At 39.9% G+C, this 288,358-nt stretch overlaps 3 protein-coding genes and 3 pseudogenes across 9 annotated transcripts in view; 4 read left to right on the top strand and 2 right to left on the bottom strand.

Moving 5' to 3' along the window:
• BCAR3 (BCAR3 adaptor protein, NSP family member) overlaps positions 1-86,110 on the top strand; it is a 113,789-nt gene extending 27,679 nt beyond the window's left edge. Inside the window, exons 3-12 of one of the 5 annotated variants that reach the window (XM_030326236.1) lie at positions 7,215-7,254; positions 54,165-54,293; positions 56,861-57,303; positions 61,001-61,104; positions 62,480-62,850; positions 67,833-67,948; positions 72,043-72,214; positions 74,861-74,972; positions 82,229-82,441; positions 85,493-86,110. In XM_030326236.1, the coding sequence (XP_030182096.1) occupies positions 7,215-7,254; positions 54,165-54,293; positions 56,861-57,303; positions 61,001-61,104; positions 62,480-62,850; positions 67,833-67,948; positions 72,043-72,214; positions 74,861-74,972; positions 82,229-82,441; positions 85,493-85,671 (1,879 nt within the window). In that variant the 3' untranslated portion in view covers positions 85,672-86,110. The other 4 variants (XM_030326233.1, XM_030326234.1, XM_030326237.1 and 1 more) reach the window with 4 other exon arrangements.
• A 6,724-nt stretch (positions 86,111-92,834) lies between these two features.
• Positions 92,835-216,784, bottom strand: FNBP1L (formin binding protein 1 like). 3 transcript variants are annotated; one of them, XM_030326227.1, is made up of 16 exons: positions 216,540-216,764; positions 154,756-154,871; positions 129,391-129,444; positions 128,032-128,179; positions 127,195-127,257; positions 122,635-122,739; positions 119,180-119,308; positions 116,997-117,143; positions 114,867-115,070; positions 113,259-113,417; positions 107,364-107,378; positions 104,272-104,381; positions 100,698-100,830; positions 100,226-100,320; positions 97,978-98,126; positions 92,835-96,560 (listed from the first exon to the last, which is right to left on the bottom strand). In XM_030326227.1, the coding sequence occupies exons 1-16, from the start codon at positions 216,561-216,563 to the stop codon at positions 96,382-96,384; spliced, it is 1,830 nt and encodes a 609-aa protein (XP_030182087.1). In that variant the 5' UTR covers positions 216,564-216,764; the 3' UTR covers positions 92,835-96,381. The 3 variants fall into 3 exon arrangements, with proteins under 3 accessions (XP_030182087.1, XP_030182086.1, XP_030182084.1); XM_030326226.2 differs by lacking the exons at positions 107,364-107,378; positions 113,259-113,417 and having other exon boundaries at positions 92,835-95,113; positions 96,402-96,560; positions 216,540-216,784; XM_030326224.2 differs by lacking the exons at positions 107,364-107,378; positions 113,259-113,417 and having other exon boundaries at positions 216,540-216,784.
• Positions 216,785-251,556: 34,772 nt separating this feature from the next.
• On the top strand, positions 251,557-252,083 carry LOC115519755 (annotated as a pseudogene).
• A 13,328-nt stretch (positions 252,084-265,411) lies between these two features.
• On the top strand, positions 265,412-265,984 carry LOC115519754 (annotated as a pseudogene).
• Positions 265,985-266,146: 162 nt separating this feature from the next.
• Positions 266,147-266,737, top strand: LOC115519753 (annotated as a pseudogene).
• A 932-nt stretch (positions 266,738-267,669) lies between these two features.
• On the bottom strand, positions 267,670-287,497 carry DR1 (down-regulator of transcription 1). The gene is made up of 3 exons (XM_030325340.2): positions 286,551-287,497; positions 277,835-277,998; positions 267,670-269,711 (listed from the first exon to the last, which is right to left on the bottom strand). The coding sequence occupies exons 1-3, from the start codon at positions 286,768-286,770 to the stop codon at positions 269,565-269,567; spliced, it is 531 nt and encodes a 176-aa protein (XP_030181200.1). The 5' UTR covers positions 286,771-287,497; the 3' UTR covers positions 267,670-269,564.
• Positions 287,498-288,358: the final 861 nt, after the last annotated feature.

Raw genomic sequence — 288,358 nt, 5'->3', positions numbered from 1 at the left:
GAGAGAGAAACTGAGAATCTCGGGCAGGCCCCACGCTCAGCACGGAGCCCACCATGGGGCTTGATCCTACAACCCTGGGATCATAACCTGAGCTAAAATCAAGAGTCAGATGCAGGCACCATGCTAATTCATTCCTAATGAGTGTATTGAGGTGTGCTAGGCACCATCTACTTAGTTCCCTTAGAAAGAATTTAGTAAGTACCCGTACCTCTCTTTTCCCTTTGACCCACTGAATCCAGTCATTTACCACCTATTGTCACTTAGAAAACTCTCCTGGGGCACCTGGGTGGCTCAGTGGATTAGATTAAGCACTGACTTTTCAGCTCAGGTTCATGAGTTCAAGCCCCACCTTGGCCTCTGCTGACAGCTCAGAGCCTGGAGCCTGCTTTGGGTTGTGTCTGTCTCTCTTTCAGCGCCTCCTCTCCTCGCACTGCCTCTCTGTCTCTGTCTCTCTCTGTCTCTCTCAAAAATTAATAAACATTTAAAAAATTGTTTTAAAAAAAGTCTCCTTAATCTATACACCGTCCCTGCTCCCTCTGTTCCTGTAGTCCAGGCCTTGCCCTCTCTCACCCAGACTGCTCCAGTATCTCCTTTGGTTTTCCTGACTCTGTCTTGCCCCCCACGAATCTGTTTTCCACACCAGTGCAGGGGGATTTTTCTAAAACACAAATCTCTGGTTATTCTGCAGCTTAAGATTTGTCAACAAATCCCATTGCTTTCATAAGTCTAGACATGTTTACATGGCCTCCAAACCCCTTATGCTCTGGCACTGCCTTGTCTTCATCCTGATCTCCAACCCCCCACCACTCCTGAGCTTCCCCCAACCCTGTGCTTCTGTTACTTGTTCTTTTATTCATTAATTCAGCAAATGGTTACTGGGCAACTGCTGTGTGCAGAGCACAGGGGATATCAAGGTGAGTAAAGCAGAGAAAGTCTCAGTCTTGTAGGATTATATTCCATAAGAAAGACCTGAGCAAATAAATATTTCATGTGATATCAGATAATATGGGAAAGAATAATATCAGATAAGGTGATAGAGGGTAGCAGCAGTACTCATTTAGATAGGTGTTTAAGGAAAGCTTCTCTGAGGAGGTGTTATTTGAGCAGAGACCTGAGTGATAGGAGGGAGTGAGCCTTTGAGAACTGCAGGGAGAATGTTCTAGGCAAAGGAACAGTAAATGCCAAGCCACAGAGGCAGGGACCAGCTTGGCATGTTTGAGTGCCAGAAAGAAAAGTCAATATGACCTGACTGGAATGAGTGGAATGTATTAGTATGCTTTTGCTGAGTAACAAATTGCCACAAATTTGGTGCCTTAATACCTGTTTATTGCCTCATAGTTCCTGTAGGACAGAAGTCCCACAGAGCTCAGCTGGGTTCTTGCTTATGGGTCTCAAACCCAAGATGTCAGCAGCTGTGTTCTCATCTGAGGCTCTGGGAAGAATCTGCTTCCACAGTCATTCAGGTTGTTGGCAGAACTCCATTCCCTGTGATGGTAGGACTAAGATCTCTGCTTCCTGGCTGTCTTCAGTGGATGGCTCCCATGTAGTGGCCACCCAGAGTTCCGTGCCATGGGCCTTGTCACAGGCCATGTTGTAATGTCACCCTGGTAACAGGGTCCTTCATGTCCAGGCCCCCTCGCTTTGCATGTCTGGTCCATTTGGATTGTTGCCAGATCGTAATGTCAGCTGACTTGGGGCTTACATGTGCAAAATCCCTTCACAGCAGTACTGAGATTACTGTTTAGTTGACTTTCGGGGTGGGGGTGGGGAATCTTGTTGGAAGATATCTTTAGAATTCTGTGCACCAGAGTGAGGTTGGGGAGCTGGTGGGGACCATGCCAAAGAGGGCCTCAGAGAACCTGGTAAGGACTCTAGGGTTTTTCTTGTGATTGGATGGGAGTTATTAGAAGATTTTGATTTTGGTAAGGATCATGCTGGCTCCTGTGGAGACAGTGGAGCCGGGAAGGCATTGCAGGGGTCCAGGCGATAGATGATGGTGGCCTGGACCAGAGTGGAATTACTCCTGAATGCTCTGGTTCCCCAGGTATGCCACATTGTCCCGTGTCCCCATGTGTTTGCACATGCTTCTGCTGTTTCCTAGGCATTTCTCATCACCACCTACCTCACATCTTCTTTACCCGATGAGTCTCTACCCGGTCCTCAAACCTTAGCTCAAAGGTTGCCTGAAAGGCCCCTTCATGGTATTTCCTTCCCATGAAACTTAACTTGAGTTGTGCTGGGTCTGTTCATCTGTCTTTGCCACTTGATTGCAGCCTCTCTGGGAGCAGGGCCTTTGTCTTTGGTTCTTCTGTTTCCATTGTCTGGCCTACAGCACAGCATACTGTAGATGCTTGATAATGTTGGTAGGATGGATGCAAGAACTATGGAGATACTGGGAATGAAGTGTCTCCTAGTAGAGGAGGAACTGTATACAAATAAATACATGATAGAATGAACCAGAATGCAAATACTATGCCGTGTGCACCAAGGAGGGGAGCCAACTCTGCAGATTACTGGTGTGCGCGGAGCCTTTTTTCTACTCAGTCGGGAACAGTTGGATCTAGTTTCTCTCATCCCTCCACTGCATGAAAGAATCGTCTTATTACAAATGATTCCTCTTTATGTTATTTCCAAAAGGACATTTGTTTGGCAACACTGTTAGCCATCAATTTATTCTGTAATATTTAAAGAAGTCAAAACATTCATTCATTTAAAGCATTTTATAATTTAAGACAGATGTAGGGTGCTTCGTTTCTCATCTGTATGCCAAGCACTCAGAAAAGATCTGTGGTAGTGAAATTTTGCTTATATACTTACTCAAGATAGTTGAGTAACTCCAAATAGCTTACCTGTAGGTCACGTGTCCTCTTAAGAGGGAGGAACTCTGAACCTGGTTACTGATGAGAAACAAACTGAAATAGGAAAGACCCCATTTCTGTGACTTTTGACCACACATCCCTCAGTCTGAACTTAGGAAAACAGAGTGCTGGAGAGAATAATTTAACTGGCGTAAACATAGTGATGTTATTTAAAACTTAATAAACTTGAGAACAAAATAACAAGAGAGTCCAGTTTCATTCTGCTGCTTTCCTGCGGTCTGTGGACCGTGCCCTGCGGGGCAGCATGCCTGACAGAGGGCCCATGGGCGCCTGCCAGCCTCACCAGGTGTAAGAAGAGATGCACACGACATCATGGATTCACATGGGTGGGATTCATAATGTGCAAAAGCAAAATAAAAAAAAAAAAAACAACTTTTCATTTATATTGCCAAGTCCCTCTGTTTGCTTTCTAGTGATCTCTGTCAGAGAATATAAATCTGTGGCTTAAGGAGTGTTTGCTGCACAGACTTGTATGAATAATTGGATATTCTATTTCAAATTAGAGGCTGGGGCTACAGGGCCAACTGCTATGTTTTCTAGCTCCTATCTTTGGTTAGCCGGGATGATGTGACTGGCTGAGAAAGGAGACGCAGCACTTCTGCTCATAAACATCATTTTAATTTAGTTCAAGGCAATGATTTTTAAAGCCTTTGGATTTGTAACACACCTACTTGGTTTCATTATATCTCCTTGTGTCCCCTCCTTGCCTCTCTAAAAAGGAGACAGAGAACATGAGGATTCTCGAGGGCACCCCGGGGAGCCCAGAACTAGAATCTGAGGACATTTGGATTCCCCTCTGCTCTTGAAGCAGAATGAACAAGGCTCCCTTAGCAGAGTTCAGTTGGGGGCAGGGTCAAGAGGGGCCTTGAGTTTTATCCCTCACCGGAGCCTCCAGTTTCTTCTCTTGTGCCCAGAGAAGTGTACAGTAAAGGATCAAAGAGGAACGAGGTTCATCTAAGGTGGGGGGCATTTTGGAGAGCACCCCAGGCTCCCTGGATGGGAGCGCACAGGCTGCTATGCCCCTAGGCGGTCTTGTCTCTGAGTGCGGGTCCTGCTGATCAGCATGGCCTCAGGAGCCACCCGGGCACAGTGCCTGGCCTGGCCCGTTGGTCACCCCACTTCTGCCTGAGACAGTTAGAAGGATCTCTTCTGAGGGAACCAGCTCAGAGAGTTTTCAGATATGTGTCTAGAGAAAGGAAGAGAGGAACTTTTCAACTTTCAGAGGTGAAAGGAAAAGGATTTTACAGCTAAATCTGGTGAGAAGAGCAGATCCTGGACAAAATGCTAAAAAGAATTTATGAAAAGGATGACATTTGAGCACTAAAAAAGGAGAGTTAAAATGGCAAACCATGACTATATGGTCTCGGTATTTGGCAAATACATTCTCCAAAATGAATGAAATGAAGCTCAAGGAAAATATTTGACAGTGTAAGCTGCCAGTGAAAAAATTCAAACTTTCAAGTGAAAGTTAGAAGTTTGGAAAACTTATATCCTCCTCCATGAGCTTGATATTTCCCAAGGCTTTATAAGTTCTGATGAGATCAGTGATGATATTAACAAATGTGATTCTTTTTTTATATTCTAATGAAATGTGTCAAAACTTAGAATAACTGCATAACTCAGTGAACCAGTATTTTCCAGAACAGTGGTTACAGAATCACACATGGATAAAAGGCCCAATCAAGGTGCAAGATAGATGCAAAAGAGTACCAGACATGGTTTAAGATACCGCGTTACAACTGATCGTTTAGAAATTACCACTTGTTGAGTTTTGGTATGGTATCAAGAATAGCCATAAGTATCTGGAAATGAAATACCACTCCCTTCTCCAGTTATGTGTCTATGTGAGGATGGACTTTTTTCTAAACCAAGACCTATCACAACATACTGAATAGACAAGTAGATATGAGAATTCAGCTGCCCTAGAAGCCAGACATGAAAAAGATTTGCAAAAATGTGAGACAGTGTCATTCGTCTCACTAAATTTTTGTTATGAAAACATACCTCTTTGTAATACAATTGTTTATATAAGTTTATTTTTTTAATATTAGTATTTTGAAAATTTCTGTTTAATTTCTAATATCAGTAATCAGTACATATAACCCACATAAACAAAAGCTCTTTGGGGTCCTCAATAATTTGGAGTGTGAAGAGATCCTGAGACCAAAAATATATGGGAACCATTGACTTCAACTGCCCATACCTATACTATTTATCCATGCATGAAGACATGTATGTATAAATGTACATAACATACACTAAATTTTTTTTTTCTGTGTTTATTTATGTTTGAGAGACAAAGCACAAGTGGGGGAGGGTCAGAGAGAGAGGAAGACACAGAATCCGAAGCAGGCTGCAGGCTCCAAGCCGTCAGCACAGAGCCTGATGTGGGGCTCGAACTCAAGAACCGTGAGATCTTGACCGGAGCCAAAGTCGGACGCTTAACTGACTGAGCCATCACACGCCCCCCTTTCTCTCTCACCTTGAGCCTCAGTCCCATTTGCCCACCATACAGGAGTGGGCAAATCGCGAGATCATGACCTGAGCCGGAGTCAAACGCTCAACCGACTTGGTCACCCAGGTGCCCCCATAACACACATTTTTAAGTGTACTTAAAAATAAAATCTGAAGAGAACAGCATTTCAGTAGTTCTAACATCTTTCTGCCCTCACAAGGCCAGACCTCTGGGCCAGATGATTAACCTAAGACTAGATGGCTATATGCCTGAAATGTTAGTTCAGTAGAAAAACAGGGGTTCAAGAACTTAAAAGGGAGCACAGCCCAAGTGCTGTGGACAAAATTTTGAGTCCCTAGCCAGATGGTTCCGTGGATGCAAAGCCTGGTGACACTGAGATGGTGTCCAGAGCATGTGGCAGGAGAAGTGACGACCTGGCACAGCGGATGGACTCTGGATGCCGGATAAATGAACTTGAAGGCAAAGAGTTTTAAGGCTTTGAGGTTTATAGCCCTCTTTAATGGGAATGCACCCAGGGACAGAGAGCTTATGCTGTTCTCAGATCTTTTGGCCCTGCAAAGGGACTCATTCCAGAACCTAATCCACTGACGTGGAAAGGGGCATCTCAGATGCCACGCTGCCTCTGTGCAGGTGCCCTGGGTGTAGTCCCGACTGGACGGTCAAACCAGGCCAAGCATGGCTTTGGGAGTGGTATCCCTGAGCTGAGGGGTTGGGACTCCTTGTGCTCCGGCAGTGACCTTCTCTCTTGTCCTGGGAAGAAGTGCTGCCATCTTTCGAGGTCTCTCCACTGCCAGGGAAGTGTCACACCCCACGGGTTTGGGGGATGAGCCAACCCTTGTGGAGGAAGCTGCTTATCAGTAGGGCTTCTGAGAGACCCTCACCCTCACACTAAGGCCCACTCCCTTGAAAAGACTACTCTTACAGGCTTCACAGCCATTCTGTCCTTTCAAAATGATGCTGCCTCTGTGAGGATGTGTTGAGTTTCTGAAGTTTAAGACTCTGAAGGCAGCTGTCTTTTCACACCTTCTGTTGAGGGACCACCTCATCATAACTTTGCAAGCACTGAAAACAGCCACTCTCACGTCTCCCCCTCCTCTCCTTTGGCCTAGTCAGATTCTCTTCTTTCTGTAAGAAGTCAGCCTCCTTAGGGCCACCTGCTGTTGTTTACTTTTCACTCTCTTGTCACTTCCAGCGTCATATTATGACAGACACGAGCAGACATTAGATAGGGAGAGAAGAATACTTGGGTGCCAAAGAAAATGGGATGGATTTCTCTGCTTGACACCAGGGGTGGGTGGGTAATGGAGGCAGCAATAAAAAAAAAAAAAGGCAAATGTGGTCTAGAAAGCTGGGTATACAGATTCCATCCTCTCCCCTTGGTGCTAGGTGACCTTGGATAGCCACTGGGCCCACCTCAGTCTCCATTTTCTTCTGTCAAAGTGAGCATGATACAGCTGTCTGATCCAGAGTACCCCTCATTTGGGCATCCAGTCCTGCTTTACACCCACCTCTATCCTCCGTGTTCTTTCCTTCAGAATTCTAGGCTAATTTTTATGCTCGAGTGAAAGTAGACTCACTACATGGAAGTCTAACATTTGGAGCCTGAATGTGATAAAGCACTTGGAGCTTCTAAACAGAAATTATGGTGGTGTCCTACCATCTACCCCTACCCCCAACACACACCATGAAAGGAATCTGTATTTGTTCTAACTTCCTTATCTGTCTGCTGGGAGTATTGCTGGGGAGGTGGGCCCATTTTAATAATCTGAATGAATAGGGGGAATTAGTGTTGGATACGTTTTACTCAGTGCAAGAATGCATTGTTCTCAGTTCTCATACTTACCATTTTCTCTTTTCAGGGATCAGCATCTTCTGGACCCAACCCTGGAATATGTGAAGGTAGGAAACCAGGATTTAACGTGTAATTAGGACACTGCGTAATTGATTTCCCTTTTTTAACACAGTGTTGCCAAATAATGCCGCAGTCTGGCCTGTGTAGGAAGCTTCTCACGTTGGAACAACCAGGGGGTAATCTGACTCTCTCAGGCCTTCAGTAACTTTTGTAGAGGTCTTACGTCATCCTATTATAGGTCTACAGTCTTTTTCCACTTATCTGAAACCCTCGGGGCCAGATGGGTTTTTAAATTCAGAATTTTTTTAGGAAGGTAATCGGGTACATATATATATATATATAAACATCCTCAGAGGGGTCTAGGGTCAGTACTCCGTACTCAAGCTCATTATTTCATCAGTGAAACGTAAGAGTATTCACACAAAGTGAGATAAACACACTACAAATGATCTTATGTAGTGCAGCTCACGTTTTGCCACCAGATGAAGTCAGGTTTGATTTGCCACCAAATGACTGACTTGAAATTTTTCAGTTTTCAGAGTGTTTTGGATTTGGGGATGGTAGATAACGAATTGTGAGCCTGTGTTTATCTTCGGTGGAGGACTGAAGGCTCCCTGAGCTTTTCTGGGTCGGCTTTCCTTTCCAACAGCCCCTCTCCTATGTGGTGGCTAATCTAGGACTGTGAGCTGTGGGAATACGCTGCTTTTCAGTGGGGCTGACAGTCAATGCTTCTAAATAGGCAACACCTGGAAACAGTGGTATCCTTCTGAACAGAAAGAAAAGATGCTTTTTCCTTCTCCCTTCCCCACACCATCTTCTTGGGTGTGTTTGTGTATATATGTTTGCTTTATTTTCTTTTTGAGAACTGAAATCTGGTACCTGCTATGGTAGAAGAGAGAACTTTGATTTGTCACAGTTTCTTGGATTGATGACAACATATGTCCTTAAGTTTTAGGAGAAATGGCGTATGTTAAGTTTTAAGGTGCTTGCCTCCTGGGAGCCACATTCCAACCTCATTATTGTAAGGGCAGCATCACGGTTTGGGGGTATTTAGGCCTATTGCTGTTTTGTGTGCCTGTGCCTGCCCCATTTTTGGCATTTCTTCTCTTTAGACCAGAGGATGGAAGAGAGAAGAGAAAGCTCTATTAGAATCACTTAGTCACTTGAGGTAGTCATAATAAAGTTTGTTGGAAGGGAGGTGGGTATTATTTTTTCCTCTCTCATACCCAGGCTACGTCTGAACTGTAGTTTCACTGCAACAAATGTACAGTCCTAAACCAGTAGTATGGCTGCTGTGTCAGAGTACAAAAGAGCTTTATAAATGATGCCTGTGTCCCTCCTGAACACATCCACCTTTGTTTTTATGCAGGTTGTATGCTGCAAAACAATAGGGGGGGTGCTATTCGCAGGACTATGATTTGACTTGACCATGATGTAAAAAATGTGCCCTGGAATTAGGCACTGTGTAAATCACAGCTGCCTTTTAAAAGCCACCATGTCATGTTTCAGAAATGGGTGTCTCCCACTGTAGGCTCCCTCAGGCTGGGCTTATTAGCAAGCACAGACCCTTCCCTTACTCCAGTAACTTGGTTTTTCTTTGACAATGTCCAAGCCTTTAAGATAATCCAGTGATGAATTCTAAGTTAAATATAGATTCTGGAATGATCTGTTTTAGTATTATTTAAGCTGTCACATCACGTTCATGAATATCGGCCATTCTAAGTTGGGTAAGAAGAGATATGCGGGTTCTTGGTGGCTTCTGCTTGCGAGGCTCTCCTTGCCTTCCCCAACAGTGAGACGTGATGGGACCGCTCTTAGTGACTCAAGGGTACTTTTTTCCAAGGACCTGTTGAGGTGTTCCGAAGGTCACTCTTTGCTCCCAACCTTGTCTGAATCTGGTCGGGGCTTTATAAATGATGTCCCTGTGCTTCTCCTGGATGCCTCACATTTATTATTATTTTTTTATTTCTCACTTTGCCCCTGGTTTGGAGGGGCAGTTTGGGGATTTGTTGGGCAAATGTGGGATATTTCCATTTGTTTCTTTGGGTACAGAAGCTCCAAAAGCATGTTCATGGAGGCCTTTGACCTCCAGGTCTAAATTGACCCATGTGTCATGCTTCTTGGGCCAGTGCAGGCTCATCCTAGCATTTCTCAGACTTGGTTGCCCTCTCAAGCCTGGCTGACCAGTCCATGTGATGAAGGCCTTGTAAATGGTGCCCGCTGGAGCCTAGTGACTTTGGAGGGTGACTGAAATAAGGGAGGTGAGATAGTTGTAGATGAACTGGGTTGCAGTTTGGCCCCTCCTGACTCAGAGCTGTTACTTCTCTCTGATCCCCTGGTATACTTAATACCTCTTAGGCACGTAGAAAAGTAGAAATTCTATGTAAAAGTCATTGCCTTGTGTAGAGTCCCCTTCTGGAGACTTATCAGCCCAAAAAACAAGATTCAAGGGAGCACATTTTTATGGGCCACATAATGGGGGTGGGCTGATCTCTGAGAGTTCTCTCAGTGGTGGAAGCAGCCAGATGTGGCCAATAGACAGCTCTTCTCATTCTGTGGAGAACCACAGGCCCAGGTCTCTGTCTTCAAATGCCTTCTCTTTCCCATGGGAGGCTTTCTAACCATCCTCACTGGGTTTTCCCAGTGCCCAGGTATGAGATCTGGGACTGGCTCCCTCTCCTTGTGCCTGGGGGAGCCAAGGCACTGGGGGATTGGGTGGTGCTGGGGCTGCAGTATTGTGGCAGAGAGAGCTGGGTAGAGAATGAATCCAAAATTCACTTCTGTCCAGTTTGTACTCTGTGTCCTCCTAACACTCTGTGCAGTTTGTATCGAAGCGAATTAATACGGCGTGAAAGGGGACCAGTCCGCGGTTGCTAGGCTACAAGTAGCTCCTCTGTGCCCAGAATGGAGGGAACCATGCATGGCTGAGAAGCCCCAGGGCTGTTGGCGGTTCTTTCACTTCCTGCTGGGGCCTCCCAACTGCACCTAGACCCACCAGCTGAATGCCATGTTTGGATGTGCTAAGAAAATTAGAGCAGCTCCAAAGTAGCCAGGGGATTTTTGGAATCTTGCTCTCTACTGTTTCTGTCTCTTTAATTCTGACCGTTAGAGAGGAGTTTTGTTTTTTCTTTTCTTTTAAAAAAAAATTTTTAATGTTTATTTATATTTAAGAGAGAGAGAGAGAGCGAGAGAGCGCGCGCACACAAATGGTGGAGGGGCAGAAAGAGAAGCAGACAGAATCTGAGGCAGGCTCCGGGCTCCCAGCTGTTAGCACAGAGCCAGATGAGGGGCTTGAACTCACCAGCCGTGAGATCATGACCTAAGTCAGAGGCTTAACCGTCTGAGCCACCCAGGCACCCCAGTTTTCCCTTTCTCAACTTTTTCCTTATTTTCTGAGCCTTCCCTTCTCCCCACATTTTTTCCCCACAGTAGCTCATGCTTAAACTCATCTTAAAAGTCTGGTTTTAACTGTTTTGTGCAATCATGAGGTCCTTTTCAGTAACCACATAATATTGTCTTTTTCACTGTACCCAAAAGAAATCACTTCTTCCAGGTTGGAAAGCAGAAACCTCCACAGTGCCTCCACCTTTCTCCTGCTCTTTAGTTGTTAGTGACTTTCATGAGTTGTGCACAGCTCTGGAATTTTCCTCTGCGTACCTAGCATACCTTACTGGAGATAAAAACTTTTTTTTTTTTTTTTTTAAAACAGGAAATAGCTTTTGGAGGAAATAGCCCTAGGCAAAATTGTGAAGAAGAGTTTATATTCTGGGCTTCTTTACTTACTCACTGCCCCATTCGATTTTTGTCATATTTTTACCCCCATTACAATGTATTTATTTAGTGTCTACTTTCTTAGACCTGTGTCTGGTAACTACTAGAACATTTGATAAAATGTACTAAAATGTGAATGAATGAGGGTGCCTGTTTTGTTCGGTCAGTTAAGCATCCAACTTCAGCTCAGGTCATGATCTCCTGCTCTTGGAGTTCGTGAGTTCGAGCCAGGCGTTGGGCTCTGTGCTGGCAGCTCAGAGCCTGGAGCCTGCTTCAGATTCTACGTCTCCCTCTCTCTCTGCCCCTCCCCTACTCTCTCTTTCTCTCTCTCAAAATAAATAAACATTAAAAAAGTCTTTAAAATGTTAATAAATGATAACAGCTCAGTGTGTTAACCTTCCCAGAATAACATTCGCATGGTGGACTCCAGATTACACAACCCCTAAGAACCCACAGAGAGGGGAGAACGGTCTACCTCTGTGTGACTTTGGACTTTGCACCTTCTCTCTATGGCTTCTGTCTTCTCACAGCTAGAAAATCAGGGAATGGGTGAATGTCCTTTGAACATTTTAAGGATCATCTATACCTGTGATAGGCTGGAGGGGAAAGTTTTTTTATACCAAGCGGTAAGGGATTCTTCATCTATCACTCTTGACCATAAAAGTGCCATATTGATTGGAAGATGATGTGTCTCAGACATTAAGACCAAGGATGTGAGAGCTACTAACTGCCCACCCATCACATTACTTCAAAAGATTGTACCTCAACACTCCTGCAGCTGTTCTTACCATCCATTATGCTTTCACTTTTGTAACCCCTTCTTGAACCTGTGAAACTTACTTTCATTTTCGCTATTTTTTTCTTTTCTTTTTCTTGGGGCTACTTCTTTAAGCGTCAAGAGTTGCCCCCCACCATACACTAAATTTTACAAATTTATTTCCTATCTTCTCCCCCTTTATGTATCTATCTTCCTTTTAGACTGAAGATTCTTTGTAGATGCTTCTTCACACACAAGCCTTACAGTCATTTTAATAAAACATCTCTTTGCTGGGAATGGTTTAAAAACACATTTTTTAGGGGAGGTGATGATTGGGCAGAGCTGGGTGAGTTTTCTTATAAGAGAAATGTTAATTATAGATTTTTCATTTTAAAATGCCCTTAAGAAAGATACATCGGAAAACAAAGCCAGGAAGCAGAAAAGAAAATCGGGATGACTGTTTTTCAAATTAGCCAAGATGTAGGCAAGCCCATTTTCGTGGCGAGGCTATAAACAGCACAATGCCCGCCTGTGGACAAAGGCCTGCTCTCCAGGCGACCGCAGTTAGCAAGTGTCAGGACGGAATGCAGCCTTTTGTCCCGGGCTAGCCTCCTAGTGAACAAATATCCTTTCTTTTGTAGTCAGCCTGGGTGGATTCTTGCTGGAACCACTTGCGAGCTTTTCTGAAATGATTTGCGGTTTCTGAGCTCCTTCGCAGGCTAGGAGAAAGGAGAGGGCTGGAGCTGTTATCCTGAGTGGGGATTGGAATCCTCCGACGGCTCGTTCCCCTCAACGCCCGCCCCCCCCCCCCCCCCCCCCCGTCCCCCGTCCCCCGTCCCCCGTCCCCCGTCCCCCGTTCCCACCACCCAGCGCGCATGAGCAGCTCCCGAGTCTGGGGATCCTTGGCAATCAGTCCTCTGTGGGGTTAATTCTCCGAAATGCTCCTTGTGAGAGGGCCCTACAGATAAGACAGGCTGCCCGAGGCTCAGATCTCAGCAAGGCTGCTTCCTGCAGCCGGCCCGGGCTACATTAGGTCACCCAGCAGATTAAAAGAGGAGTAATTATGCGAATTCCAGCGCCAAGAATAAGCGCGCGGGCCGGCGTTGGGACCTCGTGGGAGAGGGGCCAGCGAGGCTGCGTTCGCTTTGTGCTCAAGATGGCTGCAGCCATGGTCACGGTTAAATAGCTGCCTTTGAGGGACGTCTTTTCTTCCAGCGGGGAAAACAGGCTAGTCTGCTCTGAATTAGCCAGCTAACAAAGTCATGAAAGGGACTTACGGAAACAATGGTACGCTGTACATTCCGTGAGATTTTAGCAAGTTATATGAACCAAATAACGGCCCAATTGGCTGGCTCTGCAGGTTTTTGCCTGAGTGTGCACATCCGCAGAGCCAGCACCGTGCCCTGTGGGACCAGAAGATCAAACGCTGCCCACGGTGAATGTGAAACAGCCCTGGGGCTCACATTCAGAGGAGCGAGTGAGAGCTCCCATCCACCCTCTCCCACTCCACCCCAAAAACATTCTCTGCAAATCTTCTTGGGAGGTTTAACGTTACTACCGTTTAAAAACCAATTACAGAGGCAGGGTGGGAAGACTGAAGAATAGGGATCGAGGACAGTCCCTCTTTCAAAGGAATCTTTTCCCGCAGGTCTTTGAAAATGCGGTCATTTGTAAAAAGCAAAATCTTGTCATGGAATGGTATGCTCATTTAAAATCTATATGTGAATGTTCATAGCGACATGATTTATAATTGACAAAAACTGGAAACAGTTCAAATGCCCTTTAACTGGTGAATGGCGAAACTGTAGGATACCATACAATGGCGCGATAGTCAGCCTAAAAAAGAATGGACTGTCAGTATAAAAACTTACTAGTGACAGAAAACAGATGAGAGGTTGACTGCAAAAGGGAACAAAAGAGCTTTTAAAATGATAGAAACACCTTGATTATGGTTGTTTCAAAGCTCACAGAATGATACTTTTTAAAAGGGGTGATTCTTACTCTGTGTAAATTAAACCTAAGTGAGCGTGACTTTAAAAAGGCAAACTAAAACCTTACCATATTTTAGCCCTTAAGGGCTGTCACCCCAGTAGGGGAAATGTTTGATTTGGAGATGGGCTACCTCAGACTGCTGATCACATGGCGAAAGTGCTGAGCTTATGGATATTTTACTGCATTGGCTCATTCAACAGATAGTTGTGAGCATGTATCACGTGTTGGTAATTGCTCAGTGGAGTGAGAGGTGGGAGCAAAGTGTTTCCAAGAGCCTAACCTTAGATAGTGGCAGTGGGCGGGGAAAGTCAGGGCAGGGCCTGGAGGCCTTTCCAAGAGAGAATTAAGAGCCATTTTATTAGGTGAGTTGACAGTTCCTGGCGGACTTAACTGGAGGAGGTGAGGAAGAGGAAGCCAGAGGAGGTTCCAGAGGTCACACGAGTGTCTGGCGTCTTGCCCAGAAGCCAGTGAATATTTTAGGGGAGGACAGGAAATTTCCAGTTGGAGACCTTGTTACCACAATGACATTAAGTTAACTGATGAGCATGTGGGGATATCATTAGACTGGTAGGATCAGCAAACTATAGCCGGAGACCAAATCTGGCCTGCAGCCTGTTATTGTCTGGCCTGTAAGCTAAAAACGGATTTCACACTTGAAATGTTTTTTGTTTTTTGTTTTTTTTAAATCAAAAGAGGAATGTGAAAATTATAAAATTCAGGTTTCAACATGCGTAAAGCTTTATTGAAACACAGCCTCACCCATTCATTTACATGTTGCTGCTTTCTCGCCATAACCATGGAGTTGAGTAGATATGACAGAATGGGCAGCAAAGCCTGTTATATTTACTGTCGGGCCCTTTACAGAAAAGATTTGCTGACTCCTGCTCTAGACTATATGTATATTCACTGTTCCTGGTTTGCCTCTCAATAATGCATGGTAGGCTTTCAATAAAAATGCATAGTAGGCTTTCAGCCTTGCGTGATGGACATCACTGTTATCTCGCCTGGTGACATAGCAATGAGTCCTTGTGCAAGTTGTGATGAGACCTTGCACCTTCACAGAGATGCTACAGTGGCAATCCTGCACGATTTGGATCTAACTTGGCATCTTGTGGGGTAGACCTGTCTGCTCTGAGCAGCATCTCCCGCTGGGCCCATCACATCTAAGGCCTTCAGTTTTGCTGGCTGAACAGGTGTGTGGGGACAGCACAGGTGCTGCAATCCTGACGGTTCTTGCCTGGGGTTTGTCTAGATAATTTCCTCAGGCCAGATTGCTCCCCCCCAATGCAGACTGAGATGTGTTTTCTCAGTGTCCCAAGTCAAAAGCAAATTCTCCCTGGGCCTCCTGAACTTGATGGTTTGAATCAAGGTCAAACCCTGGAGCTGCCCTCTAAAGGTGCTCAAAGGAGACTTGTCTGGCCTAGTACAGCTAGGTTCACCATTGTATTTTATGCCGCAGCCTTCATCCTTGACTGAAAGTAAGAGGACTCCTCTGGGATCCCAAGCAATGGCAGGTAGAGAGGTGGCAAAGAGACTGGAAAACTAGCATGCAAGCGAGAATCGAAACTATGGCATCTGACTAGGCTCCGTTTTATAATCGGACTTCAGAACCCTCCTCATGTGGCCTGTCTACCTCTGACCTCATTCTGCCATCTGCCTTAGTGGGATATTCCTCCATCCTGGCTTTTCCTACTGGTCCCCGGTCTTTGCCTTTTCTTTGGCATGAATGCTTCTTTTACAGTTGAGTGGTTTAAAGTGGGTTGAACTGTGTTGCCCCAAAGCATATATTGAAGTACGAACCCCCAGTACCTGTAAATGTGGCCTTGTTTGGAAAGAAGGTCTTTGCAGGTATGATCACACTGGGATGAGATCATACTGGATTAGGGTGCACCCTAATCCAAAGACCAGTGTTCTTATAAGAAGAGAGGAATTTGTGCACAAAGGCACTGACACACAGGGAGAACGAATGCCATGTGACCATGGAAGCAGAAATTGGAGTTGATGTATGGATAAGCCAACAACACCAAGGAATATAGCCATCACAATCTAAGAAGAGGCAGGGAAGGGTCTTCCTCTAGAGCTTTCAGAGAGAATGTGACTTTTGCCAACAGCTTAGTTTTGGACTCCTAGCCTCCAGAACTGTGAGAGAATAAATTTCTATTTTAAAGCCACCAAATCTGTGGTGTTTTGTTACAGCAGTAGGAAGCCAACATAGATCTAAACCCCTAGCTTAGTTGTGTGACTTGGGGCAAATTTCTGAAATTCTCTGGAGATGGGTTTCCTTGACAGTAAATGGGAGCATGTAGGAATTAAATTAGTTGCTACATGTAAAGTTATCAGCACAGTGCCTGACATGCAGATAGCACTCAGCAAATACTAATTTAGTTACTATCATGGTCATCTCCTGTGTGGTGTGACTCAGATTTCATTGCCTCAGAGAGACCTTCCCTGACCCCACTGCTGAAAGCTGCCTCCCCACGTCACTATGTCATTACTCTGGGGATCATCACTTGTCCCAAGTTCTATTTGTTTATTTAAAAAATCAAGGGGCGCCTGGGTGGCTCAGTCGGTTGTGCGTCTGACTTCGGCTCAGGTCATGATCTCGCGGTCCGTGAGTTTAAGCCCCGCGTCGGGCTCTGTGCTGACAGCTCAGAGCCTGGAGCCTGTTTCGGATTCTGTGTCTCCCTCTCTCTCTGACCTTCCCCCATTCGTGCTCTGTCTCTCTCTGTCTCAAAAATGAATAAACGTTAAAAAAAAAAATCAAAACAACCCCAAAAGCCTCATTAGAAGGTGAGTTCTGAGGGCATGGACCTTTTCTTAATATTTAGTGACTGACTGATGACCACATAAAACCAGATGCAAAGGGCATTTAAATGGAAGGAAGAAGGAATGAGGGTGTTCTAAAGGTCTTAAAGTTTCCCAAGAAGCAAGTAACACTCAGCATCTCTAAAACTTTTCCAGAAATTTCTCCAGTGATTTTATTTAATGAAAGCAAGAAGATTCCTATCCTGTCTTCATTCTCTCGCCAACCTGGTATAGGATAAAAATTGTGGGGTCGCTGTTGTCACCTTAAATAGTCACACATTTAGGCAGAGGTATATATACTTTTTTTTTTTAAAGTGTAATTCTGGCAACCTCTGTGGCTCAGACCTATCAGTTCCTCAGCAGATCTTGTTATCAGCTCCCAAATGAGAGCCATGCTTTTTTTTTTTTTTAAGCCTTGCAATCGTTGTTCAATTCCGCCCTCTAGTGGAAATAATATGTCACAACAGTGCAGCGTTTGGCTACAGTTCATTGTCTAAATATTCTGGGAGCTTTTGATATTAAACTATTAACATTTTAACTTCAGAACTAAAGGCTGTGTTTAAAGTAAATAAAGAGGCAGGTGGTTTTCTTTGGGTTTATATTAAACAGATTAAAATTGTAAACGCATTTTATTAATAGGGTGAATTGTCTTACATTCTTGGACAAAAATCTCTTAAGATGCTGTAACACTGCATGTAGATTTTGAGTGGGGAGGGGCAGTTGGTAGTGATCTGAAGTTTTACCTGTGGCAACCAAGAAGTATCCTTGGAAAAAATGATATTTGGGGGAACCTGCCTGGCTCAGTCGGTTAATTGTCTGACTTCCACTCAGGCCATGATCTCACAGTTTGCAAGTTCCAGCCCCGCGTCAGGCTCTGTGCTGACAGTTCGGAGCCTGCAGCCTGCTTCAGATTCTGTGTCTCCCTCTCTGTCCCTCCCCACTCATGCTCTGTCTCTTTCTCTCTCTCTGTCTCTCTCTCAAAAATAGATATTAAAAAAAATTTTTTTAATGATATTTGAATTGCTATTTGACAGCTGAAAAAAATGGCCAGAAGAAAGCTGGTATTAGGTGAGGCAGAAAACAGGTATCAGCCTATTAGAGATTGTTGGGGAAGGACCCCATGCCTGTGGGGCAATGTGTGCCCAGGCTGAGTGGAGTAGGAGAGAGGGTAGCAGGAGTCTACAAGAAGGATAGGTACTCACATATTTCTTGAGTGGGAAGAGAGTGAGGAAGCTCAAGTATTCCTGGGAAATTCTGAGATTAAGGAAGTAAGAAGGCTGAGTTGGGGAACAATTATATTGATTGGTTGATTGATTGATTGACTGCCAAAAATAACATATAACTACATATTGCTTTGCAACTTGATTTTTTTATTGAACATCATTGCATGTTAAATACATGAGTCTACCTCCTTTTGAATGTCTATCCAGTATCCCATTGTATGAAATTGGCCAATATTGGCCAATTCCCCACTGACATTTGGGTTCTTTTTAATGCTGTTAAAAACAGTCTTGTGGTTATTTAAAAATATAGCCCTATTTGTTACATATGTCATAGTCATTTAATAAATATATATTGAAGACCTGCCTTCTGGTCAGTGTTCTAGGGGCTGAGGATATGGCAGCGAAACAAAACAATGTCCCTGCCTCTGTGGAGCTTGTACTCTGGGGAGGAGGACTGGGAGATGGGGAAGACACCCTAGCAAGCACGTGAGGCAGTGATGAGCGCTAAGCGAAAAGATTTATCAGGGAAAAGAACTATGAAATATTGGGGTGAGGGGGTGCCACATTTTAAATAGGGTGGCCAGGGAGAGGCTCACCCAGAGGGTGACCTGAGTGGAAGGGCCAGTCAAGCATGATGTCTAAAGGGAAGAGGCTGTAGCAAGGGCAAGGTCATGAAGCAGGAGTTCACCTCTTCCACCCGGAACAGCCTTGAGGCCAGAGAGGCTAGAAGGGAGTGAACTTGAGCGAGAGAAAGGTAGAAGCTGATGTAAGAGAGTGATAAGAGGGAGGGGGCAGATTGCCTGGGGCCCGTAGGTAACTTTTGCTGAGTGAGGTGGGGAGCCAAGTCAGGATGACACTGGGTTCAATGTGGCTAGCAGATGGCAGGAGCGGGGGCAAGAACAGGGAGAGGAGTTGGGAGGCCATTGTGACTGTCCAGGTGAGACAGGAGAGTGTGGGCCTGTGACAGCAGAAGAGGTGTTGAAGAAGGGCGATTGTGGTCTCACACGAAGGCGGTCTTCAGCATTTCCTGCCTGATCGGTGTGCGTGGGAACGCAGAGGAGTGAAGCACGATGCAGGAGAGTTGCGTTGCCTGCAACTCAGAGGGCTTGGTGCACATTTGTGTGCGGACTTCCTTAAGAGAAAACTAAGGGTAGAATGATTGAGTGTTGAGAGTTATAGGTCAAAATTCACTTCCTGCAGCTAGAGAGTGTTTGTTTTGTTTTACACGTTTCTCCCAGTTTCCAAATCTTCTCTATAAGCGTTAGTGTTTTTATGGTAGAGTTATTTATTAAAATAAAAACACCCTTCTATTAGTCTACTTCATAAATATGCTGAAAATTTATGGATCAATCAAAATTATGTAAAACAAGGAGCTTAGATGTATTAGAGCAGAAGTTCTTAAACTGTTTGAGCTCAAGACCTGTTTTCACTCTTATTAATTATTGAGGACCCCAGGGGCACCTGGGTGACTCAGTCTGTTGAGCGTCCAACTCTTGATTTCAGCTCAGGTCATGATCTCATGGTTTGTGAGATCGAGCCCTGCGTTGGGCTCTGAGCTGATGGCAGGCAGGGCCTGCTTAGGATTCTCTCTCTCCGTGCCTCTCTCCGTCTCTCTGTCTCTCAAAAGAAATAAATAAACTTTAAAAAAAAAAGTTTAAAAACTACTTTTAAAAATTTTGGGGGGACCCCAAGGAGCCTTTGTTATGTGAGCTTTTTTAACTAGTGGTTTATTGTCTTAGAAAGTGAAATACAGGAATTTTTAAATATTTACTTATTTAAAATCACAATAATTATTTTTCTGAAAAATAATCATTTTCCAAAACAAAATTTTGTGAGAGGAATGGCACTGTTTTACATTTTTGCAAATCTCTTTAGTGTCATAGAATACAGCTTGATTCTCCTACCTTATTCAGCCTTCAGTCTGTTGTGTTGTTTTGGTTGAAGTCTGAAGAAAATCTGGCCTTGCACAGACACATAGTTCAAGATGGGAAGGGTATTTCTTTTTACTGAGGTGTAATTGATGTAACAGTATATTAGTCTCAGGTATATAACATAATAACTTCAGTATTTGTATATGTTGCAAAATGCACACCACTGTGTCTGGTTAACATCCATCAACATACATGGTTATAAAATTTTTTTCTTGTGACGAAAACTTCCAAGATTCGTTCTCCTAGCTGTTTTCAAATATGCAATACAGTGTTATTAGCTATAGTCACCATGCTGTACATTGTATCTCCCCATGACTTATTCATTTTATAATTGAATATTTGTACCTTGCCACCCCCTTCACCCATTTTACAACCCTCAGGACTATTTTAATAGCGTTTTCAGATAATTGGAGCTATTCTTCTTTGATGTTATGCTAAAACTTGAAAAGTTGTAGCTCCATAAAGGCTAATTATAATGTGGAATCTGAAACCATATTCATGAACTTTTTTTTTCCTTTATACTGTATTCCCTTAAAATCCATTAGTCTCTGTGACAAGTTGGGTCTTTTACCCGTGTGTGATTTTGTGTCATCATGCATTGAGCGTTTGAAAAATACTGGTTGTTTGAGTTATGCACATATTCAAAATGTTAATATATTTCATTATACAATATTAAAAACTCACTTTCATTTATATCCCCACTTATCAGAAAAAAATTATTAAAGCTATTGGGAAGCTGTCAAAGTCATGGTCGTGAATACAAGTTTCCCCGCATTCTAATTTTCAGTCGAAAGCTCAATTTTCATCACTGGCAACAAATACTATCAATTTTTCTCCTATAAGTGACAGGCTCACTTTGTTCCTTTTTTAGAAAATACCTGCCAGATAACTAGCCACATCTGAATAACCACAGTTTGTCAGACATTCTTTGAAGTAAAAGTGGTGTTCCAGGAAAAAGGAGCTGGTTCCACACACGCTTGCTTTCCCTCGAGGCAGCCACTGGACTTGGGTGTGTGGGAGAAGGGCCGTGTGCCCGTGTCCTGCCTCATCACACAGAATATTAAAGAGAGACCTAGGCTCCAGGGTCCAGCTGTGATAAAGCAAGTAATTCTTACTGCTTCATCAAGGACTTTTAGGTGAAACTGCCTATTTTTTTAAAGAAATATTTTTAAAAAACCTTTTTAATACTAAAAAAATAAATTTAAGAAACTGGTAGCTAAGAAATGCAGTGAGTCGGTATCCTGTTTGGGACGTCTCCCTTGCTTTGTGCTAAAATCCCAGCAGTTTGACCCGTCCTTGCTTTTACCTCATTGGTGGAAATGCCAACCCAGCGAAAAAGGCAAAAAATGTCTCAGTATTGTTATGAAAATAGTTTTGGCCTCATGGACTCCCCTAAAGGGCCCCCATGCCCCCCCTCCCCGCTGCACTTTGAGCTCTGCCATCCCAGAGGGTCTCCTGCTACTTAAGAGCTGTTATAAAGCTGCAGAAACACTTAGAATACAAATAATCATCTCCTGTTTATCTAAATCCATATACTCTTTAAAAGATACTGATCATTAATACAGAAGAGACATTAAATTTTTATTTAAAAATAAGGTTGGGAATCTGTCCTAGAAATAAGGGTCTTCAGTTATGGGGCCTTTTCTTTACAATTGAATGGATCGTGAAGCCTCAACAAATACCAACTCTGTTTCATATGATCGTGTCGCTCATTATATACTGTGAAGAGCTGGCCCAGAAGCAGTCGCTGTTCTGCTCTGACTGCTTTATTTTAAAGCCGTGAAAACCTAAAGCTTGGTGAGGCCAAGGTCTGGGTTATGGCAGACATGCTCAGCTTGGATGTGAAAGTGAGTCAGGGGATACATTAAGTTGAGGCAGGCTGAAAATGAACATTCTTCTGGTCCTTAAGCTTTTATTAATTGCCACCACATTTGCCCATTCTGTGCTCCCAGTGTGGGTTAGCTGGCCGAGCTCCATCCGTCGGTTATGTCAGTGAAGATAAGGATGTGTCAGACCCTGGGAACAAGAACATGCTGTTTGGCCCTTCGAGGCAATTTCCTTTTGAGTCCCAGCTCTCTCCAGATGGCATCTAATTGTTTCTTGAATGACCTCAGTGTCCAGGCTGCAGGAACCTGGTCTGAGAGGCCATTTCACATATTTATTAGCCTGTGGATGAGAACTTAACCACATAAAGCCTCCATTCACACTCTCAAAAGAGCTTTTTGTACAGAAGCAGTGATGAAGCTGAGGGACTGTTTCCTGTGACCACCAGTCTCCAATTGGGTTCTCATTTTCCCCAGGCCCAGGTGGGTGTGTTTTGAAGCATGTGAGTCCATCATGGCCCAGTGTCCTCCCCTCTGTCTTTGAGCTTTTGCTGGAATGAGCCCAGGCAGAATAGGGCTGCATCCTCTTATCTCCTGGTTTCACAGCATTTAATGATTGCTTCTGCAGGTGGTAGGAGTGGGGAATCATGTGTTCTGGGAGCCTCTCTCCAGTTGGGACCCCAGGCAGTTCACGGTTGAGAATGAGGTGCTTCTGAGGGCTGAAGAAGGGACCAGTCCTAATCCAGACACAGGGATGGCAAGCCTGGTTCACCCAACGAGGGTCATAACCCTCATGTGGCAAGTCCTGCCTTAGGCCTCTGTGGTTCTGAATTAGTTGAGGAAGTGCCTATCTTTTTGCCAACGGGATGAATAAGAACTATGTCTAGAAATATGCATGTGCACTTATTGTACGTCTTACTTCCAGAGTGTTTGTGGACCCAGACTGACAATCCCTGTGCCTTCTCCAACCATTCACTGGCCTCTATCCTGTTCAGGCATTGGCCCCAATCCTTCTGGGCATTGGAGTGTTGACAATGAGTTAGACAATGAATAAGTCCTGAAGCAAACAAAGACATAGATCACTTTAATGAGTGCTTCAACAGCCAGGTGTTAGAGCTGGGGCCCCTCACTGAGGTAAATAAAATGATCGCAGTGCATGAAGGAAGCCGCATAGGGCCACAGAGACTGACAGTGGGGACTCTGAAGCTCTTTCTGGGCCATGTCCACCTAAGGACTGCATAAGGAGTAAATTTGGGAAGATCTGAATATATTTTGGGGATGATACAGATTTCCCTTTCTTTGACCTACAGAGAAGACATGAGAGTTGCTCTCCCAGGTAATCAGTTGTAGCTGGTAAAGTCCACCTGGCCTTAGTAAGGGAATGTCTCAGACAACACCTCTGAATCAGGTCGTCTGTCTTTCCACAAAATATAATAGGCTTTGGAAACATCCTCCAGGAACTGAAGATGGTGCTGTTGCCTACATGAGCAGAGTTGAATGACCCATTTGTTAATGGTTTCCCCTAGCTTGGGAGGGGTGCCGGGTGTGGGAGCAAAACTCACACCTACGTTCAGTGGCACAGGACATTCCAACTCCATGAATTCCTATCCCTTTTCCCAGAGGCGAATTCATGTCAGTTTCTTCTTGAAAACTCAAGGCAAGTCAGTTCTTTCATGGAACATCCTTGGAGGCTGTGAAGCACCATTAATTTCCACCCATCACTGAAACATGAGGGAACAACCCTATTATTAATGGGTGTGTATTATACGTGTTTTCATGTAACATCAGTTTATGTTGGTTTCCTTTGAGCGTTTCTCAGATGTGGAGATCGCGTCTTACACATGTGAACCCCAGTGGAACCCACAGTGTATTCTGTGTCGACCTCAAATCTTCCCTAATCTCACAATCATAAAGTAAACTCTCAAACTGATGATGTGAGCTAGGAAATTTACCACTGGGAAGGGCAGGGGTAGAGTGGCCTGGGTTGATGATTGTGCTGAAGAAGGAAGATATGTCCAGACTCTACTTCTCAGCATGCTGGCTGCATTTGCCCAGATCAGCTTGTTTATATAGTGGGAGCACATGGCTGTAGGCTGCACTAGTTTATAATCTTAAAGTTTATGGCCCAAGGGGAAAAGGGGACCTCTCCCTCCTCCCTGGTTTGAAAACTCCCAGGGAAGGACTCTGATTGGTCTACCTTAGGTCACATGTCCACCTGGACTATTTAGTGTTCAGAATTCTGATTAGTTCACACATCCAAAACAAGATGCCACGGGTACATGCCCGTGTACATGCCACGGGTTAAAGTTTTTAAACATAATAACCACTATCTGCTATTTATATCATTTTTCCCCTGAATGTTCAGGATCACAAAAGTATATTGGGCGCTATTTCTGGTTGTCTCTGTTTCCTTGGGGTACCTATGTAAAATACTGACATATGAATGGTAGGTTTTGCAGAGGTATTTTCTTTTTGACCCTTTCAAACCCTATACTCATCCTTCTCGAGTTTATCTCCTATGTGCTGGATACCCATTGCCTTCCAGTCTGATTGTCAGATCCATACTGTTACAGAGAAGTCGTGGGCACTGGAGCATAGGGGCTGTGGATTCTGCTTATAGTTTGGCCTCAGAAAAATTCTCACATCTGCCGTCACAAGTACTCCAGCCCTGAGGCTGCTGTGGTGTCCCTCGAGATTGGTTCAGGTGGCTTCCTGCCGCTCTCCCTGGTAACTCTCCCTTCCTCCACCCTGACCTCCCTCTCTGAGTACACACTACAAGGCCAGGGATTGTATTGTCCTTTGAGTCACTGACAAAAGGAACCCATTGTCCCACCTTGGGCACCAGAAGTGTTGACCATCTGGATGTCACCTCTGTAGGCAGCATTGTGCTTGGCACCTGACTGCTCTAGGAAGTGAACAAACTGGCTGGTAATCAATATGAGCCTTCCCATGCAACACACCCTCTGAGTCGGCCTTCTCCTGTAGAGAAATAGACCTAGATGATGTTTCTATATATGAAAAAGGCGGTCCCTTAGCCCTGCAGTCATCCCCTGTGCTATAGGGTTTTGCTGCCTCCTGGTTCTTTACAGATTCTGCTTCAGTGTCCATCTGTACATGTTCTGCCCTTTCCCATCAGTAATGAGTGAAGATCTCTGATGGGCTATTTCAGGTGAGACCCGCTGCCTCTGTTGCTAAGAATATCTGTCTGGGGGGGGAGGGGGGGAGGGAGGGGGCTGTTGCAGCAGCCATGATTCTGCCTTTTGGATTTGCACAAGATAAGGTACTCCAGGCAACCAGGTGCTAGTCATGCTTCCATTATCACATCCGATTGATCCAGCTATTCTGATTGAGAGTCATTTTAATTATTAACTCTAAGTACTGTTTGATCTCACATATGAAATAGAGATAATAATATGTGTCTCCCAGTGTAAGTATTAAATAAGCTTTCACCATGGTAAAAGCTCTCAGTATAAATGCTGGCTCTTGGGGGCCTTGCACGGGGGTGAAATGCTGGCTCTTGGAGGAGCCCCGGCTGAGCGGTGGGGGATGTCTGTGACTGCTGCAGTCTGCTGGGCACGCAGCCCTGGAGTCTGTGGTCGGGAAGGGTTGCTGAGAACCCAGCTTGTATTCTTCAGTATTCAGTGGTGACAGTGAGTGTGGTGTGCAAGCAAGGCCCTACCACCAGCTGGGGAGGGGTTCCCCTCATCTCACGGGGGTTTAAAGGTGCTCCAACAGGGGCTCCTGGGTGGCTCAGATGGTTAAGCATCTGACTTCAGCTCAGGTCACAATCTCACAGTCTGTGAGTTAGAGCCTTGCGTCGGGCTCCGTGCTGACAGCTCAGAGCCTGGAGCCTGCTTCCGATTCTGTGTCTCCTTCTCTCTCTGCCCCTTACCCACTCGTGCTCAATCTCTCTTTCTCAAAAATAAATAAACATTAAAAAAAATAAAAGGAGGGGCGCCTAGATGGCTCAGTCAGTTAAGCATCCAACTATGGCTCAGGTCATGATCTCACAGTTTGTGAGTTCGAGCCCCACATCAAACTCTGTGCTGACAGCTCAGAGCCTGGAGTCTGCTTCGGATTCTGTGTCTCCTTCTCTCTCTGCCCCGCCCCCACTTGTGCGCGCGCACGCGCGCTCTCTCTCTCTCTCAAAAATAAATAAACATTAAAAAAAAAAATAAAAGGACGGGGGGGGGGACGCCTGGATGGCTCAGTCAGTTAAGCATCTGACTTCGGCTCAGGTCATGATCTCACGGTTCGTGAGTTGAAGCCCCGCGCTGGGTGCTGTGCTGAGCCTGCTTCAGATTCTGGGTCTCCCGCTCTCTCTCGCACCTCCCCCACTCACCCTCTGTGTCTCTCTTTCTCTCTCCCTCTCAAAACTAAACATAAAAAAAAGAAAGAAAAAGAAATGATTGGTATCAGAGTAGCCAGTAGTAGGGGCTGATGCGGAATGAAGGAGTCACACACATGGAAGGTGGTCCTCTAGGGACTCCAGCCTCACATGGAAGATCTAGTCCTAGAGCAAGACCCTGGAGGGCTGGGCTAGGCAAGGGGGCGAGGCTGGAGGAGCATCCGGCAGAACATCCAGGCAGGATGTGTAGACGGACTCCCAGCTCTGCAGCTGACTTGTTGAGGGGGGCAATGGGGAACTGGCAGTGCGACCCAGGTCCTGTGGGGAGGGGTGTTCAGGATCCTCAGTCAGACTGGCTGGGATGGGGTGGGGCATCGAGGGCTCAGTAGCTGTGGATGGACCGGGAGCTCCCCCTGCGTGAGGGCCGAGTAGGCAGATGCCGTGGACACACGTGCCACCTGCTGAAACAAACAGGTCTCCAAACGACAGCGGCTCTGGAGTAAGAAAATCATTGGAGACATCTGAGCAAGTGTGATTAAAACCATATGTGCGATTTTCATATGTGATCTTAAAGTTTGAAGGCTAAAAATATTTTAAGACTGAGAAAACTCTTAAACGCCTCCTCGTTGGTCCCTGGCTTTCAAGGTTCAGGAGTCACTGTTGTACCAGCCTGTCAGTCGGTGGCTCAGGGCAGAGCCGTCCACACTCCTGTGGGGGGCATGTGGTCTGACATTTGGGTGGGATCAGGAATATGCCCTGCAGTAGGAACAAATGGGAACCGAAGCTCCCATTTGCTGAGTGCCTACTATGTGTTGAGTGCCCGGCTCTTTATGGGTTGTCTCACTTGGGCCTCAAAAAAACCTGGTAAGTTGGAGGAGGAAACGGAGGCTCAGAGAAGTTAAGAAATTTCCCAAGGTCACCCAGCTTGCTAGCAGTGCAGTAAAGACTTGAACCCACCCTGGCTCTCCTTCTACCCCACCTGCCAGTGTCGCTTTTGAGGCATGCAAATATGTGTCTCACAGCTCAGTGTTGGAAGATGTCATTTTGCAGAAATGCTTGTGAGGTGGGAGAGCTGGGGGCAGTGGAGATGGGAGACAGTGCAGCTGGTCCTGGCCGGGGAAGCTTCACGTGTCCTGGCTTTTGCAGATGCCCCTCAGAGCGTTTCTCCGGCTCTGCTTGGGAGGGGCTTCTGAAGGGTATTTGTGGTCACTATTAGTTGCTTATATAGCTCACACTTACCAAAGTGGAAGGAAGGAGAAAGAGGAAAGCACATAGCACAGAAAGCTTCGGAGCTACAATGCCCAGAAAAACAAATGCCCGCTTTGGGCGAGGTGCGTGCATCGTGAGTGTAGAATGGAAAGAAGCATGGAGAGGCTGGCTCATCTCGGATGAGTGAGTCTCCCAGGGGCATATGGATGGGCTTCGGGGGGCAAAGTATCCCCTGAAATTATATGTAAAACGTTACAGCGTGTGCCTTTTTGCTCTGGGAGGAGGCTGGATGGTTTTCATGGACTGTGAGAAAAGACAGAGACCACCAGAATCCAAGTCTGTTCTTCGAGGTTGGAATTCTGCCCCATGCTTGCACGTTTCATTTTGCCTTAATGCTGAAGACCGAAAATTGGGCTTGTGTAGCAGGATTCCTGGGGTGATATCAGAAAATAGGCGGTGGTGGTGGGATGTATGGGACGGAATTGTGTGTGATAGTGCAAGAAAGCAGAGTCAGGGCTGGGCGCTCACGTAATTCAGCTCCACAATGTCAGTTTTACAATTTTAATAGCCAGTTAGAGAAACGGAAATTTACTGGGGGGTCCGTAAGACCCGGTAGGGAGAAACGTGCTTGTGAATACTGTCCTTAGTTCCTTTGTTGATGTGGTAGGCAGATCAATACTGCTTCCGGACAGAGGCCATTTGACAGCCATAGTCTTTCACCCCCATGAGGAATCTGAGGACTGGCAGACCGAGATGTGCACGGTAGACCCTCTTAAACGCACCCTCTGTATTCGCAGGCGCAAGCAAACATCTTGTCCACAGCAACACACAGAGTGGCCCTGAGAGCGTGGCCAGTGTTTCCCACCCTCCTCCCACCGGGTGCAGTGTGCATTTTGAGCAAGAGATGAATCTCGTTTGCATATAGGAAAATGTGTCCAATGGTCTTTGGCAGCTTGTGTAGCTGCTGAGTCTGGCCTGAGGGGAAGGAGACTTCTTCCCTGATGGCTTCTCCTCATCCTCAGAGGTTTCCCAACAAATTCCCCTCGAGCCCTGCGTCCTATCACTTACGTGAGGGTGGGCAGTCAGAGGCACACCAGCTCCTCCACCACCAGCTCGCCTCCTGCTTTGTCGTGCTCAGAATACCGCAGTCAGGCCAGGTGTCTGGGAAGCTTTGGGAGACAGGGTTGCAGAGAAACGCACCTTTTCTGATGCTGGGTGGCTCAGTCGGTTGAGCGTCTGACTTCGGCTCAGGTGGTGATCTCACGATTTGTGAGTTCGAGCCCCATGTCCAGCTCTGTGCTGACAGCTCAGAATCTGGAGCCTGCTTCGGATTCTGTGTCTCCTTCTCTCTCTGCCTCTCCCCCACTAGTGCTCGCTCGCTCACTCTCTCTCAAAAATAAACAAACATGAAAAAAAATTAAATGCACCTTTTTTGGCTCTGGGCTTCCCAGGGTCTTCAAGGGGCAGAACCTGCAGAAGGCAGTCTTGGATACTTAGGATTGGGCCCATCCGGGTTCATCTTCTCGGTTGTGTGGGGCACCAGGGAAAAGGGAATGGTAGCATCAGTCTTACTCCCTATCTCATTAAAGCTGTTTTTGTTCACCAAGAGTCTGAATGCCGGGGTTTAGTGGAGGCAAAAAGTCAGGAGAGAGGTCTTGCTGGGGAGGTGGAGTCTCAGGAGTTGCCACGAGAGGCTGAGCTGTTGTGACCTCCACAACTGGTGTTCACCCCTTGACTGATGCTCTGAGCGTGTCCCTGTGGGCAGGAACGAGCCCAGGCCTTGCAGCCTTGGACCAGTACCCTCAGGTGACAGCGTGCTGCCCACCGTGGGCAGTGTCACTGTCCACGGGGCTACTTGACAATGACGAGCACCTCAGTGCGCTTAAGGCGTGATGCCCTGATTCTGGGCTGGCTTCGGGGAGGGGAACGGTGGCGTACTGGCAACGTGGTCTTCCTAGTTGCCCTGAAACAGGTAAAAGCAGATACCTGGAAGGCACATCTCTCTCCCTACACAACTCTCCCCACCCGTGCCAGGTCAAAGAGAGGGTCTGCCTCACTGGGACCCTGATCTTCTAGTGAAGACGGTAGCACTCTGGGAGAGGGACTCTTGCGGGCTCTCAGCCTCCCTCAGTGCAAGGGCTGCTGCCAACAGGAAGCACCGTCTGTGGAATATGGCTGGCAGGCAACTCCTGTTTCCATGGTTACTCTATAGGGCAGGTTAGTATTAGGGCTGCCCAAGGAAAACAATGGCATTGAGGACAACACTTGAGCGGGGGGCCTTCCTCTGGCCTTTTTAACCCTCTTCCCAGATTGGGTGAACAACATTTGACCTGAAGGCATGGGGTAGACCCCCTCGAGGGTCTACCTGGCTGCCTTGGCTTTTTTCACAGGTGTGTTCCTTGGTGCAGAGGAGCAAGTCTTCCCGGAGGCCAGAGGGGGCGCAAGAGAGCACAGTTTCCCAGGAGCTCTGTGAGACACCCAGCACCACTCCCTCTCTCCCTCTCCCCCTCTCCATGAGTCCCTGGGGTCTCACTAGAGATGCTGACCCTGGTCCTGAGAAAGGCGTAATGTGTTGAAAAGCCTGAATCCAAATTTGGTCCTAACTCACGTGCACCAAATCATCAGAGAGTGACCCCAGCCCCAGGTCACTGCCTTTTCATGGGGCTGTGTGAGTAACAGGTTTAATTATAAGACATGAAAAAAATCTCTTACTCGTATTTCCACATGACTGCATACCAGGTTCTGCATTCACAGGCTGGAGTCCCTGGTCCTTTGTTCTCTGCTGAGTGACATACTGTCCTGGTCTTCTGTTACTTTGTAACTAGAATAGAATAATCACTGTGGGGAGAACATGGGAGAATCGATCAGTGTGGATGCAGATATTTAGAAGCATAACAAGTCAGTGAAGGGCACTTTGCAAATTCACGCAATTATCATCTTTAGATGCAACAACCACACATTATTTTAGTCTCCCTCCTTGGCCATTTCAGGAGAAATTTATTAAAACCTTTGAGTGCTGTTTCAGAAATTATTTTTGGTATGGAACAAAAAAAATTGTAAATGCTTAGGAAACACTTACCTAGTAAGACTAGCTCATTCTTTAATCCTGACAATCAATTCTTTCGACATTTGGGGGCGTTTCTTAGAGTAAACAGGGTAAGTGACAAGAGCTGTGATTCTCCAGTGACCTGAGGATCTTTTGTTTTGCTTTTACCCTGGCCCTGGAGCATCTGATGACATAATTCTTGGTAATTTTACATGGCTGAATTATTTGCATATTTCTTTCAGGAATGCATTTCATTCAGACTTTCTGAGGGTCCGGGAGGAGTTCAGAGGCTTTGGCTGGCGAATCTCTCTGACGGAGAGACGGATTTAAAAAGCTGTTGCCCTTCCTTTTCCCGGGCTGGAGATGGTGTGTTTTTTTTGTTTTTTTCTTTTTTTTTTTTTTTTTTTTTTTTTTGTAGCCTCTTGGGGAGTTTCTTAGCCTGGTGGTGCTTCTTATTTCCTGCCAAGGGGGATGAGCAGGTGAAGACTGGGCCCCTTACCTGGTGGCTGTTGGCCTGATTGATGAGCCATCTACACAGGCCATGGGCTCCGGCTGCTCAGGTGGACTTACCTTTGAACCCCGGCTAATAGAAATGAGGGCAAACAGAGTAAATGCTTGCTCGTGGATACAGTACTTGGGTTGTGGAGGACAGTACTGAGCCACCAGCCGGCCCATCTCCAGGGGCCCCTCCAGCTCAGAATCCCCGTGAACTCTGTCACCCTTCCTGCTTGCTACTGGCTTCTTGGGAGCACTTCCATGGACCCAGGAGCTCCCATGACTGCACGTCTCACCTCCAGAGTCACAGAGGAGGACTGAGGGAGCATAAAGGAAGTCAGCCTCCCCTTTCCCCACCATCCCTGTGGTGCCGACTTATTGTCACTCCATCCCCACACCCTCTGTATTTATGAGGCTGCCCCTCTGCCCCTTCAGGCCGCATCCAAGCACAGAAGCCGCTCACCAGGCATTGAACAAACACGTCTCTATTTTTACAGGCCAACTTGACCTAGTCCAAAGGCCGAGGCCTCCCGAGGATTTGCCACTCATCCTGTTGGATATTTCTCATACCTCCCTCATGCCTCATCTGGTGTCGTTCCTTTCTGCACTGAATAGGTTCTGTTTCTTCCTTATTACAAGTTTCTGCCTGTGTGAAGTTTCAGAAAGCTTCAGGACACATTCCAGTCTTGAGTGGCCAAAGCCACAGAAAGGTAATGTTTGGAACAGTAGGAGAGGAGCTACAGGCAGAAACCTGGGTTTAACTTGAAAGACAAAAACAAAAAACAAACAAAAAACATTGTTGAGCATCCACTGTAACTGGAATGCTAGAAGGGAGGTGATTACTTTCCCCCGAAGGTCATAGGAGGCTCTCCCTGGGGGCAAAGGCCTCTTAGCACAGGAGGATGGCTTGGCTACGTGTACTGCATGGGCCTCACGGTCCAAGTCCTGGATCTGGGTTAGGCAGAGAGGACAATTCAAACAGAGTTTTCCAAGTGAAGGAGGGAAATGAGACAAATAGTGGGGAGGATCAGAAGGAAGTACATAGCCTGTCCCCCATCCTCTCAACAGACCACTCGGCCAGGTGGGAGGGCATGGGACGCTTGGGGTATTTGCTAACAGACTTGCTAATTAAACACCGGAAGACAGTATTGCTTTGCCCACAGTGATGGCTATGCCAACGTTATCAGCTGCAAGCGACCTGCCAGGAGCATTCTAATTAAAAATAAATAGTAGTGCGGGTGGGGTGGGACAGTGGGGCCAGGGACCCTGCCCACATTTCTTAGGACTTGTAGGATTGGTCCTAAAGGAAAGTCACACCCCAGTCACCTTTAGGTCCTTTTCTCAAAGGAGCCTCTGTCTAATCACAAGGTGGTGTGATGCATGCTTCCTTAACCCTTAGCTGGTAGGGTGACAGGCAAACAGATAAAGCCTCTAGGAGCAGACTGCCTGCTGCCCTAGAGCCCTGGAAAGGACAGGCTGCCTGAGGGGGATAATGATTTCTGCTGGGTCTCTAAACTGAGGGGACAGCTAAAGCCCAAAGCCTCTTCTAAGAGAGGTTAGAATTTCATCAGAAAGCAAGTCTGGTCACATGAGAATTTCTGGCACTGTGTGCATGGCAGGCTGGACACCAGCCTGCCAGAATTGAGCGAGTGGATCGTATTGGCTTCAGCGGAGGGGAAGAGTCCCAGCCTGGCCTGGGAGAAGGAGTGGCTCACTCCCCCGACCGGACCGGCCACGGGATTGCGGGCAGCAGCAGCCAAGCTGCTGCCGCCGTGGGGCCAGGGCTCCGACGCCCAAGCCCCATTTCTTTTAACCCTAAAGAAAGTGTGTGGTCCAGGGACTGGACACTGAAAGATGCCTAAGGAATGCAATGCTTTCCACGCCCTCTCGGCAGCCCTGTGCTGCTTCTATCACCGCAAGTCTTTCCTTGGAGCCAAGGTAGGTGCAGTTTTGAGATAAGGTGCGTTGGAGATTCTTTTAGGGGCCTTGAAAGCGTTAGTCTTCTAAAAGGCACCAGAAAAAGTTTACAGCCCGCTGGCTGTAAAAACAGAGGTGCTTTCTTTGGTCGGTAGACCCTGCTAAGCCCCTAGTGAACTGCCTCCCCTAGAAGCAGAATCCAGCTGCACAGAAGGAGGTCCTAGTCTGTGTTTTGGGATGAAGCTGTGTTTTTCAAGACACTTTCAGTCTCTTTGGGCTGACATTCTATACCAAAGTAACTCAGTAAGACGGAGCTATTTTTCTTCTTTCTCTCTTTGTGTCTCTCTCCCCTTGTTGGCAGTGAGTGTGAGGTGGCTGAGCCCCTCTCTCTCTGCTGAACCTGCTAGTCCATTATGTCAATAACGTATATAACATGCAGAAACCACCAGACGACTCCTTGCAAGTCTCAGCCGCGTTCCAAAACATTTCGGCATTTGGAACTGCCTTTTCTTTACCACTCCCATTTTGAACCTTGGTTACGAGACACAAGTGCCAAAGGTTTTGCGTAATATGTCAGTGCACTATTTTGACGAAAATATTCAAAGAACCTCATTTGACCAATTCAAGACAAGACTTGTGTTCCGTGTTGCCTGCCTGTGACAACACTAGGAATGAAGATTAATACAGGTTCTCATTGATTCGTGGGTTTGTGTGCCGTGGAAGAAATCCTGTCGGTCCTAGCTTGACTACAGACCTCATTTATTCTTGGGAAGTAGGAATCCGAAGCTCTCGTGACATTCTTCCCACCCAGATGTTGGAGCTCCGTCTCCTGAGGGACTGACTTATTTAGTGCAGGGTTATGATGTTCCGCTTCCTTCTTTTTAATAATGCTTGAAAGAGAAGATTTCTCAGGCAAACCTAACAGGAAAACCTATTAAAGGGAGAAAGAGTCCTTTGTAGAAATAATATACCCTGCGGGAGAGGAGGGCAGGCTTCTTCTGATTTTACTGCCCTGTTGGAGTGTTCCGAGTAGCTTTCTAACCATCTAGCAAAGTTTGTTTTTGTCTTTGTCAAGGAATTCGGGGGCGGGGGTGAGTAATTAATCATCGGTTAAAAGTGTTTCCTCCCTGATTTAAGAGCCCTTTTCTATCCTGGAGTCCAGTGGGGTGATATGAGGACCATGTGGTTTCTGGCCTAAATATGGATCGTTCTAGCGTCGGGTGGATGAAGTCATGCCATTAACAGTATTTTAAAGCTGTCAAAGATAGACCAGGAGGTCCCAAAGGGACCATACACTTCAGGGATTGGCAGTAGGTTTTCACTCTAATAGAAGTCCTTCCAGAAGCCAACTTCTGCTAATTCAGAAAAGTGCCGCTCAGGGTTCATATGTGAGGAAATAGCCCATAAATATCTGGGCCCAAGTGATGAGATTCTGCTTGGATGCCCCAGTTCCTTTGCAGTTATGTCCTCGGAGGCCTGCACAGAAAAGCCACAGTATTACATGGGGTGAGCCTGATTTAGCCATTCTTCAGCTCTCCCTCCCTGGCCTCCCTGTGACTGCCACTCCTGGTGGTCGACTGATGGTAGAAACATCTCCTTTCTACCCAAGGCTTCCCACCTCGCTCCCAGTTTGGTGCATCTTTGTGGAAGGGACCTGATGTGCTCACTCACCAGAAACTGACACTTTCAGACCCAACTTAGGGCTCCCCACTGAACCTCAAAGTGTGCTTCCCGTCCTGTTTTGTTTGGGCGGTTACCTCCTGTGCTTTCCGCCAGAGTTGCCCCGGTGATAATGCCGCATCGCTTTATTTTATTGACTCCTACTTTAATTAGGGTTTTCGGGTCTTGCCACTCATAATTAGTTTCTGTTGCAATTAGGGTTGCAAAATTACATTGGGATTGATTGCCTGATAGCAAAGCGGAAATAAAGCTCCAGTTCTTGACCGTGTATGCTGCTTCCCTTGGCAAGAATTTCTCATACCAAAAATAACACTCTGGTAGCCATGGTAACTTTCCATTTGGTCTAATCCATATCATCTCTGGAGAAACTAGAATGTTATTAATAGTGTTTGTTGTATGGGAAGAAAACTAAAAATATAAAAGCTCCTTCATTACATAGGAGACCAATCACGCTGGTGCTTTGAGGGAATAAAATCTTACTTGCAGAGATTTGATGGAATTTAGAATGTATTTAGGGGCCTCGTGTGGACTTGCATACCAGGGCCCTGGAAAAGAGCGAAACAGGGGGCCAAGAATGGAGAGGAGAATCAAGGCTATGCAATCCTTGCTGGCCCCAGTGGAGTTGAGGCCAGAGACGAGATGTTCCAGCCATGTTGAGGGTCACAACCTTAACATCCCTGAAGGGGTTCACAGAAGGCAGCCATTTCACAAAAGACCAGTGGGTCTTGGGTGAGAAAAGGAAAGGCTATTTTGCTTATGGCGGTGAAAAAGAGTTTGGAGTGAAGATATTATCGATCCATAGCATTACTGAGGCATGTTCAAGTCCAAAAGTCCCTGAACATTGAATGTAATAGCCCATCCATGCGTAAGCACTCTACCGGGAGGGTGGGGTGGAAAGTGACCGTTGAGGGAGAGCCCCTGCTTTGAAGGACTTACCACAGGAGCATTAGGTCATAGTGTCATCTCATTATGTTTCCAAAAGACTTTCCAGGGTCTGAGTACCTTCACAAGGAACACAAATGAGTTGTCCTCCTGGAGTCTCAAAACGAGTGCTTTGAGTTGGCGGGGTGATAGTTTACCCCTTCCCCCAGAGGAGAAACTGCTTACCCAGAATCATTCAATGGAGCACCAAGGATAGAAACCAGGTGGTCTGGCTTCAAGCCGTTCAATGTCCCTTCTATGATACCACATTAAGACCATTGAAACCTAAAACAAGAAGACAGTGTGCACATTAATACTTCAGTTTACAATGCAGTTGGGGAAGAATAGTGTGAACCCCAGTTTTCAGGAGAGGCTTTGGGGGGTGGGGCATGCAGAGGTAATTTTCAGAGAATAGGTAATCCTCCTACAGATGGGGTGGGACCACCTTTAGGTCTCTCATGAACCACAGAAAGAATTTGGTGAGAAGCACAATCGATCCCATTTCTGGAACTGGCAATAAGAACAAACCGCCATTCTGGTCCCTGTGTCTCTGATTTTTCTTGTGTGGAGGCCGGGGGAAAGGAGCTGAAATTTGCCTCCTTACCAGTGGCCACTCCTGAGGGAAGGTCTGTGTGATTTTCACTCCAGGGGAACCTAAGAGGTGGGAGTTCCCTTGCAAGTGCAGAATAGCTGTGTTTCTGAAGGAGCCTAAACAGAGAGGTTGGAGCATAGAGACGGTACATAAATGAGTTGTTTAGTCTCGGCTAACCAGTCACTGAGTCCGGTGGCATTGGTCTTGGCAATGAGAAGTCATGGTTAGAAGGTGGTGGAATTTATGCATATACTTTCCCACGCATAGATGTGATCGTCTTTGCAGCCATCAAGTGCTCTATAGCGGGAAGAGCTTGAATCGAGCTGTTGCTACTCTTAGGTTTTGTTTTTGCTTTCGGTCATTTCCCATGCCCCTAGAAAAAGTGTTGGGAGCTCTCTGAATGCACATTTACAGCCTGAGGTGTCCCATCTGCCCATCCCTAGACGGTTGGATTCCTGGAACTTGTTTGCATTAGAAACTGCTTTCCTATGTCAGAGTGAATGTGGTAGAGCCAAGGTCCTGCTTGCCTTCCCTGTGGCCAGTCCCATGGTGTGTTTGCTCTCGTGACAGCTTGGGCACTAGTCTTCCATCCTGGTGTTGATGATGGCCTGGGTTGCCTTAGTCAGTGGGGCTGATGCACCATCAGCACGAGCTGTGCAAAGTGGAAAAAGGCACTCGGGAAGTGTCTTTCCAAGTGACTCAGCCCCTCCTCAGGGCGGCTGCTAGTTGCTCATTTATCTCTCCTGCCCTCCAAAATAAGCCTAGCACAGCTTTTTTTTTAAAGAGACCTAAATGCATTCCATTGGCATCTGGGAGCTTGTGGGATCTGGTTTCAGCATCAGGGGAAGGGAGGATATGGCTGACAGCGGCTGGGTCCCGGCACCCCCTCTCTGCAGACCCCGGAGCTTGGATCCTGGCCGAGGCCTTGTTTTTGTTGGAGAAACGTGGGTGGGAAGCAGAAATTAGACTGGGACCCTGGGAAAATTCTGTTAGTGGGTTCAGCACCTCCAGGACGACAGAGAAGCGGGCCTGTGCCAAACACTGGGGAGAGCCCTGGAGAGTCTGCATGCTGGGGCCACAGAGGCCTTCCTGCTACACCATGTGAGGGGTCTGGGGTATGTGGAAGGCCCAGGGCTCTGTAGCTGTGTTTGAAGATGTCAGAGACCACTCTGGGGCCTTTTAGCTGATGCATATTTTGGATGTCTCCAGGCCAGCAGAGGAAACTCGGGCTGTCCTGGCAGGGGAGGGGAGGGGAGGAGCACCTCGTGGGTTTGGACTGCGGCATCTCTGTCCTCGTCTGGATTTCCAGTGCGTGTCCACAGCCCCAGGGGCTACTGTTGGAATCTGGCTCTGGCCATGAGAATGTCATGGCTTATTTTTCTGGCTTATGAAAGAACTATGATCAGTCTTTTAGTTTGTATAGAGAACAACTCTCCCCAGTGTCCACTCTGAAACACGTGTGCTTTTACAAAAGCAGTTACACACAGACAACCAACAAGCTAGAATCCTAGTTTCTTAATAAGATGGAATTTGAGAGACCCGTGAGCCAGCCTCCTACCTACATCCCCGCCCCCCACGCCCTGCCTGTATACGAGGGCCTGCTGGGTGCTGGGGGACCGTCCAAGCTCCTGCCCTGAAGGAGCTCCCATGTCTGGTGGGGAGATGAAAGTGCAAGCAGCTCTCTCTCCAACGTGCATGGGAGGTGCAGGGCAGGCGTGACACCGGTGTGTTGTGAGACCCTGGGCAGAGGTGTTAATGCAGCCCCGGGTCAGGGAACTTCCAGGAGGAGGTAACACTGAACGGCTCCTAAAGCAGCAGTGGGCAGAGGGCACAGGCAGGAGAGCGGGCATCACACCCTGGAGGGATGCCTGGCCGAAGCTGAGAGCAGAGGAAAGAGAGGTGGTGGGTGAGTGGATTGTGCAGGGCAGTGGGAGCCAGTGAACAGTGTGGGTGGGGAGCGGGGGGAGGTCTGGGCTCGGTCCTTTTGCGGGCAGCATGAGCTTGAGGAGCGCCTCCCCCAGCTCAGGCCCACGTCCTCGAAGCCTCCCATCGGCTCCTTGTCCCTGCTCAGCCCCCTGGGGTCTGCCTCCCTCCACCTTCTCCTTTGGCCCTTTTTGCACACTCGCGGGATCTTGTTTCTTCACAGCAGCAGTTAAGACCATTGGGCACAATATTTTTCCGTCCCCGCTACTACCCCCACAAGCCACAACTATATCCAGCTCCAGATCCTCACTTCCTCCGAGGATGAAGTGTCCTCACCAAGGCTGGCCCTGCCACCTGTGCCCATGACCACCTCCTCTGCATAGACTTCTCTCCATTGGCCTCTCCTCAGAGACCTTCAGTCTGTCCCTCTCCACCAACGCTTTCCTCTGAGTTTGTACGCATGCTCCAGTCTTTCCCATTCTAAAAATACTGCTTATTTCCATGTCTTCATTTCTTGGTCCCTGTCTTCCTCCACCCAAAAACTGATTAACACGGTCTCTGTTTTTCTCACTTCCCGGTGGCCACTCTGCCTCCTTCACCCCACCGGCAGCTTTGCCAAGTCTGGTGGATGCCGTCCAATTCTGATTTTATTGGGACTCTGCTGCACTTGGCATTATTGGCTCTTCCTTCCTGAAAGTCTTGACCGCCAGGACACCGCACTCTACTTGTTCTCCTGGATCTTTCCCAGGATCCCTTCCTGAGCTCCCACCCTATTGCTAGAGACTGAATCTTTGTGTCCCCCCCACCCCCAAATTCATGTTGAAATCCTAACCTCGGGTGTGCTATATTAGGAGGTGGTAGGTGGAGCCCTTATGAATGGGATTAGTGCTCTTACAAAAGAGTGCTCTCCTGCCCCTCTGCTGTGTGAGGACACAGTGAGAAGAGAGCTATCTAGAACTCGGAAGCAGGCCAGGCACTGAACCTGCCAGCACCTTGCTCCGGGACTTGCGTCCAGAACTGGGAGAAGTACATGTTTGCGGTTTCAACTACCCAGTATATGGTATTTATCTTATAGAAGCCCCAAAGGATTAAGACATTATCTTCAGTTTCTCTTTCTAGCCTGCCTCTTAAAAACCCTTCTGATATGCCCTCGACCCCCCCATCTCTTAGGTGGCAGTTGAGATAGGCTACCCCACATTCTGAGGATTCCCCAGTGCGTGCCCAGTCCAGCCCTTCTCTCACAGCCCCTGGATCCCACGGCCTGGTGAGCCACTCCATCCAGACAGGGCAGGGGCATCTTAGGCTGTGCGTCCTCTTCCACAAACCTGCCCCCTCTGTGCTTCTGTGTTGGGAGTTGGTGGCTCAGCATCTTCCAGGAGCTCCGGTGTCTCTTCTCCCATTCATCTTCCACGTCTCAAGATGTCTTAAGATTTTACTCCTCAACATTGCTCTCATCTGCCTCTTGCTCCCTGACTCTGCCATCAGCACTGTGCTTCCTAACTGGTCTTCCTGCCCTACTTCTTCATAGGACGTGATTTCACCTTTATGTTTGACCTTTCTAGACATGGGGCGTGTACTGTGCCCTTAAGGCGCTACATTCCCACATGTGAACAACTCTAATTGCTAAAAGGTCTCTCTTTCCTTTAAGTCAAAATCTGTGTACCTGCAGTGTCTACCTGATTCTGCAGTTAAACGGGCATGACAGCCCTTCAGGTGCATTTTTTCCTCCCATTATTGTAGGCATGTCTGTTTTGAGACCAAATTGGTTGGTATGAGTGAACACCTAAAAATAAAACAGTATGTGGGGGAGGGTAGGAGGGTGATGCTGGATGAGTTTCCTTAGGGAGTTGAACCAAGTCTGTTTGACCATCATCTAGGGATGGCAGTAGCCCAAGCCTTCAGCTATTTCCACACAGCCTTCATGTTTCCTTTAGGTCTGCTCTATACGGACTAAACATTTCCAGTGCTATATATACTTTGGGAGACTTGGATTCTAACTAATATTCTCTAAGTCTGAGCAAATCATGAACATTCAGGGCCTTGGTGATGTTGACTCTTGTGAGATCTAAATCTTCTTCCTGCCTATATAACTCCGGGAGCATTGTACATATTCATGTCCGATGAATCTGAGTTGTATTGTTTTTAGGTGTCTTGTTCCTCTCAAGTTCAGCTGCTATTTTCCTGTTTCTGCCATGACATCTGGCATGGTGATTGTGTTTCTCAAAAGCTTGTTAAACGAGATATGTGGGTGTCGAGTGCTTTGAGCTCCTCTTGGAAAAATACACCTTTAAAGTGATGTGTGTCGGGGCCCCTGGGTGGCTCAGTCAGTTAAGCGTCTGACTTTGGTTCAGGCCATGATCTCAGTGGTTCGTGATTTCGAGCCCCGCGTCAGGCTCTGTGCTGATAGCTGGGTGCCTGGAGCCTGCTGTGGATTCTGTATCTCCCTTTCTCTCTGCCCCCCCCCTGCTCACGCTCTGTTTCTCTTGCTTTCAAAAATAAATAAACATCTAAAAAGACAATAATAATAAAGTGACGTGTGAGTTCTGTGTTGGAAGTGGTAGAGTCAATGCTTGGCCAAAACCCATCTTGTGATGAATTGTTTGGTTTAACTGAGAACCTACTGTGTACTTAGCCCTGACATACGATTGCTTTACCCCAAAGCAGATGTCTGAGACAGTTATTAGTCATGGTATGTTTTTGGAGAGAGAGAATTTGGAAAGTCATCTATTCTACACCCCACGCTGGAAGGGTTTCTGACTCTTTGGATTTTCCTCTGTGTGTGTTTGGCATTTCTTGTTTTTCTTTCCAGTTAGATCTCCTAGTGTCTTTCAGCCATGATGTATTTTGTTTATTCATTCATTGTCTCATTCATTCAAGATGAATTAAGAAAAGGATGGTACAGGGGCGCCTGGGTGGCTCAGTCGGTTGAATGTCTGACTCTTGATTTTGGCTCAGGTCATGATCCTAGGGTCATGGGATCAAGCCCCGAGTCAGGCTGTGCGCTGAGTGTGGAGCCTGCTTAAGATATTCTCTCATATTCTCTCTCTCTCTCTCCCTACTCCCCACTCCCCCTTACTCATGTGCTCTCTCCCACGTGCTCTCTCTCCCTCTCTAAAAACAACAAAATAGAAGGATGGTACAGTTGACCCTGAACAATCCCCTGCATAAAGTCCACATAAATTAACTGCCAACAGCCTACTGTTGACTGGGAGCCTAACGTAAACAGTCAATTAATGCATATTTTATATGTTATATGTATTATATAGTGTGTCCTTACAATAAAGTAAGCTAGAGAAAAAATGTTATTAAAAAAACCATAAGAGAAAATACATTTACAGTACTGTATGGTATTTGCCCCCCAAAATCTGCATATAAGTGGACCTACACAGTTCTAACCTGTGCTGTTTGAGGGTCAACTATATTTGAATTAAATTGGTTTTGATTTTCTGATATTCTTCAAGTTTATTTATTTATTTTTGAGAGAGAACATGCTTGTGAGCAGGGGAGGAGCAGAGAGAGAGGGAGAGAGAGAGAGAGAGGATCCTAAGCAGACTCTACTCTGTCAGCATGGAGCCTCACGTGGGGCTCAAACCCACAAACCGTGAGATCATGACCTGAGCCAAAATCGAGTCGGATGCTTAACCGACCCAGGCGCCCTGATTTTCTGATATTCTTATTGAAGAGCAAATAGGGCATCTATTTTGGTGAACAGCTATTTTCCACCAGATCACTCGTAATTTGGGTTAAGATGAATTAACAAGGTTGAATGACCAGTGGGAGAGATTTCCGGTTTGGAGCTCCTCACATTCTGAACTTTGGTCAGCTGGTCTTCAAACCCTCATCTTGGGGTCTGCCCTATTAGCCAGGGTTAGTCTCTGTTTATCCTTTCCCCATAGATGTTAACAAAGCACTGCTCTCATGGAATGAAATCTCGCTGCCAGACCCAGTGATTAATATTTCACTTGCATTATCTCATTTAGCCTGTGTGCCAACCTAGTGAGAGAGAGAAGTGGTATCAGAAGTTGAGGACATGGTTCACGGGAGCAAAGCAGTTTACAGAGGGGGTGGCATAGGTCGCCTAGTACTCAACTTTTCATTTGAAGCCTTTTATTCCACTGACCCACTAAATGGTTAAGTGCAAGCAAGGATTTTCAGCCTTCATCCTAAGTGTGGCAATCTGATTTCTCTTTGGGAGGAATCAGAAAACAGGGCTGCCTCGTGGGGATGATTTGGATGTTGCCGCTCCGCAGGCTACTCTAGGAAGTCATCATCTAAATTAGATCTAGAGGGGAAGGTACCCCCAGAGCTTTCAGGGCAAGAGGCTAACAAATGGCTACAAATGGCTTGTTGAAAATCTCATTTGTGTTTCAGTTTATCTTTTCCCAGGGAAAGATGAGACCCCCTTGGAGCTGAGTACTGAGTGAGTCCATGGGTAAATAATGCTTTGTCAAGAGGGTAGAAACATGATGGGCAAAGCCACCAAAGCAGGTAGCTGGGAAAGGAGCTCTTACAGTGTAATGAGCATGTTGAGCAGTTTCTCGCATGTGTAGGTAACTATTGTGAAAGGGAGCAGCCGCGAGGGTTGGTGTTGGGTGTGCTGCATTCGGTCCAACTTCCAATTCCTCCTGCAGATTTTAGACTGATCGGTCTCCTGTGAAAAATAATTTTCAGTCCCTTGGTGTTCCATCAAAATAAAGCTAGGCATCAAAAGCAGTAACTTCATCATCCTGCAAGATGGAAAGGCGTAGAGACCTTGCCTAGAGAATGATGGGTGATAAAAGGTAACAGGGATTGAACATGTAGGGGAGCTGTGCACACTGATCAGAATAATCCTAATGCAATTAGGTAAGCCTGGGGGGATCAAGTTACTGCTACGCCTAGGGCATGTGCTGTGGTAAGACTCCAGTGTGCATAATGTAAAATTAAACTAGTCTTTTTCATTCACACACATGGAAAGCCAAATGTTATTGGAAACTTCTCAGAACCTTGATAAACAAGGAGTTCCACAGATGTTCTCTTCATTTTTACTATTTATGGTTTATGAGCCTCTTTTTGTAATACTTGATAAGGTTTGATAATGAATAAAATGAAATCTCTTGGATTTGGGCTCTTGGGGGATTTTGATGTCAGTTTCCTGTCTGTGCTAGGGTCTGATGGCCCTCGTATCATCATTTGTCTGTGAAAAGAAAAATCACAGGTAGTAGGAAAATGAAGCATCTTAATTTAATAGCAAATTGCAAATCTGTTTTTAATGGCACTGGAGTAAGAATCTGGTGTTGAGTGTGATAAATTATGCAGGTTTAATTATAAAATGGTAAAATGGCATCAAAACCCATCTGCAGAATCTTTTCTGAAGATGAGATTCTTTCTAGGATTTGGAAAGGAGAAAGTATGTCATCAAGGTACTTAAAATTAACATCAAATTAATTGAAGTGTTTCAGAATGCTAAAACTCACTGAAATTTTATGAGGTATCTTTGCTACCGATTCCTTTCTCAGAAGGGGCCAGAAGCCCTCGCTGACTTCGGACAGGATAGAGAACTCCGAGACCTTCGGCAAAACTGCTTGTGGCTGTTTGCTGTACGTTCTCTAAAGATGTCTTATCCCCTCGAAGCGGCCGTAACCCCTGTCAGGCCATGGAGCTGTTCTTTCTCGTGTCTGTGTCTCCCGTCAGACCTAGTCCGGGACGCCGAGTGGCACAGTGGGCGCTCAGTAGGCCTTCGGGTTTAATCGGTGGCACAGTGTTCCAGTGACTATCAAGCTCTTGATTTCCAACTGACCTCCTGATTGTTCCTGCAGAACTTTGGCCAAGAAGGTGAGGTAATCGGAGGCCCCGTGTTCCAGTGGCTATCAGACTCTTGATTTAAAAGTAACCTCCTGGCTGTTTGTGCAGCACTTTAGCCGAGAGGGTGTAGTGTGTGTGGACAGAACTGCCTACAGAGCCTGCTGCGCTGAGCTTTAATGTGAGGATTGAAAGGAGCAGGCTCAGAGGCACAGGACCCAAGTGAGACCAGAGGTCCCCACTGTCAACAGCCCGACACTTAAAAGGTGGGGAACGTGCTCGGGGTCTCTCCCTTCTAGCCAGAGAGCACCTTGGTATGAATTCGAATAAGGCACCTTTCCTCGGGATACTTGATTGCCATCCACCAGGCATCCGTTTCAGTCAGTATGGAAATTTTCTCTGCCACGTAAGAAGGGCACCTGCTTAGATGTAATGCCACTGTGCTGTTTGTGTACTGGAGCCCACGGCCAGGCCACTTGTGTGTCCTCCTGCAGGGGGGACCAGGCCGAAATGCCCAATTGCCCGTGCCACCATTGGCTTTTATCTACCCAATAGGATATTCAAAATTTTAATTTGACATGTTTTTTCCCTCTTGGGACTTTTATTTACAAAGTTAATGGTTTATTTAATAACTAAATATGTTTTAGTTATTAGTGTATTTAGTGTATTTAGTGTATGTTTTTGGCTTTAATCACAGTTATTAGCACGGAAGTTGTATTTGTCTAGCCTGGCGCCCAGTAGGAAAAGTTGCATCCGTAAATTGAAGCCCTTCTTCATTCACCTTTGGAGTAATAATAAAACATTTTTAGGCAAGCCATAAGGCCAGTGAGTGTCAATAAAAAGTGGCAGAGAAGCCAGTATACAAATTGTTTCACATGGAGGCTTGAAGGTTACTATCTTCAAACGCTACCTTCTCTCCTGCCCTTGTACCTCAGATGAAAACATCTGAGGGAGCCTGCAAAATGTTGCTGGGCTTAAAGCTTGGGGAGAACTGGATTTTCATTTTTCGGCCTGTGGGCAGGGTTAAGAGTGGCAGAAGTGATTGGGATTTATTCATCCTGTGGGTTCATGATCAATTTATGCAGGTGTTCAATGGTAAAAATACCAACTGGATCTCTACAAGCCCTTGATATACTTTGGAATTTGGTTATAAACTAGTCCACTGCTTGCAGTTCAACACAGGGCAGGGACTTGAAGGGGCAGAGTTTCTGACATCTTCAAAGAATCTCATTGTTAGGCAGATTTACTTGCAAGGTGGTCCTGTAGCAGACTTAGAAAGGCTTCAGAAGGCTCTGCGCAATGGTTATCCAGTGTATGTTTTTTTCCGAGTGGGAGCTCTTTGTCCTTGTACGTTCAGGTTTTGTTAGGGATTGCAATGATGCAGGTTCCGAGGCAGCACAGGCTGGGTTCGAGATGAGGGTCTGTCGTTTTGGACTCCTGCATGGTCCCAGCCTGGGTCACCTGGTGGCTGTTCAAGGCACGTTCCTGAGGGGTTTCCCACCAGCTCGCAGGAGGACACGGTCTTCGTTCAGAAAATAGACCAATTTGGTATGATGCTCTACGTCAGTCGCACTTACAATTTTGGTTGTGATCATCTGGATGAGATTTCTAGAAAACTGTGACCTGAGCAGTGGTTTGGTGCCACTTGATCAGAGGCCTGGACTGTTGTTGACCTCTCCCTCAACTGAATAAACCATCCAGGGCAGAAGAAAGGAAGCTTTTGAGAACCGGTAGCATGCTGGGTGCTGTGGCCTGACACTCCTGACTGGGATAGAATAGCCCAGAAGCTTGCTCCCTCCCTCCCTCCCTCTCTCTTCATTTTCTCTCCCCCTTGCCTTCTTTTCATGCACAGATTTCCTTCTTCCTTTTTCTTTTTCTTCTTTTTTCAGTTTATTTTGAGAGAGAAAGAGAGAGAGAGAGAGAGCACACATGTGTGAGCAGAGGGGAGGGGCAGAGAGAGAGGGAGAGAGAGAATCCCAAGCAGGCTCCACACTGTCAGCACAGAGAATGACCTGGGGCTCGATCTCACAAATCATGAGATCGAGACCTGAGCCGAAATCCAGAGTCATACCCTTAACCGACTGAGCCACCCAGATGCTCCCCTTCCCTCTTTTTTTTATTTCAAGCAAGTTAATTGCCAGCCTTGATCATAGAATGAATGGCTAGAAAATCAGCTCAGTTTTAAAAATTCAACAAAAAACATCCTTGACTAAACATCCAAGGCCCTGAAGGACACATAATCTCTGTACCAGGACTTCTCAGCCTTGTGCACGTGACAATTTCTTGCACACTCACACTGCCACTCTGTCCCGTGTACTGTGGACAGCTGAGGCAGCTGGAGCTAGCCAGGAGCACTTGCTAATACAGGCCTGCAAAGTGCTTGCCACCAGGGAAAGTGCCTTCTCACGTGTGGTCAGTGTCACATGCACAGATGGAACCACTGTTCAACACTATTCAAAACCCCCAAACTATCAACTTAGAACTGAAATAAAGAATAACCTGTGCATGAATAGAAATTGGTTGTTCCAACTCCTAGCTTTTTTGTTCCATTAGAACTAAATTCTCAAAGGCCAGATACCTCTAAAACCTTCTGATGGATTTTATAATTCTTTTTTTTTTTAACTCTTTAGTGAAGCAACTTACTATTTTTGCAGCCAAGAGTCCTCTTTGAAAGGGTGTTCAGATTCTACATTGTTTCCAGCGAATGCCCGCTGTGTGCCAGGCACGGTACTGGTGCCGGGTGCTCTATGTGCCTTAGATCAGGTCGTCCTGCGAAGTGAGAACTCTTACTCGCTTGGTGCATACAGAAACAAGTTAAGCGAAGTCTAGAAAGATGGCCAAGATTCCCTGTTCTTGAGCAACCTCCAAATGTTCTTTTTCTCCCCACCCAGTGGCAGGAAGCTGCCACACAGAGGGTAAGAAGGCAAGCTTGGCTCCAGTCAGTAAGTGTTTACGGGGAACCCGCTGTGTGCCAGGCACGAGGCTAGGCTCTGGGAGCCAAAGGGAAATATGGCGTGGCCTCTGTCCTCAAAGAGCTGTGTCCCGCGGACCGTACTGCCTCATTGCCCAGCATTCATTAGTGGATTCCCTGCCCCGCTTAGATAAAAACGGATTGGCTTAGTTTGGCCTTCAAGGCCCCTGCCTGCCTCATCCAACTCCCCTCCCTCTTCTCCCCATTGCCCAGCCTGGGCTCCAGCCCCTGCGTCGTTAGAACCTCTGCAGGTATGTCACTGCTGATTCACAGACCCCCACTGCAAAACGGCCGTGCCCTGGCCCGTCTCCCCCACCGTCAAGCCTCTACCAGTTATTTTGCAGATATCCACAAGGGGTCCTCACATAGGCATCCATCCATAGCCCTTGTGAACTGGGCCTTCTAGCAAATTCAGACCTGGATCCCGGTATGCGGTGTCCGTATATGGCAAAGGTGGTGGTTCACTTCACTGGGGTTAAAAGAAAGGCATTCAAAGCTGAGGGGTCTGGGAGGATAGGGCATGAAAGGGTCCGTGTCCCTCATGAACCAGGTCTGAGCCCTGGGAAAGTAAAAACCAGGCATCAGAGCCCATCAAGTTTTTTGTGGGGGTGCTAAGAAAGACTCTGGATCTCATGTCAGCCCTTGCTAGGGCACCCCTTGACTAAGGTCTCCAAGCCAGGAGTGTGGGATAGTCTGCGGCATGTAAGTACAGAGTGTATGACCAGAGATGAGGGTAGGGAGATTGTTACGAGGCCATTGCAGAAGTTCTGGGACAACAGAACAGAGCAATCTCAGTCGGAATCAGAGTGGGTGTCAGTAAGGGATAGAATCAGGAATTTCTTGACTGATAGAAGCCAGTGTTGAGGGTTCGGGTGAGGGTGAGTTTGGGTGATGAGGACAGAGGAGGTGCCAGTGACTAGGAAAGGGGGAGAGAAACAAGCTTTGCAGAGATGAATTCCATTTATTCATACTGACATCCAAGTTCTAGAATGGATTCTGGTCAGTATCCCTGCCTTGGCACCCACCATATGGGCTTGCGATAGAGATTTGTCCATCATCTGCACACTTCACAAGTCTCAGAACTGGCCTTGTGCCCCCAGCCCCGGCCTGGCCATTCTGCCTACTGCACCTGGATTACTCTGTCTAAAAGCATCTTTTTTTTTTTTTTTTTTTTTTTTTACCTTTTGCCTTCCTAGCCAGAGATTTTCAGTGACACTCTCTCCATCTAGAGTGTGAAGGTTTAGTCCCTCAGCCTCCAGTGTCCTACTCCCCTCTATCCAATCCTGCCCTCCTGGGACTAACTCTAGCTGGGTCAGCCAGTCAGCCATGATGCCCAGGAAGGTGGGGTCTGAACCACATGCTTGGAGAAAAGATGGAGTGTGTGTGTGTGTGTGTGTGTGTGTGTGTGTGTGTGTGTGTGTAAAACCTCTGCTTGCTTCAGACCTCCTCAACCAGAACCTCCATCTGACCAAACCCAGCTGCTCTTAGCTCAAATGCCCTAAATATCCTTCCTCTTCTCAGGTTTTATCTTCAGGGTCCGATCCTGATCCCCCCCCCCCATGCTCTCATCCTACCCACCCCCGGCCCCTCCCACGGCATGGGGCTTCAGTGACTTTTCTCATTTTGACAGGGGAAAACCTAAGGACAGCGAGGCAGAGTAACTCAGCCAGGTTCCAGAGCAGGAAGGCAGGGATAAGATCCAGGCAGTGCTTCTCCAGAGCTCAGGGATGAGTTTAAACCGTTTCTCTGTGTGTGGTCGTCCAAGAGACTGTGCCCTCCTAAGGGTAGGGACCAGGGTGTCATCCCCCGCTAGCAATTAGTTTGGCAGATTGCTTGGTCATGATTGCTAATGGCCATGAAACGGTGCTTTTCCAGTCTTTCCCTTTCTACCTTTAGCCCCTGGGACTAGGGACAGGATCTTTCCTGGTGATTTGCACAATTTAAAATTCTGTGGGAACTGGGAAGGTTTTCTTAGAGAGAGGGACAGAGTAAAATAAATATTAATTATAATGCAGATGACATCTTTTTCTAATCCTCTCCACTGTCTCCTACATACAAATAAGTGTCGTGCCTTCTCTGGGGTTTTCCCACAATTTACTGCATGCACACCCTCCCTCGTCCCCAAGCTTAAGAACACAGACCTCCTCCGAAGAGGCAGGGTCCTATTGTTGTGCCTGATTTGAAATGCAGGCTCTAATGTCAGGCAGCCCTTGGGAGAAGAGACCCTGGGCTCCTTTCCTCCTGGGCTGGAACAGCTTTTTCTTTCTGGGAAAACTGTTGAAATTTGGGTTTCCGTGTTAATCAAGGTTCCCAGCACGTCTGTGGAACTGGCTCAGCACGTCCAGAATATGTTTTCCAACCATCTCCCGGGCCCTGGCTATTTCAGCCTGTCAAGAACAGACTTGCCGGGGCTGTGTGGGGCTGCAGAGATGTTCATTCCAGATTCAGAGTGATAGGCATGATTTTTGGAGCCGGCCGCAGCAAGCTGGGACTGGTTCTGGCGTTGTAACTGGACCAGAGGTGCTGGGGCAGGCGGGCTGTGCGAGGCAGCCGTGGACATTCATGCAGGCAGCCGGCTGTTTTCCTTCACTGCTTCCCTCCCAAACCCCCAACCCCTACACATCCATGCACCAGACTGAAAACACCTCTGATGTGAACTGTCCCTTTTATCTAACCAGATGAGTAGCATTCTCATATGTCTGTCATAACAGGTAACAGTGCTGTGTCCTGGGTTATGTTCTAAGTGCTTTACGGATATGGATCCCTTTCATCCTTACTAACACCCCATCACAAACTGTTAGCCCCATCTCTGCAGACCGGGAGCCTGAGGCTTCTGCAGAGCAGTAAAGTTATTTAAGCAAAACCACACAGCCAGTCAGCGGCCAGTGGCCTGTAGATGGAGGGCGAGGGCCGGCTATGCTTAAACACCGTGCTGTAACATCTGTTGACATCAGGGTTATTAAAATGCTGGCAGTAAGGAAGATGTAGCTAGACTCAGATTCCCCTGAAAAGCAACAATTATGGTAACTTAGGAATTTTCTAACTAAACTTGAATTTGGGTGGACAAGCGTGGGCCTCCTCCACCCCCTGCATTTGCCTGAGTTACCAGTTTACCCGCCTCACCCCAGACCCCAGAACTAATGGCTGAGAGAACACGAAATTTTAGAAGTGGAGCCATGTGAGTGGGAAACCATGATATAGTAGTTACTAAGCTTCCCTCCCTTTCTTTACTGCTCAAATTACTACTTAATTTGTGTACATAGCACCTTTTCTTATACCCTGAGTCCCCCCAAAAGAACCCTTCAAATTTCTGGTGGGTGCAATTCAGGCAGGCCACAGAACAGGAGACATGGGACCTGCCTGCGTCTTTCTCTCGTGGCGGCCGTGGGTGGACGTGGTGGCTCGAATGAACCTGGCAAAGCTCATGGGCAGAATGTTCTTGAACCAAACCCGGAAGCATCTCTTTCTCTGGAGGGTACACCCCAGCTACTGTGTAGGGTGGAGCTCAGGATGGAGGGATCCGGAGCCCCCACTGGAGCAGAAAAACTCGAGTCAGGGCCAAGCCTCTGCCACCTCCTTTCCTTAAGATAAGAAGCTCTGGAAACAAAGAATCAGACCTGCCTTCTAGGAATGAAGTTCAAATTCAGGGGCAAATAGCTAGAGAATCTGAGCATGGAGAAAAAGTCGTGTTACCATGATGTGGTTGTTTATACCTTTTATAGCATCTTTGTGAGATACTGATCGTTCAGGAGTTTTCTTGCTGGTGGTGGAAGAACATAAAATCCAAAGGGCCAGTGAGTGCTGCATTTCCATTCAGTGGAAACTGTCTGAGAGAGCCCAGATATATTGTACTTGCTCTGGGGTGTCATGATGCCCTCTGTCACAGATGCCCGCTATCCCATGCTAACAGAAAACTTGAGAATGATTTGGGTCCAGCCAGTATTTGAGGCACACTGAATTCAGAAGACGTCTGCAGAAACGAATGTGAAAGAGCTGGAAAGTATGAACTGGGAGAAAAGTCTGTAGGAACTGGGACAGATTAGTATGATGTGCTTGGCTGTGCTTTCCCAAGATTGGAAACCACTGGATTACTGGGACCTGTACTTATTCTTCCGGCCCCTCTATGATGCATAATGCTGGGCCGTGCGTGAGATAGCAATGCATGTGACTGTGTGTGAGCAGGAACTTATCTCTTTTGGACTTTGCTCAGAATGTAATCTAAGGCAGGCCAGGAGGATCCTTGGGTCACTAGTGGAATCAGTCAGAACTTCAAAGGGGTGGCCACACCGATGGGGTAAAACCATTGCCAAGGGCAGAGGTACTCCTGTGTTACCCTAAATTGCTAGAGTTTATTTTGTGGCCCCCAAAGACCCAGAAACTTAACTGAAATGGCTGCATTTCGGGGCAGAACCTCATCTTTCCTCCAGATGGCAGCAGTTAAGTGGAAGGGTACACTGTTGGTACATGTTCTAGTTGTTTGGGGCAAATTGACAGAATTCTGCCAAATGTCCCACTCCCATGGTTGGTGACCTTTCCTGTGAAGCACGAATGTCATTCTTTTTTCTTTCTTTTTAAAGCCTATTTATTTTTGAGAAAGAGAGTGCTCATGAGCCAGGGAGGAGCAGAGAGAGAGGGAGGGAGAATCCCAAGCAGGCTCTGAGCTGTCAGTGCACAGCCCGATGTGGGGCTCCATCTCACAAACTATGAGATCATGACCTGAGCTGAAACCAAGAGTCGGACGCTCAACCAACTAAGCCACCCAGGCGCCCTGAAGAATACCATTCTTGGTCCCCAAGGAGCACAAATATCAGTCACGGTGTTCTCAAATATACAAATGGATACGTTTTGCCAGATTTTCCTACATGGTCACCTCTCACCAACCATGAGTATAACAGTACTCCTATATAGTGGCACAATCATAGCTGGTAAGGGCAAGTCTCATAAAATATAGGCCCTTAGGAAAAATAATAAAATTTGCAGTAATCTGTGTGACTAAAAAGAGTTGTGAAATTTCTAGAAGGCATTCACCCCCCCCCCCGCAAATAATCATGAGGATGGGCATATGGGGGTGACTTTTGAATTGCCTTGTTCACCTAGCCGTTTGAGACATGGTGCCCACAGCATCTGCTGAGGCAGAAGCTCCCAGAAGCCAACCTGGCTCTTTGTAATGTAGTAGAAACAGCTGTCACTGGCTTGAGATGAAGACCCCTTGAGATTTTTTGCTAGCTCTGGATCTGTCTCCCTCCATCCCTCCCTCTCCTACCCTCCTTATCTCCCACCCTCTCCCCACCCCCAAACCATGAATCCAGTCAATTGTGTAAACTCCTAACTTTTCACAAATTATGCAAGAGCTTAAGGGCATAGTGTTTGAAGTCTGGTGTTCTGTCTCCAGGGAGGGTCAGTCTTACTGGCCTCCTTTCCTCTCCTCCCTCAGTACTTGCCTGTAATGCCCTGTCATGCCCCATCTCCACAGTCCACAGCAGGGGGAAGAACCACAACTGTGGTTTTCCTCTAAGGAATTAGAGTAGAAGTAACAAGATAGCAGAGTTTATATTTTTGGTAACAAATGTAAAGCAGGATTATCTCAAAATCTGGAGTGAAGGATTTGTTTATAAAATGCTAAGAAATCTTGCTGTTTATGAACGATGCTAAGGAGAGAGGGGGTAACGGGAAGTGGCCTGGGTATTGGACATCAGGAAGGAAGGAGAATGTAAAGAGAAATATGGGAACAGCTTATTGGATCTGGGTGAGTGCAGTTTCAGCGGAGGGTGACACAGAGGGTATGGCTACTGGTGACCGCGTTTTCAGAGCTCAGGCCAAGAAGAAGTGGGCCCAGGCACAGCACAAGGATTTAGGTTAGATGTAAACAGACTGTCGGGGGGGCTCAAGAGAGGCTAGGGTCACAGTATCAGTTAGGATTTTAGTTCAGCTACCAGTGACAGGAGCAACCAAACTAACAGGCTTAAACGAGACAGAAGATCACAAGGAAGACCTGGGGGGTGGGCAATCTGGGACTGTTGTGTTGACCCCACTGGGGCTTCTGCTCCCCCATTTGAAGGACGTGGCTCCCTCCTCAGGTTCCAGACGGTGCTGCCTCTCCAGTTTAGAAGTCCCACTAAGCGGCATTGTACCTTCCCTTGGTCAGAATGTGGTCATGTGGCCAAGTGCCTACATTAAGAGACGGAAGTTGAGGAATGACATCCTTTAGTTGTGTGGCCACATGCTCAGCTGATAGGGAGCTTCAAATAATTTGAAGAGGAAAAGCTCCATAACTAAGAAAAGGCCCACACAGGCCTCACCTTAGGGTATTTGCTCATTCGGTGAACGTGGAGTGCCTAATATGTTCAGGCATTGCTGGAGGGCAGTAGGGAAGAAGGCAGATGGGTTTCTGCTCTCATGAAACTTGAAATCTACTGGGAAGCAAGACAGACAATAAACTACCAGTAGATGTGGCCTGGTTGACAATCTGCATTCTGTACTCAAGTCTTTCCAGTGAGCTGTCTTCACATGTACCCGTACATAATTAATGATCGATGGCAAACATCACTGCTAATGCCTGCGGGCATCTAGGTCAGCGAGTGTTGGCATCTCTTTGATGCAGGTGTCTGCGCTGTGAGGAGGAGAGTGGGAGAAGGAAGCAATTAGTAAACCAGAGCCCCACTTTGAGAGCGGCCCTGCATCCTGCAGCCAGGGCCATCCTAGGCCAACGTGCTCACAGAGACTTGAGGATAAGAATCCGGGTGTAAAATCCCAAGTCTGTTTCCTTTTTCTTGGGTGGAGAAGGATTTGGGCCTCTTCCTTTGCTAAGGTGCAGAGCGCGTGATGAAGATAATTGGGTGATCCTTTTGAGGCCAAGCTGGGGAACTTGGGAGAACATAAGGGACATGGTTTTCCTGCTCCCATGACCTGAGTGATCCCTGAGCCGGGTTTTGCTGGGAACTGGGCAGGTGTCCAAGTTCAGTTCACATGTTGAAAGTAGGCGTGGACTCTAAATTAGACCTGGAGGCAGTGTTGCCCACCCAGACTTCCTGCCCTGGCCACTGCGCAGTGACCTAGATCAGTGATTCTTAAACTATCCGAGGCGAGGGACCAGTTTTTTTTAGGTTTCAATTTCCAGCCTGTCATAAAAATGAAATATTAGAAAAATGAAATGAAAAAGACATACAACAACCCAAAGTCAGACTTCCGTTATTAGATTTGAGAGACATAAAATTCTTCTGTCCGATTGCTCTGAAAGTTTCTAAAGGCTAACTCAGTTCCTGAATTGAAGTTTGCCAGTAGCAAAGAATTCAGGGCCGCCCCTCTCAGCCTGGGGACTGCGCTTTGGGCAGCAGTGTCCTGCGGGCTCAGAGCTGTGAGTCAGTTGAGGACTGCTGTCCTTCCCAGCTCCGTGGGAGGATGGTTCCCAAGCACAACGAGGAAGCTCTCAGGGCTCGTTTGTGCCTCCTTCCCCGCACATGTCTCTCTGGTGCCCAATGCCCATCTCCCCTTGTCTTTGCTACCTGAGCCGACTGATAAAAGGAACATCTTGGCCCCCTCTCCCATCACAGTCCCGGTGTGTAGGTGAAAATTTCGCTACATTCTTGCAGCTGGAGAAGTGAAAGGTCACAGCTAATTGTAATCATTATCCAGGCTCCCCTACCTGAACAGGGCTTTTGGCATATCCTGGGTTGGTTAGCCAAGCGGCCAAGTGCGGGCGGGAGGGCCTCTCCAGCCGGCTGGCCTGGCCGACCTGGGCAGGGTGGGAGGTCACCGCTGCCCCTGTGTTGCAGTTCTCCAAGGAGAGGCACGTCATGGACAGGACCCCTGAGAGGCTGAAGAAGGAGCTGGAGGAGGAGCTGCTGCTGAGCGGCGAAGACCTGCGCAGCCACGCCTGGTACCATGGACGCATCCCCCGCCAGGTACCCGCTCTCTTCCTGCCAGGGCGCGCCCCACCGTTCTCAAACACCAGCACGCTGAGAACCCTTCCGGCTTACCCTCCAACGCCATGTCAGAGTCGGCCCCAGTTTAGCCAAACAGATAGAACACCCTAGCCCACAGAAATCGAACTTGGGCCTGTCTCCCAGGAGATCGCCGGGAAGAACTGAGGTCAGGAACCCACAGTACATCTCCACCTGCCCGGGAAGGGGATGGAGGAAAGGCAGGTGTTCCTGTGGTCCACAGACCCGGAGCGGGCAGGAGGCAGTGGCGGCAGGGTGATGACCCCGAGAGGTGAGGGGCCAGCCTGTGGTTCAGATGATTGAACTCATGGCCGGCTGCCGGCTGCCTCATACCCTTTGAACCTGCTTCTCTTTTAAGACAGTACTTTAATTTCAGGTGAAGAGAGAGTATCATCAGGGCAAGTGGCACAGAGCAGCAGGGCCACCAGTACCCTAGTGGGGCCAGCAACTATTTACCCTCCAGCCCTCCCCTACCTGGACCCCTGTCCTGGAGATGGCAGGTAGAGGAATTATACCAGTGACCACAGCGTCCTGGCCTAGGATGTTCTCTGTGTGACTATCATTTGGGTGATAGCTGTGAATAATGTGGGGTTTTTGCTTTGCTAAACAGTTTAGAAATTGAATCGCTTCTCGGCCTTTTGGCTAAGATCAAGTGTAAACAGTTTAGAAATTGAAAAAATATAAGTCCAGAATTAAGGTGTAGAATTTCTCTTGGGTTTTTATTGGAAGCTGATCTGGCCAGTCATTTACCCAGGACAACATGACAGGAAAGGGGCGGTGGTGGGGGAGGGGGGGGTGTGTGGAGGGCATCACATGGTGATAATTTTTTTTCATGTAGCAGATGCCTCAGCACTATCAAAGAAATAATCCTTATTCTAACTTTTTGTTTTTAGTTTAAAATTGATTGTAGAAAATGCAGGGAGTAAAACGAAGAAAATTAAAAACTCTCACCCATAATTCTCCAACCTGGAGGTAACCACTGTGAACCTTTTGATATAAAGCCTCCTACGAGGCTTTGCAAGTGTGAGATCATACTGCATATACTTTTGCAGCCCACTGTCTTCATTTACTGACATATCCTGGGAGTTTTCTGCTGTTATAAAATCGTTTTAAAACCATTCTACACTGTATGTGTGTCCATCGTATGGTGCTCTGCTATTTAGTGGGCACCCTCACCAACACCCTGTAAGATAATGACTGTGTTTATCACTGTAATTATTTCCTCAGGCCCCATTCCAAGAAGTGCAATTTCTGTGTGAAAACAAATTTTTAAGGCCAAGATGGAATTTTAAAGTAACCATGGTAGCGTGCTATTCTAACTGTTCCAATGTTGGGATATCCTGGAAAAAAATGTCAAAGTTTATAAAACTCATGACTGTCACCACCGTCCTTCTCTTTTTTGTGATCACAAAATTTGTTTACCACTTACAGTGAGTGTAAATTTTCAGTCATACATCATTTCAGGTTGTATAACTGAACACTGTGACAATAAGGTAGTTGTAGCTGACACTCTACTCCTTTAAATCTTCATCGATACTGTGTAGGTGATACTATCCCTGTCCCACAGGTGATGTAACTGAGCCACAAAGAGATTATGTACCTGGTTCAAAGTCACTCAGTAGAGCCAGAATGCACAGCCAGGCAGTCTGGCCACAGGAACATCTGCAACACAGTAGAGATTTTCCTTTGGCAACACAGTAGAGATCAGCATCCTCATAGTTAATAATAATATTTAAGCACCTACTGTGTTCTCGGCACTGTACTAGTGCTTTGCATATATTGTGTATGCAAATATATAATTCTCCCTATAACTTTGTGACGTGAGACACTGACCTGACTTTGCTACAGGCTCTCCAGCGAGTGCTGTGCCCAGAACCACACTCAGGTCTCTGATTCCACAGCCCCTGGCCTCCACCAACGTGTGGACCTCTCCTCCCCATCCACCAGGCTCCTAGATGTGGACCAAACTCCCTCCTCCCCTTGCTGGGGGTGGGGAGGGATCAGACTCCCTAGACATGAATTTTCTGCTTTGTTTTATTCTGTGACTTTACTTGCTTCGGGTCTGCCTAAATGTCATCTTCTCATGAGACCCTCCTGATCACCCTGTTGCAATGAACGGCCCTCATCCCTTCCCAGGCACTTCTTATCTCCCTTCCCGATTGACTTTTTCCTTAACTTTACAACATCGGACATACCATACCTGCTGCTTGTTTATCTTCACCAAAGTAGCAGCTCTCCACTAGATACAGGAGCTCCGTGACAGTGGAGACTCTACTCTGCTTCACTCACTGCTGTAAGCCCTGTGCCTACAGTAGTGCCTGGCACACAGTAGGTGGACAGCACGTAGTTCTTAAGAGAATGAATGGGTCTTCTAAGAATTTGACGTTGTAAAAATAAAGAGCCAACTGAGCAAGAAGAGACACAATACCGTGGTCCGCCGCTGGCCCAAAGAAGTGGAGAGCAGTGCAGCTCTTAGAAGGAATGAATGTGCGCTTGCCTTTTCTACCCCTCACCATTTTGTCCCAAAGGTGTCAGAAAACCTCGTGCAGCGAGATGGCGACTTCCTGGTTCGTGACTCTCTGTCCAGCCCCGGAAACTTTGTCCTGACCTGTCAGTGGAAGAACCTCGCTCAGCACTTCAAGATCCACCGGACGGTCCTGCGGCTCAGTGAGGCCTACAGCCGCGTGCAGTACCAGTTTGAGACGGAGAGCTTCGACTCCATCCCTGGCCTGGTGCGCTGCTACGTGGGCAACCGCCGGCCCATCTCCCAGCAGAGCGGAGCCATCATCTTCCAGCCCATCAACAGGACGGTGCCCCTGCGGTGCCTGGAGGAGCGCTACGGCACCTCCCCAGGCCGGGCCCGGGAGGGCAGCCTGGCCGAGGGCAGGTCCGACGTGGGCAAAAGGCTGAGCCTCACCATGGGCGGCCTCCAGGCCCGGGAGCAGAGCTCTACCAGGGGAAACCTCCTCAGGTGGGTCACGGCCTCATGGGGGTGGTGCTGGGACCGCGAGGGACACTCTGGACACGCCTGGGCTTAGTCAGCCAGATGAGGAGCTCACGCGGGAAGGGAAGAACAATAAAGGATGTTACTAAGAATGCCAAGTGTAATTGGAAAAGCTGTCATGGGGCAGTGCGTGATTAGTTCCCAACTGACTTGGAGCCAAAATTAAATGAGGCAGTTGCTGAGGAAGAGGGGGAGGGTTGGCCAGGAGAGATTTGGGAAGGAAGGAGGATTCTGGCTGGTCTGAAGGCTAGGGAAAGTTCGGATAGACGCTGCGAAGGGGAGGGCGGTCCAGGTGGGGGCTCAGCAGGAGCAGGTGTGTAGTGATAGGAAAGGACAAGAGTTCCTTGGGGTAGGCAGATCGGTGGGGCTCAAGCAAAGGGCCGTGTAAGGGGCTGGTAGGGGCCGGCTCAGGGAGGTGACCACAGCCCAATCACAGAGGCCTTAGAACAAGGCTAAGAGGTTTGAGGGAGCCTCAAAGACTCGACATGGTGAACAGGGTGTCCCGAGAATAGAACAGGGCAGCGATGTGCCAGAGAGGCAGGAGAGAGTTTGGAGCAGGAAGACCAGTTATTGAGCCATGGAGGGTCAGGTTGTGCAGGGGAAGTAGAGGGAGAGCCTGGGACCTCGGCTTCCTGGGACTCTGGTATGTGTGTTGGAGAATGGCAAGTTGGAGACCACAGGAGGGCCCAGAGAAGGGGTGGACCGCGGAGGAAAAACCAGTTGCCGCATCTGAGATACGACCATAGGCTTGTTGAATGCCAAGTGTCCAACAACATTTTGGGGGTTTGGGGGGAGAGCTCAGTCTGAAGGTGGATGAGAAAAGACCTGAGAGAGCTGGAGACATCGAGAGTCTGGGGGCTGTGGCCAGAACCTGGGCACAGGGGGAGAGAAGAGTCCAGAGAACTGGATGCCCAGCTGGGGCCCCCTGCCCTCCAATGCCAGTGGCACGTGCTGACAGAGGACCTGTTTCTCATGGAGCTGGGTGCTCGTGCCTGCTGTCTGACTGCTCCAGAGAAGGAGAGCAGGGAAAAGGCAGGCCCGGTAGGGTGAAGTCTAGCCCCAGCCGCTTGGTTACCCAGCTTCCCTTCTCCAGCTGCCTGGCATCTAAACTTACACACTTAAACCCACATGTTTTATTCTACTCATTGGTTTTCTTTCTGGACAGGAGGAAATGTCATAAACTGTAATTTGCAGACTGCAGAAATTCAGAAGCCAAGCTCAGAACTGAGTAATACATACCAGGTCGTGTGCTCCTAGGAAGCTCTGGTAGATGTTAGTCAGTGTCTGGCTGTGGACCCTGCCTGCCTGGGCACAAATGCCTGGTCCGCCACTGATCAAGCTATGTAACTTCTCCGGGCCTTGTTTTCCCTACCTGGAATGATGGGGCTTGTGAGGGTTAAATGATTTAAGACTTGCAAAGTGCTTAGAATGATGCCGATACATAGAGAGTGCTACCTAGGGGGTGCCTGGGTGGTTCAGTTGGTTGAGTGTCAGGTCAGCTCAGGTCACGATCTCACGGTTTGTGAGCCCCACGTCAGGCTCCATGCTGCCAGCGCGGAGCCTGCTTCAGATCCTCTGTCCCCCCACCCCCCGGCCCGTCCCTGCTCACACTCTCAAAAATAAACATTAAAGAAAAATAAGCGCCACGTAGGTGTTAGTAATCATAATAAATATGATTTTCTGGAGGGCAGTGGAATGTGGGACTCTGTTTGCAGGGAGGGAGGCAAGAAGTGACACAGAGAAATTCTTCTTAGTAATAAGAATGGACTTGAGATCCCTTAAAATATTAAAGGGGCACCTTTTGCTCTGTTTCTTTTGTGATTGTGAGGGTTGGCTGCTCAACTAACAAACAGAGAGTTAATGTCATGAACAGAGCCAGGGAGTTTTTGGCAAGGCACGGAATCCCTACCCAATGTGGTGCTGGGGAAGAAGGCCTGCCTCCTGGTCTACCCTCAGTGACTGGATTTAAAATATTAATTAATTAGTTTAAATTTATTATTATTACTTTTTTTTTTTTTTCCTGAGAGAGAGCAAGCATGGGAGAGGGGCAGAGCGTGCGAGAGAATCTCAAGCAGGCTCCACACTTAAGCTCGGAGCCTGGGGCTGGATCCCACAACCCTGGGATTGTGACCTGAGCCAAAATCAAGACTGAGAGGCCCAACCAACTGAGCCACCCAGGCGCCCCAAAATACAAATTTATTTAAGATAAATGAAAGAAAGACTGAGAAGGTCTCTTAGTCAATGAGGCAGGTCTAACAGAGCCACTTTTCTGTCTTTCTTCCTTGTTTTTAAGTTTGTTTATTTGGGGGAGAGAGAGAGGAAGAGAGAGAATCCCAAACAGGCTCCACACTCCTCACAGAGTCCAACACTGGGCGGAGATCAAGACCTGAGTGGATATCAAGAATAGGACGCCTAACCAAGCCACTTTTCAGGCGCCCCCAGAGCCACTTTTCCAATTGCCCATTGAAAGCACAGCTCCCTAAGCCCTGTCACTTCTTGCAGCAGAAGCGTCCACGGGTGGGGGTGGGGTGGGTTCAATAAGGAAGCACCCTGCACGGGGCCCTCCCTTACTCTCCCTTGCCCGCCCGCACCTTCCCTGACGTCAGGCCCGCTGGTTGGCTGGCTGGCAGTGTGCGAGCTCAGCCAGGTTGGGAGCGTCCCAGGTGGGCGTTCTGGGCCAGTGAAGTCTGGCTGCTCTGAAGATCACTGCATAAATACCGCCCGGCTGAAGCCACTGCCTTTTGGAATTTGCCCTCTGACCAGCCTTATCTCTGAGGGGTTGCTGGAATTTCTCTGTTGCTGGGAGTTTGGGGGGTTTTTGGTTTGTTTGCTTTTTTCCTTTGGTGCTTGCAAAGGTAGGAAAGAACATTGCGATTTCTGTAACATAAGCTTGTGGGAGGGCCGATGAAAGTTCATTACAACTTGGCTGGTGCAGTGCAGTCTCTCCTAGCAAAGGAGAGATTCTGCTTTTTTGGTGCTAGAGAAATTCCCAGTCTGACTAGGCAAGGGAGCAGAGGAGTGCTAGCAAATTGTGTGGAAAGTGACAGTCGCCTTTTCCCCGCGTGGCTGTGCTTGGTGCCTCCCAGCGCCAGCTTGGTGCGCAGGCTCGGCCCTTCCCCAGGTCAGCATAAGGTCGGCCGCGGGGCCCTGGTCCTTCCAGGATGAGAGTGACAGTACCCCAGGGTGATCCGGTGGGTTATCTGGGGGACATGGGGATCTGTGCTGACATGCAGACAGCCCCACGGCTCCCTTCCCGACGCCACGAGGGATGGTGGAAAATGCATTTTAGTTGAACAAGTCACTCCTCCTGGGTCTGTAAGTAATTTTAAGCTCTGTTAAAAGTACACATTCCAGTTCATCAGTTTTTCCTGAGACTATCGTGAAATCTTGACCCTGCTCTGCTCCACCAGATGGAAGGGCTCCGAGGCAGCAGCCCGGGAACTAACCGGATTGGCCCTGAGGACGTGGGGATGGAGCCCAGGGCACAATCCTGTGTTAACCGCCCCCGGCAGTCATTCCCCTCCAACAGACATTCCTTTACTGTTAGGATGTGCTGTACCATTCGCCTTCTAAGCAGTCATTTCTCTTAAAAACTTTCCATGACGCTGCCTGAAGGTTTTATGATTTAATGACACGTCTCTGTTCCACTGATCTTTTGCTTCAGAAATAAGGAGAAGAGCGGTAGCCAGCCAGCCTGCCTGGATCACATGCAGGACAGAAGAGCCTTATCCCTCAAAGCCCACCAGTCGGAAAGTTACCTGCCAATTGGTAGGTCTTTGGGAATTTTCTGGGAGGAGGGTGACAGTGTTAGCCTGATCTCCTTCAGGCTGTTTCCCTGCTCCATCCAGTCACCTGATTTGGGGACAACACAAGGCTCTGTGCCTCTAGGCTGGAGGGTAAGGGATTTGTAGAACTATATCCAGATGCGGATCAGCAAGCTGGACACTTCGTGTGTGCCAGCTCTTAAGCCTCATAACAACCCTTCAAGGCAGGAATGCTTATCCTCTTTTAGTTGCCGAGGAAACTGAGGCATAGAGGTTAAGTGACTTATCCAGAGTTATCCGTCTGGCAAGTGGTTAAGCCAGCATTTGAACCCAAGTTTTCTGACCCACGCCCATCCGCTAACTGATAGCCTTCATGACAAGTGAGCTTGCTGTCTCAGTGCCCTCCCTGGGCAGAGACCGGATCTCTGGGGCTGGGTCAGTGCTGGGGTTCCTGGAGGAGCAGCCATCCAGACAAGACCCCTTCTCCTCTCCGTTCTTTCTCAGCCAGAGGAGAGAGGAGGTGTGGGATATGGGGAAACCTCATAAGCAACTATATTAGTAGACCATGGATTATTGTTCACTATTTTCGTAACTGACCTTCCTTGGGACCACAAGGTGATTTTCCTAATGCCCCTTGGTGAACCACTTCTATGTGGGTTATCTCAGCATCTTGTCCTACCTTCCTGGGGTGTCTTCAGCTCTCTCTTGAAGCTGGCTAGATCCCACTGGCTGTGAGAGTGACTCAGGCCCTTATGCTATGTGACTAAAGACTTCTGTTTCTGAGGGCGAGACTAGATTACTCACTGCCCTCCAGCTCCACGTATTGTCCTGTTCTGACTGGACTAACCTTCTCTGACCATAAAATGACACTGCAGCCCAGCTGTTCGTAGAATCCCCTCAGAAGCAGGGTGTGGCCCACTGGCCCTTGAGATGCTTTAGATTGCCCTAGATTGGGAGCGGGACAGTCATACTGAGTTGCCTTTGGGAAGTAAAAAATCGAAACCCGAAGGCATGCATTGAGGGCTGGGGAGTTGTCACTCTAGTTTTGTTTTCTCTGTACAGCTGAGCTTTTCCTGACCCTCTCTTACCTTTCACAGGCTGTAAGTTGCCCCCTCAATCCCCAGGCGTGGACACAAGCCCCTGCCCAAACTCACCCGTTTTCAGGACGGGCAGTGAGCCCACCCTGAGCCCGGCGGTGGTTCGGAGGGTCTCCTCGGACGCGAGGGCAGGGGAGGCTCTAAGGGGCTCAGACAGCCAGCTGTGCCCCAAACCACCCCCCAAGCCCTGCAAGGCACCTGTCCTCAAGGCTCCCCCGTCTCCATCTACCTGGCTCAACTCTGAGGCCAACTACTGTGAACTGAACCCAGGCTTTGCTGCAGGCTGTGACAGGGGAACAAGGCCTCCCCTCTGTGCCCAGGACAGCTACGTGGAGCTGCTAACGGCCAAGCAGAATGGGGCGCCAGGGCCCCGGAACTCTGGCATCAACTACTTGACCCTTGATGATGATGTTGGGGCTGGGCCTTGGGAGGCACCGGCCACCCAGAAGGACCAGGGGCAGGAAGACGAGGTAGAGTTTGTGCCGCCCCGACTGGAGACTGCCTCCTCATTCAGACCCAATGACTTCGAGTCAAAGCTCCTTCCTCCTGAGAACAAGCCCCTGGAAACAGCAATGCTGAAGCGGGCAAAAGAACTGTTCACCAACAATGACCCCAAGGTCATTGCCCAGCACATGCTGAGCATGGACTGCGTGGTAAGTGCCCAGACAGGGTGGGTGTTGTTCTGGCTTCTGAAAATTTGGAAGGGGGACATCAGGTTGGGCCTCACTCTACCTTACCCTTTAAGTGCTTGCTCATAGAAAAAGTCTGAAGATAACCTGGGTGGGGATTTATTTAAAGGGTGGGAAGCACAGGCTTGGGATGACCTTTGCCCAGGCAGGAAGCTTGTAAAAATCACCTTGGGCAGAGGGAGGGCAGGCTCCTGCCACGGGCCATGCCTCCCCCACTGGCTATAGAGTTCTCCCAGCTGGTGTTGATTTTGGAATTCTCCCCTGGCCTCAGCTCCATCAGAACTGGGAAAGTCAAGTTCAAGGAGAGTGGACTACAGATGAAAATGTACTTTCTGGAGTAGCAGAGCCTAGGTTATTTTTATTTTATTATACATTATATATGTATACACGTATACATATACACACACACACAATGTATATATTTCTTCTATTGTTACTAAAGTGGGCTTTAGAATAAACATTTTGAATTTTACCTTGACTTTTTCACAAGTAATATTTGCTCAATTTAGAAAAGTTATACAGATTAAAAGAAAAAAACTAAAATCACACAAAGTCTAGTTTCCTGATGATCACCACTGTTAACATTTACTCTGCAAACAGATATGTGTACATAATTTCAGGCATGTGTGTTTGTTTTCCACAGAAATGGCATAGGCCTAAACATATGATTTGATTGGGTTTTAGTTTTTTTCTAAATATACTATTTTAAACCCTGAGTCTTTGATTGAACATATATCATGACTGTATTTTCAGATAACTGAATATGTGTTTACATAATCAGTTTTGATAGGAGGCATATCTTTTAGATATGGGCAACTTTTGTTCATAGGTGACCCCACAGCAAAGTTATCCTTCAGAGGGATCTTTCTAGAAAACAGTTGTCTCAGGCCAGGGTGGGCTCAGCCTATCTCCCAGTATAGAGACAAATCCCTGCTTTGGAACAACAGGTGAGGCTGTGGTGAGATTTAAAGCCCTTATTTGTGTGTAGCTCAGTGAAGGCAATTAGCTTCAGAGTTCAGGGCCTGTTTAGGAGCTGAGTTTTCCTAAATACATTTCCTGGGTCATGAATCATGACAGGAAACTGGACTCTGAGCACTCCCCTAGGGAGTCCCCACTTGATGGGGCTCACAAGGCGGGTAGGACGCCTCCCAAAACAGCCTACAGGAATTTAAGGAGGTACTAGCTGTTCTGGGCTAAACAAACCCCTTCCTGAAAGTAGGACTGAGCCAGGCCTGAGAGGTGGTCTCTCCGTGTGTGTGTGTGTGTGTGTGTGTGTGTGTGTGTGTGTGTGTGTGTGTGTGTGTATTGTGAGAACATGAGGGGCCCTGGGGGAAAGATCCAGGAAAGGCGAAGTGCTGAAGAACAAGGGTTTGTTCACGTGGTTGGCTGGGTGTCCTTGGGCAGTGCTCACAGGTCATATTAAATCCTTACCTCACTTTAAAGTGAGCTAAACCCGTTTGGGCAGTAAGAGGATTTAAGATTCCTGTTCTAGTTACTTGACCCCGCCCTGGTACTCCAACAGGCCAGGAGTCTGGTACGCACCTGCCTGAGTTCTCCACTGAGGAAGCTCCTTGTGGAGAAATGGATCAGCCTAATTCCCAGGAGGGAATGAATCCTTGCCTGTGACCTCAGACAGGGCTTGGAGGATCTAGGAAAGTCTAGGAGGAGGTGAGATGCCTGACCGCCCTTTGGCAGGAGGGTCTAGAACATTCCTACCACCTCGGCAGCCATGAATCTAGAGCTTAAGTGTGTTCTCAGCTGAAGGAACATGAAGCCTGCCCTTTTTCCGGTTCGGTTTCTTTCTTTGCATTTTGTCCTCCTGGTTGGGCACCCCCCTCCCCATCTACCTTCAGGCACCCTTAGAACAAGGGCTGGATGGAGCCCCCTGGCGCAGTGAGGCGGAGACCCAGAGCAGGAGTCCGCTTCACTGTGCCCACCTTCATTTTCCAAGGACAGCACTGTTGATAGTGTTCCTCCCTTTCTCCTGAGTCCACTGCCATTTCCTTATTCTCCTACTGGAACCACTGACTTTCAGGGCTTTGCCAACAAAGCAGGCACAGTCAGCATCTCTGAGGGAAATAGAATGAGAGCTGTTGTTACCCACTCCAAATGTAATGGCCACTCGGAAGCTGAGAACAGGCACTGGGCAGCATTTGGGGCCCGCGTGCTGGTTCCTACCCCAGGCTCATCCCCAGAAAGACCATCATGACAATGGATGGTCCTAAGTGCCTCAAGGCTGCCTGTCCAGCCTCTTCCTGGGGCTGTGGGTTGGGTGTCCACTGAGCCCCTCTCACACTGCGAATGGGCACCGCCCTGGCCTGCACCCAGAGTGCAGCCTGTCTTCACCCACTTGTTGCAATATCTAGAAGTGGGCCCAGTGTGTTACAGTTGGCCTCTGGGGATGAACTGCCTGAGTCTAATTCGGGTTCTCCACTTTCTCCACCTATAAGAGAAAGAGAACAATACCACCTACCCAGGTGGTTGTGAGGACTAAGTGAAATAACTTACGTAAAGCCTCCACACACCATGCCTGGCCCAGAATGCGGCTATTAGCGTTAGGTATTCAGCCTTGATGGAGCATGTACTGTGGGCCAGGCCGGCCACGGCGGGGGATGTGGGGAAGGACAGTGATGCAGGAATTCAGACCACAGCCCAGGTGGGAAATGCTCTGCAGGGGAAGGTACGGGAGCTGTGGGGCCTCTGAGGCAGGGTCTTGAACATGGGGGAAAGGGGAACGGGGGAGGGGATGTCTGAGATGAGTTTTCAAGGCTGAATAGGAATTTGCCAGCTGAGGAATGTGAAAAGCATCTTCTGGGTGGGAAACGACATACGTGTGTGGAGATTCGGGTGTCAAGGGTTCAGTTTACAGAGGATTCACTTTGTGGGCAGTGAAGGTGGTGATGGGTGGGGGAGGGGGGAGGAACTAGCAGGTCTTTACTTGGATGTTTTTAAGTCTCTACTTCTGAGCCAGTGCCAGGTTATTGCCTCCTTTAAAGCACTTTGCAGCTCAGTGAGGGAGACAGGCCCTTAAGTGCATAGTCCAGATTAGAGTCCTGTGCTGAGGGCAGCAGAAATGGTGGGCAGAGCCAGGCGATCTCATTAGAGTTTAGAAGGTCCCTTGACAGCTGGGAAGGGCCAGCATTCCCCCTGGGTCACTGCAGCAGCTCCCAAAGAAAGGGTGAGGAGCAAGCAGAATTTGGAGGCCCTGCAGATAGGACAGCTAAGGTCAGAAGAGCAGAGGGAGGTGGGAATGCCTCATGGTGGAGCACCAATGTTGCTTGCCGGGTCCATTGCATAGTAAATGTTCTAGCAGTGTCCACCCCTCCTCTGTATCCATGAGCTGCACGGCTCTGGGCATTTCCCCAGGGGACCTAATCCCAGCCCTGCCATGTGAGCTCAGGATCCCCTTGTCCCATAGGTCAGCCTTGGGGCAAGCGGGCCTTGGCATATCCTGGCAAACCCCCAGGAAAGGGACCAGGGGATTGCATGTTTACACTGAAAGAAAACAGACTTGGAGGCTTCTCTCTCAGAGCAGGGATCACTCTGGTTACTAGTGCTTCCAGAACAAAACTGAATCAATGATAAACCTTTAAATCTCATTACATAGTGTGTGCGTGAATTAGAGGATGCCCACCACCCAGAAGCTGGGTTTGGAGCCTCTGATGGGGCAGCTGTCTAAACAAGCAAGCAAAGTGTACGTGACCTTAAGTGGCTGCGGTATGCATCTGGGCTGCCTTGCCATCCTCAAGGTGTAAATCCCTTTCCAGAGATCAAGCCAAAATTCCCTCTTCTACATGCCGGTGACTCACAGCTTGTATTTTCAAATAGCTTTTTGAGGTTTTAAAGTCATTTGATCCTTTGCAAAGTCCTTTAGAAACGTGAACTTAGCAGCTGTGTTAGAGAAGGGGAAACTGAGGCCCAGAGAGCATAGTAGGAATTCTGCATCCTGTTTCCCAGTCCGCCACTGGATAGCTAATTCCCACAGGTTCATTTCCTCAGGGCTGACAGTGGTTGCTTTGCTCAACCACAGAAGTGAAGGGTCGGGGTTAATAATATCAGCCAAACTTCAGATGTTTTTTGTGGACCATTATGAAGATATCTGGCCTGTTCGGTTGCCTCGGATTGTTAGGGTCCAGGACAACTGCAGCAGATGGAGGAGAAGAATCGTTCCGTGGCTGCCACGTGGCCGCTGTGTGTCCAGGGTTGGTTAGACCCACTGTATCTGGTAGTCACACTATTAGGGAAGCGTCATTAGCCTGGTGTTAGACATGCAGTGACTCGGTTGTAACATTTCGAGGCAGCATGTAATAACTATAAATGGCCGACTAATACCTGGTGCCAGTAAACCGTGATTGCACGCTGGAACTAAGATGGGGAGAGCTGTCTGGGACACACAAAGAAGGCCTCTTGGGGAGAAGTGGGTGTGCTTCAGACCTCAGGTTTCAAATCGCTGTACATGCCTCTAATAGTTTCCAGACGTATGGTGCATTTACTGAGCCCAGGAGAGGCGTAATTAAGGGTAATAGCAGCCAGCCCTGCTGTTAAGTGAGAACATGAACGGTGGAGCCCGCAGCAGAGGAGCGGGGTGCTTGGCCACAGTCAGCCTTGTCACTGCGGGGGCTCATTGCTCTGTGCGCAGGCGGCGCTGCTGTTGGCCGCGGGATCCAGCCTGTGTTAGACAAAAGCTGGCAGAACTACACCATTCTCTGGCCGGGCAGAAACACCAAAATGTGCGGATTCTGCAGACCAATTTAGGTGCTTTCCTCCAGGTTTTAGACTCCGGTCGTGTATGAGAATCCTCCAAATCGCATCCGGAAACTGTATTTGGGGATGCTGCTGCTCAAAAAGAAATGTAACAAGTGCATCCATCCTGTCCCAGTTCAGTGTGTTTCTTTTCACGCGCTGCCTTCATGTCCGTGGTGTGTTTCAACTTGTGTTCTTGACAGGTCGCTAGGATACTTGAAGTCTCCGAAGAGATGAGGAAGAACATGGGTGTGAGCTCAGGGCTGGAACTTATTACCTTGCCGTATGGCCACCAGCTGCGCCTGGACATAATTGAAAGGTGAGCAGTGCCGTCCTTGCATTTCCGGCCTGTCAGAGCAGAGAGGGGCACACCACTGACCCGCCCCGGCGCCTCTCCCTTCTCCCGGAAGCCTGAGCCAGGGAATTCCTGGAGAAGCACAAAGAGAAAGTGCAGAGGAAGTCGGGGGAACAAAGAATGCGTTCCTGTCCTTTCCCCAGGAGGGAGTAGAGGACAGAACAGATGATTGGCCCTTGCCAGCAGAAGTCACCCAGCCACCAGCCCCGGGCGGTGGCAGGCAGACTGACTCTGACATCTCACCACCTCACTGAGCTGAGGCTCCTCTGTCTCTTCTGAGTTTAAGATCACTTTAGGACCAAGTGGGAGTTTGTGGGAAAGGCCGGGAAGCACAGAGTCTGAACAGTGTCTTCTTCGAGGGATGGGCAGGGGATGGTGGCGCTCGGGGGCCCCCAACCTCGGAAGCATCACTCCCCTCTCTCACAAGTTCCCCAAATACCCGGGCCCTGGCTGTCCTTTAAAGCCCACCCGTGTGAACACTGGATGTTTAGAAATTAAAAAGACAGAAGGTAGCGAGGCATGTTATAAAGAGAAGCACTTAAACCTTAAACACAAGTGTAGAACAATTGCTTAAAGAGCATGCAAAGTCCTTTGATTTAGCAAGGATTAGGAAAAAAAGAAAGAGGAAGTGCTAGACCAGATTCCTGTATCATTCCTGTATCACCACAGAAGTTGGACTTGTTGACACACAAGCAAAGACCACTGATTTGGGCAAGACTGTCTTGTTATCTTAAGCATCCTGTTTGTCCAGCCAGTTTCCTAGTTGTCATGACACACACATGGGTTGTGATGGACAACTGAGACCCCAGCTTTCCATGAGAAGAGGGCGGCCAGTGATGCTTCAGAGGCTGCAAGGCCCGAGGGCCACCATCCCCATGACATCTTTCTGTGGCAGCTGAAATATTTTTATCTCATTACAGTAGCCACTAACCACATGGGGCTATTGAGAGCCTGAAATGTAGTGACTGGGAGACACAGTATCGTATTTTACTATTTACTTTTTAAAGTGTAAATAGCCCTGTGTGGCTGGTGGACATCGCATTCCTAGGATGTCAGCTCCTGAAAAGTAAACCTTGCATTTCAGGTAGCCTCGGGGATCCATACAGCTGCTCTCAAGGTTACCTGGCTAGAGAGCTGATAAAAGGACCCCCCTGCCACTGTTGCTTTGGCTTCACAGCCATGGATAGGAGACATCCAGAATGCTGAACGAAAGGCTTCTGGGAGGCAGCAGGTTAGGAAATGGGCCTTGGCTTTGTTCAGGCATCCTTGTTGTTTAATGCCTTTGGAGAATGGCAGGCCTGACTTCTGAATTTTCCTACTTCTCCTTACAGGCTTTCTTAGATTCTAGCCTCTCTCTCCAGGCATCTTCTCCCCTCCCTAGTGTCCCAAGGGCCTGCTTCTCAGTTCCACTAGCTTGTCCTCTGTTGTTGCTGGGCCAGTGGTCACCGTTTCAACGGAGACAGCTGTTTGCCATGTGATGCATCTCAGCTGAAATATCCCAGGGTTCCAGACCTTACTTTGTCGGTGTTGTTAGGTATGCTGGACGCGCGCTCTGGGCCCAGCAGAGCGCTCTGAGGTCAGCAGGCTGGGGGCTTCTCCAGGCTCTTTTCTGAATTCCACTCCTGTCTCCATCTGTTTCCCCTTTCTCCTGATCGCTCCTTGCCTGGAGCCTCTCTGCCTGGCTTGCTTCCTGCCCAGGGCTGACCTGGGGGATCTGCCTGCTAGAGTCTGGGGAGCGGTTTTCTTCCTTACAGTGTGTTTACTAAATAAAGGCCAAGGTTATAGCCATTTCAGAAGGTTAAATGACATCATCATCTTGTGTTTTAGAATCAAATACAAACCACCCTTGATTTTTAATTTACCACCTCACCCATTCCAGGCCTACTGAGTGGAGATGTCCTTGGTGTAACATTTAGTGCCTCTTGCCTCAGATCTGCCATGCTGAATTGTTCTTCCTACAGTGGTATATGCAGGAGGTTTTAGGCACATGTTGGTTGACTGAATGGATAGAATTAATTAATATGATGCAGGGTTTTAAAGAGGTAGAGAACCTATCTTTTATTAAGGGCCATTTAAAACATAGGAAAAAACAGTGAATGAAAGAATCAATTGAAGGCAACATGGAAAATTAGTTACTGTTAGTTGAAAGAAACATCTGAAATCCTCAGCTCAACCTTAACACTTTACAAATAAGAAAACTCTTGAGGGGGCTGCCTGGGTGGCTCGGTCAGTTGAGCGTCCGACATCGACTCAGGTCATGATCTCATGGTACGTGAATGTAAGCCCCGTAGCAGGCTCCATGCTGACAGCTCAGAGCCTGGAGCCTGCTTCGGATTCTGTGTGTGTGTGTGTGTCTCTCTCTCTGCCCCTCCCACTTGTGCTATGTCTCTCTCTCTCTCTCTCTCAAAAATAAGTAAAAACCATTAAAAAAAAACTTGAATAAATTCAATAAAAATATAAAAATTAAAAATATATAAAAATAAAAAAATAAAAATTTTGTTTGGATCCATTAAGACATCAGGAAGAAGAGAGAAAGAAGAAGGTAGAGAGGTAGAGACAGACAAAATGGACCAAGATACAGAGAAAGATGGGCACACAGAGACAATTGTGTTACCAACTACTGTTTAAATGTTTGAGAGAGCAGGGAAGGGGCAGAGAGAGGGAGAGAGAGAATCCCAAGCAGGCCCTGCACTAACAGCACAGAGCCTGATATGGGGCTTGAACCCATGAACCGTGAGATCATGACCTGAGCCAAGATCGAGTTGGATGCTTAACCAACTGAGCCACCCAGGTGCCCCATGGCACTTTAATGATTTTTACACCCCCACGCGTCTGTTTCTCATAACAAGACTTGCTCACATTTTTACAGTGAAGAGATTGAGGAGTGGACAGTCAGGGAGCAGCCTATGGTCACACTGCAAGCAAGCGCCATACACACACACACACACTCAGAGATAGGAGAGCTCATTGCATATTTCATAACCATTAGAGAAAGTAGTAATGCTAGCCACTTGATGAATCATGCCACCCTTGGCCTAGAGCAGTGAGAGAGAGACCAACACGTGTGGCCAGAGAGAATCGTGGCTGTGGAGTGACATCCTTAGCTGTGAACTTTCAGAACAAGGTGGCCCCAGAGTTTCAAAGGCATGTTGTATTTTAGTAACCAAAACTATGGATGGGGCTTCACCTCCAGCACTTGTACCACAGCCTGGAAGAAAGTTAATGGAGGCCTTTCTGGCCCAAAGCAGTCAGCTGATGTAGGGAGAGAAGGAAAGGACTGCGGTCTGTGCTGCTGCCATCGGCAGAGACTTCTCTGTGACCCCATTCATATTAGTCCCGTTGTTATCACTGTGCTTCCTGTTCTGGGTCTGTGAGCTTGACCCTGGTAGTACAGGATGAGAAAAGGGAGGATTGTTGGCAGATACAAGATTTCTGTTTTATTAGGGTCTGACTTTACAGGGAAATTCCTGCCGGTCGGCTATTCAGTCTTTGTCCACATCGCCATTCACTTTCTGGCCTCTTGACCAGACACACAGACTCTCCATTCTTACTTCCTCATCCCTTTTTATGTTCCAAGACCCATATCGTCTTCTTGGGTCAAGCATATTCTCTCGTTTCCTGTTCCTTCCATTCCCCAGTTCAGGGGCACAGTGGAGGTGGCCAGAACTCCCCTGAGAATGGGAGTCCGCAGTGTGTTGAGGGACCAGGTGTCTCCCTGGACCTCTCATGGCAGAAGGTACCGGGAGCCACATGTACTTTTTAGCAGCTTCATCCCAGCAGGGTCCTCTTCATGCCCCCAGATCCAGAGCTGCACATGGCCCTGTCCTGCCCTTTCTGACTCTTGATAGTGCACCCTCTGAGGCCTAGCCCAGGCCCTGCCGCAGGCAGCCTGTGGGAGTGGTCTCGCTGTTGAAATCAGCAACCAAATTATCCGAGCTGCCAGCACAGAGCTAAGGCAGCAAAAGGCAACAAAGCTAGTCCCTTTTCTTGCTGGGTTGCATTCCTTTCCTCCTCGTCCTGTCGCCCCTGGGCCTGACCACTGATCTCTTCCCTCCCAGACACAACACGATGGCCATCGGCATCGCAGTGGACATTCTGGGCTGCACGGGCTCTTTGGAGGACCGAGCGGCCACCCTCAATAGGATCATCCAGGTGGCGGTGGAACTGAAAGACTCCATGGGGGACCTCTATTCTTTCTCGGCCATCATGAAAGCCCTAGAAATGCCACAGGTGAGGTTCCACTTGCTTCGTGTGCCCTGCGGGCCTGTGTGCACTCATTGTTCTGCAAAGTGGTCTGCAAGCCCATGCTTAGCAAATCACAGACTATTTTCGTCCATCTCAGAAGGTAAACTGAATCATACTGAAAGCAGCTTGGATTAGGGGACAACCCAAAGCAGTGTCCTAAGTGTTTTGGTTCTGTTTTTAAAAACAGTGGATGATTGTTGACTGCCCACACTTTCTCTCTGGCATGCAGTAAGAAGAGTCGTCCTCAGGAGCCATCGGTGTTCCTTAAGAACCAATGAGGATGATCTGTCTGGCTAATGTGTGTTGTATAATAGAGACTGCTCTCATCTGGGCCATCAGGCATTTGGGGAGCTTCTATATGAGAATCCCCAGAGTGGCTTGTCTCAAAGTATGTTCCTTAGGTCAGCTCAAAGAGACTTCCATTAAAAAATTCAGATTTCTAGCTTATCTGCCAGATAACCTCCTAATTAGAGTTTCTGAAAGTGTGCATTTGCAGTTTGTATGCTTTGATGGGCTGTTTTTAGGATGTGTTGAACCTGAAAGTCTGTATTTAAAATCGAACAGACCTGACAAAGGAAAGTTGTTCTGTTATCTTGATTGTCCAGATTCCCGCTTTCCCATTTCTGTCCTGCCAAGCAAGCCCTAGGCGTTTAAAATCTCGCCCTCAGGCTCCTCTAGTCGTATATAAACCCAGTCTGCGACCAGTAACACCAAAACCACGGAGTGGGTCATTTAGCTTGGCTGTTTCATAACCACAGCTGAAAATCCACCACTGCCACTAGGGGAGACAGCTACAGTCACACGTCCTGCAAGTCAGAGCACATTTGAGCAAGGTCTAGCCATGAATTAAAGCAAGGTCACCCTAAAAACAAGCTGAACAACTTAATACCATCACAAGGAAATTTGGGGGGGGGGTCAGTTCCTATTACAATATTCTAACAGTTTGAAAACTCTTTAGACATACTGGAATTTCATACGCTCCATATTTAGAATAAGCAAATCTAGATGTATTTTCATGATATACTGACTCCTATAATAGGGGTTATAATTTTTCACTCACGTTGTTTCTAATTTGTATCATATTTATTTCTTCTTAGCCAAAACTGCCTGTAATTTTGGAAGGCTGAGGCAACAGACAGAGTAAGCTCAGTGTCTGTCACCCTCCAGCTCAGAGCTTTCTCTGAGAGCAGCAAAGAGGATGTTTGAGGGATCATGTGCTTGCCCTCCATGACATCACACTCAGCAATTAGGGACTTCTCCCCGAGCACCTAATATGCCTTTGCAGGTGGCTCCCTAGCCTCCAGCAGCATCAGACTCTTCCTGATGGCATTGGTCCTCCAGGATATTCCAGACCCTGCAATGAGCTAGGGCACTGCTGGGGGAGGGAAGTGGCAGACCCAGGGAAAGCCAAGAGGAGAATCACATCCCTCCTGTGTATCATCATCCAAACCTGTCCCTATACTACAGGCTCAACATGTCTTCTCTTTGTAGCTTCTAGTATCAGGAAAGAGCATCCAGCAGATGGGCCCAGACAAGAGACCAGGGCTGCTTTCAGAAAGGCAGATACTTCACAGGAGGTGGGGGGCGAGGGGAGAGAAGGCACATTGAGAAGGGGGTGGCCAGAGGAAGACAAGTAGTGTCTTTTCTGTCCCAGCAGACCTGCGGGTGCTGGTAGCTTCACAGCGTCCTCTGGGAAAATGCAGCTCTTAGAGGCCAAGGGAATGAATCTCTCACCAGCTATAAAACCTGGAGCAAGTTAACTATTCTCTTCTGGTTTCTGATCTGTAAAATGAGGCCAAAATACTGCCTCGCGGGGCATTGTGAGGATTAATTTTGAAATTCCTCAAATACCCAACACAGAGCTGGCCCTTGTCCCCCAAGTATTAGTGCCGTTCCTCTTTCTTATTTCATGTAAAAAACCTCAGATGCTTAGGCTTGCTGGTTTTATGGTATGAGTGGGGGTGGTTTGTCTCAGAGCAGTCAGAGTCAGTGGCAGGTGTTGGCCTTGACTGTTCTAAAACAAACGATAAAGGAGTGAGTAGTGGCATCATATGGTCTGGGCAGTGTTCTCTGTGCCTCAGACATTATTACGAGTAAATTAAAATGCTGTATGTTCTGTTCGTCCATGCTTTCATCAATATAACCTCTGGACAGTTGGCAATTCCCATCAACATTTACCATGCATGTATTCTTTGACCCAGTAATTACACTTCTGGAAATTTATCCCCCAGATATTTTCACACATAGACACATTTGCAAAATCTTCACAAGGTACTTTCATAATGGAAAAAAATTTCTAAAACTCTCTGGGAGACTAAACTTTATCCATAAAGTGGAACTTCATGCAGAAGTTTAACAAAATAAGGCTGTCTGTGCTTGTTTTGTACTACTTCTATGGAAAAAAATGTGTAATGTATGAGATGCATTTTATATAAAAAAGTTGTGTATATGTGTGTGTGCAAAGATTCGTGCACACACAGAAGAAACTGAGCTGCCTCTGGATGGGCCATCAGAGCAATACAGAACAGGGTGGGATGGGGGTTAGCCTTTCTCTATACGATGCTCTCAACTGCTTTGACTTTATTTTAAAGAGAGCCTTTTCCAAAATGATCACACCTGTCTTTCTTCCAGATCACAAGATTAGAAAAAACATGGACTGCCCTCCGGCACCAATACACCCAGACCGCCATCCTCTATGAGAAACAGCTGAAGCCTTTCAGCAAAATCCTGCATGAAGGCAGAGGTGAGTGCAGAGTCAGCATAAGCAGGCGTGTGTCTGTGAGACCATTAGGTCACGTCTGCTCTGGTTTGATCAAAACCTTGACCCGGACATATCATGATACCCGAGTTATCTGTAGGATTGTTGATGGATCATCAAGGCTTTTTATCAGATGACAGCATCACTTCTAGAAGAACTGCAGTTGCCAAAACAGGACATGGGCTACCAGTCATCTCATTCTGTGCTTACCTTTCTTAATTGAGGTGTAATGTATGTAGCATTATATTAGTTGTAGGTGTACGATGTAGTGAGTATTTGTGTATATTGCAAAACGATCACAATCCAATCAATACCTACATCATACACAGTTATGAAATTTTTCTTTCCTGTGAGGAGAACTCTCAAGATCCACTCTCTTGGCTCCTTTCAAATGTGCAGTGCAGTGTTAACTATAGTCACTGTGCCGTACGTTACCTCCCTATTACTTTTTTATTCTGCACCTGGGAATTTGTATCTTTTGACCCTCTCCACCCATTTTGCCCACCCATAACCCCCAGGCTCAAGCAACCATCAATCTGTTCTCTATATCCATAAGCTCAGGAACTTTTTGGGGTTTTTGGTTTCATTTTTTTAGATTCCACATATAAGTGAGATCATAGTATTGACACATATATTACATATGTAAGATATACATATATAGTTACAGTATTGATCTTTTTCTGTGACATATTTCACTTAGCAAAATGCCCTCAAGGTCCATTCATTCATGCTGTCCCAAATGGCAGGATTTCATTTTTTTTTTTTTTTTTTTTTTTTAAGTTTAAGACAGAAAGAGAAAGAGAGAGAGTACATGAGCAGGGGAAGGGCAAAGAGACAGGGAGAGAGAGAATCCCAAGCAGGATTCTCACTGTCAGCACAGATTCCGACACAGGGCTCAAACCCACAAACTGTGAAATCATGACCTGAGACAAAACCAAGAGTTGGACGCTCAACTGACTGAGCCACCCAGGCATCCCTCATTTCTTATTTTTATGGTTGAATAATACTCCAGCGTGTGTGTGTGTGTGTGTGTGTGTGTGTGTGTGTTTATAAATATGTATATAAGTATACCCACGTTATCCATTCATCGCATCAGTGGACACTTTGGTTGTTTCCATATCTTGGCTATTGTAAATAATGTAGTGAACATGGGGTGCAGATATTTTCTTCAATATGTTTTTGTTTTCTTCAGATAAATACCCAGAAGTGGAACTGCTGGATAATATGGTAGTTCCATTTTTAATTTTTTGAGGACTCTCCATACTGTTTTCTATAGTGGCTGTACTAATTTACATGCCTGCCAACAGTGCACAAGGGTTCTCTTTTCTCTACATCCTTTCCAATATTTGTTATTTGTCTTTTTGATATACCCATTCTAACAAGTGTGAGGTGACATCTCATTGTGGTTTTGATTTGCATTTCCCTGATGATCACCTTTCCATATACTTGTTGACTATCTGTATCTCCTCTGGAAAAATGTCTATTTAGATCCTCTGCCTTTTTCATTGGTGTTTTTTTTTTCTTTCTGTTTTGCTGTTGACTTATATAAATTCTTTATATATTTTGAATATTAACCCCTTATCAAATATGATTTCCAAATATCTTCTCCCATTCAGTAGTTTGCCTTTTCATTTTGTTGATGATTTTCTTTGTTGTGGAGAAACTTTTTAGTTTGATATAGTCCCACTTGTTTATTTTTGCTTTTGCTATCAGAAAAAAAATCATTGCCAAACTAATGTCAGGAAGCTTCTGCCTATGTTATCTTCCAGGAGTTCTATGGTTTCAGGTCTTACATTCAAGTCTTTAATCCATTTTGAGTTGATATTTGTGTATGGTGTAAGACAGTGTCTGATTTTCATTGTTACATGGGGCTCTTCAGTTTTCTCAATACCATTTATTGAAGAAACTGTCCTTTCCCATTGAACATTCTTGGCTCCTTTGTCATAAATTAAGTGGCCATAAATGCATGGGTTTATTTCTGGGCTCTCTATTCTGTTCCGTTGATGTGTCTGTTTTTATACTAATAAAATATTGTTTTGATTACTATAGCTTTGGAATATAGTTTGAAACCAGGAAGTATGATGCCTCCATCTTTGTTCTTTCTTAAAACTTCTTTGGCTATTTGGGGTCTTCAGTGGTTCCCCCATATTTAGGATTGTTTGCTGTATTTCTGTGAAAAATGCCAGTGGAATTTTGTAAGGATTGCACTGAATCTTAGATTGCTTTAGATAGTATGGACACCGTGAACACAGAGTATCTTTCCATTTTTTTGTGTTTTCTTCAGTTCTTCCATCAGTGTCATATAGTTTTCAGTATACAGGTCTTTCAGCTCCTTAGTTAAATTTATTCCCACATATTCTTTTTCATTTAACTGTACATGGGATTGTTTTCTTCATTTCTCTTCCTGATAGTTCATTGCTGGTGTATGGACATGCAACAGACTTTTGTATATTAATTTTGTATCGTGCAACTTTACCGAATTCCTGTATTAGTTCTAACAGTTTTTGATGGAGTTTTTAATGGTTTCCATATATATGTCATCTGCAATTAGTGACAGTTTTACTTCTTCCTTTCCAGATGGAATGCCTTTTATTTTTTTTCTTGCCCAGTTGCTCAGTCTAGGACATCTAATACTATGTTGAATAAAAGTGCTGAGAGTAGGTATCCTTGTCTTGCTTCTGAACTTAGGAAAAAAAGGTTTCAGCTTTTCACCATTGAGTATGATTTAGCTGTAGGTTTGTCATATATGATCTTTATTATGTAGAGGTATGTTTCTTCTATACCTACTTTGTTGAGAGTATTTTTAATCATAAATGGATGTTGAATTTTGTCAAATGCTTTTTCTGCATCTATTGAGTTGATCATCTGATTTTTATCCTTCATTTTATTAATGTGGTGTGTCATATTGATCGGTGTGTATATGTTGATCCATGCTTGCATCCCTGGAATAAATCCTACTTGATCATAGTATATGATATTTTTTAATGTATTGTTGAATTCAGCTTGTCAGTTATTTTGTTGAGGATTTTTGCATCCTTGTTCATCAGGGATATTGCCTGTAATTTCCTTTTCTTGTAGAGCCCCTGTCTGGTTTTGGTATCAAGGTAATGCTGGCCTCATAAAATGAGTTTGGAAGTATTCCCTCCTCTTCTATTTTTCAGAAGAGTTTGAGAAGGATTGGTATTCATTTATGTTTGGTAGAATTACCAGTGAAGCCATCTGGTCCTGGATTTTTGTTTGTAGGGAGATTTTTGATTATTAATTCAATCCCTTACTGGTAATAAGTTTGTTTAGATTTTCTATTTCTTCATGATTCAATCTTAGTAGGTTGTATATTGTTAGGGACATATAATTTCTTCTAGGTTGTCCAATTTGTTGGTGTATAATTGTTCATTGTAGTCTCTTATGATCCTTTGTAGTTTCAGTTGAAACTTCTCTTTCATTTCTGATTTTATTTGTGTCATCTCCTTGGTGAGTCTTTAGCTAAAGTTTTGTCAATTTTCTTTTCAAAGAACCAGCTCTTAGGTTCATTGATACTTTCTATTGTCATTGTAGTCTCTATTTCATTCTGTTCTAATCTTTGTTTCCTTCCTTCTATTAACTTTCAGCTTTGTTCTTTTTATAGTTTCTTGAGGTGTAAAATATGTTTGAGATTTTTTTTTTTGTTTCTTGAGATAGGGATTGGTGAGTATTAATTCTCTTAGAACTGTTTCTGCTGCATCCCATAGATTTTGGTATGTTGTTTCTCGATTTTCATGGTATTCTTTTAGTTCCCTTTTGACCCACTGGATGTTTAATAGCATGTTGTTCAACGTCCACATATTTGTAATTTTATACTTTTCTTCATGTAATTAATTTCTGGTTTCATACCACTGTGGTCAGAAAAGATGCTTGATAGGATTACAGTCTTCTTAAGACTTGTATTGTGACTTGCCATATGATCTACCCTGGAGAATGTTCCATGTGCACTTAAGAATACGTATTCTGTTGCTTTTGGATGGAATACTCTGTATATATCTGTTAAGTCCATCAGATCTAATGTGTTAAGGTAGTTATTTCCTTACTGATTTTCTATCTGGATATCTGTCCAGTAAGTGGGGTATTAAAGTCTTCTACTATTGTGGTGTTGTCTGTTTCTTCCTTTAGGTCTGTTAATATTTCCTTTATACATTTAGGTGCTTCTATGTTGGGTACATAAATATTTACAAATGTTATATCCTCTTATCAGATTGATCTCTTTACCATTATGTAATGCTCTTTTTTGTTTCTTATTACAGTCTTCATTTTAATGCCTATTTGGTATAAGTATAGCTCCTCAAGCTTTGTTTTGGTTTCCACTTGCACAATTATCTTTTTCCATCTCTTCAACTTTCAGTCTGTATGTGTACTTATATGTGAAGTGAGTCTTTTGTAGGAAGCATAAGGATGGGTCTTTTTTTTTTTTTTATCCATTCAGTCACTGTATGTCTTGAAAATTTAGTCCATTTACATTTAATTATTGATTGGTATACTTTTTGCCATTTTTCATTGTTTTCATTCATTACTTGCTTTCATTATTTTCCGTTTTATCATTCCTCTCTGCCCCTTTCTTGTTTACCTCATTAGTGACTTGATGATTTTCTTTAGTGATATGCATGGATTCCTTTCTCCTTCTTTTGTGTGTCTACTGTAGGTTTATGCTTCCTGGTTACCTTGAGGCTTACATTTAACAATTTATAACAGTCTACTATTGAAGTTGATACCAACTTAAGTTTGAATGCATTCTAAATCTCTACATTTTTACCTCCCACATGTTTTGTTTTTGATGTCACATTATACATCTTTTTACCACTTCCGTCTTTTAACCTTCATAGTAGCTTTATTAGTGATTAATCCATCTTTACTATTTACTTTTATCAGTGAGATTTGTACTTCTATATGTTTTGTTAATAATTAACACCCTTTCTTTTCAGCTTACAGAAGTCCCTTTAACATTTCTTGTACAGCCAGTTTAGTAGTGATGAACCCCTTTATCTTTTGTCTAGAAATCTCTTTCTTTCCCTTTCAATTCTGAATGATAGCTTTGCCAGATAGATTACACTTGGGTTGGAAGTTTTTTTTTCTTTTAGCACTTTGAATATATTGTGTGAGTCCCTTCTGGCTTCTAAAGTTTCTGCTGAAAAATCTGCTGATAGACTCTTATGGTAGTTCCCTTGTACATTACACGTTTTTCTCTTACTGCTTTTTAGATTTTTTCCTTTTCATTAACTTTTGACAATTTAATTGGGTGGGTCTTATTTGTAACTCTCTGGGCTTTCCTAGATCTGGATGTCTATTTCCTTCTCCAAGTTAGGGAAGTTTTCAGCCACTGTTTCATCAAGTAAGTTTTCTGCCCCTTTCTCTTTTTTTCTAGGACTCCTATAATGCAAATGTTAGTTTAAGGGAGTTATGGAATGTCATCAAGAAGACTATATTCACGTTTTTCTTTTTTTTTCTGTTTGCTGTTCTGATTGTATGAGTTCCATTGTCTTGTCTTTGAGTTCACTACTCCTTTCTTCTGCTCCATCTATTCTGTTGAAACCCTCTCACGTAATTTTCAGTTTTCTTCAGCTCTGTGACTTCTGTTTGGTACTTATATTTTCTATCTCTTGACGTCCTCACTGTTTATTCTTGACCCAAATTCAGTGAGCATCTTTATGACCACTATTTTGAACTCTTTATCAGGTAAATTACTTACCGCCATTTCATTAAGGTTTCTTCTGTGTTTTGTTCTTTCATTTGGAACATATTCCTGTTTATTCATTTTGCTTGACTCTTTGTGTTGGTTTCTGTGCGTTAGATAAAACAGCCACCTCTCTCAGGCTTGAAGAAGTGGCCTCATGTAGGAGATGAACCTTATCATTCAACCCGGACCTAGTTCTTGGTTGTCTAACCTTTGTGTTTGTCCAAGCAGTCTTTTTTCTATATTTCATGGCTCCCAGTAGTTGCGGATATGTCAAGACCTGTCAGTGTCCCAAAGTGGAGGGTCTCAGCACCTAGATTCGGTCAGTTGGAAGCCAGACCCTCAGGCATCAGTTTTTTAAATTATGCAAATATATATAATCGTGTGGGAATGCAAGCATAAGCCCCACTGTCCACCAGAGCCAGGTAATCTGGAGGTGTCTCCTGGGTGACAGTTGCAAAAAAAGGGCTTCAGAGAAATGTATTTAGCTAGCTCCCTTCTGAGAGGTATCAGGAAGCTATAGCAAGGCAGGAGAGTGCAAAGATGGTGTCCACAACCCTACATTATCTGGGAGCATCTCTGTAGGCCCCAAATGTGCGACAAACATGAAGCCCACCCCTTGGGCCAAAGCTCCAGGACAAGCAAATAGGCTTCTTTCCCAGAAAGACTGGGGATGTGTCTCAGTCGGCTGTCTGTGCTGTGCCTTAGGGGTGCCTGTCTCTCCAGTTGTTGCAGTTGTGACACACGGAATCACAAGTCCCTCTGGCCTTCAGAGCCAAGTGGTCAGGGATGTATCATGAGGAACAGCCACAAAAATGGAGACACCAGATGTATGTAAAATTTCCCCTCTGGAGATACTGGCACTCTGGAATTTGGCAGAGGGAGAGCATATAGATGGTGCCCACAGGAAGCAAGAAAAAATGATGGCACCTGCCGGCTAGAACAAGGCAGAGGAAGAACGTGAAGATGGTGCCTGCCAGCCAGCGGATCCCTGGCTGTGTGCTAAATTAATGCCTGCTCCTCAGACCAACTCTTCAAGATTAGCAAATGAGCCCCTCTTAATTGGCTAACTCCATGGTGAGCCGTGGGGCAGGTGAGTCTGAGCACACAAGCCCTTTAAGAGCTCTTTCTCAGACTGTCTCAGACTTGTGGGTCTTGCAGATGTATGCAGGGTTGATTTTCAAAGCTAGATGTTTTGGGGGCTTGCACTTTCATGCAGGTCTTAAACGCAAGGAGGCTGCAAGTTTTGAGTTCTCTCCCAATTGTGGGTTGCTGTGCCAGGGTTGGGGTTTATGACAAGACTGGGTCCTGACCTCTCCTACCTGCTTCGATGTGGACCACGTTTTGTTCACCTGATATGTAGGAGTTGCTCAGTTTTTAGTTTTTTTCCAGAGGAATTTCCATATTTACCTGCATAGTTGGGTGTGTCCACTGGGGGGAGGTAAGCACAGGCTCCTCCTACATCACCATCTTGAATTGGAACTGTCTTTGCTTAACTTGGAGAAAAGAATATAACAGAAAACTTTACCCTGTTTTTTAGAGTCTACGTGTGTTCCCCCAAACAAAATATCAGTCCCACTATTGATGCCTCTTGTGACCTTAATGGAGCGCCAGGAGGTCACTTTTGAAGGAACTGACATGTGGGAAAAAAATGACGAAAGCTGTGAGATTATGCTGAACCACTTGGCAACAGCCCGTCTCATGGCAGAGGCTGCAGACAGCTACCGGATGAATGCCGAGAGGATCTTGGAAGGTAAGAGCTATGTTCTATAGGCCACTCTCTACTCTGCAGAGTGATTAGAATGAAGGAACTTTGAAAAAGCATGGATGGTCTCAGGAAAAGACCAAATAGGAAAGATTAAGGCATGAAATTCCATTTCTTACAATGAATCCTTACTTTCTCTTAATCTCTAAGTGACTTGAGAGTCCTGTTTATCCTTTTTTATGTGTTCAGTTGTGTCAATGGCATAGAATAAGCTGAGAGAAAGGGTCAACAAGGAATTGGTCAGCCTACCTACCATTAGAACTCCTGATCAGAGCTATTTGAAGATGTGATGGGCCAATATGGGGAGTTAGACTTCTGTGTGACTTCATTTATCTGCATTCCTGTTTCTTCCCAGTCACACTGGGAGGTGAGCTCCCCTGCTTTTAGCATTAGAGGGTCCAACACAAGGTAAAGGCACTGCAGAGACGGCGTGGAGAGAAATATAAACCACCAGTACTTAGGTCTGGATTCATGTAAAGTGTGCCTTAAGTAATGACCACCTAGACTGAAGGAGGTGGATGGAGGTGGGAAGGCCTTCCCTGTAGGACTGTAGCTGAGAAAGAGTCTGTTAAGGGTTTTAAACATGGGAAAGTGTCATGACATGGTCAGATTTATTTTAAATTTTGCATCTGTGTGTGGGAGGCTGGAGGGCTGAGGGCCTGTAGGCAAAAAGACCATTTAGGAAGCAGGTACGAGAAAGAAGGCTTTACTCAAGGTGGTTATCAGGAATGACTATTTTCTCTTCTTCACTGTATTTCTGAAATTCTTCAAGGGCCCAAAGTTATATCCACAAAGTTAAGAAAAAATTATATAGGGCAGGAGAGGCCTATTTATTTCACCATAAAGCAAAGTTGTTGCTTCAGAACCAGACTTTGGGTCTAAATAATTTATACTGTATCTGCTGTAGGTTTAAGAACTACATACCTGTTTCAAGTTTTTCCTCAGAAAATTCTCCACAGTTGGCAGTGTAGGATTCAAAAAATAAAAGCACATAATTCAATTCACCAGAAATTAGAGTGCCTATTTATACAAGGCTAATAACTATACTACCCTAGATGTTGCCTAAGCCAATATATTAGAATGGGTTTTGAGAAAAGCACTTTAAGCTGCTCTATAGCAAATCACTTTAAAGGTATCTAATGGTATTTCTCAGTTAATCCTGCTACAGGTTTATATAGCAAGTTCCCATTGCTGGAAGTAACTACGAACCCAGTAGGAGCAGAGATTTGCTCAACTAACAAATACCCAGCCCAAGGCAGGGGCTCAAAGCATGTTAACTGAATGAATGGAAGTCGTCATCTGGCCTCCAGGATGTTATCTGTCAAAGATATTCTGGCTTCACATGGAAGGATGGACAAAGAAGGCTTCTATTCTTAACCACAAAGATCCTATAAATCTAGATGGTAGAGATATATTTAAGGACAGAGCAGATTAAGCCAGAAGTAATCAAAGATGAGAACCACAGCCTGTCTGACTCTTTGGCTGTTGGTCTCTACTTCACTAATAGAGTTGACTGAATATTCTTGGCTTTAAGTAGAGCAGATCTTCTCTTATGAAACAGAGGGAGAGAGTCAAGAAACAGATCCACACATATGGCTGTCAATATATTTTTGAGAAAGGTGCCAACGAAATTCATTGGATTTAGTCTTTCAACAAATGGTGCTGGAACTATTGGATATGACATGCAAAAGAAAAAATGAATCATCTTTACTGCATACCATATACATTAATTAATCCAAAATGGATCACAGACCCAAATGTAAGAGCTAAAGTATAAAGCTTCTATAAGATGACATAGGGAAAATTCACTGTGGCCTTGGATTAGCAAAGCTATTTTAGGACCCAAAAAGCCTGAACCACACCAAAAAATGCTGATGAATCAAAATTCTAAATTTTGCTCTTCAGAAGATACCATTAAGAAAGTAAAAAGGCAAGCCACAGACTATAAGAAGATATTTGCTAAACATTTATCCAATTAAGGATTTATATCTAGACTGTATAAAGTACTCTTAGAATTCATTAAGAAGACAAACAAGATTTGAATAGACGCTACACCTGAGCAGATCTTCAAATGACAAATAACTACACAGAAAGATGTTCAAAGCATTAGTCATTAGGGAAATATAAATTTAAACCACAGTGAGATAATACACACTGTCTAGAATGGTTACAATTTAAAAAGAATGATAATACTAAGATTTGGCAGCTTGTGGAGAAGCTGGAGCTGGTGAGAATATAAAATGGTACAACCATTTTGGAAAAGAGTTTGACAGTTTCTCTAAAATAAACATAGATTTACCATATGCCCCAGTAATTCCTCTACTAGAGAACACACATGTCTGCGCAAAGACTTATATACAAATGTTTACAACAGTATTCATAACAGCCAGAAACTGGAAACAGTCCGAATCTATCAGTTGGTAAATGGATAAACAAAACGTGGAATGTCTGTATAACTGAATACTACTCAGCAGTGAAAAGGAATGAATTGATAACAGGCAACAACATGGAATACTCTCAAAAACATGGTGCAAAATAAACCAGACCTAAAGGCCACATCGTAGGTTTCCATTTCTATCAAATCTGTAGGTGAAACAATAGCAACAGAAAGCAAAGAGGCACTAGGTAACTTCTGAGGGTGACGGAAATATTCTAAAAGTGGTGGTGATGGTTCTACAACTTGTACAGGGTATTCTAAATCAAACTGCAGAATCATGACACATAAACTGTACATCAAGAAAGCTGTAAAAACAGAACAAGGTACTTTAAACACTTTCCCACAGTAGCTTGTGCACACCAATTTTATTCTGTCCTGTTTTAGTCAGTCTCCTTGGTATCCCTTCTCTGAAAGTGCTCAGGTCCTTGACCATGGGGCTCTGCCCTTCCCTTATGGAAAACAGAGCCTGGATTTTTCCTTGGGGCTCTTCTTAAAGTTCTGATACAAGATGAAGTTCATTTTGATCCTACCTACCTTATGCAAGTAGTCAGTTTTTCAGTCTGTATTCAAAAACTGAATTAACTTTTCTCTTTTTATATTAGGTTTTCAACCAGATGAAGAAATGAGTGAAATCTTCAAGACTGAATTTCAAATGCGATTGCTATGGGGCAGCAAAGGTGCACAAGTCAATCAGACAGAAAGATATGAGAAATTCAACCAGATTTTAACTGCCCTCTCACGTAAATTGGAACCTCCTCCAGTAAAGCAGGCAGAGCTTTGATAACTCTCAGAATACCTTAGGATATTATTTCAAGCTTCTCCAGTTTCTTCTTTGGGAAGGCTTATTGTTTGATAAAGTAACAATGTGCAAATCTGACAGTATACAAGCTTTTAGTATCCACAGGATATTAAACATGTAAATTGCACAGAGCACACTTATTTATGAATTGTTTAAAATTACTACTGATTTTAAAATGAAGATAATTTATTATGAAGGTAACTATTGCTAATGTTGATCAGCAAATTTAAGAGAAGATCTGGCTATGTTGGCTGGTTGCTTTCTATTACTGAGGCGTTTGACCATTTTAAATTTCTTGTCAGATAAGTGTAAATAGAACAGAGTTTAAAAGCATGAAACATTTCAGAAGGTATCAGTTGTATGATATTCCTTAAATATGAGAAGTGTAAATAGTCAAATGAAAATATATCTTTTTGTGAAACAATTGTATCTAGTCTCTTTAATGTTAACTCATCAGCATAGAATAATCTTATCTCCTACCTTCTTCCCTAGAGACTATATCCTAATAAACCAAAATTAATGAGCGTGGGATGGAGAATTTAAGGTTCGGCCTGGGAGACAGAGTCAATAGTTATATAAGGTAGACCTGTGGTGTTTGCTAGCAGTTGACTTTGGTCAGGTTAACCTCATCATATCCTGTGTGCAACACAGCACCTAATATAAAGTAGGTACCCAGATGTTAGTATATTGCATGACATCAATGCATTTGAAACTAATGGGACTGGTGAGCTTCCAGTCCCAGATGGCAACATAGGAAGACCCTGAACTCACCTCTTCCACAGATATACCAAATTTACACCTATTTATAGAGCAATTCCTCCTAAAGAACTGCGGGCTGACTGAACAGCTTCTGCTCAACAAGAGGTAGAAACCACACAGAGAACAGCAAGAGGAATGGTGACACAGTAACAAAGGGACCCCCCCCCCCCCACACACACACACCCAAAGCTGCAAACTGCAGTGAAGAAGGATGGTACTGAAAAACCGTGAGCAGATTCGTTTGCCCTGGGGCACAGGAAAAAAAAAAGTGCCATGGTTTAAAAGGGCTACTAGAACATAAAGGAACTAGCCCTAGCACCCTGCCAAATAGTTGGGGAGCTGCTGGAACTCTCTGGGTCAGAGAGACTAATGAGCACCATGGTTTGTTTCCCTTTCACCTTAACAGTGAAGATAGGAACATGGTCCTGGCACCATAGCCGGCCTGCCACCTTGGTGAGCCCCAGGCCCCTAGCCCACAGCAGCCCCAAATGCCCTGGGGTAAAAAAAAAAAAAGCCATAGTTTAAAAGAGCAACTAGAGGGGCGCCTAGGTGGCTCAGTTAAGCATACAACTTTGGCTCAGATCAAACTCAACGTGGTTCATTGAGTTCGGGACCCGAGTCCGGCTCTGTGCTAACAGCTCCAGAAGGAAAGAAAGTGGGGTGGGGAGGAAGCAATTCATCTAGAAGAAAGGGTGGAGACTTAAGGATTGTCAAGCAGAGAAACTGGTAGGCTTTTAGGTATATTAAAACAACAGTGTCTACCATGTGAGGTTGAAAAGTTAATTAAAACAACAGAAGCCAGGAATGGGGACATTCATTACTAGAGTTCTGATCAAGTGTTATTCTTCTCATCAGTAGAAGGACAAAGGGACCCCCTTTGTTCAGCTAAAACATACTGATTAGCTTTAAGTATATAAAATGTCAAGGGTAAATGCTATTAAGAAAAATTAGGGTCGAAGTTTCAAACAGTAGAGGAAAAAAATGGAGAAAACGAAAAAATATATATGTAAAGAGACAGTAAAGTGAGATGAATAGCAGGCACAAAAATGGCAGAAATACGCCCAAATTTATCAATACTCATTACAAACATAAATACACTGAACCTGCCAGTTAAAAGAGATAGCATTCTAGATTTAACACAAAACCACCTTATACTCTAAGAAACGTAAAGCATAAAAATACATAAAAAAGTAAAGTGTGTTAGAAAAGGTCAGGATAATTACAAGAGAACAGGGTGTGATAAGGAGGACACAGTGGGAGTATGGAGTGCTGGTAATGTTGTATTTCCAGACCCAAGTGTTGACTTTCTAGTAACTTAAGCTTACATTTAAGTTTTATGCATTTCTCTGAATGTATACTTTTTTTTTTTTTTCAACGTTTATTTATTTTTGAGACAGAGAGAGAGAGAGCATGAACGGGGGAGGGGCAGAGAGAGAGGGAGACACAGAATTGGAAGCAGGCTCCAGGCTCTGAGCCATCAGCCCAGAGCCCGACGCGGGGCTCGAACTCACGGACCGCAAGATCGTGACCTGGCTGAAGTCGGACGCTTAACCGACTGCGCCACCCAGGCGCCCCACTCTGAATGTATACTTTATAACAAGGTATTAAAACATTTGCAAAAAAAAATGTGATACCTAGGAATGGTTTTAACAAAAGATGTACAAGAATTTGGTGAAAAAAATTTTTAAACATCTGAAGAAAAGTAAATGAACGGGAGCATCATGTTCCTAGATTTCAAAATTTGGTATCAGAGATACTAGTTCTTAAAATGACCTATAAGCTCAATGCAATTCCAATCAAAATCCAACAGGATTTTTCTTTTTTTTTAAATTTTTTTTTTTCAACGTTTATTTATTTTTGGGACAGAGAGAGACAGAGCATGAACGGGGGAGGGGCAGAGAGAGAGGGAGACACAGAATCAGAAACAGGCTCCAGGCTCTGAGCCATCAGCCCAGAGCCTGACGCGGGGCTCGAACTCCCGGACCGCGAGATCGTGACCTGGCTGAAGTCGGACGCTTAACCGACTGCGCCACCCAGGCGCCCCCCAACAGGATTTTTCAAGCTTGATAAGGTTTTCCTAAAATTTACATGGCTAGAAGTAGTCAACACCATCCTAGGAAGTTAAGATGGAGGGAGGGGGGAATCTGTTCTACTAGACCTAAAAGCTGATTATTAAGCTACAGTAAATTGTCATTGGAAATTTGATAAATGACAGAAGTAACTTTGGCAATCAGTAGGGGAAAGGATGACTTTTTAAATAAATAATTCTTGGACAACTGGTTAAGCAAATGAAAGGGAAGAAAACAGCCCCTTGCCTCCTATCATACACCAAAATAACATACATGCGAAAGGCAAAACTATAACACATTTAGAAGGAAATCTAGAATATCCTTTTTACTTTGAATCAAGGAAGAATTTCTTAAACTAGACAGAAAACAACATTAAATATAAAAGATTGGTCAATCTACATTAAAACAGACTTCCACTCATCAAAAGAGGTCATAAATTCAAAGAACAAAGAGATGTTACTAAAAAGACATGAAACTAACCAAAGATTAGTATGGTAGGCAGCTTCCAACAATGGTCACTGACCGTCCCTGTAGCCTGGTGTTCACACCCTTCTGTTGTCCCCTCCTACACTGTAGCAGGTTTGCTCTGCATTACCAAGTACATGGGGCAGAAGTAATGCTGTATCATGTCTGAGATTAGGTTACAAAAACTACAGCTTCTGTCTTTTTCTCTTGGATCCCTAAGGCAAGCAAGATGCCATGTTCTGAGCATCCCTATGAAGAAATCCACACAGCAAGGTCCTGAGGCTGGCCAACAATCATGTGACTGACACCTTGACTGCAGCCTCCTGAGAAACTGAACCAGTTTTATTATGCTACACAGCAAAATAACTAATTAGCATCCTTAATAAAGAATCCCCATGAATAGATATGGAAAGATAACCAGAAAAAAATGGGCAAAAGATATAAACAGGCTTTTCACAGAAAATGCAAAGTATGTTTAACTTCATCAATAAACAGGGAAAGGCAAATTAAAGATACATACCATTTTCATCTGTCGAAATGACAAAAATTGGCCAGGATATGGAGCCTAAGTAACCTTGGTATACAAGTTGTAGGTATGTAGAACTGTTATAATCACTGTGAAGGAAAAATGTGGCATTTTTTTTAAAAACTGAAGATAAATATAACCCACAAACTAGCAATACAGAACTCCTATATCCGTAAACATGCATAAGAATGTGCATAGCAGCATTATTAATGCAAGCAAAATTCAGGACATAGCCCAATTGTCCATCAAGAGGATGGGTAAATTGTGTATTTATATAATAGTACACACTAATATATGTGTGTACTAATATATTACACACATATTAGTACACACTAATTATATATATAATATATACACACTAAAATGAACTATACACACTAAAATGAACTATGCATAAACATGGATAAATCTTAGAGCTGAGTGAAAAACCAAGTCTCAGAAGACACCATGCAATATTCAAAATATTTAAATGTTAATATATAATTCATATATAAATCAACAATAGATGTCAATGTGTAAATAAAGAAAATAAACCCTTTATTTTTTTTTAATGTTTACTTATTTTTGAGAAAGAGACAGAATGCAAGCAGGGGAGGGTCAGTGAAAGAGGGAGACACAAGATCTGAAGCAGGCTCCAGGCCCCGAAATGTCAGCAGAGCCTGACATGGGGCTCAAACTCCCCAACCATAAGATCGTGACCTGAGCCGAAGTCGGATGTGTAACCAATTGAGCCACCCAGGGGACCCAACCCTTGTATTCTTTAAATAAACCAACTACACAATAAAACTTTATCAAGTGATGAAAGTAGCACAAATCATTCAGCAATCACTAATAATTTCCAAATCACTTGTTTCAACAGTTGGGTTGGTAGAATTTTTTTGACATCGCCCCTACCAGCTAAATGATGCTCTCATATGCGGATGCAAACTCTTCCAAGGACTTCCCCCATTCAATTGGTAGTCATTAACGAATATGCTCTTTGGCACCTGAAGAGAAGGGACATGCAGCTGATCCCCATCTTATCAGACAGGACAGTACCACCTGGGTGCTGGCTATATGCCAAGAGCTAGTGGCAGGTGCTCCCAACTAGAGATAAAGGGTGAGAAGACAGGGCTAATTGGGTGGGGACTGATGATCTTGGTTGCCGGAACTGGAAACTTGTGTTTCTGTCTCATTTCATACCCAAAACTGCCCCCAGCCCCTGCACTGGCCAACCAAGAAACAATGGTTGGATGAGCAGCTTGGTTAGGTCAAGAAGGGTGAACTTGTAGAGATGGGGAGGGCAAACAAATATGATACTCCTGTCTGGAGCTCAGCCAAGGGAAGAGAGGGAAGAAAAGAGCAGTTGTGTTATCACTTGCTTTAGAGCATACTCTTCTGGGTAGGAGAATCCTGGAAGAGTCACTCACCTCATGCCTCTTCAGTGCACACGACAGGCCACCCTCCACCACAGAACAAGTTGCCAAAATGTTAAAAAAAATCTAAAGGGCCATTACTGCACCACAAGGGGCTATGTCCCTAAACACCTGTGCCTGCCCACACTCCCTTCCAATCTTCCCAGCTGCTACCAGAGCTTAGACATATGTTGCCCTTCAGCAGGATGAGGCATTTCTCCGGGAGGATGAACAGACGAGATCCTCTTTAGCTTGGTTGCCCAGGTTCCTCCTCCCACTCAAGGGCTTACAAAACCAGATAAGATTCCCCAACACTTGAAATAATAGTATATCTACTGTAAGTCCTTCAGCTTTGTCCCCAGTGCTCAAACCAGAAATGCATCACAAAGAATCATGTGTGGTTTTTGAGATAAACCCCCATGTACTGGAACTTACATTCATTATACTTTATGCAAAAACATGGAAAGCTAATCAAGTTTTGGAAAAAATACCCTTGTGGTAAAACTAAGAAAAACGAAGAAATTCAGGATAGTGGTTATCCTTGGAGGAAGAGGATAATTTTCTATTTAAGTTGGGTGGCAGATTTACATTTATTATGTATGGTTCATACATATCTTCCACAAGAAGTTTTCCTCAGGGTTGATATTCTGGGTTTACTAAGTCAGCTTTATTGCGAGCTCCCATTTTCTACAATAATGCTATCACCACCTTACAAGAATGAGTAAGAAATTCTGTCAAATGCTGAAATTGTGCTGGAATCAAGACATTTATGTCCGTTGAGTTTCCCAGTTCTATCTAAAGAAAGGAATGAGGTTAATTTGATGTGGCCTGTTCTTAGCTTAGGATCTAGGTCAGTTGTCCATCACATTTTCTCTTAAATGCTGACAAAATTGTCAAGTACTTTTAAGAGTCGTCAAACTTTTCAGAACTTACTCCTCACCTGTATTTTTCCATCTCTAATCTTTTGGCACCTCTTCTATTTTCTGTAGTTTCTTACTCACAGTAACTATAGTCAGGAATGCATTTGACCCCAGGTATATGATGAGCTCATTGAAATAGGTTTGGTGTTTCTTTAGATTTTTTCATCTAAACTAATAGCTTCTCACAAAGAAAATCTATCCTTTTCAACAAGTCTGGAGATCATTTTCCTCTTGAGATTGTTACAGGGATGTTATCTTTCCCTAGCAAGTTGGATTTGACTTCCCTGATCTCAGTTCAGATAGCAAAAGCCTTTTCATTGTTTTGAGTTTTTGTTACTGACACTGTTTTCCTGCCACTTCCAAGCTTGGCATAGATCTCTATTAATCACAACAACAGAGACCCCTCCTTGTTCAGGATTAACCCTGAGTTTTATTCTCTTTTGGGGTTTCTAGAAGTTAACAGTCATAGCTTCATATTTGCCCCTTTAAAAAGCTGAATCTTCTGCAATTAAGATTACCTAAAACAACAGATGTGACACTAACTGTAGCAAACAATACCTTCCCAAGTTTTGAAATGCCAGGAAGACCAGGTGCTCTCTGACCAGGAATTCAAGCAGAAGCACAGTAAATGCTGTCCAGCCTGTGGGCAGACTGAGGTATGTGGCGTAGGGTCACTTCTTATGGACGCAGAGGAGAAGACGGTTTAAAAGGAAAGTTTGTGCAACACAGCTACAGTAGAATAAAAAGTTCAAATTACCACACTCAATTTAAATTTACTCTAAAGAAACAGCTCCCCGCCCCCCACCTTTAGGAAAGCTTGAAAGAAACTAAAACTAAAATAAAATTTCCAAAACTGCTTTGCAAAAAAAGTCACTCAACACAGATGCTTCCACTTATAGAACTTGTCATCTACTTTGTATCATCAGGCATTTAGCACACCAAAGAACAAAATAATGACATCTCTTTAGTTCACGTAGGAATAAGAGATAGATAACACACTATACACCTTAACTGACCATGAAAAGATTGTTTTATTCCATGAAAATATTCTCAACAGAGAACACTATCTTAAACAAAGCATTTACCATTAAGAAATCAACATGTGCACAAAAAGAGTAAAAATTACTGAAAAATTAAAGATTTCTTTTGGACAATTCACATGTTCAAAATTTAAGAATGATTTAAGAATGATTTAAACTGTGCAAGTACAAATGTCTGTCCTATTGTAATAACCCACGTACAGGTTGCACTATGCCACGTGAAGGACCTTGCCTCCTACGGAAGCAAATCCTGCTTTGAGAAAAACAAACAGTAGCCTGAAAAGAACAGTTAGTCCTTACAAGAAAGCCTTAAACTTTGCCCTCTGTGGCCGTCAGCCAAAAAAACACAAGCACTTCAGGCTTTGTACAGAGGACAAACACAGCCAGATCACATTTCCTCCTCATTGCTAACCTTTAAAATAAAAATAGCACTAGATTTTAAAACTACTTTATGTAGTCTGTCAGTATTGAATAATGTCACATTATATAAATAACCCTGTAAAGAGATTCAAAATCTAAACTTCATAGTTTACTAGCCTCAAAGGTAATACGCTATATGTCAGCTGTGTAACAGGGGTGCACTTGATCTTATGAAGGCATTAACTTTCACACAATTGTCATTCAGCTTTAGTATAACTGCTAGTAGGATTCAAATAACACTGGGAAAGAATTATTAAAGCAGTCACACAGCTTCTAAAATATTGCTTAAAATCCAATAATACACAGACCCATTTCACGTTCTTTCTTCCCTCAAAACAGTAAAGAACAAAATTAATGAAGCTTCTGTGGTACAAATATCCCCCCACCCATGCCCATCTCCCTATTAAACACTACTAAGAAATTAGTTAAGATACAAGTCATTAACAGAATCACAAATGCGAGGCAGGACAACATGAGCAACAGGCGCACTAACAACAATTATATTTACAAGTATAAACAAACAGGAATTTCCATTGTACAAGTAAAAGTGCACATAGATCATTACAAAGTTTCACTAAATTTTATCTGGTTGAAACAAAAGCATCACTTGGAAACAGACTACCATTTTAATAAGAACATGGTCACCCCAAATTAAAACACAACGGGGAGGCGGGGGGGGAGTCCATAAAACTTCTCCTAAAAACACTGAGTAAAGTAAAATGGACTTGGACATGTCTTTAGTCTGATGCATAAATTTGAAGATGCACCATCACACATGGTAGAGCTCTAAAAGCCACCTACCAAGGCTACATCGGCACCCGCAGCAGCGCTGCCGAGTTAAAGGAGGTCGCACCGAGCTGACACATAAAGCCCTTTGTGGGATACTGTAGTGGTAGTGTTGGCAATCGACAGGTTTAGGCACTCTAGTTTAAGGCAGCATTTGAATGGAAGCAGCTGACTTCTGACAACAGTCCTGTGTCTTGAGGTGGTGAGGATCTTGTGTGTTTATTATGCCAGGATTTCAGTGCTGACTATAGATTCTTCCCAGACTGAGGTGAAGATGGATCACGTTTCAGAGTTCTTTCAACCGGGCTGTAGGCTAGAGCAGAGATGTTTTCTTTTTCTTATCACAGACACTTCAGGTCCACAAACTACTTCTTCATCATGCCCAAACTGGAATGTTTGTAGTGGGGAAGTTATAGCAGCGTACACGAATACTAGGATGGAAACATTAGTGCTGGAGATGTCTGACAAAGTGACTTGCACTACAAATGTAAAACAAAACAAAGGCTTTGACGAGAACAAGGGATTATAAAGACATGCCTGAAAAATCTAGCCCAATCACTCTAGACATGCAACAGGATGTTAAGCAAGCACAGAGGTGGCGCAGGCAGACACTGACAAATGGCGAGGGTTCTAACAGACGACGGGTCTAAAAGCCAATTAGAACAGAGCTGGGATAGACAGTCCTGTTGGGACAGCCAAAGAGAAGACAAATTTAATGAGAGCTCTGCATTCTTTCTGATTTAGACATCAGTAAAAGAAATGGAAAAAAAGGTTAGCCATTTTCGGCTTGTTCCCTTTATGTGAATAATTGTGAACGACCAATTTAAGGATTGGTATTACAGTGATTTTTTAAAACAATGTATGGAAATGATAATGAAGTTAGTTTAAAAAAAAACAAAACAAAAAACGTCTGCATGCACTCATGCAACTTGCTTCTCTCACTCTCTGTTTGAGCCTGACAACTCTAATACCCTCCCCCTAAAAGCAGCTGCATGTAACCTCCTTCAACATCTTGCCCATTTCCTCAGAAACCCTCTTCAGGAACCTGTAGTCCAGGAGGAAAAAGAAAAGAACAATTACTGAAGACCTTTGGTAAGACCAAAAGGGGTGTTCAGTTTAAAGTGTCTGTCCCCAAAGTGTCTGTCCTAAAATTATTTTACAGTCAGCTATGTGAGAACACCAGAAAAATCTGGGACATGAGCAAAATTAAAGGACCAGTCTCTTAAGTGCTTCCTCACTTTACTTCCCCACATGACCAGCACTGCACAATCCTTTACAGTACAGTATTTCCAACAAATGCTTGTTGAAATTAATGGGAAAAAATAATCTTGAATTGATGATTTAGCCAAAATGAGGAAATGCCCTAAATGGTGATAAAGATATAGTCATTCAACCCAGTCAGTCAAAAGTTTTCAAAGTAAAATTTGCCAGGACTTGCCTTCCAGTCAAGATTTCCTCTCAGTGTACTTAGAATCTATTTTCCTATGTATAACTGCTAAATGCTAAACAATCACCAAAACGGTATTTCCCCAAAGACATATTCAAGATGAAAAATACAAGCATTAATTTGGAAGGAAGCTTATACATTATTAAAAATTTGTAGTATACTAGATGAAAATATTTTCAGGTCTCAAAAGAAAACCATTTTATTCACTCAAGAGCTGGACCAGGTGGGCTTATTTTGCAGGTCTCTTGATTAGCCTACTACTGAAATAGATTTACGTTTGAGGTGCTTGTTTTCTTCCTTTAGGAAACCATAGCAAAGAATAGGGAGGAAAATGAAAATGACTGTATTTCTTATTCTTTCAATAAGCCAACTATGACTTTTCTTCCTAAAAACTGTAGCTACAAAAACTCAAACTCCTATGCTAAACCACTCTTTTGGGAGCCAGCTTTCTATAGCATTTCAGAGCAGTTTTACTTATTTAAATTCACTACAGTCACTGTGTTTTCAGAAGCAAAGTGTGTGTTGGGTGAAGGGTGCTTTCTATCTATGGATTCCTGCCCAAAGATCAAATTCTATAACTTATAAGGCAGAAAAGCACAAATCTTTCACAGAGACTTAAGCAGGACATAAAGCAAAAGGCATCAATTAAGCTTCACACCAACGTCACTCAAATGGTAAAACATCATGAGAACGGTTTCTTGTGGTACTATTCACATCTTTAAGATAGAGCCTACACTCAGCTCACATAGTGAACAATGTATCTTGGATGCTCTTTAAGTTTTCTTATGTTTTCCCACCCATTGAATGTGTTTCCATTTTCCATTATTGTTCCTATGTCATACATGTCACAAAGCTGCCTGGTTAGTTTAGATGTAAGTTACTGCACCTTTACTGTTTTTCTCTAGAGTTACATCTATGTATGATGTGGGAACGTAGCCTTCTTCACCGTTCTGTCTCCGAGCTCTTGTCCAGCCATCACCTTTGTCTTCCTCAATGATGTATAGAACTTCACCTTCTTTCATTGCCAGGGTACCTTCATTATGTCCTAAATGAGAATTTTCACAGCACAAGTGTAATTAAAGTAATAATTTCGAGTAAAAGTTACAAACACAACACAAAACAACATGAAACTCTACTAGATTTCAACATACCTAGAACCAAGAGCCCAGTGACAAGATATTATTAGCAAAAGCTCTATGATGCTTTTGTAGTTTATCCAACACTTTCATATATAACATTATCTCACTGGAACTGGACAGTGGCCCTGAGAAACTGGCATTATTAATATCACCCCCATATAACAGATGAAGTATCTGAGCTCAATGACATTATATGATTTGACAGGATATTCTAACTCCTATTTCACTTCTCCAACTCCTTTCCCAAATTTGAGTGGCATTGCTGTCGAGAAAATTCATGACGTGTAAATCAGGAAAATATTAAGACTGTGAGAGGGCGGGAAGAAAGAAGAATATAGTTTTGAAAGAGAGCAGACAAAAACACAGGTTCACCTCTGGTGATGGTGAAAGCAGAACAGTCACAGCCACAAAGCACAAACTTCCTTCAAAACCTCATGAACCTCAGGGCTCTCTTTCTTCCCCATTGCCAACCACTCCCAACCCGCTTAGCAATAACAGTTTTCACAAATCAGTCTTCATTTAACATGTTAAATTCTCCAGGTTACATTATAGCAAGCCCTTATTCAGTATTATTTTCTCAGAATGAGGAGTAATTAAAAACTTTACTCAACTTTAAAATTAATACAACGGATGGGTGGGGAAGGACCTTAAGTCATACGCCATTTTATAACAATTTATTTGTGAAAGTGTTACTCTGCTCCTCAGAATTGAGGAAAAGGATTTTTCACAGTCCACAAGCAGAAAAATCTGCAAGAGGGAACCACAATGTCTTCCTTCCCTCACAGGGATTGCTCCCCACCTCTCATAGGGGAAGGATGGCATAGTCAGAAGCTACTACATTCTCTCCTTTTCTCACTGGAAAATATGACCTACGGAGTCAAGCTATCATAAGGACATTTAGCTATGCCATTTGCCTTGTACCTGTCTCTCAATGTTAGCAAGTTACAAGGAAGAGCTTATAGTGGCATCCACTAGACTTCCACTTCCTAGGTTCTGAGCCACCTGCTCAAGCTGCTTCAACTTTAGTGATTATATGTAGCATTAGTAAGATCTCTGGGGGAAATTAAATTCTGTATCAACCAAAGTTGACAGTCAAATAAAAATCTGTACTGGGATGCTGATAACACCGGTAATTTTCTTTCAGTGTCATGTATAAAAGAAAAACCTCTATTTGTAATACAGTTAAACAAAAATATTCATACTAATGAGCTGGAATTATAATTTTCTGACAATGTATTATTTAGCTAAGGACACCTAAGTACATGTTTCAGTGTATGCAGACTTTAAGGAACCAATGTTATCAAATACAAAAGAAAATCATACCATCAAAAGGGTAGATAGCTTTGCAGTGTCCAATAGCAGGCAAGGGATCGTCATCTTCAAATTCATCATCGAACTCATTGTGATGACCATGTTGTTGGGGTGGCCCTCGGACTTCTTGGTTTGCATCATCAGTGTAACTTCCCTCAGGACTATAAAACATAGAAGTTTATCTCATCAAGTATCACAAAGATGTAAACTTTTTATGCTATCTGAAGGTTGATCAATTCACAGAACTAAATATCAATGACACAGTTCCAAATTAAGCCTTCACTGTCTTAAATGTTGATGATATATATAAATTGCCTGCAATACAAAATGCTTCTTTGTTGAAGTTCCTGAAACTAAAAAATTAGTGTTCTAGGCATATGGCATGCATTCAACAAATAGGTCTATCACTGGGTCCAGAGATAAAATGGAGAAATGTAGGGAATACTTGCCTTTCATCATCCCGGATTTATCACCTCCTCTTTTGGCAAAAGAACCCTAAAATTCCACAGGAGACCCACCCAGACCTATGGTCAGTTCACAGACTTCCTGGGGAGTTCTGTCCTGGCTCCAGAGGGCCCGTCTCAGCACAGCACTTGTGTGGTCAGAGTGAATAGTTAACGAGTAGGCTTATAACCTGGTCAGATAGAAAAGACCCACAGAGACTTTTCCTTAGGACTGAAGAGAAGCTCCCTCCCTTCCTTTTCCACTGGACTTGGACCTGGAGAAATATGAGCCCAGTGCTTTGGAAGATCACCATATGAAGCCTTCAAATGAAGCCAATATAGTGGAAGGTAGAACTGTGAGGTGGAGAGAAACAGTCCTGCGGATATCATCTGAGCTCTTAGATCAAGTTCTCCCTAAAGCAAGCCAATAAAATCCCTTTTCATATTTATTGTCACTGAAAGCAAAAAGACTCCTAATAAAGTTAACTTCCAATTAATCATGCTAACAGGGAGGTTAGTAAAACTCAGAAAATCCAAAAGAACAGGTAAACCCATAGGCATCTTTTTCCTTAAAATATTTTTAAGTCAAAGAGAGAAAAAACGTTAATTTTGCTAAAGAATCAAATGACTGAACAAGATAATGGAAAATCTGTATGATCAGAAATTAAAAGCACTTTTAGAATGCCTAAAAGCCACGTTCTTAAATAACACAAACAAGAGAGATTAGATTACTTTAATCTAGGTTTTAACTAGTAAGAAAACCAGTATATTTGTGGGTTTCTCTTGATATACAGGTACTCTTTCAAAAAGTGATAAGAGTTTGAGAAGGAAGAACTAACATTTCTCAAGCACATACTGTTCCAAGGTATTTTATTATGAGGTGCTCTATGTACATTACTTCATTTATTACTAATAACGCTATATGGTAGGTATTTTATTTTTCTATTTCAAGTTTATGCATTTTTGAGATAGAGAATGGGAAGGGGAGAGTGGAGGAGAGAATCCCAAGCATGCTCTGTGCTGTCAGGGCAGAGCCCGATGCAAGGCTGATCTCACAAAAGGGGAGTTCATGACCTGAGCTAAAATCAAGAGTCAGACGACGCTTAACCAACTGAGCCATCCAGGCACCCCTGTATGATAGAGATTTTAACCTCTGTATTTTAGGAAACTGGGACTCAGAGATCATTAAAAATGACTTGCTCAAATTACACTGTAAGTAGTAACCAAGATTTGATACTAGATCTCTCATATTTTCTCTAAGGAGAATTCTAATTTGTTGGCTCTTAGTGGGGGCAGAGTGGGGAGAGACATATACACAGAGGGGGAAATTGTCACAAATGGTATGAAAGCATGGAAACTTAGCAAAATGCCTCTTGGAAGCTCTGACTCAAACTAACAATATTGTTTTTTCCTTCACAAAACTTTAAGCAATTTAACAGTTAAGTTTTTCTTCGGCATAAGCCATCCAACTCCATCTAAACCTTAAGGGAATCTTCCCAGGTCTGAGGAGCCTATGCCTTCAGACAGTAGCTCCACAAATTTTCTATGTTCATACCTTTGTTTTTGGATGCATGACAAACTACAACAAACCAGCAATGGGAAATTTCATATTTTATGTGTAACTACTGTAAAGAAACAGAAAATCATTTAGGTTCATAAGACTAACGCTATTAAAAGCCAAACCCATTACATCAAGGAAGAAGAAAAAGAACTGTATGAAATTTAGAATGAATTTTAGAACAAAATTTAGAACGAAATTTAGAAAAAAGTGAAAAAAGTTTGAGGGAAAAAAATACAAATAAAATGCAAAAAGTGACCTTTCTCGTCCCTGTGTTACAAGATGATTTATGTCACTGCTATGTCTTCTGTCTCCTCTCCCACCTGTTTTGCCTTCAACTTCAGAGAGCCAAGCCTTAGGAAAAAAATAAACAAAACTGGGCTTAGTAAGTATTCTTAAAAGCTCAAAAGATAGTCTACAATTAAAATGTGCTTTGAGTTTTTATAATTATGTAATTCTTAGAGAATGGAAACCTTTATTCCAGTTTGACCAACGATCAACTTCATAGCTGATAAGCATAAATGTTTAGTTTTACATAAAAGTTTTAATTAAAAAGAAAAACTTGAATGAGGGACTAATTCTAAAGATTATAGACCATAATGATTCCTTTCTTTTAGATAGTAACCCTAAAATTAAATATTTGAAGATAAAATTGTAGCAAAAATCAATCTATCATAATGAAGTTTATACAAATGAATTTGTCTTAGACAACTGCAAAGTAACAAACCTACCTCATTCTTGTGGATTTCCATTCGTAGGCGGTCAATGTTATTCATGGTCTCTGCTAATTTAGGCTGCAAACTCCCTGGATCCCCCATTTGTGGATTTTTCTCATACACATCTTTCATTTTGTTGAGTGCTTCTCTGAAAATGAGAAGGAAGTCACAGAATTAAATATTCACTTCATATGTTCCCAGATAAAAGAGTTTCATTTGATCTGGGGGGCTCTCATGTAGCCTATCTTAAGAGAGTAATAACATCTCTTTAAATATAGTCAAACATTACCTGTTTACAGATAATGTGCATAAAGATGATTGTATAGAGTGGGCAATTTATGAAGACCGTCTTAAAACATTTGGAATAAAAAAAGATTTTTCATTTCTTGCTTCTCATTTATGAGATTTTATATGTAATATATGTAAGTATATATTACATATATGTATATTGTGTGTGTATACACACACACACACACACATATGTGTCTTTGTATTTATATAGGTTTAATCAAGGACTGGAAGAATATTCCTCAATATTCTTAAACTCATCATGTCCCAAATCAAATTCATTATATTCCTCCATAGACATATATTCCTCCTTAGTTCACAGCATCTTTGGCCTCCCACTCATCCATGCTAGAAATAGGAATACATCTTTAACTTGACCCTCTCCCAGCTCATTCATCTCCTCCTCATTTCTCTAATCACACCACTGTAGGTTATGTATGCCTCAATCAGCACTCTGACTTCCTCTAATATCTGACATTACTGGCTAACAACTCTTTTCCTTCTTAATTTCCTAGAAGTTACATTTTCTTTTCCTTTCTTCTCACCTCTACTGTCTCATAATGTCCTTCAGTGGCTCTTTCTCAACTTCTGCTCATCCTTTAAATGTGTTACATAAAATGACAGAGGTTTCTTCTCATCTCATCTTATACGTCTTTTTGAAAACGATCCCTTCTACTTTCTAGTTTTGCTGAAATATAATTGACTCTACTATTTTAATATCACCTATCTTTAGAAGACTTGAGTAATTTCAGCCTTCTTTCTTTCCTAAGTTTTAGACACTCTGAACAAGTATCCTTTTCGGGGTCCATCTAGTGCCTTTTTTTTTTTTTTTAATTCTGTGCTCTTCATTGCTTTTTCTTTTTAAAATAAGCCCTTAAGTGTAGTGCTGAAGTACTGTCTAGTGTTTCTAAGTGCAAGAAGGCTGTGAGATACCTTATGGAAAAAATGTCATGTGGTTAGATAGACTTTGTTCAGGCATGAGTTACAGTGCTATCAGCCCTGAGTTCAAAGTTAATAAACCAACAGTATATATTATAATGAGTCTTCAAATAGAAACACACATAAAACAAGGTTATAACTGACCAGGTGATGAAAATGTTGTGGCCAGAGGCTAAATGGAGCCTTAAACCTGTATTTTCCATTTCAGTCTTCACGAATTCAGTGCTCACAATAACTTTATAGTACATAACTATCACATGCTGGAAAAACTGGACAGCAACATGCAGAAAAATGAACCTAGACCACTTTGTTACACCATACACAAAAAGAAACTCAAAATGGATGAAAGACCTAAATGTAAGACAGGAAGCCATCAAAATCCTTGAGGAGAAAGCAGACAAAAACCTCTTTGACCTCAGCTGCAGCAACTTCTTACCCTACACATCTCCAGAGGCAAGGGAAACAAAAGCAAAAATGAACTATTGTGACCTCATCAAAATAAAAAGCTTCTGCACAGCAAAGGAAACAATCAGCAAAACTAAAAGGCAACCGACAGAGTGGGAGAAGATATTTGCAAACGACATATCAGATAAAGGGTTAGTATCCAAAATCTATAAAGAACTTATCAAACTCAACACCCAAAAAACAAACAATCCAATGAAGAAATGGGCAAAAGATATGAATAGATGCTTCTTCAAAGACGACACTCTGATGGCCAACATATGAAAAAAGACTCAACATCACTCATCATCAGGGAAATACAAAGCAAAACCACAATGAGATACCACCTCACACCTGCCAGAATGGCTAACATGAACAATTCAGGCAACAACAGATGTTGGCGAGGATGCAGAGACAGAGGATCTCTTTTGCATTGTTGGTGGGAATGCAAGCTGGTGCAGCCACTGTGGAAACAGTAAAAACAGAATTGCCGTACGACCCAGCAATTGCACTACTAGGCATTTATCCATGGGATACAGGTGTGCTGTCTCAAAGGGACACATGCACCCCAATGTTTATAGTAGCACTATCAACAATAGTCAAAGTATGGAAAGAGTCCAAATGTCCATTGATGGATGAATGGATAAAGATGTACACACACACACACACGTACGTACACACACGTACGTACACACACACACACACACACACACACACACAATGGAGTATTACTCAGCAATCAAAAAGAATGAAATCTTGCCATTTTCAACTACATGGATGGAACTAGAGGGTGTTATGCTAAGCAAAATTAAAGACAAATATCATATGACTTCACTCGTATGACTTTAAGATACAAAACAGATGAACATAAGGGAAGGGAAGCAAAAGTAATACAAAAACAGGGAGGGGGACAAAACGTAAGAGACTCTTAAATATGGAGAATAAACAGATGGTTACTGGAGGGGTTGTGAGAGGGAGGATGGGGTAAGTGGGTAAGGGGCATTAAGGAATCTCTTTCTGAAATCACTGTTGCACTATATGCTAACTTGGATGTAAATTAAAAAAAATAAATAAAAATTAAAAAAACATAACTATCACAAATAATGAGAATTAACTATATTACAGTGTTTCATTTATGATTAAGCATCCCATTATACCTGATGTACAATTCTTAACATCCAAATTTCAATCATTTCTACACCTGAAACTAATGTGATGCGCGTCAACTATACTTCAATTAAAAAAAAAAAAAAATCTGGAACGAAACTGCCTGAGCTACAAAAAAAACAAAAACAAAACCCTCCAAAAACTTTCAATCACTCATGCTATGGTTTAAGCTCCAATTTTATCTTTACTATGAAAGCAGACAGTAAGGCACCAATTCACTGTAATAACCCTTTATTCATCATAAATATCTGTTCATTAAAACAAAACTGAACCAAAGGAAACTTTTTATAAAATTGAAAAAAAATTACAGCAATGAGTCAATGAATCTGAAGCTATAAGTAATCAAGTACTGTATGCTAACTTGCTGCAAACAAAATAATTATAGCCTTAGGTTTCTACTGAGCTCAATTTATGTATCAAAGCAAAATGAAATGTATCAAGGTGTAAGAGGCGGTTAATGTTGGTGAAAACTACTGTTGATAATGAACCATTAAAGTGTTTTGCAATATTATTGAGGACATGGACTATTATCATCCAATAAGTAAACTGCAACCTAAGAAACTAACATTTCATTTTTATTTATCACACAGCAACCATAAAATTTTGCAAAGTTTAGGAGTGTATTTTTCCCTCAAAAGATATTTTAATTAGGATATATGATTTTTATATCTTCGATACATCACATTTAAACATATCATTCAAAATATACCCAGAAAGGAATAATAATGGTAAAAAAGACTTAATAGAAGAATACTTTTGGTCTGATTCTTTTTGTAGTTCTCTGTTAAGTTCATCAATACGTTGCTGTAGTTTTTTACGTCTCTGTTCTGGTGGCAGATGACTGAAATCTTCCAGTGCTGGGCCCTGAAAAGAGAATCTAAATTATAAAAGACATCTTGAGGAAATTTTCTTTTTTAAATATACCCGCTATAAAATAAAAATACACATCAGTTTTAAGTTTAATTTAAAATTAGCCCCAAACTTTTAAGAAGAAATCTACACAGATATGTGTATGTAAATTAAAACAACTATATTGAACAAAGCTTGAATTCCAGTTTATGAAATCATGAAATAGAACAGGTAAAAATATAACCAGATAAAGAAAATTGGTAATGACCACTATCACATCATTTTCAGGTCTTGGCAGTTAAAATAAATACATATGAACCTTCTTACAGCAACAACAACAAAATGGAAACACATAACATTTCTCACCTATACAAATTATTGTTCTTTACATAACATCACCACATTCCCAAATCAAATACTGTGAATGTTCAGACTGCAAATATGAAAAGCTTATACAAATAAGTAGGCAACTTACCTCACAGAGATAATCTAACTGGTGAAATATATTTTAATATTGCATAGTCTCTGAATGATTACACTTATTAAACCACTCTTTAGAACCAAAACATACCAAAGGTAAAACTATCCATTGTGTGAACTGAAAGTAGAAATTATTCTAATAAGGAGTTTATTTTCAATTATCCTTTTGTACAACCAATAACATACCTCAGTTTTTCCCAAAAGAAAGATAAAATCCAAAGATTAAAGATGTGATCCTTCTTTAGGAAAGATGCTTGATGTTTGAAAAATTTTTAATGTTTTAATATGCAAGAAACTATCATTTAGGAAAAAGTACTAGTATTTAGTTGTAAACTTCTGATTCAAATTATGTCTTTCCCATCTTAAATGTTAATCATGTCACTCATATTAGAGGTTACACAACAGAGCCAATATTAGCAACTATTGATTCTATTTACCATAAACCCATATTTACATAAGTTTTGATACACTCCAAAAATTGATGATACCTATCACTCTTCATTTTTCTTTTTAAAATGGCGATATGAGGGGTGCCTGAGTGGCTCAGTCGGTTAAGCATCCGACTTCGGCTCAGGTCATGATCTCACGGTTTGTGACTTTGAGCCCCGCGTCGGGCTCTGTGCTGACAGCTCAGAGCCTGGAGCCTGCTTCAGATTCTGTGTCTCCCTCTCCCTCTGCCCCTCCCCTGCTCACGCTCTCTCTCTTTCAATAATAAACGTTAAAAAAAAAAATTAAAAGAAAATTAAATGGTGATTTGAAGAATATGCCAGTTCAATTTTTAAAGTATTGTTGAAATGAAACTCATCCTTGCTCTCTGGGCCATTTATGCCTATAACATACTTAGTAGCTTTATTTCACCATCTATAAGAATGTTTCCCTGACTTTTAAAAAAAGAGAAAACTCACTCTTAGGATGGAACCATGATCAAAGGTTAACATTTCATTAATAACAGAATCTCCAGAATTTTCCCCAAGTGGCCTATACATTATGGATATTCAACAAGCTCACCTTAAAAAATAGGGCATCTTGTCTAAGTGGCTTTGGTTTTTTAATCTACCAAGTAGCAGAAATGATAAAATGTCAATCAACCAAATCTGACCTAAATAAATGAATGGCAGAATTTCCTAAGGTGCCTTTAAATTTAGGGGTCAATTATTAATGTAAGTTGTCGGTTTTAATCTAACTTCAGATGTAGGTTTTGAAAAGTATTATATATGTGCCAAAGATAAAACTTTTAATCTATATATTTTTAAATATTTCTTAAAATTTTGAAAAACTATCTAGTGAAGTAAAGAAATATATTTCAATGTGGGTATTTTTTGGTATTATTACAATAAACTCACAATTACCTGTAAGTAAACCTGCCTGCTTCCCACTTACCCCTAATCAAACCTTGTTCTCAAATTTAGTAACAGTAGGTATGAAAGCATTTCTAATATCCCATTTTGACATAACCTATTCTTTTATAGAATTTGAGAGCTAAACACTCTATTTCCAATGGATATAAAGACCTGTGAGGTATTTATTGACAACTTCTACTACAAGGGAATACATTTTAAAAAGGCTAAACTGAAAGTCTGAAAGAAACTGGTCTGAAAGAGAGTGGTCTACTTTCTAAAAATAAGAAACTATGCAACCCCCAATGATTTGGGGGTTAGGTCTTCACAATGTAGTTCCATTAATGTGATTGAAATGTATAAAGGACCATCTCACTCACACACTCACACACACACACACACACACACACACACACACACACACACTCACCCACAACTGCGCAAGCACATACTATATTTAGATTATGTGTGCTTTTATTCCCATTCAGTACTACAGAAGAAAGTACTGACTCTCTAATGAAATTAGTAGGAAATTTTCTTTCTTACTATTTTGAAAATCTAATGATTCTTGTGATAAACTACAAATAACATGTATACAATCTTTTTAAAAGACATTAAAAATCATTTTTAATTTTCCTGTGTAAAAATATGAACTTTTGTTCTACCATGTAACTTAATGATTAACTATAATTTTATGCTCTGTAACATGACAAGGATTCCACTCAGTAACATGTAGGAACTTAATAGGTTGATTAAAGTTAACCATATTATTTTAGAATTTTATGACATCAAGAAATACTGGCATATGTTGGACTATGGATCAAATTATAACACATACAAGGTGAAAATGTAAGGTTGTACCTCACTACTTAGTCTGAATAAAAAAAAAAACAACAAAAAACAAAAAACACAATGTTTTGAGTGGCACCTGGGTGTGAAGTGTCTGACTCTTGATTTCAGCTCAGGTCATGATCTTGTGGTTTGGGAGTTTGAGCCCCACACAAGGCTCTGTGCTGACAGCATGGAGCCTGCTTGGAATCCTCTGTCTCCCTATCTGCCCCTCCCCAGCTCATGCTCGCTCGCTCGCTCGCTCTCTCTCTCTCAGAATAAACTTAAAAAAAAAAAAGTTTTGAGATTATTTAATGTTGGCACAGTATATAGATCAGCACATAAGGCTTACCATCTTCACCGACCACTGAATAGTTCAATGGAAAACAGAAAGAAATGGTAAATTATTCACATGAAATCAATACAGAAGATGCAATAACTTATACTTTTTTTTTACAATATTAAAATAAATCATGAACATTTCACAATCCAAACAATTATGCCAGAAAAACAATTTTAAGCACATTTTGGGAAAAGTAAATTACTTGCAAAAAAAAAAAAATACACTGATGATAATGGGCAGATATTTTCTAAATGCAACAAAAACTTAAAAGTAAATAGAAATTCTCCGTAAGTGGATTTTACTTATAGTTCTTCATTCTCAAAATACTAATATTTGAAGGGCTAAATATAAAGATCCAATATTAGCCATTTGAAAAACTCTTCTATGAAGTATTAAAAAATGAAAAACTCTTCCCAATGCATTAAACAAACTGGCATCACAGGAACTGCTATAGTTCAAAACACTTTTTTGAATTTAAATATGTCAAGGGTAACATTTCTACCTTAGTTATAAGGTTTTTTAAAAAAAATGTACAGACACATCAGAAACACATTATCAAAACAATGAGTCACCCAGATTCAAGTTTCCCATACATATTTCTTAACAGACACAAATACATGCGTTGAATGTTGCTTTGAAAACGGAGTGTCTACTTTTCAGTTTTTCTGAAATCCATATGCAACACTAAAAATATAACGTCAATTTTTAGAAAGAAAACTAGATAAAATTTTTCTTTCTGAAAATATAAAAGGATATAGCCAGAGTGCTCTCATACAGTACATATACTACTCGTGTGGTATGTACCACACATATATACACTAATGGTGTGTGTGTGTCTGTGTGTGTCCGTCCCACATGAGGTGGGTTAGCAGGGCTCTGCAACTGGCAATGCATCTACCAAACATACCAAGTAAACACACGTGTGCACACATGTGTCCATGCACACACGCACACACACACACACACACACACTCTTTGTGACCCGTAATATGCAATTTGGCTTTACAAAGCTAATCTTCAATTAATCTTCATTCATTCATGGCTTGCAACCTCTAAAATTTTTATTTTTCTTTGTTTTCTAAATCACGATGTTTAAAGAAGGGGGATGTCAGGTAGAAGAATTTCACATAAAAAATATGAACTTTAATAAATAACTGACAAAAATATCTACCCCTTATCTCCAATGAATTGGCTATATATATTAATGGTTATGATGATAAGAAAGATGACATTTGCTATCCATTAGCTTTCCAATTAAGCTTAACATTCTTTAGACTGTCAGTAGTTTCAGGGAACAAAAAGCACAACTTATTTTAGGATCACAAAATTCCTGGTAAAAAGGTTAACAAGTTTAAGTTTTAAAAAGATATTCATGGTCTTCTTTAATGTTATTAAGACAAAATTATATAGAGCACAAGAAACAAAATATGTAGAGTATTTGAATTTATCTTTTATAATTTTCCCCAGCTAAATTTCTAAGTGAAATAAAAATTATTTTTCCAGGTTATGTATTAATATGCTTCAGAGAAAACATTAAGATAATTATAACTGAAATATCGAATGGTTCAGGTTTTAGTTAGTCTAGTTTTATATCAATTATAAAATTAATTTATGGTACACTAACCTTAGATTTAAGGATACAAAAAACTCAAGTTCTTTGTAAAATATTAGAAAAATATTCAAGTTTTCTTTTAAGTAAGTCATGTTCAATACATAAATATCTTCCTCTCATATACAATTATCATGTACCTATAACTAGAAAATTTCACATACCCCCCATACCTTAATAAATACACAAGGGAACTAAAAAGGAAATTAGGCAATTAAAATGATTAGATTTTAAATATAATATAAATATAAATTATTAAAATTATTAGATTTCTTTTAAAGATAGGAAAATACTGATAACTGTATTCTGAATAAATAAAAAGCTTACAAATATGACTATGAAGTCTTTCAGACCATGAATAATTTAGACAGATAATATGGACTTGTTATTGCTAGATAAATCTACTTCCAAAAAAAAGGATTACCCAACAATCTCAAATGAAACAGTTATATAGTAAAAAATATTTGTTTGTATATTAAATAGTTAAGTTGAGGTGTGCACCAATTATCCATTAATGGTTAGCTCCTGATTTCACATAAGGAAAATTATACACCATCATCCCTCAGAAAAGGTCTAATGGTATCAACCATCAAATTCAAAAACACTGGTCCAATATAACATTTCTCAGATCCTTAAAAATATTAGGAACTTTATATAGAAAAAAAAATAATAATTTTTTAGAAAGCTAAAAGCAGATATTCAGGAAAAACAATAGGTCGCCTGGGTGGCTCAGTTGGTTAAAGCATCCGACTCTCGATTCCAGTTCAGGTTATGATCTCACAGTTCGTGAGTTTGAGCCCCATGTCAGGCTCACCCCGGACAGTGCAGAACCTGCTTGGGATTCTTTCTCTCTCTCTCTCTCTCTCTCTCTCTCTCTCTCTCTCTCTCTCTCTCTCTCTCTCTCTCTCTCTCTCTCTTTCTGCCCTTCCCCCGCTAATGCTCTCTCAAAAATAAATATTTTAAAAATATAATATTAACAAAAAACAACGTAGCAAACATAGTTCAAAACAAGAGTTTCTGATTTGAATGGTACAACTCATCAGCTTTAAAAATCCTTAAGACTTGGGGCACCTGGGTGGCTTAGCTGGTTGAGCGTCTGACCTTGACTTGGGTCATGATCTCACGGTTTATGAGTTCGAGCCCCAAATCAGGCTTGCTGCTGTCAGACTACCAGCGCACAGCCCGCTTCTAATTCTCTTTTCTCCCCTCCCTAACCCTCCCCAACTTGCCCCTCTCAAAAATAAACATTAAAAATAAGAGAATTCTATCTCTCTCAGTTTTGCTTTATTCTACACCAATTTGTATGCACAGGTCCTTTTACAAAAACAAAAAACAAAAAACAAAAATTTCCCCCCAAAATACCTTAAGACTTATTTTGTAAGTGAATGGACTGGCATGTAAATCCATGTTTAAAAAAAAAAAAAACAAAAACCTGGCTTCTTAAAGCTTCTCTTCTTTTTTGGGGAGCCTAGGTGGGTCAGTAGGTTAAGCATCTGACTTCTGCTCAGGTCATGATCTCATGGTTCTTGAGTTTGAGCCCCGCAGTGGGCTCTCTACTGTCAGTGCAGAGCCTGCCTGGGATTCTCTTTCTACGTCTCTCTGCCCCTCCCCTGCTCACTCTCTGTCTCTCAAAAATAAAAACATTTAGGGGCACCTGGGTGGCTCAGTCGGTTAAGCGTCTGACTTTGGCTCAGGTCATGGTCTCACGGTTTGTTGAGTTCCAGCCCCACGTGAGGCTCTGTACTGACAGCTCAAAGTCTGGAGTCTGCTTCGGATTCTGTCTCCCTCTCTCTCTGCCCCTGCCCCACTCACAGTCTGTCTGTCTCTCTCTTTCTCTCTCTCTCAAAAATAAAACAAAAACAGTAAAAAAATTTTTTTAATGAAAATAAAAATAAAAAATAAATTATTTTTTAAGAAGTTCTTCTTTTTGGATTTTCCTATATTGAGAAAATTCTTAACTGGAAGAAAAATATCTCCATAGGTTAATTTTGAAATAGAATCTGATAAACTACTAAATACCAATCAAAATGAAAAATGTCGGGGCCCCTGGATGGCTCAGTCAGTTAAGCGTCCGACTTTGCTCAGGTCATGATCTTGTGGTTCATGAGTTCAAGCCCCATGTCAGGCTCTGTGCTGATAGCTCAGAGCCTGGAGCCTGCTTCAGATTCTGTCTCCCTATCCCTTTGCCCCTCTCCTGCTCATGCTGTCTTTCTCTGTCTCAAAAATAAACACTAAAAAAAAAAAAAAAAAAAAAAAAAAAGTCAATGCCAAGATTGTAATAAACTTTCCTTTCTGCTCTATCCTCCAATATCCTAGTCAATTTATCTGTCATATTTTCTACCTTACATATTGCTTTTTCTCCTTTGGTACGGTAAGTAATAACAAAAGTAGGAGGATTTTGACCTTCTGAAACTGGCTCCCCCAAAACAATGTTCTAATATTTAAAACTAAAGCAGTAAGTGGAAATAAGACAAATAATAACTAAGCAGATACTTTTAAGTTCTACAATTTTATAAAATGTAGATTTTATAATTCCACCTATAACTTATTCAATAAAAATGAAGAGGTCACATATTTAAACTTCTCTCTCCAAGGCTCACAGTTCTAACTGCCTAAATTTCACACAACTATTTGACATCTCTATAACTATACTGTATAGATTACTGTTAACTGGATCTGGTAGACTCAATGTGTAAGATACAGAAACAATTACAAAAATATAGCTGCTAAACAGTCATTTTTCATAACAGCAGAATATTTAATAAAATCTAAATCATCATAGAGAAGAAAGATGGGAATTCTGCCCTCCTAAGTCAGGCAAAAGAAAATCCCTAATGATTTCTTAAGTGTTTCCAACAAGTGTTAAGGGCTTTTAAAAATGAATACAGGTTACCTGTACTGTATAACACAGACTCATTCCTACTGGCTTTTCAGAATATCATTAATTGCCTATATCATCATTCAACACAGAAGTAAGATAGATGTAAAAATGTTCATGACAGTATAGGAAAAAAGGAAGTCCAAAAAGGGACATCATATACTAGAACATGTCTACTGCATTACTGACATCACTTCAGGTTGTCATAGTGTTTTAATGAAAATGCAAATAATGTCATCTTGCCCTAAATGAATATATCTTGTTCTACATGTGGCCAAAAGAGAAACTCAACTGAAGCAATTTGTAGAAAAGGCTACAGAAGGTAATTAAAACAGACTAGACAGAGAAGAAAAGAATCGAAAAAGAACGCAAGCAGGAAGGCAGAGAGGAAGGAAGAGGGAAGGTGGGGGAAGAATGGCAAGAACAAGAGTAAGCCCAACTATAGTGTATCACTGTTAATGATTAGATTTTTTAATGGCACTGATAGATTGAGTTCTCATCTGTGGGCTATCACACCTATGTTTTTCATATGTCCAAACAAATGTTCAAATTTCATAAATATATCTAAACTATGAGCTATGAATATTACAAGCACATCCTTAAAATCAAATATAAACAAGAGAAATTAGTTTCACTAACATAATGGAATAACACTACTATTTATCAGTAGTATAATAGGTGTTGCTAAAAAATAGCTTGATATTTGATTTTTACAATTCTAAAATTTTTCATTGACAGAATAACTTTAGTTTTAAGTAAATACCAAAGACTGGGCAATTAAAAAAAATATTTTGGTAAAAAAATACTTTTTTTTTAAGCTCAAGAACACAAATACCATGTGAACATTACTCAGTAATATCTAGTATTTTATAGGCAAATAATTTACAAAATATCTTCTAATGTATTATCTTAATATGATCTAGAATCTTGATATTTAACATGCCTATCTTTAATTTCTTATTTAACTACTGGAAACTGTGTTTTATACTTCTAAAAGTAGGGAAATTAAAAATTGAATTTGATTTTTTTATAGACAACAAAATACTTTATAAATTGGCAGAAGTCATCATTAGTGACAAAGTATTGCATGAGTTAACTGCAGTGACAAATTACTGAAAGTCTTAAAAATGTAAATACATTACAAGACAATGGTGGACATATGATTTCACATAAACAAAAAAATAGCTAATATGATTGTACCCAGCACCCTCTTTATAATACCATTCTTTTATGGTTGCGCATTTCAAATGTTATAAAGAGGAGTTATTTTTAACTTGAGGGCAGCTATACTTAATTCTGTGGTCTTTTTAAACTACATATTTACAGGAGAGAGCCTTATAATGAGGGTGGAGAGTATTAAAAGCCACACTACACACACAATAGGCCATCATGCATTTTAACCCATTATTAAACTTACCCCTCTTTTGAGACTTCTGAAAGAAGGAATTCTGGGCTTCCCTGTTTTTATTTCATTCATACAATAATGCACGGGCTCAATGGAGAATGTGAGAAACTGGGACCCATTAGGAGTACTGGATGTGAATAAACTAGTAGGGGTTAAGGGTGGGGACTGTGGCTAATATGGAAATAAAGAAAGGAATCAATAAGCCAAATGTGCATAGTTTTCTCCTAAATGAAAATTCTATTTTTGGCAACATACTTTTCACAAAATAAATCTCAAAGTTTTCTATAAAAATGTTATAAGAATATTAACATAGTTTTGCCAAAACGGTCATTTTAAGAAGTCAAATTTACTTTAAGAAATGTACCATTTCATTTGATCACTTTTTACAAAATGACATTAAAAATATAGAGTACACAAATTATAATGTCAGAGAAAGCAATATGACCTACATAAAAAAAATTCTCTTCTAATTTCTGGAACATTAGCACTACCTAACTGGTTATACTTAACCTGCACTTGTCAGAGATAAAGGCAACAGCTACAGGTAAAGTTATCTAAATAGATAATATATATTAAAACTGCAACTAATTATTATCACAAATAGGCAAAAAGTTTTCATTACATTTGTGGTTTTTCTCTCAGACTGTTTCTATTTCATCTTCATTGCACCTCATTTAAAAAAAAAACAAAACTTCAGCAGTCCTGGTTTTTCTAAGCTTTCCTGTCTACTCTGATTTGACTTAAAAAAAAAGTCTCACCTCTCAACTTCTCACCTGGAAAATATTAAAAGCATGAATAATGCTTGAGTTAATTATTAATTGAGTTAATAATGCTTGAGTCTCTTCTGAAGAGATTAATAGGTATATTATGAGTTAAATTTATCTGCATTCTTATGTCTAGATCAGAAAAATGAATTAAAGTCACCTATACTTTAATAAATAGAGCATATCAGATTAAAAGTACATATCTATTCCCATACTAGATAGACACTATTATAAGCACTAAATTGGTAGGATTAAGCACTCATCTATTCCATTTGCTCATGCTGTTGAACTAGATTTATCTAACATATACAGCACATCAAAAAATGGGTTCCAACAAGAAGTTAAGAGAGATTCTCTTAGTAAACTGGAGATTTTTAAACTTCAAATAACCACAAACATTGGGCCCCTCCCATTAAACATTCACATGGATGATAAAAATAACTTCATTAGTACGATCTATAAGACCTAATGTGACATTTATTATTGCTATAGTCAATCATTCATTCTAATAGAGAACTGCAATTTTGGTGGTCTTATAGTTAGATCACAACGTTTCCTTAGAAATTCTGATTGAAACTGCATACAAGTGAAATTTCAAAAGCATATAATTCAAGGGGTATTAACAACTATTTAACATTTTTACTCATTAAGTGGTGGTCAAATGTTAACTCCAGAAATAATTTTTACTATTAAGATACAAAACTATGTTTCTAATAAGTGAAAAGTTAACTGAATCATTCAGATAAAAATACTTATTCTCTATTAATAGTAAGCCATTATCCACTCAACACCTACATTGATTTAAATGACACACTAAAATAAAACTATTAGCATAGAGGAATTTCATGACTTTTACCTTTGGCTTCTTTCCAAAGAGCCACAACTTGCCCTTGGCCTTTCCTACTGTGGTTTTGGCATCCATCTTCCCACTTTCCTGTTTGGATGCACTGATAGTCCCATCAGAAATGGTTCTATAAATATGTTGACTGTAATCTTCAAATGGAAAATCTCCTGGAGGTTCAAATCCAGACTTAAAGGAGTCCACTACCATTTGAGAGTCCTACACATAAGAAACATGTTTTTAAAATCATTTCATTTATTTTTAATACTGTTAGCTGTTAAAAATTTACTCAAGGAAACAACCAACAAAAATTTAAAGGAAATAATTCTACAGATAATAATTAAAGGTTAAAGTGAATAATTTCTTCTGGTGGATTAGTAATAAGCCTTAAATATTTTAATCCCAATAAAATACGAATTTATAATCAAATTAACATTTTATTAGTTCGTAATATTCATGAAGTGTTTTCATTCCACAACTTCAACCCACTGAAATTCATCTGAGGACAAGTTAGTTGATAAGAAAGATCTAACTGACAAAAGGAATATAGGAAGAGGTTAGTCTCAAGTAGAAATTCTAAGAAGTTTCAGAGGAAAAAGTCTTTTTGCTTTATAGGATATCTACAAAAAGTTGATCTTTGAAACAGGGGAAAAGGCATCTATGTAAAAGAGTAAGAGGTAGAAAGGCTTTCATGCATCCAACAGGGGAAAAGATAAAATATACTGAAGACAGTTGGGAAAGTTAAGTGAACAATGGAGAAAGATCTGACAAACAATATTAAATACAAAAAGCAACTTTAAAAATATAAAGTTCTATTTCCCCTAAAACTTTAAAACTCACATAACTATACTATATATTGTCTTTGGAAGTACATACCACTATCCAAATGTTCTTCTTACACCTTAAACTCATTATTTTCAAACAGAATACTTTATCTCTTATAAACTCTTCCTGTTTAAAACCCTTCTCTTTTATTCCCTATTTCTGTTCATTGTACATTTTGCCTGTCATTTAGTCAAAAGTTATCTGTTAAGTCACACCTTAGTTTTGTCATTAATGCCACCCTACCGATCACTTGCTAAAGGATGAGAAGAATGAGAGAGAAGGGACCTAACTACATTTGTAACCTTGTAACCAGCCATACTGAAATATAAATGTACTTCTGAATTTCTGATTAAAGAACCCTAAAATCCTTTTATTTTTAAAATTCAAGTCAAAATTCTATTTGTTACAGAAAAAAATCCTCATTAATCTAATACCAACTTGCTACGAAGACTAAAATATGTGGTATATATTTAGCACTCCCCCAACACTGGTTCTCTTCTCTTGCTCCTTCTTCATAACATAAATTTCTGCCAACTACCCTTTCTGGTCACTCAATCAACATTTATTGAGAAATGACCAGGTACAAGATTCTTGCTAGACCTTAATTAAGACAGGTTAGTAGATATACTTTCTCAAGGGGAGCAGGGCTATGCTGTTCCTTCTACTGCCCTTTCTTTTTGCCCATTACTCCATACACTACCCACAGTTCAAGTGCCAACTCTTCCATTAAAAAGCAATTCTTATAGTAACTTTATATCTATTTCTTTCTCTAAACTTTCACTAGAATAAGAGTACAACACAATTTGTAACCTACAGTTCACAGGTTGTGTTATACTCTTGGAGTAGAACTGAAAATTTAGTCAGGGGAAAAGGAAGGATTAAAATTTTCTTTCAAAACAACTAGAATTTTGGTGTTCAGAACAGTCTTAAAAGCCCAAAGGAGTCCACTGAGTGCCTGGGTGGCTCAGTCATTTGGGCATCTGACTTCGGCTCAGGTCATGATCTCTCATTCCATGAGTTTGAGACCCATGTCAGGCTCTGTGCTGACAGCTCAGAGCCTGGGGCCTGCTTCGGATTCTGTGTCTCCCTCTCTCTCTGCCCCTCCCCTGCTCACGCTCTCTTTCATTCTTAAAAATAAACAAACATGGGGGAAAAAAAAAAAAGCCCAAAGCAGTCCAATCTATTGCCAGACTTCTACAGAATATAAAGTATAATCAGCTACCCATCAATTACTTCACCCCTTTCCCAATTCATTTCACCAACTGAAACTGCATATGCAAACCAAATACATTTATTCAAATATAATTATATAGCACTTACTCTTCTTTCATCAACTGATTTTGCGGCGAGAATCATTCCTTCCAAACACTTTGAAATGATAGGAATAACTTTGCGTTCTGAGTCTGCAAATCCTCTGTAACACTCACTGAGTTTAATAGTCCTTCGTTCATCCATTTCTTGTAGTTGCTAATAATCAGAATTTTTTTTAAGAAAGGGAATATTAAATTTTCTTTTCATTCTGACGCAACCCCACCCCCCCAAATTAGGATTCTACACTAACAGTCACACTGTTGTTAATACCTTTTCAACAGTCTTACAGTACTTAAAACCTGAGACTTGTTACATAACACAAGGGAAAAGAAAAAAAATCAAGCCTTTCAGCACATCCTAAACCAGGTGACACTGGTTTTCAAATATTCTAAAGGGATCCCCTAACAGGCTACCAGCTCCCTACCTCATACCACCTCCACCTTTCCATTCTTCAGTCAGAGCAGTTGTCTATGCTTCCAGGAAAAGCTGCACTCGAAAACAGAATTTTGATGGTTTTTTTTCCTTTCTTTTTAAGCAATTAGCCTGTAACATGTATAAATCTGAGAGTTCTAAGTCCTTAAATTAGTTCAGATTACTTTGGTAAGATCTCACTGGATTAAGGATCCATAGTTGACTGAATACCAACAGGTACTCAGACCTACCAGTCAGTCTACTGCTCAGTAACTATCAAAGGATTGGGGATACAAGATGAAAACAGGAAGCCAAAAGGTGAAAGTGGTACATACAATGGAATCCCCACAATTCAAAAATTTACTGGCACATGCCCCTAAGAATTATGCTATGACAAGTGAAGCCAAATAACTTACAGGCATTTTTGACCCTTAATATTTGCCGACACTACTAACCTTTTTCTCCTAGGACACAGCTACACTGTTCAAGTCCCCACACTCCCACAGCCTTTATACCAGCTTTTCCTCTCTACTTCCCAAAGCTTGTGGATTTACTCTGACACCCACATTTTCACAAAGGAACTGTTCCCAGCATTACAAAATGGCAAGACTGGGGGCACCTAGGTGGCTCAGTCAGTTAAGTGTCTGACTTCGGCTCACGTCGTGATCTTGTAGTTTATACATTCTAGCCCCACATTGGGCTCTGTGCTGACGGCACAGAGCCTGGAGCCTGTTTAGGATTCTGTGTGTCTCTCTCTCCCTCTGCACCCCCCCCCATCCCCACCCTCCAGCGCCATCCCACTCATTCTCTCTTAAAAATAAACAAACACTGAAAAAAAAAAAAAATGGCAAGACTGCTCCATAGCAAGGTTCAAACAAAAGGATTAAGCACAAAACACAGTTTTGGTCTCCCCAGAACATAATGGCTTGGCTGGAGAGCCTAGAAAAGCACCACTGAGTGATGATGACTAGATGCTAGTCATGAGGCTAGATGCTCTGGATTAAATGACTGGAATATGATACCCACTCTAGGCCACCATCTCTAACTATGCTTCCTTTGTACTGCTAATTTGCCTTACAACAAAAAAGAAAATATATCTGGGCTGACAACTCTTTCCATATAAGCTCTGCTCTCCCAGATACTACTTTCAACACTTTTCAATCCCTTTACTCTAATTTCTCTTCTTTCTAGAATAAGCAGTAACATAACTTAACCCTCATATAAATTCTGGGTCTTTACCTCAGGCTGTTTGGCAACTGTTTATCATCAAGTGATGACGGATGGAATTTGTAAGCAAACTCACGGCCTGAATTACATTTATGATCTGGCAACTAGGAAGACAAGCAGGCAAAAACCAGGCTGGCAAATACATTTCATAAGATTTATTTTTGCCACCTGGGGTAATGCCAGTAACTCTGGTATAGTGTCAAAAAGCTACATCCCAATTCTAGGTAAGCAGCTTACCAAGAACAATTCCAGTGAATCCCCCCTATGTCCTAATACTCAATGATACAGTATTAAAATTTATCTAGAAAATGTCATTGTTTTACTGGACTGTTTATTACACTAATAATTATTCAGTAGGAAAATTCGTGATTTCAAAGTTAGGAAAAATTTACTTTTCAAATCTATAATCATAAAAGAAGTTCTTATCACTAGTCCTGATGACTAGTGAATCTAGAAACATCCTGGTTGATGCCTCAAATTTAAAAGTTTCACATATAAAAAGACTAGCTCTTCCAACTCTAAAACTAGATTAATTTCACATATCTAAACTTTACCTTGTAAATTTGAGGAATCACTACGTAGAAATGTTTGTGCTGTTCTCCATTAAAGTTTTGTAATTGTGCCGCATATTCATTTTTATTTTCATCAGCCATATGTGTACGCAGATTCAACTGCTGTTTGGCCTAGAGACAAATTGGTCCACATCATTACCAACACAAATAACAACAACAAAATGATACCTGATTCATTTTTCTAAAAGTTATGCTAAACCTAGACTTTTTCCAACTATTAATATTTAAAATTTAAGGAGATGCTTGCATATCTTATGGACAGAGCACTCTCCTATTGCAGCAATCCTTTTCTCTTTTTGCAACAGTCCTTCCCTTTGCAATAATCTGTTCAAATAAAGTTTCTCCTTACCAAATCCAGACTTTTTAAAATTAAACAAATGACAACATTATGGCTTGACCTGCAACAGTATGCTCTTAACCAGAAGAGGAAAAACACCATAGAAATACTTTAGACAGTTAACAAGTTATAGTAAAACATTTAAAACATGATCCACTTATATGCAACTCAGAACCACAGTGAAACACTAATGATTAAATATATGATTTTTGGATATGGTAATACTCAACAATGATTTCAGTCTCTATACAAAACCAAAGGTACTTTCAGGAATGATTATTTAGAATATAGTTCTGTTCATCTCAAGCTCTTAGAGAAATGCTTTTTGAATAGGTCACATCAGCCTCATCTACATTGGTAAGAACATTAGAATACTAACATAAAATCATTAATTCTAGATTTATTGGAGGGGAATCTAAGTAAATTTCTCAATTACTCTAATGTAGTAAGAAAAAAAAAAGAAAGAATCGAACTCCATTTTTCACAGTGCTCCAAGGAACCAATCATGTTATATGAGAGTGCTCTGGAAGTTGTAAAACACATTAATACACTTTATTGTTCTAATTCCATTTTCTACAAAATGTAGTCTCTAACCTTCTAACAGTAGGTCCACAAGTTAGTTCTTGTGAACTCAGAAACAAACTGACCTGTGGAAATACATAGTAGCCAAGATAATAGAGAAGCCCACAAAAAAAAAATTTAATCTACAGTGTACTTGAAGATTCTAACACTTAAGTACTATGGAAACTAAACACCATAGCCCGAAGTATTTCTACAGAAAAATACATTTGAAGTTCTGGGACCTTAAGTACACATTCATTTACTTCTTCCCCCTTTCTCTCTGTTCCCACAAACTATGATGGAATAGAGGAATCCAAATTATTCCCTACCCACAATGGTCAGGCGAAACGGCTCCTGTTCTAAGTCACTGGCTAGGGCAAAGGTTCCAGCAGGGCATACAGGAGTGTAAAGCTAGAAACTAGAACAACTGAAGCCCCCCTGTGGGCTTCATACTTAACTGCCTTTTTTTTAAATATTACATTAATTTTTTTTTTATTTTTAATTGTTGTAAAACACACAATATCATCTTAATTGACCATCTTAATCATTTTTAGGTGACCAGTTCAGGAGTGTTATGGTATACTCACATTGTTATGCAACTGCCTTTCTTTTCTTTAGAAAGATCAGTAATAGGCTTGCTCCTTCTTCACTTTTTTTTTTTAAACTTTTATCAGTAATTGCTCAATTGAAACTATGTTCCTTTCTCCTACCGGTCACTTACAACAGAATCCCTCTACTCTATAGTTCCTAAAGTAAATCCTCAAAGTTTTCCTAATTCTCTAATAAGTAAGGAGGTTGCAAACAAAGGAGTATAAAAAGGAAACTATAAACATTAAAATTCTTAAGTTAGGTCAAACTATTAACATATTCTATCTAGATTTCAAAATGTCTAATTAGTCTCTAAAGAGATCTCTATAGACAAAATAAAAAACATAAGTTAAATGAGAGTCCAGTTAGAGTCCCTTATCTTGCCTAGTACCTAAGCTATGTATTCCAATCAATGTTTGATAATAAGTCAAAGGAGTTTTTAAGGAGTGTCAACCAGCAAGCAAGCCTCCCATGTATACAACAGTGTTTGCAACTGTTGTGATCCACATTTTTATCAAATAATAATAACACATTATGTGCATGACATGATGCTAGGAAGGAAATGAATATATGGATGATCAAAATCAGGGTCCAAAAATCTTAACCGCAGAGTTAAGTCTAATAATTGATACAGATGTACACACGCATCTAAAATACCAACAGTACAAGTTATGAGACACATGTTCTCATATCACACCATATGTGAAAAGACATGGGGTTAACCATAAACCCAATGGGAGTACATCCAAACAATGTGGTTGCTCAAAAAAAAAAAAAAAAAAAATCAATATACACTTAGGCCGTAATTAACATAAATTTGGTGTTCAAAATGAGTGAGGTAATCAAACTCTGGACTGATCAGACCATTATCTGGATTATTACATCCAACTGGAAGTTAACATAATTTAGGTGGGATACTGACAAATTAACAGGTATCCAAAGGAAAACAGTCATAATGAAAAGTGACTTAAAGCCATTTCCTCAGTAGAATAAAGAAATACAATGGTTCATCTAGGGACAGAGAATCTGCTATGAATATCTAAAGAGCTTTATGTAGAAAATACAGAATACTTTCCCAGTACCTCAAAGAAACTAAAACTAAACACAGCGATCAGTGGGATCAATATAAGGAAACGCTAGAGTTGGAAAAATCAAAAAAAGAACAAACTGCCTTAAGTCTGTGTATTTCCAATGACAAGGGACTTAACTATCATTAGAGGTATAAAAAGTCATTAAGAAATAGGGTAGAAAAAAATAAAACCCTCACAAGTTATACTAGAAGGACTTTAAGATAGTTGTAATCTGAATTTTATATAATTTTATGGCTTTAAGTGGTAAAGAAAATGGAATGCAGAAAATTACCCCTCTGAAATGTCCAATGTTCTAAGATAAAGAACATACAGCAAAGAAGGAAAAGCTAAGCAGCAGTAGTTAAGGGCTGATCCTTACAAATAGTTATGTTATAAAACATCTGGCCCAGAATCAGCGACGAACAGTTCGGTTTTCCAAAATGAATGAAAGAATGAATGAAACAAAAACATAAATAGCTAACTAACATCACATACTTCTGACACTTTTATCTTGTTTTGCCTTGGGTCAAGTTAGGAAAGCACACTACCCAACCCCCAGTTGCATACCCCATCAACATACCTTAGACTTCCTATTCTGTTTTGGAATAGGATAGAAACTCATTTTTTTTTTTTTAGTTTAGAAACTCATTCTCAATAGCAATTATATCTTTCCTATGCATTCTGAATGCAGTTAAGACATTACAATAAAATAAACACAATCCGACTAACATGTGATTTGAAGTACACAAATATTTGTATATTTTAGATTTAGACGTAGTGTTTCTCTTGGAGAAATCTAATACCAATACAAATATTACAATTACCCTCCACATGCAAGTAATAATATTTTTATATCAAAGTCAGTTTGGATTATTTCTTACCTTTTCAACATCTGCCTTGGTTGCGTTAGTATCATTATCCAATCTTTCATAACTCTGTTGTGCCTTTTCTGCCTCTCTACATTCTCTTTCAAATTTCTTTTTACTCTGTTTAAAAAATTAAAATATCACACTAAGAAATAAAATTTACCTCATAACTTTAAAATGTTGCCACTGTACACTGTATAGAATTACACATTAAAAGTAAATTTTTTCTAAAGTAGAAAAGAAATTTTAGTATTACAAATAATCCATGTGACTTAAATATCAGACATTATAGACTGTGAAGGAAAAAAAAATCATAGGCATGCCTGAGTTAATATTATATACTTCATCTTTTGCTAGTAAGAAAAAAAATCACATGTATTTTCTAATTATTTATTATAAGCTCATCTTCAGAGGACTTTTTGCTTTGTGTGGTGTTTTGTGTTTGGTTTTGTATGTTTATTTGGTTGTTTTTGGTGTTTGCTTGTTTTTATTTTTTGTGGTGGGATGTGGGAATGTCCCTCCAAAGTGGTTTCCTACCGTTTGTTCCAGGTGTCTCAGGAATACCATTAGCCCAGAACTCGGCCTTTAAATTTTTTTTTATTTAATACAAATTGCTACGACTTGGTAAAAGCTACTCATAATAGAGCCATGCAATATATACCATATTTCCTTTCTTGCATACTTTTTAAAGTTTTTAAATATTTATTGGGGGGGGAGGGGCAGAGAGATGGAGACACAGAATCCGAAGCAGGTTCCAGGCTCTGAGCTGTCCGAAAAAAACAAACAAAACTTTTTTTTTTTTTAATTCCTAGACTAAATTTGCTTAGTTTTCAATGTACCTTTTTACATACTTTTGTAAATATACTTTTAAGTCAACTCTAGTTTACACAGTTCTTTAAAAATCTGTCCTCGGGGCGCCTGGGTGGCTTGATTGGTTAAGCGTCTGACTTCGGCTCAGGTCACGATCTCACGGTCCGTGAGTTCAAGCCCCGCGTCGGGCTCTGTGCTGACAGCTCAGAGCCTGGAGCCTGTTTCAGATTCTGTGTCTCCCTCTCTCTCTGCCCCTCCCCTGTTCATGCTCTGTCTCTCTCTGTCTCAAAAATAAATAAGCGTTAAAAAAAAAATTTTTAAAAATCTGTCCTCAGTTAATTCAAACATATTTAGAATTCTATAAATTTTACTTTCTTGATGAGATGTCTTCCAAAGGCTTTGACCTATTGAAATTTGGGTTATTGAAATTTGGATTGGTTACACCAAAGTGGACCTACTACATAGCTGTTACCCTGCAATTTCCCTTCACCATTATCAGATTCCTTTTACCTCTGCTTTGATTTGAATCTCCTATTTCCCAATTCCACACCTTCCCCTTTCTTGGTTCATTTCCTTATTTTGCTAGAACACATTCAGCAGTAGCTTCCTAGAAGATTTGTGGGAGCTAAGTCTCCATGGCCAAAAATAACTTCACCAACACTTTTAACTGATAAAATTTGGCTGGGTATGAAACTGTTGGAAACTGTCTTCCTTCAGAAATGTAAAAGTGCTAACCACTCCACTAACTTCTAGCTTCCTGCTCCCATTCTGATTATTGATCCTTTGCATAAAACATGTTTGTTTTGGGGGTGTCTGGGTGACTCAGTCGGTTAAGTGTCCAACTCTTGTGGCTCAGATCGTGATCTCACAGTTCGTGAGTCTGAGCCTCACACTGGGCTCTGCAATGACAGTGCAGAGCCTGCTTGGGATTCTCTTTCCCCCTCTCTCTCGTTCATGCTCTCTCCCTCAAAATAAATAAACTTTAAAAAAAAAGTTTTTCTTAGAAAAGCCCACCTCTCAGTGTAGCTGAAAACAGCTGATCCTTGCCACATCTGGAGCACGGTTAAATAATCTCATCCTGTCAAAGGCACCCATTAGAAAGTCTGCTGGGGATTTTTCTGAAAGTTTTCCCTCCCTGATAAAAAGGAACAGTTAGAAAAGAAATGCCCTCTTCTTCCTGCTTCTGCATGCAACTAAATGAGGATGTGGTGCTTGGCTGCTTCATTCAACTGCTGACCATAAGGAGATAAGCCTGAGGAAAAATGTCAACGTGGTCAAGATGGCAAAGTAGACACAGAGAGGAGAAGCAGCCTTAGTGACATCACTGAGCTATGGACCAACTCTGAAACTGCTCCATTTCTGAGCCCTGTTCTTATAAATCTGCATGCTCTGTTTGTTACCTAAACCCACTAACCGATAGACCTGGCATCTTTGGTACTTTTTTTCATATTAATTTCTCACCATTCCTTCAAAATCTTCTTTGCAGGCTATTCTCTTCTGCCCTCCATCTTTAATACCAGGGTGGCCTATTTTCATTATCCTGTGGTTCATAACTGTCTTTTAAACTGTTTTCCTCAATTTTCAATACTCTGTCACTAATTTAGCTTATTTCTCCCAGTTCTTTAAATCTCCTCTCAATAATTTCAAAAATATTAATAATCTTACAATTTCATTTTCTTGATTAAACAAGATAGAGAAGAAATGGGATCCTGCACATATTTCGACAAATTCCACAGAAATTATATTTGTCTCCCTCACTAGACCACAGGCTACACAAAAATAAGGACTACGTCACTAATCACTTTTTTCACTATTCACTTTTGTACCAGGACTCAGTACATGTCAAGGATGCCTCCAATAAATACAAGTTGAGCTGAACTCACCTTTAATGGTATTGTTAATCAATGTCTTAAAGACATTACTCTCACATTTTGTTTTGATGCTTCTTTCTTGTGACCCCTATAACTTTTGCTTATTAACTGTCAATTATTCTTTTTTTTTTAAATTTTAATGTTTATTTATTTTTGAGAGAGAGAGAGAGAGAGAGAGAGAGAGAGAGAGAGAAAGACAGAGACAGACAGACAGAGGGCAAGCAGGGGAGGGGTGCAAAGAGAGGGAGACACAGAATCTGAAGCAGGCTCCAGACTCTGAGCTGTCAGCACGGAGCCCAACACAGGGCTCTAACTCACAAACCGCGAATCATGACCTGAGCTGAAGTCGGACACCCAACTGACTGAGCTACCCAGGCGCCCCTGTCAATTGTTCTAAAGGCAAGTCAGCACATAACAAAAACAATTTGTGTCAACACAAGTTTTTAAAGGGACCAATGACTCACGAGTGTAGGAGTCTGTTATTATGTGCAAATGAAAACACATACATACTCATTAGGTGGCAGATTCTAAGAATGCTAGTTAAGGTAATTTAAAATTTAATAAATGTAAACACTCCCTAAAAGTCTTGTTAAAACCAATTAGAATGAAAATGAAAACAAAAATGAAAGAGACTATTAATAGAACTAAAAATTCTCAATCAGCACTGGTGCCTAGAATCTTACATCAATGATATTCATACAGTAGAAATTTAACCTAAGCTTTGAATATGTGTTTTTTTAAAAAAAACATTTATTGAGAGAGAGAGAGAGAGAGAGAGAGAGAGAGAAACATGTGTGTGTAGGGAAGGGGCAGAGAGAGACAGAGACAGAGACAGACTCTTAAGCAGGCTCGGTGCTGTCAGCACAGAGCCTGACGCAGGGCTCAATTCCACAAACTGTGAGTTCATGACCTGAGCCAAAATCAAGAGTCGGACGCTTAACCAACTGAGCCATACAGGCACCCCTAAATATGTGGTTTTAAAACAAGAAAAAAAGGCCACAAACACATATATACACGAGGTTTTTTCATCTCAAACTTAAAAGTCCTTTTCCCAACAATTACAAACTAAACTGATTAACATAACATGAAAAACTCCTTTTAGCATAATTTTCAAGGAATACAGTGTCCATAATAAAAATACGCAAGTAAAGAGTATGCTGCTTGCGAACCTGAGGGTTCAAAAAGAATATTAATCTTGTACTACAGAACATCATTTGGCGGAGAATTTTAAGGAAAGGAGACAACAATGTTCCATGCAGACATATTGTTTTTCAAATGACTGTATGCCAGAATATCTAAGAAAAACCACATTAGCAAGTACCTTTGGAAAGTTTTTATAGTAAATAATTATTGCACTTTTATAATTTTATCTATAAATACTATCAAGTATTTTCTTTCCTATAATTTGAATGGTCTATGACCAGGAGTCCAGTACTAGGAACATTTTCATGATAGAATCACTGAACTGGAAGAAACATTTCACAAATCTAGTCCACAATCTTCAATTTTCATATTCTAAGGATGAAATCAAGAGAAATCATAAAGGTACAACTACGATCTAAGTCCTCTCAGTCTCTGTCAAATGGTCTTCTAAGATACATCACTATTAATATCCCCATTACTCCTACCCTGTTATCAATAGTTTATAGTAACTACTGCAAAGTCAAAAACTGTTTTCCTAAACATTTACAGATATCTGAAGACCACAGAGTTGGTATAAGTATAGAACCATACAGAAAAAAATAACAAAATGCACATTCTCTTTTTATACCAATGTTAAAAATGAATAAATACATAGAGAAATATTCAACTCAATAGATGTGAAGCATAGGAGAATTTAGGGCTAAACTAGTCTATAAAATTTTATGTTAAGCATGAAGACACTATAACTCACATTATCCATCTGTTTCCAGCACATATCAAGATACTGTTGAGCTTTTCGTCCTTCTTGAAGATGCTGAAGATCATAACCAAAGAAAAAAAACCAAAAAAACAAAAAACAAATAAAACAAACAAAAAATTACATTTAAATACTAAAAGTCTTTAAAAAACCCAAACGCTTTCGCTTAATTTTTTTAAGGTACTAATTATATAACTTGATATCAAGACTTAGGAAGAGATTATTAGTAGAGCAAAACTCTCAAATGCATTTTATAGGTATTATCTGAATACTGTAAGCATAACCTTTAAAACAGATATAATTTCTAGAAAAATACATATGTCTTAATTAAGGGTTGACAAATGTTTTCTATAAAGGATCAGATATATATCTTAGGTTTTGCAAGCCATGTGGTCTGTTACAAATATTCAACTTTTCTGATATAATCAAAAGCAGCCACAGGCAATGCATAAATGAATAAGTATGGGCCTGTTTCAATAAAACTTTATTTATAGTCACTGAAATTTGAATTTCATACAATTTTCACATGCCATGAAATATTCTTTTGATCTTCTTTTCAACTATCCAAAATGTACAAACCATTCTTAGCCCATGGGAACTAAGAAAAACTGGCAGTAAGCTAAATTTGGCACATGGGGTGTAGGTTATCAAATCTTGGTCTTAAATCCAAAAAGATTACAAATTAGCAAGAGTATCTTAAGATGATTTTGGCTAGAAGAAACTGAGTGAAACAGAAAACCAGCTTATACTGAACAAACATTACTTTGAAAAGCAAAGTAATTATGTGAAAATATTTCATATTATATATAACTGGATAAAAACAATAATTACCATTTTTCTTTCAGTTTTCAGATCATGAGCATATCTCATTAATTCACCATAAACTCTGTGCGCCATTTCTTCTGCTACTACTTCTCGTTGTCCTGCATAGTCATTTAACTCGTTAAGGATGTTAAAAAAGGCTATACACGAGGTAAACCTGACAAAAACATATTAAAAAATGGTGAAATTTCCTTTATTTTCTTTACAAATGTTTTTTGTGAGGTATGGATTCAGCCTGACACTTGACAAATTTTAACATACTCAACCTAACTCTTTCTTCACTACTAACTCCAAATTAACTTTGTATGAAAGAATCCCATATTAAGCTCAAGTTGTATATGTTTGTATACCTTCAAGTAGTCTTAATTTATAAATAAAGGGATATATGAGGTCAAAAAATATTAAGAATACTACCTGCAGGCTCTTTTGACATACTGGAATCTCTTAAGTAGCCAAGTGACTGGCCTGAGCTGGGGTGACTGGCCCACTTGGTTGGATTCCTAGGACTGGCAGCTGAACCTGGTGCAGAGATGATATGCTTGCTCTCGAGGACAGAACCTGCCAATCATACCACTCAAATGCATCTCCATGGCTGATCTACAGAACAATTTTGCTATCAACTCTGGACACAGCTGCTTGTATGCCTGCCCACATCCTGAATGGAAGTAAAGTGCCATTATAGTTGGCACCAAAAGAGGGGTAAGAAGGGGCAAAAATAAGGGTAAAAAATGTGTGTGGAGAGAAGGAAAGAAACAAAGAGAATTGCTGTATTAAAATGTATAGACCTACTCTGAATACACTGCCAGAATATTCTTTTGGCTGAAGGCAAATAGCTCAGATAGAACTCCATTAACACTAAACCTAAGAATCCTACCTAACAACAATTATACACAAAGCTGTTTTAAGTCTAGTCTCTTTGTTTCTGCATTTCAGAGCCATCCACATACCCCTGTTTAAGACCAAAAAGCTCATAAGTAATTCCCAAACTTTTATTCAGAGTTCCAAGATTACCCTGACAACCTCATTCCTTTTCACTATCCCTTTAAACCAACCAGCCAAACTATCTTAATACCTCTAAGAGTAAAAGCAAGAATCTAATAAGCTAACAACTACAGAATCAAGTATGGAAAAAATACGAAAGACTAAGTGACTCAAGTGAAGTCCCACGTACTTCAACTATTTCAGAAAACTGAGCCCACTGAAATATTCATTCTTATTAAAGTCGTTCCTTCTTCATAAAACTGTGATTTAATTAAAACTTTAAAAAATTATTATAAAGGGCTAAGAGCATATTTATTTTACTAAATAACACAAATATTAGTATTTTTTAAATTTTAATATGCAATAATAAACAGGTGTAGAATTTACCTTGGCTCTTCATCTTTGGAGGAACGTTTGGGACAGTACTTCTTAACCAGATTTCTACAGGAAGAAAAAAATTTTTTAACGTACAAAATATACTACTACTGAAACTGAAATATTCTCTAAGTTGCCAATTTCATGATATCAAGAATTTAATGATAAAAAACAAGACAGCAGTATAATCATCTACTACCATTAACATATTATCTCTACATTTTGTTCTGAAAATACTGGTATCTGTAAAAGGAAATGTTATTATCTGTGTTTGTATGAGTGTAATCATAATAATAAGGATGATTATGCTAGCAAATAAGCAAAGAAGAGGAGGAAGAGAAGAAACAAAGTACTCAGTGTAGGACACTGAGTCACAGCAAAAAGACATGTACTTCAAAGACATACCATCACTATTTTGTTTTGCAAATCAGATATTTTAAAATGAACTAAGATATGAAAACAAATGCTGATTCACTAATAGGATAAAAGAGCAGTTGGTCAGCATCCTCCATAATTCTACTTTTATATGAACATCATTATGGGACCCTTCACATTCTCTTTTTTTAAGGCATATTAATTACACTTATACTGCAACTTTCTTTGCCTGCATCTACGTCCATTCTAGACAGTCTCAGACTAACATGCTACCTCATCTCATCTTTGCAAACTCATAAGAAGACTAGAACATGGACTCTGAAGTAACACTATACTACCTGGGTTTGAATCCTGGCTGTTTTGTGTGGCATCTATGTGTCCTTGGATAATTCACTTGCCCAATTTCCTATCAATAGCAATAACAGTACCTACACCCCACAGGGTTATGAAAATTAAAGTGGATAATATTTGTAAAGCATTTAACACAGTGCTTTATACAGTTCTCAAAATATGGTCCATGGACAAGTAAAGCTCCACAGATTGTTTGTGACTAATCCACAAAAAGCTAAGTACACAAGTTGAGAGTAAGTTTATGTCTATTGAATCTAATAATAAAAAAATTGGTGCCTGCATGAAAAGATGTTCAACGTCGCTCCTCATCAGGGAAATACAAATCAAAACCACACTCAGATATCACCTCACGCCAGTCAGAGTGGCCAAAATGAACAAATCAGGAGACTATAGATGCTGGAGAGGATGTGGAGAAACGGGAACCCTCTTGCACTGTTGGTGGGAATGCAAATTGGTGCAGCCGCTCTGGAAAGCAGTGTGGAGGTTCCTCAGAAAATTAAAAATAGACCTACCCTATGACCCAGCAATAGCACTGCTAGGAATTTATCCAAGGGATACAGGAGTACTGATGCATAGGGGCACTTGTACCCCAATGTTCATAGCAGCACTCTCAACAATAGCCAAATTATGGAAAGAGCCTAAATGTCCATCAACTGATGAATGGATAAAGAAATTGTGGTTTATATACACAATGGAATACTACGTGGCAATGAGAAAAAATGAAATATGGCCTTTTGTAGCAACGTGGATGGAACTGGAGAGTGTGATGCTAAGTGAAATAAGCCATACAGAGAAAGACAGATACCATATGGTTTCACTCTTATGTGGATCCTGAGAAACTTAACAGAAACCCATGGGGGAGGGGAAGAAAAAAAAAAAAAAAAAAGAGGTTAGAGTGGGAGAGAGCCAAAGCATAAGAGACTGTTAAAAACTGAGAACAAACTGAGGGTTGATGGGGGGTGGGAGGGAGGGGAGGGTGGGTGATGGGTATTGAGGAGGGCACCTTTTGGGATGAGCACTGGGTGTTGTATGGAAACCAATTTGACAATAAATTTCATATGTTAAAAAAAAAAAATTGGTGCCTGTATTTTACATGTCTCTTTTTTATGACATTTTTTCTGGCATTAAATTTTTATTGGATTTTACAAAAGCAACAATACACAATGAATTGGAAACTCAAAAAGAAACTAGTTTATCAACACAAATATCATATATACTGCTTTAACCTATAGGCATTTAAAAAATAAATGGCCCTGGGGCGCCTGGGTGGCGCAGTCGGTTAAGCGTCCGACTTCAGCCAGGTCATGATCTCGCGGTCCGTGAGTTCGAGCCCCGCGTCGGGCTCTGGGCTGATGGCTCAGAGCCTGGAGCCTGTTTCCGATGCTGTGTCTCCCTCTCTCTCTGCCCCTCCCCCGTTCATGCTCTGTCTCTCTCTGTCCCAAAAATAAATAAACGTTGAAAAAAAAAAATTAAAAAAAAAAAAAATAAATGGCCCTATGGCCTTTCAAATAAATACTTCAAAAGAAGCATTGTTCTAACTATTCTCAAATCATTATCAATTCATTCCATTTAATTCAGCTTATTCATTCTATAATTATCCTCTATATGCTAGGCACTGTGCAAGTTACTGGGAACATTAGAAATGAGAGAATATCCACATTCAAGATTTACATTCCACTGAAAGGAATACAGAAGTATATACCAATAATTACAACATACAACATAATAACTGCTATGATAAAGGTATGCAAAGGATGCTATAATACAAAAGAGAAGGTCTTAACCCCCTGAAGAGTCAGGGGAGAGAACAGGCAAGACACTGAGGAGGGTTACATTTACCAAGTTAATTAAAAAACTCATAGTCACCACTGGTTGTAAAACAAGGTACAGGATAAAAGCTTCAGGCCTTACATTTATATACTTGTTTACAAAAAGTTTAATAGAGGGGCGCCTGGGTGGCGCAGTCGGTTAAGTGTCCGACTTCAGCCAGGTCACGATCTCGCGGTCCATGAGTTCGAGCCCCGCGTCGGGCTCTGGGCTGATGGCTCAGAGCCTGGAGCCTGTTTCCGATTCTGTGTCTCCCTCTCTCTCTGCCCCTCCCCCGTTCATGCTCTGTCTCTCTCTGTCCCAAAAATAAATAAACGTTGAAAAAAAAAAATTTAAAAAAAAAAAAAAAAAACAAAAAGTTTAATAGAAAGTAGGGGAAGGGGCCCCTGGATGGCTCAGTCTGACTTTGAGTGTCTGACTTTGGCTAGGGTCATGATCTCACAGTTCCTAAGTTCGAGCTCCGCATTGGGCTCTGTGCTGACAGCTCAGAGCCTGGAGCCTGCTTTGGACTCTGTGTCTCCCTCTCTCTCTGACCCTCACCCCCTCCCTCTCTCTCTCCCCCCCCCCCCGCCCTTCCTCCCTCCTGCCCTCCTCCTCTCTTTCTCTCTCTCAAAAAATAAACATTAAAAAATTAAAAAAAAAAAAAAGAAAGAAAAAGAAAGGAGGGTAAGATGGAAGAGAACAAAGATCCAGAGCTTCTCTCTTCCATAACACTCACGGCTACAAGTACATACAGTGCAACTCACTCTGGGAATGACCTGAAGACTAGCAGAACACCTCTTCTACAACTAAAGATATACAGAAAAAGCCCATCAAAAAAAGGATAGTAGGGGCAGCAACATAGTCAGGAACCAGATATCACAGGTGCAGAGGTCTTACCTAAGGAGCAAAGGGATGAAGCCCTACATAAAGTACCCTCCCTCTCTGGGGATCTGCACAAGGAAAGCAAGCCCCCATAACATCTGGCTTTGAAAATCACCAGGACTTAACTATGAGAGAGAGCCACAGGTCTACAGGAAACTGAGACTCTGCTCTTCAAAGAGCCAGTGAATATCATTCATGGGAGGCCCAGCACAGTGGCAGTAGTTTGAAACATGCCTGGACCATACGTGAAGGACATTTATGGACTAATTTTAGGAAGTATGCAGAAGAGCAGGTATCTGTAGGAAACTTCTCCAGAAATGGAAGCATTGGCAGTTGCCATCTTTCTTTCGTTCCTTCAGCCTACTTGGCCCTCTCCTGGCAGGCACCACCAGTTCTGAAACTCTTCCATCTACTTTGGTAGAACTGTTCACCCAGTCCAGTGTTCCCCTGCAGACCTACCCTATTTAACCTATCTGCTCTGGCAGGTACCCCTCCAAAGCAACTCCTGACCTGGGAAAGGCTAGGGGCCCAGGAGCCCAGCTCCACACCCCCAAGCATGCCTGCTCAGCATGTCACAGTGGGGCCTGGCAGCCAGCTATACCAGGAGCTAACTCCACCACCACCATACTCACAACAGGCCTCTCAGCCAGGAGCACTGTGGCCCAGTCAGAACATGAGGGTGCGAAGAGCCCATACAGGGACTATCCCTAGAGTGCCTGGTTCTGCTGACCAAAGGAAATTGTATTACTTTGGCCCAAAGAATACCTTCTACATAAGGCCACTTGCTTTCAAGACCAGGAGCCACAGGTGACCTATCTAATATATGGAAACCAACAGAGAGACAGACAAAACAAGGAAATAGAGGAATACGATCCAAATGAAAGAAAAGACAAAATCTCAGAAAAAGGACTAAATAGAACAGAAATAGGCAATCTACTGGATAAAGAATTCAAAATAATGGTCATAAAGATGCTCACCAGACTTGAGATAAGAATAGATGAATTCAGAATTTAAACAAGGAGTTAAGAAAATATAAAAAACAAATCTATGAGAGCTGAAAAATACAAAACATGAAGTGGAAAATACACTAGAGGAAGCAGAAGAATGAACGAGTAATCTGGAAGACAGAGTAATGGGACTCATCCATGCTGAAAAGGAATTTTTAAAGAATAGGTTAAAGGGATGCCTGGGCAACATCAAGCATACTAACATTTGCATTATAGGGGTCCCAGATAGAAAAGAGAGAGGACAAAAAAACTTATCTGAAGAATTAATAGCTGAAAATTTCCCTAACTTGGAAAATAAAACAGATAAGCATGCCAAGGAAGGAAAGAAAGCCCTAAAGGAGATGAACCCAAAGAGGTCCACAGCAAAGCACATAATAATGCAATGTCAAAAATTAAAGAGACAATCTTAAAGCAGCAAGACAAAAGCAAATATTATGTATACAGCAACAATCACCTAAGTCTATCAGCTGATTTCCAGCAGAAATTCTGCAAGCCACAAAGGAGTAGCATGACATTCCAAATGCCAAAAGGAAAAAAACCAACAACCAAGTATAGTCTACATAGCAAGGTTATCATTCAAAGTGAAGGAAAGATAGTTTCCCAGACAAGCAAAAATTAAAAAACTTTATCACCACTAAACTGACCTTAAAAAAAAGTGCTTTAGGGACTTCTTAAGGTAGAAAAGGCCATAAATAGAAGAAAGTTATGAAAAGAAAAAATTTACCAGGAAAAGCAAATATATGGTGAAAGTATTAGATCACTCATAAAACTAGTATGATGGTTAAAGACAAAAGCAGTAAAATCAATTTTGTTTACAATAATTAGTTAAGGGACACACAAAATAAAAAGATATAAAATGTACCATCAAATACATAAAACAAAAGTGCTTTAAGAATGTGTTTGAACTTGAGTGACCATCAATTTAAAATAGACTGCTATATACATAGCATGTTATATATTGAACCTCATGGTAACCACATACCTAAAACAAGTAACAGATACACAAAAAAACAAAGAGAAAAGAACCCAAGCATAACACTAAAAAAAGTCATCGGGGGCACCTGGGTGGCTCAGTCTGTTAAGCAGCTGACTTTGGCTCAGGTCATAATCTCACAGTTTGTGAGTTCAAGCCCCAGGTCAGACTCTGTGCTGACAGCTCCGAGCCTGGAGCCTGCTTCGGATTCTGTGTGTGTGTCTCTCTCTGACCCTCCCCTGCTCACACTCCGTGTGTGTGTGTGTGTGTGTGCGCGCGCGCGCGCGCGTGTGTGTGTCTCTCAAAAATAAACATTAAAAAAAAATTTTTTAAGAAGTCATCAAATCACAAGGGAGAAAAGCAAAGAAAAAAGACCTAGAAGAACTACAAAAACAACTAGAAAATCATTAACAAAATAGCAATCAGTAAATATTAATAATGATTTTAAATGTAAATGAACATTTAATGCTCCAATCAAAAAACGTAAATACTCCAATCAAAGTAACTAGGTAACTGAAAGATAAAAAAACAAGACCCATCTATATGCTGCGTACAAGGGACTCACTTCAGACCTAAAGATACATACAGACTGAAAGTAAAGGGATGGAAAAAGATATTCCAGGCAAATGTAAACAATAACAAAAGCTGAGACAGCAATACTTACATCAAACAAAACAGACTTTAAAACAAAGATGGGCGTTATTTAATGTAAAGAGATTAACCCAATAAGAGAATACAACAACTGTAAATATCTATGCACCCAACAGAGAAGCATCTAAATATATAAGCCAAATATTAACAGACATAAAGAGAGAAATTGATGGTAATACAGTAAAAGTAGGGAACTTTGACACCCACTTACATCAACAGATGACAACACAGGTATATGCGAAATCTATAAGGAAACTTTGGCTTTCAATGACACATCAGAACACATGCACCTAACAGATATATACAGAACATTCTACCCAAAAAGAACAGAATACAGTCTTTTCAAGTACAAATGGAACAGGCTCCAGGATAAATAACATTTAGACCACAAAACAAGTCTCAATAAATTTAAAAACACTGACATCACATCAAGCATCTTTTCTGACCACAACAGTATGAAACCAGAAAATCAATCACAAGAAAAAAACTGGAAAAAAACAAAAACATATGGAGGCTGAACAATATGCAAGTAAATAACCAATGGGTCAACAAATAAATTGAAGAGAAAATAATAAAATATCTTGAGACAAACAAAAATGTAAACTCGACACTGAAAATCTTTGGGACACAGCAAAGGCAGATCTCAGAGGAAAGTATAATGATACAACACTTCCTCAAGAAATAAAAAAATCTCAAACAATCTAACCTTACATCTAAAGGAACTAGGAGGGGCGCCTGGGTGGCGCAGTCGGTTAAGCGTCAGACTTCCGCCAGGTCACGATCTCGCGGTCCGTGAGTTCGAGCCCCGCGTCGGGCTCTGGGCTGATGGCTCAGAGCCTGGAGCCTGTTTCCGATTCTGTGTCTCCCTCTCTCTCTGCCCCTCCCCCGTTCATGCTCTGTCTCTCTCTGTCCCAAAAAATAAATAAACGTTGAAAAAAAAAAAATTTAAAGGAACTAGGAAAAAAAAAAAAAACCACACAGGGGCACCTAGGTGGCTCAGTCGGTTAAGCATCTGACTTTGGCTGGGGTGGTAATCTCGCGGTTAGTGAGTTCGGGGCCCACGTCAGGCTCTGTGCTGACAGCTCAGAGCCTGGAGCCTGCTTTAAATTCTCTGTATTCCTCTCTCTCTACCCCTCCCCGAGTTGTGCTCTCTGTCTCAAAAATAAATAAACGTTAAAAAGATAAAAACAAAGAAACAAACAATAAATCATTACCTAGACTCAACTAGAAAAAAAGAGAGGACTCAAATAAATAAAATCAGAAATGAAAGAGGAGAGACATTAAAACCAACACCACAAATATACAAAGATTATAAGAGACTACTATGGAAACTTATATACTAACAAATTGGACAACCTAGAAGTAATGGATAAATTCCCAGAAAAATACAATTTTCACAAATGAATCGGGAAGAAAGAAAATCTGAATACACTAAATACTAGTAATGAAACTGAATCAGAAAAACAAACAAACCTCAGTGCACCTGTGTGGCTCAGTCACTTAAGCATCTGACTTGGGCTCAGGTCATAATTTCGTGGTTTGTGAGTTTGAGCCCCGCTATCAGGCTCTGCACTGACAGCTCAGAGCCTGCTTCAGATCCTCTGTCTCCCTCTTTCTGCTCCCCCGGTCCCGCCTATGTCTGCATGCTCTCTCTCAAAAATAAATAAATATTCTAAAAAAAGTTTTTAAAAAAACATTCAACACAATTAAGTGGGATTTATTACTGGAATGCAAAAATGGCTTAAATCCATAAATCAATCAATGTGAATGTAGCACATTAACAAAACAAAGAAAAAAAATCATATGATAATCTCAACAGATGCAGGAAAAGAATTCAGCATTCATTCATGATAAAAACTCTCAAAAAGGTAGGTATACAGGGGACATTCCTCAACATAATAAAGTCCATATATGACAAGCCAACAGCTAACACCACACTCAATGGTGAAAAGCTGAAAGCTTTTCCTCTAAGATCAGGAACAAGACAAAGATGATCACTCTTTCCACTTTCAATTAACATAATACTAGAAGTTCTAGCCATAGCAATCAGAAAAGAAAAAGAAATAAAAAGCATCCATATTTTTAAGGAATAAGTAAAATATTACTAATGACAGATGACACAATACCATATAAAGTCTTAAAGACTCCACCAAAAACAATAAATGAACTAAGAATAAATGAATTCAGTAAAATCGCAGGATACAAAATTAATATACTGTTGTGTTTCTATAAACTAATGACAAAATGGCACAATGAGAAATTAGTCCCATTTACAACTGCATCAAAAAGAATAAATATCTAGGAATAAATTTAAACAAAGAGGTGAAAGACCTGTACTCTGAAAACTATAAAACGATGAAAGAAATAAAAGATGGCACAAATAAATGGAAAGATATTTCATGCTCAATTGGAAGAATTATATTGTTAAAATGTCCATACTACCCAAAGCAATCTACACATTCAAAGCAATCCCTATCAAAACACCATTTTTTCACAGAACTATAACAAATAATCCTACAATTTGTATGGAACCACAAAAAGACCCTGAATAGCCAAAGTAAACTTGAGAAAGAAGAACAAACTGGAGATATCACAATCCCAGATTTCAAAGTACACCACAAAGCCTCAGTATTCAAAACAGTATGGTACTGGCACAAATACAGACACATGGATCAACAGAACAGAATAGAGAGCCCAGAAATAAATCCACGCCTTTATGGTCAATTTATCTTTGACAAAGAAGGCAAGAATATATAATGGGGAAAAGCCAGTCTCTTCAATAAATGACGCTGGGAAAACTGAACAGATGTGTGCAAAGGAATGAAATGGAACTTAATTATACCATACACAAAATAAACTCAAAATAGATTAAAGACCTGAAATTATAAAACTCCTAAAAGGAAAAAAACATGGGCAGTAAAGTCTTGGACATTGGTCTTGGCATTACATTTTTAGATCTCTCTCTTCAGCCAAAGGCAACAAAAGCAAAAATAAATAATTGGGACTACATAAAACTAAAAGCTTTTTTCACAGCAAAAGAAACCATCAACAAAATGAAAAGGCAACCTACTAAATGGAAGATATGTGCAAATGATATATCCAATGGGAGTTAATATCTAAAATATATAAAAAAAACTCATACAACTCAACACCAAAAGAACAATCTCATTAAAAATAGCTATAGTTATCTGAATAGACATTTTTCCAAAGACATACAGATGGCCAACAGAAACATCAAAGAATGTTCAACCTCACTAACCATCAAGGAAACGAAAAGCAAAACAACCTCACATTTTTCAGAATGGCTAGTATCAAAATAACAAGAAACAAGTGCTGGTGAGGATGTGGGGAAAAGGGAACCCTTGTGCCCCTATGTTGGTGGACATGTAAATTGGTGCAGCCTCTATGGAAAACAGCATGGAAGTTCCTCAAAAATTTAAAGATAGAAATACCACATGACCCAGTAATTTCACTTCTGGATATTTCTCCAAAGAAAATGAAAATACTAATTCAGGAAGATATATGCACTTGTACATTTATTGCAGAATTATTTAAATAGTGAAGATACAGAAGCAACCTAAGTATCCATCAATAGATGAATATATAAAGAAGATGTGGGACACAGACACACACTCACCCACACAAGAATATTACTCAGCCATAAAAAAAAAAAAAAAAACCAAAAATTTGCCCTTTGCAACAACATGAATGGACCTAATGAATATTATGTTAAGTGAAACATGTCAGACAGAGAAAAATAAATACCATACGATTTCACTTCTGTGTGGTGGACAAAAAAAAAAAAAAAAAAAAAAAAAACTGAAAGAGTTATAAATACAAAGAACAAAAACTGGTGATTACCAGAGAGGAGAAGATAAGGGAGATGGGTGAAATAGGTACGAGAGGTTAAGAGGTACAAACTTCCAGTTATAAAATAAGTCAACCATAGGGATTTAAAGTACAGCATAGTCAATACAGTCAATTATAGTGCAATAAGTGATGACAGATGGTAACTACACTTATCATAGTAAGCACTGTATGATTTATATAAATGTTTAAATCATTATGTTGTACGCCTGAAACTCATAACATGTCAACTATATTACAATTAAAAATAAATGTCTTAGGGGTACCTGGGTGGCTCAGTCTGTTAAGAGTCTGAATCTTCATTTCATCTCAGGTTATGATCTCACTGTTATGAGATTGGGCCTCGCACTGGGCCTGAAGCCTGCTTAACATTCTCTCTCTCTCCCTCTGCCCCTCCCCTACTCACACACAAGCACTCTCTCAAAAGTGAAATAAGTATATAAAAAAAATGTTTTTAAAGCTTTACTAACATTTACCACACCACGCTAGTACATGTACATTAGTTATTAATAATTGTGCACACACACATGTTCAAACAATTTCTACAGGTAAGGAATAAAAAGTTCAGAGACTGCTGGCCTAGAGATATCAAATATATAAAACGCTTTTCCATAACATAATATGGTAAAAGAACAATAGAAGGCTCTATAGAGGAGCTTCCCCAGAGGAGAAAGGTTGAAATTTGATTCCCTGACATGCCCTGAAAAGGTAAACAAGAATTAGACAACTGGAAAGCCCAGGGGGAATTCTAAATAGAGAAGACCTAATGAGCAAAGGCAAGGAAAAGAAAAATACTATAGCATTTATGAAGAACTACAAATGGGTTCATTGTTGCTGGAACATCAACTGTGAACCAAAAATGGTAATTAGTGAGGTTGGAAAGATATATGTGGAGCAGCAGAGGCCCTTCTACATCATATTAAGGAAATCCAACCATACACCCTTAACCATTGGTTCTTAGTCAAAGTTATCTGAAACACCACCCAAAATCATTTTTGTGGATGAATTAATTTATTAACTCAAACATCAGCGAATCTATGTACTACCCATTGATTATTTCAGGTACCATATCAACAGAAAGAATGATGAATCACAGCTACCACACCAGTTAATTGTATATGACCTAGAGTCTTTCTAAGAGAGAACTCAAAAAGGAAGATGGGGAAGCGATGGGAATAATTCAGTTAATTACAACAGACAAATACACAAAGACAGAAAGTAGATGAGTGGTTGCTAGGGCCTGAGGGAGGGGTGAATGGAGAATGACTGCTGATGGGTACGGGGATTTCTTTTTGCAATGATAAAAATATTCTAACATTAAATATTGGTGACAGTTTGACAACTCTGTGAGTATACTAAAAACCACTGAATTGTATACATTAAAAGGGTGAAATCTTATGGTATGATGATAATGAGGTATTAATGATACCTCAATAAAGCTGTTATAGGAGGAGGAGTGTCTATTGGATAGCAGTCCATCTGCCACAGGTATGTACATCAAAGAGAGATAACAGCACTGATACCAAAAATATTTAATTTAGCAATTACAAGGTAACTAATTTATGAGCGCATTGATTAAGATAACTACAGTCTAGGGGTGCCTGGGTGGTTCAGTCAGTTAAGCGTCCAACTCTTGATTTCGACTCAGGTCACGATCTCTCCGTTTGTGGGTTCAAATCCTGCATCAGGCTCTGCGCTGAAAATGTGGAGCCTGCTTGGAATTCTCCCTCTCTCTCTCTCTCTCTCTCTCTCCATGCCCCCTCCCCACCTGCTCATGCTCTCTCTCAAAATAAACAAACTTAAAAAAAAAAAAAAGAAACATAACTACACAGTCTCCAACATATAAATGTGTTGTATTCTAGAAATTATTCATTTTCATTCATTCATTCATTCATTCATTCATTCCTATAAGACAGAGAGAGAGAGAGAATGAATGGGGGAGGAGGAAAGGGAGAGGGGAAGGGGAGAGGGGAGAGGGGAGAGGGAGAAAGAGGATTTTAAGGAGGCTCCAAGCCCAGCAGGGAGCCGAACACAAGGCTGGATCTCACGACTGTGACCAAGATCATAACCTGAGCCAAAATCAAGAGTTGGATGCTTAACTGACTAAGCCACCCAGGAGCTCCTAGAAATTACTTTTTTTTTTTTTAATGTTTGTTTATTTTTGATAGAGCACAAGCAGGGGAGGGGCAGAGGCAGAGAGGGAGACATAAAATCTGAATCAGGCTCCATGCTCCAAGTGTCAGCACACAGCCTGACTTTGGGCTTGAACCCACAAACCAGGAGATCATGACCTGAGCCAAAGTCAGACACTTAACCAACTGAACCACCCAGGTGCCCCTAGAAATTACTTTTAAAGTCAGTGATTTTCAACCATGAATCCATGAATTACTTTAAACAAAAATAAGCCAAACTTGGGCAAAAAACATTTCAAAGAGCAAGTAGTTTCAAACTCTGAACACATTTTTGTATATCAACATTTTAAGCACTATTTAGAATTCCAGGCTATAGAGGGCATTAACTGTTTTGCCTACCTGCATCACTGACTACCCTTTATTTTCTAACAGCTTGTGACAGATACATTTCTGCTCATCAAAAAAAACACGTGATTTTATACATTTCCCAGCCCCCCCTGCAGTTAGGCAAGACCCCGTGACTAATTCTGTATCATGGGCCATAAGCTCTGTGTAACTACCAGACTAAAGCACTGACAACTTGTGCATAACCCTAAGGGCTCTCCCATTCCCTGCTGAAGCAACTGTGGAGGCTCCATGCAGAGATGGAAGATGAAAATAGTCTGGATTTTGAGTTATCACATGGGCTACCCTAGAGAGTTATCACTTGAACTTGTAGTCAACTTTGCATGAGCAAGAAATAAGATCTGCTGTGTAAAACCCCTGGGATGTGGAGTTACTACTTCAGTACTGCCTAGCATATCCAAAACTACAGCTCTTTCAATGTCACATCTATGTAGTTATGGTGCTGCTGGCCACATGCTATGGTCTAGAAATATTTATTTGATCCAGCCTCATTATTCCAGGCTAACAAAAGTCAATCTTAAAATTTCTGTTGTACTTCTTGGGAAAACATGTTCTCTCTCTGCTGAAGCTAAACTGATAGGATATAATCTTAGATTTACCATGTGAGAAGAGACTACTTGGGAATTAAACCAACAGAGAGGAAAGCAAAACCAAGAGAAGAGAATTCTTAACATTTTCCTGAGTATCCAGATCCCTGAACTTTTCAGTCACATTAATAAATTCCAATCTGAGTTGGGCTTCTGTCTCTTAAAATAATTATGGCTACCAGAGGTTACCCATAAAAGTCATAACACAGCTTAAACATAGCATAAAAAACATTAATTTAAACTCTAGCTCCTGGGGGCACCTGGAGGGCTCGGTCAGTCGGTTAAGTGTCCGACTTCAGCTCAGGTCATGATCTCACAGTTTGTGAGTTCGGAATCTGTGTCTCCCTCTCTTTTTGCCCCTCCCCCGCTCATACTCTTTCTCTCAAAAATAAACAAACATTAAAATAAATAAATAAACAAACTCTAGCTTCTGGGAGGAAGAGCATATATATAGAAGAGGGAAGGGGAAGAAGAAAGTAATAATTACTTTTATCTTTTGCAATGCAAGGTTAGTCCTAAGCAATTTTTTTCATCACTCTTGCCATTCTTTATGTAAAAGTCACCCGTCTATAGCAACTCTTCCCAAACCCCAAGTATAAAGAGCCCACAGAAACCGTACACAAGCCACTAGGCTCCATCCAAGCCAACCCTGCCACTAGAAAAACTAAAGCATGGTCCAAAATGTTTTGCTTGTATTACACCAAATCAAAACTTCTATTCTAGGAAAACATAAATTCTGGAAGAAGACACAACAAATTATTAATTATACTCACTTCTAGGGAGAGGGGCTGGGAAAGGACTTGAATTTAAATGTTACAATAGTCATATACTATTTTTATAATTTTTTCAAAAAATTAATGGTAACAACATAAAGAATGTATTCCCTTCAAAGCAGCTAATCTTTGAAACTTCTAAGAAAACAGTGTAAAGTCAGCAAAAATTCATAAACAAGTGTGAATGATTAGTAAGTCCCATAAATCCCTGCTTCACATTTTTAACATAATATGCTTATTAGCTCAAATAAATCTCAGAGTGGCTTGTCTTAAACATGTTAAGTGTAAAGCATTTAGGTTGTTTCTCAACTGAAGATATTTTACGCAATTCATCACTCTCAAGAAATCTATCCTTAACTGTCAGTTCCCCTAGGCTATTCTTTTTCACAAACTTCGAACAAAACCAGAGATTCCAAAAGTAACCAATTATGATAGCAGGCTATATGTAAGTCACATTTTTGAGTAGGGTGCTGTAAATTAGGAATTAACTGAAACACAAAGTTTTATACACATGCAATACATATCAAAGAAATTAAAATAGATGTCACAGGTATGCTGATGCTTTGTTTTGATATATGTGTGTTTCACCCATGTTTTCCAACTACCTTGGGATCTCGCACTCTAGAAACAGAAGAATGAACATTTCTCCTTCAGCGGTCAGACAAAGCTTCTAAATTTAATGGGCTTCTCCAAAACTTACGGTATTCCATATATATACTAATGATATATGTAATATTAAATATAATCACACTACTTAAATTTAAATTCCCAATTTTAATCTTTTTTATCCATTTTCATGTTTTTATTTATTTTTGGTTTTAGGGAAAATTATAGAATATTTCAAATAATGTCTCGAAATTTTAATTCACTTTTATTAAAACTACATATTACAGTTAAATGACAGAGTATAAGATATCCCAAAGATTTTTAAAGGCTGAAAATCACCTCTATACATTTTCAACCACCTTCCAATGAGAAGCTGAGTTCCAATCCTTATTTAACAGGAGACCAATATCATATTTATTGTAAAACGGGATACAACTCATATTATTTCTTCTGGCAGAAGCATAGTATTAGATACCTGAGACTGATCAGCATCCCTCTTCTTAACAGTCCCTTCTCCCCGCAATCTAACAGTTAACATGCTTGGGAGCTGCCAGATTAATTGAAATGACCCTATTTATGGGCCTGAATTAAGTGATCCAGAGATAGAAACTGAATCTCACTGAGCCAAAGAGTTTTCTTCCTAGAATTTCCCAAGGTCTTGGGACCTTGAGGCCAGTATGAGAGCTGAATATCTGAGACATAAAACTGGCACTGCTGGTGAGTGTATTTCCTGCTATACAGAGAAAGCCAGTCTGACTGAAAGAATGGAGGCAACCCACCAAAAGAAGCCAAAAACAAAAACAAAAAAAAATTTTTTTTGGAGAAAAAGAAGAAAAAAAAGGGCTCTCTGAATGTGTTTCTGATACGTTTTTACCCCTGTGACCTAACTACTTTCCAGGCCTTCCAGCAACTTGACTATTCAACCTCTTCTTGAACTCAATTAAAAAGTAAAATCAATAAAAGGTATCAATAAATAATTCAACAAATTTCTCATTATACTCATCATTCAAACTGGGTTTTCCATCACTTACAAACATGAATCTTTCCTTATACAGTGTAAAATTAAACATAAAAGATACCCACAGACAAAATGAAGTTGTATACCCTTACCTTCCACCATCTAAAAAGATTAACTCAAAATGGATCAAAGACCTAAAAGCAGGAGCTAACACTACAAAACTCTTTTAAGAAAAAATAAGGGGAAAGCTTCATGACACTGGATTTGGTAATGATTTCTTGGGTATGATACCAAAAGCACAGGCAATTAAAGAACAAATAACTTGTACATCAAAATGTAAAACTTGTGCATCCAAAGTCACAACCAACAGAATGGGAGAAAGAATTTGCAACTCATATATCTGATAAGGGGTTAAAATACAGAAAATATATTTGAACACCTAAAACTCAGTAACAAAAAAAAAGTAATAATTTGATTTAAAAATTGGGACAAAGAACTCGAATAGCATTTCTCCAAAGATACACAAATGTCCCTCAAGCGTAAGAAAAAATACTCAAAATCACTAATCATTAGGGAAATGCAAATCAGAACCACAAGCAGATCTGTGACACCCATTAGGATGGCTACTCTTAAAAATAAAAGCAGAGAAATTTTAAGTGTTGGCAAGAACATTTTAAGTGTTAAATATTAAATTTTAAGTGTTAGAACCTTTGGGCTCTGCTGGTGGGAATGTAAAACAGCTCATAGCCACTGAGAAAAACATTATGGTAGTTCTTCAAAAAATTAAACACAGATTTACCATATGATCCAGCAATTCCTATTCTAGGTATAGAACTCAAAAGAATTGAAACCAGGGACTCAAAAAAATATTTATACACACCTGTTCATAGCATCATTATTCATCATAGCCAAAAGGTAAGCCAAATGTCCATTAACAGATAAACAGATAAACAAAATGTGGTGTGTGTGTGTGTGTGTATACACACACACACACACACACACACACACACACATATACATACAATGGAATACTATTCAGCCTTAAAAAGGAAAAAAATTCTAAACATGCCCCAACATGTATAACCCTTACATTATGGTAAGTGAAATAAGCCAGTCACAAAAAAAGCAAATATGATTTTACTTATGAGGTTCCTAGAGTAGTCAAATTCATAGAAACAGAAAGTAGAACTGCAGGGGCTGTGAGAAGGGTAAAATGGGGAGTTGTTTAACAGGTATAGAATTTAATTTTTCAAGATGAATTAAGTTCTAGAGATTGGATGCATAATGGTATGAATACACTTAATGCAGTTCAAATGTACACTTAAAATGAGTAAGATGGCAAATCATATGTTAACTACATTTTTACCACAATTTAAAAAATTAAATGTAAAAAAAACAGCGGGGGGAGGGGGGGCGGGCACCCAGGTGGCTCAGTTAGTTAAGCATCTGACTCTTGGTTTCAGCTCAGGTCATGATCTCATGGTTTGTGAGTTTGAGCCCCACATAGGGCTCTGTGCCGACAGCATGGAGCCTACTTGACATTATCTCTCTCCCTCTCTCTCTGCCTCTCCCCTGCTCGCTCACTCTCTCTCAAAAATAAATAAACTTTTTTAAAAAATAAAAAAGGGGGGGATTACTACAAGTGATATTACAACAAATTCTGCATATTATATATATATTTTTTAAAGGGACATGCTTCATTCTCATTTTTTACACCTCAACCAATGACAGATGCTGAAATACATAAATGACTAGAAGAAATAAAAGGACCTATTTATGAAAGGCAAAGGGAAAGAATCAAGCTTCAAAGATGTGAAAGGTTTACCTTAGTATCTATTCTCATTTCTTTAATGCCAGTTTCTACTTTTGCTTTATCTTTAGCATATCAAGGGTACACAGTACCTAAAATGTGAATGGGGCTATACTAGCCTCAGCTTTATAGTTTATACCCAAAGAATATATGCAACAATTCACTGCTCTTTAGGCATAATAATGGATTATAGGCAACTGCAGATCTTTCAGAAGAATATTTTCAGGGATGTTCAAGATAGAAAAGAAAGAAAAATTATTTTTTCAATTTAGACTGAGGAAGGAGGAGCCTGCCACCAAAGATTTAAGTATTACACTTTTCAAAGAAATTCTGTTCTGCTCTTCTGTTTCCCTTCTAAATATCAGATTCTTAAAAGACAACTATAGGAACACCTGCATAGTCTAGATTCAAATGAGCAGTTAAATGTCTGATTTACCTATATTTGATACAAACAGGATAATGAAATAAAAATTTTACCTCATTTTAATCACTGCTACATAATTCAAATGGCACAAAAAGTAATTTGGAAATGAAATTATTCAAGGCATTATGAAAGAGCCAAGAGATTAATGAAGTGATCTAGACAGCCAACACCATTAACAACCAACTTACTTTTTTTAGTTCTTTAAACAATAAGGTCTTTAAATCCTTTTCATTAGAAAGCTTACTATTAAAATATTCAATACAACTGGTTTGAACTTTCTATCCTAAGACTTTTGTGTTTCACTTGTTAGGTTCTGCTTCATCATTTAATCAAAACAAAAACACAAAAACACCTAAAACACTTTAATACAAAAATCAAGAACAGGGATTGTGATTCTCATTAAGGTGATGAGCCTGAGTTTCTTTAGTTGTAAAATGAATCATTTCACCTTGATTGAATCATTCCTCAACAGTTCACTGTTGGATGCTTGCTATAGGAAAATAAAGAACTTAAAATTGCAAAGGTTATCACAGATCATCAAACTCTTGTGAAGATTAAATGAGGCAGCAGCATATATAAACTGAAAATGACACTCAATCCAGTTGTTAAAAATGTAGGTTAGTAGTTTGGTGGATAATTAAGTTGGGGGGCTGGAAGCAGGCAGCAACATTTTAGGTATAACAAAATGAAATGAGACAAAAACAGACCTCTATGGCTCATTAAAAGAACAAGGTAGGATAAGAGAAGAATGACAATAATCAAAAAATAAAATATCAAAAAACTAAAATATGCCAATGATAACTACATGAAGTCCAATCCAAACATATCAAGAAAATATAGTTACATGACATTAAAGAAAAGGCTCTCCAACTGCTATGGTGTTTGCTCTCTAAGTCATCAGGAGAAAAGAATTAACACAGTTAAGGAAAATATTAAAGGCAAGAATCAGAGAGAACTAAAGTAACCTTATGCTACCCCTAACTACAATTTATAATAGATTATGGGAATCATAACAAGTAAAAACGATTTATCTTAGGGGTGCCTGAGTGGCTCAGTCGATTAAGCCTCCGACTGTGGCTCGGGTCATGATCTCAGGGTTCTTCAGGAGTTCAAGGCCTATTGGGCTCTCTGCTCTCAGCACAGAGCCTGCTTCTGATCCTCTGTCCCCCTCTCTCTCTGCCGCTCCCCCACTCATTCAGTTCCTCTAAGATAAATAAACTAAAAAAAAGTATTTGTCTTAAGTTCTCTTAATTAAAAAATCAAACACTTTCTACATGAGGTTTAAAAAACACTGAAAAGTATTCTTGCAAAGGAAATGAAAATAAACAGGGCTTCTTGACAGGTTTTGTTTCTTGTTTTTGTTTTTTTACTTTCCGTAATGAAAAAAACATTTTCTTAAAAGAAGGACTTCTAAGGTGTTAACCTTTTTTTTTTGAATCTGTTCTTATTTTTATGGAAAACATACAACTAGACCTAAACTTATGAAGTACACAATTTAATTTACATTTTAATCAAATTTCTGTAACTATTACATTATAAATAGATATGTTAGTTGTAAAAACTATGTTATACAGTTTCCAGATAATTTATTATTGTCTTTACTGTCTCAGAGTACCACTGAGACCCAAAGATGTTTCAGTGGTACTAGGCACTGGTGATAGGAAAAAAAAAACCTCCTCAATAGAGAATTATTCATTCTCTCTATGCTGAAGCAGCATAATATACTATCTACAGCCCTGACTCTGCAGCTACTTTGAAGCCAACTAACTATTCACCTCTCTGTAACTCAGTTTCCTATCTTTAAAATAATAACTGAAATCTCACTGGGTTTTTATGAAAATAAAACCTATTAGTATGTACAACAGCAATAGAATAGTGCTAACAAAATAAATGCTATAGAAGTGTTCAGTAAATACCAAAAACAAAGGCTTGCTCTGTGCCAGGCACTGTTCTAGAAGCTAGGAAATAAGCAGTACACAGAACAAACAAAAATCTCTCTCTTCTGTCAAGTTTTACATTTTAGTAGGTGATGACATTCTAGAATTAAGAGGCACAGTGGGGCGCATGGGTGGCTCAGTCAGTTACGTATCCGACTTCAGCTGGGATCACGATCTCACGGTTCTTGAGTTCAAGTCCCGCATTCGGCTCTGCGCTGACAGCTCAGAGCCTGGAGCCTGCTTTGGATTGTTTCTCTGTCTCCTGCTCTCTCTGCCCCTACCCTGCTCATGCTCTGTCTCTCTCTCAAAAATAAACATTAAAACAAAATTTTTTTTTAAATAACAAGCACAATTATGTAGCCAATAAATCATCTCATACAGGCACCTATATGTGTGTGTATGTATGTGTGTGTGTGTGTGTGTGTGTGTGTGTGTGTGTGTGTGTATATATATATATATATATATATAATTTTTTTTTTTTTTTTTAACCCGGGCAGGCTCAGTGGGGATTGAAAGGAATAAAAGAATTTCCACAGGACTGAATTCTATGAAGAAAGTTCATCTAAACCCCAAAATATGGGCAATAGTTCCTCCTGCCTCTTGCCAGATGCCACTAACAGGGTTTACTGTATTCAACAGTTGATCAAAAACACAGAAGAGACCAAAGCAGTAGAGAGTTAAACAATGGCCAAAGAATAAACGTAATCTCTACTTTCATCAAAAACAGTACTAAGATGAGCTCCCTAGGTTCTTCTGAGACTAAACAGAGTGACAAAGAACAGTGATGAAGAGGCATGAGAAAGTTAAGACTAAATATAAAATAGAAACCGGTTTTATTTGGATTATTCTATACCTAAGCCTACCCTAAATATTTAGGACAGCTCTTAGTAGAACAACTTCATCACAATGATGTACATAACAAAAACTCTAGTATGGATAGAAAGCAGTACTTTGTCAAAGTTTCAGCATATGAGCAGAGATCCTAATTTCTAAACTAAATTGAAACACAGATCATTCAATTATTTATTCTTCAACTTATATCCACTCAGCTCTAGGAGGACCAGTTATGTAGGCCAGGCTTGGCATTGGTACACAACATAAGATCAAAAGGAATTGGGAGAGATTTCTGTTCTAGTTAAAGTAAGAGTAGCTGTTAAGCTTCTGTCATCCAATCTATTTCTCTTCCAGTATACCACACTGCCATATCTGAACCAAAAAGGAATGGTCTGTGGAAGTAGAGGAATACAATTTCATAGAACAATCTCTATGATGGAACTTAATACTGTAATTATCTTTACTAGAAAAAAAATGATATATATCTATCATGTACATACAGCTTCATTTTTTACTAAAGAAATTTTAATCTCTGCCATACAAATACAATAGTGTAAGTTTATTAAAAGAATGACCGATTTCATTTTTTTATGCCTGCAAACAAAAAAACATTCTACCAAGTAATCTGATGTCACCATATATCATCACTCAAAATGGAGATGACTCAATTATCTGTAACTGATGTACAGGACAAAAGCAAAAGAAAAAAATTAGACTTCTTTACAACTTATAGAGCCTATTGACAAGTCCCTGAGACAGGCAGAGTGACCTTCCTCTAGGAACTCAACTTCCTCAACATTAATACTTTGCTAAGGGTAAAACACAATCTTAGCTTAACATTATCCCAACCTCCAAGATCCTGTAAGTCTCCTTTAACATATAAAAATTCCTTTGGAAACTTCTTTTATCTCCATGCCCCAAGTTACATGTTAGCAATCATCCTCCAAGCATAGGGCCCACTAATATACATGTGAAGGGTCTCATGACTAAAGTTTTACTAGACAGTAATAAATCACCTTTTCCTAATAACAACTAGCCCCTCAAGTTCCTACAAACCTTGCTTCCAAATTCCTTAGAGACTTACACTATTCCTAACCCCCTTCCAACTTGAAAGGATGTAAGTCACTCCTCACAGACAAATAAGAGGGGGAAGAGGAAAATAAACTAAGGGTACGAAAGGCTGAAAAATTTTAATCTTACAATATATCTAAAATATAAACGTATAACATTCTGAATATAGTTATTTAGGAGGGGGGGAAGCTGCCTCACTATAAAAGAAATTGCTTCAAAAGGTAGCGAAAGAGTTTTTCCCATTAGAGAGGAAATAAACAAGGCAAACTTCTTCCCTTTGGACAAAACAGATACTATAAAGAGCATGTAAATGATAATTCAATCATTTACTAAGTATTCAGCCAAAGGAGCAAATCTCAATGTAGAGAGAGGAAAGGGAGTCAGTGGTTTAAGTTACACATGCCTCTTCCCAATTCTACCTTACTGGAATTCCTCAACACCTTCCAATAATCCTGTCTTTGTTGAAAAGCATTACACTGGAGAGCCACTATTAAGCTGGAGATGTGCCAAATTTCTTTAGTGTGCTGGTAGAGAAGAAAGATGCAAATCACTGATCTAGAGTATCTATACATAATAAAGCTTACTGTCTCCTACAAAATTGTATTTTCCATATCATGTAATTGTGGGTTCTAGCCACCCTTGCTTCATTGAAAATTATAATGGTTATTATCAGTCACAAAACAGAAAGGCTAACAAATCTGCCATTTGATTAGCCCTATTACTATAGTAAAACCTTGGCCTTCCTGAAACCCGAGTCCAGTTATTCTAGACATCCAGATTGTTGAAGTTCTACCTTATAAATACTAATTTTCAAAAAAAATTTTTTTAACGTTTATTTATTTTTGAGAGGGAAGGAGGGAGGAAGGGAGAGAAAGAGAGAAAGAGAGACAGAACACGCACACACATGCATGCACGTGTGGGAAAAGAACAGAAAGAGAGGGAGACACAGAATCCGAAGCAGGCTCCAGGCTCTGGGCTGTCAGCACAGAGCCCAACATGGGGCTTGAACTCACAAACCACGAGTTCATGACCTAAGCTGAAGTTGGGATCCTTCACTGATTGAGTCACCCAGGCACCCCTAAATTACCAATTTTTATTTTATAATTTGTAACAGAATTTTCTTTTGAAATATGTCATCTTCTTTGCTTAAGAACAAATGTTTTAAATTACAAAAATAATACACAACCACTGAAAAAACTTCACTATTTCAAAAGTCTAAATAAAAAATGGAACTTCCTTTTCCTACCAATCCCCCACTCCCATTCCCTAGGGATAACCACTATAAAACAATTTGGAGTGTATCCTAGACTTCTTCAGAAAATATACAACTTTTATACAAAACTGTATACATACACACGAGTAAAGAAGGAGATCTTGCTGTACATTCAGTTCTACAATTTGCTTTTTACACTGATGGACTGAATAGCCTTTTAAGTTTATCCTGCTACATGTGATTTATTTAAACTGCTTATTCCATAGTATTTTTCATCATTCCCTTACTGACAAGGTGCTTTTATGTTGGAAACACTGTTTTCATCTGTTTTTTTGTAGTATGTTGAACTCTTCCCTTATTGTCACTTCAAACTGTCATCACTACATTGCCTGTAACATTTCTTATCCTCACTTCCATTGGAAAACTTGGGAACCAGACAACTTACTGTGCTAGAAATGAGATCAAATTGAAAATTAAATGAGGGAAATTTTTCATTGTTCACATGTGATTACTTTTTATTGCTATTTTAACCTCTCAGAGGTCCTTAATGCTTCTTGATTTTGGGTAAAGAATTCTAGATTCTGGATAAAGTTCCCAGATCATAACTTTTGGACAGGTGAAATATTATCATTATTTTTATTAACATCTTAGTAGGTTTGCTGGTTCATATTTTCATATGGAAAATACCTTGTTTAAAAAAAAAAACAAAACAAAACAGGGGCACTTGGGTGGCTCAGTCAGTTAAGCGTCCAACTTCAGCACAGGTAATGATCTCACATCTCGTGAGTTCAAGCCCCACACAGGCTCTGTGCTAACAGCTCAAAGTTTAGAGTCTGCTTTGAATCCTGTGTCTCCATCTCAGCCCCTCCCCCCTCATGCTCTGTTTCTCTCTCAACAACAAAACACAAAAACCAGAGGAAATGAATGGGATCAGTACATTAGCATGATGCCACTATGTTAGCAAATGTCATTATAATAGCATATCATTATAAAAATACTGTAAGTAATCTATTCATCATACTACTCTATTCCATCCCTATAACCAGTCAGTAGTTACATACACCACTACTACTATAGTAGATATATGTGGTTTATCACTCAAATATCCCCTAATCTTTTGCCACCCACTTAAATTTCTTTAGGGTAACTATCCTCCCCCTTCACTAGCTATAAGTCAACCTAAGAGTATTCCTACCTCTGAACTGTTCAGGAGAAACATATAACCTCACTAGGTTTAGCATGATAAAAGATGACCTTCACTGGAGTTTCTGGAAAAAAGAAGGTGGCACAAGCTTACACTCTGCTTTCCTTCCACTCCCCCCCCTTCTTTCAATTTCTTCTTTCTCCCTTTTCCTTCCTCTCTCCTTCCCCAAATGCACAACAGAAAAGACCATCATTCCCTGGAATGTGGAGGTATGAAGATATGAAATCTAGAGCTAAAGGGGCAGGAAGGATAGTACTGAATGGAAACTGAAGATAAAAGCAACAAGGGGAAGCAGAGCCAAGAAATGGTGCCTGGACACATTTGATCCCTGAATCAAAATATACCTGAATTTTTTTTCTAATTAAAAATGTTTGTTTGTTTGTTTGTTTATTTATTTTGAGAGAGAAAGAGAGAGAGGAGAGATAATGGGGTAAGAGGCAGAGAGAGAGGGAGAAAAAGAATCGCTAACAGGCTCCACACTGTCAACACAGAGATCTAAGTGGGGCTCAATCTCACCAACCATGAGATCATAACCTGGGCCAAAACCAAGAGATGGACGTTTAATGGACTGAGCCACCCGGGCGCTCCTAAATATACCTAAATTTTTTAGTCACGTGTGCCTGTTTTAGGTTACTTTTCTGTCACTTGCAACATAAGGAACCCTAACCCTGCTGGCTAGAACCTTATACTGGGGTATAGTCTTTGAGACTTTAAGCACCGTTTTTATTGAGTAAGTTCTACCAAAACTATTTGTCAAGGTGTAGTCTCACAACAATTTTCCACCTGAACAAAACCTTAAGATAAATTCCATCTGTTTTATGGCTAAAGCTTTCCCTTTAAAACTATTATCTTCTAACACATACTCCAACATTACTTTCATAAGAAATATATTATCTGATTTTTGACAGAAATTCAGCTCCGCACACTCAATTTCCACGTTCTATAAACTCTGAAGAACTGAGAAATTGAAGAAATCTTCAACGCTTTTGAAAGATTGCTAGAGCAAAATTACAGGGGAAAGCATATTACTCAGGAATTTCTTTTTCCTGGCATTTTGCTTCCTGATTTTAGCATTTTACGTATGTTTCTGGAATATCTACGGCATGATCTAGCTAGCCAATATTCCTAAATAATTCCAATTATTTAATTAAATTGATTAAAACAAATTGGTTATGGGGCACTTGGGTGGCTCAGTTGGTCAAGGGTCCAACCTCAGCTCAGGTCATGATCTTGCGGCTAGTGGGTTTGAGCCCCGCGGTGGGCTCCGTACTGCCGTCTCAGAGCCTGGAGCCTGCTTGATTCTGTATCTCCCTCTCTCCCTGCCCCTCACCAGCTTGCGCTCTCTTTCTCTCAAAAATAAATAAATGCTAAAAAAAAAAAAATTTTTTTTTAAATCAGTTACCTAATTCAATCTAATTATGACCCAAAAAATCCACAGAATTTACACTGATCTATCCGTTTAAAGATATAACTTCATTTCTGAGAACTGAAAAAAAATTATAACTTACCTCAATTGTTTCGCATAGTTCTGTTCAATTTCTATCCTCTCTTTAACAAATTTGGCATATCTTTCCAAGAAGTCAATTCCCCATTGTGTATGCTTGTCTAAGCTGTCGAACTGATCCTAGAAAGGGAAGGTAAAAACACATTGAAAAGTCTAAAATTTTATCCACAAATATTTTAACCAGCTTCTGATATTTATTCAGAGAGGCTTCTCTGTTGGTCTCCACTCACCTCATCCTTTAAGATCTACATAGAAGTAGGTTACAAATGCTAAATTTCTTAGAATGCTAAATTTCTTAGCATAAATCACAGAGCTTTATGTCTGAATGCCTTTACACATGTGGTTTCCTCTGGATGCAACACTCTCCCCTGGTCACCTTTTTTACAATTTACTCTTATTCCTCCTCTGAGATTTAGTTCAGGCACCATGGCTTCCAGAAAATGGCCCTAAACTCTCAGACTGGGGTATATTGATCTAGGGGTCCCCAAGGCTCCCCTAAAAATTACTCTCTTTTAAAAGTTATTTAAATTCCAGCTAGTTAACACACAATGTAATTATTAGTTTCAGGTAGACAATAGTCATTTAACTCTTCCATGCATCACATGGTTCTCTTCACAAGTGCATTCCTTAGTCATCTATTTCACCCATTCTCCCCGCCCTCCCCCCCACTTCCCTTCTGATAACTAACAGTTTGTTCTCTATAGTTAAAAATCTGGGTTTGCCTCTCTTCTTTCCCCATTGCTTGTTTGTTTTGCTTCTTAAATTCCACATGAGTGAATTATATGGTATTTTTCTCTGACTTATTTCACTTAGAATAATACTCTATATCTCCATTCATGTCATTGCAAATGGCAAGATTTTTCTTTTTTATAGCTTCTTTATATAGATGTATATATGTATTCTTTATATATATGTATATATACATATATACATACACACACACACACACACACACACACACCTTCTTTATCCATTTATCAATCAGTGGACAGGGGCTGTTTCCATAATTTGGCTATTGTAGATAATGCTGCTATAAACTTTGGGGTGCGTGTATCCCTTTGAATTAGTACTTTTGTATTCTTTGGGTAAATACCAGTAGTGTGATTGCTGCATCAGAGGGTAGTTCTATTTTTAGTTTTTTGAAGAACCTCCATACTGTTTTCCAGAGGGGCTGCACCAGTTTGCATTCCCACCAACGGTGCAAGAGGGTTCCAGGTTCCCTTTTCTCCATATCCTCGACAACACCTGTTTCCTGTGTTGTTTTTAACCATTCTGACAGGCTGGAGGTGACTACAGCTCTGATTTGCATTCCCTGATGATCAGGGAGGTTGAGCATCTTTTCATGTCTGCTGGCCATCTGTTATGTCTTCTTTGGAAAATGTCTGTTCAGGTCCTCTGCCCATTTTTAATCTGATTATTTGGTTTTTTTGGTTTTGTATTGTGTAAGTTCTTTTTAATATATTTTGGACATTAACCCCTTATCAGATAGATATATCATTTGCAAATATCTTCTCCTATTCCATAGGTTGCCTTTTAGTTTTGTTTATTATTTCCTTTGTTGAGCAGAAGCTTAAAAATTACTATCTTATTCACTTGCCATACTTTGGAGGTCAAGAACCATGTATTATTCATCTCGAAACTCCCAAGGCATAATAAGCACCCTGCCTGGCACCATAGCAAGCACTCAAAGAAGCTAAACAAAATCAAATACACCTGGTAAATTCTGCATTTACCATACGTTTGACCTTGGGCAGTTACCAAGGCTCTCTGAACTTTTTCCATCTTAAAATGGGAATCCCATCACACACCTCAATAGGGTTATGATGATGTCATTAAGTGTTCTACAATGCAGTAAACATGATACCAACACATCACAAAGTTATGTTATCCTGCAGAGCTCTTTCAATCCTCAAATATTCCTTTCTACCTCTTGTCTAAGAAATCATCATTTCCTATCCTTCAAATTGACTCCAATCTCCAAATTGACTAAAAACTTGGTGTTTTCTCCCTCTCCCATATCAAAAACCTATGTTGATAAAATAGTCAAAAATCATCCCTTTTTGTATCTCTAATAGTTCTTCTTTTTCTAAATCACCCATTGTTTAATCAGATTCGTTATTTACAAATGAATCATCTCCAAGTCTTCGCCCTTTATCCCTTTCCCAACTTAAATCATTTTAAATTCTACTTGTAAAGGTAAATTCTATCTAAACAGCAGAGGCAGAATTCATCTGGCTATCACAGTTTGGTATTACTACTCTATTTCTATTCTTTCATACAACTCTTACATTATCATGTGGCTTCCAAAGTAGACTTGGAAGCAGCAAAACAATGCACTAATTGGAGTATTAGTATTTCCTATTATAAATTGAATTCTCTTTCAAACTGAGTAACTCTCAACAAAAAACATCCCCCCCTAAAGGAACAGTCTGAAGCTAAAACAATCACCCTTCATTTTTCCAAAATGCTTCAAAGGCTTCTTCCCACCATCATCTTCATCAAATTTTACATTACACTTATTTTTCTTCTAGATAAAATCTTTAATTTTTTAAAATTACAAACCCCTATTAGTAAAAAATGTGAATATCTGTATCATATGTAACTTTGTAAATTATATACACTATACTATTAAATTACATAATTGTGAAATGCACAAAAATAGAAATTTTAAAAAGAAGTTTAAATGAAATAAATGTTAGTTTTAAATAATTTTTTAACTTATTTAACAAAAGCCTTTGGGCCATTACTTTTTAAAAATATGAACAATTTTAGTGAGAGCAATGAATTAAATATGCTTCATTATTTCTAAAATCTTGGTATAATACTTAATAGCAAATAAATCAAAAAGCCTTGGTTCCAAACTGTGAACACTTAAGGTTTAGTGATTGTCAGAGTTGGGGAAACAAAAAACATCCCACAAAGATATAAAGTTCTAAATGGAAAAAATTCATTATTGACTATACTTCCCAATTCCTTCTTAAACCTCATTTACCTATATGCAAAGGCTTGTGTTAAAATCTGGCTAATAAAGGTCCTTGATGTTAGTCTGTTATTTTTAAAAACTAATCAGGAAACACCGCATGTTTATATTTTTAACAAATAGGTTCAAACTCCACTGAAACTGTGATATGATTTTGTGTGTCAATTTGGCTAGGCCACATTGCCCATATATGTGATCCAATATTATCCTGGGTGTTTCTGTGAAGGCATTTTTAGATGAGATAAATATTAAATTGGTAAATTTAGAATAAAACAGATTACCCTCCATAATGTGGGTGGGCCTTATCCAATCAGTTGAAAGCCTTAACAGAACAAAGACTGACCTTGCAAGATGGGATGCTGCCAGCTGACTGCCTTTGGGCTAGAACTGCAACAAGAACTCTTCCCTGGGCCTACCTTGTGCAGAATTTGGAGTTGCCAAGCCTGTAAAATCGTTGTCACAGAATTCCTTATAAACCAATCAATCTCTCTCATTTTCTCTACACACACACACACACACACACTCTCTCTCTCTCTCCCTCCCTCCCTCTCTCCCCACGCACCCCCCCCCCCCCCCCGCTTGGTACTGTTTCTCTGGAGAACCCAGACTAATACCCTGACTTTAAAACAAGAAATTTCTGTTTCCAACTGTTTTAAGGTACAGATATAGTATTTGCAGACACACAAAATTATACAATGATGGAAGCATTTCCAAACATTCAGCATCAAAATGCTTTCTCCACAGCTCACATTTCTTTGGAAAAGTAGTCATTTACTATTAAAATTTTCCTTTTATCTTGAAGGAACAGATTAAATTTTCTCAAAAATACGTGCTAACAAAGCATACTACTAATGGTCACTTATTAAAGAAATGGTCAACAAATTTGAAACAGCCCGGAGATGAAACAAACCTGCATGAAACAACAACCTTCAATGGTCCCTTCCATTTCATTTGGAAATACTGTAAAAAGTCTGTATCTATTGTATGATAAGGGCATTATTTTCATAAAATTGACAATAAAAATATGTTATAATATTCTGTGGTGTTCTGGCTTCACCTTTTTTTGCTTACCGATAAATAATGAAGTGAATAAATTGCAATCATATCCTAATTTCCTTTTTAAAATTCCATTCAATGCACTGCAGTATCACCAGTTATACAATTCCTTCATAAAACACTGTTCAAATAATTTACCATTGAGTATAAATCTTCAACATAGCTCTCCTTTAGTGGTTCACAAAAAAGTAGTTCTAAACACACTTTATTCCTGAAACAATCTTAAAACACTATGTGCTGAGATACCATAATCAAACTGCATAAGCACGCTTTTAGCATATAACTTTTCCTAAAATATTTCTAACAGTATGAGACCATTAGTTTGTCACCATGTTATTTTATACATACTATATCACTATTTTTACCACAAAAAGAAGAGCAAGTGTATTTCTAAAAGTATGCTTTCACCATTAAGTGTGAAATCTGAGAGGATTCCAGCACACTCATGTGCATAGTAGCATTATTCACAATAACCAAAAGATGACAACAACCCACGTGTCCATCAACAGATGAATGAATACACACTATGGTATATACATACAATATTATTCAGCCTTTAAAAGGATATTTTGATACATACTACAATCTGGATGAACCTTGAAGACATTACTCTAAGTGAAATAATCCAGTCAGAACAAATACTGTGATTCCATTTGTATTAAGTCCCTAGAGTACTCAAACACATAGACACAGGAAGTAGAAATGTGGTTCCTAGGGGCTGAGGGGAGAATGGGGAATTACTGTTTAATAGGTAGAGTTTCTTTGGAAAGATAAAAAAGTTCTAGAGATGTGGGAATGCAAGCTGGTGCAGCCACTCTAGAAAACAGTATGGAGGTTCCTCAAAAAACTAAAAATAGAACTAGCCTACGCCCCAGCAATTGCACTACTAGGCATTTATCCACAGGATACAGGTGTGATGTTTCGAAGGGACACATGCACCCCCATGTTTATAGCAGCACTATCAACAGTAGCCAAAGTATAGAAAGAGCCCAAATGTCCATCGATGGATGAATGGATAAAAAAGATGTGGTATATATACACATACACAACACACACACACACACACACACACACACATATATATAATGGAGTATTACTCAGCAATCAAAAAGAATGAAATCTTGCCATTTGCAACTACGTGAAGGGAACCTGGAGGGTATTATGCTAAGTGAAATTAGTCAGACAAAGACAAATATCATGACTTCACTCATATGAGAACCTTAAGAGACAAAACACATGAACATAAGGGAAGGGAAGCAAAAATAATATAAATACAGGGAGGGGGACAAAACAGAAGAGACTCATAAATATGGAGAACAAACTGAGGGTTACAGGAGGGGTTGTGGGAGGGGGGATGGGCTAAATGGGTAAGGGGCACAGAATCTACTCCTGAAATCATTGTTGCACTATATGCTAATTTGGATGTAAATTTAAAAAAATAAAAAATAAAATAAAAAAGATTCAGGGAGCACTATTTTCAGAATGGGTAATTAAGAAAAAAAAAGTTCTAGAGATAGATGGTGGTGATGACTGCACAACACCATGAATGTACTTAATTTCAATAAATTGTACAGTTAAATGGTAAATGTACTTATACCACAATAAAAGGAAGGAGCTTCCCAACACTTATCAGTAAATTCAGTGAAATTTAGTATATTCTTGATCATGTGACTTTAAATAGCACTAAAAAACTGCACAGGTCACCATCTGGATTCTTATTTTTCAAACTCTTGCTTATTCTGATGGTTTCATATTATTATCTGATTATTCTAAGACTCAAAATACATTCAGGGCAAGCTCATTACTAACAGTAACAGATCTGTGGCCAGATTTCAAATAATTTTCTCACGGAAAACCATTCTAGTCGATCATGATAATGGCCATTGTATCTTTTTTCTTTCTTTTCTTTTTTCTTTTTTAACATTTATTTATTTTTGAGACCCATAGAGACAACACGAGCAGGGGAGGGGCAGAAGAGAGAAGGAGACACAGAATCCAAAGCAGGCTCCAGGCTCTGAGCTGTCAGCACAGAGCCCGATACGGGGCTCGAACCCATGGACCATGAGAAGTCAGACCCTTAACCGACTAAGTCATGCAGGTGCCCAGATTATTTAAATATTCAAAAATATCACGGGACAACTGTACAAGCAGAAAACATCAGAGAAGCCAAATAATTGAGTTAATTATATTTTAACTAAGATTTTCATATACCTATTAAGCAAAGAGATCCCAAATAAAGGCCAACTAGGAAATATACCAATCAGCATTAAAAAGCAGGCTAAAGGCAAGATACACGTTTGACTAAAATTGAAACAAAGTTCTCTGTTTTTTAACCACTTTGGGGGAAAAAATATGAATTGAAAAAAAAGTACCTCTGAAAGACAAAAGTCTTAACATAGAAAATTTTAAATCCTATTACATTATATACCCATATTGTACATGATTTGTTGCCTCAGTCAATCAACGAGTTAAAAATAAGAATTTATGGGGCGCCTGGGTGGCTCGGTCGGTTAAGCGGCCGACTTCGGCTCAGGTCATGATCTCGCGGTCCATGAGTTCAAGCCCCGCGTCAGGCTCTGTGCTGACAGCTCAGAGCCTGGAGCCTGTTTCTGATTCTGTGTCTCCCTCTCTCTGACCCTCCCCCGTTCATGCTCTGTCTCTGTCTCAAAAATAAATAAACGTTAAAAAAAAAATTAAAAAAAAAATAAGAATTTATGTCAAATATAGATTTAATATTATGACCTTTAAAATGCAGACAAAACAGTTTTTTATTTTTAAGATAAAATTTATTAAATCCATTGAATAACATTATCTTGGTTTTCAACTAGACATGTTAATTACATTAAGAATCAGTATGATAAACTCCAAACATTTAAAAATGAGTGATTTAAATTTTGAAAAGAAGTGAGCAGAGAAACTAATTTAGCAATATTCATATAAAGAATAAAAAGGCAAAGTAAATAGCAAGAGATCCAAACAAGATTCATGGTTGAAATGTTAATATATTCAGTGAACAAATGTTCATTTTAAATTCTTGTGATTTTACCAGACATTTTACTTTTTCTCTAAGCAGAACTCAACAAAAACATCAATTCCAAACCGCAAAATAACTTCACCACAAAGTTGTCTCATTACTCTGAATCCAAGAGACATGAGAAAAAAGTACAAGTTCATTTATCATTTTTATATGACAGTTTCCAATCATTTGAATCACTTCATTTGTTAACAATGATTTGAGTATTTTTATGGGATTCAATGACTTAAATGTTAAAAACCAGGTGCTGATAACAAAATTAACCTCATCACACAGCCTAGCACATACAAGGCACTTACTTGCTGATTGAATAACCATTCTATTTGCATAGCACTTTTTTTTTTAATTTACATCCAAATTAGTTAGCATATAGTGCAACAATGATTTTAGGAGTAGATTCCTCAGTACCCCTTACCCATTTAGCCCATCCCCCTCCCACACCCCCTCCAGTAACCCTCTGTTCTCCATATTTATGAGTCTCTTCTGTTTTGTCCCCCTCCCTGTATTTATATTATTTTTGCTTCCCTTCCCTTATGTTCATATGTTTTGTCTCTTAAAGTCCTCATATGAGTGAAGTCATGATATTTGTCTTTGTCTGACTTATTTCATTTAGCATAATACCCTCCAGGTTCCATCCACGTAGTTGCAAATGGCAAGATTTCATTCTTTTTGATTGCTGAGTAATAATGCATTGTGTGTGTGTGTGTGTGTGTGTGTGTGTGTGTGTGTGTGTATACACACACACACACAACGTCTTCTTCATCCATTCACCCATCGATGGACATTTGGGCTCTTTCTATACTTTGGCTACTGTTGATAGTGCTGCTATAAACATGGGGGTGCATGTGTCCCTTTGAAACAGCACACCTGTATCCCTTGGATAAATGCCTAGTAGTGCAATTGCTGGGGCGTAGGCTAGTTCTATTTTTAGTTTTTTGAGGAACCTCCATACTGTTTTCCAGAGTGGCTGCACCAGCTTGCATTCCCACCAACAATGCAAAGGAGATCCTCTTAGTATCCTCGCCAACATCTGTTGTTGCCTGAGTTGTTCATGTTAGCCATTCTCACAGGTGTAAGGTGGTATCTCATTGTGGTTTTGATTTGTATTTCCCTGATGATGAGTGAAGTTGAGCATTTTTTCATGTGTCGGTTGGCCATCTGGTGCATAGCACTTTTGAATTTACAAAGTGTTTTCACATGTATTACCCAATATCACCTTCAAAACCCTCTTGGACAAGACATTTTATAAACGAGGAAACCAAGTTTCTGACTCCAGACCTCATTTTCTTTCTACTACAACACACCATTGTTTGGTAAGTTTAGTAATTAATGTTTATTAGTAAATAATGGTCCCAGACCCTTGGTTTTACAAGTATGGAAGCTGATGCCCAGAATTGCTTAAGTAATGTGCCTCATAGCTGGCTAGCAACAAAAATGGGATGGGACTAGAAAGATTATCTTCTAAAATCTTTGCCAGTTTTATATTCTTAAAAGCCAAATGAGTAACTATTGTGAATACTGTTACTAAAAATGATGCATTTCTTTCATCAGGAAAGAAATAGATGGTTTGAAAAAAATTCTGGGTCACTGGGAAGCTTTGACGAAAGGAACAAATGAAAAAACCTCAAAGTTAGAAACTGCCTAACACAAACACACATGAATGCTTAAACTCTTTACAAGATTCCTGGTAAGTTGTTCAGTGTTTCTGAGCAGCATACCCGTTAGTGATCAGAACAACTCCAGAAGCATGAGAGAAGACAGACATTAAGAATTCTTTTCACTAACACAAAATGAAGTACAAAACTTTTAAATCAAATATAAGAATCAATCATAAAGCCTTATGTGTTCACAGCTAACACCCTCTAATCACTTTAGTTTCAAAGCCTGAGATCACATTTCTCCCCAGTCCATGCCAGCAGATACCTCAGGACTATATAGTGGAACATGTCAGGATATGCTCAAGTCAAACTAAAGAAATAGAATCAAGGAGTATTTTGAAACCACCTATGGATTACAAATAAATGTTAAGTTATCAAAACAGGCAACTTATCCTCACTCCCCCATTCTCTCTACCTTTAGCATTGCTCTTATTTCTATGGATTTACTCTACATTATTAGCAGAGTCTAACTCATTCCATTTCCTTGCCTCCATTAACCCCTTAATTCCTTTTCCAACATATTCATTCTTACCAAAGCTTCTGTGAAATGTTCTCTCCCCCATCAGTGGTATGCCCTAATTAAATGTTATCTCATATTTAAATTCAAGAAAGCTATTATTTTCTGTTTTCTTAGGTACTGTTTTTTAATTCTGTAAAATGTTCAAAGTTATTTCACCTTATTCATTTGGGAACACACACACACACACACACACACACACACACACACACACATTCTAAATTAAAGCTGGCACCAAAGCCAACTAAATGTCCACACTATTCAGCATAAATCAAATGAATTATATGTTGCTCCAAGGTTCTACTGCATACTGGTAAGTGTGGTAATAAATAATAAATTTACTCAGTTATCTTACTTTTACCTTTAATGTAATTTAATTAAAAATAAGTATTTTATGTATAACAAAATGTTATAATTATTTTAGAAGTCACCATTTTATATTCAATCCTTGTTTTTCTAATTACTTTGACATAGCCTTGCATCCAAATGAAGTCCCAATAAAGTACTTTTGGTAAAGCACCAAGGGTCACAACTATTTAAAAAAAGACTTTCTTTACTAAAAAGCAGAATAATGACTCTGTTGTCCTAGTTTGGGCTTAGTCTATGGCTCTGATTCTCTGCCAAAGTTTCTCCAGCACTTATGAATACCAAAGTACTAGCAGAAACATTTTTAAGATCTAACACAACTGACTTTTCTCATTCTTGGATTCATATGGAACTGGAAATGTTTTTTAAGTCTCATGGAGCTAAAAAGAAAAAAAAAAATCAATTCATAATTTAGAGTCAACAACGTCTACCCCCAAAGCAAACTGAGGAATATTTTAAGTTTAAAATAAACAACTTAATTATTTGAATTTGTTTCCTTGTAGTTTTATCTGTTCTTTAAAAAACAGATGCAAACTTGTGTATTTGGAAAACTTACCTGTTATCTTTTCATTTTTAGTTAAAAAACTTTAATTTTAAATTAAGCTTTTAGTGACTTCAAAATCTATCCAGTTAATTCTTCTAATACCCTACTGCTTATTTTCTTACTTCTCTTCCCATGACTTTCTCTTCTACTCTATCTCAGCAACTCATTCCAATGATCATTTCCATTATCATTAGCAGCAAGTACAGTATCTCCTACTCCCAATAAATTGGGAGTCTCTCATTCTCAGATGGCTAACCCTATCTGCCAAACTCACAAACTCCAGTACCCCAAGACCAGTACCTTTTTTTTTTTAATGTTTGTTTATTTTTAAGAGAGACAGAGAGAGGAGGAGCAGAGAGAGAGGGAGACAGACAATCCTAAACAGGCTCCACACTGTCAGTTCAGAATCAGACACAGGGTTCGATCTCACAAATCATGGGATCGTGATCTGAGATGAAATCAAGAGCTGGACACTTAACTAGCTAAGCAGCCACCATGAGCCCAACTTTTTTTTTTTTTTTTTTTTAAAGTAAGCTCTATGCCCAACACGAGGCTTGAACTCATGACCCAAAGATCAAGACTTGCATGCTCTACCAATTGAGCCACCCAGGCCCTCCAAGGCCACTAATGTCTTGACCCCATAGATAGAACTTTAATCCATTGATCCTGACACATTATTTCTATCACTCATGCCCCTCCTTTTTCGACACAGCTTGGATTCCATAAGCCATCACTGTATTCACTCCATGCCAACAGCTTCAGCTGTCTTTGCCCTCTCCTGCTTTGTTCAACTTCAACCCTAGTTTCATATTTAACTCTTCACCAATCCTCATGCTGGTGAAAAAAGGTGGGGTGGGTAGGAAGGATGGACAGATGAACCACCAAACCAACTACACTGACTGGTCATACTTTGAAATTTGTGCTTATTAACCCAAAAGGCTTTAAACTACTTAGCCCAAACCCATTCACCACCCCATTATCCTAGCCAACTAACTTATACCTTCTTACAGTTTAAATTTACACCACCTCCTATCCATCTCACTCTCAGCCAATACCTTGCTTCCTACCTCACCAAAAGAGACACAATCAGAAGATAATTCCTCATTCTACAACTCTATTTTTACCACAAACACCTATGTGCTTTTATTCTGCCTTCCTGCTTATTACTTTGGATACACCATTCACACCATTAGTGCTTCTGCCTACCCAAAGAACCAGTACAATTACAAGTTTAGTTGTTAAAATGTTTAAGATTCTGAGCCTGCATATGCTTGATGCATTCCATGAAAAGCAAGAAGCTGAATAAGCAAGCTACAGCTGAATGAGCAGAGGGAAGAACTGAAGTTAGAATGGAAAGCATATGAGGGTCAGAATGCAGATTATCTTCCACCATAAGGGCCTTGGCTTTAACACTGATTGAGATGAAAACACACTGGAAGGTCCTGAGCATTAGCCTGACATGACCTGACTCAGGTTATTAAAGAGATCACTCTTCAATATTGATTTAAAAAAAAAAAAAAAAGATTCATGGGGTACCTGGTGGCTCAGTCAGTTAAGCATCTGACTCCTGATTTTGGCTCAGGTCATGATCCCAGGGTCAGGGGATCAAGCCCCATGTTGGGCTCCATGCTGGGCGTGGAGCCTGCCTGAGATTCTCTCTCTTTTTCCATCTGCCCCTCTCCCGAACTCACACTCTAAAAAATAATTTTTTTAACTTTTAATAATAATAAAAACATGACTCTGGACAAAGGAGACTTTTGGGGAAGGCTGCTGCAATAATCCAGATCATAGCTCAGGTTAGCTTGGCACAAGGTAGAAGGAGGAGAGTAATGAAAAGTGGTAAGATTTTGGATATATTCTGAAGGTGGTGCCAACAAAATTTTCTGATGTTTTCAGTGTGGACTATGAAAGGAGAGACATCAATTTTGAGCACTGTGAACTAGAAAGATAAATCTGCTTTGAACTAAACTGGGGTAATTAAGTGAACAAGTCTAGTCAAGGAGAAAAGACAAAAGTTTTGGTTTTAGATAGTTAAGTTTGTGATATCCTTAGATATCCAAGATATGTTGAATAGGCAGTTAAATACATATGTCTGGAATTAAACAGAAGTGGTCTCCATGAAAATGTATGTTAAGACATGATCCTGAATGCAATTTCAATTCAGCTCTACTGCACACCAACGCTTAGAAGTTAGGGAATTGAGAAGGAACCAGCAAAGGACATTGAAGAGGGACCAGTGAGGTACAAATAAAACCAGAAAGTGTGGCATCTTGAAAGCCAAAGGAATAATGTATTATTTAAAGGAGAAGGAAGTGATCCACTTGTCAAATGCTACTAAAAGTAAGAAGACTAAATAAAAACGGACCACTGAATGGAGCATTATGAAAATCACTGACAACCTTAACAAGAACAGTTTTGTTACAGTAGTGAAGGCAAAACCCTGACTAAAGTGAGTTCAGTGAGGATGAGGAAGAAAGAAATTAGAGGCAATGAATAAAGACACCACTTTCAAGGAATTCTGGTTTTTTTTTTAATTTTTTTTTACATTTATTTATTTTTTAGAGACAGAGAAACAGCACAAGTGGGCAGAGAAGAGAATGAGACACAGAATCTGAAGCAGGTAGGGTACAGGGAGAGAACAAGACACAGAATCCAAAGGAGGTTTCAGGCTCTGAGCTGTCAACACAGAGCCCGACGCAGGGCTAGAACTTACAAGCTGTGAGATCATGACCTGAGCTGACTTCGGATGCCTAACCAACTGAGCCACCCAGGCACTCCAAGGAATTCTGCTTTAAAGAGAAGAGATATGGGATGATAACTAAAAAGAGAAGTAGGATCAAGTGTGGGTGGTTTTTAGGTGGAAGAAACAGTATGATTATATGCTAATAGAAATGATACAAAAGAAAGGAAAACACTAATAAGGTAGACGAAAGGGAAGAACTGGACCAGTGAGCACTAAGCAGGTAAGAGGAGAGGTATACATAATTGGTGGGGCTGACCTTTGCCTAAGACAACGAACAGTTCAAGTTATAACAGGAGAGAAGGCGAGTAAATTGGCACAGGTTTAGAAAGTTTGGCAGACGTGGTGGTAATAGCTTCTGAAGAATTCTATGGTGATTACTTCTATTCTTTTCACTAAAACTGAAGCAAGGTCATTAGTTGAGAATACAGATATAGGAGGTATTAGAGATCTGAGGGGGAAGAAGAGTCCCTCTCCCATTTTTGCATTCATAATTTACATCAATAGGCATCACATATATGATAAGACAAAAATATAATTCTTCAAATTCTCCAAATTATGGTTTATAAATGAATACACAAGAGTACCTAATTAATAGAGCCATGTCTTTTAAAAATTTTTTTTTCAACGTTTATTTATTTTTGGGACAGAGAGAGACAGAGCATGAACGGGGGAGGGGCAGAGAGAGAGAGGGAGACACAGAATCAGAAACAGGCTCCAGGCTCTGAGCCATCAGCCCAGAGCCCGACGCGGGGCTCGAACTCCCGGACCGCGAGATCGTGACCTGGCTGAAGTCGGACGCTTAACCGACTGCGCTACCCAGGCGCCCCGAGCCATGTCTTTTAAAGGCAATGATTTACCAGGCCATAAAACATTCCACACAAAAAAATAATTTATAAGATGGTAATGAGACCATGAGAATGTGCCTCTCAGATTACTAACCACAGGGAACAGAGCTGACCAGGGCCCCAACCACAGGGTTTCCCACTGGGTACTCCCACACAAAGACTACGGAAGGCAAAGATATACAGACATCTGGTTCAGGGAGACAAAGCGTTCTTCTGATGGGTGAATCTGGCTCAAGGACTACCAGACAACCTTGCCAAACTCTCCTTAGAACTTCACTCTAGCCTAAGATGCTTCTACTCAATATTCCTTCCTCCTTCACCTCCTCCATTTAGGTCATACTTGCATGGTGGTCTTAGGGCTTTTTCAGCCTTCTCTGGCTTCCCCTCCATTTCCCCTAATAGGTTATCACCCCTAATGCATTCCCATATGGGTGGCTGCTTCTCAGAGAACACAAATTGATACAGCTGAAATGTCTTCAAAGGTAACATACTTAACTTTAATCTTTGGGAACAAAATTCTTGTCCCTAAAACTCAAAAGTGTACTTTTAAATCTTGTTTCTAATGAGGCTAACAAATGCAAATTCAATGAATAAAGCAAAGCCCAAGAGGTTACACAAATTTGAATATAATGTTACTGTTTCCAGTCTTCTGCCCTGCTCTTGTTCTCAAAAAGCAGCAAACTAAAGTCCTTAAGAGAGTTAAGATTAAAAAAAAAAAAAAAATGAGCACAAGTTCATTTAGGACCTTTCTCACTTAAGTGAAATGACAATTCCATACAATTTTTCACCATCTCTACTTTTGCACTTTTGGTGATAGTACAAACTAAATAACATTTTCGAGAACTTTGTATTTTATGCAATTAAAATTTTGGGGTCTCACTTATCATATTATGACAGGGTTTTACTTAATCTGCTAAAAAGAATTTGAAGGGGCAGCCGGGTGGCTCAGTCGATTAAGCATCCAACTCCTGATTTTGGCTCAGGTCCTGATCTCATGGTTTGTGAGTTCCAGCCCCATGTTGGGCTCCGCACTCATAGCACAGAGCCTGCTTGGGATTCTCCCTCTCCCTCTCTCTGCCCCTCCTCTGCTCTCTCTCTCAAGCATGCAAACTCTCCTCCCACCAAAATAAATACTTTTAAAAAATGAAAATAAAGTTAGAGTTTTGTTTGTATGTGTATAAAGTTATCTTTCAATTTATTAAAAATAAGCTAAAACTCGGGGCGCCTGGGTAGCTCAATCAGCTAAGCATCCGACTTCGGCTCAGGTCATGATTTTGCAGTTCATAGGTTCAAGCCCTGTACCAGGTTGTCTGCTGTCAGCACAGAGCCTGCTTCGGATCCTCTGTCTCCCTCACTCTCTGCCCCTCCCCAACTTGTACTCTTTCTCTCAAAAAAAAAAATTTTTCTTAATAATAATAAAATAAGCTAAAACTCTGAAATCAAAAAAATAGACTTGGTATTCAAACTTAACTGCTCTTTTATAGAGTAGAAATAGCTACAGTGGACATACAATTCTAAATATGAAGATACAAAGAAACAAAGATATTTCTAAACACAGTACAGTGAAACCTTGATTTGTGAGCATAATTCGTTCTGGAAACAGGTTTATAATCCAGAGCATCTGTATATCAAAGTGAATTTCCCCATAAGAAATAATGGAAACCCAGATGATTTGTTCCACAGCCCCAAAATATTCATATAAAAATGATTACAATATGTAATATAATACACAAAATAATAAAGAAAATACAAAACATAAAGAAAAATAAACAAATTAACCTGCACTTAACTTTGAAAACCTTCGTGGCTGGTGTGAGAAGACAAGAGAGAGGAGGGTTATTATATAGGACAACCTTCACTATCACTAACAGATGCTGACTACAGTACAGTACTAAGGAACTCTTGTCATATACTGTATTTAATATAACTGGCAATAAGGTAACAGAGGAAAGGGTCTATATATGCAGGCAGCATGACCTAGAAAGAAGCAAAGCATTCTTAACCTTGTATGGAAAAGCAAAGGACTATCCATAGGTGCTATGAAGTGACAAAAAATACACAAGTGCCAGTTGTGGGCACCTTCCAATGTTCTAAAAAAATCACTGATTCCTGCCAAACACCACAGCCTGAGACCAAGCATCTGATCATGGGAGATGATTATCCACAAAGCCACAGTGAGAGAAAGAGAGAAGAACCACTGGCTCAGCTGTGATCATGTAATATTCGGCATCACATGCTACTCATACTGCAAGACATCGTTCATTTATCAAGTTAAAACTTATTAGAAATGTTTGCTCACCTTGCGGAACACTTGCAGAACAAGTTACCCACAATCCAAGGTTTTACTGTATTATATTGTCACTGAAGATGATTAGTTAAGTCAGCAGATATTTTAAGACATTTTTACTTCTTAAAAAATTATTATTTTCAGGGAAATACAAATCAAAACCACACTCAGGTATCACCTCACGCCAGTCAGAGTGGCCAAAATGAACAAATCAGGAGACTATAGATGCTGGCGAGGATGTGGAGAAACGGGAACCCTCTTGCACTGTTGGTGGGAATGCAAATTGGTGCAGCCGCTCTGGAAAGCAGTGTGGAGGTTCCTCAGAAAATTAAAAATAGACCTACCCTATGACCCAGCAATAGCACTGCTAGGAATTTATCCAAGGGATACAGGAGTACTGATGCATAGGGGCACTTGTACCCCAATGTTCATAGCAGCACTCTCAACAATAGCCAAATTATGGAAAGAGCCTAAATGTCCATCAACTGATGAATGGATAAAGAAATTGTGGTATATATACACAATGGAGTACTATGTGGCAATGAGAAAAAATGAAATATGGCCCTTTGTAGCAACGTGGATGGAACTGGAGAGTGTAATGCTAAGTGAAATAAGCCATACAGAGAAAGACAGATACCATATGGTTTCACTCTTATGTGGATCCTGAGAAACTTAACAGGAACCCATGGGGGAGGGGAAGGAAAAAAAAAAAAAAGAGGTTAGAGTGGGAGAGAGCCAAAGCATAAGAGACTGTTAAAAACTGAGAACAAACTGAGGGTTGATGGGGGGTGGGAGGGAGGGGAGGGTGGGTGATGGGTATTGAGGAGGGCACCTTTTGGGATGAGCACTGGGTGTTGTATGGAAACCAATTTGTCAATAAATTTCATAAAAAAATAAAAAATAAAAAAATAAAATAAAATAAAATAAAATGCTATTCAGCAAAAACAATTGGAAAAAAAAATTATTATTTTACTGATTGCTTATAATGTCATTTTTAAATTAAAATATACATAAAATTTACTTAATCATTTTCAATGCCACTTACAGTGGCATTAAGTACATTAATATTGCTGTGCAAACATCACCACTATCTATCTCCAGAGCTCTCTTCATCTTGCAAAACTGAAACTCTGTACCCATTAAACAATAACTCCCCATTCTCCCCTCCCCTCAGCCCCTGGCAACCATCATTCAACTTTCTTGTCTCTATGATTCTACTACGCTGGGAACTTTACATAAGTGGAATCATACACTATTTTGTGATTTTTGTGACTGGGTTATTTCACGTAGCATAATGTCCTCAAGCTTCTTCTATATTTTAGCATTTATCAGTATTTCATTTTTAAGCCTGAATAAATATTCCATTATACAATGTATGTATGTATCATTTTGTCTCTTCCATTCATCTGTGAATAGCCACTTGTTTTGTTTCTAACTTCTGGCTATTATGAATAATGCTGCTATAAACGAAGATGTACAAATCTCTCTTCAAGACCCTGCTTTCAATTCTTTGGGGTATATACCCAAAGATGGAAACACTGGATCATAATGGTAATTCATGCTATGGTTAATTTTTGAAAAACCACCATAATGTTTTTCACAGCAGCTGTACCATTTTACATTCCCAACAGTGTACAAAGGTTCTAATTTCTTCACATCCTGACAACACTTGTTATTTTCCTTTTTTTAAAATACAGCCATACTATTAGGTATGAAGTGGTGTCTCATACTTTTAATTTGCATTTTCTTAATGATAGTGCTGTTGAACATCTTTTCATGTGGTTATTGGCCATTTGTATACCTTCTGTGAAGAAATGTCTATACAAGTCCTTTGCTTGTTTCTGACAAGATTATTTGTTGTTGGGTAGTGGGAGTTACTTACGTATTCTGTGTATTAATCCCTAATAGATACATAATTTGCAAATGTTTTCTCTCATTCTCTAGGCTGCCTTTTCACTACATTAATAGTGTCACTGAATGCATAAAAGTTTTAAATTTCAATGAAGTCCGAAATTTATCTGTTCTCCCTTTTGTTGTCTGTGCTTTTGGCATCATGCCCAAGAAGTCGCTGCTAAATCTAATGTCATGAAATTCTTCCCCCATGTTTTCTTCTAAGAGTTTTTATAATTTTAGCTTTTACATTTAGGTATTTTATTTATTGTTCATTTTGAGTTAATTTTTGTCCATGTTGTAGGGTAAAGGTTTATTTTCATTCTTTTGCATGTAGATATCCTATTTTCCAGCACAATTAGTTGAAAAGATCACAGTGAATAGCCCTGGCACCTTTCTTGAAAATCATTTGATCATATATATGAGGGTTTATTCTGGGCTTTCTATTCTATCCTATTGGTCTTTATTCCACTACCATACTGTAACTTTGTACTAAGTTTAGCATCAAGAAGAGGGAGCCCTCCGACCTTCCCCCCCCCCCCAAGATTATTTTGGCTATTCAAAGTCCCTTGAGACCCATATGAATTTTAAAACTGATTTTTCTGTTCTGCAAAAAAAAAAAGTTCACTGGGATTTTGACAGAGATTGGATTTAATCTGTAGATCAGTTTGGGTAGTATTGACATCTTTCCAATCCATATATATGGATGTCTTTTCATTTATTTATATTCTCTCTGACTTCTTTCTGCAGTGCAGGGGACAAGTCTTTCACCCTCTTGGTTGTTTATTCACATGTATTTTATTCTTTTTGATGCCATTATAAATGTTTTCTTAATTTCCCTTCAAATTGTTCATTGTTAGTGAATAGAAACCCAACTGATTTTTGCCTGTTGACTTTGTACCCTGCCATATTGCTGAATTTGTATTAGTTCTAAAAGTTTTTGTGGAATATTTAGTGTTTCTTACCTTTAAGATCATGTCACCTGTGAACAGAGATAATTTTACTTCTTCCTTTCAGAGGTGGATATCTTTTATTTGTTTTCTTGCAAAACTGCTGACTAGAACTCCCAATACTATGCTGAATAGATACAGGAAAAGCGGGCATCTTTGTGTTGTTCCTGATCTTAGAGGAAAAGCTTTCAATCTCTCACCACTAAGTATGAGGTTAGTTATGTGTAAGCAGATAAATTTTAAATTGGGTTCTGAAAGATATGGACACCTAGAAGCAATAAAGGAATGCATTCCAAGAGGACTACATAATCAAAATCAGGAAAAGAGAAAGTAATTTTTCAAAACTTTTGTTAAAATAAACCGAGATCACAAAGGAAAATAATACATAAGTGCACAATGTTCATTATCCAAGAAAGAGAAGTGGCTACCAAAAGTATGTTACTGTCCAAATTCTATCTTTGTCAACTAAATCAATCATATGATCCACAAGATACAGAAATCTTGTGTGTTGCCAATCTACAAATTCTATCAAACAAGATGGATTACTAATTGGTGATAAAACCTGTGGGATGCAAAAGCATGAACTCTTATTATTAGTGAAAACCCTTCTAAGTTCACTCTAGAGACTTTTTAAAAAGTGACCAGAGGGGCGCCTGGGTGGCGCAGTCGGTTAAGCGTCCGACTTCAGCCAGGTCACGATCTCGCGGTCCGTGAGTTCGAGCCCCGCGTCGGGCTCTGGGCTGATGGCTCAGAGCCTGGAGCCTGTTTCCGATTCTGTGTCTCCCTCTCTCTCTGCCCCTCCCCCGTTCATGCTCTGTCTCTCTCTGTCCCAAAAATAAATAAACGTTAAAAAAAAAAAAAAAATTAAAAAAAAAAAAAAGTGACCAGATTTTAAACACAACAAACCCAATGGATATAACAGATATAGTTAAAACATTCCATCCCAAAACAGTAGAACATACATTCTTTTCAACTGCACATGAAACATTCTCCAAAAGAGATCATGTATTAGGTCACAAAACAAGTATCAGCAAATTCAAAATGACCAAAGTCATACCATGCATCTTTTCTGAACTCAATCAACCATAAGAAAAAAATCTGAAAAGAACACAAATACAGGGAGGTTGAATAACATGCTACTAAACAATTAATGGGTCAACCAAGTATCAAAGAAGAAATAAAAAAATACACAAACAAATGAAAATGAAAACACAATGTTACAAAAGTTTGGGGATGCATCACAAGCTTCTAAGAGGGAAGTTTACAGCAATACAGGCCTACCTCAAGAAGTGAGAAAAATCTCAAATAAATAACCTAAACTTCCACATAAAGGATTTAGACAAGAAAAACAAACAAAACCCAAACCCAGAAGGAAGGAAATAAAGATGAGAATAGAAATGATACAGAAACTATGGGGCGCCTGGGTGGCTCAGTCGGTTAAGCGTCCGACTTCGACTCAGGTCACGATTTCACGGTCTGTGAGTTCGAGCCCTGCGTCGGGCTCTGGGCTGCTCAGCGCCTGGAGCCTGCTTCTGATTCTGTGTCTCCCTCTCTCTCTGCCCCTCCCCCGTTCATGCTCTGTCTCTCTAGGTCTCAAAAAATAAACGTTAAAAAAAAAAAAAAGAAAGAAATGATACAGAAACTAAAAAAACAAACAGACCAAAGGAGCTGGTTCTTTGAAAAGATCAACAAAATTGATAAACCTTTCAGGGGGAAAAAAAAACAAACAGGTCTCAAATACACAACATGAAATCAGAAATGAAACAGGAGAAATAATCAACAGAGAAATACAAAGGATTATATGAAAATACAATGAAAAATTATATGCCAACAAGTTGAACAAGCTAGAAAAACTGGATAAATTCGTAGCAACACATAACCTCCCAAAAACAAATAAGGAAGAAACAGAAAATTTGAACAGACCAATTACCAGCAATGAAATTATATTAGTACTCAAAAAACTCCCCACAAACAAAAGTCCAGGACCAGATGGCATCACGAATGAATTCTACCAAACACTTAAAGAAGAGTTAATACCTGTTCTTCTCAAACTATTCCAAAAAATAGAAGGAAACCTTCCAAATTCATATCAGATAAAGGGTTAGTATCCAAAGTAAGTAAAGAGCTTACTGAACTCAACACCCGAAAAACAATCCAGTGAATAAACGGGCAGAATAGATGAATAGATATTTTTCCAAAGATATCCAAATGGCTAACAGGTACATGAAAAGATGCTCAACATCATTCATCATCAGGTAAATAGAAATCAAAACTACACTGAGCTACCACCTCACACCAGTCAGAGTGGCTAAAATTAACAACTTAGAAAACAATAGGTGTTGGCAACATGTGGAGAAAGGGAAACTCTCTCGCATTGTTAGTGGGAATGCAAACTGGTGCAGCCACTCTGGAAAACAGTGTAGAGGTTCCTCAAAAAATTAAAGATAGAAATTAAGATACAACCTGGCAATAGCACTACTAGGAATTTATCCAAAAGATACAGGAGTGCTGATTCATAGGGGCACATGTACCCCAATGTTTACAGCAGTGCTATCAATAGCCAAATTATGCGAAGAGCCCAAATGTCCATCAACTAATGAATGGATAAAGAAGATGTGGTATACATATACAATGGAATACTACTCCGCAATGAAAAAGAATGAAATCTTGCCATTTGCAGCAACATGGATGGAACTAGAGGGTATTATGCTAAGTGAAATAAGGCAGTCAGAGAAAGACAGATATCGTGTTTTCATTCATACGTGCAAGCTGAGAAACTTAATAGAAGACCATGGGGGAAGGGAAAGAAAAAAAAAGTTACGGAGAGGGAGGCAAACCATAAGAGACTTTTAAACACAGAGAACAAACTGAGGGTGGAAGGGGGTGGAGGGGACAAGGGGGCAGGGAAAATGGGCGATGGGCATTGAGGTAGGCACTTGTTGGGATGAGCACCAGGTGTTTTATGTAAGTGATGAATCACGGGTATCTACTCCCAAAGCCAAGAGCACACTGTATATATATCGCATGTTAGATAACTTGACCATAATTTATATTAAAAAAAAAAAAAAAAGAGGGGGAGGTAACATTCTGAAAACAGGAATAAAGTGGGAATCTGGGGAAAACAAACAAAACAAACCCAAATTCATTCTAGGACAGCATTACCCTGATATCAAAACCAGATAAAGAAACTACAAAAAAAGAAAGCTACAGGCCAGTATCTCTGATGAACATAGATGCAAAACTCCTCAACAAAATACTAGCAAACCAGATCCACCAAATATATTAAAAAATTATTCACCACAATCAAGTACAATCTATTCCTGAGATGCAAGCGTAGTTCAATTATTTGCAAATCAATCAACATGACACATCACATCAAGATAATGGATAAAAACCATAGGATCATCTCAACAGATGCAGAAAAAACATATGACAAAGTACAACATCCATTGATGATAAAAACCTTCAACAAAGTAGATGTAGACGAAATATACCTCGGGGTGCCTGGGTGGCTCAGTCGGTTAAGCATCCGACTTCAGCTCAGGTCATGATCTCGCGGTCCCTGAGTTCAAGCCTCACGTCAGGCTCTGTGCTCACAGCTCAGAGCCTGGAGCCTGTTTCAGATTCTGTGACTCCCTCTCTCTCTGACCCTCCCCCATTCATGCTGTCTTTCCCTGTCTCAATAATAAATAAATATTTATAAAAAAAAAAAAAAAAAGGAAACAAACCTCAACATAATAAAGGCCATGTATGAGAGCGCCTGGGTGGTTCATTCAGATAAGTGTCCAACTCTTGATTTTGACTCAGGTCATGATCTTGTGGTTGTGAGATCAAACCCCATGTCAAGCTCCAAGATGAGTGTGGAGCCTGCTTAAGATACTCTCCCTCTGTTCCTCCTCCTCTTGCATGCACTCTCTCTCTCAATAAAAAAAATAATAATAATTAAAAAAAAAAAAGAAAAACCCACAGCTAACACCATATTCAATGGTGAAAGACTTTTCCCCTAAGATCAGGTACATGTCCACTCCCACCACTTTTATTCAACATAGTACTGGAAGTCCTAGCTACAGCAATTAGACAAGAAAAAGGAATAAAAGACATCCAAACTGGTAAGAAAGAAGTAAAACTGTCAACATTTGCAGATGACATGACACTGTATATAGGAAACCCTAAAGACTCCACCAAAAAACTACTAGAACTGAAAAATGAATTCATTGAAGTCACAGGATATGAAATCAATATACACAAATCCATGGCAATTTTTTAAAATTTATTTTCAGAGAGAGAGAGAAAGCATGAGTTGGGGAGGGGCAGAGAGAGAGGGCAAGATAATCTCAAGCAGGCTCCACACCATCAGTGCATAGCCCAATGCAGGGCGACCCCACAAACCATGAGATCATGAACCGAGCCGATGTTGGATGCTTAACTGAGCCACTCAGGCACCCCTGTTGCATTTCTATACACAAATAATGAAGCAGCAGAAAGAGAAATTAAAAAAACAACCCCATTTAGGGGCTCCTGGGTGGGCTCAGTCAGTTAGGCAGCCAACTTCAGCTCAGGTCATAATCTAATGGTTCATGGGTTGGAAAAACAGAGCCTAGAGCCTGCTTCAGAGTCTGTGTTTCCCTCTCTCTCTGCTCCTCCCCCACTTGTGTTCTGTCTCTCTTGGTGTCTCTCAAAAATGAATAAACATTAACAGAATTTTTTTTTAATTTAGATTTGCACCAAAAAAAATAAAATACCTAGGAATAAGCTTAACCAAGGAGGTATAAGACCTGTACTCTGAAAACTATAAGGTGCTGATCAAAGAAACTGAAGATGACACAAATGGACACTTGATGCTTTATAATAATGCATTTAATATAATAATGTTAAAATGTCTATATTACCCAAAGCAATCTACAGATTTAATGCAATCCCTATCAAAATACCAAGAGCATTTTTCACAGAACTAGAACAAATAATTCTAAAATTTGTATGGAACCACAAGACCCTGAGCAACCAAAATAGTCTTGAAAAAGAACAAAACTAAAGGTATTACAATCCCAGCTTTCAAGACATACTACAAAGCTATGGTGGTCAAAACAGTATGTACCGGCACAAAAACAGACAGCCCAGAAATATACCCACAATTCTATGGGTCAATCTTTGACAAAGGAGGCAAGAAAATGCAACAGGAAAAAGTCTCTTCAACAAATGCTGTTGGGATAACTGGACAGCTACATGCAAAAAAATGAAACTGGACCACTTTCACACAAAAACACAAACTCAAAACAGATTAAAGACCTAAATGTGAGACATAAAATGACAAAAAATCCTACAAGAGAGCACAGGCAGTAATTTCTCTGACACTGGTCATGGCAACATTTTTCTAGGTCTGCCTCCTGAGGCAAGGGAAACAAAAACAAAAATATACTATTGGGACATCAAAATAAAAAGCTTCTGGTACAGCAAAGGAAACAATCAACAAAACTAAAAGGCAACCTATGGAATAGGAAAAGATATTTGTAAATGACATATCTGACAAAGGGTTAGTATCCAATATACATAAAGAATGTATACAACACTAAAAAAACAAAAAACAAAAAAAAATACTTAAAAACAGAAAGAAGACATGAACAGACATTTCTACAAAGACATACAGATGGCCAACAGATACATGAAAAGATGGTTCAATGGCACTGAGCATCAGGGAAATGCAAATCAAAACCACAATGAGCTATCACCTCATACCTGTCAAAATGACTATCAAAACACACGAAATAAGTGTTGATGAGGATGTGGAGAAAAAGGAACCCTCATGCACTGTTGGGTGGGGATGCAAACTGGTGCAGCCACTATGGAAAACAGTATGAAGGTTCCTCAAAAACTTAGAATTACCATGTGATCCAGTAATTCCACTTTGGCTATCTACCCGAAGAATACAAAAACACTAATTCAAAAATAGATATGCACCCTTATGTTTATTGCAGCATTATTCACAATAACCAAATTACGGAAGCAACCAAACTGTCCATTGACAGATGAATGGATGAATAAAGATGTGATACACACACACACACACACACACACACACACAGGAATATTATTCAGGCTTAAAAAATAACGAAATCTTGCCATTTGCAACAACGTGGATGGATCTAAAGGGTATAAAGCTAAATGAAATAAATCAGTGAAAGACAAATACTATATGATTCACTCATATGTAGAATTTAAGAGACAGAATAAACAAAGGAAAACAAAGATAAATAAAAAAACAGGCTATTAACTACAGAAAATTGATGGTTACCAGAGAGGAGGTGGGGGGGGGGGGAGGGCGGTGAGTGAAATAGATCAAGGGGATTAAGAGTATACTTGTCATCATGAGACATGTTAGAATTGTTAAATCACTATATTGCACACCTGAAAATAACACAACATTGTATGTTAATTATACTGGAATTAAAATTTAAAAATCAAAAGTGGCCATGTTATTAGGAAAACATCTGGCTAATTTCTGAATAATTCACTATGTGCACAAAGGAAGCAAAGTGATAGGATTCTTTGAGAAGTCACACTTGAAGGGTTTTTTTTTTAACCTACCAACTTCTAAAGAACAAATCACATACAAAACCTGATATAAAATATTTTCAGAAAAGTGACATTTTAAAACTCTTATTCTGTATACTTCTAAAATTACCAAATTTAGGGGCGCCTGGGTGGCTCAGTCGGTTAGGCGGCCAACTTCGGTTCAGGTCATGATCTCGCAGTCCGTGAGTTCGAGCCCCGCGTCGGGCTCTGGGCTGACAGCTCAGAGCCTAGAGCCTGTTTCAGATTCTGTGTCTCCCTCTCTCTGACCCTCCCCTGTTCATGCTCTGTCTCTCTCCGTCTCAAAAATAAATAAACATTAAAAAATTTTAAAAAAATAAAATAAAATAAAATAAAATAAAATAAAATAACCAAATTTAGAAGAGCATGTGACTCTTGATTTCAGGGTAGTGAGTTTGAGCCCCACAATGAGTGTAGAGATAACTAAAAAAAAAAAAAAAACTTAAAAGAGAAATAAAAAATAACCAAATTCACTAAAATTCTCTTTCCTCTGAATACTCAAACCTAAAGTATACCTATGCAACACATTTTTTTCAATTATACATTTTCTATTGCAAAATATACCAAACATGCAAAAGAATGTATGCAATGAATAAGTAGCCCCTACTATAAACGTATTTTCAGAATTTATTTAATACTAAAATACCAATTTTAACACCAGTATGTATTTAGGCATTTTCTTCATTTAATATAGAAAACAATTTTTAATGTTTATTATTTGAGAGAGAGACACACACACAAAGTGTGAGCAGGGGAGGGGCAGAAAAAGAGAGACATAGAACCTGAAGCAGGCTCCAGGCTCTGAGCTGTCAGCACAGAGCCCCACGTGGGGTGTAGCTCACTAACCACAAAATCATGACCTGAGCTGAAGTTAGACGCCTGACTGAGCCACCCAGACACTCCGAAACAGTAGTTTTAATACTAGTATTTTGAAGTGTTCACAATTCAGTAACTCCTTAAAAACAAAAACAAAAACTGGTAAAACGAAAGTACTTAAAGTACAGACTACAAATACATTTTTATAAATATAAAACTAAGCATACAAAATGGCAAGTTTAAATACAAATTTATAAACAGGGGCGCCTGGGTGGCTCAGTTGGTTAAGCGCTGACTCTTGATTTCGGCTCAGGTCATGATCTCACAGTTTGTGAGTTCAACCCCCACACATCGGGCTCTGCACTAACAGTACAGAGCCTGCTTGGGATTTTCTCTCTTCTTCTCTCTCTCTGCCCTTCCCCCCACCCACATATACTTCCTCAAAATAAACAAACATTTTAAAAATAATTATAAAACAGAATGTAAAACATACATGGTTATTTTAACTAGCAAATGTAACAAAAATATTCTAAAATAACCTGAACAGTATATACATTGACCACTTACTTATGATACCTGAAAATAAAGTTTCATTTGACTTTTATTTTTAAAATTTTTTTTAGGATTTGACTTTTTTAAAGTAATCTTTCATTGAAAGAGCCAATAGCAAATAAATAAACAATAAAAAGAAAGAACCAATAGCATCATTTTTTGTTGTGCATATTCTTATGTAAAGTTTTCCAGCTTGGATACATTTTCTCCCTGAAGAGAGCAGTGAGGAGACAGCTACAAGCTAACACCACATATTTTCCAACGACACTTTATTCTTCAAGTAATCTCATCTCTTGAGTAACTTCTGAGAAAATCTTTTGAACTATCTTTTGTTTTCTTAACAGGAACTAAACTCTTTTGTACTGATAAATAGCAGTTACTTGAAAAAAGCGTTTGGAGTTTGGTCTTTATCTCCTTTAGTTTCATCATGTAAAGATGAAGGTTCCAACACATTTATCTGTATATCATTTTTAGGACTTTCATGCTCATATTCTCTGAATTAAATTACAATTATTCTTGCTACAGAGCTATGCTTTATTATTTTCTTCTACCTCTTGAAAATTAAGGAGTTACATAAGACTGATCTTTGTTTAATTTGAAATTCTAATGTAGAGTACATATATAACTACCTGGTTACATCTCAAGATGCAAATGATTCGATTTTTTTAGAATCCAAAATAACTATTCTACTAACAAAACCAGTGGTACATCAATGCATTAAAATAGCACATGATATATCATACTAAACATCAATACTTCAAGACCTATGCACAAATAGACTACTAATGTTTCCTGTGTACACTTAAAACGTTTATTTAGCTTTTAGCAGACCATAAGCTCTAAATGCAGGATCTATTTTTAATTCTTTGTATCGCCTACCTAGTTTAATATTTAGTAGCTCCTGATCTCTGAGCCTCAGGTTCCACAGCTATAAAACTGGAGTATTTGCAGGACTCCAAAGTGAGAACATTAAATGAAATATAAATGAAGCATTCAGCACAGAGCTTGGCACTGGTGGCTATTATTATTCATTTAATTCAATAAGTGAATGAATGTTGGGCTTGGCAGTAGGGACACAATGTGAGCAAAAATATACTTAGCGAGAAGAAGAGTTATTAATCAAATAATCACAATTTCTCTTTAATTCCATTGGCTAGTATTGTCAGAAAAATATTAAATACAGTGGTGATGGTTAATTTTTAGGGTCAGATTGGTATATCTGAATGTGGATAAACATACAGGTTTTATGTCTTTAAGCAAACTCAATATATGAATGCTGTGCTTAAAAGACACTTGACAATGACTGTTATATGAAACAAGATTTGATTATCTTGTACCTGTAAATTATCTAACATCTTCTTTAATTCTACAATTTCTAACAATACCATAGCATCCACATGGATGATGCATCTTCCCACTTTGTCCCTCTCATTTTCACAGTTCTTTGAAATATAGGGATCCTAGTGGTTTTCATTTGTCTCACATTGGCCTCTTTAGCACTGCTCTGCTTCCCAAATCTCAAACTTGAGTCCAGGGTTATTCAGTGGTTACTTAAGTGTAAAGATGAAACTCCAGTATGGGAGCAAGTACTTTAAATCTAGTTTTATGTTATACTCTTTTGCCCTGGCTCAGATTCTCTGGTCATCAGCTTTCATCCTTGTTCCTGCTACCTACTATCCTGGACAACTCCCTGCCACTGTTCCTTTACCCTCACACCAATAATAAACAGTATCATCCCCGTGGAGCTGACATTTTATCCTTTGTCTTGAGATCAAAGAACATGATTAACAAAAGGTAGAGTTGAGAGCAGAACCAATCCCTATGTATATGCATTCATATTTTTTAATATAAACATTCTCTAGAACAGTACTAAGCATCCCTTTGCATAGTCTCTCTTTGATTTCTTGGCTTTCTTCCTCCTTAGCTCATTTTCCTTTTTATCTTAGCATCTTTCCCTTTCCCCCATTTCAGACTCTTAAATCTACTCCAGGAGCATAATTTAAGTATGAAATCTAATCAGAAATCATATGACTAAAAGGGACATCAAAGGTTAGCCTATTTACAGATGAGGAAACTGAAGCCTTGAGATTAAGCTATTTGCCCAAGGTAACAGAGCTGAGTAAGAGCTGAATTAAGGATCCAGATGTCTTAGTTGTTCCAGTTTTGCTCCTTCAAATTAGTACACTTAGCTAAGTAAATGCTCTCAAAAATTTTATTTATTATTTAAAGAGTAAATGGGCTTCCTGGCCCTAATCTAATCTGAAGAGATTAGTTGTTGGTATATTCATGGGAATAACTCCAAAGAGTGACCTCATACTATTCTTAGCATATAATTATGGTTTAAGTACTAGATAATTTAGCTATATCTATATATGCTCTGTTATAGTTGGAAGAAGCAGAACTGGCCCAGACAGAACTTTTATGGTTTATTTTTCTAAGTAGTATTAGAAAATCTTAATATGTAGAATCAAGAAATAATTAGTATTAAAATAAATTTTTATATGACTCATAAGTACTGTTCATTAATCTAATCTGAAGAGTTTTTAAGATCCAAAGCAGAAATGTTCAGAAAACATTTATGACTTTGCTATTCTTTAGTCTGTCTTGTATGTAATGTAATTATAATATCGGGGGTAGACACTGAGTAAAAGGGAAATGGTCAAGTAAATGAATCTTGCAAGTTAACATAAAATAGGCACTATTAATACCACTTTAAATTTACATGGCCACCTTGCCCCTTTAATATCAACTCTAAAGGATTCCTACACTTCAACCTCAAAAACTAGCTTGTGAGCAGGTGGGGTAGCTACTACTAGCTTGCATTTCCATATACCATTATTGTGCATAGTACTTTGAGTGAATACATAATTTCAGACTTTTTAAAAAAACTTCATATTAAGGGGCACCTGGGTGACTCAGTCGGTTAAGCATCCGACCTTGACTCAGGTCATGATCTTGCAGTTGGTGAGTTCGAGCCCCGCATCAGGCTGTCTGCCATCAGCACAGAGCCAGCTATGGATCCTCTGTCCTCCCCTCTCTCTGCCTCTCCCCTGCTCGTACCCTCTCAAAAATAAATAAACATTAAAAAAAATTAAAAAAAAAAAACTTCGTATTATGATCAATCATTCTTTACTCCTACAATAGCCCTGGCATAAACCTTATACTGCACATAAAGATATACTTACAAGTATTATATATATGAAATAAGTTTAAAGGGACACTATTAAATTCTTACCTAAACTTTAACGTCGATAGCAAAGGAATGATGTGTTCTTGCTAATGTAAAATACATCAGATATTTAGAATAACAAAAGACTTACTAGGAGAAAAGTACACACATGGAGGAGGTTTAGCAGCTTAGAAAAAATGGAAACAGGGCAAACAAAACTTTCAGGTTAGTAGTATGTTTTTTTGGTAGATCTGTATTCAAATTGAAGACTGAAATTTTACATGCAGACCAATACTTTCCCTTTTTTGTTTTGTTTCCAATTTATTTCTCTCCTATTGAAAAGGACTGAAGGAAATGACCATTATTCAGAATTAGATTGTGTATTCACAAGTGGCAATGAAATACAATAAAAGTGCTAAAAAGATATTATAAATGGACAGTAGTCTGTTACTTTTCGTTGTATTCCCAGCTCAGAGGTAAAATCTGTTTTGAATCTCAATTTCTCTTGAATTTTACTATGCCTTCATTTAAGCACAGGAATACAATAAATTAAAGGCTTTTAAGTGTGACCTAATAAATTGGTTACGTATTTTTAGAATTATTATTTTATCCCATAATTAATGGGCCATTAGTTTCCTGAATTTTTCTCTTAAAAATTCATATTTCAGGCATCAATACTGTTTTCCTTTCTGGTGGTATTAATACCAAATGACTACTGATAGCTAGTAGTGCTAAAGATTGGGTCTGAAATACGCTTTCACTAAAATATTCAGAGAGCAGTATCCAACAAATGACTACCTAAGATTTTTAGCCAAAATCTCTTATCTAGGCCTATCTGAGGCCTCTCGTAATTGCTTATATAGAAATTAAAAAGAAGTCTTCTACAATATTGAGAGACACCTACAACAAAAGAGGGGAAGCTTCAGCTACTTATTGGTTATGCACTTCTTCCAATGCAGCATTTATCTGGATTGTTTCTATGGCAACACAGGTAAGATTAATAATATCATGCATCAGAGCAAGTGATCAAGATTCTGAATTTTTTTTTTTTTTCACTGTTCTACTTTAAACCATTACTTGCTTTTGTGCTAACTGGAAGACTTGAAATAGTCTGGAAATCTTATGTAGAAACTTGTTGAAGAGATTTAATACACTACTTCTTTAAATTAGGAGGCTTTAAGAATCAAAAGACCCTGAAAGACCCAACTTGTAGGGCCCTCAGGGTTCATGGGTAAGAATGTATAAAGATACTTGAAGGTATGTACACACCAGTGCCCCCCAAAGTATGGAGGAACTTTATATGCATTATTTCATTTAATCTTCACCCACAACCCTATGAAGTCAGTGGTAGTATCCTTATTTTATAGAGAAATGAGTTCTAAGAGCTTGACTGGTTTGTGAGGGGTACAAAGTTGGGAGTCCTTCCATTTGACACTGCAGGAAAAAGACAAAAGCATTAATGATTTGTCTAAAGTATTCAGACTGAGGTATTATGTGTATGGAGCACATGGCTAATAGAGGTTTACTCATTTCTCCTTGCTAAATTGTCCTGACTTCAGTAAAATCATAACCTGTAAAGAACTGCAGTATGTTAGAGAAGTGTGAAATAAAGAGATTTAGAAGAGTTACAAATTTCAAAGTATGACTCAATGGCTGCTTTTGGAAAGCAAACCTCAGGATGGGTCTGAATCATCAAGTATCTTTCCTGTCAATGTGACTGTACAAATTAAAGAAACCCTGAATCAAAATTAAACTTCCTCATAAGAAGAAATATTATTTCTGGGATTTTTCAAAATGGCTATATAAATCTCAGCACTCTCCAGGAATTTCTGAAAGGCTAAATTCCATGTAATGTTTGTGCCCACCTGACTTGGAAAGTTCATTCTCCTTTATAAAACTGCTAAAAGCTGAAAGATACAATATCTTAGGGCTCTACCTAATGCTGTAATTCTTGATAATTTTTAACACTATAAAAAGTATTGACTGTCTCGCTTTTCTATGAATATAGTTGACTGCATCTTACTGCTTTTATTTATTTGTTTGTTAAATTGTTCAACATGAGGTTCTCTGTTAAGAGAGCTTGAATGCCCCTGCAGTAGAGACACTTCCAAGCATCCAAGTTATAAAGTACAGGGCACAGTTCTTTGGCTATCTGGGGTAGAAAGCAGTAAGAGTGAACAGCCAAGGGAAACTGGGGAAAACTGTCTCCGGAAAAACTGCCTGGGCTTGTTACTTAACCTGGCAACTGAGTAGTCTAAGAAATGGGGTTCCTGAACTTTCCAACTTCATGGACCACTACAATTTCAGAGTACATTTGGGGAACTAACCAAACACTGTCAACCTTGTGTGTTTTACAACTTTACTTTAAAAATTAAAATACAGGGATGCCTGGGTGACTCAGTCGGTTGAGTGTCCGACTTCAGCTCAGGTCATGATCTCACAGTTTATGAGTTCAAGCCCCCACATCAGGCTCTGCTCTGACAGCACGGAGCCTACTTAGGATACGCTCTCTCCATCTCTCTGCCCCTACCCTGTTCATGCTCTCTCTCAAATATAAACTTTTTAAAAAAAATTATTAAAAAAATAAAATAAAATAAAATACATATGGGGCACCTGGGTTATTCAGTTGTTTGAGCATCAGACTCTTGACTTTGGCTCAGGTCATGATCCCAGGGTCACGGGATGGAGCATCGGGCTCCGTGCTGGGCATGAGCCTCTCTCTCTGCCCCTCCCCTGCTTACACATGCTCATATTCTCTCTCAAAAACCAAAACAAAACAAAAAAACTATATATACATATATATAGTAAGTGTTCAATACGTTACTTTTACTAATTTGTAACAAGTAGTAACTATAGTTTTACAGAACTTTTAGGACTTCTTTTTAACTGAATAAAGGGTATTATTTTAATTCTCATGAAGTTATCACATACACAATGATACAGCAAGTTATATCAAACACTCAACACAACAAAAATCCTTTTCTTATTTAAATTTTTCTTTTAACGTTTATTCATTTTTAAGAAACAGAGAGAGACAGAGCATGAGTGGGGCAGGGGCAGAGAGACAGGGGGAGACAGAATCTGAAGCAGGCTCCAGGCTCTGAGCTGTCAGCACAGAGGCCGATGCAGGGCTCGAACTCATGAACTGTGAGATCATGACCTAAGCCAAATTCGGACACTTAACCGACTGAGCCACCCAGGTGCCCCGTCCTGATCTTATTTTAAACAAACTTTGATTTTTTAAAAAGGTGGCATGTGCCCAACTTTAAGTCAATTTAAACATGTTACCAGATGAGATTACTAGTGGGCAAAGCAAGACACCGTGACCCTGAACATCTGTAAGTGTTACTGGATATGCTAAAATGCAAGGCCTCAATTGACTTGAAAATCTTTTAACCTTTAACTTTTTAAAGGAGCTATGTGTTGTCATCTGTGGCATAAATTTTTGAGGAGAATTGACTGTCCTTCCTTAGGATTACAGATATGAATTATTGATTAGATCATTCGGGGATTTTAATGTTTTGTGACTACATAAATAGAAGATTTTAATTTTAATGTTTTTGTAAAAACAGAATGGTTTCTTTACAGACTAGCATTTGAATTCACATAGTCAAATCTTTAATTATAAGCAAATCGAGTTACGTTTTTCTACTCTTTTTATTCTTACTAATGTCAAGGTAAATATAAACATTGTAAAAATTAAAATCTAGAGACTACGTAGAAACTTTTTCTCTTAATAGCAAATATCAGTTAATACTGGATGTTGACAAATCTTGTGGCTTTATACTGAACACGAAAAGATGCAGGGTAGTTAAGAAAGACAATTGCTCAGTCATTATATATCTGTGTGTATATCCATCTTCTTTGAAGAAATTCGGATTTTTTTAATTACAAAAACTAAGTGGACAAATTAATGGCTTTACGAAGAAATTCACTAGCGGATTTCCTTGAGAATAAGCTGTTTTCATTCATTTCAGGTCAGTAAAAATCTATCAATGGCCTGTTTTCATATTAAAGGTATAGTCACCCAGTTCACTTAAAATGATTTAATGTTTACAAAATTTAAGCTTATATCCAACTTTTTTTCCTTAAGTGTTTTATTTATTCATTTATTTTGAGAGAGAAGGAATGTTCACACTGTGAGCAGGGGGAGGGGCAGAAGAGAGGAGAGAGGGAGAGAGAGAGAGGGAGGGAGAGGGAGAGAGAGGGAGGGAGAGGGAGGGAGAGGGAGGGTGAGAGAGAGAGGGAGGGTGAGAGAGAGAGGGAGGGAGAGAGAGGGGAGGGAGAGAGAGGGAGAGAGGGAGAGAGAGGGAGGGAGGGAGAGAGGGAGGGAGAGAGAGAGAGGGAGGGAGGGAGAGAGGGAGGGAGGGATGGGGAGTGAGCAAGCACGAGAGCGTGCGAGACGTGCTGTCCGCGCAAAGCCTGATACAGGTCTTGAACCCACAAACCACGAGATCATGACCTGAGCTGAAATCAAGAGTTGGACACTTAGCTGACCGAGCCACACAAGTGCCCCAATATTCAACTTTTTCTAAAAATTTAAATTATATATATACCAGACTTGAAGATAGATGCACAACCTTTATTAGTTCAACAGTCTACAATATGGTTCTCAACCAGGGTCAATTTTGACCTCTTCCCACCAAAGGGGACATATGACAATGTCTGGAGACATTCTGGGATGTCACAACGGTGAGAGGAGGGAGTGGGGATTGCTACTGGTAACTTCTGGGTAGAGGTCAGGGATGCTGTTAAACCTGTTACTGAGCATAGGACAGCTCCGTGCCTCAACAAAAAAATTATCTAGCCCAAATGTCAATACAGCCAAGTTTGAGAAACCTGGTCTATGCTTCTTCTAGAAGATACAATGGTAATCTAGAGATCAGAAGCTAAGAAATTATATGAAAACTACTTAAGAGAAACAGAAATGCTCTGAAGTGACCTGGGTACAAAGGACACATGGGAGAAGTAGGGTGTGCCCTCTATGAGCTCTCATAGGTTTAAAAAACACATAAATGAGACAAAGTCAAGAGAGTTTTGTTTTGTTTGTTTATTTATGGGGGGGGGGGGGAATCCAAGCAGGCCCTAAGCTGTCCACAAAAAGCCCGATGTAGGGCTTGATCCCACTAAGAGATCATGACCCAAGTCAAAATCAAGAGTCAAACACTTAACTGACTGAGCCACTCAGGTGCCTCCAGGAGAGTTTTAAGTTAAACTCTGAAGGATGAAAAATGGGGGTGATGAGATTCTGGGTAAGATGCTAGAGAGAAGATGACAGCAACCAAAACTTGGAATTGGAAATGTGTGTTAAATGTTGAAAACCATTAGTGAGGGAAATACATTTGACCTTCATGATAAACATTTTTGGTACAAGGAAATAGAACCTGAGAACTTATTTAACAATTTCAAAAATTACTATACAGATATACCATTTAATGTTTCTGCCTCAGTATAAAGGCAATGGTGGGGGGAGGACTTAGAATGAATTTGCTTATGCTAAGCCCCACATAGCAACCTGAGAATTACAGTTTTAGCTCTTCCAGAAATGAAATTTTAAACCAATCAGGAATCGCCTGATCAGCATTAGTTAGATAATCTGCCTGATAGATGCTGTCATCCCCTACAGGAAAGTAACCTTGCAATAACCAATATGCTTTTTTGACTAGTACAACTTCCTTCTTCCTGTTCCCTTCCGCCTATAAGTCTCATCTGCTACAGCTTCTGAGAGGTCCTTTCTATCTAGACTGGATGCTGCCTGACTGAAATTGTTGAATAAAGCTGGTAAAATCTTTAAAATCTATACCACTTTTTAACAGGGGAAAAAATTCTTTGGATTCCCAAGCATTCTTCAACGTACTCAATGAATAATCTTAACACAGCATGTGGAAGAAGTCTGATTAGTTACCGCTGTAGAGAACCCAACTACTTACTTCTTTTCCTAAGAATCTTAGAAGCAAGCAAGCCAATGTAAAGTAAGTCCCCTTTCTGATAAAACATCAAGGTGGAGAGGGTGAGTGTTGCGTAGTCTCATTCAGTCTATCACAATAATCACTCCCTTGAAAGTATCCTCAACTCCTTTGCCCTTCTCCTTTGTTGTATTTCTGATAAAATCCAACCCTGGTTATATCCAGTTGTGTACTCCTCTATATGCCTATATCCAGTCAGCTGAACAAAGCTGGAGAAAAACAGCCATCCATAATGCTTAGCCTCACTTTTAAATTTTTTACCAAACTCAGGGGGGCCTTCAGAGGTGCCCTTTAATCCTACTACGTTTTCCTGGTCTGTTCACTCTCTAACTCTTCACTATTTGCCATTTCCTCTTGCTCATGAAACCTCCAGTACCATCTTTCCTCATTCTCAGCTACTAATTTAGATTCCACTGTCACTAAGAAAATTGAAGCAATCTATAATTACCTCATCTTCAGATTACTAAACTATCAGCTTGTACTCTACCTTTGTCTCTGTTCCACTGATCCCTGATCCTAAGATCAATTCATTTGCGCACTGATCCCATGCCATTTCTTAAGTACATTACTTCTGAAATTGTACCCTCTCCCACATTATCAAGACCTAGATCTTTCTTATTCATCATAAACATACATCCCATTAATATCATCCATATTAAAAAAAAAGACAAAAAGCAAAAAAGTCCCTTACTCTGTTCCCCCATCCAGCCCCATTTATGTTTCCTTTCTTAGCAAATTCCTCCAAAGAGCTGTTGGTGTACTTGCTGTTTCTACTTTTCACATTTCACATTTACTTTTTTTTCTCACCCCTAAATTTACTATTTTCTACAAACATGGACACTCTCCTATATAAAAATATAACCATCAAAATCAGAAAATTAACAATGATACAATATTACTGTCTAATTCTCAGAACTCATTCAAGTTTTGTCAGTTGGTCCAATAATGTCCTTTACAACAACAGGACCACGTCTAGAATGGTATGTTACAATATTGTCATGTTTCTTCTTTAGTCTCCTTCAATCTGTTACTAGTTCCTCAGTCTTAATCTTTCACAATTTACACTTTTGAAGGTTTCAAGCCAATTATTTTGCACAAAGACCATCAATTTTGAGTTTGTCTGATCTTTCCCTATGATTCACATTAAGCATCTTTGGCAGGAAAAGATGCAGTCTCCTCCTCATTGCCTTCAATCCAGTGGCATAGGACTTCCATTAGTCCCATTACTGATGATGCTAACTGATCACTTGATTAAGGTGATCACTCCAAGCCTCTCCATTATAAAGTACTATTTTTCCCTTTGTGATCAACTGTGAACTATGAAATATCTTTTTCTTCAAACTTTAAATTTATTCATTTATTTTTGTTTTTTTTCAATATGGACTCACAGGTTCCTATTTTATTCCATGGATTATCATTCATAACCATCATTATTTTGATGTTTAAATTATCCCACATTCGGCCAGTGCGAGCCTTTTTAGGCTGGCATGTTTCTGACATGTTCTTATCATTCTTTGAGCACTTCCTTACTTGAGGCATAAGACAGTTCAGGCTAATCCTGTATTTTTCCTGCCCTAGCCCTGGAATTAGCTATTTCTCCAGGGAGCTCTGGTTGCTTTTAATGGAGAAAGATATTTCAGAAGCCAAGATTTAGATACTAGGTATACTCATTCCTCATTGTATATCACCACCCCAAGGCCCTCTCAATGAAAAGACCTACAGAAAATGTACATATACATACAGATGTACAAGATGGACATAATACAATTATCCTTTTACATATCTATAAACATTGAAAATCATGAATTCACACCACTATCTCCAATTCCAATCTAATACCAACCACCAATACCCTTTCAGTATTTGTAATTCCTTTCTCCAAAGTGAAAAACCTGGCTCCCTTTACCCTTAATATATTTATTTACACATTTAAATGATCCTCAACATATAACCAATCTCTCATTGCTACTGCCACCACTCCCCACCTAAATACCTTCTTAGCTATACTCAGCCTTCATATCACTCATTAGACTGCTGCTGCTGCCCTTTACTCTGACATTCTGCATTGGGCTAATGCTACTGTGCTCACCCATCCACATGGATTCCTCCCTCATTACACCTAGGTTCCATTATCCTGAGCCTGACTGCCCTCCTGCATAACACTCAGCCTCCAAAATACTGCAGTGGGTTATAGATGCCTCTGTCTCAACCCTCCCATGTGGTCATCCCCATCCTACTCATGCTCTGAACATTCCACACTGAGTACATCATCCCCTCATGTGGATGTCTCCACCCAGCTTAGGCTCTGTCTTAATACTACAGGTCACCTTCCTGTGTACAAGCCCTCCTCAAGACTCGGGTTCTGATACCCTCCTCTAGTCCAACACAGTTTCTAATCCTGTGAGGAAACCAACCTTGCTCAATCTTGCCTGTGTTACTCAGAAGGTAGTGTGAGAAGGGAAGGATCCTGCCATTCATTCACCTTAGATTCCGTTTTATATTCTCCAACTATCACTTCCCCACTTATCCCTAATTGGAAGGATTCTTAATCCATACAGTTTGCTTATTCCTGAACCAAAGTGAATCCATGTGTTCCAGACATTTTATAAAAAACAAAGTTTTTCACAATTAAATAATTAGGTAGTCTGTGTCAATCAATGGTACTTAGAATTATAGAAAGGGTTAGAATTGATTAAAGAAATAAAAAGTAAAATACTAAATATAGATATTAATGTCTTTATTACATCTTTTAACTTTCTAGGATAAAAAGGTTTTAATAACAAAATACATTAATGTAGGACACAGTTAGTTATAGCAGGATGTTAAAATAGAAATATAGGGGCACCTACGTGGCTCAGTCAGTTGAATGCCTGAATCTTGATTTCAGTTTAGGTCATGATCCCACGGTCATAGGATCAAGGCCCATGTTGGGCTCCATACTGAGGATACAGACTGCTTAAGATTCTCTCTCTCCCTCTGCCCTCTTGACCTGCTGATGCTCGCTCGCTCTCTCAAAGTAAATTAACTTATATTTATACTTAGAGTGTTTTTCTTTTGCTCCACATTCCCATATCTGAGAATAGCTTTATACTGCAATTTATTTTTGTTTTAAAGAGGATTTAACGGTCTAATAAGAACTAGAAGAGGTGCAAGGCACCTGGGTGGCTCAGTTGGTTGAGTCACCGACTTCGGCTCAGGTCATGATCTCACGGTTAGGGAGTTCAAGCCCCGCGTCTGGCACTGTGCTGACAGCTCAGAGCCTGGAGCCTGCTTCCAATTCCGTGTTTCTCTCTCTCTCTGCCCCTCCCCCTTCATGCTCTGTCTCTCAAAAATAAATAAATGTTAGAAAAAATTAAAAAAAAAAAACTAGAAGAGCTTTACAGCATCAAGTACACTGAGAAGTTTGTAGAATATAAACAACCCATTATTTTGTAGATTAACATCTTTTGCTATCATGTATTTAATATAAAAATCTTGGTTGGTAGTAACAAATCTAAATGAGTTTATAATGGCCTCACAGTTTTTATTCCAACAGATAATTCAGCAGTTGTTACTTACAAATATTGTGCAGTGAGACAGCATGTAGCCATGTTTATACAAGTGTTTCAGACTCACTGATTCTTCATTTATTGACCCAGATTAAACTCACCCTATGTAATAGTAAACTATCAACTTCTCTGCATCTTCTCTGTCATCTCTCTACACCAAGCTACAATTACCTTTCCTGGTATACTGCAGTAACCTCTTATCTGGTCTCTCCATATCCTTTCTAGTCACCTTCTCATCTGTTTTTCACATTGAGCCCATGATCTTTTCAAAATGCAAAAGTAATGTCAGGCAGTACTATACAACTGTTAAGAGCACTGATTCCAGCCAGGCTGCCTGGGTTCAAATTCAGAATCTGTCATTTATGGGGCACCTGGGTGGCTCAGTAGGTTAAGCATCTGACTTCGGCTCAGGTCATGATTTTACGGTTCGTGGGTTTGAGCCCCACATCCGGCTCTGTGCTGACAGCTAAGAGCCTGAAGCCTGCTTCAGGATTCCGTGTCTCCCTCTCTTTGCCTCTCCGCTGCTTGTGTTCTCACTCTCTCACTCAAAAATAAACATTTTTTAAAAATCTGCTATTTATTAGATGTGTCACCCTAGACAAGCCACTTAACTTCTCTGCCTTAGTTTCCTCATCTGTAAAAAAAAAAAAAAAAAAAAAAAAAAAAGATGTCAATATATGTACCTTAAATTATAAGTACACGAACAAAGTAAATGCTCTGTGAATGGCAGTCTACCTCATCAACCTCAACCAATACATCTGTATCTGTATTGTTCCAACCACATTGGCAGGTTTTTATCCCATTTGAGAAAGGGCTACACACCCCGTTTAAGGGGCTTTGCACCTGCTACACCCTCTGTCTCAATTCACCCTCCTGCCCTTTGGCACACTCCTGTTGCTAACTAGCTCCTAGTTACATATTTTTTTCAGATCTTTGTCAACATCTTTTCTATAGGGAAACCTTCCTTGAATTAAGTAGGTTAGATTTTTATATCAATATTATCTTAAAGAATTTTGTTACTCTTTGTGTGGCTGATAACTGCATTCTCTTCTACCAAGCCTGGTTTTGCTCACATTATAGCCGTAGTGCTTTGTTCAACTCTCAATCATTTGTTGAAATGAATAAATAAAACTGCCAGTTGTTCCAGATGTTGTGTTGAGCGCTTTATATAGCATCTCATTTAATCTCACCTGATGTTAAGTATCAATACTCCTATTTTACAAAAGTGAAAAGGCTCAGGGTTTAAGACCCAATAAATCGCTAGATGGGAGACACAAAAATTAAAAGTAAATCCTGCACTTAGAACTTATAGCCTACTGGGGCACCTGGGTGGCTCAGTTGGTTAAGCATCTGACTTCGGCTCAGGTCATGATGTCACGGTTCATGAATTCAAGCCATGCGTGGGGCTCTGTGCTGACAGCTCAGAGCCTGGAGCCTGCTTTGGATTCTGTGTCTCCTTCTATCTGCCCCTCCCCCACTCATGCTCTGTCTCTCAAAAATAAACGTTAAAAATATTTTTTAAAAAAAAGAACTGATTGGGGCGCCTGGGTGGCGCAGTCGGTTAAGCGTCCGACTTCAGCCAGGTCACGATCTCGCGGTCCGTGGGTTCGAGCCCCGCGTCAGGCTCTGGGCTGATGGCTCGGAGCCTGGAGCCTGTTTCCGATTCTGTGTCTCTCTCTCTCTCTCGGCCCCTCCCCCATTCATGCTCTGTCTCTCTCTGTCCCAAAAATAAATAAAAAACGTTGAAAAAAAATTAAAAAAAAAAAAAAGAACTTATAGTCTACTAAGAGCTTAATAAATCCTTTACATAAACAAAAACAAATTTCATACTATTTGTGCATTAGTATTTAGATGTTGGTGTTTGATCTGATATGTCCTGTGATATTTTAATGCACTAATAAAATACTATTAAAATTAAAGAAATTAGAGGTATAAACATTGCAAAAAGAGAAGGCAGAGTGTTACTACCTGCAGATCTAGTATCTACAATACTTACAAAACTCAAGAAAATGAAAATAATACCACAAAAAATAGAATTCACTGGGTAGCAAGGAACAGATTAACATGGAGAAGTCACTTTAATATATACAACTACCAGTCAGAATTTTTGATTTAGCAATTATATTTCACAACTCTATAAAGTTAACAGCAAGCTATATTCCTTTGTTTCCTTTTACTAAACAGAATTACAGGTATTCTTAGGCACCACATTTCTTATGTATAGCAGGTTTTATACTTTAGAAATGATACTGATGGACTTTTATGCCTCCTCCTTATTTATCTAGTATTTGTAACATATGTAAAATATTTCTTCAAATGCAATGATGGCTCAGAATGTCTCTTTAATACACAAAATACTGTCTTTTAAATAATGAAATTTTTTCCAGAATGAGAATCTCAAATCTTTAGGGTTTCCAAAAGTAATGTTTTACTTCTTTCATTTCAAACTGTAACTCTATATAATTCCCTACATCTTACAGTTTTTTGCTTTTATGTTTATCATGATTCTAGATACCAAGAAATATTTAAGATAGGGAGAGGTCATTTCAGATTCTGTTCACTTGACAAAACACAAAATGGCCTTGACTCTAGTCCTCCAAGGAAACTGCCGAACTTTAGAAGGCAGTTACTATCCTAGGGCTCAGAGGAGACACAGTGTTACAGTTGTCACTAATTCTTTATTTCTCCAGTCTCCTTGATAACTATTTTCTACTGAGGAATTGGAAGTTCAGAGAATGACATCAAAGAAATGAAGCCAGACATGGGAATTAGAAGCTGTGGAGAGAGGCAGAAGAAGCTAGATATAGAGTACATAAGGTAGCGGCACCTGGGTGGCTCAGTCAGGTAAGCATCTGACTCTTAATTTCCGCTCAGATCATGATCTCGACCTCAGAAACTGAGCCCAGTGTCAGGCTCTGCACTGACACAGCAAGCCACTTGGGAACCTTTCTCACCCTCTCTCTGCCCCTCCCCATGCACACATGTTCTCTCTCTCAAAATAAACATTAAAATATATAGAGAAGGAGAAAGCACACAAGGTAGCTTGGAAAAAAATTCCCAATATCTACCTACTACCTTAGAACAAGGTCCAAAATCTTTAAGAATGATCTACAAGATGGGGCACCTGGGTGGCTCAGTCGGTTAAGTGTCCGACTTCGGCTCAGGTCATGATCTCATGGTCCGTGGGTTTGGGCCCAGCGCTGGGCTCTGTGCTGACAGCTCAGAGCCTGGAGCCTGCCTCGGATTCTGTGTCTCCCTCTCTCTGTTCCTCCCTCACTCACGCTCTGTCTCTGTCTCTCAAAAATGAATAAATGTTTAAAAAAAAAAAAAAAAGAATGATCTACAAGACTCTACCAATCACCTTTCTAGCTTCATCTCACACCACCCTCCCCCTCAACCTGTAAGCCTCAGGCATAGTGGCCTCTCAGTAACTTTAATAAATGACTGACAGAATCACCAAGATAAGATTTTTTAAAAACATTCCCCAACACCACCCCATACCTAGTACATCAGAAGCTCTAGAGGAGACCAGAAATCTGTTTTAAATTTTAATGTGTATTTATTTTTGAGATAGACATGGACAGAGCACGAGCAGGAGAGGGGTAGAGAAAGCAGGAGACACTGAATCCCAAGCAGGCACCAGGCTCCAAGGCAGGACTTGAACTCAGGAATGGTGAGATCATGACCCGAGCTGATGTTGGATGCTTAATCAACTGAGCCACCCAGGGACCCCGATCTTGTTTTGTTTTCAGAGAAACAGGATGTGTAAGAACCTCCCACAGAGAAGCCTTCTCAGACCCTTCAGACTAGGTACATCTATGATGTGATGCATTTCCACAGCACCTTGTATTTAGCACCCATCACTTATAATCACACTTATAATAATTCATCACTTATAATCACACTTATAATAATTTGCTGAATATATATCTTCCCAGCAGGATGAGCTCCTTTAGAACAAAGACCATGACTGTGCTGTTTCCCCTCCCAGAATCACTGTCTACCTTTAATACTTCTCTGGACCCAGTAGACTACATCAGTGAGTGGGCTCCCTTGCTCTTTAACTTGGGCTTAACTTGTGTTCAGTCAATGGAAGGCACAAAAAAGATGAAAGTGAGGCCAAGGTTTTTATTCCTGCAGCTCTCTCCCTACCAATTAACAGTAAACCTCCTTTGTTCCTGTGCTAAAGGTCAGATGCTATCAGGCAGCCCTATCTTAAAGCTCCTGATTAGGGGTCTAGTGAACTATTCCCTCTCCTTGCCCATTAAGACCAACCTAAGTAATAAAAGCTCCCAACTGTTACTAGCTCCAGGGTACTTCACCATCCACCTTGGTTCAGTTGACCATATGCCCACATCTTTATGAACAATATCTTTATTAAACTCTACTCATTTAACTTTTGTGCTATTTCCTACCAGGGCCCTAACTAATCTAATGTCCATTCAAAGACATGCTAAGTTGAGGATAAAACATTCTAATCAGTGTGGCAATCTCTACAAGGCAGTGTTAGACACAGTGCTTCCTATAAAGTTATCCACAAATGTGTGTTGATTATATGAATAACCCTAAGAAAGCATTCAGAAATGGTTACGTAAATTAGATCCATTAGAGGCACTTAAAAAAATAATAAAGGTTTTGGAGTCACACAAAACTGGGTTCAAGTTTAGCTTTGGTGACAAAAGTTAATCTTTCTCATTAGTTTCATCTTCCATAGAATGGGAATACCACCACTTAATTAAACTAAGTTGTGGTACTGAAAAGACCAAAATAGTTCGCATGAAAATAAACAACCATTTACCACTGTGCCTGGCACACACATTCCAAATCCGAAGTTCCTCCCTTCCCCAAAGTCAACTCTTTCAAAAAGACATTTAGCCAAAATTATATAAAATGGCTCAAAATCACTTGTTAAACACTTTCCTTTAAAATGACTTATAAAGGTAACACAGCAAAATAAAATAATTTTCAAAAAGATAAGAAAATGGGGGCGTCTGGGCGGCTCAGTCTGTTAAGTGGCTGACTCATTTTCAGCTCAGGTCATGATCTCATGGGTTCATGAGTTCAAGCCCCACATCAGGTTCTGCTCTGACAGTGCGGAGCCTGCTTGGGATTCTCTCTCTCTCCCTCTTTCTCTCTGTTCCTCCCCTGCTTGTTATCTCTCAAAATAAATAAACTTAAAAAAAAAAAAAAGATGACAAAAATGATCAAGGAGACATTTAAAATGATAAAGACAGTTTGTAAACAAAATGCAGACAAAAAAAAAAAAATCCATACATTTGTTATCAGTGAGCCAGAAATCTGACTGTAAGTTTTCTAGCAGCAAATTCAAAATGAGAAATGTCACAGGAAACACTTTTTTTTTTCAATATATGAAATTTATTGTCAAATTGGTTTCCATACAACACCCAGTGCTCATCCCAAAAGGTGCCCTCCTCTATGGAAACACTTTCTATAGAATAAAAAGCCTAAGAGAAATTTCTTCCACGAGTCTCATAAAGAACACACAGTAATGCAGTAGGCAATATTCTAAACAAAGTCCTTATGATAAACTGGCGAACTGGTAGGACCTTCAAAAAATAATCTCTTTACACATACACTGATGACTGGCTTCTCAACAAAAGTAATAAAAGTAGTATAATATTCATGGTAAAAACTGAAGTCTCTGAATGTAGAAAGAGACCTGAATTCATATCCTAGTTCTGACACTTACTGTGATGTAGTTTTGAATAACACACTTAACCTGACCCCAAGAAGATACACTGCCTCAACATAGTAACCATTCAATAATCAATTATTCCTAGTATTCCTAAAAGCAATTAAATGGGAGTGAAAAGGAAGTTATGATACAGTTCAAATACAAAAAGTTCTCCAAATGCCCTGGTTTAATATAAGTTGATTTTAGAGCTTGTAAAGCAATGTTCTCAAACTTTGGTATTATCAGAATCATCCAGATGTTTCTAAAATACAAACTCCTGGGCCTCATTCCTACAGATTCTGATTAAGGAGGTCAGAATAGGGCTTGGGAGGTTTGTTTTGTTGTTACTGCCTTTAAATTCCCAAGATGATTCTAATGATCACCCAGTTTAAAGGTCTGCTAATTAACAGCAATGTTTCTCAGCCAGGGGTAAGAACCACAATCACCAGCAAAGTTTTATAAAACTCCAGATGGCTGACCACTCAACACCACCACAACTTAATGAATCAGAATCTCCAGGCCAAACTGACCAAATAATCAACAGCTGAGTGAAATAAGAAAGAAGCTGCTGTTGTTCAAGTAAAGGGTATAAAAGCCACAAAAAAAAAAAACAATAACCTCTGGACTAACAGGAGTTGAATGTAGAAATGGATCAACATTTTACCTAACCAAGAAAATTAAAGATACAGGAAAAGGGGGAGGGGGCTAGATTCTTGACCTAGATAATATAGTAAAACTACGAAAAGGAAAACAAAAATGTGACTTCAGTTAACTTTCTGTCTACAATAAAATGAGTAAATACCACTGCAGCATTTGTAATCTTGCATCACTACAAAATATTGCCATTATTATTCTTAGAACAGATCTGAAGAACAGCCAAATTATCTTAGTTCCAGGCATTAACTAAATTCTGCAATAAAATTCGAACTTCAAAAGGTCACATATGAATTATACAGAAGTTTTCATTATTTTTAAGTATCTCTGGGACCTCATCTAGATAGGGCTTCTGGGTGGCTCAGTCGGTTAGGCACCTGACCTTGGCTCAGGTCATGATCTCACAATTGGTGAGTTCAAGCCCCACATAGGGTTCCACACTGACACTGCTGAACCTGCTCCTGATTCTCTCTCTCCCCCTCCCCCATGCATGCTTCTCTCTCAAAAAAATAAACAAACTTAAAAAAACTTATAAAAATAAATAAAAGTTAACTGAGGCTAAAAGACATTTCTCCAAAGAAGATATATAAATGCACATGAAAAGATGCTCAACACTATTTGTCACAAGGTAAATGCAAATCAAAACCACTATGAGATATCACTTTATAACCACTAAGATGGCTGTAATTGTCCATTAAGCATCCGACTCTTGATCTCAGCTCATGATTCCATGGTTCATTGGATCAAGCCCCAAGTGGGGCTCCACGCTAACAGCACATCTCTGCTTGGGATTCTCTGTCTCAAAATAATAAATACATGTTAAAAAAAAAAAAAAAAAGTCAGATGATACCAAGTTTTGGCAAGGATGTGAAGAAATCAGAGCCCTCCTATATTGCTAGTGCAAATGCAAAACATTTTGGGAGTTCTTCAAACAGTTAAACACAGAGATACCATATGACCCAGCAATTCCACTAAGTATATGCCCAAGAGAAATAAAAACATACATCCACACAGTTATCCACAGATGTTCATTGCAGCATTATTCACAATAGCCAAAAGCAGAAACAACCCAAATGTCCATAAACTGATGAACAGGTTAATAACATGTAGTATATGCATACAGGGGAATATTATTTAGTAATGAAAAAAGTGAATTTTACTGATATATGCTGTAACACAGATAAGTCTTGGAAACATTATGTTTATTGAAAAGTTCCAGTTACAGGGGTGCCTGGGTAGCTTAGTTGGTTAAGTGTCCAATTCTGGATTTCTGCTCAGGTCATGATCTGACAGTGCAGAGCCTACTTGGGATTCTCCTTCCCTCCCTCTCTGCCCATTCCCTGCTTGTGCTCAGGCTCTCTCTCTCTCTCTCTCTCAAAGTAAATAAACAAACCTTAAAAATAAATAAATACTATTACAAAAAAAAAAGTAAGTTCCAGTTACATATCACCACATATTGTAGGGTCCCATCTATGTGAAATGTCCAACAAGCAAATGCTTAGAAAAAGCAAGATTAGTGGTTTCCTAAAGCTAAGTTTGGGTGAGAGAGAGAAATAGTTACTTCTAATGGGTACTGGCTTTCCTTTAAGGGTAATGAAAAGTCAGAAGAAAAATCAGTAGTCAAGGGTTAGAAAAGAGGAAAAGATGAATACGTGGAGCACAAAGGATTTTTTAGACAGTGAAACTACTCTGTATATTTGAAGGGTGGCTGTGTCATTATACATTTGCCTAAATCCATAGAATGTACAGTGTCAAGAGTGATCTCTAATGTAAACTATGAATTTGGGTAATAATGATCTGTCAGTGTGGGTCCATCAACTGTAGCAAATTTGCCACTCTGGTGGAAGATGCTAATAAGGTCGCTACGCATACCTGGGGGCAGGAGACATACAGGAAATCTCTACCTTGTGCTCAATTTGGCTGTGAATCTAAAACTGCTATTTAAAAAGAAAAAAAATCAGTAGTTGGACAGGGGAAGATCAACAGAGCACAGGGGTTTGTTGTTTTCTGGGTTTTTTGGGGTTTGTTTTTTTTTTTTTTTTGGTGGAGGGGAATAAAAATATACATAAGACAGTATTTACCATCTTAATCATTTTTAGGTGTACAATTCAGTGTTTTTAATTCCATTCATATTGTTGTACAACCACAACCACCATCTACCAGAACTCTTCTCATCTTCTAAACTAAAACTACACCCATTAAACAATAACTATTCATTCCCTCCTCCCCTCTGCCCTGAGCAATCATTCCATGTTCTGTCTCTATGGCTATTCTAGGTACCTCATGCACTGCAATTACACAGTATTTGTCCTTTTGTGGCTTAGTTCATTTAATATAATGTCCTCATGGTTCATCCATTTTTGTAGCGTAGATGAGCATTTCCTTCTTTTTTAAGGCTTAATAACATTCCACTGTATCCACATACCATTTTGCTTATCCATTTATCTGTTGACCAATACCTAAATTGCTTCTATCCTTCAGCTACTGTGAATAATGCTATCAACATAGACATATATATCTCTCAAAACCCTGCTTTCAGACCACCTGGCTGGCTCAGTCAATAACGCATGTGACTTGTGATCTCAGGGTTGCGAGTTCAAGCCCCACTTTGGATGTAGAGCTTACTTTAAAAAAGGAAAACAAAACAAAACCTGCTTTCAATTCTTTTGGTAAATACCCAGAAATGGAATTGCAGGATTATATGGTAATTCCGTGATTAAGTTTTTGGAACCACCATACTGGTTTTCATAGTAGCTGCACTATTTTACATTCCCACCAACAGCACACAGGGTTCTAATTTCTTCACATCCTCACCAACACTTGTTTTTTTCTGTTGTTTTGATAGCAGCTATCCCAATGGGTGTGAGATAGGCCACAGGGGATTTTTAAGAAGTGAAACTATTCTTTATGATCTTGGAATGGTGGATATATAACACTACACACTTGTCAAAACCTGTAGAACTCTACAGCACAAGAACAATCCTTAGTCTATACAATTTTTTTAAAAAATCATGAAGAAAATCAAAGGATCCCAAGAAAGAATACAGACTGAGATAAGAAAACCTAACTGTAAAAAAAAAAGAAAAAAAGAGAAAATCTAACTGTAGTTAAATGTATGAAACAAGCTCACTGAAGGGGATGGGGGAATAAATGGTGCTGACCTAACTTGGAAAATGCAAGAGTCTGTAGAACTAGAGGGAAAAGGAACTGCACGTAAGAACTCTACTCTAGCTGATAAAGTTGTTCCCCAGAGGGCTACAGATTAATAACTCTGATATTGCTACACTACATACATACTGAAAAGGAACAGCAGCCAAAGGGACTTGTCCCAGATAGGAATTTACAGGTAAGCAAGGAGAAGAGGCTAGAAGGATAATGTGCAAATGGATTCGAGTTGAAGACATTAAATATTTAATATAGATACAGGTGGTTACATATAGAAATATTTATAGATACAGTGCATGTACACAGCTTAGTATATACACATACATCTGTTTTATCAGCTGAGAGAAACTGAAAGAATAAAACTGCAGTAGTAAGCACATCTAGCACCTATATCTTGGTCTCTAACCCCATTCTCCAATGAAAGGAACCAGAGCTGTTTGGAGAAATGGCTGATTCTAGGACTGGGACAGAAAACAGGCAAGATGAGCCTGTACCATCTTATAGTACAAGGAAGTAAACAAGTTCTTTTAAAAAAAATCCTTACTAATGGAGATATGTACAGGGGCACAGCAGCCACCTAAAAGTGTTCTCAACGGCCAAAGCTGGAACAATCTGAGCAACAAAATAAATGAAGAAGTATTGGATTATATCCTTACTAATATAAACAAATAAGGGAGAAGAGATAAATTTCCTGTGCAGAATAATTCCAAATAAATTATGTAGATACTCCAACCCTAAAAAAAGGGAGCATAACTCCTTTCCCTTTAAGTGTAGGATGCCTATAGTGACTTCCTTCCATAGAATACAGTATGGAAACAGAAGAAAAAATAACTTTACGGTGGAGAAATCCGATAAACACTACTTCAGCCAAGTGACCAAAATGAGTACCAACAATAAATCCTGATAATCTGTACCTCTGAAATGATGTGATGAAAATGGCACATGCTCATCCTTCCCAAAACCCACAACCTCAGTCTGATCACAATAAAAACATCAGGGATGTCTTAGTAGCTCAGTCAGTCAAGCATCCAACTTTGACTCAGGTCATGATCTCACGGTTCATGAGTTCCAGCCCAGCGTCAGGCTCTGTGCTGACAGCTCAGAGCCTGGAGCCTGCTTTGGATTCTTTGTCTCCCTCTCTCCCTGCCCCTCCCCCACTTGCACACACTGTTTCTCTCTCTCTCTCAAAAATAAATAAAACATTTAAAAAAAAATTTTTTTAATCAAACAAATTCCAATAGAGGGGCATCCTACAATATACCTAATACTCCTCTAAATTCACAAGATCATCAAAAACAAGGAAAGTCTGAAAAAATGGCAGATAAGAAGTGTGTAAAGAGAGGGGCGCCCGGGTAGTTCAGTCGGTTGAGCATCTCACTTTGGCTCAGTTCATGATCTCACAGTTCATGATTTCGAGCCCTGCATCAAGCACGCTGCTGTCAGCGCAGAGTCCACTTTGGATCCTCTGTCCCCCCTTTCTCTCTGCCCCTGCCCCCCACTCTAAAATAAGCACTTACCAAAAAAAAAAAAAAAAAAAAGTGCCTAAAGAGACATGACAACTAAATGTAATGTGGACAGAAGACATTAGGTAAAAACTAAGGAAATCTGAATCAACTATGGATTTTAGTTAACAATAATGTATCAATTCTGGTTAATTTTAACAAATGTACCATACTAATGTATCAATTTAAAGAAAGAAAAAAAAAAAACTGCCAGTAACTCTAGGCTGATGGCCTCTTACTTCCTGGAGTCGATTTTATAGCCTGGTAGTATATCTAGGTGACTAAGAGACCTGCGCCATTAAAGGAGATTTTTATTGTTTCCAACATCCACGAAAACTTTCTCCTCACAAAAAAAACTTCTGGACTTCTATTTCAGTGTCCTTTCTTCAGTCCCTGCAGTGCCTTCACTCAGTCTGAGGTTAGGTCAACTTCAACAAGCCCTCACCATCAATTCTAACCATTTATGCAAAACACCCATCTATTCTGGCAGGTGATGTCACCACGGCATAGTATAGCAAGCAAAAGGCAGCCCACGAACCCCAGGTAAGACACATAAGCCCCTCATCACCAAGCCTCTTAAAATTATGGTGGGCCATGCTGGACTCCTAAAGACCTTAACTCTAAAATATCTGCTTTGGGGCGCCTGGGGGGCTCAGTTGGTTAAGCATCCCACTCTTGATTTTGGCTCAGGTCATGATCTCATAGTTCATGAGATCAAGCCCCATGTTGGGCTCTGCTGCTTGGGGTTCTCTCTCTCTGCCCTTCCCTTGCTCACACACTCTCTTTCAAAACAAATAAACTTTTAAAAATATGTGTCTGCTTCATCACTAATATCACTACCTTTTCTTAGCCCCTTTGCTATTATTCAAATATCCATAAATACATATTTGTACACACATGTGTTTTGCTTCTACAAAGTGATCATTAGTTCCTTCGAGACAGACACCATAAATTCTGTATTTTGGGGTACCTTAAAACTACTCCCCTTCTTCCTTTCTAATAGAACCCTAATTTTGTTCAGGTGGCAATTTGTCCAGCTTTGAACAGTGAAACCTAAGGGGAAGTTTGTTGTAGAAACTCTGGGAAAGCTTTTGCCTTCCTGAAAAAGAGGCAGATTTATCTGATGTTGTTCTCTTTCTCTTACTTTCCTTTTTTTTTTTTTTTTTTTTTTTTTGGACTTACATACAGGTCTGATAGCTGGGGGTACAACTTGCAACTCTGAGAGAAAGTCCAAAGCATTTCCACAAATGCTGATCCTGAAAGTGCTGAGTTCATGAACCCATGCCAGTGATTGCCTATCTCCAAATATCTTCTTATACAAGACAAATATTTATTTCAGCACTTGTTTAAAAAAAAAAAAAATCAAGTTGCAGGACCCAGCACCATAAGCAACAATGATAACTGTGACTTCAAAAGAAAGACTTACAGTATACCTCCTGAGCTTTCACAATAGGATTGGAAAAGAGGCAGAAGCTCTGAACAATCCTAGGGGGAACTATTAAGCAAAAATCACTTACAGGGATCAAAAACTTTAAACAGCCTAAACCCTAACCTTACAGGTAGGGCATATCACACAGCTCAGTATGCCCTAATATTGACAGACATCTTGCCAGGATCCTGGGATCACAAAATATTTAAGGAAAGTCTTGAACATAAAAAACAGGAATGAAAACTAGCAAAAACGGAGAAAAAAAGCAACTTGGAGGCTACAAACATCATGCAAGATAAGAAAACTAAACACAATGAAACAAACAAAAAAAACCTATTTTTGGTATACAAAAAGAATTAACAGAAGATATTAATCCAAAACCTAAGTAGAGGATGCTATGAAGAAACAGAAAACAAACAAAGGTGCCTGGGTGGCTCAGTTGGTTAAGCATCCAACTCTTGATTACAGCTCAGGTCATGATTTCACAGTTGGTGAGTTCAAACTCTGCTGAGTGAGCCTGCTTGGGATTCTCTCTCTCCCCCTCTCTCTGCCCCTCCCCTGCTCATGCTGGAAGGGAGGGAGGGAGGAAGGAAGAAAACAGCTCTTGGAAATTAAAAATACAATAGCAAAATAATTAAAAATTCTGGGGCACCTGGGTGGTTCAGTCAGTTAAGCATCCAACTCTTGATTTCAAGTCAGGTCATTCTCACAATCATGAGATCAGGTTCTGTGCTGATGACATGGAGGCTGCTGTGGATTATCTCCCTCTCTCTGTCCCCCCTCCCCCCCATCTATCTCCCTCTTTCTCTCTCAAAATAAATACATAAATACCTTTTAAAAATTAAAAACTCATTGTAACAACTTTCAGTTTCTAGTAGTAGCAGGCTAGGTTTTTCGGATCAACTTTCACTATTCCACTGGATAAAAACTTTAAAATATGGATAAAATATATTTCAAAAATATAAAGCATCAAAGACAAGCCAAGATAACAAGGAACTACAAAGTCACAAGTGAAAAATTCAAACCAAAAAGGAAAAATAAAAGCATATAAGCTACTTTTACCCTGAGGATGTTTGTTAATCCTAAAAATCAGGATCTTTGTTTTGATAACATAGCACAAAATGTGGGGACAGAAATCAAAATCCGACACCTACACAAGGGAATTTCAAGCTCTGAATTTGGTTTAAGGTGGTCTCAGACTAGGAGTGACTCCAGGCACATAGAAGAAGAAAATACAAACCCTATACATAACATGGAATACCACAAACTAACCATAAAAGAATGATTCTCACATACAACATGTTAAATGAAAGAAGTCAGACAAAAAAAGAGTATATATTATTCATGTGAAGTTTTGAAAAATCTACAAAAGTAATCAATGGCAATACAAGTCAGAATTGTGGTTACTTTGGGGTGGATATTTACTGGGAACAGCATGAAGGAAACTTCTCTATCTTGATCTTAGTGAGAATTACAGGAGTATGTTCATTTTTCTTTTAATCTTAATGTTCAACACATAAGATTTGTACACTTTAATGGCTAAATGCTATATCTTAATAAAACTTTAAAAAATGAAGGTGAAATAAGGGCATTTTCAGATTCAAAAAGTTAACAAATGTTAATTATATTCTGCCTTGGCAAACAGTAAAAGATGTTCATTTAGTTCATGGTCCAAGTCTAGAAGATTGATTCAAAAGTTAAAGTTTGTGTCGGGGCACCTGGGTGGCTCAGTCTAACCGGTTAAGCATCCAACTTCGGCTTAGGTCATGATCTCATTGCTTCTGAGTTCAACCCCTGTGTCAGGCTCTGTGCTGGCAGCTCAGAGCCTGGAGCCTGCTTCAGATTCTGTCTCCATCTCTCTGCGCCTCCCCTGCTCGCGCTCTCTCTAATATAAAATAACATAAAATAAAATAAACCAAAAAGTTTTTAAAAAAAAAGCTATTTACTTACCATAGCTATTTCAATAATTTTGATTTTTATAATTTGCGATGGAAAAAGAATCTCAACTAAACACCACTAATATGTCAAAAATCTCTCAGAATCAACTTAACATTTTTACTCACTAAAAAGTAATCTTTTATGCTTTCCCAATTCATTAAGTTTCAGAAAATTTACATTTACATTATTCTTACATGACCACCAAAGAGAATGTTCACTGTTGTCATTTCTAAAATCCAAAGGATCATAAAATATACCACAAAAATAATCATTTGGGGGTGCCTGAGTGGCTCAGTGGGTTGGGTAAGCATCCGACCCTTGATTTTGGCTCAGATCATGATCTCACAGTTCCTAAGATCAAGCCATGCATTGGGCTTACGCTGTCAGAATCCCCAGCTTGGGATTCTCTCTCTCTACCCCTCTTCCTGCTCACATGTACTCTCTCTCTCTCTAAAATAAATAAATAAACTTATAAGAAAATAATCATCTGTACTCAAACAATCAAGGAAATGAGAACTCCAGGCCTAAAAGAGAAAAATTTCATATGAAAGGCACAATTAAATATATTTCAAGATTATAAAAAGGATCCCTAAAAGGGTGCCTGGATAGCTCAGTTGGTACAGCACTGACGCAAGATCATTGAGTTCAAGCCTCACGATGTGGAGCCTACTTAAAAAACCAACAAAGGATCGCTAAAGTTAAATAAGAAATATACATGCTGGGGAAAAAAGCCAAAATACCCTTAGTATTCAACACATTAACTGATAACAGAATTACAGCAATTCATTGATTTCCTTGTTCAACAAATAGTTCTGTGCCTATTTTATGCCTATTCTTTTTCTACAAAATAAGTATACAGCAGGGATACAGCAGGAACAAAAGATATGACTCTCACTCTAGAAACAACAAAAAAATGGTATGACGGGAAAATCTGACTAAACATTTATATTTCTTCTAATTATGACAAATACATAATACTAATATTTCACTTATTTCATGAGGTATTGTGAAAGTCTGAGGATTAGTCCTCTATCAAGAACTTAAGGAAAAATTGTTCCTAAGTCCCAAATATTAATAAATAATTTGGATTCAATAGCGACATTTTACAAAAACTTTTATTCTTATTCTAAATTTGTTTCTCTTGGGCTCTGTACAAATTCTAAATGCTGAATCCCACATTACAAAAAGCAGTCAGAGAGCATCTTACAACACCTTACAGCATCTATCTACGCTTTGAAAGAGGTGGTTTTAAGGAAGTAGTGAATGAAAACCCTGTAAAAGTAATCACAGAATACAACTTAATATAGGAAAAAAGGAAAATGCTGAAAAGCGCAGGTGACAATATTAGAGTTAACTGTATCAAAAGATTATTTTTAAACACAATTTGCAATTTTAAGGCATCATTTACCATCAATTAAAGGTGGTATCTCAAAATATTCTAAAATATGTTTGATATTTAAGAAACTTAGTGCATAAATCAAGCACACTGGGAGGATGATCAAACTCAACCTCAGAGAAAGCACTGGAACAAAACTGATATAGAAGTAAAAATATTAATTCATATATCTAGGGTAATGGAAAAACAGTGTAAACAAAATACAGAAACATATATTTTAAAAATACAACTGATATCAGAACCAATAACACATTGTTAAAAGAACACCCTTCAAATATTCTTGAAGAGGTGATAAAATCAAAAAACTTTCATCTTCTAAAACCCAGAGGGATTCCTCCTCCTGCCACCAAAGGCTTCGGAAGGAAGAAATAATCCCTTCTACTAACACAAACTAAAACTTCCTTCTGTGGATTTTTAAATAGTCTAAAGGTTGAGTTAATTAGTGCTAATAAATAACTTCTTTCTCACTCACTCCATGAATTTGAATCCAGCATTTAGACACACCTACCTCTCAGCCTGGTCCCAATCTACCCTGCATCACTACTTCCAGGCATCCTAGAATTCAAATTCAAGCCAAACCTAGCCATTACATTCAGGTCAATCCAGCAAACATTTACTAAAGATCCTAGTAGTGTCAGGCTCTATGCCAGGCAGTGTGCTGATGATAGGGGAGAATAGAGCAATGAATCAGACAATGATTAGGCAATGATCTCTGCCCTCTAGGAACTTCTCAGGAATCTCCATATGCAAAACCTTCCTTATTCCAAACCCCATGCCAGATCTTTTTTGGTATGTCTGATATACATAGCCTAAACTAATACATGGAACAGTTTTTGCTTCCTATGAAACAAAACTTAGTATATAATCTTTTCCCACTAGTTTTTAATACAGTGCAGGTATGACTATGTTCCCCAAAACAGTATTTTTCTGTTTTGCTATTGAGCTAAAAATGTTTAAAGACTGAAGACTAATAAATAAAATAGCACTTGTAGGTGCCCTAATTATAAACCATTCATTACTATTCTCTTGTCCTATTTTCTGCCTGCAAACAGGAGCCGATACATAGGAAAAAGTAGGTAAAATAGGTTTTTAAGGGTTCAGCCAAACCCACATTTATAGATTGGGGGAAGGAGAAAGAGAGTGAGTGTTCCAGAATAAAGGCAGGGAAGGGGAGTGGAACTGAGTGATTTAAGTAGCAAATGCAGAGGAGAGAGATTGGTTAGAGGCAGTTCTCCAGCTTCCACCTTATTAGGACAGAATGGTGGCATAAATAGGTGACTTGATTAACTCTCAGCCTCCTTAAACTAAGAACAACAGTTGTAAGACAATGGTGAACACAACAAATTCTACCAACAAGAGGGAATACAATGTAATAATATTTATGGGTGCCTGGGTAGCTCAGTTGGTTAAGCATCCCTCTTGATTTCAGCTCAGGTCATGACCCAAGGGTTATGGGATCAAGCCCTGCACTGGACTCTGCACTAAGGGTGCAGCCTACTTGGGATTCTCTCTCCTCTCTCTCCCTCTGCCTGTTTCTCAATCGTGCTCTCTTTAAAAAAAAAAAAAAAAAAAAAAAAAAAAAAAAAAAAAATTAAATATTTATACCATGACTATTTTCCCAAAGGTTTGAATGTACAAGAAATAAGTATAAGTAGTAATCCATAAGAAAGAGATTATCCAGAATGTGTACTCTGGAGAAAAGGAGGTTTAAGAGGAACTGATCAACAGAAGACATTCTGGACAGTGATACCAACATAGAGGAGTGTTTGAGTTAGGAAAGAGTATCACCTCAAAAATGGCTCTAAGTTTCCTCACAGCAGGGCCAATGTTATAAACCTTTCTAAATTTCACCATTCACAGTGCTTCCCTATAATAGACACTCAATAATTTTTTTTTAAACTAAACTCCTACAGTAATTTCATGGTCTTTAAAAAAAGCAACACCATTCACATTAATTAATTAATAAATTGTTTTCTTTGAGGGCGCCTGGATGGCTCAGTTGGCTGAGTGTCTGACTTCAGCTCAGGTCATGATCTCACAGTTCATGGGTACAGGCCCCACATCAGGCTCTGTGCTGGAGCCTACTTCAGATTCTGTGTCTCCTTCTCTCTCTGCCCCTCCTCGACTCACACTCTGTCTTACTCTGTCTCTCAAAAATAAATACATAAATGTAAAAAAAATTTTTTTTAATAAATTGTTTTCTTTGTCAATCTCCTCTACACAGGTGCACCGATTTTCTAAAAAATGTGAAGTAATCTTCAATATTACAAATACATTCTAAACATTAAAAACTACAGTGGGACCAAACTGCTTTGTCCTAGACAAACCCATTACTGTGGCCTAAGATTTCATCAGCTATTTTTACAGTCACATCACAAACCTATGAGTCAGGTAAAGTCAGAAGAAATACCTTTAGGTCAGCTTTTCCCCAATATAAAAGTTTTTTACCCAAACACTAAAACTTAACTTCCTAATTTTGGATTCAATTTGTTTAGACATTCTTAAACTATTACCTAGACCATTTAAACCATCATCACCTACCAAGGCCTTCAGAACCATAAAGACTTCTCCAGGATGCACTTTTTAATCAGTAATCAATACTCTGCATAACAGACTATTAATTCAATGAGGCAAAACATGCATGATCGCCTATAGGCATTGTTTCGGTCAGTGAAAACAAAGAAAGATTAATCAAGTTCTATACTCCAGGACTCAAAGTCTAGTACACTTGCAGTGTAGGTATTAAAATAGAAATGCTATGTAAATGCTATGTGGACAAAGATAAAGAAGCATTAAGGGTTAAGATTGGGAGTTATCCACTGAATCTATCATCCAACCCCAATTTTTCAATTTCTTCCAAAAAGAGCATGAGCTTTGTGAAAAGCACTTAGCTAATAATTTAATGAAAATAACAATGGTTTTTAAATTATACACTCTTGGGGTGCCTGGGTGGCTCAGTTGGTTGGGTGTCTGACTGTGGCTTAGGTCATGATCTCACAGCTGGTGAGTACCATCCCCTCGTCGGGCTCCGTGCTGACAGCTCAGAGCCTGAAGCCTGCTTCAGATCTTGTGTCCCCCTCTCTCTCTGCCCCTCCCCCACTCATGCACTGTCTCTCTCTCTGTCAAAAATAAACGTTAAAAAAAATTTTTTTAATTATACACTCTCAAAGCTAAGGGCCAAAAATCACACAGACCAAGGAAACTAAGGCACACACTCAATCCATACACAGACTTTTTTGTTGAAATTTGCTCCTCAAAAAAACAAGAGTTATCTCCTAATAAATAAAATGTACTGACTAAACACAGGACTTGTCCAATCTCTAACTTTCTCAGTTTTAAAAAGGGCTAATAATTACAAAATCTGTGCTTTGTGAAGTCACGAATTCATACTTGGATTCTTTTTGATCCAACCATTCTTCCTGTGATAATAAGAAAATCAACACAATAAACAACACTTAAGATGCCATCTTATAACTGGGCCACCTGGGTGGCTAAATTGGTTGAGTGTCCGACTCTTGATTTCAGCTCAGGTCATGTTCCCAGGGTCGTGGGATCAAGCCCCATGTCTGGCTCTGCACTGAGCATGGAGCCTACTTGAGATTCATTCTCCTCTCCTTTCATTCCCCTCCCCTCCCCTCCTCTCCTCTCTCTCCCCTCCCTCCCTCTGCCCTTCTCCCCCACTCACGCTCTCTCCAGCTCATGAAAATTAAAAATTTTTTAAAAAGATGCTATCTTATAATTATGTTGCACCCTGAAGAAATGAAGATACTGTCATCTCTTTGCTTCATATTACCAAGAACAGAGAACCCAAAACTAAGTCTCTAGCATAAATTCAATGCTTACTTAAAATGCTCTTCTGGAACACGTGGAATCCCTTGAAGCACAGCTCAAATCTATTACCAGTTAATTCATATCCCCTCACAACCAAACAACAAAGTCTGACATAACCCTCTTAGCCACCCACTTAGCCTATCATTTTTTAGTTGTCCCCCAGAGTCAGTGTTAAAATGGTTCTCTATTACTTTATCCTCAAATTTAACATAAGACTTAAGCATTAAAATAGCAATGAAACTCCAATGAATAGAAGAAAAAAACTTAAGTTTGAGTGCATAACTGCATTCATCATTTTTTGGTAACAACATGCTCCCAATAATTAAACCTTTGGGATAGTAATGTAATCTTAAACATGAAATAATAGAACTGGTTTCTAAATTCAGAATTTCAAGAGAATTTCCCCAACCTCAAATTCTTCAATGACAAGAGCACAGTATAGGTGTTTGTTACAGTCCACTGGAAGCACAATATCCTTATTCAAAACAGAACAGTAAAAACAGGAAGTCCAGTCAAATTTTTCTAAGGTCTCTTCTGGGTGCTAACAATAGACCTCTACACCAACTTCTACTTTATCTAGAGTTTAAGCATCCAGATGATACTAGTTCATTCTATATCATTTGGTTTCTTATAAAGGTTTCCCTCAAATCCTAAAACCACTAAAAAGTTTAACACACAGTGCATTAAATTTTAAGAGAAAACTTAATTTAAAATTTTTTTCATAATTTCCAAAAGGATACAAAATAATTTTTATAGTTAAACAGAAATTCCCATCTCTTCTACAGTTAACCTTTCCAAACTGAGAAACTATTCAAAAGCTGAAAATAAATAATCAAAATACAGGACATAATGGGAGATTGCTAATCACTTTTGAATGCATTATATTCTTAAATTACAAATAAAAAAATTTTAATCACATTTTAATCTTGACTAAAATATTTGGTTTCTCCTTAAAACTTTTTCTACAGTATGATAAAGTGCTTTTTTAAATCTAAGAGTTAAATCTAAATACTATTACTCTACTCTTCCAGTGTATACTTTAAAAAAAGTCTGTGTACATTTTGGTTTCCTCTGAAACGTGGATTATTTACGTAAAAATAAAAATATTTTCTAATTATAAATATAAATAAAACTACACCCATCTACTTTAATTGATAATGCACTACAGTCAATTATAAAATATACAAAATCAAAGGGAAAAGGCCAATAACGCCTGAGAATCTAACTAACGTGAAAGGTTAAATTTTACATAATTCATTTACTACATAATCCTTCTTAATGCTAGAACAGTCAATGCTATCTAAGAAATTAACGTCTGAGATATTTTCTTTTGGGTGGTGTGTTTACAGATTTGGGCAAACACTTGTCCTGAATGTAGCAGGAGATTCCTGGGCTGGCTAAGTGTTCCAACTAGATGAACTCTAAAGTCTCTTTCAGTTCTAAGATTCCCAGTCTGTGAAAAATAACCTAAGAAAGCATTTTGCCTTTCAATTAACCGATCTACCTTCATTCCCAGCCAAACTGCTCCTTTAAAGACAAAAAAGTTCTTCCCGCCCCTCTGCAGTGGTTTCACGAGATCCTCGTTAACAAAAGGCACGAAAAATGTGCACAGGTGGGATAAAAAGGGGAGTGGCTTGAAGCCAGGCAGCTCTCAGGACAGCGCCCCCACGCCCCAGGTCCCTCGGCTGCACCTGAGAAATCACTGCCCTCCACACCTCCACCCTTCCGAAGCTACGTCGCGAGCGAATTCTCCGATCTATTACAGCCCACCCGCACCTTGGTCAGTCACTGGGCATTGTCTGCAGCCTTTAGCGCCCAAGAAAGACAAGGAGGAAAGAAAGAAAAGGGGGAGAACGAGTGAGAATAAAGAACAGCGGAAAGGGAAGTAAAGCAATCGGGAAGCCCTACGCTCCTTTAGGCAAAATTGGCTTCCCCATCGACCCATCAATTTAATTCAGATCCAAAAGCCACCCTCCCAACCCAAGGTAGCAGCCGGGGATGGCCCAGCCCAAGTCCCCGAAGCTACGCGCGGGTCCGGGGCACACAGACTGGGAGAGGGAAATGGGCGTGTGGGCTGGGCCTGGCTGGCCGGAGGCCGGGCTCGGAACAAAGCCGCCAGGCTCCCCCTACCTGGGGCGAGGGCGGTGGGCGGCGCCTCGAGGCTCCCCGCACAGTCCCGGCCCGGCGACGCCCTCGCCCCGGGGACCCTTGCCCCGGCTGGGGGCCGCAGCGGGCCCCCTCCCCGTCAGAGAACAGCGCCCCTTTGGGACAATGGGCCCCCTCCCCCGCCTCCGGGCGAGGAGATACAAAGAGAGAAGAGCGCAGCCCGGCAAAGAGCCAGGCGTCGGAAAGTGAAGGCGGAGGAGAGACAGGGAAAGGGTGAGGATGGCGGCGGACGCGGGAGTCCGCGGGCCGCTCCCTCAGCCGTCCAAGGCGCTGCCTTCAGCTCCGCCGCGGCGGCAGAAGCGGGAGCGCAGACCAGCAGCCCCTCAACCCTGGCGGAGAGGAACAGGGATCTGCACACAAAGGAGAGGGACCCCCGCCATCCGCTAGCGCCTGGGGCAGGAAAGCCCGAAGAGCTCTGGCCGCCGACGGTCAGTTGCGCCTGACCAGCCCGCGCCCCTCGCGCGCTGTGGCGTCCGCGCGGGGAGCCCCTCTATCGGACTCACCCACAGCTCCGTGCCCCAGCTCATGGCGGAACTTGAGGCGACTCCAGCCGTCTGGCTGCTCTGCTCTCCGTCCGTCTGTCGGCTCTGCCCTTAGTCTGTCCGACTTCCCACTAGCTGCCCAACGGGCTTGCGGCTCCACGGCTCTGCCTCCGAAGGTGCCGCGACTGCCGGGCTCCCCAGTGAGTGAGAAAGACTAGACAGGAGAAGCCGCCGCCGCCGACGCCGCGTCCCCGCCTCCCGGAGCCGGCAGGGAGGGGGCCCGGGCCGAGGGGAGGCGGGACGCGGAAAGGGGAGGGGGCGGGGCGCGATGCACCCTGGGATCGCGGCGGACCCGCGCTCGCCTGGCCTTTGCCGGTAGAGTACCCTAGCAGAAAGGTCTCCAACCTGCCTGGCTCACTCGATAGGTTTCTTCCTACCTGCCGCCTGGGGCTTGGACAGTACCACCCCCACCGCCACTCTCATCTCTGCCTCCAAGATGGAAAGGGAGAGAAGGGAAACACTCCCACCTCCCTTCTCTCCCCTGAGACCCCTTAGATGAGGCAACTCCAGTCGCCCTCCCTTCCTGCTTGTCGTTCCTCCACCTGGGAGAAATCCTAACAGAAACCTTTTAAAAATCCTTAGGTTTACATAGTCGGAGATTTGTATTTTACTTATTTTTTTTAAGTCTTGATTGGTAAAGGTGATCTTGAGAATCATCGAAATGTGTAGAGGTTGAACGTCAAATGTGAATGCAACGTGCCCCGATTCTGTTTTTAATAAAACATTTTAATTTTATAACTTCTGCCAGGAAATCATAAGAAGAGGCAGATCTTTCAGCATACATTTTCATGTCTTGCCATAACAAGAGATAACGACATGGACCAATATGAGCCGAGTTATCACCTGCAGGAAATGAGAACCGAGCTAGACCCAGCTGAGGAATGGGCGCCTTGTCCGTGGGGGTTGGACGGGAACCAGGCTCCTCCTTGGTAGTGCAAAGAGCCTATTGGAACTTCAGATACCTCTCACTCAGAATATGGGAATCTTAGAGGCAGGTCCACCATTTCCTCTTTCCTCTGGGGATTACTTCCCGGCCTTTGTGAACAATCATTAACTGCAGTCATCCAGATTGGTGGGTACCATTAGATATCAAATTCACTTAGCAACTGCTAACATATGCTTTAGTATTAATTGCTTGTCTCCTAAACACACACACACACACACACACACACACACACACACACTTCAATCCAGTCACTAGTACAGTGCTCCTCAGTGTCATATGACAGATGAGTGTCTTAAGTTATCCCAACCGGAGTGTCAACATTTGAAACTCCTCCCCTTGAACTGCCTGCTCAGGTGGCCCAGTCTCTTCCGCTTCAATCCTTGTCTCTGCCTAGCTGTGAAGCCTCGTGGACTTAAAGGCAAATAACCTGTGCTTCCCTGACAGGCCACCATTCTTGCTGAATCCTTACCTCCCTTCTCTGAATCCAGCTTTAAGCGTACAAATACTCTCTTGCAATGGCCAATTTTAAGTATGCCATGCAGTGAAAAGTCTGTGAAGCACTGATTGAACACTTTCTCTTTCCAATATTTGTCTATACTGCCTGTATTTAAAATAGAATTCCTTCATTGTTACTTGTCTCACCTAATGCTGCTATCCATTTCCCCTCTGGCTCTAACTCCCTAGACATCATGAATGCATTTAGCAATTACAAGTAAGATTTATTAGTAGTAGAAAATATATTAAATGGTTGTCTCATTATTCAGAACCATTCCAATACTAAGGTTTACTGTATCTAGGTATTCTCATGAAAGTTAAGACATATGGAGCATAATTTAAGCCAAAATTGCATGTTTTTCCTTTAAAAAGTAAAATAATCTACCAATAACATTGAAGATCATCCTTAACCATACTGTTTACACAAGTCCCCAAATGAACATAAAGTCTTATCTCCTGCCTGAATATTTTTCTTCTCCCAAAGTTTCTGAATAGAACTCCACACTTAGAACAATTCATTTCTCTTCAAAAACTTAGATTTTTGGCCAATAATTCAGGGAAAATTTCCACTATCCTACCTTACTATAAAATTTAAACATAATTCATATAACCAACTTAAATTGATCATCTCTTTTAAGTAACTGTAACTTACAAAATTTTATCATGATTTCAGAATTCACTATTCAACAGTCTTTAAGCAGAAATGATTAAAAAGTGAAAACTATCACAACAAAAGAATAAATGTTTTGTTATATTTTGTTATAAAAATAATAAAGATTAATCAGCTTCCAAAGTATTCCTTTTTATAATGAATCTCTAAAATAATGCAGGCACATTTCAGCTAACGAACATCCAGAGGTGTTTTACATAATCACACACACAAATATATATTATTGGCATGGCAGTTTATAAAAATGTTGATTTTTGACCTAATCAGAATCCACTGGGTGTTTAATTATTCATATATATATAAGATTTATTCTTATGGACCCATAACAACGTGCTTTGTTAGCAGTTCAAACACATCATTTTTATCTCTAAAAAAGGTAAAACATAACTTTTAGCATCTTGAAAGCAAAATCTCTTTAGTATAACAGTAGTCTACTATTATTTTACTTCAGATGCTACGCCCAAATCATATTTTGCATCATTAAGGGATACAAAATCCTGTCAAACCAGTTATTTTATACCTTTTTGCTATTTGACCTACCTTGGCACCCCATTACCACAGAGCTTCTGTTTCATAATACAGATTGTATAATGTAATCAACAATAAGAAGGAATTGAGAAAACAATATTCTAGCTTTCTCCACATATTTTTACAATGCAGCCACTCTACTGAGTAAACTTGACAGAGGTCAAATTACACAGGCTCATTAGCAATTTTAAAAATTATTACATTTTATCTTTTTATTAATTATGGAAAATAATTTTTATTGAATCCATTTTCTCTTCAAGCATATGTTTGAACTCTGCTCTATGATAAACCATTGAAATGTTACATTTTCTTTTGTGTATTTTTATCTGTATTAATTCAAATGTAAGTTCCTTTTATGGTTTCTTAGTTATAAACATAGCTAATGCCCTTTCCAGTTTCAAAATTTCCCTGCATGAATTCCCTTATTAAATTAGATTGTGAAAGATAATTGTTCACTGCTGCATTCTGGAATATAGAGTAATTTACTAGTCCAAATGCATCAACCTCTAACCATACATCAATCTCTTGTCTTAAAGTTAAGTTCTTGCAAAAGTTTATTCCAAGGGGTGCCTGGGTGGCTCAGTCAGTTAAGGGTCCAACTTTGGCTCAGGTCATGATCTCATGGCTGTGAGTTCAAGCCCCACCGTGAGCTCTGGGCTGACGGCTTGGAACCTGGAGCCTTCTTCGGATTCTAGGTCTCCCTTTCTCGCTCTCTGCCCCTCCCCTGCTGGTTCTCTCTCTCATTCACTTGCTCTCTTGCTCTCTCGCTCTCTCTCCCAAAAATAATAAATGAATAAATTTAATTTTTAAAAAAGTTTATTCCACGTATAAAATTAGTAATGTCTCAAGCACTTTATCGGAAAGTGTTTTCAAAGAAAAAAAATAAAACTTTGTATCAACACTTATAACACGGAAAGCTTTTCTTAGCATATATGTACCAATGTCCCATCTATAAAATGGTTACCAATCATATAGAATTTCCACTATTGAAAGGAAATCTCTAGCATGAACAATAGCAACTCCTTTCTTGTTATTTAAATAACTTAAGATTTCTGTCTTAAAACTATAGCGACAGTGTCCACAAATAGAATCATTATCTACATAGATAGACCAGAACAATCAAACTGAAACTATTTTAGTTAGAATATGAAGACAATGTACTTGGCACCTCCGTTTTAATGCTTCAAATGGAGACCACACCAGAAACCGGATCATACCAGAATACAGATATGCCAGCCGAATGAAGAATGGCACTGACCAGTAAATAGTCATCGCTGCTTTCTGAACTGCCAGTTTTCCTAACCAAGAGTTGGAAGAATTTCAAAACTTGAAGAGGATAGTTTAAAGTGGCTCACTGAAGAAAAAGAAAAAACCACCTACTATTTTGTCTTTGGGGATTCTGCTCTCCAGTACTGAATCTAGTTAAAGCATCTCATGTAATTGCTCCAATGAAATTTGGCAAAAAGAAAAAAAGTAAAAAAATAAATAAAATTTTGTGTAAATCAAATGGAATAGATTAATTGAAAGAGGTAACTCATTTCCACTTCTCTATGATGATTGGTGCTTTCCCACGGGTTATTATAGAACTGGGTGGATGTAAAAGCAATTAGGTATTTATTTAAATTCTCTTTAGAGACAGGAGACCTAGTATAACAAAAGTTAGAAATTTCTTCAGGTGATTATTACACTTTCCCATACCCATTCAAAACTTCCATTAATTTAACTCTTAAAGCTTTCATTTGTTTTTGTTTTTGTGTGGGGTTTTGCCTGTGTTCACAAATTTAAAAATATACACACCAATAGGGCACCTGAGTGGCTCAGTCAGTTAAGTGTCCAACTTCTGCTCAGGTCATGATCTTGTGGTTCGTGAGTTCAAGCCCCGCATCAGGCTCTGTGCTGACAGCTGGGATCCTGCAGCCTGCTTCAGATTCTGTGTTTCCCTCTCTCTGCCCCTTGCCCACTTACACACTGTCTCTCTCTTCTCAAAAGTAAATAAACATTAAAAAAAAAAATACACACATCAATTAACAAAAAGAACACCTAGTTCTCTATTTTCTTTTTATGAAATCCAATCCTTGCATCCTATGCACTTATAGAAGTAAAACCAGCTTTTACAAGCTCACAAAAACCGATTGTTACGTTTTCAGGACTTTTGCAAACAGACTGTTAAAAACATTAGCTTGGTACCAGTCATAGTGAAACTATTTACACCATGGAATCGGCAAATGCTACAAATCAAGGCTGTCTTTTCATTTGAAAAACTAATCCTTAAACATCAGCGCACCATTGTTGAAATCCTATACAGATTAACATTAAAGGAAATGAAAATTTACCTTTAGCTATTAGGTGAGAACAATTCTGAAATGGAATGATAAAATTTAATTTCATTGACTCCATTCAAATATATTTCGGATACTCAGGATCTAACATTACCATTTTTGTTTCATTTCCTGTGTAACAGAATCATACCTATTATGGTAATCCTTGTTTTTACTTTCTTCCTATTAGGATTCTAATGTTCGTAAGTCTTTGTCATTTGATATTTACTATAACATGTTATTGATTTACTTAAAAAGTCATAAATAACAATTTTGCATCCTCCATGTCAGGATTTTATGCTACCTATGAGTCAATGCTTAATATCATTTTTGTTGATAATAAAGATGATTTAAAGGCTGATTCTCGTCATCCTTATCCAAATCCAATTAGCTAAAATTTTAGTGTTCGTTTTATGGACCAAAACAGCCTAGATTTTAGATATTTTAATTTCTTTGAAAATAAGATAATCTATATGTAAACTCAATGTATTTTTACTTTTAACCACCATTGCATTGTAACAATACAGTTTTATCCTTTAAATAAAAGAGCAAGTTAAAGCCACTTATTTTGAAATAAGCCAGCAGATAAACACTTTCTGGTTAAACTATTAAAATCTGACTTTATCCTACAGAGCCTGGTCTTATAGTTATAATCTAGACCGTCTCTAATACAGGGCATTCTAGAGAGAATTAGTTGGAATAGCTTCCAATAAATCAAAAATTTCTGGGACCACCTGTGTGGCTCAGTTGGTTAAGTATCTGACTCTTGATTTCAGCTCAGGTCATGACCTCACCATTTTTCAGATGGAGCCCCTCATAGGGCCCCACAGTGCTTGGGTTTCTCTCTCTCCTTCTGCCCCTACCCAGCTCATACTTTCTCTGTCTCTCTCAAAATAAACAAACATTTACAGAAAATTTTTTTCTGTAGGGTTGCCAGATTTAGCATACAAAAATATAGGAGTCCCAGTTAAATTTGAATTTCTGATATTGCCAATATTAAATGGGACATACTTAAACTAAAATATTATTTGTTGTCTATCTGAAATTTGAAATTTGAGTTTACCTGAACATCCTGTATTTTATCTAGCTAAGTGTTCAGGATAATCTTAGATTAAACACCTTAGGTAAGGAATTCTTAACCATGAATTTCAGTCATGGGTTTGAGGGAGTTGATGAACACCTGAAATTGGCTGTAAAAGATTTTTGATAGATATGTCTGCAATATTTTCTGAGAACAGCTTGTATCTGTGGCTCTTAATGAAGAATTTGCTTCTTATAGAGTTTTGAAAAGTTGTGCCTGAGAAGGTTCAGAACAGTGGGTAGAAGATGCTATCACTTTTTGTTTAATAGAGGAAGTTTTTACTCTGAGTTTATATGCACAGGATACCTCTGAAAGGACAAACAAGAAACTGGAAGTAGGGGTTACCTCTGGAAGGGGGAAATAGTAGACTGGAGTGAGAAACCTCACTTTTCATTACCACTCTTTTGCACCATTTCCAATTTTATTTGGAAATAATTTTTATTACATTATTTTATTTTAATTTCATTACATTGCCCATGTTGTACCTATTTAAAAAGAGTTTAGAATTAAAAAATAACAACAGTGCCTAGGCCTCACTCTAGGCCTATTAAGTCAGAATTTCTTCATTTCCAGTGGTTGGGCCATGATATTTGTTTGTATGTAGTTGTGTTTGCTATTTTTAAACTCCACAATGTATTTTGATTATTCATCTAAATCACACACATACTGTTCCAGAGCATTTGCCAAAAAAAATATAAACACAAACACACACACTCCACACTCACATAAATACCATCCTTTGTATCTCCCAGGAAAGACTGAGAAAATGAATGACTCACTTCCAGCTACACTGGAGAGATTCTGTTTAGAATCTGATGGGGAGTGAGTCCAACCAGGCCACACTCAGGGGTGGGGAGGCAGGAAACCGCTCAACGTTTAAGTTGAAGGCTCAGGAAAATGGATTCCTAATTAATGTTTCTGGCCCCTAGAGTACGAAATGGAGTAATTGAGCAGTTGCTTACACCTCTATTAAGTAACCTGCCTTTTTTGCACTTCTAATGGGGGAGGCCAGGAGTAGCAAGGACCTGCCACTCCTGGAAATTCTTCCTAGTGTTCTGGCATCATAGGAATTTGCCTAGCCTGGTTCAAGGAGACAGCCCCACCTATTCACAATTTATCTCATCCTACCCACTACCCAGCAACTGTCATTCCGTGTTCACGGACTGACTACAATTCTTCGGGATTCAATCACTGTCCCCAGCTGAGTGTGCTAGAGCATTGAGTCATTCTCCTGAAGCCAACCTGAAGAAACAGTATCTCTTCTCCACCATTTCAGCAAAATTGGCAGCAAAGAATTTTTTCATAGGCAAATATATAATCTGAGGGGGAAATTTTTATTTCTCTTTTTTAGTGTTCTATTTCTGGTCTATTGTGTTCAGAGGAAAGGAATACCACAAATTACGTGGCTGTACCACAATTTAGGCAATGCATTTGATTTCATTCACAAAAACAACTCTAGCCATTGTTATGAACCCATATTGTAGAAAATAGTGTCTGGTGATAGCAGTCCTGGGGCTTCTTGGAGATCTTGAGCCTCCAAATTGGGTAATTTCTGAGGTCTTTATGGCCATTTCACTTATTCTTTGAAAGAGGGTGATTCAGGGGCGCCTGGGTGGCGCAGTCGGTTAAGCATCCGACTTCAGCCAGGTCACGATCTCGCGGTCCGTGAGTTCGAGCCCCGCGTCGGGCTCTGGGCTGATGGCTCGGAGCCTGGAGCCTGTTTCCGATTCTGTGTCTCCCTCTCTCTCTGCCCCTCCCCCGTTCATGCTCTGTCTCTCTCTGTCCCAAAAATAAATAAAAACGTTGAAAAAAGAAAGAGGGTGATTCAAAATTTTCCTTGATAATGCTAAATATTTTGTTGGTTAAAAGGATCCAGGTGGTCTTCTTAAAATCCTTAAACTGACATTTTTAACGAAAAGAAATAGTACAGAATTGTGAATTTTGTCAACACCCAAGAACCTTTACAATATGGACTTGAACTACCTTTCCACTCATCTCCTACCACTCTGCCATTACTCCTAAGCTCTAGCCATATCCAACTGCACTGAGTTCCACAACTGCTTGGGTACACTATCATGCCTCTATGCATGTGTTCCTCTACATCTGGTTAACTCTTACACATTCTCAAGGACTCGCCCTACATTCTGGGTCTGAGAAGCCTTTTGTGAATATTCCTTTCCCTCTTCTTTCCTCTCCTGACATTGTACTTGGTATGTTCTATTGTTCTCAGTACCTACATCTAAACAGATAATTCGAATAGTCTTTTTATTTGTCTGTCTCCTTTGAGCTCAGGACTATTCTTGGCACAGAACAAGTACACAATTAATATTTAATAAATGAGAATCAAAGGTTCTCAAATAATAAGACAAAATTCCCTTTCTACATAGCTTTAAAGTTGACAATAGATGTACGTAAGTCATATTTCTAAGATTGATTTTCAGATTCTTTTACATCAAATGCCTATATACCATTCTTATTTGCTTCCAAATTGCCAGTAAACTAGAATTAAAATGTGAATTAAGAGAAATCTTAAAATGAAAATTATTTATAAAATAATGTTTTCTTAATTGTACTCTTTTTTATATAGAAAAAGAATTGTCAGCAGCTAATTATTTTAGATTTGTAAAATGCACAGTTTTTGTACATTCTTTAAAATTAATAAATTCTCTTAAACTTGAAAGTTATTTAGAAATTGCACATAAAAATGGTATTAGTTACTTGTTCAGAATATAAATTAAAAGAAACTCTTTAAAAATTAATAAAAAGAATTCAGAAAAACCAAAGCAACCATGACTGCCACTTTCCTGGCAAAAGATCAGTAGAGATGAGTTAAGTGTTTATCTTATTAAAGAGATAATAATCCACAAAAAAGGAAGCAAGCTTAATGGTGATTTTTTTGAAGTAGGGATAAACTGAATTCAGTTATGATTCCCAAACTTGTAATCTAAACATTTTATCTTTTTCTATTTGTTGTTTTCCTAAAGAATTATACCTGCAAGTATACAATGTAATTAATCAAACAACACATTTTAATGCATTTAAGCACAATAGATCATTTGGCAAGGCTTAGACAGAAAGACAGCCAGATAAAGCCATATGTGAAAATATATAATCATAAACTTCAAGAAGCAGTAAACAACTTAATTTACATTCAAATATAAAAGTTATAAATTAACAGAAATAATTTTAGAATCCAACACCATTTGTTTGAAACCAACAATCAGATTTTTTAAATTACAAATCTTATTTTTTAAATTACAAATCTTATTTTTTAAATTTCTGGGGAGGATTCACGGTTGTTGCTATTGTTATTGTTATCTTTTACCAAGCCTACTATGAAGAGGTAAAAGAGGAAACACTTGATTTCATATTATCAGATTTGTTTTCTAACTGTTAAATGTGTTCATGTTTCCCTAGCTTGATGGTAACATCTTCTCAGGTTTGGATCAGATCAGTCACAAGGCAGATTAATACTGGCTTTGAGGTTGATTAATTGATTTTGAAGTGTCACCAGGATCATCTCTAAGCCTATATAATCTGCTTCACTTCAAGCAAATTGTTTATCTTTTAAATTCCCCCAAGAAAGGAGAGTTTTAAACTCCCAGAAAATGCAGTACCTTTTGGATAATGATGAAACCATCCCCTTGTCAAAACATGCAAGTATCTGCATATTAAAGGATTCTAACGGGATTTTTTAATGACTTTTTTTTCCCAGAAAAACCCTATCAAATAATGAACTTAGCCCTACTTTATTTTTTTTTAATTTTTTTCTATTTATTTTTGGGACAGAGAGAGACAGAGCATGAACGGGGGAGGGGCAGAGAGAGAGGGAGACACAGAATCCGAAACAGGCTCCAGGCTCCGAGCCATCAGCCCAGAGCCTGACGCGGGGCTGGAACTCACGGACCGCGAGATCGTGACCTGGCTGAAGCCGGACGCTTAACCGACTGCGCCACCCAGGCGCCCCGTACTTAGCTCTACTTTAAACCATATAGCTTTAAAAAAACCTGAACATAAAAACACCCAGTTTGGCACTGAAGAGTAGGAAAGCTATAGCCCCTTTATCAAACAGTGCTCAATCAACTGGATACCCATATGGAAAAAATAAATCTTGACCGCTGCCTACTTTAATACACAAAATTCAATCCCAGGTAGATTTTAGATCTAACTGTGAGAATTAATGTAGTGAAGCTTCTAGAACATATCATAAGAGATTATCTTCATGATGTAATATTAGCACAAGTGTACTAAACAGGATACAAAAAAGCACTAATTATAAAGGAAAAAAATTGGTAAATTGCCATTCATTAAAATTGATCAAAAAGTGGTTTAGAGAGAATGAAAAAAGAAGCTCAGAATGGAGAATATATATACTAGCATTACATATATACCCAATATAGGACTCATATTGAGAATATGAAAAGAACTACAAAACAGTAAGATAAAGCACATGATAGAAAATTGGCAAAATACATGAATCAGCACTTCACCTATGAAAATATTCAGGGGCACCTGTCTGGCTCAGTTGGTAGAGCATCTGACTCTTGATCTTGGGGTCATGAGTTCAAGCCGCCATGTTGGGGGTAGAGATTATTAAAAGCAAAAAAGAAAATATTCAAATAGTCTACAAACATTAAAAAGCATTTAGTCTTATTAGATATCAGAGAAATGCACATTCAAACCAACAATGAAATATTACTACATGTCTGTCAAAATAGTTAAAATTTGAAGGACTGACAATTCTAAGTGTTGGTGAAAACATGGAACAATGCAAATTCTCACACACTGGTGGAAATGTGAATTGCTACAGCTTTGAGAAATTATTTGGCAATATCACGTACTATATGACCCAAAAATTCTACTCCTAGTATATACTCAAAATGAATACATTCATATGTGCACCAAAAGGCATGTACAAGGATGTTCATAGCAGCAATTATTCAGTTAAATACTGGAAACACCCCAAATTTCCTTCAGTTGTAGAATGGAGAAATAGAGGTATATTCATGTAATAAAATATATTACCACAAAGAAAAAGAATGAAATATAACTACAAGCAAAAGTAACAAAAATATTAAGTGAAAGAAGCCAGACAAAAAGAATCCGTAATATATAATTACACTTATAAAATTTCTAACAACAGGAAAACCTAAATTATAACATTGGAAGTCAGGATAATGTTTATCTCTGGGGAGAAGAAAAGGGTGATGATTAAGAGGAAGTACAAGAGGGTCTTTTGAGATACTAATAATATTCTTTCACTTTAGATGGGTGATGCTTGTACAAGGTGTTTCTACTTTGTGATGATACTTCAAACTGGAGGTACTTAGATTTGTGTATTTGTATATGTTATGCTTTAAGTTTTAGAAAGTTAATTTTTAAAATAAAAAAGCTGATCTCTTAGGGGTACTTATTTACCTTTTTAAAAATATTTTATCGGGCACCTGGGTGGCTCAGTCGGTTGAGGTCCATCTTCGGTTCAGGTCATGATCTCATAGTCTGTGAGTTCGAGCCCCGCGTCGGTCTCTGTGCTGACAGCATAGAGCCTGGAGCCTGCTTCAAATTCTGTGTCTCCCTCCCTCTCTGACCCTCCCCTGTTCATGCTCTGTCTCTCTCTGTCTCAGAAATAAACATTAAAAAAATTTTTTTAAAATATTTTATTGTATTTATTTGGGAGAGAGAGAGAGAGAGCACAAGCAGGAGAGACAGAATCTTAAGCAGGCTCCATACCCAGCACAGAGCCAGACACAGGGCTTGATCCTACAACCCTGGGATCATGACCTGAGCTGAAATCAAGAGTTAGTAGCTCAACCAATTGAGCCGCCCAGGCACCCCAGGGGTATTTATTTACCTTGTAAAATAATTCTGCTTTCCAAAAAAAATGTTGGACCATTTATAATGTCTTACAATTTTCATAGAACTTTTCAGAAATTTGTCCATTGAGTAACAGAATTTACACTTAGGCAAATGATTAAACATAAGGTAGGGAGTTTAATCATTACATTAGTTTTGACTGCCATCTAATGGCGAGAATGCTGCATTATATAGAAGCAAATAGAACCTGTCCCTGCAGTGGGCAAAAGAACACGGACTTTGGCTACAGTTTGCAGGCCTGTTTTTCTGTAAATGTATTACTTGCAAGTATTAGACAAATATTTGGACACTATGTAAATATTGGGCATAATATTAGGACATGTAGATGTTAAGACATGATGTAAATATTAGACATTCACTTAAGACTATCAAATCTGGAATAAAATCAAATTTTCCATTTCTTTGTGTAAGAATTTCATGACTCTTTTCCAATTTTTATTCTGCCTCCTGACCATAACTTACAGTCCTTACAGATTACAGCCCACTTAACGTGGCAGGTATTAGGCAGCAACAATATATATTTCTGTTACCATGAAAATCCAAAAGGAGAAATAGACTTAATATGTGTAATTCAATTCTTGGAATATAAGCAGTGCTCGGTACAAAACATTGGATTAATGTACTGCTTAAAGCATTCTACTTGGATCTTAGCTTTTCAGTGGGGTTTTGAAAGCAAAGGCCTATGTGGCACATTGCTATCATCTGACCTAGAAGATACATATACTGTGATGAAATCTACCACTGAAAGAGAAAGGTAGAGAAGGCTTAGGTGAGAATTCTAGGTGAAAATAAGCACTTTTGAACCTCAAGTGTTAACTAGATACTTTTGAAAGCAAAGAAGAATTTCCCTAGGTAGAATCTTTGGAAAGAAGCTTTAAGATAACTGGCACCCTTTGGTGGATTTCAATAATTTCCATGGAAACTGAAAAATAGAAATTGGAAAAGAGGAAGTTTTGGTTATATTTCTTCTGTATATTGCTCCTCATCAAATCCAGTCTGATTACTAAGAAACCAAGGTGAACACAGGTCCACCTCCAGCAAAATGCCCAACACTTTATATTATGATTAATCCAGATAGAACTAATAAATTGGTTTTTTGTTTGCTTGTAGGACAGTTTTATTGAGGTATAATTGACATACTATAAACTGCACATATTTAAAGGGATATATATGTATATATACAGTAAAACCTTGGTTTGCAAGCATAATTTGTTCCAGAAACATGCTTGTAATTCAAAGCACTTGTATATCAAAGTAAATTTCAAGAACCATTGGCTCAGTTGTGATCATGTGACATTCGGTGTCATACTACTCGTATTGCAAGACATCGCTCATTTAACAAGTTAAAATTTATTAGAAATATTCGTTCGTCTTGAGAAACACTCACAGAACAAGTTACTTGCAATCCAAGGTTTTAATCTCAACAATCAAGATAATGAATATATTCATCACCCCCAAAAGTTCCCTCATGACCCTTTGTAACCCAAAACTTCTTCCCTCTAAACTGCTCTGTCCCTAGGCATCCATTGATTTGCTTCTTATCAGTAAAGATTAATTTACATTTTCTAGAATTTTCCGTAAACAGAATCATGATGTATGTACTCTTCACTGCCATACTCCTTATACTCTGCAATTATTTTGAATTCATCTATATTGTTGCTGTATAGGGGTGCCTGGGTGTCTGAGTAAGTTAAGCATCCGACTCTTGATTTTAGCTCAGTCATGATCTCATGGTTCTTGGGATTGAGCCACTGATAGCACAGAGTCTGCTTGAGATTCAGTCTCTCTCTCTCCCCCTTCCCCTCATCTCTCTAAATAAATAAATAGGGTAGGGGTACCTGGGTGGCTCAGCCATTTAAGTGTCTGACTTCAACTCAGGTCATCATCTCACTGTCCATGGGTTCAAGCCCCATGTCGGGCTCTGTGCTGACAGCTCAAAGCCTGGAGCCTGCTTTGGATTCTGTGTCTCCCTCTCTCTCTCCCTCTCCCCAAATCGTGGTCTGTCTCTCTCTCTCTCTCTCTCAAAAAGTAAATAAACATTAAAAAAATATAAACATTTTAATAGGAAAAACGTTTATATTGTTGCTATTTAAATTGTTAATTCCTTTTTACTATGGAGTAGTGTCCCATTGTGTGGGTATACTACAATTTGTTTATCCGTTCATTTGATCAATATTTAATTTTTTTGTTTTACCAATAGACTATTTGTAAATATTACTAATAAAGCTGCTATGAACATTTGTGTAAAAGTATGTGTGTAAATATATGCTTTCATTTTTTTCTTTACAGTGATTAACTAGAAGGGGTCAGCAGGCTGAATGATGACCCACTGAAGATGTCCATGTCCTAATCCCCAGAACCTGTGAATATGTTACCTTATAGGGCAAAAGTTACTTTGCAGGTGTGATTAAGTTAAGGAACCCAAAATGGGGAGATTATCCTGATTATCCAAGTAAGCCCAGTGTAATCACAAACATCCTTACAAGAGGCAGGCAATAGAGTTAGAAGATGAGGTGATGATGGAGCAGAAGATAGAGAAATTAGAAGAGGCTATGCTGTTGGCTGTGAAGATGGGGAATGGGATCATGAGCCAAGGAATGCAGGCAGCCTCAAGAGCTAGATGGCAAAGAAATTAATTCTCCCCTGGAACTTCCAGAAGGAACCAGCCCTACCAACACCTTGAGTTATCCCAGAGAGATTGACTTTGGGCTTCTGACCTCCAAAGCTGTAAGATAATAAATATATGTAGTTTAAAGTCATGAAGTTTGTGATAATTTGTTATAGCAGCAATAGAAATAATGCAATGGAATGTAATTGCTAGGTCATATAATAGGTCTATGTTAAACCTTTTAAGAAATTCCCAGTTGTTTTCAAAAGTGATTGTACCATTTTAAGTTCCCACTAGCAGAGAGTTCCAGGTGCTTCACATGTTCACTGGTACTTAGTATTATCATTCTTTCCAATATAACATTCTAGAGGGTATATGGTGTTACCTCATTGCATTTCAAATTTGCATTTCCCTGATGAACAGTGATGCCGAGCATTATGTCATGTCCTTATTTCCCAATCATATACCTTCTTTGGTGAAGTAACTATTTAAATCTCTCTTGGGGTGCCTCAGTGGCTCAGTCAGTTAAGCGTCTGACTTTGGCTCACGGTCCATGAATTCGAGGCCCACATCGGGCTCTGTGCTGACAGCTCAAAGGCTGGAATCTGCTTCAGATTCTGTGTCTCCCTCTCTCTCTGCTCCTCTCCTGCTCCCACTCTGTCTCTCTCTGTCTCTCAAAAATGAATAAGTGTAAAAAAATTTTTTTATCTCTCTTGCCTATTTAAAAAAATTTGGTTTATCCTCTTCTTTTTTTTTTTAAGTAGACTTCATGCCCAGCATAGATCACAACCCTGTGATCAAGACCTGAGCTGAGATCAGGAGTAATTGCTTAACCAACTGAGCCACCCAGGTGCCCATTTATCTTCTTCTTACTGAGTTGTATGAGTTCTTTATGTATATTTTTAAACTAATTAATTTTTTAATTTTTTAATTTACATCAAGTTACTTAGCATATAGTGCAATAATGATTTCAGGAATAGATTCCAGTGATTCATCCCCTATGTGTAATACCCAGTGCTCATCCCAACAAGTGTCTTCTTCAATGCCCCTTACCCATTAAGCCCATCCCCCCACCAAAAACCCCTCCCACAACCCTCAGTTTGTTCTCTGTATTGAAAAGTCTCTTGTGTTTTGTCCCTCTCCCTGTTTTTATATTATTTTTGCTTCCCTTCCCTTATGTTCATCTGTTTGTATATTAAGAGTTCTTTATATATTTTAAATACCAACTCTTTATTGGATATATATTTTGCGAAATTTTTCCAAGCCCATAAGAGTGTATCTTGAAGAGCAAAAGTTTTTAATTTTTATAAAGTCCAGTTTGTTGTTTGTGGTAAGCAGCTTCTAAAATGGCTTGCAATGATCCCCACTTTCTGGTATTTGTGCCCTTGCGTTATCCTCTCCCCTTGAGTGTGAGCTGGACCTAATGATTTATTTCTAATGAAAAGTTTATGGGGAAAGTGATGGAATGTCACTTCTTTTTTTTTTTTAATTTTTTTTTTCAACGTTTATTTATTTTTGGGACAGAGAGAGACAGAGCATGAACGGGGGAGGGCAGAGAGAGAGGGAGACACAGAATCGGAAACAGGCTCCAGGCTCAGAGCCCGACGCGGGGCTCGAACTCACGGACCGTGAGATCGTGACCTGGCTGAAGTCGGACGCTTAACCGACTGCACCACCCAGGCTCCCCGGAATGTCACTTCTAAGAGTCTGCTACAAAAGCCTGTGACTTCCTTCTTGTTTGTAGCCTTTCTCTGCATTTTTCTTTCATTCTTCCTCTGATGAAGCAGGCTGCTCTGTTGTGACCTACCCTATTGAGAAGCCCACGTGGCCTGAGGTTGGCCTCTGGCTAATAACCAGCAAGGAAATAAGACTTTCTCAACAACCCTTGAGAAACTGAATCCCGCCAATAACCATATGAGTGAGCTTGAAAGTGAACCCTTGCCCAGATGGTCCTTCAGATGAGACCACAGCCACGTTGACAGCTTCATTACATGCTTATGAGAGACTCTGAAGCAGAAGACCTAGCTAAATCATGCCCAGATTCCTGACCCACAAAAGTTATAATGTATATTGTTTTCAGTCACTAAGATTGGAGGTAATTTTTACATAACAGTAAATAATCAATACAGTAGACATTTTAAATGATTTTTTGTGTCCTATTTAAGAAATCTTTGCCACACCCCCCCAAAATATATCTTTCCCAAACCCAAAGACATGAAGATTTTCTCCTATGTTTGTTTTCAGAAATTTTAAAGTGTTAGCTTTTATGTTTAAGAGTATGGTCCATTTTGAATTAATTTTTGTATATAGTGTATACACAATGTGAAATAACAGTGTATAGCATGTGTATAGCGTGAGGCTCATTTTGTCACATATGGCTATCCAATTGTTTCAGCATCATTTGTTTGAAAGATTACCCTTTCTCCAGTAAATTACATTAATTCTTTGTAAAAATCAATTGACCATGTTAAGTGTGAATCTAGTTACAAACTCTCTGTTCTATTGTCTATTTTTACACCAATACCATAGCATCTTGATTACTGTGGCTTTATAAGTCTGGATATTAAATAGTGTAAATCTTTCCCCACTTCTTTTTCAAGGTTGTTTTGGGGGATGTGGGTGGCTCAGTAGGTTGAGCATCCAACTCCTGATTTCAGCTCAGGTTATAATCTCAAGGTTGTGGGATCAAGCCCTGCATCAAGCTTCTCACTGATGTGGAGGGTGCTTGAGATTCTCTCTTCCCGTGACCCTCTGCCCCTCTCCCAACTTGGGCACATGCATGCATGTACACACTCTCTTTCTCTGTCTTTCTAAAATAAATAAGGGCACTTGGGTGGCTCAGTCAGTTGGGTGTCCAACTTCAGCTCAGGTCATGATCTCATGGTTTGTGGGTTTGAGTCCCTCATTGGGCTCTATGCTAATAGCTCAGAGCCTGGAGCCCACTTCAGACTCTGTGTCTCCCTTTCACTCTGCCCCTGCCCCACCTGCACTGTTTTTCTCTGTCAAAAATAAATAAACATTAAAAAAAATGTAATAAACAAAACAAAGTTGCTTTGCCTGTTATAGATTATTTTCACTTTCATAAACATTTTAGAATCATCTTGTCAATTTCTACAAAAATATTCTGCTGACCTTTGTTATTGGGGTTGTATTGAATCTATAAGGGAAGAATTGACATGTCAACAACATTGAGTCTTCTGATCCATGAATAGGCTATATTTCTCCATTTATTTTGGTCTTCCTTAATTTCTCTCAGCAATGTTTTATCTTTATCAGTGTATAGGCTTTCAACATCTTTCAACAAATTTATTTCTAAATACTTCATATTTTTAATGATATTAAGACTGATAGAAATTTTTAAATTTTAATTCCTTACTGTGGCTAGTATTTTTATATTTTTTCTATATTGACCTTGTGTACTTCAATGATGATAAGTCACTTCCTAGGCATAGTAGTTTGTTTTTTTTTAACAGTTCCTTTTTTTTTAAATTTTTTTAAGTAATCTCTACTCCCAATGTTGGGCTCTAACTTACAATCCCAAGATCAAGAGTCACATGCTCTACCAGCTGAGCCAGTCAGGCACCTCAGTTCCTTAGGATTTTCTACAAAGATGGCTATGCTGTGTACAAATATAGCTTTCTTTCTTCTTCTACAATCTATATGGTTTTTGTCTCTTTTTATGGCCTGAATACAGTGTTGAATAAAAAAAAAAAAAATGAGCATGGACATTTTTTGCCATGTTTGGAACCTTAGAGGGAAAGATCTTTTATGATTAACCATAAGGCTAGCTGTCAGGTTTTTTTCTATATGGACTTTGTCACGCTGAGGAAGTTCCCTTCTATTGCTACTTTGCGGGAAGTTTTCATGGGGAATGAATGTAAGCTTTGTCAAATGATTTCTATCTATTGGGACGAATGTGTGAGGGTGTGTGTGTGATTTTCAAATGTCATACCAGTCTTACTTTCCAGGGATAAACTACTTTAGTCATAATGTATCATCCTTTGTATTCATTATTGGATTTATTTTGCCCAAATTGTCTGAAGACATTTTTTACCTTTATGTTTATGAGGAATATTAGAATGTACTTTTTTATTCTATTGTTTTTGTCTGATGTTGGTACCAGGTTATTGCTGATCTCATACAATGAATTAAGAAGCATTACCTCCTCTTCGATTATCTGAAGGAATTTTTATACAATCTTAATTATTTCACATTTACATTTTGATGAACTTCAACAGTGAAGCAATCTGGGCCTAGGGTTTTCTTTATGGGAGTGTTTTTAACTAAAAATTTGATTTAATAGCTATAAAACTTTTCATATTATCTTTTAGAGTAATCTTTTGAGTAAGCTTTAGTAGTTTGTATATTTCATCTAAGTTTGTTGAAATTATTGGTATAAAGTTGTTCCTAATAATAGTTCCTTATTATGTTTTTAATGTTTATAGACTATAGTGATGTTCCTCTCCTTCTTAATATTTATGATTTATGATTTAATAAATTCTTAATATTTATGATTTTAATAGTTACATAGTAAAGGTAAATGTCTTCTTTATTTACCTTTACTATGTAACCATTAAAATACACACAATGGATAGACAGCACTGTAATGTATAAAGTAAATATGTAGTCAAGACATTCGTGTTCCTGAAGCTTTTGAATTAGACATTTCCATGAGATTTCTATGGGATAACTTTCAAGAAAGCAAACAAGAAGGAGAATAAAACATTTATATTGGTTCTTGAGTTGAGGGGTGTCTTCTGGACCCACACTCTAAGCAATCCAATCCTCTTTTATCCTATATAGAACAGGTCAGAATCAATATGTGAAAATATTCCCTTGGCTTAGAGTTTGTGGAAGATATTTTTCCCAATGTGTTTTTATTGTGGTAAAGTGCACATGACATAAAATTTACCACCTTAACCATTTTTAAGTGTACATTTCAGTGGCATTAAATACATTGCTAATGTTGTACAACAATTACCACCGTCCATTTCTATAACTCTTCATCCTGTGAAATTGAAACTCTATACCTGTCACCAGGGACTCATTAACAAGCTCCAAGCAAGCCACAATAGCATAGTTTTGTAGCCCTCCTTACAGGTGCTGCTTGCCACCAGAAACTAAGGGCTGAATGCCAGAGGCTGCAAGCTCCAAACAAGCCCCCCTGACCTAGTTTTTGGCTGATATAATCCAATTGAGATGCTGTGCTAAACTTTCAGATGACCTCAGGATCATTACCATCTAATTGTAACAATAAAAAACATACCTACCAGTACCATAATAGATCTGACTGCACCTGTTTAAGGGAGGAAAGAGGTGGCACTCTGATTGAGAAGTCTCTTCCCTCTTCTCCAAAAAATCCTGGGATGTCAACTTATTTACCAGCCTCTTAATTACCCTAACCCCTTAAAACACTGACCAGGAGACCTAATCCGGGAGAAGGTGCCTTTAGAACATGGGTTCCTGGGGTACTTGGGTGGCTGAGTCAGTTAAGCGTCCCACTCTTGATCTCAGCTCATGTCTTGATCTCAGGGTCCAGAGTTCAAGCCCCGTGTTGGACTCTACTCTGGGCATGAAGCCTACTTAAAACAAACAAACAAACAAAAACAAACCTTGGGTTCTTTTCTCCATTCTCTGGTCATTGAATAAATTACCTGCTTGCCATCAAATACTGTTTGGTTATTTGGTGAACTGTACTCAGTAGGAAAAGAAACTGCCACTTGATAACATACCCATCAAACAGCAAACTCCTAATTCCCCCTTCTCCCCCTGGGAATCACCATTCTGTTTTCTGTCTTTATGATTTTGATTACTCCAAGTACCTCATATAAGTGGAATCTTACAGATTTTTTCTTTTTGTGACCTTCTTATTTCACTTAACATAATGTCCTTAAGGTTCACCCAGTTGTAGCATATGTCAGAATTTCCTTCCTTTTAAAGGCTGAAAAATACTCCCTTGTATGTATATAACACATTTTACTTTTCCATTTATCTGTAGATGGGCACCTGGGTTGTGTTCACATTTTAACTATTGTGAATGATGCTGCTACGAACATGGGTATACAAATAGCTGATCAAGTCTCTGCTTTCAATTCTTTTGGGCTTATAGACAGAAGTGAAATTGCTGGATCATGTGGTAATTCTATGCTTACTTTTTTGAGGAATCTCTACACTGCTTTCCACAGCAGTTACCATTTTACATCCTGCCAACAGGGCACAGGTGTTCCAATTTCTCATCCTCTCCAACACTTGTTATTTTCTGATTATTTGATAACCATCCTAATGGGTGTAAAGGGATATCTCATTGTAGTTTTCACTAGCATTTTCCTAATGATTAGTGATGTTGACTATCTTTTCATGTGCTAAAAAGCTTTTTGTAGATCTTTGGAGAAATGTTATTTAAGTTCTTTGCCCATTTTTTAATAAAGTTGTTTGTTGGTTTTGTATTGTTGAGTTTTAGGAATTCTCTATAAACTCTAGATGTTAATCCCTTATCATATATTTAATTTGCAAATATTTTCTCCCATTCTGTCATTTGTCTTTTTACTCTGTTGATAGCATATTGATATCCAGTATTCCCACCACCATTTTTGAAAAGACTGTCCTTCCCCCATTTAATAGTCTTGGCACCCTAGTCAAAAATCCTTTGACCATATATGTTAGGGCTTATGGCTCTCTATTCTATTCCACTGATCTATATGTCTGTTTTTACACCATTACCACATTGTTTTGATTCCTGTAGCTTTGTAGTAAGTTTTGAAATTAGGAAGTGTAAATCACCCAGCTTTGTTCTTTTTCGGGATTGCTTTGGTTACTCCAAGTCCATTGAGATTCTGTATGAATTTTAAGATAGGTTTTTCTATTTCTTCAAAAAAAATGTCATTGAAATTTTGGTAGGGATTGCACTGAATCTGTAAATCACTCTGGGTAGTATTGGTGGCTTAACAATATTAAGTTTCCCAATCCATCAACACAGGATCCCTTTGGCTTATTTATGTTTTCTTTAAGTTCTCTCAACAGTGATTTGTAATTTTCATTATTCAAGTCTTTTACCTCCTTGGTTAAGTTAATTCCTAAGTACTTTTTATGTCATTGAAAATGAAATTGTTTTCATAATTTCTCTTTCAGATTGTTGTTATTGTATAGAAATGCAAGTGATTTTTGTGTGTTGACTCTGTATTCTGTTACTTTGCTGAATTTATTAGTTCTGACAGCTTTTTTGTAGAATCTTTAGGGATTTCTACACGTAAGATCATATCATCTTTATACAGAGATACATTTGCTTCTTCATTTTTAAGTTTGTTTATTTATTTTAAGAGAGAGAGAGAGATCATGCATGAGAGAGTGGGGGAGGGGCAGCGAAACAGGGAGATAGAGAATCCCAAGCAGGCTCCATGCTGCTACCACAGAGTCCAACACAGAGCTTCATCTCACCAACCATGAAATCATGACCTGAGCCAAGATCATGACCTGAACCAAAATCAAGAGTTTGATGCTTAACCCGCTAAGCCACCCAGGTGCCCCAACTTCTTACTTTTTAATTTGGATGCCTGTTCTTGAGTAGAACATCCAGTACTATTTTGAGTAGAAGTGGTGGATGGGGTATCCTTATCTTATTCCTCATCTTAGAGGAAAAGCTTTCACTCTTTCACTACTGAGTCTATTTGCTGCTGGTTTTTCATATAAGGCTTTTATTATGTTTAGGTAATATTCTTCAATTCCTAGTTTTATCATGGAAGGGTATCGATAAATGTGTTTTCTGCATCAGTTTGAGATGATCATATACTTTTTTCCTTCACTGGGTTAAAGTGGTATATTACACTGATTAGTTTTCATAGGTTGAAGCACCCTTGCCTTCCAGGAATAAATCCCACTTGATAATGGTATATATTCCTGTTAATATGCTGCTGAGTGAGAAGGTACTTACATTTAAAAATTTTATTTAACAAACACAAGTTATCCGCAGCAACTTCTTACTCAGCATGTCTCTGGAGACAAGAGAAACAAAAGCAAAAATGAACTACTGGGACCTCATCAAAATAAAAACCTTCTGCACAGCGAAGGAAACAATCAGCAAAACTAAAAGGCAACTGACAGAATGGGAGAAGATATTTGCAAACGACATATCAGATAAAGGGTTAGTATCCAAAATCTATAAAGAACTTAACAAACTTGACACCCAAAAAACAAAGAATCCAGTGAAGAAATGGACAAAAGTCATGAATAGACACTTCTCCAAAGAAGATATCCAGATGGCCAACTGACACATGAAAGAATTCTCAACATCACTCATCATCAGGGAAATACAAATCAAAACCACAATGAGATACCACCTTACACGTGTCAGAATGACTAACATGAACAACTCAGGCAACAACAGATGTTGGCAAGGACACAGAGAAAGAGGATCTGTTTTGCATTGTTGGTGGGAATGCAAGCTGGTGCAGCCACTCTGGAAAACAGTATGGAGGTTCCTCAAAAAACTAAAAATGGAACTACCCCAGACCCAGCAATTGCACTACTAGGTATTTATCCAACGGATACAGGTGTGCTGTTTCAAAGGGACACATGCACCCCCATGTTTATAGCAGCACTATCAACAATAGCCAAAGTATGGAAAGAGCCCAAATGTCCATCGATGGATGAATGGATAAAGAAGAAGTGGTGTATATATATACAATGGAGTATTACTCGGCAATCAAAAGGAATGAAATCTTGCCATTTGCAACTACGTGGATGGAACTGGAGGGTATTATGCTAAGCTAAATTTGTCAGTCAGAGAAAGACAAAAATCATATGACTTCACTCTTATGAGGACTTTAAGAGACAAAACAGATGAACAGAAGGGAAGGGAAACAAAAATAATAGAAAAACAGGGAGGGGGACAAAACAGGAGAGACTCATAAATTTGGAGAACAAACTGAGGGTTACTGGGGGGGGGGTTGTGGGAGGGGGGATGGGCTAAATGGGTAAGGGGCACTAAGGAATCCACTCCTGAAATCATTGTTGCACTATATACTAACTAGTTTGAATATAAATTTTAAAAAAATAACAATAAAATAAAATAAAACAAACACAAGTTATATTTTGTGTAATCGCTGTTCTACATATTTTATAAATATTAAATATTTTGGTCTGCATAACAACTCTTAAGAAGTAGGTATTATTTTTATCCACAGGTAAACTTGGTTTCAGATCCAAGTGCTTAACTATGGCTTTGTGCTGCCTCCCGGAAAGCCTTTTCATCAAATGGTATTTTGACCTATGGTTTCTTCCTGAATCAAAGCTTTTAGGTTTTCCATTGAAATGTCCATCTGCTGGTTGCCCTTCTGTTAACTAATAGATACACCCATAATAAGCTTTCCTACATACACTGGAGTGAGAGCCAGGCTATTATTCCTGGCTCCCCCCTTTTTTATGTTTTTTACGTTCCCCCCTTTTTCTCTAGTTGGCTACAGATCTTTATCCTATTTTGGAGAACATTTAGATAATTTCAGCTTATAAATTCATAAATTATATATAATACCAAGACATTTATTTATTTATTTATTTATTCATTCATTCATTCATTTATTCATTCATTCATTCTGAGAGAGTACACGAGCAGGGAAGGTGCAAAGGGAGAGGGAGAGAGAGAAGCTTTTAAGCAGGTTCCAGCCCAGTGCAGAGCCTGACATGAGGTTGATCTCACAATCATAAGATCATGACCTGAACTGAAATCAAGAGTCAGACATGTAATCGACTGAGCCATCCAGGTGCCCCAATACCAAGACATTTATTATCAGTATCTGAGTTGTCAGATTCTGAGATCATATGTGTGAAAGCAATTGTTAAGCTGGGAAGTACTATGTAAGTGTCAGGTCTGATTACCTATAAGTTATTATTATATTGCTCCAGGTTTTTCATTAAGCCCAGCTTTCTTTTAAGGGTAAAAAATTTCAAATTTCTAACATCTTATAGAAATGAAAACTTTCCCAACTTTTAAGGAAATTTATATTCATGTGCTTAGTTATTTAAAGAGACCATAGAGGCTATCTTATGTAAATCTCTCCTTTTTTTTTTAATTTTAAATTTTTATTTTTTTATTTTTTAAAATTTATATTCAAATTAGTTAGCATATAGTGCAACGATGATTTCAGGAGTGGATTCCTTAGTGCCCCTTACCCATTTAGCCCATCCCCCCTCCCACAACCCCCCCCTCCAGTAACCCTCAGTTTGTTCTCCAAATTTATGAGTCTCTCCTGTTTTGTCCCCCTCCCTGTTTTTCTATTATTTTTGTTTCCCTTCCCTTCTGTTCATCTGTTTTGTCTCTTAAAGTCCTCATAAGAGTGAAGTCATATGATTTTTGTCTTTCTCTGACTGACAAATTTAGCTTAGCATAATACCCTCCAGTTCCATCCACGTAGTTGCAAATGGCAAGATTTCATTCCTTTTGATTGCCGAGTAATACTCCATTGTATATATATACACCACTTCTTCTTTATCCATTCATCCATCGATGGACATTTGGGCTCTTTCCATACTTTGGCTATTGTTGATAGTGCTGCTATAAACATGGGGGTGCATGTGTCCCTTTGAAACAGCACACCTGTATCCGTTGGATAAATACCTAGTAGTGCAATTGCTGGGTCTGGGGTAGTTCCATTTTTAGTTTTTTGAGGAACCTCCATACTGTTTTCCAGAGTGGCTGCACCAGCTTGCATTCCCAAAACCTCTCCCTTTTTAAAAAATGTTTTTAGGGGCTCCTGGGTGGCGCAGTCAGTTAAGCGTCCGACTTCAGCCAGGTCACGATCTCACGGTCCGGGAGTTCGAGCCCCGCGTCAGGCTCTGGGCTGATGGCTCGGAGCCTGGAGCCTGTTTCCCATTCTGTGTCTCCCTCTCTCTCTGCCCCTCCCCCGTTCATGCTCTGTCTCTCTCTGTCCCAAAAATAAATAAACGTTGAAAAAAAAATTAAAAAAAAAATGTTTTTAATGTTCATTTATTTTTTGAGAGAGAGAGACCTAGCATGAGCAGGGGAGGAGCAGAGAGAGAAGGAGACACAGAATCCAAAGTCAGCTCCAGGTTCTGAAGAGCCTGATGGGGGTATTGAACCCACTAACCATGAGATCATGACCTGAGCTGAAGTCAGAGGCTTAACCAACTGAGCCACCCAGGCGCCCCCATTCTTCTTTTTTTTAAATGTTTTTTAATGTTTATTTCTGAGAGAGAGAGAAAGACAGAGCACAAGTGGCAGAGGGGCAGAGAGAGAGGAAACACAGAATCAGAAGCAGGCTCCAGGCTCTGAGCTGTCAGCACAGGGCCCAATGCAGGGCTCAAACTCACAATTGTGAGATCATGACCTGAGCCAAAGTCACTCAACCGACTGAGCCACCCTGGCGCCCCTCCCCCATTCTCCTTTTTTAATAAGGAAGGTAGGATCTAGAAAAGATAAGTGATTTCCTCTAGGTCTTATGCCTAAATAGGGACAGGCCTTAGATTAGAAAACCCTGCTCTCCTTGCTCCCAAGCCTAGCATTCTTTCCATTACCATACTAGCTCAACAAACATATACTGGGCATTTACTATATTCCAGACATGTAATATTTAGGTTTTTAATTTTTTTCAATTAAAAAAATTTTTTAATTAATTAATTTGTTTTGAGAGAGAGGGAGCATGAGCAGGGGGAGGGGCAGAGGTAGTGAGAGAAAGAATCTTAAGCAGACTCCACACTTAGTATGGAGCTGGACGTGGGGCTCAATCCCACAACTCTGGGATCATGACCTGAGCTGAAATCAAGAGTTGGATGCTCAAATGACTGAGCCACCCAGGTGCTCCTAGTTATTTTTTTAATGTAAAAACACATTTTTATTCATGATTTGCACGAAAAAATAAACATGCCTCTAATGCATAACTTTGTAATGTCCAATTTGACGGTCTAACACATGAGAAAATGGAAAGGACTCTCATTTGTTCAAATTCATGGTAGAATTATAAATTTTACATAACTTTTCTAGGCAACATAATTTATTCATTTTAAATGCAAAATAATCTTAATATTGCCATTTTAAGTATTATTTACATTTTTCTCATATATTTCAATAATTATTTTGTATTTTCCTTTTTTTTCCATTTTTAAAATCTGAGTATAGTTGACACACAGTGTCTTATTAGTTTCGGATGTACAACATAGTAATTCAACAAGTGTATACATTATGTTATGTTTACCACAAGTGTAGCTACCGTCTGTCCTGATACATCACCATTACAATACCAGTGACTATATTCCCTATGCTCTACCTTTTATTCCAATGACTTAATCATCCCATAACTGGAAGCCTGTATCTCCCACTCTCCTTCACCCATTTTTGCCCATCCCCCTACTCTGGCAATCATCAGTTTGTTCTCTGTATTTATGATAACTAGTTATTTCAATATGTGTAGTCGAACTACCTGCCAATGAAATGGCATACAGTTGCTGCCATCAGTGACACCTGCATACAGCTATGGTGTTGTTAACCCACAGAAAAATATTATATAGGTCTACAATGCCTTCAACTTGAAACTTATAACTATAGGTATTTATCATTTATATTAATACCTTATTAGGAAAAAGTCCACGTATACAGAAAAATGAAAAAAAAAAAACAATTCAACACCATACACCTTCCATTAGCAACTATCTAGAATAGACTTACCATTTGTCAACATTTTGTCATACATACTTTGCATGGGTGTAGTTCGTTTTTTCTGAACCATTTAAAAATAGGTCGCAGGGGCGCCTGGGTGGCTCAGTCACTTAAGCCTCCAACTCTTGATCTCGGCTCAGGTCATGATCTCACAGTTCACAAGTTCAAGCCCTGCATCAGGCCCTGTGCTGAAAGCGTGGGCCTGCTTGGGATTCCCTCTTTCCCCTCTCTCTCTCTGCCCCTAACCCACTCTCACTCTCTCTCTCTCTCTCTCGAAATAAATAAATAAACTTAAAAAAATAGGTTGCAGACGTCATTACACTTTACCCCTAACTAGTTGAGCAAACATGTTCTAAGAGTAACAACTCTAACAAACTCTAATAGTCTGTTTATTTATTTTTAAGTAATTTCTATACCCAACGTGGGGCTTGAACTCACAATCCTGAGATCAAACATTGCATGTTCCACCAACTGAACCAGCCAGGCACCCCTTTCATTGGTTGTCTTACCATACCTCTTTGAGACAAAAATAAGCATGTAAACTTTCATTTCAAAAAGCATTTGTTTCCTCTGATCATGTGGCTCTAAATGTTGGAAAAAAATTCTTTTGTATATATTTATCATTCCAATCATTGTTAATATGAAGACAACAAAAATATACTACATATTTTGATAAATAATTATTAAACATATAAGTCCAATTTTATTGGAAATGCATTTCTTAATGAGTTGAATGGGCCATTTAAATTTTTTTATATGGATGAATATAACCTATTACTACAATGAAAGAGGATTCAGCGGCATCAGTTCTATTCTTAGCTTTCTGTTTCAATAGATGTAAGCACTGAGAAACCTGTTTACATAAATAAGTATTTGAGAATGGAAGGAATTTTTTCAGAGTAATGTCACTCACTTCTTTGAACTTCTGAGTTACAGGCAAAAAAAAAATTGTATAGTAATCTCTCATCAAAAATAATTTTTACTGATTTCTCCACTGATAACTCAATTAAGTTCTCCTTTAAATTTTTGGAAAGAAAAAAAGTTGAAATCACCTGACTTGGAAAAGGATTTGCTACCCAGTCAGTCACTTTCTTTACATCAACAACCATATTCAAATTTTCCTTTTCTATGGCATGGAAGATTTTAATGTCTGGGATGCATCTAGAAGAATTTGAGATGTGAGCAAGATTTATATAGAATGCGGGGGGGGGGGTGGGGAACCAATTGTGAAAGGGGATGTGAGAAAGGAGAATCTACATTTCCATCACAAACTCATACTCAGGCAGATCAGTCTTTGGAAAAAGGATATATGCTAATTGAAGATTTAGAAATTGACTCCTTAAAATTCATCCTTCCTGTGTACCTTGGGAAAGTCTTCAGGTATCTAACAGGTTAAGCATCATGTCTTTGGGAACACTGAGAGGTAGGCTACGTGTCTATTTGTGTAGCTCTGCTTCATACCGTGAAAACAAGTAGCATGAATGATAAATAAATCTTTATAATTTTGAACCACTGGGAACTAAAGAGTTGTTACTGTAGCAAAATCTAGATCATTGGTAGAAGGTAGAAATTGTTATCTAAAATGAGGTGCTGCCATAACAAGAACCTAAAATATTTAAGAGACAGATGGCAGGTAGCAAGAAAACCATTTTCAGAGGATGGAAAGATAGCAATCCATGTTATGCAGTGATAAAACGTTTCATAAAACTGTTTCCTACAGTTCATTTGGGAGACAGATCATGTAATAAATTTGTAGCTAAAGTGACAGACTGGAAAAAAGGAATGTTTTATGTTCATTCCTGTTGGCTTGCATTTGACAAGATACTACAAAAAAGATATGAGGTGAAAAAAGAATCGACCGGTTTGCAAGCAAGAATGAAGAGAATAAATAATCACCAATTTGAGGACTCCCAGAGTTGAAATAGGCAACTACTTCTTAACCCCAAATAATTAAATATAAAACTAAGAAATGCTTGCGATGACAAAAGATAACTAAAACTCAGCCTGAAGGCAATGCATCAAGTTAAGAGAATGGCTGTTTCACCAATTTTTTACATCTCTGTATGGTCCCAGATCAATGGTCCAACCAACTAAGGTTATTTAGATACAATGGCTCAGAGAAAAGAGACTAAGGGGAAGTGACTCTCACATCAAGTCTGATAACCTATGTAATCACAATGAGAGACAAGGGAGAGGGAGAGTGAAAACAAAGAATTATATCAAATGAGAATCATGCCTTGAAAGGAAATTATGGAGGTGACTACTGGCTTATGGAACTGATGACAATGACTAGTCTGGGTATTTTTACCTTTTCATTAAGTTTCTGAGAGAGTTGCAGCTTCAAAAGAATTACTAGACTGGGCTAAACAAAAGAGATCATGACTATTCCCTCTTAGGACTCCAATATCTCAGGGAAGAAAGGAGGATGATATATTCCCCCAAACACCCATTCCAGATATGGCCAAGGATAATAATGGAGAAAATCATCCACAGAAAGAATCAGGAGCAATAAAGAACAAAGAACAAGGGAATCACTGACAGGGGGTAGAGTCAGAGTTTAATGAAGAAATATTCCTCATTCACCAGGATGATATAAGGTCCTCAGAATAGCTGTCGAACAGAATTTCAGAACTGCCACAGATGGGTGTCTGCCTCCGCTACACGTCTCCTTCCTAAAGGGAATTTTTATGGCGGTTATCCTATCCACGGGGACAGATAACCTGACTTTTCAGGCATAGGTTTTGATGTCAAAAGGAGCCACATCTGTACCTAACGTAAAGGTTATTGCCCATCACTCAGAGATTCTGAGTTTTGATCTGGATGCCCTGACTAGACGGAACTTTTAGGTTGTCTACCTTGGCAAGACGATGCATGTATTTTGCACGAATGAGGAAGAATTAAATGAATATTTGGTGACCAGGAGAAAATATTGCTACTCTCCAATATTTCTGATTTTTTTTCTTTCCAGGCACACGGTAGGACTATACTTCCTTGCCCCTTTGAAGCTAGATGTGGCCATGAGATTTCTTTTGGCCAATAAAAATGAACAGAAGTCATGAATGTCACTTCCAGGAGGAAGACTTTAAGAGATCTTGCATAATTTGCCCTTCTCCTTCCCTTGCCATGGTTCCCAGTGATGTTTCAGAGGGTGAAGCCTCTGTGAATCTGCATCTTTTAGTGAGAACAACATGGAGCAGAGCCCCTGCCACCCTAAGATGGACATATAGCATATGAGTAAGAAATACACTCTTGTCATTTTAAGCTACTAAGGTTTAGAGGATATTATTATAGCCTAACACAGAAACAAACAAACAAAAAAAACATAAACAGAAAACAGCTTGTCTTAACTGAAAAAAAAGAAAGAAAAGCATATATCTTAATAAAATCTAAAAATGACAATCTTTAAAATAAACTTCTTTTCAAAATTTGGCTAAGTGCCTGGAAACACAATCAATGCCTAGTAGAAAATTAGGAAACCTTCTGTTCATTTTAGACCTGAGAGTTTGCAATGAATGTTTAAAGAAACTTCATAATCTTAATACTGGCTAGAGTTACATTGTACTGCAAAACATATTAAAAATAACTATGATCCTCAGTTCGCAAAGAGCCAAGGTGGAGTGGGATTGTTGAGAACGCATGAAATGACTCCTCAAAGTGGTAGCCAAGGTGATAATGACAGTGAGATTTCCATTGAGAACAGGGACCAAATCCTTTACATATCCTCACTCCAGAACCTAGCAGTGCCTGATATGTAAATAGGCACATGATAAGTATTTATTCAGATACAACTGAACCCAGTTGCTCACGTGAAAATCTAGTCTCCAGGACCAGTTTATGGAGCTAGGCTATACCTAATTAGGGCTGCCAATGGGGGTAGCATAGAGGTATTGAGGGAAGTGATTCTGGTATGGTAAAAGGCAAGCTAGGCTATTAATCCCCAGATCTTTGTTCCAGGAATAACAAATAAAATATCCTAGTCCCTTCTATTCATATTGCTAACTACTCCTCTGTCCTTGTGATTTAGTTTCATGAGACAATAGATTCTTCTTTTTGCCTAAGGGAGTCATGTCAGGGTTTTGTCACCTGCAAAAAATGCCATCTACTATAATCCTGTCTCAATGAATTAACATAACAGATATTAACAAAGAATTATAAAACAATGCCAAGTGGTATTGTGGAGCATGTAAAAGGGACAAGTCTAATGAAGTAAAGGTACAACTAATGAAGTAAAGGTACAACTAATGAAGTAAAAGGGACAACTAATGAAGTAGTTGGGCACAGTGCATAGTCCTGATGTAGGCAAGCAAACTTTGAAGCTCAGTGACTTGTTGACCCAATATTGTTTGAATAGTCTATGATCAGATCCATATGCATGAGTGTCAGAAGTCCAGGAAGACAAGAAGAGTCTAAATCCAAGAGTGTCAACGAAGGCAAGGAGAACCAAAGTGTTCAGTTGTTGGACCGGTATTAGGTTTCCTTTTATGTGTAAGCAGGTAGATTTGTGTTGTCAACTAAGAAAAGGAAGTGCCTCACAGATGTGAGAAAACCCAGTTACAGAGGGTGGGGGATTCCTAACACACCAGCCTAGTGAAGCCACAGCAGCCCTGGGCTGCTGGACCATCTGTAAAATGTGTTTGGTCCAGTTCACTGACTGACTGACTCCATCTCAAAAGAGCAATCAAAAGGTAGCTCTCAGATCCCAGCCAGCTTGTACTACTGTGAAAACCTTTTAGGCCAAACATATAGGTAGAAAGAATAGCTTAAGGTAAACTATTTTAAAACTAAAAATATTACCTTTGTCAGATGTTCTCTAAATGAAATAATTTATATCCAATTACTACAGGCAGCCCAGCTGACATATTTTCATTACTTAGATGTACCTTAGAAATATTTTTATTGCAAAAAATTCTCATACACACAGAAGTAGAGAGGTTATGGGGCGCCTGGGTGGCTCAGTCGGTTGAGCGTCCGACTTCAGCTCAGGTCACGATCTCGCGGTCCGTGAGTTCGAGCCCCGCGTCGGGCTCTGGGCTGATGGCTCGGAGCCTGGAGCCGGCTTCCGATTCTGTGTCTCCCTCTCTCTCTGCCCCTCCCCCGTTCATGCTCTGTCTCTCTCTGTCTCAAAAATAAATAAACGTAAAAAAAAAAAAAAATTAAAAAAAAAAAAAGAAGTAGAGAGGTTAGCATAGTTAACTTCCACATACCCATGACTGATGTAAATAATTATCGTTTTACCATATTTATTTCATCTTTCCTTTTTACTTTTTAAATTTATTTTTAGAGATTTTATTTATTTTTTATTTTTTAAAGCTTATTTATTTATTTTGAGAAAAATGAGAGCACAAGTGGGGGAGGGGCAGAGAGAGACACAGAGAGAGAGAATCCCAAGCAGGGATTCAACACTGTCAACACAGAGCCTGATGCAGGGTTTGATCATCTCACAAATGATGAGATCATGACCTGAGCAGAAATCAAGAGTTGGACACTTAATTGGCTGAGCCCCCTCCAGTGCCCCTAAAGATTTTATTTTTAAGTAATCTCTACACCCAATGTGGGCTTGAATTTATGACCCCCAAGATCAAGAGTCCCATGCTCTACCGAGTAAGCCAAACAGGTACCCCTCATCTGTTTTTTATTGTTGAAATATTTTAAGGCAAATCTCAGACGTTTCACCCTCACATATTTCAGTATACATTTTTAAGAAAGGTCATGTTTTTACATTACCACCACACTATTGTCACACTGTAGCAAATGGTATTGGTGCTTTTTCCCATATCACTTTGGCTCTTATCATTTCAGAGTGTATTCTTTGTCTGAGGGCTTTCTCTGGCCCCTGGAGAGCCCACTCTGCCTTCCTCTCCCATGGGCACAGCTGAATCAATGCCTGATGGGAGTTGGTATGTAAGTAACTCAGGTCCCTTGGCCTGCGGGTGGGAATTAGCTCTGAGGTATATTTCACACTATTTCCCAAAGTACATTAGTGAGATTAAGTTCCACTTGCCCACAATGGTTAGGTTGCTAAATAGTGCAGCTTTTATTGGCTTCTATTCCTTCCTCATTTCACTTCCTCCTTCTCTTCCAGTGTCTCCTAGGATCCCTTCTCAACTATACTTCTTGCATTTGTATCTTTATCTCTGGGTCTGGGAGAACCCAAACTGAGAAACTCATGTAACCAAACTTACAATAATTCTTTAGTATCATCTAATACCCATCTATATCCTATAGATATAGGATATCTATATCTATAGATATAGACCTTATTGAGATTTTCCTAATTGTGTCAAAATTATCTTTTTATAATTGGTTTGTTGAGACAAGATTTTTAAACCAGTTGCATATGGTTGTTTCTTAAGCCTCTTTTAATCCAGAGCAGTCTCTTCTCCCTTACCCCTTTTTGATGCCATTGACTTGATTACAGAGACCAGTTGTCCTATTGAATTTACCATATTCTGGATTTGTCTTTTTGCTTCCTTGTGTTCCTTTATCTCCTCTATTTCCTATAATGGAAGTTAGCTTTAGAAACTTGCAGATTCCACTTTCTTGGAGGGCAAGAATACTTCATAAGTAGTGTTGTTAGCCTCGTATCAATCACTTTAGGAGACACATACTGCCTGGTTGTCCTGCTTTAAATGAGACTAAGATTGATAAGTGGGTTCAGGTTCACCTGGTTCATCTCAAAGTGTTCAACAGGAGGCTGTGCTGCTTAAATTCATGTTCCATGTGTCATTACTAACAGTGTTCTATGACTTCAAAGGACAGCTGCTATGTTCACAGTGAACATTTTGTAGGGCAAAATAATTTTAAACAGGCTTTAAACTGTTAACTGTTTCATGTCTTAGAACATACTCCAAGCTATTTTCTAAGGAAAACTCTGGTCCCACTCACAGCTTGGGAACTACACCCGCCCGCCCTCCCCGCCCCCCCACCATGAAGTCTTATTAACCCACTTACCACCCCTCCAAAAAACCCCTGAATATTGCAATGGGGTAAGCTAATCAGTCATTCTGCTCAAAGAACTTAGTAGTCTTGTAAGGATCTGATGAGTGATACAATGGTAAGCACATAGTACTGGTACCTAATTTGGAGGGAGGATGTCATTAGGAAACTCTTCTTGGAGGAAGTGATATTTAAATTGAAACCTACATGGTAAGTTCTTAAAGAAAAACTGCCAAGAAAAGCAAAGCTTTCCTTTTCTTGAAACTAATATGTTTTTCCTTAAGGACAACATGGATCACATAATAGTTAACTCTTTTTGCTTTGATCCCTAATAATTTTAATTTTGAGACTTAACTCTAATTATGTAGGACATGATAGTTTGCATATTTCATTCCAATGTATCCTGGTCTTGATTTTCTTTTTATTCGTTTCCTGACTTTTAAATGTTTACATGTTGTCTTTGTGTTCCAAATTGTACATACTTTTGAAGCTACCTCAAATCCCAATCTCTTTTGCTTATATTTAAAAACAGGAACAAAAAAATTCCCATATTGAGCTGGACCAGGGATGAATCTAACTTCATCAAAAATGGTCTTAAGGATCTTTTCCACGAGGGTGCCTGGGTGGCTCAGTCGTTAAGCATCTGACTTTGGCTCAGGTCATGATCTCACAGTTCATGAGTTCGAGTCCCACACTGGGTGAGCTCAAGCCCTGCTTCAGGTGAGCACAAGTCCCACTTCAGGTGAGCTTGAGCCCCACATCGAGTGAGCATGAATCCCACTTTGGGTAAGCTTGAGCCCTGCTTTGGGTGAGCCCTGCTTCTCCCCCCACCCCCCCCCCCACCCCTTGCTCACTTGTATGCCACCCCCCTCAAAAAAAGGATCTTTTCCACACTACCCAGGGAGGGTCCATGCAGACTCTCCTCTGCACTGTGTGGACATTGCCATGCCATCCATTGCAACAACGAGGGAATTCACTCAGTGGGTCTGGTGTGGTGGATGCTGGCCCGGGAAGTTCAGTGCATGCCTGACGCCATTTCCTGTGAATGCCCATGGGAGGTCATGCCTGATCTCTACTTCTACAGAGATTTTGAAGACATGTGGTGGTGCAGGCCACTGCTGAAAAAGGCTGTGACCAAGGAGGAATTTCTGGGTGAATGGACTGTTCCAGCTCCTGAGTTCACTACTATTCAACCTGAAGTCACAGACTGGTCTGGAAGTAGGCAGGTGCCCTCTGTGCCTATTCAGCAGTTCTGTACTGAAGACTGAAGTACTCAGCCTGCCACTGAAGACTGGTCTGCAGCTCCTACCACTCAGACCCCTGAATGGGTAGGAACAACCACTGAGCGGTCTTGCTCTTTCACAAAGGCAAACAAAATGGAATAAGGTTAATGGAAAATAAGGTTTCTAAAAAAAAAAAAAAATCCTCTTAGGAGGGCATAACTTTCATCTCTGCTACCAGCCATTAGTCCCTGAAGCAGAGTGATGTAGGGTAAAGTTGAAGTGGAGTCAGAGATATGTTTAATTCCCAGATTTGACAAGATTAGTATCAACCTTGGTTTGAAATCCTATGGAAAGAATTTTCAGGGACTCCAGGATCTCTTCCTGAATTATTACCAATACTTTTTTTTCATATGTTTACTTTGAACTTAAAAATAATCATTATATTAATTAAGATCTCCTTGGCTGCAACAAACAGAGAATTGACTTACAGTTTTATATTATTTCCTGAGGCAGCCATAACAAATTATCACAAACTGGACGGCTTAAAACAACAGAAACTAATTTTCTCACAGTTCTGGAGGTCAAAAGCCCAAAATCAATGTGTCAGCAGAGTCATTCTCCCTCCAGAGGCTCTAGAAGAGAACCCTTTACCTCTTCCAGCTTCTTTCTGGTGGCTCCAGGCGTTCCTTGGATTGTCACTGAATAATTCCAATCTCTGCCTCTGTGTTCACATTGCCTTCTCCAGCACTTCCATTTTCTCCTCTTCTCTGTGCATCTCTCCTCTGTGTGTCTTTTATGAGGACACTCGTCACTGGATTAAGGGCTCACTCAGATAATCCAAGATGATCTTAGCTCAAGACACTTAATTTAATTATGTCATTAAATAAGGTCATATTCATAGGTTCTGGGGGTTAGGACATAGACATCTTTTTCGGGCCACCATTCAATCATTCAGTGGCCTAAACAATGGAACCATTTTAATTATCTTACATAAAAGGAAGTTTGATGTGATAGGCAATTTAGGATTGGTATGGCTCAGTTATCTCATCAAAGACTCAGACTCTGTCTTTCCCCATCCACAGTTCTCAGCATTTTATTTTTTGTCCTCAATCCTGCTGCCTTAAGATTACAGGACAGTTGCCCCAACTCCAGGCTTCACATCCCTCACAGAACTGTAAACATAGCAGGAAGGGAGAAGAGAAAGTAACAAGACCTCTCCCTGAAGCCTCCGTAGTTTCCCTCTATGCCCTATCATAGTCAACCGAAATGTATTATTGGCAAAGTGGGATAGGGATGCCATGACTGCCTTGGATCTATCAAGATACATGCCCTGGGGTACACTGCCACACTGAAACTTGAGTTTTGATAATAAAAAAAGGGAAGATGGGAATGCAAGCTGGTGCAGCCACTCTGGAAAACAGTATGGAGGTTCCTCAAAAAACTAAAAATAGAACTACCCTACGCCCCCGCAATTGCACTACTAGGCATTTATCCAAGGGATACAGGTCTGCTGTTTCAAAGGGACACATACACCCCAATGTTTATAGCAGCACTATCAACAATAGCCAAAGTATGGAAAGAGCCCAAATGCCCATTGATGGATGAATAGATAAAGAAGATGTGGTATGTGTATATATATATATATACACACACACACATACATATACACACACAATGGAGCATTACTTGGCAATCAAAAAGAATGAAATCTTGCCATTTGCAACTATGTGGATGGAACTGGAGGGTATTATGCTAAGTGAAATTAGTCAGAGAAAGACAAAAATCATATGACTTCACTCATATGAGGACTTTAAGAGACAAAACAGATGAACATATGAGAAGGGAAACAAAAATAATAGAAAGACAGGGAGTGGGACAAAACATAAGAGACTCATAAATATGGAGAACAAAAAGAGGGTTACTGGAGGGGGTGTGGGAGGGGCGATGGGCTAAATGGGTAAGGGACACTAAGGAATCCACTCCTGAAATCATTGTTGCACTATATGCTAACTAATTTGGATATAAATTATAAAAAAAAAAGAAAAGAAAAAAAGGGGGGTGAAGGTGGCTATTATGTAAGCAACTAACAATATTTGCTACAATTTCTAAATGTAGCTCCTGAAGATTATTAATTAAAAAACCCACCAGTCCTTTTATCTACCAATTTACATAAATTCCTTCAACCAATGTTTATAACACCTACTATATGTTGGGTACTGTGATAGAAGCAGGACTCTCAAGATCATCAAGATATGGTCCCTGTCCTCAAGAAGCTCTTGGTTGAATTGAATAAGAGATAAAAACACCAATAATTTGAGGACAGTGAGACAAATGCTATATTAGAGATATATGCCTGGTGCATTGGGGGAACAGAATAGATTGCAGCATCCTGAAAGGCAACCCTTGAGTTTTTGAGAAGCAACAGAGGAAAAGATGGGGGTATATGATGGTCTTCTAGAGAGAAAAGAGCATGTAGAAAGACAAAGATGATTGGAGAACACTGCTATACCTTTGTGGAACTACAAATTTTTTAACATGGCTAATGTGGAGAACTATATAGGTAGCAGGAAGGCAGGTCAAGCTAGTAGGATGGGTGGGAGCTAGATGGTGAAGGGCTATAAATAGTGAAATAAGAAAATGACACTTGATCCCAAAATCTATGGGGAGTTATTGAAAGATTTCAAGCAAAGGAACAATAAAATTAGACTGTTTTAGAAGGATTACTCTGAGAGTAGTTGGATGTATTTGCCTTCATTACTGGATAGATGGTGGTGCCATTCCTAAAAAGGGCAAGTACAAGCGTAGGGAAGAAGATACCAAGTTCAGGTGTGTATTTTGAAGTTTGAAATACCTGGCCCAAATAGATCCTTCTCTCTTTCTCTCTCTCTCTCGCTCTTTTTCTTGCCTTCTAATTTACATGCAATCTATCATGCCTTGTGAACCTATTAGCCTCTATTTTTGGTTTCATTTCCATTATTTTAAGAAAAATACCCTTGGATTAGAAAGGAATACATCAAAATGTTCCCAGTGGCCATCTTTGTGGTGGGATTATATGACTTTAAAGAAAATACTTTTCAGTATTTCCCAAAGTGAGCATTTTACATGCATCTCAAGACTCAATACCCTCAATTCTAACTGCCTGAGATGGTGTCATTTCAGAGCCAGTATTTTTTCCCCTAAACATGGCATCTTCTTGAGTAATTTTAAGTAAATGCCAAGTTTTTTTACTCGTCAATTAAATTTAAAAATTTTACCATTTAATTGTTTTTGGTTATACTTTAAATTTCTTATCAACACACTTACCACAATCTTGCAATCATTTGCTTATCAGTCTTTGAATACCTCTGTGGAAAAAGTCTGGTCTTGTTCATCTTAGTAGACCCAAGACCTAAATATCCAGCAGAAATATATTTACTAAACACTTACTGAATTGGAATGTGTAATATGGATCTTCGTATTCCTAGTGCCAAGCTCAGTGCCAATGCCCAATAAACATTAGTGGAGCTATATTTCAACTTTTGGCCAGTACTCTACCAAAGTCCTACATAATCACTGGGTGGCAAAAATAAATTTTCATTTTCTCAGACAGTATCTCTTTGTCACATTATGTGTGTGTATGTACCAAAACATTTTATGCATACATATTTATTTATACACATACATGATTTTTTCTCTAATAGGTTTAAAGATCCTACTACCACTGTGCCTGTGAAAGACTGCTAAGTCAGAAAGCTTTTCTAATTTATTAATGAGAAAACCAAGGCTGAAAGTTACCGAAGATTATGAGTACTGCAATTCTAGACATTGGTTCAAAAAACCCTCTTATTTATTTTATCAAATGTTTAAAAGTATGAGACTAAAACTCTTCTATTCTAAAACTCCATCTGGGTAGAACTATCACGAGTGCTATGATCACTATATTCCTTTTGTAAGCCAAGTTTCTAGTGCCATGTTCTAGATATTGTGATGTGTTCAGCATCATCCCCACAATTTTATTGTATTGCAGGGGCTGGGAAACCTAGGAATTTCCTTGGCCTCCCTAGCCAGCAGGAATCCTGTTCAGGATTCAGTCAACAGTGGGCATGTGCAAGAGACTGGAAAGCTAAAGGAAGGAAGAAAGAAACACTCTTCTAGCTCAGGCAGTGGTGGCACCAACTGAGCTGCACCCTCTTGTCATACAGTCAGTTCCTGGGACACCTGGGTAGCAGCTAAACATGGGCGTCTGGTAGTTTGCATCAACAGCATGGGGCAGGGAGCACAACTCCCTTAAGTCATGGGCAGTAATGGGGTCTTGCAGGAGTTGAATTCTGCAAACAACTATAGGCTCCAGGGGAAGCCTCATGACTGGGTAACTTGACCTCCGTTAGCGCCTCCAGCCTTTCCAACAATTTTGTTACCTAATTTCCTGTGTTAAAACCCTCCTCACTTAAAATACCTTAAATAGCTTCCATTTTCTGATTATGTAGCATAACATTTTATCTGATGTTCCCGGAACCAGAGAATGTGCTATGCTGGGAAAATTATTTTTCTAGATAAGTTTAAAACTTTCAGGACTAGGGGCACCTGGGTGGCTCAGTTGGTTAAGCTTCTGACTTTGGCTCAGGTCATGATCTCAAGGTCCACAAGTTCGAGCCTTGCATCAGGCTCTGTGCTGGCAGAACTGACAGGACTAAAATATCAATTGTCCTGAAAATTTTTATTAAGTGACTCATACATGATCCTTTCTTCCTAAACAGAATATTGAAAAGGCAATTTTTCTTCCTTTCCATTATTATCACCATTGGATATTCACCGAGTATCTCCCCACATTGAAGCTCCAAGAACAGGATGGTGGAGAACACCAGACTAAATTAGTACTGACCACAAGCAGATACTTAGAAGTTCAATTGCAAAAACCTTTACTACGACAGTTACTAGAGAAACGGATGATGATGATGATATGATTACTGTCCCCTAGATACTCTCACAGAAAAATATGCAAGCAAACAAATCATAATAAGGAACGATAGATACAAAAACAGAAATATGTACCACAGGCACAGATTATATGAAGGAAATAAAGGGTTATTGACTGTACTTGAGGGTATCAGGGAAGGCTCTAGATGTAGGATGAAATGTAAGCTGGATTTTTCAGTTTGAATATTTGACAGGAAACGATAAAAAAGCATTTCGGAGCAAAGAACAAGCATGTGCAAAGACAAGTGTGACAGCTAGTCTCTAAAGACAGCTCCCACTCCCAACATTTCATCCTCCTTCTGGATGCTTCTACATCCTCCTCCTGTATTCTCCCCCACTATCCGAAAGTAGAGCATGAAAACTTTTGAACTGAAATGGCATGAGGCAAAGAAGCAATTACTACTCATTTGTATGAAAAAATTTTTGAGCATTCCCAGACTCAAAAAATAACCTCCCTTAGGCTTTTCTGACACATTAGGACACATCTTGCTAACAGATACACAAAATAAATGAGGATAAAGCAAAGATGCCCACAGACTCAGTTCAAAGCTATGGTGTTTATGCTGAGAGGCTGAGTGTAGTTCCCTGGGAAGGAGTTAGCGATTCTACTCTGCCGCTAGGCGTGCGTGCTGCCTCTATAAGGTTCTCTCTGCCAAACAAACACTGAATGCTATTTTCCCTTTCCACCTTTGTTCGTAAAAGCAAAACTCCTCTTCAAATTTCTTTTGGTAAGCGAAAACAGGTACTAATGCAGGTCTTTCGTAAAAGTGAGTGGTGTAACTGGAACTTTTGAAAAGCGAGAGATACCTGTATCCTCTCCCTGAAATAGCTCTGACCAATAGAATGTGGTGGCAGTAATGTTCTGGGACTTCTGAGCCCAAGGCTTAAGAGGACCTGCAGTTTCTGCTTCCTTCCCTTGGGAACACTCTGGAGACACTCCTTCTTAGAAACCCACCATACTCTAAGAAGTTCAAGCCGCATGGAGAATCAAGGCATTGCAACTGACCATTCCAGCTGAGATCCCACCCGATGGTACCAACCACCAGCCAGGTGAGTGCGTTACCTTGGACATTTCATTCCAGTTGTGCCCTCCGATGACTGCGGCCTCAGACAACAGTATGTGAAGCAACCACTCAGCTAAGCCCAGCAAATTCACAGAACTGTGAGAAATAATGATTGTTGTTTTCAGCTGCTGAGTTTTAAGTGACTTCCTATGCGGTAATGAGGCTCCTGCACGAGTCAGTCGGCAGATGAGTGGAGGCTCCGAGAGAGTTCTCCTAGTTCCTCATTCCTGGGCAATATCGTCTGCCTTTCCTTTTGGTTCTTCCAGTTCTTCCTATAATTGTATTATCTAATTCCCTGTATTAAATCACTCTTTGCTTGAAATCCCTTGATTGCCTTCTGTTTTTCTGGTTAATTTTGTAGTATAACATTTTGTTACCCTATACTCCTAGGACCAGAGAATGTGCTATGCCTGGAGTGGGTGTTGGCAGGGAAGGTTTTCTGATAATTTCAACCTTTTAGGTACTGAAATACCATATTCCTGAAAGGTTTTCTCTCAGGAGAAAAAGTCCTCTCTTTTTAAACATGGCACATGAAATGTAATAATTTCTTTCTTTTCCATGACCATCATCATCAGATATTTATTGAATGCCTGTATATTGTATGATAGCTCCAGAAGCAAATGGTATAGAGCATCAGGTGAAGTGAGGGCTGGCCACAGCAGATATTTACAAGTTCAACTAAAAAACTTTACTATATCAGTTGCCAGGGATGTTGAAATAATGATGATATGGTCCCTGTTCTCTGCCAGGTCTCACTGTAATGCAAATAATTTGTAAACAAACAAATTATAGTATGGTATTATGGATTTGAAAATAGAAATATGTATCACAGGCATAGATAGCCAGACAAAGAGTAACTATGCACTGAGGAATTAGGGAGAACTTTACACTGGAGCTAAAATTTAAGCTGTGTCTTGCTGTATGGTTAGAAACTTGCCAGGTGAAGCAAAGAAAAGGTCAATCCAGGGTGGGGAAGAAGCACATGCAAAGGTAATAAAGTGTACAAGAGATGGCATTATACTGCCCATGTTTCAGTGCAATTGAGAAAATGTAGAAAAAGTTGAATCACATTATGAAAGATACTTTATGTAATGCTTAGAGGAGTTTGGACTTAACACTATCATCACGGAGCAGAGGAGTCTCATAGTCATATTTGTGTTTTAGAGACACAACATTGTTAGCAATGTGAAGGAGGGATCATAACAAGGAGGGACTGGCAGCCAAGGCCAGTTAGGAGGCTACAGCAAGATTCAGGTGGGAACAATAGGCTGTGAAGTGAGGCTTACAGTTGGCCAGCCTCCAAAACAGCATGACTAGAATACTGTAAAATAATTCCAACATTAAAGGTGGAGGCAGCACTCTCCCCAAGCCTTGTCTTCATATATTAATAGCTGTTGATTTATCTGTACCATTAAAAAACACATCCTTAACTTCAAAATTCTAAATAATGGTCCACAATTACTAGATTTTATTTCCTATTTGCATAATAGTAAGCTTGTTATTGGGATATAAACAAATACGGGCCTTGTAATTAAATTCTTAAATTTGGCCTTGGTTGGGAGCTTACTCCGAAGAATTCCAAAATTCTGCAACATTTGGATAAGATGAAATTCTAGAAAACTGATTCCAGGTTATATTTTCCTATAGTCTTGGAAGTATTTTGATCAGAAGAAAAGTCTTATATAAAACCAACACAATAAACCAACTTTCTGAAATAGTTTAACAATATTTCATATTCTGCATAACACTGAATCATTTAGACAATAGTGGGCAGAAAGAGGAAGCCCAAAACCAGACATTACCTCTGCTTCCTTAGAGTGAGCTCTGTAATTATCTTGCAATAGCACGCAATTTTGCTATCCTCGGGAAGGCTTATAATTTTTTTAATGACTTCAAATAAAGATATAAAGATTCATCCCAGTATTCCCAGAGTACTTTTGGAGAGAAAGCAGAATGATCTAGTGGAAGAAACATAGTCCTTAGAACTACTTAGATTCTTTTTTTAAAATCTTCTGAAATGTTTGTTTTGGGGGGGGGGTGGCAGGAGAGAGAGAGACAGTGCATGAGCAGGGGAGGGACAGAGAAAGAGAAGGAGGCACAGAATCCAAAGCAGGCTCCAGGCTCTGAGCTGTCAGCACAGAGTCAGACATGGGGCTTGAACCCACGAGCCATGAGATCATGATCTGAGCAGAAGTCAGAGGCATAACGGACTGAGCCACCGAGGCTCCCTGGGGTTCAAATCCTGATGCCTCCACTTGCTAGATATTATCATATTACCTAATTTTTTTTTTACATGTTTATTTATTTTGAGAGACAGACCACAGGTGAGGGAGGGGCAGAGAGAAAGGGAGACACAGAATCTGAAGCAGGCTCCAGGCTCTGAGCTATCAGCGCAGAACCCAAAGCAGGTCTCGAACTCACAAGCTGTGAGATCATGACCCAAGCCAAAGTCAGACACTTAACTGACTGAGCCACCCATATCTATTACTTTTAATGCTACACCTGTGTTACCAGCCTGCCACCCTTGACTCTCAATACCTACACCTCACAGAAGTGATGAGAAAATGGAATAACTCACGTAAGATCTAGTACAAGTGTCCCCTTCAGTCATGTAATATTTATCATATATTATAAATTGTTGTTGTATATGCATTTATACTATACTTCTTCCCTTGTTTCAATTCTCAATATATAGTTCTGTACACTCAAAAAAAAAAATGCTTCTTAGGGAACAGATGTTTGTACACCTATGTCCCTAGCAGCATTATTCACAATAGCCAAAAGGTAGAAGCTACCCATTCATCAGTCAACGAGTAAACAAAATGTGATGTATACATACAATGGAATATTATCCAGCTGTAAAAAGGAATGAAGTTCTGATACATATTATAACATGGATGAACCTTCCAAGCTAAGTGAAGTAAGTCAGATACAAAAGGGCAAATACTTTATGATTCCACTTCTGTGAAGTACCTAGAATTGTTGAATTCAGAAATAGAAAGCAGAACTGTGGTTACCTGTGGCTACAGGGAGAGAAGAATGGGAAATTACTATTTAATGGATACAGTATTTCAGTGTGGGATAATGAAAATGTTCTGGAGATAGTGGTGATGGTTGCACAACAATATCAATGTACTTAATGTCACTGAACCGAATACTTAAAAATGGTAAATTTTATATTTATATTTAACTACAATATAAGCAATTTAAAAATATACTTGTTAAAAGATATACCTAGTAATGAGATAGTATACCTGATCTATCTTAAACTGGGTGTGGCTATGATCTCTGGGTGAAGAGCTGGACTAGAGTTCTAGGGGGAAGGTATCAGCAGATGTGAGGTCAAGAGCCACCTTTAAGATTTTACTTTCTGCACAGAGGGAAGTGCAAGTGCACAAGTGGGGGAGGGGCAGAGAGCGAGGGAGTGAGAACCCCAAGCAGGCTGGGTGCCTGGGATCAAATCAAGAGAAGGACGCTTAACTCACTAAGCCACCCGGGTGCCCGCCTCAAAATATATTTTAATCCTGGGCCTATAATCTCCAAATTACCTTGTTTCTGTTTGTCTTTTTCAACTTAGACCACATGTTGCTTCCAAACAGAGGTTCAATTTCAGTCTTTCCCTGGTACCCTATTTTAAAAATAAAAACTTAGATCTCTAAGGCAGTGGTTTTCAACAGAGGGTGATTTTGTACCCCTCCCAGGACATCTGGCAATGTCTGGAGGCATTTTTGGGTTGTCACACTGTGTGTGGGGGGTGTGCTACTGGCACCCAGTACATCTAAGCCAGGGATGCTGCTAAACTCCCCACAATGCACAGGATAGATAGCCTCTCACAACAAAGAATTAACTGACCCAAAATGTCAGTAACATTGAGACTGAGAATCCTAAATTCTGACAAATAAGGAATTCTAAGGTGCTACTTATTTGATTGGTTTCTGGTAGAGATTGATTGTAAGTTAAAAGTTACCTCTTTTGCTTCCCTACTTTTCTCTTTTCACTTACATCTTTTATAGGAAAAAGCAAATCTAAGTATATATGTTAAAAGTAAGTTTTATTTTGAGGAAACAGGAGAAGGATTAGTGATGATGCTTTAACTACAAGGTGGATAGGTGAAAAGGAGGTTATTTATGTACCCATTCTCTTCACCCTGGCCAATCCTACCCATGATATTCTATGCTGTGGGGCAAGGTAAAAAATAGAGGGGTTTGGGCACACCTGGATGGCTCAGTCAGTTGAGTGTCAAACTTTTTTTTTTTCTTAACATTTATTTATTTTTGAGAGAGAGAGAGCGCAAGTGGGGATGGGACAGAGAGAGGGAAATGCAAAATCTGAATCAGGCTCCAGGCTTTGAGCTGTCAGGACAGAGCCAACGTGGGGTTCGAACCCACGGACTGTGAGATCATGACCTGAGCCGAATTGACACTTAACCAACTGAGCCACCCAGGTGCCCCAAGTTTCCAACTCCTGATTTCGGCTCAGGTCATGGTCCCATCCCAGGGTCATGGGATCCACACTCAACGTGGAACCTGCTTAAGATTCTTTCCCTCTCCCTCTCCCTCTCCCTCTCTCTCTCTCTGCCCCTCTCCTTAGCTCATGCACATGCACTCTCTCTCTCTCTCTCTAATAAAAATTTAAATTTTTTTTTTTTTTAAAAAGAGGGGGCCAAGCTATTAGGGACAGGGAAGAAGAAAACAAACAAAATCCAAGTGAAGCCAGTGGAAGGCAGTGCCTATGCTATTTGGATTGGAGAATTCTTCCTGGTGGCCATTTGGGTATGAGGAAATATTTGTATTTCCAAAAAAGGTTATTAACAAAAACATTTTAATTTAATTAAAAATGTAAGCTATATGTTTTCCATAATTAAGCATTCTATTTATAAATTTGACATACTATTTATGATTACATAAAACTTGCATGTTTTTCCTTTGGAGCAGTTCTCTGAGTGCATAATTCCACTGTGTCTACAACGACAAATACTTTTGCTTTTTATTTTCCTCTTGCGTGATATTAAATAACAAGTATAACTCATTTGGTATAATTTAGGTATTTTGAGAAATTCATTAACACTGTCAGGCCTCTAGACCTTTAGAGTAATTCATTATAATGGTACATATTAGAATAGTGCCCTCTTATAAGCACTTTGGAAAACTGACAATACATACTAAAACCAGTATGTGCATACCCCATGACCGAGTTACTCCACTCCCAGGTATACATTCAACAGAAGTGAGACATGTATAAGAATGTCTTCCATGGCATTATTCATAGTAGCCAAGAACTAGAAATTCCTCAAATACCCATCAATGGTAGAATGGATAAATTTTGGATATGATAAAAATGGTTAAATTAATAAAATACTATTCAGTAATGAGAATGAATGACTACAAATACATATGCTATGAATAAATCTCATTCTAGTAGGTTGAATAATGGCCTCCAAAAATATCCAGGATCTAATCCCTGGAACCTGTGAATGTTATCTTATATGGCAAAAGAGACTTTGATTCAAATAAGGATCTTGAAATGAGATTTTCCTGGATTATCCAGGTAGACCCTAAATGTAGAGGCAGAGGAAGATTTGACTATAGAAGAAAAGATGATGTGATGATGAAAGCAGAGGCTTTAAATACCAAGTAAGGGGCCACAAAGCACACAGGCAGCCACTGGAAGCTGAAAAAAGGCAAGGAAACAGATGCTCCACTCACAACCTTCAGATTTAGGAACCAATCCTGCTAATAGCTTCACTTTGGCCTATTAAACATAGTTGCAGGGGGGTACCTGGGTGGCTCAGTTAAGGTTAACATTTGACTCTTGATTTTGGCTCAGGTCACGATCATTCACTTGTGAGACACACTCCGCACTGGGCATGAAGCCTGATTAAGATTCTCTCACTCCCTCTCCCGCCATCCCTTTACCACTTGCGCTCTCAAAAACAAACAAAAAACCAAAAACAAGTTTTGGACTTCTGATACCAGGACTGTTAAGAGAATAAATTTGTGTTGTTTTAAATCACTAATTTTGGGATAATTTGTTACAGTGGCAAAGGAAAAACAGTATATTCACAAATATGATGATGATCAAATAAGAGTATACTGGGGTGCTGAGTGATGCGGCAGTGGGTTAGCAGGCAGGCTGGGCTGCAGTCCGTGTTGCTGGGGGCCACTCCGGGGACCGGGAGTGTGAGGCAGAGGGCAATGGAGCCGGGTCTGTGCCTGTGCACCTACCATGGACTTCCTGGCCCATGGCTCAGACTCCCAAGTATGATGGTGAGGGACTTGGAATGCTGCAGTGGCCCTCTCCCAGCCCCTGGCCACCTTAATTCCTGAGGAGGTTGGAGAGCAGCGAGGTTCATCGCAGCCCCTGAGTGAATTGGGCTGGATCTCTGCTTGAACCCAGACCTAGTGGCGTAGTCCTGGGTGGGGAGGGGCAGCAGGAGGGATGTTTGGAATCTGATATTCCAGCAGAACCCCAGGTGTTAAAATGACCCTACAACAGCTGATTTTGGCTTTTGCAGTTGCAAACCAAATTACTGCTTGTTTCTTCACTGGAACACTTGAGCCATGTTCATGAATCCACTTCGTTCAAGACAGGTGTTTAAATTGCTTTGTCAGACCTTTATCAAAATGGCACTGCTGTCTTCTTTCACTTGTAGTGATGAGTTTAGCTCACCAAGACTACATCACAACAGAGTGACTGCTTTTTTTTTTTTTTTTGTAAGATTTTAAGTAATCTCTACACCCAACATGGGGCTTGAACTCACAGCCCCAAGATCAAGAGTCATGTGCTTTACCTACTGAGGCAGCCAGGCACCCATAGCTATTGCTCATTTAATGAGGTCAGCTGAAGAAAGAATTCCTCAGGATCCCTGTGAGGATATTTCTGATATCCAGATCAGATCAAGAGAAGTAGCTTGGAAGAACAAACCTCACATTACTTAAATGACTTAGAACAGTTTGCCCCCTTAGGAAAAGGTGGATATGGAAGAGTATACAAGTTCAGGAATAAATCAGATGGTCAGAATTTTGCAATCAAAATATGCTGAATAAGGGTGCAACTAAACAGATTACATAAAGGTACTATGGGAAGTGAAGGTGTTGTAGGCCATCATACTGCTTGGATAGTAGATGCTCATGTGGCCCAAATGCAAGATAGAATCTCTATTCAGTTGCCATCTCTGGAAGTGATCTCTAACCAGGAGGACAACAGAGATCAACATGATGTCAAAAATGATTAAAGTAATAGCATATCCAGGGGCCCCTCGGTGGCTCAGTCGGTTAGGTGTCCATCTGCAGCTCATGTCATAATCTCGCTGTCCGTGAGTTTGAGCCCCACGCTGGTCTCTGCGTGGACAGCTCCAAGCTTGGAGCCTGCCTCGGATTCTGTATCTCCGTCTCTCTCTGCCCCTCTCCCACTCACACTCTGTCTCTTTCTGTCTCAAAAATAAATAAACATTAAAAAAAAAAATCATCCATTATCCTTGCCAAATTCACCCCAGAAAAAGAAAACTCCTTAGGAGAAGCTGGCACTGAAAATCAGACTAATAGACTGATGAACTATATCACCAATTTAGTCACAAAAGATGCCGTTGAATTGGAATCATTCTATTCGAAGAGCTGACTTGTCTTCCAGATTGTTGAACATCAGCTGCCACTTATGTATGATTACAACTTAGAAGAGAATTTCACATCCATCAAGGAATCTTCTGAAGAAAACTTAAAACTTGATGGGGCAGGTATCACCTGATGCAGTGTCACCTGATGTTGCACATTCAGATCCACCTGTGTGAGCTCTCTTTGTAGGACTGGATAACTGAGTGAAACAGGCAGGGCCAGAATACATGGGCGAATGTACACACATGCTTATGTTAAGGTCAGTGTTGCAATAAAAATCTTTTCAAGAATTGGTGGAAAGTGTATTTTACATTCATAACATAACAGACACCTGAAGTCCAGAAATATTTTTCTTCATGGCCCTGATCAGCAAGTAAAAATAGAAGACTCTGGTCTGGCCTATACAGACATCATTCAGAACATGGACTGGATCAGGGCACCTAGGTGGCTCAGTCAGTTGGATATCTGACTTCCACTCAGGTCATGATCTCACGGTTTGTGGGTTCGAGCCCCAGGTCGGGCTCTGTGCTGACAGCTAAGAGCCTGTAGCCTGCTTCGGATTCTGTGTCTCCCTCTCTCTCTGTCCCTCCCCTGCTCTCGTGCACTCTCTCAAAAATAAAATACACATTAAAAAATTAAAAAACAAACAAAAAACCATGGACTGGATCAAGAGAAATAGCAACAGAATACCAACATATACTTCCAGGGTGGGTACTTGTCTGTATGTACACTTAACCTGAAGAGTTGGAAGGATTTGAGCGTGACACCAAATTAGATATGTATAGCTTGGGTGTGATCCTACTAGAACTCTCAGCCGTTTGGAACATAAATAGAACAAGTACAAGTTTTAATAGGTTTAAGAAGTGGTCAGTTACTTGAGTCCCTCAGTAAAAGGTATCCCACAAAGCCAAGTGGATCTAGCACTTAATCAGAAAGAATGCATCTCAGAGACCATCTGCTCTGTTCAGCTGCTATAAAGCGAAATTTTCCAAACTGTTGGAAATGTTAATCTCACCCTACAGATGAAGATACTAGAACAAGAAAAATTGAAGAACTAAAGAGGCAGCTAAGCTTCCTTTCTCAGGACAAAGGGGTTAAAGGTGACATCGAAGATGAGGGTGTGCCTGTCTACTAGCCTTAATTAGGCTCTATAAATGTGAAAGTGGTCTTAAACTCTTTAGGCTAGTCAACTGGAATGTAAATTTTCAATCTTCATTAGTGTGCAATACTTTTATTTAGTAAGCCTGTATAAGACATTAAAATTTAATTTAAAAAAGATTGTATTTACATAAAATAAAAGGCAAAACTAATCAAAAGTTTTAGAAAACAGAATAGTAGTTACTTCCAGGGAAGATGACAATGTTAAAATAGGGGCAAAAGGGGCTTCTGGGGTGTTCACACTGCTGTGTCCTGACCTGAAGGCCAGTGATATGAGTATGTTTAATTTGTGAAAACATATGCATGGTATATGCAGTTTTAAAAACTGGTACCTTTTCGGGGCACCTGGGTGGCTCAGTTGGTTAAGCATCCAACTGTCGATTTTGGCTCAGGTCATGATCTCAGGGTTATGAGATGGAGCCCTGTGGTAGACTCTGCGCTGGGTGTGGAGTCTGCCTAAGATTCTGTCTCTCTTCCTTTCCCTCTCTCCACCCACTTGCACACTCTCTAAAAAAATAAAAATAAAAATAATTGGTATCTTTTCAATGTTATTTTTTCAATGTTATCTTTTCAATGTTGCTGAAAAAGATAGATAAGGAAGTGGGGAAGATATTTACTAAACAGTAACTTTATTTCTCAAGAACCCTAAAAATTTGTTTCTCTTTCTACAAGATTTAAAAAATCTCAACAATGGACATTATAATGACTTTTAAATGCTAAAAAGTAAACTAAAAGTAAAACATTGCTTAATTAGCTTTGTTATGCCTGGATCCTAGGACTGCCATTACAAAAGTACAAGTAAAACCACATTTTCTGAAATAACAATAAACAAAGGAGAAAGTCAGGTATTAAATACCAAATGATCAAAATGTTGGGCCTAAGATTCTCGAAACTACTAAAAATGTTAGTAATAGCAATCTCCTGCTGTTAATCTGTGTAGATTATTAAATATAAAAACAATTTATAAAACACATCAGATTTTATTGCTTGAAGAATACAGCATATGAAATCACAAGAATGTCAAAATGAAAAGTCACTAGGCTTCAAACATATAATACATTATCAGATGCAGTAAAATATTAATTAACCTGAACTCTGCATCAGGGAAAAAAAAGTGGAAAAATATCTAAGTTGTTTACTTAAGAAACAGATATACTTAAAATAGAAAGAATAAGGATGTTACAGTACAAATTAGAAAAGCCAACACTTATTAACTTATTATTTCTTAGACTAGACTACCTTTGGTACTTAAACTTTTAAAAAAACAACCCCTTCTATCTTGTCCAAAGCACTTCATGGATACAATATCAACTTCAACTTAAAACATTCAGCAAAATTAACCTTTTCATGGCATGGGGGAAGTGTATTTAATAAACGTATGCTAATATTTCACTTTTTCTAAAACTGCAAAATAAGACCTTTAAGAAATCTAATACTTATAAACTTTACTTATTTAGCTCTCCAATTAAAACTGAATCCCAGCAACCACAATTTATCCTTGGACTTGGTGAATATACAAATTTAAATGATTTGGCAACTGACATAGGAATTTAGATTACTTTATACTATCTTAAAGTGGCTTTTCCATTCTGTTTCCAAAGTACAAACAATATGCCATTTCTTCAATACACTGGATTCCTATAAAAATCACTACCATACTTTATTTAGTGGAACCAAATTAAAGCTTCTCCCTTTTAATGAGTAGGTTGAAACTATTTATGTTTCATATAGGGCTGATCAGTTATGACACGCTTTCTTAAACAAAATAAAACCAATCATTTTTAAAGCTATCACTCAATTATGATGGAGATAATGATGCCATTTCAAAAGGAAGCACTGGACACTCTAGGCCATCTAGTCAAGAAAATGTAAAAGTAATGCTAAAAACAAACAATAAGTAAACTATCAGTTAAATTACAAAAAAATCCCTCTTTTATAGTAAGCATGCTTATTAACTTTCATTTCTTTCCCCCAGCAAAGGTTTGATATTCATGAATCTCCATTAAACCAATGGAACCTAAGAAATTGTTTCACAAGTTCCAATAAAGATGGATGGACTAAGCAAGTAATACTATTAACAATTATTGGAGTGAAATAGTAAGAATCGTGACAGTCCTCAAAATTGGGCAGTCTTTGAAATGTAATAGCATAGCTCAAGATGAATTATGCCATAATAAAACTGTAGTTTTTACCTCTACATAAAACAAAAACAAAATCAAAAACATAACCCACCGAATTCATAGAACTACTATTGAACATACTCCTTTCCTAAGTTTTTGGATGTCATTTTGAGATTTTTTTAAACAAGCATATTTATCTGAGCATATATATTTATTGCCTATATATATACACTCATTTTAAAAGACAAAAAATTCAGATACTACAAAACTGAACTCTTTGTTTTTTCACCATCCTGATCTAACATCTACTGCATTACACAACACCCTCCCCCCAATAATTTAAAATTCCCAATTTTTAGTCTAGTTAAAAGGGCAGAGGAAATGCAAATGCAGATTTAGAGTTTCTGTATAAATTTCACTGTATTTTTATAAACTTGACGTTTTCTGTAACACTGTTTATTGATCAAATAAAGGACTCACTGCTATCTAAAATTTCATAAACACCATTAAAAATTCAAAATTGATATTATACTGAATCTTAAATTTTCAATAGTTCAAAGAGACAGTTTTTACATGAATAGCACACAATAGATGAAACTTAACAGCAGACATCCCTAGAATACCAATGGCAAGTCCACCAAGATGCATACAAAATTACAGATAAGCATTTCTTTCACTGTTTTCTTGTGCAGGGAAAAACATTTATAGAGGAAATAGAAACTCAGCTGGTAAATTTCAGATATCATCATCATCTTCTTCATCCTGAGAAGATCCAGCCTGGTTAGATGCGCTGGCTGTGGCAGCAGCAAGCTGTGCTTGTTGGGCAGCCTGCTGCATTTGAAGCCATTCCTGCTGGGCCAATTCTGCTTGTTGCTGTCTAGCCTAAACACCAAAAACATAAAAACAAGTAATAATTTTTTTAAAACTCACAACATACACACTTTGGTTAAGTATAGATTAAGCCAATTACAGACTTAGTTATTACCAAATTTGGATATTTTCCAACCACTAAATAACTGTTATACATCTGGAAAACATGAACTCTATAAGGAAATACAGTTAGACAACTGCTTCTCTATCAACTAAGAACAGTTTCCAAAACTTGGTTCTCTTATAGACAGTCCTTTTATGCCACATAATTTTATGGCCTTTGGTTCAACTGAAATTGAAAAAGCTGGTACAAAAATCATAATGTTCTCTCTTTGGTTCCTTTCCCAGTTTCTCTCTTTCTTTCTTTCTTTCTTTTTTTTTTTTTAACATTTATTCTTTCTTTCTTTCTTTCTTTCTTTCTTTCTTTCTTTCTTTCTTTCTTTATTAGCATTTATTCATTTTTGAAAGGCAGGGAGAGAGCACGAATACGGGAGGGGGAGAGAGAGAGGGAGACACAAAAACAGAAGTAGGCTCCAGGCTCCAAGCTGTCAGCAGAGTCCGACGTGGGGCCACAAGATCATGACCTGAGCCGAACTTGGCCACTTAACCGACTGAGCCACCCAGGCACCCCTACATTTATTCACTTTTGAGAGACAGAGAGATAGAGTGTGAACAGGGGAGGGGCAGAGAGAGAGGGAGACACAGAATCTGAAGCAGGCTCCACGCTCAGAGCTGTCAGCACAGAGCCTGACACAGGACTCTAACCCATGAACCACGAGATCATGACCCAAACTGAATTCAGATGCTTAACCAACTGAGCCACCCAGGAGCCCCTCTCTCTACTTTTTCACTTGATTCTTTTGTCCTCTCAACTTACAATTTAGATGCAAACATTTTTTTAATGTTTTTTTTTTAATGTTTATTATTTATTCTTGAGAGAATTAGAGAAACAGAACACAAGTGGGCGAGGGGCAGAGAGAGAGAGACACAGAATCTGAAGCAGGCTCCAGGCTCTTTGCTGTCAGCACAGAGCCTGATGCAGGGCTCAATTTCATGAACCACGAGACCTGACCTGAGCCGAAGTCGGATGATCAAGCGACTGAGCCACCCAGGCACCCCAGATGTAAACATTTTTCAATCTAAAAATTATTTCTATGATTTAAAAGTTGTCTAGTATAGTACCCCTAACTCTTAAGAAAAAGTACTATACATGAGTATAATAGCTATTTTGATGTTTGAGTTTCTATCACAGTTCCCTACCCTACACATACATTTCTCCTCTGTCCCTCTCCCCTAAATAAACACACATGGGTACGTACACACACACACACACACACACACACACACACACACACACCCTTCCCATATACCCACTAGAGAAAAGGCACTTATCCAGGACTGAATTTAAGTGAGATAGTTAAAATCCATTCATTTGATATATCCTCTCTAAAAACCATCACAGAATTTTAGAAACCAAGATACGCACATAAACGTTACAAGCAATGTTGCAACAGCTAATTTAATTCATTAGCAGAAAAACCACATCAAGAAGGAAAAAATCAATCTGTTCTTAAAAAGATCATATAAATTCCATTGGAATCTACCAAAACAATGCTGTTTCCCTTTCTGCCTTTTCTCAGAATTGTCCTTTAAGCCTGACTCACACTCACCACGCCACCCTCCTTTATGCATAGCCAATTCCTAGTTATCTATTAAAACAGAAATTAGTCTTTCTTGGCCATCTAGATCATACTGTGCACTTTGTTTCATATGCCAAAATTCTCTATGCATTCCCATACCTATTTACTTTGTTCTCAAATTATCTGAGTATGTATCTTTTTTCCCACTAGACTTGAGAATAGAGACTATTTTCATATTCCTTGTTACATTCCCAACACACAGTCCTCCAGTATTTTCTGAAAGCATGTTTTGTGGGAAACAGTAATGCTCAGTGTAACTCTAACATTAAGATTTTACCATGTACATTCCTAACTTTCCTTAATAATCTCTCTTGAATTTATTATCCAATCATTTCTAGAAGAAAATTCTAATCAGGTCATTATTATACTTAAAAAAAAATCATCTGTTACCCAATTAAGTCCAATTTCTCAACCTAGAGTTCAAGGTCCTCCAAATTACTGCCTGCCCCAACCTATCTCCCAATTGTAATACATACTTGGTACTCCAAAAAAAACCCTAAAACTTAAAATGCTTCCCCAATACACCATACCCTCCCATTTTCACTACGTTAACTCACGCTGATAGTCATTCTATTTGAAATTTCCTAATTTTCACCTACTGAAGTTCTACTCTTCAAGTCAAACTGAAGTATCATTTTCTCCATTTTTTTCCTAAGTCCTAACTGTATCATTCAGGACCTAATCAGGAGATAGAAGTCACATTAGTTAGGGGAATAGAAAGAATGCAATATAAAGGATTGTTAACCAAGTATAAAGTTGGTAACTAGGTCATTGAAAAGGCATGAAAAGAACACTTAGATATTACACAACTGGTAACTACCAAAAGCAGCCACCAATCCTAAAACTGAGGGAATAAAGGAAGAGGCTGGAATTTTTAAAACTTAATTTTTAAGAAGCTTAAAAGAACAATCCATGGAACTGAAACTCAGACCTCTGAAGAACTGGCATAGATTGGCTGGTAAAAGCATCTCTGAGCTTGATAGAGGGCCCAAGGTTTGAGACTCACACCCTGGAGGAAAATGATGAATGTTTATGCTGGTTCTGTAAAGAAACTATACGCTGGATTCCGTTCCTGCCACAGGAAAAAAAAATTGATGCAGCCAGAGTAAAGATGCATTGGTAGGTTGCTCAAAGGAACCTGAAGCTAACGGGAAGTAAAAGAAAGGAGCCCAAGTGCTGCCTTCCTCCTCTAGCCTGGCAATCTCCCTCCAGAACTCCCTACTGGAAGCAGAGTCCAATGAAGTCCAATAGAAAAGCAGAAATGTGGTTTATAGAGTACTAGGCTTGATCACAAATCAAAGCACAGAAAGGTGGGTTTCAGGCTAAGAAAATTGTTTAGTTACTGGTGCATGCGTTTTTTTTTTTCTTTTGAAAACTTTATTTCAACACAACTATGCTTACAAAAATATTTTTTTTTCCTAGTATTGTATTTTATTATTTCATTTCACTTGATGAAATCTCCCCAATTAACACATTTATAAGTAACATCTCCTTGTGATTTTGACTTGCAAAAATACATTTATATTAGTTAACAGAATGCAATGTAAGTTTCACTTATCCTACTCAACTTGGACCAAAACTTACTATATGGTTTAAGCTTTAAAAAAAAAAAAAAGAAAGGATTTGCAATATAATTTTTTTTCATCTACCACAAATGTATATAAGAGATCCTCCATCAAATGCTACTACAGTAAGCACAACAAGAACCTTGAGAAACTAACCCTTGGTATGTCTCAAACCCACACATACTGTGCTATAAACCATTTATGAAACTGGTACAACAAAATACTGTATATCTCAATGCCAGTTTACAAAGTTCAATAACTAATGGGTGTTGGAAAGAGTGCAGAAGGCCTATGTACACATGTGAAAATGTAAAAGCTATCTAATTTAGTTAGTATTGCATGTAGATCGATCATGAATCTATGCAAACCAAGATTCCAATAATTTCTTAAATCTGAATTAACACTATCAGCTTAGGTCATCTGCTGAGGTCAACAAGTAAACTGCATACAAGCTGTTTTTCTGAGTTATGCAAAAAAGAAAATTAAGTTTCTTCCTCAACTTTTCAGTCCAGAACTGATATTATACTACAGGTAAGGTATTCCAATGTCAACATTCGTAAGGTAACACGTGATGAGATCTGCTTGGGTTTAAATTTGTATTAGCACTCACATGCGAAATAACTAGCACACTCTTACACTGCCAAAATCTAATGTAATGTCTCTGTACTTGGGAACTCTTTATATTTTCCTCATGAAAGTAGACAGCCTCATATTACAGTTGTCAGTGTACCTATATCATACCTCTCCTAAAAGACAAAAACTTTTTTTGTTTAGGAAATCAGAAACCAGATATTCTAATAACTAATTGCATCTATTTTTACTTAAAAAGTATGAAAAATAGTTATTTTAACACACAGTCATATTTACCTTTATGGCAGGAATACCCAGAGTGTAAAAAAGACTAAGAATGCTTCATGAAAAACATTTTAAGAATTCATAAGAAAATTGTAGGGCAAACCAAACATGTGAATTTAATAAACTTAAGAATACTTACTCTGTGACTTAATCAATCATACACAGGTATAATTTCGTGGCACAGGAAAAAAAAAAACTCAGTTTCAAGTCTCTACACAGATTTTATTGCAAAAGCTGCTTGATCTCATAGTTTATTCAGTAATCTACAAAGACATGTACTGGTTACAATTAAAATTTAACTGACTTTTGGGGCGCCTGGGTGGCTCAGTCAGTTAAGCATCCGACTTCGGCTCAGGTCATGATCTCATGTTTCGTGAGTTCGAGCCCCACGTCGTGCTCTGTGCTTACAACTCAGAGCCTGGAGCCTGCTTCGGATTCTGTGTCTCCCTCTCTCTCTGCCCCTCCCCTGCTCATGCTCTGTCTCTCTCTGTCTCTCAAAAATAAATAAAAGATTTAAAAAAAAATTTAACTTTTAAGTACCCATATTAGCAAACATATTTCTCTGTCTAAACATAAAAACATTCCTGTGCCTTTAAAGTCTATGTTGATTGATAAATTTTATTTTCATAAATTAAAATTTTCAGCAGTACTTTTTCTAACTTTTTTCTCTCTTGCCTCTTACCCAACCTACCTCAAGTATTTTTCTTTTAAAATGGGGAGTGTGAAAGACAGTAAGTGTATACTTCCTAATTAATTTCTTCTTTTGGAGATTTTCATTATGTTTTAGACTCTCCTCCCCACCCAAATACTAAAATAACTCATTTGTAATTTACAGTTAATCTTAACTTCAATATATTAATGGTTCCCCCTTTCCACATTTTGTTGCTAGCAGTTGAAAGACTGCTTCAAATGAAGATGCTATTGTGTTAGTATTTAAAATAAAGTCTAAAAGGTGAAATGAAATCAAACTGATAAAAAAGCTGTTATATTTACTTACCATATTTAGGACTTAAGTGCTTTGTGCTTTAAGGAAGAAGTACTAGACAGGTGCTATAATTTTACCTCTCTCTTGATTTTCCTCACAAGAGCAAAGAAATATTAAGGGATCCTCACCCATAGATGAAGGCAAGAATGAAGAAAGATAGGAAGAGGAAATAACAAATGACAAGGATAGAAAGTAAAGACAGATTTGGTGGGCAATTATTTCTTTCATTCTTCTTTTTGCCCTGGAAAGGATAAAGCCATCATGTTCCACTTAGAAGTTCTAAAATAGGGGCGCCTGGGTGGCGCAGTCGGTTAAGCGTCCGACTTCAGCCAGGTCACGATCTCGCGATCCGTGAGTTCGAGCCCCGCGTCGGGCTCTGGGCTGATAGCTCGGAGCCTGGAGCCTGTTTCGGATTCTGTGTCTCCCTCTCTCTCTGCCCCTCCCCCGTTCATGCTCTGTCTCTCTCTGTCCCAAAAATAAATAAAAAACGTTGAAAAAAAAATTAAAAAAAAAAAAGTTCTAAAATAAGTGTAAGTGGACAAAATGGTGGCTAGAACATTAGCATAGTAATGTAGAAACAGCACATGTCTAGGGGTCAGGAGACTCGAGTCTGAATTTAGACTCCAACACTTCCTAACTATATGAACTTAACCTGTTTTATTTGTTTAACTCAATCCTTCCCAGTAAACTAAGTTCCATCATAATAAGAACCATGTCTCTTTCGTATACTATTATAAGCCTAGCATTTAGCACTATATCTGATAAGTAGTGAGGACTTCAGTAAACATCTGTAGAACAAATGAATGAATGATCTCATGCAAGTTTCTTTCTCCATCTGAGTCTGTTTCTTAACGTGTAAATGAGTATAATAAAATTCACATTTATTTATTTTATTTATATTTATAAAAACTGCAAAGTATGTAAAGTAATAGAGCATCTTTTTCCTTTTATCAAATATCTAATTTGGCACTCTCTAGGTGATCTGCAATAGCAGAGAGTTAATAAATAATAGCCACTAATGTTTTTTTAATCATCAGTCTTTGTTATCTCATATTCATATGGATTATAAAGTGTTTACTTGTATTCACACCTGTTTCAAAAGCTTTTAGTACCTCCTTAGTACTGATCTTGTAGGTTGTTGTGAGGATTTAAAAAAATACAGGTAAATTATTTGGCAACATGATTAACACATGATTAGAACTCAATAAATGTTAGTAAACTTTTATTTTTATTAGTTTGAATGGTATTCTGATGTCTAGTGCTTGATAACACTTAAAATTTAAATGCTTTTTGATTCAAACTTATGACTACTTAAGTTATTATGACTACAAAGAGATCAGGTATAGGGCTAGTCTGAAAGAGATTACCAAAAGTGATACTTCCCAGTTCTAATGGTAACTACAGTAACTGGTAGGAAATCTCACCTCTTCAACCCAAAACTGTCTTACAATCTAATTTGAAATGAGAGGCCAAAACTTAGAGTAATAAGAACTTCATCTTCTCCTTTTTTTATTTTAAAGAGAGGAATATTAGTACTAATCCTTCACAGACTGGAAATTAGAGTTTTAATAAGAAAGGGAGGAAAGGAGGGAGGGAGGAAGGAAAGAGGGAAGGAATTTTTTAAGATTAGTATGTTTGTTTTAAAGGTACATTAAAAACCTAATTTAACTATAAAATAGATGTTTATTAAATTTTCCTTATATACCACTCATTATAAAATTTGATATAGTATTTTCTCACCAGCCCATCATTTTAAATCTTAAGAATGTTTACATATACTTGTCATGCTTTTAACTGGTTGTTCTGTCTGGACAAAAAAATAAAAAACTCAAAGTAAAATCAGTAGTTATTTTGGAGTTGTTCTCCTTGGAAAACCAATTGTTGCTGGAGCACCTGGGTCGCTCAGTTGGTTAAGTGTTCAACTTCAGCTCAGGTCATGATCTCATGGTTGGTGGGTTCAACCCTTACACTGGGCTCTATGCTGACAGCTGAGAGCCTGGTGTCTCCTTCAGATTCCATGCCTCCCTCTCTCTTTGCCCCTCCCCTGCTTGCACTCTGTCTCCCTCTCTCTCTCAAAAATAAACATTAAAAAAATTAAAAAAGGGGCGCCTGGGTGGCTCAGTTGGTTGAGTGTCCGACTTCGGCTCAGGTCACGATCTCACGGTTCAAGTTCGAACCCCACATCTGTGCTGACAGCTCAGAAGCTGCAGCCTGCTTCAGTGTCTGTGTCTTCCGCCCTCTCTTCTCCACTCATGCTCTGTCTCTCTCTCTCTCTCAAAAATAAATAAACATTAAAAAAAATTTTCTTTAATTTTTTTTCTTAATGTTTATTTTGGAGAGAGAGAGAGAAACAGAGCATGAGTGGGGGAAGGGCAGAGAAAGAGGAAGACACAGAATCCGAAGCAGACTCCAGGCTCTGAACTGTCAGCACAGAGCCTGACGCAGGGCTTGAACTCACAGACCATGAGATCATGACCTGAGCCGAAGTCGGGCGCTCAACCGACTGAGCCAACCAGGGGCCCCAAACATTAAAAAAAAATTAATAAAAAAAGGAAACAGGTTCCTGCAAATATTTACTTTAAAAAAAGTTTTTTTTTAACGTTTACTTTTGAGACAGCGTGCACCAGAGTGGGGGAGGGGCAGAGAGAGAGACAGAGAGAGAGAGGATCTGAAGCGGGCTCTAAGCTGACAGCAGAAAGCCAGAAGTGTGGCTGGAACTCACAAACCATGAGATCATGACCTGAGCTGAAGTTGGGACGCCTGACTCACTAAGCCACTGAAGCACCCCGTTTAAAAAAAAAAAAAATTTTAATGAGCAAATATTTATTTTTTTATGAAGCACATAACTGGCCAAACAGAGTCAAACTGGTTAGATTTAAACATCAGACTCTATGCTCAAACAACCAGCCACAGAAAGAAAATCCTCTGTATATATATATTGATTTAAGAAATGATTTCAGAAACCAGTATGATTTCTGTTAGCAAACAGGGCAGTATTCAGATGAAAACAATTTATAATGCATTACTTACTTTTGCAAATAATTCTTGCTGCTGTCTCAATAACTCTTCTTCAGGAATGCCAAGGTTTTCCAAACGAGAACTGGCCTTTCTTCTTTTTAATGCTACAGTCTTGCATTCTTGTAAGACTTCTTTTACTTCACTGATGTAAGAGCCAAAGCCCAAACTTTCTAGTGCTAGGGAAATGAAAACATGAAAGAGTGATAAAACTTAAGTCTTTCCCCCCATTTATGGAAGATTAAGCTTTTGTGATTTTTTTGGGTTTTTTTTTTTTTGGAGGGGAGGGGATTTCTGTCTTCTAATAATTTTACCTATTTTATAGTTGCACAGCAATTATTTGAATGACTAAATCAAAATATTGTATCAACTTTCTTATTATATTACAAATTAGATAAAACTTGAGAAACATTTAACAGCACAGGCATTTACTTTTCTGATTAATTTTTAAAAACCAAAGCATTTCCTGTGAGAGGAAAAAAACAAAGTCCAATGTAAGAACATGTGCTTTTAGTAAGAAAACATTTTTCCTATACCACTCACAGTAAATCAAACATCATTACCTCAGTCACTTTCTAGAAGAATACCAAAAAAACAAGTATTTGGAGTCTACTTGTTAATAACATATTTTGTGCCATTTGGCTTAGAAAAAGTAGGTTGGTAACATATGTTCTAAGTTTCAGTAGGATGGGATAAAAGAATGGATAAGTTCTTTTGTACAATATACCAAACAGGAGACTATTTTTAGCAAAGGTACTCCAACTGCCAAGTTTAAGAAATACGGGTGGAAATAACTTATGAAATTCAGCATTTATATTCAGCCAACAAGTTTCCCTTGAAAATAAAACTTAACAGGAAGCACTATAAAAACATTTCAACTGATGTGGCAGAAAACTGGGATAAAGAAAGACTATAAGGTTAGAAGTATTAACAATTTTCTCTCCCTTTATTTTTTCACATTTAGAAAGAAAATTTTATAGTAATGCACCTTCTAAATGCCTTCTATAATCAAGACAAAGCATAAAGTTTTCTTTTGGCTCACAGTAATTAAAATTGTATTTTATAGTTTTCTATATATTGCCAGTGCCCCAAAGGCATTTTTGTTTTCTGACCCAATGATGAAATATAGACGGTGAAAAATATAGTTGATGAATTTAACTTAGTGTATCAGTTCTTGCAGTTTTTCAACAATTATGATGAACCAGACTGCCCTCAGCAAAGCTGCCCCGAATTCCAACTACAGGGATTTGCTCTTCATGGAGAATACCAAATGCACCTTTACAAATACGCATTCCCTCCCGTATAAGCTGTGGTTTTTAAGGACATTTTGAAATGATTTATGACTTTAATTACTTCAAATATTAAGCTGTTTTGCATCAACCTTCTTTAGAAATAATCTCATGCCAAAAAGCAGAGTACTATTACTTGAATTTTAATTATACTAACTTATTGCCTCTGCTCCCCAAAAAACTTCAGTAATTCATTACTCTGAGTTCTGAATATCAAAATAACTACCACATAATTCTTGGCCTAAAAAGTTGGAGATATAGTGGAAAATTAAGTGAAGATTAAGCAGCCTACATTTTTTACTTGAATTGACAGACTGATAATTTGGTGTCAATGTTAGAAGCCAAAGTTTTTCTTTTATTTTTTCTCTCTTTTTTTTAAATGTTTATTTACTTATTTTGAGAGAGTGTGAGTGAGAAGGAGCAGGGGCAGGGCAGAGAAAGAGAGAAAGAATCCCAAGCAGGCTCCACACTGTCAGAGCAGAGCCCAACACAGGGCTCGATCTCACGAACCTTGAGACCATGGCCTGAGCCTAAATCAAGAGTTGGATGCTTAAGTGACTGAGCCACCCAGGCACCCCAATTTCTTCTCTTTTTTAAAGGCATATAGTAGTATATTTTCAATAATATTGGCTGGAGACAATACCAAAAGAAACCAAGAGAATGGCTTGTGGTTTCCTCCCAACATTCTGAAGAAAGTCGTATTTCCTTAGCGTATACCACATTTCTCTAGGATCTAGCCCTACTACATTTCCAGCTTTATTTCTGCCATTAAATCCCTACATATGCTAAATCTAACTGCTCAATATTTCCCAACAGACATCAGTTTCCCACATTCATACTGACGGTAATGCATTCAAGGCTCAAATCAAACTCCATCTTTAAGTAAACTTGCCTGATGCTCATAGATAGAAGTAATCTCCCCCTTGTAAAATCAGATAGACATCTTAGAATTTGAAATTTGGTTGTCAATATATTCATATAACCTTGGATACACTGCTTCATATCTCTAAGCTTCAGTTCTCCTTCTCTGAGAATAGCATTTCGTAGTATCTTCCTAAAACATATGCAGTATGGCGGTTAAGCCTGCAGGCCCTACAGCTGCCAGAGACTGATCCCAGCTCTGCCTCATATGAACTGTGTGAGCCTAGATAAGTTCCTTCACCTCTGTGCCACTAAAGCAAGAATAACAGTACCTGTATCTCATCAGATCAGGTTACTGTGAAGAATAAATGAATTAATATAAACAAAGAGCTTAGAACAGAGGCTGGCCCACAGAATAAGCAAAATATTCACGATATTATTTTTAGGACTATAGGGATCAACAAGTGATCTACAGCATTTAACACCATGTCTAGCACATAAGATTCCCATAACCACTTGGACTATGTATTATTCATCTTTATTTTTTCCCCTTACATTTAAAAGAGCACCCTAATAAGTGTACAGGACATAAATAAATGTGCAGCTATGCATTATCACACTAAATTCAAGTTGAATGAATATATTTATAATATAAAATATTAAATTTATAAAATTAATCAACACCATGCAGACAATTCTTCAAATTATCATCAATTACTAGACTCAACATCAAAAAAATCCAATCCAAACTATTTTTAACCATGGAGAGTTTGAGTTAAAAATTTTAAAAACTCACTTTTAAAACCATCTAAGGTTGAGAACACCACTTTAAAAAAATTTGCAAGTGAATCCAAGGTTAATATTTAATATTATTCAAAGAGCTGCTATATACAAATTTGTACTCTCAATTAAATGGTTCAACAGGAAGAGCCATAAATTTTAATTTCTAAAACTGCACTGACTTTAATCCAAATTTTAAATACACTATGGTTACCAGGAATAAGTAGATAATAGTCTTTTCTAAACAAGGAGATATTTTACACCATTTGTTACCATATAGGAATAATCATTTCCATTTTACACAAGGAGTATCTTAAAGGATAAGGGAAATGACTCTTAAGCAGGGCCATCATTGCGGGTTTGCAGGTTATTCAGTGCACAACAGGACCATATCTAAGGAAGGCTATTCATACTGTAAACATAGATCTGTATGTTTATTACGGCACTTTTCTGGCAGATGGTAGTAAAGGTTTTTAGGGAAGAAGTGCCTTTTTCTAGTTTGTATAAAGAGACTTAATGGACTGTTAGGGCCCTGGCTTTATCAAGGATCTCAGAGTAAAATCCAGAAAAGAAAAAAATAAAGAAAAATTTTTGCTGGTAAAACACATACATCACTTGCTCCTCAGATGCCTGTCTGCTCCCCTCTGCCATGTACTTTAAAACTATACCCAGAAAAGTGCATGGTATATTAGGGGAAAAAAATATTTGCCACATTTTTCAATTTTAAAGACAGATGTTAAGGCCCCCGTGTGGCTCAGTTGGTTAAGCATCTGACTCTTGATTTCATGAGCTCAAGTCATGATCTCAACAGTATGGTTCATGGTTTTGTGGGTTCGAGCCCTGTGTTGGGCTCGGTGCTGATACGGGGAGCTGGCAGGGGATTCTCTCTCTGCCCCCCACCCCCAAATAAACTTTTTTTAAAATGACGAATGTTAAAAAACTTAAAAAAAAAAACCCTTTAAAAAAAAAAAGTGAAAACTTCCATCCAGCAACAATAATACAGGCTTATCTTATTTCACAAAAGTAACGCAATCCTATAAAATTTTGTTATAACAAGAATTTATGTGAATTACTTCATATTCAAATGTGTAATACAGGTTTTTCGTTAAAATATTAAAATATGTAAAATAGCATTCTCAAATTTGTTTTCTTTTGTTTATATGTTAAAGGAAGTGTGGCGGGGGGTGGTAGTTCACTTAAAATGCATTAAAAGGATGATATAGGCCAAAGTGACTTCTTGGCTCATTAGCCAGGCAAAGGTTTCTGAAGACCCTTAATTATGTCCTCTATGGATTACTACCCCCTGGGAATCTGGGACAATAATGAGAGACTGAGGGCGGAGCAGGAACCAAATATAATCAATCGTTATACCCTTACCATTATCTAACACCATGCCAGGTACCTAGTAGTGTTCAAAATTGTTGGGTAGCAGAAGAAAAACAAAAACAAGATATGTCAGTTTTAAGTTAAATAATAAAATCCTAACTTGAAAAAAACTTGATTATGTGATAATACCAATTCCATATACATAATGTGTCCCTTTGGAAAAAATACCAGTATGCATGATTATTTAGATAATACAATATCATTTTCATTCTATTATTACAACTCTACAATCACTCAGATCCTCTGATTTAAAAACTACTTCACATCTACTTTCTAAAATAGACTGTGGTTTATTTAGGCTTTAGAGCAAAGCTACTCAAACTGTGGTCCATGGACTTGTGCCAGAACTGCTTATAATGGTCTGTGATGAGTTAAGTATGGAAATCAAAGAAAGCATTTAGGAACCTTCACAGCAAAACTTTAACTACATGGGGTGATGGATGTGTTAACTAACCATATTGTGGTATCATTTCACAATATATACACATATCAAATCATTATGCTGTATACCTTAACCTTACACAATGTTATATCAATTATAACTCAATAAAGCTGGAGGAAAAAAAAAAGAACCTTCAAAGTAATTTGACAAGAGTAATTTTAAGTTTATTGAATCTAACAACAAAAATTGAAATTTTATGTATTTTTCAATTTTGTTTTTCTAGTGATCCATTTTTATTGTATTTCACAAAAGTACCAGTGTGAGAGGGACTAGATTTTTTTTTAATTCCTTCAACAGAGATAGCCTGCAGCAACTCCATTGCTGAAGAAGCAAATCCTCAGAGACTTTTTCAGTTACTAACTATTGTTATAAATGTGGGGGGGAAATGTGGCAGAAGATTAAAAATTCAAAAAAATAATCACTTAAAATATCTTTATTTATACTTCAGCTTTACAATGGCATTATGCTGTAAGGTTAAACATAACAGACTTCAAGCTTTATATTTTAATCAGTAACATTACGCATTTTAAAAATTACTATTTAGGGGCACCTAGGTGGCTCAGTGGGTTGGGCGTCTGACTTTGGCTCAGGTCATGATCCTGCGGTCCGTGGGTTCAAGCCTTGCTTTGGGCTCTGTGCTGACAGCTCAGAGCCTGAAGCCTGCTTCAGATTCTGCGTCTCCGTCTCTTTCTGCCCTTCCACTGCACGTGCTCTTTCTCTTTCTCTCAAAAATGAATAAACATCTTAGGGGTGTCTAAGGTGGCTCAGTGGGTTAAGCATCTGACTCTTCGTTTTGGCTCACGTTATTATCTCGCAGTTCGTGAGATGGAGCCCTGCATCAGGCTCTGCAGCACAGAGCCTGCTTGGGATTCTCTCTCTCCTTTCCCTCTACCCCTCCCATGAGCTCTCTCTCTTTCTCTCAAAATAAATAAACATTTTTTTTAAAGCTTGCCTAAGAAAAGCTAACTTCTAAAAATATACAATTATTTATTGCAGCATATCATGTAAGATTCTCAACCCTGACTTATTCTCAGTAATTGCAAGTAATACCTGAAACAATTAAGTATTATTTATACATAAATGAGGAAACCTTTAACAGATTTGCCTAAGGCCAAAGACTTTCCAGTGTAGAACTTGCAGTTCTTAACTCTCAATGTCAGTTCTTTACATAATACAACAGAACATGTTAAAACTTATTTAAGAGTATGTGTTCACAAAAACCAGCAATGACATGAAAGGAACACCTTTTATAGCTTAGAACCCCTTTATTTGTGCATCTGTGATCTTCAATACCAAGTCCCCTTTTTAAATTCAAAAAAAGCAAAACATTTCATAATTTTTTCAAAGTTTAACTATTTCAAAGATTTACTAACAATAAAGTTATGTCAACTTTAATAACTTCCATTTTACAGAACAGCCTCAAATGCTTAATTTGCTCTGACAATGTAAAGCAAAGTAGCAAGTGAACAAATGACATGTCCTGAAGCAAAATCTAGTTCATTAAACTTATTAAACTAAAAATTGGAACTTCAAATGTGAGATTCATATGACTTTAAATGTACATTATTATTGCACTTGCATATATCCTATATACCAAAATAATAAATGCTTACAGAAAAGCATAAAAAAGTCCTATTTACCATGATTTAGCAAGCTTTCCAGGGTTAATCTGTAAAGATACATTTTAAACACCTAAAAAAAAATACACACCTTAGAGGATTTCTTTTAAAAAAAAAAGTAACCACTCAAGACAAAAATTCTTTAAAATGGTTAAACAATATGAAATTAATATGAGATTATAAATGTATAAGATGTATTCCCCTAACTGGAGGAATTTGGGGCAAAAATAGTAGGTTCTTATCCACTTAACAACAACGTTACCCAAAGAAAGGGTAAATTTGTAAGACTGTAACAGGTCAGTAGATGATTTTTTAAAAAATAATCAATCATCCTCAGTACACAAAGAAAAACGCTTTCACTGGAACTTCTGGACTCACACCTTAAATTTAGCATATTCCAAAGTTGAGCTATTTAGCATACTGCTTGCTACAGCTGCACTTTTATTCCATCATGTCAATCAGAAATCTAAATATATCTTAGAAAAGAATAAACTACCCAAGAAGACAGATTGTAATGTGTTATTAGACTTTTGGAACAATCCTCACTCCTGTGTTGTAAACAAATGTTTAGGCAGATCCTTTAGAAAGCTTTTGAAATTTTCATTAGAAAGGCAATGTGGATAAAACATTCTTTTTCTTTTTTATGAGTTGTAAAAGGAAATTATAGCTGTGTTGGATAATCTCATGAAAGACTTAAAACATGTACATACAATGTAAAAATAAAACACAAGAGGAAAAATAGAGAACTTAACTTTCACTGTACCTACCAGAGTATTCACACACCACACAAGTTTAAAAAACAAACAAACAAACAAACAAAAACAACCTAGCTTTAAAATCAAATACGGTTTTTCCCAGGGATTTTTTTTCTCTTCATGGACTGAAATAGAAATGGCAGAGTACATTAAAATCTACCTTCCATCCATCATTAAGGACCAAAAATGAATCATCTAATCCTTTTGTCAATACTGACAATAAAATATTGGATATGGTGAATATGAGATGTGTTCTCTACTTCAGAGTAAGTAGGGACATCACCTTTGCAAAGTTAAATTATGAAAAATAAAATGGTAGACACCTGCCTGCCTACTAAAACGATTAAAATTCATCACGATTTTTTTGACTTCAAAAGCAATCAAGAAATTGTTAGAATTTTAATTATTATAAAAGGCAAGTTATCACCTCAAATTGAATGCAACTTTTTCTTAAGAGTATACGTAAGTGCTCCAAAACATTATGACTAGTAAATGTCTCCCTATGCCTGAAACAAACCATCAGAATGTGGTCCCCCAAACCCCTACTACTGGACTAAACCCTTTGCAAGATGGGAAACTGTCCAAACTTTCAGAAATGCTCAATAAAAGCTTAAGTGTATGCATCTAAATGGGAATTGCAACAGGAAAGGACAGGGAAATGTTCCATGAAAAAAATCTCTTACAAACTTTCAATCCAAGCTTTAAAAATTTATCTCCATAAAGCAAAACAAGCTACATAAAAGAAAAACTGAGAAAGAGGAAAAAGAAAGGAGGGGAAGAAAGGATAATCATCCACCCTTTTCTTCCAGAATACAACTGGAGAGTTTTGTTAACTTGATGAACAGTGGGACCACTAAACTATTTTAATTTTTATTATTGTTTTTTGTTTTGTTTTGTTTTTTAAGTAAAACGGACACCCTACGTGGGGCTCAAACTCAAAACTCTGGGATCAAGAGCTGCATGCTCCACCAACTGAGCCAGCCAGGGGCCCCTCACTGAACCACTCTTAAAGCTGAAAACACACTCTTCATTCAACATCACCAAACTTTACAACGTTAAACGCGTTTACATTAAGAATTCTTTCACTCATGCGTTCAGAAAATTCATCTTTTCCTCTATATCCGTGAAAAGGTCGGGGGGGGGGGAGGGGTGCTGTCTCCACTCATACTTGGAAGATCCTGTCTGAAAATTCATTTTCCAAGGGAGAACTTTGGGTTCCTTTCTCAGTTGTCACGTCTGAGGTTCCACGTTAGGGAGACAAATGCTCAGTTGTCATGTCTAGGTTCAACAGCAGGCAGGCAAAATTCTTGTTGCTTCCGCTTACCTGGCTGTAAACAGACGACGACTGCTACTTTATCTTTGGAGGACGTTAGGCTGACCTAAACGCTGGCAATCCTTACTTGTACTCGCCGGATGAAAAGCACCACAAGAATACTACACAGCGAGTTGGAGGCACCGGCTACCTCCATGCCCGCGTGGCTTTTTCGTCTACTCGTAATTATCAGGGGAGAGGAATGAAGGCTTTGACATGAACGGGTCACGCGACTGGCAGGCTGCCCCTCACCCTCATTCAAACAAAACCCCACACACACCACTTACCTTGTATGACATGCTCGGGTGAGATGGTCTTCTTTTCTGATTTGTTGCAAATCTCATTGGCTTCAGAAGATATAAGGTGAATGAATTCAGTGCAGCAGTTCACCACCAGCTCCCGGGCATCGTTGGCCACCCGGACGTTGGGGAGAGTCTCTTTGATCATCTTATTGATAGCAGCTCTAGGTATAGTGAGATCATCATCATTGCCAGATGAGGAAGCCATCGTATCTCCCTCTCGCGCGCGCCCCGACTTTTAAAAACTCCCCAGCTCTGGTCCACTATTCCGCGAAGATTTTTCAAAGGCTGCCCTCAAAGTGGGATCCCAGGAGCGCGAAGAAGGTGCAGAAAACGAGGGGTGAGGGGTGGGGAGGGGCTGGTTCGTGAGGGTGGGGTACACCCGTGTGTGTGAGAGATTTAGGGCGAGATTGGGAGGGAGGTCGGGGGGCTGAAGATAATGGGGACAGCACTGCTCACGTAGGAGAGGAGAAAGCAAAGGTGGTCCGGAAATTTGAGCACTGGGGAACCACCTTCGTGTCTCCTCAGAGGAGCGGGCGCTGTCGCCCAACCGGTCCCCAACCGCGCCGGAGGAGAGGCAAGATCCAGGGGCACTGGCCTCGCCGCGGTACCAGGCGGACACCCAGCGGGCTTGGCTCTAAAGAGCCGGAGCCCCAGCTGCCGCTGCCGCCAGCAGCCGCTGCCGGCGCCTCTGCCAAACCATCCTTCAGACACCCGCGCCGCCGCCTCACAACATGTCGGCCGCGGCCGCTGCTGGAACCGTGGCGACCGCCTGGGAACGAATACGGACAGAGCCGGGCACAAGGGGAACGACAGTAGCAGCCGCCGTGGCCGTTTAGCCCGAACGCAGATCGTGGAAGCCGAAGCCGCGGCAACGGTGGTCCCTCCAGAGGCCAAGGAAGAAGGTTTGCTGGAAGCCTCTCCCGATACCCTTTGCGCTACCGGAAGCCTCGCCCCCCCCCCCCCCCGTCCCCGCTCCCTCCCTCGCAGACTGACTTCCGGGTGTGGCTGCTGCCCTTCCCCCACCCGCGCCGGCGGGAACGGTCCTCGTCGCCAGCAGCTTCCGCCTGCCGTCGTCTCGGCACGCGCCTCGGAATCCCGCCCCTTCACTGGGACAGTAGCCGGGCGAGCGCGCGCGCGTCGTGGTACCGGAGCTGTGGCGCAGGCTTGGGTTGGGGCGAGGGTGGGTCGCTTCTACCATCTCTCAACCAGCTGAGGCCTCAAAACCTTCTCCCAGCCTTCCCTGAGGACAAAGGAGCACTGGCTATCTTAGAAGAATTCTCTTTGCTGTTCTTTAAGGAGCCCAAAGTGGGAATAAAAGAAAGAGGCTTGGGTTCTGTAATGAGATATGAGGAATGCAGAACGTCATGGGCCTGTGTGCATCGTCCAGAGGAAAAGCTTTTGATGATGTCTAATAGATGTTATTCGGATCAAAGCTCTTTATGATCCTTTACCCATTTTCTTGTTTTTTTGGGAAATGAAACGTTCAGAGAAGTGGCTTGCTAATAGCTAAACCAGAAACTAGAAGTAAAATCCACAGTAGTGGAAATTGAGTATAGTGTACAGTGAGCCACGTTGAGAGATTCCAATTTAGCCATTTTTAACGGTGTATTGCACGTTGGCTTCTGGAGAGGGCAGAGAAAAGTACGTTGATGTATCTTTACGCAACTCTCGTTTTTGCTTGTCTCCAGGATGACTTGTAGTATCAATGCATGTCAAGTTCTTCACAAAATGTGTCATACTTGTCATTTGCACGAAGAGCCCATGTTATAAATAGTGGGGTGTTGCAATTTCTA

Source organism: Lynx canadensis, chromosome C1 (assembly GCF_007474595.2).
Source record: "Lynx canadensis isolate LIC74 chromosome C1, mLynCan4.pri.v2, whole genome shotgun sequence".
In the NCBI taxonomy this organism is placed as follows: domain Eukaryota; kingdom Metazoa; phylum Chordata; class Mammalia; order Carnivora; family Felidae; genus Lynx; species Lynx canadensis.
The sequence above is the reverse complement of the archived record's forward strand: the minus strand, read 5'-3'. Positions and strand labels throughout refer to the sequence as shown.

Excerpts from the sequence above, each read along its gene's own strand:
- FNBP1L (XM_030326227.1), bottom strand. The coding sequence starts at position 216,563 with ATGAGCTGGGGCACGGAGCTGTGG. Across the intron at positions 100,831-104,271 it reads CAAAAAGAATCAGACCAAAA|AGAAGCACTCAACAAAATGA; the intron begins GTATTCTTCTAT and ends TCTCATTTTCAG. Across the intron at positions 96,561-97,977 it reads AGCTATCTACCCTTTTGATG|GACATAATGAAGGTACCCTG; the intron begins GTATGATTTTCT and ends ATTCTCATTTAG.
- DR1 (XM_030325340.2), bottom strand. The coding sequence starts at position 286,770 with ATGGCTTCCTCATCTGGCAATGATGATGATCTCACTATACCTAGAGCT. Across the intron at positions 277,999-286,550 it reads ACCCGAGCATGTCATACAAG|CACTAGAAAGTTTGGGCTTT; the intron begins GTAAGTGGTGTG and ends TCATTTCCCTAG. Across the intron at positions 269,712-277,834 it reads AGCAAGAATTATTTGCAAAA|GCTAGACAGCAACAAGCAGA; the intron begins GTAAGTAATGCA and ends TTTGGTGTTTAG.